At 41.2% G+C, this 288,358-nt stretch overlaps 6 protein-coding genes and 1 long non-coding RNA gene across 30 annotated transcripts in view; 3 read left to right on the forward strand and 4 right to left on the reverse strand.

The window, feature by feature from the left end:
- Window positions 1-24,615: 24,615 nt before the first annotated feature.
- Window positions 24,616-33,895, forward strand: LOC123652060. Its single transcript, XR_006741142.1, has 2 exons — window positions 24,616-24,957; window positions 33,865-33,895. It is a non-coding gene; the product is annotated as an uncharacterized LOC123652060 (long non-coding RNA).
- Window positions 33,896-34,513: 618 nt separating this feature from the next.
- Window positions 34,514-46,011, reverse strand: METTL6 (methyltransferase 6, methylcytidine). Of its 3 annotated transcripts, XM_036431541.2 has the most exons (6): window positions 45,876-46,011; window positions 44,827-45,192; window positions 43,844-43,960; window positions 41,546-41,716; window positions 36,006-36,147; window positions 34,514-34,822 (listed from the first exon to the last, which is right to left on the reverse strand). In XM_036431541.2, the coding sequence occupies exons 2-6, from the start codon at window positions 45,049-45,051 to the stop codon at window positions 34,641-34,643; spliced, it is 837 nt and encodes a 278-aa protein (XP_036287434.1). In that variant the 5' UTR covers window positions 45,052-45,192; window positions 45,876-46,011; the 3' UTR covers window positions 34,514-34,640. The 3 variants fall into 3 exon arrangements, with proteins under 3 accessions (XP_036287434.1, XP_036287433.1, XP_036287435.1); XM_036431540.2 differs by lacking the exon at window positions 45,876-46,011 and having other exon boundaries at window positions 43,829-43,960; XM_036431542.2 differs by lacking the exon at window positions 36,006-36,147 and having other exon boundaries at window positions 34,744-34,822; window positions 43,829-43,960.
- A 43-nt stretch (window positions 46,012-46,054) lies between these two features.
- On the forward strand, window positions 46,055-59,561 carry EAF1 (ELL associated factor 1). The gene is made up of 6 exons (XM_036431539.2): window positions 46,055-46,424; window positions 48,809-48,903; window positions 50,297-50,433; window positions 52,626-52,816; window positions 54,863-55,096; window positions 56,297-59,561. The coding sequence occupies exons 1-6, from the start codon at window positions 46,055-46,057 to the stop codon at window positions 56,341-56,343; spliced, it is 1,074 nt and encodes a 357-aa protein (XP_036287432.1). The 3' UTR covers window positions 56,344-59,561.
- A 2,942-nt stretch (window positions 59,562-62,503) lies between these two features.
- COLQ (collagen like tail subunit of asymmetric acetylcholinesterase) lies at window positions 62,504-112,568 on the reverse strand. Of its 2 annotated transcripts, none has more exons than XM_036431535.2 (17): window positions 112,315-112,568; window positions 89,205-89,317; window positions 88,086-88,187; window positions 87,029-87,073; window positions 86,670-86,696; window positions 84,385-84,456; window positions 81,935-81,997; window positions 81,436-81,462; window positions 80,757-80,801; window positions 79,642-79,677; window positions 76,908-76,988; window positions 73,114-73,219; window positions 68,402-68,541; window positions 67,406-67,525; window positions 66,884-67,004; window positions 66,017-66,119; window positions 62,504-64,024 (listed from the first exon to the last, which is right to left on the reverse strand). In XM_036431535.2, exons 1-17 carry the CDS (start codon window positions 112,418-112,420, stop codon window positions 63,955-63,957), a joined length of 1,377 nt encoding a protein of 458 aa, XP_036287428.1. In that variant the 5' UTR covers window positions 112,421-112,568; the 3' UTR covers window positions 62,504-63,954. The 2 variants fall into 2 exon arrangements, with proteins under 2 accessions (XP_036287428.1, XP_036287429.1); XM_036431536.2 differs by lacking the exon at window positions 112,315-112,568 and adding an exon at window positions 93,815-94,345.
- A 9,811-nt stretch (window positions 112,569-122,379) lies between these two features.
- HACL1 (2-hydroxyacyl-CoA lyase 1) lies at window positions 122,380-164,096 on the reverse strand. Of its 6 annotated transcripts, XM_036431528.2 has the most exons (18): window positions 163,885-164,096; window positions 163,557-163,661; window positions 158,531-158,571; window positions 157,849-157,929; window positions 156,538-156,610; window positions 154,445-154,522; window positions 152,706-152,800; window positions 150,574-150,686; window positions 146,347-146,482; window positions 143,545-143,650; window positions 141,280-141,363; window positions 141,060-141,161; window positions 138,079-138,233; window positions 137,265-137,423; window positions 135,077-135,184; window positions 132,958-133,144; window positions 128,217-128,279; window positions 122,380-122,409 (listed from the first exon to the last, which is right to left on the reverse strand). In XM_036431528.2, exons 1-18 carry the CDS (start codon window positions 163,963-163,965, stop codon window positions 122,395-122,397), a joined length of 1,782 nt encoding a protein of 593 aa, XP_036287421.1. In that variant the 5' UTR covers window positions 163,966-164,096; the 3' UTR covers window positions 122,380-122,394. The 6 variants fall into 6 exon arrangements, with proteins under 6 accessions (XP_036287421.1, XP_036287422.2, XP_045435261.1 ...); XM_036431529.2 differs by lacking the exon at window positions 122,380-122,409 and having other exon boundaries at window positions 126,229-128,279; XM_036431530.2 differs by lacking the exons at window positions 122,380-122,409; window positions 128,217-128,279 and adding an exon at window positions 130,237-130,559.
- A 22-nt stretch (window positions 164,097-164,118) lies between these two features.
- Window positions 164,119-183,187, forward strand: BTD (biotinidase). The gene is made up of 4 exons (XM_036431538.2): window positions 164,119-164,243; window positions 176,330-176,600; window positions 180,417-180,566; window positions 181,714-183,187. The coding sequence occupies exons 2-4, from the start codon at window positions 176,346-176,348 to the stop codon at window positions 182,893-182,895; spliced, it is 1,587 nt and encodes a 528-aa protein (XP_036287431.1). The 5' UTR covers window positions 164,119-164,243; window positions 176,330-176,345; the 3' UTR covers window positions 182,896-183,187.
- A 16,289-nt stretch (window positions 183,188-199,476) lies between these two features.
- The window catches only part of ANKRD28 (ankyrin repeat domain 28), a 116,909-nt gene continuing 28,027 nt past the window's right edge, over window positions 199,477-288,358 (reverse strand). For 2 of the 16 annotated variants that reach the window (XM_036431544.2, XM_045579308.1), the window contains 27 exons: window positions 269,935-270,018; window positions 258,549-258,627; window positions 252,546-252,616; window positions 246,902-247,102; window positions 245,325-245,412; window positions 239,010-239,152; window positions 236,718-236,930; window positions 235,130-235,208; window positions 234,131-234,245; window positions 233,103-233,185; window positions 231,889-231,952; window positions 230,215-230,283; window positions 226,863-227,003; window positions 223,250-223,361; window positions 221,783-221,809; window positions 220,633-220,707; window positions 217,614-217,815; window positions 214,978-215,065; window positions 214,621-214,738; window positions 213,965-214,184; window positions 209,762-209,849; window positions 209,592-209,675; window positions 208,426-208,571; window positions 207,690-207,772; window positions 207,201-207,283; window positions 206,182-206,273; window positions 199,477-202,756 (listed from right to left, as the gene is read on the reverse strand). In XM_036431544.2, coding sequence (XP_036287437.1) covers window positions 202,470-202,756; window positions 206,182-206,273; window positions 207,201-207,283; window positions 207,690-207,772; window positions 208,426-208,571; window positions 209,592-209,675; window positions 209,762-209,849; window positions 213,965-214,184; window positions 214,621-214,738; window positions 214,978-215,065; window positions 217,614-217,815; window positions 220,633-220,707; window positions 221,783-221,809; window positions 223,250-223,361; window positions 226,863-227,003; window positions 230,215-230,283; window positions 231,889-231,952; window positions 233,103-233,185; window positions 234,131-234,245; window positions 235,130-235,208; window positions 236,718-236,930; window positions 239,010-239,152; window positions 245,325-245,412; window positions 246,902-247,102; window positions 252,546-252,616; window positions 258,549-258,627; window positions 269,935-270,018 — 3,135 coding nt within the window. In that variant the 3' untranslated portion in view covers window positions 199,477-202,469. Of the gene's footprint in view, window positions 202,757-206,181; window positions 206,274-207,200; window positions 207,284-207,689; window positions 207,773-208,425; window positions 208,621-209,591; window positions 209,676-209,761; window positions 209,850-213,964; window positions 214,185-214,620; window positions 214,739-214,977; window positions 215,066-217,613; window positions 217,816-220,632; window positions 220,708-221,782; window positions 221,810-223,249; window positions 223,362-226,862; window positions 227,004-230,214; window positions 230,284-231,888; window positions 231,953-233,102; window positions 233,186-234,126; window positions 234,246-235,129; window positions 235,209-236,717; window positions 236,931-239,009; window positions 239,153-242,876; window positions 242,942-245,324; window positions 245,415-246,901; window positions 247,103-252,545; window positions 252,617-254,051; window positions 254,175-257,163; window positions 257,327-258,543; window positions 258,628-269,934; window positions 270,019-271,391; window positions 272,959-288,358 lie in introns of those variants that run through there. The other 14 variants (XM_045579309.1, XM_036431549.1, XR_004986868.2 and 11 more) reach the window with 13 other exon arrangements.

Below are 288,358 nucleotides of genomic sequence, written 5' to 3' on the forward strand. Positions count from 1 at the left end.
GCATGTCTGTGCTGTTATAAAATGTCAGGACCTCTGTGATGTCAGGGGGGGGCACAGGAGGAGATGAGCTTGGCAAAGCAGGAAGGGCATTGCCCACTGGCCCCTGCTGATGTCTCCTCCGCTACAAAGATGCAGGACGTGCCCAGGTGTCACACACGGGCTTGTGGCTCCTCGGCTCTGCGAGTTTGGAGGCCAAGCTAGCTTGAGATAGGACTTCTTTCTGAGCACCCAGCACTAAAGCCACCTTGGAAAACCTGCCTCTGACGGTTCTATCAGAAGCTAAGATGGAGGGGGTGTTATTCCCTGGGCAAGGTACCACCCTCCAGAAGCTGGCCCGGTGGTCCACTGGCAAAGATTCGTCCTAGTTCCCGGAGGTAAGGCAGGTGCATGCCATAGGTTTGTTTCTGAAAAGGCCATACCTATTCACGGTTGGTTAAATCATCGGAGAGTTGATGAAGGACCTTCTGAAGTCCCTTGATGTCCGGTGCTGGGTAAGGCGGGGACCAGGTGACCATTAACAGGTTACTTCGGGACAAGAGAGCCACCAAGTCACTCTGGTGGCTTGGAATCGAGCCTATAAACTGAGCGGGGACACTCTAGCTGTGAATAACCTGAGAGGCAGAGGTGGCAAACCATTCATCCCAATAATGTTCGGAAGTTAAAATAAGAAAAATAAATAAACCACAGCAGTATTCTATCTTTTCTGTTGGTACATACCGATGCACATGAATGGATAGAAAAAAGTCTGGAAGGAAGGATTCATAGCCAACAAAGGGGTTATTCATACCATACCCCTAGAAAAAAAGGGATATGGAGGGGCTCCAGATTGGCAAGGATTTTGGGTGGGGGGTGTCAAAAGGAACTGTTAATCTCTCAATAATATTTTCATTTTTCACAAGGAAGGTGTATTTATGATTATTTGTGTGACTTAAAAATAAAATTAAAACAACACATGTTGCATTAGTTTTCCACTGTTGTATAACCGTACCACAAACTTAGCAGATTAAAACAGTACTCATTCATTACCTCACCGTTCTGTAGGTCTGAAGTTCAGGCGCAGGTGACTAGGTTCTCTGCTCAGGGTATCCCAGGTTGAATCAGGGTGTTGTCCAGGCTGCAAACCTTTCTGGAGGCTCAGGGGGGAGGGGAGAAAATCCTTTTCAGTTCATTCAGGTTATTGCTGAATTCAGTTCCTTGTGGTTGTAGGACTGAGGTTCCCATTTCCTTGCTGACTGTCAGCCAGGGGTCAGTCTCAGCTGCCTGCATTCCTTGCCATAAAGTTCCTTTCACCTTCAAAGCCAGCAACAGAGAATCCCGTTTGTGTTCAATTGAATGAAAGTGCACTCTTCAATCTATTCTTCAGGAGAAGCCCTTTTAAGGGTTCACTTGATTAGCTCAGATACCCCCAGAATACTCTCCCATTCTTAAAGCCAACTATGCAATATACATAACCTAATCATGGGAGTGACTATCCCATCGTATTCACAAGTTCCCCAAATTACACAGGAAAATGCACACCAGAGAGCAGGAAATGGGTCACTCATAATTCTGCCTACTGCACATACTAAGAAGGGAAGTCATGTAAGTAAGTGGCTTGGAAGCCCAGCAAAGGCTTGGTATTTATTTTATTAATAGCTGGTGTACCGAGTGAAAAAGTGGTTCCAAAGGAATGGTCTGGAGACTCCTGAATGTCCCCAAGACCTGACAGGAGGACCATGAGATCAAAACGACTTTCATTCTGAGACTAGGGTGTTTGCTCTTTCCACTGTCATTCTCTCATGAATGCACCTTAGAGTTTTCCAGAAGCAGCCAACCTGATATCACAATAAACTGAATGCAGAATTTACACAAGAACCCAGCTGTCTTCTATGTTGGGAACCATTTCATTTTTCATTTTGAAAGCTATTTTTCATTAAAAAAAACCACACACACACATAATTATTTATTGTTAACATCAAACATTAAATAAATGTATTGCTGTATTTAGATAAATTAATAAAAATTATTTTTAAAAATTTTGTTTTAATTTCTATATAGCATCCACTGGTAGATGTAACCACATACACTAAATAACAGCTCCTTGAGATCTCCAATCATTTAAAAAAAAAATGTAAAAGGGTCCTGGCACCAAAATGTTTGAGAACTACCGATTGAGAGGAAATGGTTCTCTAGGCCTCTTACCCTTTTTTATTTGTGTTTAAAGTTCCACTTCCTCCTTCATTTAAAAGATGCATCCCCCCACCAAGACCCCCGCTGGCCACTGTAGAATATTATAGGCACCATACATTTTTGCCCATTTTAAAAGACTTTAAGTATAATTTAACTATTTTATTTTTGTGTTGATTTTAAAGAGAGAAAGAAAGGAAAAGAGAAAGAGATAAACCTTGATTTGTTGTTCCACTCATTTATTCATTCATTGTTTGATTCCTGCCTGTGCCCTGACCAGAGCTCGAACCCACAACCTTGGCTAGGATGACGCTCTAACCAACCGAGCTACCTGGCCAGGGACTAACAGTTTTAAATGAATGAGGAGATGGCTAACCAAGGTGCTGCTCCTGTGGCATCACTTGGGCTATTTCCTCCAATCTCTGTTTTGTCAGTTCCTATGAAGAATGCAATTCTAACGTTGTAACCAATTGTAACGTTGCTCCTTTGCAGAAGGTGGGTGGCTTTATAAGGCTCTGTGATGTGGTTTCCAGGCACACCCCACCCCCCACCCCCAGGCTTTGAGTGGCTCCCAGTGGCTCAGGACACACCTCCTTCAAAGCTGCAATGTCTTGGCAATGGCCTGACCACAGGGTGCCCGGTGTGGGCAAGGTGGGGTGGGGGGAGGTGTGCCTGACACCCTCACAAAAACCTGGAGGCCTGCTTTGCTTGGAAACCTGTCTGTTTATTTGTACTGCCTCCTTGCAGTTTGTTTACGCCCGGACACTGGCGGGAAATAGACTGTGTGCTTGTTCTCTGCCCACCACTTCCTCAAGTTGAAAGCGAAACTTCTCAGGTGAAAATCGCAGCCTCTGTGCTTGCCCCTTGCCATGTAGAACCGTAGGCTGCCATGTGGGACCAGGAGGGAACAGCCATCTGCAGGAGGGGCCTAGATTTACATACTCCTCTATCACGGCCCTTGCTTGGCATGTTCTGGTTTCTTTCGTGGGATGGAAATCAACCTCTCCTTTGCACTGACGTCACACACCAACAGTCCCTGGCTTCCTGGCTTCTAAGGCAAGCAGGTCGCCTGCAAAGAGACACGCAGTGGTGAGTGTCCAGGGAGGTTTCTATCTCTGTCTGTGTGTGGGGAAGCCTGGATTTGTTTCATAAACACAGAAAAGCCTGCCCTGCCCAAGTCCACAGGTGGACAGAGGCGTCTCCACCTCGGCCTCACATGCTCCTCAGTCTTCATTGTGAGAAGAGAAACCAAAGAGGTGAAAACCCCAGGAGCGCAAGCCTGAGAGGAAGTGAGCGGGTCTGCTGACCTCAGAGCGCTGGGGGTGTGTTTAGGGCAGAAAGAGGGGTAGTGCCTGCCAGACGTGGGTGAGGGACCCTCTGTAAGAGCACAGATGTTATCCCACTATCCACCTGCAAGGACCGGGTGGTTTTCCAGAGATGTTGATACTGAGCCTTGAATAATAAGTGGAATTTTCTCAAACTAGGAGGGAAGGTTTCCCAAAGAAAGGAAGAAAGGGCTTCCCAGATTAGAAATAACACGAGGAAACCATGGAGGGGTTGGACGAATCAGGAAAGGAGGAGGGAGATCATTTGGACTCGGGGGCCCAGGAAGGGACTGAGGAACATGGAAGGAGCAGGGATGGAGCCTAGCGTTGGGGGCGGGTCCTCCAGGGCCTTGGATGCCAGGCTAACAACTCTGGACTATAGACCAGAGAAAGTGAGGCTCCATTCAATCATTCCTCTGCTCATCGCTCACCTAACAAATATTTACTGAGCACTTAACACATTTTAGGCCTTGTTCCAGATGTCAGGGGTGCCATTCTGAACAAAAGACACAGACTCCCTGCTGTCAGGAAGCTAACATTCTAGGAGGAGGAGACAATAAAGGAATAAATGTATAATGTGTCAGGGCGATCAGTGCTAAGGGCAGAAAGAAGCAGGGAGTGAACAGAGGGATGAGGTGTGGAGGCGCTATTGTGGCCACAGGGAAGGCCTGTCTGGTCGGGCACTTTCAGCCAAGTCTGGAAAGAAATGAGAGAGCAAACCACACATAACATACCTTTGGGGGAAGAGCACTCGGCCATGGAAGCAGCATGTGCCAGCGTCCTGAGGTGGGAATGTGCACCAAGTGTTGGCGAGAAAGCAAGCCCAGTGTGGGAAGGGCAGAGACAGCTAGGGAGAAAGCAAGGAAGATGAAATCAGAGGTTGGGAGGGCCAGCGAGGACCTCCAGGTCATGGTAAGAGTTTGGGTCCTATCTGATGAGTGATCATGGAATCACTCTGGCTAGAGGGTGGGGACTTGACCAGAAGGACACTGAGGAAACTGGGGCAGGGGAGGCACAGGAGATCAGTCAGGCTGGTGGTCTAGCTGGGGGGAGTATGAGGAATGCCTCTTCTGGATGCTTCTCTTTTCTCAAGGAAACCATGAGCAAGGTCATCAGCTGAGAGTGATGAGGCACGGAGGACACTGGGGCAACACTGCAGGCCAGAGGAGAGACAGGTGGCCCAACAGCTATCCAGGCTGCACGGGGCACCCACCTGTGGTCTGAGCTCCTCAGTGAGACCAGTCAGTCAGTAGGAGTGGTTTTACTTCCCAATCTCAGCTGCTGGGTAAATGGGAGATTTAACCAGAGTTGGGATTATGCCAAGGTCTCGCAAGAGTGAGGGAGAGGCATGATGGCGTTGAGGATGACTGCTGGTGCCACGATTTTAACAATGGACCCCGTGATCTAAACTGGATCAAATGGGAAGTGCGGGCATGAGGGGGTAACGGAGGAGGGCTTGTTAAAATAGTTTTGGGAAGCGGGGATGAATCCCTGAATCAAGGGATAGAGAGATGGGAATGAATTTGAGATTCTGCAAATGCTGGTGAGTGGTCTGGAGGGAGGCGGGGGAGGGGCAAAGCCGATCCCAGAGCTTCTAGTTTGAGTGACTGGACATACCAGTAACTGGGATCTACCCTATAGACGTTTTGGTTGGGAAGATAATAAATTCGTTTTTAGAACACACTGATTTTAAAATGAAAACCCCAAAAGCTCAGCTGCTTATTGTGTTTGAAAATAGTGATCAAGGTTATCCAAGAGCCAAACAAAAGGAGACCACAATATAGGCCTTAGCAAGTGCGTGACAGTCATCTGATCTCTGAGGATCACATCGTTTTTATTTTGACATTGGTGGCCTCTAGGAAACCAAGATCCTGGGGCAATCTCTTCTTGTGCTGGGGCCACCGGAGAACCACAGTGACAAGGCTTACTCTTGAACTGGGGCTAAATCCCAGCTATACTATATGAGCTGACTTCGGACAAACTGTTTATTCTCTCTGAATCTCACCTGTAAAATGAGGACAACAACACCGGCATCTCCCTGTCAGAGACATTATGAAGGTTAAATAAAGTGATACTTATAGGATGACGAGGCCATAACAAAAGTCTAATTCATGGTGGTTCCCTGATTTGTTTTGTTTTTTGTGGTTTTTGGTTTTTTTTTAATATATTTTGTTGATTTTTTACAGAGAGGAAGAGAGAGGGATAGAGAGTTAGAAACATCGATGAGAGAGAATCATCGACAGCTCCATCGATCAGGAGCACACTGGGGATGTGCTCCCAACCCAGGTACATGCCCTTGACCAGAATCGAACCTGGGACCTTTCAGTCCGCTCTATCCACTGAGCCAAACCTGTTTCGGCGGTTCCCTGTTTTTGTCCTTCTCTGACCCATGTCTTAAACCTAAGGGACTCCGGTATCTATAAAAATAAAAGCGTAATATGCTAATTAGACCGGCTATCCTTCCGGATGTCCTTCTGGACGAAGCCGGGCTGCAAGGGAAGCCCAGGTCCCTGATGCCAGATGGAAGCCAGTGCCGGCAGCGGGGGAAGGAAGGCCTACTCTTGCACAAATTTCGTGCATCAGGCCTCTAGTTTTCACATAAGAGTTTTGGGTTTTGTTTTTTACTGTCTCTTAAGGTGAAATTTGCAAGCTGAAAGTGGCCATCAACATTAATATATTTTGAGCACCTACTACATGCACTATCCCAGGTACCAATTTGAGGGCCCAAAACATGGAGGTGATAAGTTCATTGGGTCTTCCTGCTTGGGGAGACGTACTCCCATCAAAATTGTGCCCCAAGACCACAACCACATAAATGAAGGCTCTTTCTGTCAGTCAATGACATCTAAATGAGGATTTCCTGAAACACCAATGTAAGAGAGAAAACACACTGTATCTGTGTGTGAACCCCTATAAAATAGAAACTGATCTTGAGGAGGAAGAAGGAAATGAGTCTGTGTTCACACCACAGCCTGGCAGCAGTGACCGAAACTGACTCTCAGCATCTTCTCTCGGCTCACCTGTCATCTTTACCTGGTGCCTTCGGCCAGAGGCGGCACCCTAAGCACTGCTGGCTGGAGCAGACCCGAGAGCCTGTGATGTCTGGGTGACGTGGGGTTGTAGACAGTGAGGCAGCAGTTAAACCTCGGGCTTTACGACAGGAAAATTCAGGCTTCTCCGCTTGGCGAGAGTCCAGAGGAGCTCTGGGGAGCAGCTGCCCCCTCTGGGAAGTGCATGCTCCCTCAAGCGGCCACGTCTCTCAGCACCCTGTGAAAAGGGGACGTGAGAAGCTGGTTCCCTCTGCCTTCATCTCACTTTCCCTCTCTTCCCAAAGAATCGTGGCATGTGACAAGATGCAAAGAGAATTGCAGAGCAGACCTCGAACCCTTTAACAATACTGTTTGACCCCAGGTGACCCGTCCCCAGAACGGAAGGCCCCACAGAAGCCAGCTCTCTGAAAGGGCTCAGAGGATCCACGTTAACGAGGCGTCTGTTTAATTCTGTGATCCAGGGACATCAGCGTGCTGCCCAATTGTCGCACACTGTGGCCGCTCCCCTCTAACGAGAACCTTTATTTGTCTCTTAAATTGAATTTAAACTCAACTCTCTTGACTCAGACGAATGGCAGGCCAGAGTACTTAGGCCAGGAGAGAGACTTCTGACGCTCAGCCGTGGCCTTAGAGGAGCTGCAGGATTTTAAACGGCGCTGAGATCCTAGCAACAGGAAAAAAGGGTTCCGTTCAAAAGAGGAAGGAGGGTTCCATACCCCACAAAGCAGTGAGCGTAGCAGACTGCAGACATGCTTCTAGAGCAGACTTTATTTTATTATTTTTTTTAATATATTTTTATTGATTTTTTACAGAGAGGAAGAGGGAAAGAGAGTTAGAAACATCAATGAGAGAGAGACATTGATCAGCTGCCTCCTGCACAACCCCCACTGGGGATGTGCCCGCAACCAAGGTACATGCCCTTGACCGGAATCAAACCTGGAACCCTTCAGTCCGCAGGCCGATGCTCTATCCACTGAGCCAAACTGGCCTCGGCTAGAACAGACTTTAAAGGGGAAAGGGCATTTCTGTCCCTGGAAGAAAAATGATTCATGGCTGTAACCAAGGTTGGGTTAACCAAGAACAAATCATGTCAGCCTTGCCCTCGCTTATTTATCCCACAGATTTATTGGTCTAGCCAGGGAAGGAAATGCACAGCACAGGAGATCGTCATTGTTCAAAGATCACTGGCAGAGGAAAAGGCCACATAAATCAATCCACGTATAAAAGAAACCGAAATTTCACATGCCATAGTGAAAAAAAGGGGGGGGGGGCTTTTCCTGGGACTTTACCTTTGGCTTTCTCACAGCATGGTGCCTGGGTTCACAAAGTATAGGATACTTACTACCTGGTCCTTTACAGAAAAGCTTGCTGACCTCGGGGCTACTCAGAAGGTATCTGATAAAGCTTGTTGAGGGATTTAAATTTTATCCTTGTTTGTTTGTTTTTAATCCTCACCCCAGGATATTTGTCCACTAATTTTTAGAAAGAGTGGAAGGGAGCGGGAGAGGCATAGAGAGAAAAACAGGGATTGGTTGCCTCCTTCATGTGCCCTGAGCTTGCAACCAGGGCCTGTGCCCAGACCAGGAATGGAACTGTGACCTCCAGATTCATAGGTTGATGCTCAACCCCTGAGCCACACCTTCCGGGCTAGATTACAGGATAAGATTAAGTGCTCCCTTGAGGGTGCTTCCCTGGGGTCTGAAAAGAGGCATTTCAAAAATGTGTTAACCTAGGATACACACCCAAAACTGACAGGACTTGCTTAAAGCAAAGATAACCTTTCACTGAGGAAGTTACAGGCCTGAGGCATAACGACCCACCAGGGCTTGCTCAGTTAGAAAAGTGTGATCAGGCCACCCTGTGAGGTAACCTTCAGCGAGATTTACTATGGAGCCCCCACCCCCCTCAAACCCCCCCCCTTTTTTTTTGTCAACTTCAGAAAACAGCATTGAAGCCAGAGGCCAGGGAGCAGTATCTCCAGGGAGATGGTGAGGAGAGAGCCCTCGGCTAGGCTAAAGCCAGAAGCAATAGAGGCAGGGAAGTCAGTAAAAGAGCTTTAAGGAGTGGCTGGTAAGACGGATGTTGTGGGGTCGAACCCTAGGTTCAAAATAAGACCACCAGAGGATGATGATTTATTAAAAAAAAAAAAAAAAAAAAAAAGCAGGCAAAGATTTATTGAAATATCTGGCCGGGACAGCCACAAGAGCACCACACGCAGGCGGACTCTACACGACTTCGCCGCTTCAGGGGCAGGTAGTTCCTTTTTAAAGGTTCTGAGAAAGAAAACCCATGTTTTGCAACAAACTGTTGTTTGGAATTTTCTGCTGTTCTTCCTAGATGAAATGTTGCTTTCTAGTTTGCTTTAGCCTATTTGAAGAATGATGTAGATAAACTTAGCTGTCTGACCTTGTAGGCCAGAGACCAGATATGCCCACAGTCTCAATACCATGCCAGGTGCACCTTCTCAATTGGATAGAATTGTTTTGTTTTTCAAGGCCAGCATCGAGATAACCACTAAGTGTACATAGGGCTGGCTCTTTAATAAAAATAAAAATAAAAGAAGTTCTGCCTGTAACCTTGCTTAGAATTTGAATTCATCCTTCCTACTCCCATCGCGCGATGAACAAAGCAAGTACCTAAGTGAAGGTCGAAGTCAGAATAGTAGGGTTAAGATTCAGGCAGCAGTTTTTACCCAAGTATGATTGCTACCATATTTCAACAGACAGGAGCTGGGAAGCTGGTTTCAGAACCTGAAAAGGATATTTCAAGCTGGAAGGAGTGGTCCATGTGCTTAATGCCGTACAGGTAAGTGACCATCGAATTCAGTGATTACAAAGCCTCTCTGAACACTTGGCCAGAGCAATTTCAGTGAGTAGGGGGACTCACCATAGGCCGGAGGGGTTTGAGGAAAACATTGGATGTTGGCAAATGGAGACAGAAAACCTATAGAGATCTCTTTTGAGTAGTGTTGCTGCAAAATGAATGGGTAAAAACCACAGAAGTCCACTGCAGGCTCAAGGCCTTTACAATCTCTTTGGATCCTGAGAAGCTTTGACTCCATGAAGCACCTACTATGTGCCAGCATATCACTTGTCTGCAACACTGATGGGAAATTGGTTCATTGGGAGGTTGGATGGGCACAACAGAAATCCATACCAATGACTTCACACACACACACACACACACACACACACACACTGAAAAAGGATGATCGCAGCCACAGAGGCCAGCGTAGGTGTCCAGCCGGGTTCCCTCCATGTCGTAGGAGGACCTGCAAACCCCCCAAGCCAGCAGTTTCGTTTCTGCTGGGTGTGCACAGAGTTCTTCCTTCCACACTCATGCAAACCTCTGAAATTTGCTTCCAATTATAAAATCTCGACCCAAGACTAAGCAGATTTCTGTAATCAGAACACAAAGGCATCTTGTAGAAGGCCACAAACTAACATTTCTGTTTCACATGCTTGTTATTTTTTTTTCTAGAAAACATTTAGTTTCTCCTGACAAACACCTAGGGCAAAACATTCACACTCATGCACACATGGCTTATTGCTGTTTTTAAAATTTTTAAAAAATATTTTAATTGATTAAAAAAAAAAATATATATATATATAATTGATTATTGATTTCAGAGAGGGAGAGGTAGAGAGAGATAGAAACATCAATGATGAGAGAGAATCATTGATTGGCTGCTTCCTGCACAAACCCCCACTGGGAATTGAGCCCACAACCCGGGCATGTGCCCTTGACTGGAATAGAACCCAGGACCCTTCAGTCCACAGGCTGACGCTCTATCCACTGAGTCAAACCAGTTAGGGCTTAATTGATTTTTTAGAGAGAGAAAGGAAGAGGATAGAAAGGTAGAAACATCAATCAGCTGCCTCCTGTGACACCCCTTACAGGGGGTAGAACCTGCAACCAAGGTACATGCATTTGACCGGAATCGAACCCGGGACCCTTCAGTCCATGGGCCAATGTTCTATCCACTGAGCCAGGCGAGTTAGGACTGGTATTTAAATTTAATCACAGACTATAAGGAAGACTTGGAGATCTTTTCCTTTTTTTTTTTAAATCTACTTCTATTCCCTGATGACATTCAAAGAGATGATCAGACTTCGAAGTCTAAGCTTTGAACCATTTACAATCTTGTTTTGAGAGGTACAGGCTGACCTGTTAGGTTGCCTGTCTTCCCGGGTCTGTAAAATGGTGTATAAAAAGTCATCACAGGAGCCAGATTTCTGTCTGCCCAGGAGCTGGCTCAGAATCCGTCTGCTTCTTACAAAGCCGTGTGGCTCTGTGGGCCATGGCTGTTCATTTGTCAGTTGGTGATAGATTACATCTAATTTGCTGATATGTATCGAATAAGCTAATGTAAGTAAAGGTCTGTGTATGTATTCTGAGTACAATAAAAGGTAACTTAGTGGCCCTGGCTGGGTAGCTCAGTTGGTTAGAGCATCATCCCAATATGCCAAGGTTGGGGGCTCAATTCCTAGTCAAGAGAATCAACCAATGAATGCATAAATAAGTGGAACAACAGATTGACAAATCAATGTTTCTCTCTTTCTCTTCCTTCTTTTTTCTCTCTCAAACCAATAAACAAAATTTTTTTAAAAAGTGATCTTAATGCTTTGGAAATCTTATAGTTGACAGTAATTGTAAGCAAATAACTTCATGAGTCAGAGACTTCAGAAGGTCATCTGTTGACATGAAGTATCTCCCGTAAGTGGCACCCAAACTCCTTGCTAAGCCTTTTGTCTCCCTGTCCCCAAGTTCTCAGCAGTCATCTAGACTTCTCTGATTGCTCCAGCTTGCCTTCTGTAGTTCTGACATCATCACCATGGGAACAGCAGCGACTGCCGTCCTGGTTTGGACCAGTTTGAAGGCTCCCCTAGGCTCAGCTTGCACAGGAGGGGAAGGTTCTCTCTCCAAGGCCCACACCTCTGGGTCCGGCCCCTGAAAGGCTGATGCAGAGTGAGAACGGGGCTGGGATGACCATCTCTGTGGCCCGCCTTCAGCGAGTGGAGCACACCTCTGACAGGAACACACAGGAGCTAGGAGGTCAGGCTCCCGGGAAGGGGTTCCTGGCGTTGGCCCTGACCGCCGGGGTGTAAGCTGGCTGGGTATTCCATCTTCCTGATAAGAAGCAGCAGCTGCAGAGGTTGTATCAGGCCTTGGGGATTTTTCTGTTTAAACAGATGTTGTTTGTATCTTTTGAGGAGAGTAAGGAGGATAGCTTTTAATTGCCATACATGAACCATAACCAATGCTTTCTGTGTCCTACACCAGGTCTCCTCAGCTTGTCTGGGTTTTAATATTTTTTATTGATTGATTGATTTTTAAAGAGAGAGAGAGAGAGGAAGGGGAAGAGAAAGAGATGAGAGAGAGACATCAATTCGTTGTTCCACTTACTAGTGCTTTTGCTGGTTGCTTCTTGCTTGTGCTCTGACCAGAGACGGAGCCCTCAACCTTGGTGTATCAGGCTGATGCTCCAACCACCGAGCTACCCGGCCGGCTTGTGTGGGATTTTAGCCGCGGCCCGGTGAACAGTCTCCATGCACACTGGCAGCACCCACCTTAAGCCTGTGGGGTCCCTCAAGTTTTCCACGTCAGGGTGTGGTTGAAACTTTGGTAATTCCCTCAGCCCTCACACAGGCAGCCGGAAGCACGGAGAGGGGTCGGGAGCTAACACCCCCCGGGACAACCACCAACCACTGAGGGATGGAACGGCAGTGGAGCAAGCTTTCAGCCTCTGGGTCTTCACAGGTACAATTCGGGGGGGGGGGGGGGGGGGGGAGCATTTGACCAGTCTGCAGTGGGGGCCCCAGCAAGAGTGAGCCCAATTGCCTGCAACAATAACTAGTGAATTAGCACACCTTTTACTGGTTTCTCCCACTTCCTCTCCCCACTCCCCCACTTCTGCATTCCAGGTTCTCCTCCCAAAATGGTGACCTCTACCTGGCCTGTGTGGCTCAGTGGATGGGTGTCGACCTATGAGCCAGGAGGTCAAGGTTCAATTCCTGGTCAGGGCACATGCCCAGGTTGTGGGCTTGATCCGCAGTGTGGGGAGTTCAGAAGGCAGCTGATCAATGGTTCTCTCTCATCATTGATGTTTCTATCTCTCTCTCCCTCTCCCTTCCTCCCTGAAATCCATAAAAATATATTTAAAAAATAAAAATAAAAAGTGATTTAAACAAAGGCGATCTGTGCCCAAGACCCAAGTCTCTGCCTGAGGAAAAGATAAACTAAGACATGTATCAGCAAGCTCACTGGGAGGTTTCGTGCGTTTTGTTTTGCTTTGCTTTGTTGTTGAACATTCAGAAATAAAGCTGCTCCTTTGCTGAACAAGAACAAAGAGGGAACCTGCCCCTGTTGGGAAGGAGAGCTGTCCCCAAAGCCGAAGCAATGGCAACTCAGTCCTGGTCATCATCACACACCTGAGCCCTGAAGCTGCCTGTGGGGAAGGCCAGGATCTGCCAACCTCTGGGGTCGGAATGACCGAGGGACCCTGGGTGTGGGCGTATTTCTTATTCCCAGACCCAGTGCCATGAGCTGGAGGCGGCATGTGTGAATGGGAAAGGGATGTGCTGAGACAAAAGGCACAAGTTCAAAGCAAATCACTGCTGCCTGGGACACCGACTGAGCTTACAGAGCCCGAGAACCAAGGCTGACATGAAGCAGGTGGAGTGCATTCGCTGCAGGAGCTGGTGACAGCCAAGGCGGAAGCTTCCAGCCCTTCCCAGCATGGTGTGAGGGCCTGCCACCTGCCACAGAACAATGCCTCACAATCCCAGCAGATCTGACAGCCACACCTGGCCTGGCTGTGGGAAGAAAGGAAGAGAAGGAGACAGGGGTACACAACCACGGGGCCCAGTAAGGACACCTGCATCCCAAGGCACAGTGTTAACCCACGGAAAGGAAGAGGAGAACAAAAGGCCACCCTTAGCCAAGGGGGATTTCCAGCATCAACAACCACTTTCCTTCCTGCCCATTGCACGAGGCTGCATGTTCTTATTGGGTGTGTGGGTGTACAGGCAAAACAAGGTGGTAGTATTTTTAGGGAAAGAAATACTTCTTCAGGTGCTTCAGCAGCAGAACCATTGTAATTCCACAAGGAACCCGGGTGGCCAGCTCCCGTTGCCATGTTGCACAGCGAATACTGTAGAATAAATCAGATTTTCCTGCAATAGAAAGAGCCGATTAGAGCCCGACAATGAATCGGTAAATAAGAATATATCCTTAGGCCGAAACCAGTTTGGCTCAGTGGTAGAGCGTCGGTCTGTGGACTGAAAGGTCCCAGGTTCGATTCCGATCAAGGGCATGTACATTGGTTGCGGGCACATCCCCGGTAGGGGTTGTACAAGAGGCAGCTGGTTGATGTTTCTCTCTCATTGATGTTTCTAGCTCTCTATCTCTCTCCCTTCCTCTCTGGAAAAAATCAATAAACTATATTAAAAAAAAAAAAGAATATATCCTTAGAAACAAACCCAAAACACCAATCAGAAAGAATATATGCACCCCTATGTTCATAGCAGCACAATTTACTATAGCTAAGATTTGGAAACAGCCTAAGTGCCCATCAGCAGATGAATGGATAAAGAAAAAAGCTGTGGTACATGTACACCATGGAATATTATGCAGCAGTGAAAAAAGAAGGAACTCTTACCATTTGCAACAGCATGGATGGACTGGTGAGCATTGTGCTAAGTGAAATAAGCTAGCCAGAGAAGGATCAATATCACATGATCTCACTCATTTGTGGACTACAATGAACAACATACACTGACGAACAAAATAAATCCAGAGCCATGGAACCATGGAACAGACTGGTGTATTTCAGAAGGAAGATGAGGGTGGGAGTGAGTAGGGGAGAAAGATTAACCAGGAAACTTATATGCATATATATATATATATATATATATATATATATATATATATATGCATAGCCCATGGACACAGACAATAGTGTGGTTGAAGGCTTGGGAGGGAGAAGTGGGTACAAGGTGGAGGGCATAAATAGAAAAATAACAAAAGAACAAACAAAGGGGACATCTGTAATACTTTCAACAATAAAGATAAATTAAAAAAAATAATATTGACAGTACTTCAAATGATTGCATTATCCAAAACTGGAGAAATTCTACCCTACCCTACTCCCAATGAAACCAAACCAAAAAGCCCACCTGAGGCCTCTCAAATGGTAGGTTTTTATCTGTGATGTTGATAAAATTTCTAGATGGCTGTTGGTAGCTTTGGTTCAATAATCGTAATGATCAGAGGGACCTATTACTGTTGATCATCACAGCTGTTCTTTTGCCAGGACAGGATGCAGTTTCTTGATAAAGGACATACCCTTTCATCTTGGCTGAAGTCCTAGCCTCATAATTCCCAGTCTCAGAGTGGCTCCTTTGCAATGTTAATTCCAGTCACTGCTAGATGTGCTGACTGTAGGGGTTTAACTGCTAAGACCTAAGAATGAAACTCACCCAGTACATTGCAAACCTCCTCAGCACCATGTGAAAATTTAATTTTTTTAATTTTTTAATAATATATTTTATTGATTTTTTTACAGAGAGGAAGGAAGAGAGGTAGTTAGAAACATCGATGAGAGAGAATCATCAAGCAGCTGCATCCTGCACACCCCCTACTGCGGATGTGCTGGCAACCAAGGTACATGCCCCTGACGGAAGTCGAACCCAGGACCCTTCAGTCCGCAGGCTGATGCTCTATCCACTGAGCCAAACCGGTTTCGGCTAATTTTTTTTTAGAAAGTGAGGATCACAGCCCTGACCAGTGTTCTCAGTGGTTAGAGTATCAGCTCCTGCAACCGAAAGCTCACCGGTTCGATTCCCCGTCAAGGGCACGTTCCTGGGTTGCAGATTCGATAGGTGCACGTGCAGGGGGTAGCGGAAGAGATAATTGACATGTCTCTCTCACACCGATGTTTCTCTCTCACCCCACCTCTCACCCCCTGCTCTCTAAAAATCAAGGGGAAAAATATCCTCAAGTGAGAATTAACAACATTAAAAAAAAGTGAGGATCACAGAGGTGATTGCTTTCATAGAGTAATTCAACATATACCTTTACATGTTTGTTTCAATCAGCAGTAGATGTTTGCAGGAAACCCATTCTCTTTAGATCATCATCACTGAGCAGGAAACCTCTAGGCCTGCACTTTCCAACACAATAGCCACCTGTGGTTTCTGAGCCAGTCTGAAAATGTAGCTGGTCTGATTTGGGGTGTGTTGTAAGTATGACATCAGGCTTTGACATAAACAAAGAAGGTAAAACACCTCATTAGTAATTTTTTAGATTGATTGCATGCTGAAATTACAATACTTTAGACATTGGATTAAAGAAAATATACTGCCAAAATTTTTTTGTCACCTGTTTCTTTTTTTATTTTTATTTTTTTTGAGAGAGATTGGTTGGTTGCCTCCTGTATATGCCCCAACGGGATGTCCATTCTGCCACCTTTTGGTGTACAGGATGAGGCTCCAACCAACGGAGCCACACCAGCCAGGCCTCTTTTTATGCTTTAACTAGAGGCCCAGTGCACAAATTTGTGCACCAGTGGGATCCCTCTGCCTGTCCTGCAGGATCGGGCTGAAACCGGCTCTCCAACATCCCCCAAGGAGTCCCGATTGCAAGAGGGCACAGGCCAGCCCGAGGGACCCCAGCAGTGTACAGTTGGGGCCTGAAGGGATGTTGGAGGTTGGCCAGCCGGGGAGGGACTACTGGAGGGCTCCAGGGAGTATCCAGCCCATCTTGCTCAGCCCCAATCAGCCAGACCCCAGCAGCAAGCTCACCTATAAGATGGAGCATCTTCTCCCTGGTGGTCAATGCACATCATAGTGAGTGGTTGAGTAGCCTTAGCATATCATTAGCATATTACACTTTGATTGGTTGAACAGACGACCAAACAATTAGCATTTTAGGCTTTTATTATATAGGATATGTCTACTAGAAAATTGGGAAGTACAGATGTGTGACTCCCACTGAATGTCTATTGAACAGCACAGCTGTAGCTGCTCCACTCAGCAGAGGTTTGGGTAAGCTCTTGGAAGGGGTTCAGGAGGCCTGTCTTGCAGTTCCAGCAAAGCAAGAGCAGTATTCCCCCCTGGAGCATGTGTTGGGGAGGTTCATTTGTGGGGGGTACTTGGGGTAACTTGGGAGGGAGGTACTACCACCCTTCCAGCCTCGGTGAGCTTTTGTGTCCCACAGTAACTGGAAATTGATTTCTGACATTTCCTTGCATTTCAGAAATGGTGAAGGAGAGGTGGAAGAGAAGTGGAGGAGAGGGGAGCATACAAATCCCAGTGCCTCTCCTCCCAGTGCCTCTCCATTGCCCCCATAAAACAGCTTTGCTGTATAATTTCCATATCATAAGATTCATAGTTCCAAGAGTTTTCCTACATTTACATAATTGTGCAACGTCACCGTAATTCAGTTCCAGGACAATTTCATCACCCCGGACATTTTCCTCATGCTTGTTCAGACTCGCTCTCTGTTCCCAGTAACCTCCAGGAAACCTCTGATCTGCTTTCTAGGTCTATGGTTTTGCCTTTTTTTTTTTTTTTAAGAATTTCATGTAAATTGGTTCATACATATGGCCTTTGTGCCTGGTTTCTTTCGCTTGTGTTTCGCCTGCTGGTTCCAATTTCTCAGCTTACTTTTAGAGGAAACAAAACTGGGTGGAAGGAAATTGGGGAAATTCCTCAGGAACTCGGTCTGAGCTCAGAAAAGGTGCCAAGGGCAGCTAAAAGCACACTGAAAGGTCATGACACATTGCCCTTGAGGCTGCTGATCTCTTTCCTCCCATTTTACAAAGAAAATGGACCGTGTTGGCAAAACAGGATTCATTTTCCCATTTTTACCTTCCTGTTCTTGTCTACAAACTTACATAGCTGATATTAATACTATTGTCCTCACAGTGTAGATTAAAATGTGCTATTCCATGCTCTCGTTGATTTGTCTCAGTGGATAAAGCATCGGCCTGTGGACTGAAGGGTCCTGGGTTCCATTCTGGTCAAAAGCACATGCCCGGGTTGCGGGCTTGATCCCCAGGATGGGGCATGCAGGAGGTAGCCAACCAATAATTTTCTCTCATTGTTGATGTTTCTAGCTCTCTCTTCCTCTGTCTCCCTCTCTGAAACAATAAAAATTTATTTAAAAATAAATAAAATATGCTATTCTATATTTCCCTTCCTTTACTATTTTTTCCCCATGTAGTCAATGGCATTTATTTTATTTTTAATGTATTTTTTATTGTTGATGGTATTATAGATATCTCCCTTTCCCTCCTTGTTCCAGCCTCTCCTCATCCCCCAGGTCTTCACTACTCTATTGCCTGTGTCCACAGGCTGTGTATATATCCCTTTCTTTACTATTTAGTACTTTAAAAAATAATGACGATAAATTTTCTCTCTGGCATCCACACTCTCTCACCTGAAAACTGAGCAGACATAACTGCTATCCAAGGAATTTAACACTGAAAATCATTCACTCATCCAACGAAGTGCAAGCTATTACAGCTCTACTTACATTGAAATCTAACCAGATTATTGCATCCCACAGTTTTAAGATTTTTTGCATTGCAAGTCATGGCGTTGGTTTAATTAACAGATAACAGCAAAAGAAAAACACTCCTGCAACTATTTTTTTTCTTCTAATAAGCAGATACCGAAATAATGAAGATCTTCTGACACTCCTCTCCCCAAATCACTGAGTTTACCATAACAACGTGGACTTTGAAGAGTGGGTGGTTAGCATTTCTGATAAACACACTTGGAAAGACTAAATCATACACATGTTGCTACCGGAACCACCCATGAAAATCACAGACTGTGAGAAGTTTGGGCGTGGAGGGGGAAGTTGAAAGATTCAGGCTGGTCAGACCTCTTCTAGTCAAAACTAATGTTTCATGTCTCTCTTGCTCTTTATGGACAGAGGTGTTGCACTTGCTCATCCTCACTGAAGCCGACATTGCCAACGCCCACCTATGGTCACCTGTGGCTTCAGAAGACAATTCCTGTCACAATGGCCTTCTCCCTCAGGCTCCTGTGTCTGGCTGCCTGGGAGTTTTTTCTGTCACAGCAGCAAGCTGAGCCCACAAACAAGACCAGCCCCCAAACAAGACCAGTGTGGCTGGCACTCAAGAGATGAGGGCTAGTAGCTGGTGGATCAGTCTGATAGGGGCAGAAATAGAATACTGGGGACCAGCTAGAATTGTAAAAAATATTAATCATGCTCTGTTTACCATGATTGTTTTAATTCTGATTAAAGAAGGTAAATTCTAAAAAGAACCTGGGAGCTCACCTGGAAATGCAGCCCATCCTCCCCATCAGAGAGCCGACTTTTATCATGGAAAGATTAACAATCTTGTTGCATTAACAACCTTGTCGCTAGCCCTTTGAAGATCCCTGGCCCTTTGCATGCCTGTATACCGCCCATTTGCCCTTTTTGGGTAATCTTTGTCCTTCCACCCAATACAAAAAGCTGGATTATGGCGGGGAAGGGGGGGGACAACGGACGGACACACAGAGCAGATTTCTGTAGATGACCTGCTGCTCTCCCATGCGGCTGGCAGGATTGGGATAAACGTTCATGTATGATTCAGCTCTGTCTCTGCTGAATTGGCTCAAGGAGTGACAGGCACTACTTGATTGTCTGGTTACAAGTCCACCAGCTCCCTCACCCCAGGAGGGGCAGTGGAGGTGTGTCTGCATAGCTGCTGGGGGGAGGGGAGAGGGGGTCCCCAGCTGGCCTGATGCCCAGTTGTCCTCAGAGGGAGACTCTCATTAACTTACCCCTTATGGCTTTTCTCTCTTCCCTATCTCACTTCCCCACTTTGCTTCCTGGGATCACTTCCCAAATATATACTCCTTGCCCAACTAAGACAGCTACCAAAATTGTAGGTAAGTATAGACTTTGAAGGGATTTTATTACTACTTTTTGGCAGAAATTTCTGGGTTTTTTTTGTTTGTTTGTTTTGTTTTTTGTTTTTTTCCTTGTCAAAACAAGGCCACCAAAAATTGGAGGGAGAGAGAGAGAGAGAGAAGATCTGGGTCATTCTTAAGAAGACCTAGAGCAAAGAAACCAAATAGATGAGAGTCGTACCAAATGGTAGATCTGCACTCAAGTAGTCTCACCGAGGTTATCACAGCTCAGGAATTACCGTATTTTTGGGACCATAAGACGCACTTTTTTCCCCCCAGAAGTGGGGGGGGAAAGTCCCTGCGTCTTATGGTCCAAATATAGCCTACACATATACTTTAAAAAAAAAGTTTTTTTACTTGCCCGGCTCTGTGTGGTCTCTGTGTGCTTGCCCGGCTCTAAAATGGTTCTAAATGCTGCTGTTTACTTTACAGGGTTGATTACATGTGTTTATGACTGTGATGTTGGGTTTTAATGCACATAAAATATTTTAGGACACTATTTGTTTCAGAATCTTTTTTTCTTCATTTCCCTTCTCTAAAAACTGGTGCGTCTTATGGTCTGGTGAGTCTTATGGTCCGAAAAATACGGTAGGTTGCAAATACACTGCAGCTGGATTATGGGCCAGGGAGCTTGTCTCTGTGCTAAAGCTTCACACACACGAACTGATTTAATCCTCACAAGACCCCCGGGAGGTGAATAGTATGATTGCCCTCGGTGTACAGAGGAGGAAACGGGGAAGTTAAAGCAATGTGGCCCAAGTCAGCTGGAAAAAGCAGAGTCAGAATTTCGACCCAGACAGCTGGTTTCGGATTCTCAGAGCAGAGCCTCTGACAGCCCGGAGCGTGTGAGGGGCCTGTGATGAATGCTCGCTGGATTTGGCAGATACTACATGCAGAGAAAGGAAAGGTGGTCTGCATAATGTTTGAAGACTTTGAGCCATGAACCTCTGTGGAGTCTGCTGAAGTCCATGGAGTCTTTCCCAGAATAATGTATTTTTAAAAAATATGTTTTTATTAATTTTTTAGAGGGGGGGGGGAGGGAAGGGAGTGGGGGAGAAAGAAATATTGATGAGAGAGAAACATTGAAATCGACTGGCTGCCTCTTATAATATCCCTATTATATAAGGCATGCACCCAACCTGACCAGGAATCGAACCAGTGACCTCTTGGTGCGTGGGTTGATGTTCAAACAATTAAGCCACACTGTCCAGGCCCAGAATATCGTTTTTAAGCACATAAATACATGGAAAGACAAAGGGAAATAGTTACACTGAGATGCATTTATAAAAGTGCTACCAAAAATTGTGCTATGTTTATCATTCTGCTACGGGGGCAGCTACACATTGGGATGGGCATCAGTTTCGCTGTGACGGGAATGGGCTGAGCTGCCCACGTGGCTGGCTGGTTTCAGCAGAGGCATCAGTGGTTGGCTTCAGAAAACTGAACTCAAGACCTCTTCCCTCCAAGTCACCTTTTCCTTCATTAACTTTCTAAAACGCAGGTTTGATTGTGTTTCTCACCAGTACTAACCCTTTCAGTGCCCAACCTCTGTTGTTCCAGAGTCAAGTCCAGTGTGCCCAGGAGGACCTTCAAGGCCTGTGTGAGCTGACAACAATCTGTGGGTGCAGGTGCTCAGCTGAGGCACTGGGAGGGCTTCTTCTTCTGACCCCGAGCTGAGGGCTCCATTTGGTTGACTTTGGTTCAAAGTCCCAGGAGAACCCTCCTCCCGCCTCCCCCGGGCAGCTGGATGCTAAATACAGGGCACTGGGCAGGCCTCTGCCTCCCAGTAAACAGTTCAGATGAGTAATTATCCCACAGCCTATCCATTTTCTAATCTTCCTCCCAAGTTTTTCAGGGGTGATTCATTCTGTGAAGTGAAGCAGCTGGTTGGGCTTTTCCATGATGTCCTTTTGTGTTTGTTATTGTTTCCATGATTCTTTTGTTGCTGCTGACACTTTATCATCCCTGACATGTGACTTCCTTCTTGTCCCAGCAGTCTTTTGTCTTTTGTCTCCTTTGACTAAGGGGGGGACCTCAGCCTGGGCCCCAATCCTCCCTTCTATTTCAGTTTGATCTACTTTTTAAAGACAATGTTTTTAATTGGTTTTTAGAGAGGGAAAGGGAGAGGAAGGGAGAAAGAGAAACATCGATGTGAGAGAGAAGCATCAACTAGGTGGCTCCTGTGTGCCCCTTACCAGGGATTAGAGCCTGCAACGCAGGCATGTTTCCCCACTGGGAACTGAACCGGCACCCTGGCGGTACATGGGACCACACCCACCCAACTGAGCCACATGGGCCAGGGCTGATCTACTTCTTTAACATTTTTACTGGGGTGGGTGGGAAGAGTGTGGGTCGCTGAGTCCAGCAGAGCTGATTGGTCGGCTACTCACTGCTATACAATGGTGTGCAAATAGTATGACCTCTCCTAACCTCATCAGTAAAAATGGGAACAAACATATCCATTTCCAGGATTTTGTGAGAACTAAATGAGGATGGATCTGTGGAAGGACTTTGCATAGGATCTGGCTCAGGGTGCATACTCAGTATCTTTGAATTTTCATTTCTTTCCTTCCTTCCACTAGAAAGAGAGTACCTAGTTCTGCAACCTGAAAACCTGGGTTGGTATTGGTGTTAATGAAGAGCCAGTCACAGAAAAGCTTGAGATGACCACTCCCCCCAGGGGGTAAGATCTGGGCCTTTTGCCTCAGTCTCAATAGATCCTACCCAGCATGGGTGTGGCTTCCAGTAGAGATTCCACAAAGGTCTGTTGAATGGAAGGATGAATGAATGGCCAAAGGAATGAGTGGATACATTCTTCCAGGATAAAGGATTTGAGAAGAATAAGTAATGTCAAATTAATCAAATAATTTGTAATATGTGAAGCATCTTCACAAACCTCTGATGCTGTTGAGTGACAGGCTGGCCATGGAAGTCTGCACACTGCGGTGCGGGCGGTGCAGAGGGTGGCAGAGGCCTCGAGGAGCTTAAGCATCCCATAATGCAAGAGCAGGTGGGCGAAACAAATCACTCACTTGCGAGAGTCGTTAGGGTAATCGGGAGACAGCAGCGAAGGCGTGACAAGGAATTGCCTGGTAATTACTATTGTTTCAGCCTAAATACATGTGTGTGTGTGTGTGTGTTTTCTGGCAAGTAATTGCTGCTTCTGAGTTGCAGCAGTGAGGCTGACTGTGGAGCTGTCTCAGAGGAATGACTTCAGATGACTAAGCTCGGCTTTGCACCACCAGATGGCCTGCCCTGTCACTGTCTCTGGCCTCAGCAGCAGTCTCCCAGCCTGCCTCCTGCTTCCCTGGTTGCTCCATCACAGTCCATTCTCCACACCACCGCCACCGGGACCATTCAGATCTTATGAACCTCGCTACTTAACACTTCCTATTCCTACTTCCATTAGGATAGAAAATCAATGCCTCGCCCTGGCCCATGTGGCTCAGTTGGTTGGGCATGGTCCCATGCACTGCAAGGTGGCCAGTTCAATTCCTGGTCCCAGAGCATGCCTGGGTTGCAGGCTCTATCCCTGGGGAGGGGTGTGCAGGAGACAGCCAATTGATATTTTGCTCTCACATTGATGTTTCTCTCTCTTTTTCCTCCTCCTCCTCCTCCTCCTCCTCCTCCTCCTCCTCCTCCTCCTCCTCCTCCTCCTCTCTTTCCCTCTCTCTCAAAATCAATATATATTCATATATATTTTTATTTAAATGTATATATTTTATTTAAATATATATTTTATTTAAAATGCAATGCTTCTGTGCTTGGTACCCAGCCCCCTGCCCTTGTTTGCCTCTCCATCGCCTCTCCCCACTGTGCTCCAGCTGCCCCAGCCCTCTCACCCGGCTCTTCAGACACACCAAGCCAATTCCCACTACACAGTCACCACACCCTCCCCCCTTAACTCCCTTCTCAAGTCTGTCTCTTCCTCCTCACTCAGCTCTCAGATCCATTCATTCCCGAGTGTCCTTCCCTGACTTTCTGAGCTGCAATAGCTCTCTCCCTTCCTCTCTGTTTCTCTCCATTCTTATTTCTTCATGTTACTTAGGACTCCCTAAAACCACCTTATTCATTTGTTTATTTAGGGCTATTTTTGTCAATTTTTCCTTCCCCTGATGGAATATAGGGCTCAAGGGCTTATATCCATCTGGTTTACCACTCCATCCTTAGCACAAAATAGCCGTAATAGGTGCTCAATAACTGTTTCAGTGGTCGGCAAACTCATTAGTCAACAGAGCCAAATATCAATAGTACAACGGTTGACATTTCTGTTGAGAGCCACATTTTTTAAACTTAAACTACTTTTTTGAAGCCACTTCTTCAAAATAGACTCGCCCAGGCTGTGGTATTTTGTGGAAGAGCCACACTCAATGGGCCAAAGAGCTGCATGTGGCTTGTGAGCCGCAGTTTGCCAACCACGGTGTTAGGTAAGCAAAATCAGGTCTGTCGCACTAAGAACAATCAAGCTAATGGAGCAGAATCTCTGTCAACTTCTCAGCATCCTTTGCTAGAACATGGGGGTGGCATCATTCTTGCAAGGTGGAGGGAGTGTCAGGAGGAGGTGCTCACAGGCTGCCACCGTCCTCCCAGGAACATAACCTCACACACACAATTGTGCCCAGCAGTTCTTTGGGAATTCCTGAAGCCACCTGATGACCCTGAAGCTGCTGATGAACCCACAGCTCCAGAATCCTAGTCCAAGGCCCAGAAAATGAATTTGAGTGGTTTTTGTCATTGCAGTTGACATGAAGACCGATCTGGATTCCCATACTCATCAGTCCTCTTTTGCTAAGAATAATGGTGGAGTTCAGGAATAGTTCAGTAGCAGTGAACATGGACTCCGGATAGCTAAACAAAATGGGAATTGGCTGGAAAGCTATCAGAGCTCACAGTTCTGAGAAGGGTTGGGGGTGGGGGGCAGGGACTGATATGATTAAGGCAAAGGAGTAAGGAAATGCATGGCAGAGTAGGTGAACGATGGGGACACGGAGGCAAGCCAAGAAATGTCACAGAGGCAGGAAACGCAGCCTTTTTCCAGGCACATGAGGTGGGCCCCTGCCTTCTCCCTTCCGTTCCTTTCAGGACTGAGAAAGGGCAACCTTGTCTGAAGCAGGATATGCACAGATTAAGGAAACAGCATCCCTGCCAGCTCTGCCTGTTGAAAATGAAGAGGTGACGGTAACATCTTCGTCATCCGCCTGCAAAGGACCTGATCAGACCGAGGCCAACACTAAAGGGCAACGTGGCCCCAGCAAGTCTGGGCTGAGCCGGACCTGGCAGCAAAGCCGGTGTCACAGATGCCTCAGGGGCCAGCAGGTCAGGGAAATGTGTGAAGCCAGCCGGTGCAGGATGACCTGGAGGGACGGACACTTCCTGTGCCAAAGTGGAGATCTTAGGTGCCCCACCCTAAATGATATGATAATATGGTTTCTCGGCCCTGGTTGGGTAGCTCAGTTTGTTAGAGCATCATCCCGATACACCAAGGTTGCGGGTTCAATCCCCAGTCAGGGCACATATAAGAAGTAATCGATGAATGCATAAATAAATGGAAAAACAAATCAATGCTTCTCTCTTTCTCAAAACCAATAAATATTTTTTTAAAAAGTAATATGGTTTCTCTTCTTTAATGTATCAAGGGAATGGACTCATTGGTGCCTTGCCTAACTTTCAGCCAGCTCTTACCAGCTTCTGAGAGCCAATTGGTTGGATTCAGGAATTTTCAAGCTGGTTGAGATCATTCACGTTGGTAGCTTACAATTAGCACCATCCTTTGCTAGAATTAACTATGCTTAAAATTAGTCATGGTGGGAGTATTTGCACCACAGGAATTGACAAATGTGACAAATCAGGTCTTTTTTGTTAAACCAGCAGCACACTACTGCTTGTGTTCTTGAAATTAACTGTGCTTGGTCTTATTATATTATTTTTTAATCATTACTGGGATTTATTTAGTTATTTTTTTATTTTTAGAGAGAAAGAAAGGGAAGAGAAAGAGAGATAGGAGAGAGAAACATTGATGTAAGAGAGAACTGTCAACCAGTGGCCTCCTGTTGGTATACACCTGACCAGGGATCAAACCACAATGTTTTGGTGTATGGAATAATGCTCCAACTAACTGAGCCACCTGGCCAGACTCTGGATTTTATTTTTAATCATAAATGAGATTAGTTTTTAGTGTGTTTTTATTATCCTTTTGAAGGATACATTCTCTGCCAGCTCTATTTCTTAAAGCTTTCCATGTTTTTTGATGGCCTACTTTAAATCTTTGATTCTTAATCACCTGGAGAGTCTTTTCCATTGAAATACCCACATCATGCACCTGATCAGTAATCAGAATCTCAGGGTGGGATTCTCATGCCAGTATTAACCCTGTAGGAATTCCAAAGTCCAGCCATGGTTGAGAACCACTGCCCTAGCCTAGTGCTTCTTAGAAGTTCATGCACACATAAATCACTTAGGAAGCTTGTGAAAATTCAGGGTCTAATTTAGTAGGTCGGGGTGGGGAGCTGAGTGTCTGCATTTCCAGCAAACTCCCAGTGATGCTATGCCGGTCCATGGACCACACTCTGAGTAGCAAGGATTTGAATAACATTGTAATTATCTGTATCTAAAAGGTTAGAGAGAATTCAGTTATGCAGCCATTTTCACTTTGATGCCTTTTCAACATCAAATCTCATTGCCTTTTCAACATCAAGTCTCATTATCTTTCTAATAATCTTATCTATAGCAATTGGTTTATCTAAATTTTCCATTTTTCTCCTATGCCAATTTTGATATTTTGCATTTTGAGAGAAATCTAGGTGTTTTTTCCCCCCTAAGTTTTCAAGTTTATTGACATTTAGTAGTCTCATACTATTACTTTAAACACTCATATCTATAATGATTCAAATCCAAAAAATGTAAAAAATAGTAAGCCAATCAACCAATTATCTGTGGGCTCAGACTAATCCTTGGGCTTCCAATTTGCAACCCAACCCCGTTTTCTCTCCCCTTGTCCCCCAAGTTACTCCAGTAACTTCTCTGGCTTTTGAGTTGTCACTGACTCCAAAAAATTCTGTAATAATATATTACTGAGGAGGTAATCTCAGAAACAGTTTCAGAGCTGAACTATGTATGCTTAACCATCATGTAATTCAATAACGTTATTTTACAGGTGGGTAAGCTGAGGCCCAGAGAGGCAGATGACTTACCCACGAGTCATAAAAAGGTTAAGATTAGAACCGGGAACATCCAGGAACCCAATCAGGACAGAGATATGTCACCTCTATATCCCTAACATAGTTCCCACAATTCAACGGTTCAAGAGTGGTCCCCAATGAGAATGATGCGTAAGGCACAGTGTTCATCTGGCACCCAAGGCCTTTTATAGTCAGAACACTTTTGTGATGTTCACAGCTTTTTCCCATGATCCCAAGAGGAAAGTGATGCTTATTAAGGAACCAATGATTGGAACTCTTGTGATGTTTTTTTGTTTGGTGTTTGCATCCACACTGTTGGTACAGCTTTTGTAGAAGACAGTACGATGATTCCTCAAAAAAACTGAAAACAGAATTATCACCTGATTCAGCAATTCCATTTCTGGGTATGTACCTCCCCAAATTAAAAGCTGTCTCAAAGAGATATTTGCAGACCTCTGTTCATATCAGCATTGTTCACAATAGCTAAAACATGAAAGCAACCCATGTGTCCATCAACAGATGAATGGATAAGCAAAAAAGGTTTACACATGCAATGGAATATTATTCAGCCTTAAAAAGGAAGGGAATTCAGACGTGCTCCAACACGGAGGCAGGATGGGGAGAGGTTTTTCCAGGGCCCAAGAGCATGCACTCATTTACCACCAGCGCATCTGGAGGGTTTCGGCTGCTGCCACCGCCATTAACACGTTAAGCCTGTTTTGTCTTCTTTCCATTTAGCCCTCGATATGCGATTTCACCAATATGCTGGCAGCACTAGTGACTGATGAGGTCCAGACAGAAAGTAGTGTCAGACTGACAAGGTGCTTAACGTGTTGAATTCACTGCCTCTCACTGAACAGAGAGCCAAAGCCCACCTGATCCTGCTATGACACCTGCCATCAGAGCTGCTGGAGCCCTGTTACCCTAACCACACTGCTGCCCCACCTCAGTACCCCACACGGCAGAGCCCACAACTAACCACAGCTTCTGCTAAAAACAAACACGGCTTTTCCTTCCTTCTGCCTCACACAAGTGCTTTGCCCTCCCGGAACCTAACTGGCAAGGGAGTTTGGGAAGTGCCGTTTCCTGGCTGCAGCGCCTGAGATGCAGAGGAGAATGGGGAAAGCCTCAGGAATGAGGCTGAGCAGCCACAGACAATATCCAGGTACAGCTGCCAAGAGGAAGCAGTGAGGCCAGAACCCGCATCTGAAAGTCAAGTCTTGGAATTCAAACATCTCACCCAGTGACAATCAGCAGCCTTGAGGAATCACGAATTCCACCTGGCTCGGCCCTTTGTCTCTGGTCTCCCAGAAACACTGCCTCAGCCGAGGCGAGGCTCCCCTCCTGGCCTGGGGGAAAGGGTGGAGGGGAGTAGGTAGAGGATGAAAGTTACTGAGCCCCCCAAAGGGAGACCTCTGAGCACTGAGTCTTCCCTTAAAGCAGAGACAGCCTGGAAACCCGAGGTCCCCTTCCATGCCAAGGTGAGGAGCCGTATTAATCTGCTCAGGCTGCACAACCAAGTACCACAGATGGGGCAGCTTCAACAACAGACGTTTATTTTCTCACAGTCTAGACAGGCTTGAAGTCCAAGATCAAGGTAGCAGCCGTCTGGTTTCTTCTGTGGCCTCTCTTCCTGAGGTGCAGCCAGCCACCTTCTTGCTGTGTCCTCAACACGGGCTTTTCTCTGCTTGCACATCCCCGCTGTTTCTTCTTGTAAGAACACTGGTCCTATTGGATTAAGGCCCACCTTTATGACGTCACGTAAGCGTAATTACCCTCTTAAAGGTCCCATCTTCAACACCCAATCCCCTTAACTCCATAACTATGTGAGCTAGTTCCTTACAGTAAATCTGTGTGTGTGTGTGTGTGTGTGTGTGTGTGTGCACATGCATGTGTGGGTCTCCTATTAGTTGTTTCTTTGGAGAATTTAAACTAATACACAGATCCTATGCAGGGAAATGAAAGCCTAAATCACACCTCTAAGGAGAAACATTAAAATTAAATCTCATTTTTACCTAATGAGAGAAAATTAAATATTAAAGAATATGATTTTTTTTTTTGTCAGAAAGTGTTCGGTTTTGGAGGGCCATAAAGCATTGTAATATTTAAGAATTTTTACTAAACCCCAAAGAACCAATTTTGCCCCTTCGGGAGACAGTATTGCTCCCAGAGAGAACACATACCTTTTAGAGAGATAACTCGTTGCATCCACAAAACAAGAATAAGTTGCAATTTATAAGATGAGCACTGAAAAATAAGAGTTCTAAGAACTGAAAAATCTGGAGATATAAATTAAAAACTCAGTGAAAAGATTCTTAGTCAAATCTCTAAGCCAAATACCAAGAAAGAGAAGGCAAAAAAGGAGAGAAAAGATTGTAAAATTAGAGCATCAGCTCAGGAAGTTCAACATATTAATAATAATAAGAGTTCCAGGGTCTGGCTGGTTAGCTCAGTTGGTTAGACCGCCATCCCGTACCCCAAGGTTGCAGTCTGATCCTCAGTTAGGGTATAAACAAGAAGCAACCAAAGAATGCAGGAATAAGTGGAATAAATTGATGTTTCTCTTCTTTCCTCTCTTAAAAAAAAAAAGAGTTCGAGAGAGAGAGAGAGAGAGAAATGTGTGATGGTAGTGGTGGGGAATCATTAAATAATTTGAGCCAATTTCTCCAACTGAAGGATATGCATTTTCAAACTCGTTGCAGCCATGGAAGGCCCAGCTCAGATGACAGCACCCATGTAAGGCACCTCACCACAGTGCCAGAGCACTGGAACAGGAAGAATCAACAAGACAACCACCCTCTTTCTCCTGGGAGGTGTCATTCAGCTCCCGGTGCTACAATCTCAAAAGTTGAAACGACATTTTTAGTAGATGTGTCACGAGGATTTTTGAAAAGAAGTTCTGAAGATACTAGTATATCTTTTTTTTTTTTTTTTTTTTTTTTTTGTAAAAGCAACATATGCTCACTATAGGAAATAGTATTTTCAGAGAAGTTCAAAGAAGAAAAAGTCTCAACTGTAATTGAACAGCCCTGGACTAAATACTATAACCATTTTGGATTGGTTCCTTCCTGTGTGAGTACTTTTAAAAACATATCAGCCTATCTATCCTTTTATAATATTTATTAAACATAATTGAAACCATTCCTATGTATACTTTTAAATTCCTGCTTGCTTATATAATGAACATTTTTTAATTCAAAGTTTTCAAAAGTTTCAATGACTGTGCAAATATCCTAATTTATACTATATGTAAAATCAACCTGTTTTTAGAAATCTGAGCTGTAACCATCTTTTCTATATTTTTGTTGTTGTTAATCCTTTCCCAAGGATATTTTCTATTGATTTTTATTTTATTTTATTTATTTATTAAAAATATTTTTTATTGATTTCAGAGAGGAAGGAAGGAAGGAGGGAAAAACATCAATGAGAGAGAACCATTGATCAGCTGCCTCCTGCACATCCCCCTTTGGGGATGGAGCCCACAACCCAGGCACATGCCCTTGACCAGAATAGAACCCTTCAGTCTCCAGTGCAGACATTCTCCCAAATGAGCAAACCTGGCTAGGGCTCCACTGATTTTTAGAGTGGAAGGGATAGGGAGAGACAGAAAAACATCAAGAGATGTTGATTTGCTGCCTTCTGCAGAAGCCCCAACCAGGGCCAGGGATTGAGGCTGCAACTGTGGTATGTGCCCTTGATCAGAATCAAACCCAGGACCCTTCAGTCTGTGGGCCGATGCTCTAACCACTGAGCAAAACCAGCTAGGGTTGTATCCACCTTTTCATTGTTCTAAATAACACTGTGATAAAAAAAAAATCTTTGTATAAATACCTCTGGCTATTTCCTTAAATTGGATTCCTAAACATGGGATTACTGATTTAAGATTATGTATAGATTTATGGAATTTGCTTCACCATACCTACTTGAATTCTGGTCCTGTGCTATTTAATATAGTAGCCACTTAGCCACATGTAGCTATAGTTAAACTTAAGTGCAATTTAAAACCCGGCTCTGCTGTTGCACTGACCACTAGTCTTTAGTCCACAATAGCCATGTGGAGCCAGTGGCTACATATTGGACAATGAAGACGAACATCTCCATCCTTTCAGAAAGTTCTAGAGGACAGCACTGTTTTTAGAGAAATCATGCTTTTTGTTCCTCCATATCAGTCTCTCTATTCCTTTATGAGATCTAAATATTACCATTCCAAGCCTTATTTGACAAGCCAAAAAGGGAGCCTCCATTAAATTCATAATTGTTTCTAAAGCTGCCCATTTTGTTAGCAATTGTATTTACCTATGAATTCTTGTTTGCTAGTCTTGATGTTTTTCTTGTAGATCTAGATACCCAAAAGGAGCTGTGCATCATGGTCTCACCTCCGGACCATGCCCCCCACGGAAGCATATGACACCTCTACTGGAAAAATGTGGGAATACCCTTTCCAAAGGACGGTGACAGTTGTCCCACTGTGGTTTTCTGTAGTCTTCCTTCCTCTTTTTTCATTTCTCTGGAGTTCTGGGGGTTTCTGTTTGGTCTCCTAGCTATTTTACTTTGTTATGGTGGCTGGGGCTGCTTCCCTCCATCTTAGTATGTGCCCATGCTATCCTGCCTCTCCAGCCTATACTCATGCCAGTGATCCCACAGTACCCTGTGCCTAGTACCTATCGAACACTGTTTAATGAAATACTACACATTGAGAAGGGCAGAAAAAGTTTTTGTTTTTAAAAAAAGCTAATTTTAATGGAACTTTTGGTTTCAGCAGAGTCTAGGGAAGTTTAAATATTTGCTCCCCAACATGGTTCTGCAATACACTCTTGGTATTCCTGATTTATTCCACAATTTTCCCTTCCTTGGTTGGCAACTGTGAAATAGGGAATCAAGCGCTATCCAATGTAACTGAAGAATGTGTGAGGCAATTAAGTATCCATGCTGCAGGCCCCTCTCTTGCTCTGCCTTAATCTATTATAGAGCAATCATAAACACAATTGCACAGAAACAGTTAGGGATGTCTTACCTGCAAGAAAGAATTCTTGACTGATGCTTCCCTATACGCCTCGGGTGGGGGCCTTGTATAATAGAAACCTTCAGAGCCAACTGCCTTAAAATGTTGCCCAAATTTAATTGAGAGCAAACTACTATGTACCTTCAGTAGGCAAAGTAGGTTGAATGCTGGATAAAACATCACTTGCTTTATCCCCAGTGAGGCCAACACTGATATTATGAGCTAAAGTTGACCTAGAAAACACAGTTGTGAGCGTTTTCCTTCCTCTTCAATGACAATAAAAATGGACATGTGTAACTAAGATGGAAGTTGAGGCCAATGGGCAAATTGGGCATCTAGCGCCACCTTGTGGTAACACATCCAAATCCTGGTCCCTTTCAAGGAGGCCAAGATTTAAAAAATGACAGCCCTCTTGAGGAATTTGGATTTAATGACAACTATGGGAGAGGCCATTTTCTTGAAGAATACAAACTACAGAAATAACTAGCACTTGACTGGCACTTTGTAGTAAATAAAGCACTCCCATGTGATTTAATCTTGGCAGCAGCCCTGTGCTGTAGATAGTAGGATCTCAGCCTCAGAGATGTGAAGACTGAGGCTCAGAGAAGTTGGAGACCTGTATTAGGCAAGTCCTAACTATACTCCCAATTCTATAATTTATTAATACTATTATATAAAAAACTCACAAGGAATGCATAGCACTATATAGTATAGGGTATAAACTGTGTGGTATAATACATAGTCTAGACCAGTAGTTGGCAAACCGAGGCTTGAGAGCCACATGTGGCTCTTTGGCCCCTTGAGGGTTCAAACACTGCTTCTTCAAAATAGACTTGCCCGGGCCGAAAACCGACTACTGCGCATGGGCCACAAAGTTTTAATCCCACTGCCCATGTGCACCCGCATGTGGTATTTTGTGGAAGAGCCACACTCAAGGGGCCAAAGAGCTGCATGTGGCTCATGAGCCACAGTTTGCCGACCACTGACATAGACTATATAGAGAATATACAACATGATATATATGTTACTAGAGTACTTATGCTATTTTTTTTTTTTAATCTTCACCGGAGGATATTTTTCCATTGATTTTTAGAGTGGGAGAGGGAAAGAGAAATATCTGTGTGAGAGAAACACATTGATTGGTTGCCTCCTACATGAGCCCTGACCAGGGCCTAGGCCAGGGAAGAGCCTGCAACTAAGGTACATGCCCTTGACCAGAATCAAACCCGGGACCCTTTGGTCTGCAGGCTGGTGCTCTATCCACTGAGCCAACCCAGCTAGGGCTATTTTCTATAGTACTGCTAAGCAGCACTCGCTATCTTCCTGGGGCTGTTTTCTGACTGTGAAGCGTTCACTCTATCCTATAGGTCCATGAGCATCTATCCTATAGGTCTATCTTCTTTACAAGTTGATTTCAAAGAATAAAACACTGTACAGAACAGACTCTATATTTGCTCTCACCTAGTGTAGCTGTCTTCCAGCCTTCAAAAGAAGGGGAGAGAATATATACAGCAACAGATCAGCAAGAGAAGGAGTTCCTCTTGCTTCCCCTGCTCCATAGGCCCCTCCTAGAAAGTCAAGGACAGGTGGCAGTTAGAATGTCCAGCAAGCACTCTGCCTGAGGCACACTGCCAGGAGGACTTATTCCAATCGTGCAGAAAGCTATGACTATTACCCAGCCCCTCCCACCGAGACCCCTCCTATTCAGATGTGGTTGGGGTTTACGGCCCTGGATTGCTGCATGTATAGTCCAGTCAATATGCTCAAGACGAATGCTCTCATCAACAGCTCCCTCCAAAAACTGAAACACAAGGGCTTACAGGATCACCTTTAGTTAGCAGGCCAAAAGAACCTGGATTATATTTCATACAGTAAATCATTATATGAGAATGTTTGGGAACAAGTCAGTAGACCAATTTCAGGATTTTCCCCTTTTCTACCAAATTCTAGTTTTTGGCCATGTTCGTCATTACTTCCTAACCACTATTTCCTCATTACCCAGCAGGGAGGTGGGACAGATCATCTACCACATCTCTGGAGAAACTGCATTGGGCAGATGAGGGGAGGAAGAGGGCCGAAGTGATGGCCTTCCTTTCTCTCCCTTGGGGTAGTGTGGCAAGGACTGGCCCAATTATAAAGGTCTTAAGAATTAGGTAGGAAGACCTGGCCAGATAGCTCCAGTTGGTCAGAGTGTTGTCCTGATACCTCAAGGTTGTGGGTTTGATCCCTGGTCAGGGCACATGTACAAGAATCAACCAATGAATGCATAAATAAGTGGAACATCAAATCAATGTCTCTCCCCCACCTTTTCTCTCTAAAATCACTAAATTAAATTTTAAAAAATTAGGCTGGGAGCCACAGTGGGTTCTTAAGACACAGCAAAGTGGCTTTTGTGGAGCACTGGTCTTGAAGAGACGCATAAGTGAACTGAAGCGGAGAAAAATGAGCAAATATGAGACACTAGAAAAAGAGAAGAAAAAAGAACAAACCTTCAGACTAAAAATACACATAGATATGTTATTTTGCTCTGTTTGGCCTAATTTTTTCTAAGGGTTGTTGGACATGCTGTGCATGTCAGACACATGTGTAAGTAACATAAGAATAACAAAGATCTCTAAGTGTGAGTGGGCCCTTAAGCTTTCCCACAGGGACTTTTACAGTTGGTCAATGTGGCTAAATTACATCATAGGACTTCCTTTACTTTTCAGGCCTTGCAATTTTATTTGCTTTTGCATTTATATAATACATGTGTGCCCTGCCCTCTCTCTCTCTCTTTCTCTGTCTCCCTCCCCCTCCCCTCTCTCTTACTCTCACACACACACACATACACACACATACACACTCCTTTTGTATTTTTTACTTTTTAATACAAAAGTTATATATGCCCATTGAAGAAGTTAAAACACAAAGATATAGAAAATAAAAAGAATGACATTAAACATTCCTCTACAAGAGGAGGCATAAAAGTCCACCTTGTGAAAGAAAGGTCAGGACCTGTGAGCCAGGCCCAGGGTCACAGGAGTTGGGTTCGTTGGAGACTTTCGGAATTTGCTCTGAAGGAAAACTCTTGGCACACAAAGACCTTCTTTCTTGTTCACCGTCTCACGAAACACATACTCGTTCACCACTTCTTCATAACCCGAGTCCGTAAAGAGCTGAGCCAGGAATTCTGTAAGACAGCAGATCAACAATGCCCGGTGCTGGCGTCACTACCCGTGCTGTGCGGAGGGGTGAGGACTCCTCCGAAGGACTGCAGGGCTTAGACGGATTTTTAAAATGTAATGAAAACGTCAACATGAAAATTTAAAGGTTTTGTTTTGTGAAGTAACATATTCCTACTTCTCTTCATCTTACACCCAAATAGAAACCCCCCCAATAAAAATGTAATCAGGGAAAAAAAGTTTGTGGACTATGCCCCCGGTGCCCTATTATGAGTCCCCAAATGCCAAGGTCTGAGTAAAAAGAACAAAATCCCAAACTGGGTGTATTGATACAAAGTGTACATGAGTTCAATTTGTTTAGATCAAGCACCTCCTCGATCCTAACATGAAGGAGGAAAATCTGTGACCGTGTGGGGGAAAGAAATCATCTGGTGGTGGTATACCCCACAGAAAGGAAAATCTAACCCAAATAACGTATCACTGCATGTTAAATGAAACAATAACATTACAACACATTTTTAATAATTTTCAACTGACATTTTCTCTGATTCTGCAGTTTGAATGGTAATCATTCATTTTTTCTTTAGAATCTAAAGGAATATTTTATTTCAAGAAATATGTTCGTAAAAAACAGGGCTTAAGAAGGTAATTTATCTTATGGTCCATTATTAAACAGGTTTAAAACCCATGTTCAAAATGCCCAAAAGACTAAAATAACACTTAGTGTTTGGATGTATTTCATTTAAATATGACCTTTTAAGGACCTATAGCAAAATTGTGCATTTAAATACAGATCCAATCACTTTTACAGAAAGATGTTTTTCCGTGACCTGGGAGAGTAACCAAAAGGCAATATGCTGTCCTATTATTTTTGTCTGAACAAAGTGAAGATGACCCTGAGTTGGCCCTCCCCTTCCAGCAGTTCCTGGTAGGGTATCCAGGTGGCACGCCAGCCTGTCCGTTAACCCAGGCCAACTAGACACCATCACCCGAGGAGGCCTGTGAGCTCACCACAGCCAGGGCCTGAGTCTATGTCATCCCAGGTTCTAGGGAAGGGGCACGTGTCAGAGAGCTTGTTCCAGGGTCATGGGCATGTGTGCTAATACGTACACATCCCCATTTCCAACCAGGAACACAGTGATAAAAGCAATCAAGTAAGCACAAATAAAGACAAGAGTCCAATAATCTTACCGTCAGTAAAAAAATACGATCTGGTTCCATCTTGTCTAACATAAAAGTTCTCGCCAAGTTTGCTTCCAGCTTTAAACCTGAGCATGGCGTGATCATACAGCCCGTAGTCACGAAACAGGACACTTTTGCCTGGTTTCAAAACCTACAAAGCAAGAGCAGGCTGCATATAATTCTGGGGAACTAAATAAAGCTTTATAGAGATGGATTCAAGCTAAAATAAAACCTGACTAATTCAGAGATGAGATTAACTTACATTTCCGATAATTAGGAAAGGGTGAGACTGAAATCCTCGTCATATGGAGGGAAAAGGCCTGCTAATCTAAGGTGCAGCCAGACCTGGCAGGTTGCCCACGAAGGGATACTTCCTGAGCACTTACAAGAGCGCTCTGGAAGGTCGAGGGTCGCACAATTAAAATGTTAAAGATATTAATCGAAAGTCATACCTCATTAAGACATGTTCTAGCATTTTACTAACCATCTCCTGGCACATGACCCTGTAGTCAAACTATCGCTTTTTTAAAAATACGTCATTTTGGTTTTTACTGATTCTGGTTGGCTTTCCTCATTCTGAGTCTCAGCTCTGGTTTCTCTGTGCTATCGATACAACTATGGACAGCTTCCCCACCGGGCCAATGCCTGACATATGCCCAGCTCTGTACAGCTTACCTGGCATCGTCTCACTGGATCTGCACCCAATTCTGAAGAAGGAAGGACTATGATTACTATCCTCACGTGAGATGAGGAAACAGACATCAGCAGAGGTAAGGGATTTGCCTACAATAACACATCAGCTTCTAAGTGGGGGAGTCAGGACCCCCAATTGGGTCAAAAGGCATCTGTTAGCCCTGAGATGTGTGTGTGTGTGTGTGTGTGCGCGTGCCACTGACACTACTGACAAGAGAGGTGAGGGGGGGGAGGGTAATGTTAAAATATGTACACAGATAATAATTTAATAATAATAAAAAAAGAAATACAAAAAAAGAAAAAAAGAAGAGAGGCTCTGAGGGGACAAGTAACTGACTGTTTTTCCCACACTGTGCTGCACTCCTCAATGTGCGGAGTGGATCAGGCAGGTGCAGGAGTGTAGGGAAGAGGTTCAATGTCAGGCCCAAGTGGGAACCCTCACTAAAAGCTTTCAGAGATAGGCATCATAAGGTAGATGTTTCGAAAACTGGAAAGTAAGATCAACAGGAGTGGGTATAACTGCTCCTGTCTTACAAAGCAAGTAACCATATGCTTTCAGGATGAAAAGAAAGTGGTACACACTAACACTTTTTATGTGAAAATTCTTTCAATCTGCATTAATTTTACCAAATTAGAATAGACTTCAAAGGGGGCACTAATTTTATTAACTCTTACTCTGACCCATCACATCAACAAGATAAGGCATGATATATACACTTAATATAATAGATATTTGACATAGTTTGATGCACTTCTTCTTTCTAAATAGAATATAAAGTATTATCCATAATACTTTCAAGTGTGCTAGCAGATTCTCTCATTTAGTAATTTCTTATCAATACTAGCATGCATTTTAACTGTTGTCAGTAAAGAGGCTCTTGGATAAAAACATTCTTACCTTGGTCAAAAATGCTAAGTTTTAAAATGTGAATAATTGAGAGGAAAAAATCAGCTCATATGAGAAAGACTATTCTCCATTTCAGAAGGGAATGTTACACAGGACAGTGGAAAAAGCACTCAGGAATTTGGAAATCTTGATTAATATCATAGTTCTTCCATTAATTAGTTGAATGACCTTGAGCAAGTAATTTCATGCCTCTGTATATGTTTTCTCATCTGTAAAATAATAATTATGATACGAATGCCTCCTTTAATCATGGCATTGTATAGTTAAACCAGGCATTTCTCAATATTAGGTTCTTTTATTCCCCCAATAACTCGGAGAAGTGGGTAGGTTAGGTCTATTATACCCACTTTACAGCAAGTTAGGCTCAGAGTAAAATGATTTGCCTGAGTTTTCAAGGCAAGTTGGTGGCACAGATTGAATAAAATCCAAATCTTCCAATGACAAATTTGGTCTGCTTTTACTTCACCATTATATTCCAAAAATTAGGTAATTCAACTGAAAGGTTTACTTTCAGTTTAAAATTACATGGTTTTTTTAAATTTTTCTGGTGTTAACATCCTGGAGTAATTAAATCTACTTTACAATAACTTTTGTAATTCTTTTAATATATTCTTTTTAAAAATTTTATTTTAATATATTCTTAACTAGACAATTATATTATCGGAAAGTATTAAGTTTTGTTTCTTTCTCATCCTCAAATCTTTTCTTGTCTTTTTGCGCTGACTAGAACCTTTGTATAATGATGAGCAGTATTGGTAGTGGGCACCCTCAGCTCCATAAAGTTTCTGATCTTCCATATTCTGCCCTAACTGCTACCTAACACCTGAAGCCTCCACCAGTGAAACCACCAGTATCCGCAGCCTCTTCTGAATGTTCTCTTCATTCTTTTGTTAACAGAAACCTCACTGTCCCAATGACGCTTTTCCCTGCAATCTCTCAAGTCATGGCTGTGTTTTCTCCCACTGCCCTTGTACCACTGGGCTGGGGGACCTAGCTGGTTTCCTCCCTCGCTCCACATTGCTCCTTTCTCCTCCCTGAAACGCCCAGCTCTGAATCTCTTGTCATCAGATTGTATCACCCATATCCTTTACTGATACCAATGTCTATTAGTTCCATGGCCATATCCCTTCATTTCATGATGAATGTATCTTTGGGTTTACTCTCTTATTCTCAATACTATTCCATTCTTAATTCTGGTCAATTCAATACACACGTGCATTATCCTTCCAAATATACTGGCTTCTTAATGATTTGAGCTTCTCTTTCAAAGATCCTGTCCTCCACCCTGCTTAACCCACTCACTCCCATGATAATGTCCTAAAGTTTTGTCAGCACTAAAGTGTGTAACTTCCCCATATTCTCAAAGTCATCCAGGTCATTCTCTGACCATCACCACCATCTTTTTAGTTCTCTCTCCATCTTTAATAATCCTTCACCCTCACCGGACCTTCAAATCAGGTGATCCTACTATCTTTCCTAATGTCCTCTCTTCCCTGTTTACCCAGCTTAAGTTCCATGCCCATTTATTGGTATGTGCTGGGTTCTCATCTGCTCAGATACCAGTAATAGGTAAAGGAAAGATTAAGGAGAAAAAAAATAACCTTACAAAACCTCAGAGGGCTAAAACAAAAGTGGCAATATCTGATTTTTAAAAAAATATTGTTTTAAGTGCAAATAATTATTCCCTAACAGGTTTCTAGTGTTTTAAAATTTCTACCTCACTACTCTTAAAACAACTAAAAACAGGGTAAAATTTTAATGTACGACCAGCTCAACATACACAAATGCTGTCATACCTAGCATCTACCTTTCATCCTGCTGAATGCTCTCCTCTCCTTGTAGAGCAGACTGACTGAAGCCCATGACTCATTGAATAGGTGAGGCTTACAGGCTTTAGATCATGCACACTTGTACTTTAGTGCCCCTAGGTGAGCTGGCTGCAGAATTACCATTGGTCACTTGTGTTTGTTCCCAAACTTGCTTGTGCTGGTTGTACTTAGATTTATAATTATACCAGAGGCCCGGCACATAAGATTCATGCATAGGCCTGTCATCAGGGCCAATCTTCCCCAGCTGCCAGCAGCTGGTTCCACCCCTCATCCTCTGTGTGTGGGGCGAATGTTCGAGTATTGGGGCCCTGGTGTTGCCCGCATCCTCTGCCACCCACCCCCGGTTCCCAATTCCCTGGAAGGGAAAGACAAAGAGGTTGGTTGTTCCCACCCGCTTGATGGTCCCGCCTCCTGCTGCCACCAGTCACCCTCTGTGTATAGAGCAACCGGTGGGGCGGTTGGGCCCCAGTGCCTGCTGCCACCCACCTTGGTTCCCTGTTCCCCATCAGATGATTGGGCCTACAAGCTGGGGGCAGCTCCCACGTTGAGCGTCTGCCCTCTGGTGGTCAGTGCACATCATAGCTGACTGGTTGTTCTGCCACCTGGTCGATTTGCATATTATGCTTTTATATATATATAGATATGAGTATATAAACAACCTATATATATAAAAACCTAAGTGGCCTTCCAATCATCCTACCAGTAGCTATGATGCGTAATGACCATCAGGGGGCAGATGCTCTGACTAGTAGCTATGATATTCACTGACCACCAAGGGGCAGATGCTCAACACAGGAGCTACTGAGCTGTGGTGACTTGGCAGCTGTGGTTCTCTGGTGACACACCCAGTATCAGAGAAGAGGAAGCCCGATTCCGAGATGTGTCACCCAAGAACTGCCCTTTCACAATCCGGGACCCCTTGTGGGATGTCAGAGAACTACAGGCCAGGCCAAGGGACCTCACAATGCATGAATCGTGCACTGGGCCTCTAGTGTAATATTGAATATAAATGTGAATAGAAAGCATTTTTATTTTCTATGAAAAGTACATTGAATACTTTGGGAAAATTTGGTAAAGAAGCACTGAACAAATTGCTATTTGATTAGGTGTATGAGAGTCAATTGTGAAAGCCTGGGTAAGAATGTAAGAGACTGTTCCAGATTCCTTTCCAATTGCTTTTAAGTTCTTAATCCACTTTTAAAGAAATCAAACTCTTTTTTATGTGTGGCTCATGTGAGAAAGATAATAAATGTTCCCAAACTCAAAGAAAAGGCCTTGACTCTACATCTAAAGAATGACAAATGAATATTAATATATTTTAAGTTACAATAACATGTTTAAAGTAAAAATTTACATTTTTAGAATTGCTTGATTTTGTTGATTTTTTAAATTTATCAACATCACCACCAACTGACTGAACAGATAAGAGAGCCTTGTTTACAAAGTACCCTCACACCTAATCTCACCTGCATCTCGGGATAACTCTGTGAGTGAGACACACCCCTGTTTTACAGACAAGGAAATTGAGGCCCAGGGAAGGGAGATGAGATGGTTTCCTTCAGTCCTACGACTTACATGTGAAGCTTTACTTCCGGAGTACTGTAGCCTCCTGGTGGCCACAGCACTGTGGGTTCTCCCCATTTGGATAGCAACAATGGCAGTAACAACAACAATGGCCGACTTTTAAAGAACACTTATTATGTTCTAGACATCGTGCTAAGCACTTTATACTAGTTCATGTATCTAGTTAAGTATTATCTCAAAATTTCTACAGGTAATAAAACTGAGGCTCAGAGAAATAAAGGAACTTATCTAAATAGGGAAGCCATATTTTGACTCTAGACACTGTGACTCCTGATCAATGAAACACACTTCCTCTCCCTAGATCCCAGGTAAAAATCATCCTTGCTCCAAGGCTGGCCAAGCTCTGAAGAGCAGTGATGGCCACCAGACAAATCAAAGTTTAGGGTGGATGATTTTTACCCAGAATCTTTTCAAACAAAGCCTACCTATTGACAAATGGGGGCTCTTGAATATAGATGGTACATGAGCCTCAGAGAGAAGGTAAGCAAGAAGACTGGGATATCCAACCCCAAAAGTGCAGACTCCAAGTTACTAACCTTGTAAATGTTTTGTAAGACAAGATGCATCTTATCAGGGTGAACAGCAGAGAGCACAAATATCAACATGACAACATCCACAGACTCGGGGGGCACATGTTCCGTAAGGTCATCTTTAGTTAGATCGCACTGGAATACCTTGCATCTTTCTGTGTCATATAAAGGATTTTGCTAAAGAGAGGAAAAGCACACATGAATTCTAATGCAATATCCATGTTGATTCATATAGAAAAATACAGCCTCAAAAGGAGATCGTGTTTCCACTTGTTTACTACTGCACAGAGATCACCAATCACTTCGTTATGGGTAAAACTGAGTAATGAGCCATTTGCATGTTAAAGAATGGAATATTCAATATGAGGGGCAAGATTTCATTTTAACAAATCATTTTTAATTGAGGAGAGAGTACAGCCTATCACATATTCAAAACTGAGCATTTTAGAAGCGTATACTTCCAGAGGAACAATAATCCAAAACTGGTCTCTGCTTCCTTAATCCTCCTCTGAGTGAATCATCCACTATAAAATTAAACTTACAAGAAGTTTTTCCAGCTCCTACAGCTCTCCTTGTATACCTTGATGCAGCAAGCTAAATAAACCTGAATTCTTTTTACTGCAATTGTGTTCCTGGTGTACTTTGGTTGCTGGGTTTAACACATTTTCAAGTGTGTTATAAAGAAAAATATAAAACTCTGCTTACAAGTAAATAAGGACCTGAATAAATAGAAAGACCTACACAGTTACTGAATGGAAAGATTCAATTTTGAAAAGATGCCAATTCTACCTATCATTCCACTTACAAATCCTGTGAAATCTCTACTGAATCCTAGAAAACTTCTAGAAACTTGACAAGTTAAATGACCAATCTGAAAGTGAAAATCTTTAGGAATAGCCAAGTCAACTTTTAAAAATGAAGTCTAATGAAGGAGAAGTGTAGTATACTAACATAATGTGGTTTGAGAATAGGAACAAATAGATCCTGGGAAAGAGGAACAAGTTAAACAATGACACAAAGAAACATTTTGGAATGTGGGACCTCATTACAGAAAATGGCTCATTTTCCAAAAGCTCAATGTCAGTGCGGAAAAGGGTCAAAGGGAAGGGCAGGAATGTTTTAGGCCAGTGGTCGGCAAACTCATTAGTCAACAGAGACAAATATTAACAGTATAAGGATTAAAATTTCTTTTGAGAGCCAAATTTTTTAAACTTTTTTTATTTTACTTTTTATTTTTTATATATTTATTGATTTTTCACAGAGAGGAAGGGAGAGGGATAGAGAGCTAGAAACATCGATGAGAGAGATACATCGTCCAGCTGCCTCCTGCACACCCCCCACCAGGGATGTGCCCGCAACCAATGTATATGCCCTTGACCGAAATCGAACCTGGGACCTTTCAGTCCGCAGACTGAGCCAAACCGGTTTCGGCTAAACTTAAACTTCCTCTAATGCCACTTCTTCAAAATAAGCTCGCCCAGGCTGTGGTATTTTGTGGAAGAGCCACACTCAAGGGGCCAAAGAGCCACGTGTGGCCCGAGAGCCGCAGTTTGCTGAACATGGTTTTGGCCTAAGGAGATTTAAGGTATATAATGAAACATAAGATGTAGTCCTTGATTAAATATAGCTATAAAAAACACCTGGATTATCTGGGGAAATCTGAATCTGGATTGGGTATTAATGACATTAAGGGATTAGAGTTATATTTGTTATACATGTGTTTTATGGTCATATAGAGAAAATCCTTATTAAAGATGTATGCAAACGTTTAACAGTGAAATATTTGTAATTTAAAACAGGTCACACACAAAAAGAGTCTAAAACAAATTCCACAAAATGCTTGCAATCATTAAATTTGGTTTAAGTAGCTTGGCTCGTGTTGCTCAGTGGTTGAACCAAGAGGTCCCCAGTTTGATTCTTGGTCACGGCACAGGCCCAGGTTGTGGGCTTCATCCCTAGTAGGAGGCAGCTGATCAATCGATGCTTCTCTGTCATCAATGTTTCTCTCTATCCCTCTCCCTTTCTCTTTCTCTAAAATCAATAAAAAATATTTTTTTAAAATTTGGTATAAGTATATGGGTGTCGTTATGGTATTTCTTTCTACTTTTCTAAATAAAGCTGTCTTTCTATAAATATTATATATGTATGTAAATGGAAAACTACATTTTTTATTATCATAGCTGGTCAACTTCAGGGAGAGAACAGAAATTGGGCAAATGGGTATAAAGGGCATGTTAAACAAATTTAAAACACCAGAAACGTAAGAGAATACATGAATGGTGCACCAACCTGGACATATTCAACCGCTCTTGGAGAAAAATCACAGGCATAAGCAAAGATATTCAGATCTTCTAAAAGTGGGAATAAACAGTTCCCAACCCCACAGCCAGCTTCAAGCACAGTCAATTTTTGATCTTCAAACTGAGTAAGGAGAACCAGAAGTTAGAGAACACTGAGTTTGCATAAAGAAGAAATAAACCAAACTAAAAGGTCCAGAACATGCAAGACACGATCTCTGCCCTCAGAGGCAATAAATAAATCGAAACCAAAAGCTAATACTGACATCTCCATTTGTTGATCAACATTGGACAGTTTGGTGTGGAGAAAACACAGCATTAACAGCTCAATCGAGACTTCTCCCTCACGTCTGTTTCCTATCTCCGGACTGATCAGTTAAATGGCTTTGTTCCCTAATTTCATCAGTAAGTGGGGTTAACACTAACGCCTGCTTCCCAGGGCTATTACAGGCTTAAATCACAGGTGTAAAGTTCTAGAAAAGGGCATGGTCAAGGGATCATCATCATTATGAATCTGTCACTGAAGTTCTTCAATATGAATTTAACATTTAACAATTTTCAGATTAGCTTTAAAGAAACAAAAATGCCCACTAAAGCTCTCTCCTATGTATTATACAATCCATGAATTGTTAAAACTACTTGAGACCAGTCTACCTCTTTCTAAGGTATAAAATATTCTGACAGGCTTCATCAATTATGTACCTCACTTCCATAAAAATGCAACAAAACGCTCTTTTTCCACACATTTTAAATGAAGAATAGCTCAGTCCTGGCTGGTGTGGCCTGGCTGGAACATTGCCCCGTACCCGGAAAGATGGCAGGTTTAATTCCCAGTCAGGGCATATACCCAGGTAGTGGGTTAGATTCCCAGTCAGGGCACATTCAGGAAGCAACCGATTGATGTTTCTCTCTCTCCCTTCCTCTCTCTAAAATAAATTTTTAAAAAATTTTAAATAAAGAAACAACAGTTCAAATAAGGTGTAACATTACCTCCCTACATGATCTGAGCTCCTCAAACTCTCTGGTGGTCCAGTGTCTATCTTTGAAGAAATTAGTACTATTTCTTTTGTAAAAAAGATCCCAGTTCTTCTGAGCCTCTTTTTCCAGTTTTTGTTGTTTAAAATCTGATACTAAAGTGTGGTCCCTTTTCAGTTTCTCCTCTTCTTCGGAGCTGAGAATCCTCGCTTGCAGCCCCTTCCTTTGCAAAGATGCCATCTCCTAAGCTGACGGTCACGTATTTAACACTGCTGAAGGCTCTCCATCCCAGAACAACGTGAAGAATCCAAGCTTACTCTGCAGACATAGGCAGGGTTTTCTCAGATGTGGTTCTTCAGGTTCAAGACTCTGGTGACATTTCTATTTTGCAGGAAAAAAGAATGAGATTATGGTTAGTGGTTCCAGAACAGCTCCTTGCGAGGCGGAGTTAGTGGTTCTAGAACAGATCTTTCACCACACTGTTCAATTCACCACACATTTACTGGGGCTGACTCTACACAAAACCCTGCCTGCCATAGAGAGGTCACAAAGAAGCTCAAGACAAAGTCCCCGCCATCAGAGGGCTTACATTTAGTGGCTCACGGCTCTCTCACACACAGAACTCAAACTCAAACCAGAAGAACTCATCTATTAAAAGAAATCGGTTTAGTTCAGAAAAAGGACACTCCCAAGGACTGACCGAGAAACACTGGTGAGAAAATACTCATTAATTTTTGGGGTGACTTAAGGAGTGACTTAACAACAACCGCCACAACTCCCCGGACTGGATGAGGGTGGTCCATTGCCAGACATTAGTGAGATCATCGTTTCCCAAGGATCGGAGACCCAGCTTTGAAAGAGCTACGCCCGGGGGGCTGAGGCCCTCGCACCAAGAACACGGCACGAAGGAGAGGAAGAGACCGAGTGAGTCGTGGCATAGGATTCCCATCTGTCTCGTGAGACTCGAGCTAAGCGAGGCGGCCCCGGCCGCTAGGGCCTGCGGCGAGCCGGTCACACTGGCTGTCAGACCCGCGTGGATCTAGCTCGCGGCGCCCTGGGCTCACCGTCATCAGTTTCTAGCTTCACCTGGAGGGGTAGGGCCGGGCGCACTCAGCCCTCAGCCGGGCCCAGGCCCAGGAAACAGAATTTGGAAGTCGCTGCGGGGAAAAAAAAAAAAAAAAAAACCCTGAGCCTGGACAAACCAGCGCCGAGGACCTCAGGATCCCGGCGGAATTCTATTGCCATGGCACCGCCGCCGCCACTTCCGCTACGGACCCGGAAGTATCTCCCCGACGCCGGAAGTCCCGTGGCCTTGCTTCCGCAGGGGCTTCCCCCAACCCGACGCGGCGGAGACTCGCTTCCGGCCCCGGGTGGGCGCCGATTGGAACCCCGGTGCGCTGCGGAGCGGTGTCCCGGGAGCACCGCTCTCCAGAAAGCCGGCGCCGGAAGCGCGTACGGTGGCCGCGGCGCCGGCGGAGCGCCTGTTCGGGCGCGAGGCCCGTGCGGGGCCATGAACGGGACCGCGAACCCGCTGCTGGACCGCGAGGAGCACTGCCTGCGGCTCGGGGAGAGCTTCGAAAAGCGACCGCGAGCCTCCTTCCACACCATTCGCTGTAAGTCGGCGCTCCCCACGGCTCCCTCCGGCCTCCCCGGCCGCCTCTTGCCATCCTTGGCCTCCAAAGTGCGGGGAACCCCCTACCTACGTCAGCTCCCTCCTCTCTTACCCCTGAACCCTCTCCCTTCTCCCTCCCGCTCCTCACCAGCTAACCCTTCCCAAACCAAACCCTTCGTCACTCCTAACCATTCTTCTGTCTCGTGGCCCCAAACGCTTCTTCCGAAGTGCATTGACCCCTCTCTCCTTTCATCTCTCCAGCCAGCCCTTCCTTTGTGCCAAATCTCTCCCCCTCTTTACTCCCGAAAGGCTCTGACCCTACATCAAACTCCAGTTCTTCCTCTAATCCACCCCCTTTCTGATTACCCCCCACCCCCACCCCGAGTTCTCCACGTTTAAAGGGTTCTTCTGTTTGCTCATGAGCCTCCCACCCCCTGCTGTTTCATTCTCTTTTTCCCCCTTTTCCTCGGGCTTTCTCCCCTCGCCCGTCTTTGCTCTGGGCACCCTGAGACACTGCGCTCCATTCCCTCTTGCAGCCAAATAATGCGCATCCTCCCTGCGCCCTTTCAGAGTCTTCCTCCTCCAGCTATCCGCACCTCCTTTGACATGGATGTCTTTTGAGGGCACTCATGCTTTCCTGACTTTAACTCAGGACCAAGTCCCTTGTAGGTGAAGAATAACATTCGAATGTGTGAGCCTGGATCAAGTTAAACCTTGGTCTATGCTTGGAAGCAGAAGACAGCAGGCCTAGAGAATGTCGAAATAATAGTCATTATGCTGGACCATCCTTTCCCTCCTCCCTTTGAGGAGCGAGGGCACTCCCACTCTTTCTTTCCCATGTCCTGGGTAAAGATTGGGCTTTTAAGTAATTGGCTGACTGAGCGTCCCTCTGTGATTCACTAGCTCCTCAGTTTCCTGTCTCGTAATGCTAATGCTAGTTAAGACTTGTTTTTGTCTAAGGATCTAATTGATGTGACTCAACACATGGGGAAAAGGGTGTGTCAGGTAATGAGGCTCTATCTTTGTGTGGTCACTTGCAGGCCATTGCTGTGCTCACTGCTGACAGCAGAGCAGCTTTCTCAGAGGGAGGATATTGGGAACGTGATAAGACCATCATCTCTTGAGCAGTGTACTAAGTTGTTTTAGGAGGGTGAAGGGCAATGTGAAATGTAAAAGAGACACGTCTCACAGGCACCTGGCCTGCAGTTTGAGGCAGGCGTGTGTTAAAATGGAGTAAGATGCTTAACCTGATTCGGCTCAGTGGATAGAGCTTCAGCCTGCGGACTGAAAGGTCCTGAGTTCGATTCCCGTCAAGGACATTGTACCTTGGTTGCGGGCACTTCCTCAGTGGGGTGTGTGCAGCAGGCAGCTGATCCATGTTTCTCTTTCATCGATGTTTCTAACTCTCTATCCCTCTCTCTTCCTCTGTAAAAAATCAATAAAATATATATATTTAAAAATAAATGAAGTGGAGTAAGATTTCTTTTTGTTGTACTGCAGTTGCAACTCAGAAGTAGGGGCAGGATTAACCTTTAGAGATCAAGTTCAGCTGTAGACTCTGAACATCTGCAGGAGTATCTTATGTTAAAGCTTTGGAACTTGCCTTTGCAAATGATAATTTTGACAGTTCCTATGCAAAATGAAATCAGCTTATATGATGCAGCTTAGGGTTTTATAGTCACAGAATCTTAATATGTTGTTGCTTTTGATCCTCACAATAACCTAACAAAGCACTTTATAATGATAATAAGCATTCATTTTCATCTGTCACTGGGGAGAAGGGATTATCTGTGCTTAATTATTTTTTTTTTAATATATTTTATTGATTTTTCACAGAGAGGAAGGGAGAGAGATAGAGAGCTAGAAACGTGGATGAGAGAGAAACATCCACCAGCTGCCTCTTGCACACCCCCCACTGGGGATGTGCCCGCAACCCAGGTACATGCCCTTGACCGGAATCGAACCTGGGACCCTTCAGTCCGCAGACCGACGCTCTACCACTGAGCCAAACCGGTTTTGGCTATCTGTGCTTAATTAAATGGTACATAAATTCTAGCTTTCCCCCCCCCCCCCCCCCCCCCCCCCTTGAGAATAATCCAGTTGGCGTGGAAGGAAAAGTATGCAGAGGAATAGATGAAATAAGATTGTCCGGAGTTGGTAATTACTGAGGCTGAGTAATGATGGTACACAGAGGTTTATTACACCATTCTCTTTGTTTTTGTATATTAGAAGTTTTTCACAAAGGAATAGTGTTGTTGTTTTTTTAATATTCTAAACTCTTTGTATTTTCCATTTATCTGAATAATTCTTAAATGAGAATGCCTAGAAAACCCTTAGTATAAGTAACCTGATGGATCAATGCTTTCCCCCCCCCTTTCCCTTTAGATGATTTTAAGCCAGCATCTATAGATACCTCCTGTGAAGGAGAGCTTCAGGTTGGCAAAGGAGATGAAGTCACAATTACACTGCCACATATCCCTGTAAGTGTTTTACATTGTTGTTGTTTTCAATAAATTCTCCTGTTTTACATTATTGTAATTTGAATTACCTATGTTTGAAAATGTCAGCATAAGGAAAAAAGAAATTCGGGATATGGGTTTGAGTAGAATGCATCCACCCCGGGTGCTTCATTAGAAATGATTTTTTTGTCATTTACCCAGGCTCCCTTTTACTGTGGAGTAGACAAAGACCCTACCTGGATATCTAGCCCCTCTTTTAGTCAGGCATAGCTTTTTCCCAAGCAGCTCCACAGAAAGGCCATAGGTTCCATGTTAATGTACAGCAACACCAGTTTAGGAGTGTGGAGCTGCCAAGCCATGACTCAAGGTGGGCAGGAGCAGGACTTAAATCTTTCATGTAATACTAGAGGCCAGGTGCACAAAGTTTGTGCACTCAGTGTGTGTGTGGGGGAGGTCCCCTCAGCCTGGCGTGTGCCCGCTCACAGTCCCAGAGCCCTTGGGGGCTGCCCCCTAAGCTGGGAGTCAGACATCCTTAGCACTGCTGCAGAGGTGGGAGAGGCTCCTGCCACTGCTGCTGCTCTCACCAGCCCAAGCTGTGAGCCCGGCTTCTGGCTGAGCAGCGTTCCCCCTGAGGGAGCACACTGATCACCAGCTCCCGAGTCGAGCATCTGCCCTTTGGTGGTCAGTGTGAATCATAGTGACTGGTCGTTCCGTCATCGGGCCAAAACCAGCTCTTCAGCATCCCCTGAGGGGTCCCGGATTGTGAGAGGACACAGGCCTTGTTAAAGTGGTAAAAATAAGAGAGACAAGATCTCAGGGAATGCCAGCTGCCTTCTGCTCTGGAGTGTGCATAGCACATGGCTGAGTGGTGCTGGTGAGGCTGAGGAGCTAGATGATTTAAAGATTTAATTACTTGACCTCAGAGCAATGGGGTAGTGATCAAAGGGCCTCGGCAGGTGAGTGGCAGGATGTACTTACTCTGAGCTAACCAGAAAAATGGGCTGCCCTTTGAGATGCTCTGTTGGTTACTTGGCATGACGGGGAAGCCATGAACTCTCCAATTATGAGGCAGGACTAGAGATCTTTCACTAGCTCTTCTCAGTGTAATACAAGTAATGGTTAATTTTTCCCCCATCATTTCACACTTTACTATTATTTGTAACATTTCCCAAATCCCTAGAACAGTGTACATACAGTAATTTAAAACATTTATATTACCTTTCTTTATTACTTAGAACCAGTTACAGACATAAGTTCTTGCTATATTATTTCCCTTTTATTTTTACCTGGGAAACCAGGAGTTCTTTTTGAGTCTCTGATAAAAGATTTGATGAGGTAGAGTCACCTGTAAATTTATTTTTTATATTTATACTGGTGTGTTTAGTTTTGATCATATACATTTTGTGCCATATAGGGATCCACACCACCAATGACTGTGTTCAAGGGGAACAAACGGCCTTATCAGAAAGACTGTGTGCTTATTATTAATCATGACACTGGTGAATATGTGCTGGAAAAACTCAGTAGCAGCATTCAGGTCAAGAAAACAAGGTATGTGACAGAGTGATGTGAGTTTGCATTTGTGTTATCTATTTGGTTATTTATAAGATTGTGAGTATCTGGGCATTCAGTCTCCTGTTGATAATCTCAATAACTCCACCTATGCCTTCTCAGACAAATCCATAAAATATCTTTTCCTCAAATGTAGTAGAAAGAAATAATGCTTTTAAAATCTGCAAGGTGAAAGCCATTGAGTAAAGAGGTGTATTTTATAAGTTAGTTGATTTTATTAATCTCATAATTTTTGAAACAGTACCACTTAAGGGATAAAACTTAAATTTATATACTTATAATTATGAAAGGATAATTGAATAATATATACTCTTTAGTAGTGTGAAAACAATCATTTTCTTAACTTGTTTCACAAATAATAAAGAGTAGCTGCCATTTATTAAGGAGTGATTATATGCCAGGAACTATGCTAGTTGCTTTATGGCATTATCTTTTCTCCTCTGTAATCGATTCTTAGAAAGGTGTTATTATTATCCTTAAAAACCACATACACACAGACGAAGAGACCGAGGATACGTGAGATTGACTTACCCGAGGCTGGGGCTCTGTGCTGCAGAGCTGCTCAGTGTGTGTGTATTAATTGCCTCCGCGAACCAGATGCTGCTGTTACTCTAATGTAGTTGTGAGCATTTCTCTCGCTCTTCGGTGTCATCTGAGGACTAGCAGCATTTGTCACTTGGATACTCGCTGAAAGTGCAGAATTTCAGGACCTGATAAGTAAGAATCAACATTTCAGTGAGACCCCTAGATGGTTGTGTGCACACTAAAGTTTGAAAAGTGCTAGGCTAGTGCATTTACAAAAGACAATGTTAATGGACAGAATTTTCTCAGTTTGGGGTGGAATACTGCCAGCTTGTCTGCCAGCTAGAGCTGGTATGTGAGAAAATGAGTAAGCAGTACATAGATACTGGAAAAGTTTGCAAGTATTTCAAGAGCTAGTTTTATTTTATAACTCATACACTTATGATTATTACTTTATAGTGTTTACAAATCAAACAGTAATATTTTCTATTAAAACTAGGGGCCCAGTTTTAATAGAAACTGGGCCCCTAGTTTTTTGTGCACCTTGAAAGGAACTGTGGGCCACAAGGCTGCAGTGGGCACAGGAGTGGGTCTTGGCCCATCCTCCATGCCTCTGCCCCTCCCACTGTGGCCCCCGACCCCCTGTCTGCCAGCAGCCCTGCTCATGCTGCCATTGCTCCCAAGCGCTGATGGCGCAGAGCAATTGGGGCTGGTGCTGTCAGCAGGTGCAAGCAGCAGCTGCTGCCCTAATCACTCCTTCAGGAGCAGGGGGAGGTGGAGAAACCCTCAGGGGTGACTGGGGCCAGCAGGTGCCGCTCGAACCCACTTTCACAAGCAATCGGGGCTGGTGCAGGCAGTAGGTGCAAGCTCTAGGCTGGACCATGGCGTGTGAAAGCAAAGAATTTTCAGTAACCATCAGAGGCTCACCCCGATGACAGTGACCGGTACCCCACATTGGTCTGGAACCCCTGCTCGCCTGCTGCTGACGCCTGCCATGTTCTGCGCATGCCCCCTGGTGGTCAGCACATGTCATAATGACCATTTGTTTGGTTGTTCTGCTGTTTGGTCTATTTGCATATTAGGGTTTTATATATATATATATATATATATATATATATATATATATAGATGGGTCCTTGCCCTAGCTGGTTTGGCGTAGTGGATAGAGTGTCGGCCTGCAGACTGAAGAGTCCTGGGTTCAGTTCTGGTCAAGGGCAATATGTCCAGGTTGTGGCCTTGATTCCCAGTAGGGGGCGTGCAGGATGCAGCCTATCAATGATTCTCTCTCATCATTGATGTTTCTATCTTTCCCTCTCCCGTCCTCTCTGAAATCAATAAAAAAAATACATTAAAAAAATGGATTCTTACAATCACATTGTAATTTTATCTGCTTCTTGCTATAAAACGTGAATTCCTTGAGAGTAGTGGGTCTATTGTATTCATCTCTATCTCTGGTGCATAATGCAATACTAGAATACAATAGATGGGTTTTGAATGATTAGTTCATGTGATAAAATTATAAACAGCAATATTTTGCAGCAATCTAAAAGGCATGGAATTCTGTAGAGACTTCTAGGTGGTCAGCCACCTGACGAATTTGAGAACCACTGGCTTTGTCCCTTTGATTTAATGTCTGTATCTCATTTCAGGGCTGAGGGGAGCAGTAAAATCCAAGCCCGAATGGAACAGCAGCCCACTCGCCCCCCACAGCAATCACAGCCGCCACCGCCTCCACCACCTATGCCATTCAGAGCTCCAACAAAGCCTCCAGTTGGACCCAAAACTTCTCCCGTGAAAGATAACCCTTCACCTGAACCTCAGCTGGATGACATCAAAAGAGGTAGAAGGCATTTTTTGGAGGCACAGTAGCACCTTGGAGTAGTATGGTGATGTTTCTGTGGAGAGCACAGGCTGCCGTATTGACATGATGGCGTGGGCATTCTCTGCCATTATAGAGTTCACTATTCCAGAGCGATGAGGGTGGGGGCTTTCTCACCTCATTTGTCAGGGGGCGTCCAGGCAGAGAGACTTGAGTTGCGGCTGTCTTCACAGCATTCTGCGGAGAGGCCCAGGATTTAAACAAGAGGGCCTGTGGCACACCTTCAAGGCTTCAGAAGAAGAAAATTCCTAGGTGCTAGGGCTGAAAACCAGGTGTGCCAGCGTTAGTATACTATCTAGCCTAGAGGGACTTAACATTCCCATGACCAGTACTTTCTACTAGCATAAAGTTTATATACATAAAGTGTATATGAAAGTGCCATGAGGACCTTGGAAATGGACAGTGGCCTAAAAAGAGGGGTCTGGTGAGGCGCTCTCCATTACATACCTGAGAAAAAAGCTTGCTTACCTTGATTTCTCCTCTTCTTCTTTTTTTTTTTTTAAAATATATTTTATTGATTTTGTACAGAGAGGAAGGGAGAGAGATAGTTAGAAACATTGATGAGAGAGAGTCATTGATTAGCTGCCTCTTGCACACACCCTACTGGGGATGTGCCCGCAACCAAGGTACATGCCCTTGACCGGAATCGAACCTGAGACCCTTCAGTCCCCAAGCCAACGCTCTATCCATTGAGCCAAACCGGTTTTGGCACCTTGCTTTCTTTTTTTTTTCTTTTTTTTAAAATATATTTTATTGATTTTTTACAGAGAGGAGGAAAGAGGGATAGAGAGCTAGAAACGTTGATGAGAGAGAAACATCAACCAGCTGCCTCTTGCACAACCCCTACCGGGATGTGCCCGCAACCAATGTACATGCCCTTGACTGGAATCGAACCTGGGACCTTTCAGTCCTCAGACCAACGTTCTACCACTGAGCCAAACTGGTTTCGGCTCGGCACCTTGCTTTCTCTGCTATGCAATGGATCTCGTTAGTTGTTCAGACTGTTGGGAAGTTATGCGGGTAAGTGGCATATTTTAGGAAATGAAATTAAATAGATAACAGTAGTGAACAGGGAAAGATAGAGTTGTCCTTGGAGGTTTGCCTTTTCCACCTTATAGATCAGCTCTCTTTTAGCAAAACAAAATCAGTCTGTGCATGGTGCACAGTTAAGCCACTTGACTTTTTCCCCCTCATGAATATTGGAATGTCATTTATGGAAGTTTTCACTTTAGTTGAACAGGAATTGTTCCCAGTTATTCTTTAAGGAACCATAGCCATTTAAGGCCACATGGTATGTTTGGACAGGAAAATCTATTATATATCCTTAATGTATCCAGGGACATTGACATGTTGAGTAAAACATATTTTCCCTTCCCTGGTTTACATCTGTAAAAATGCAGTACCTGACAGGCAGGACTGCCAGTCAAATATGGAAAGAGGGCAGAGGAGGAATGTTCCAGCATGTGTCTTCAGTCGCTGTGGTTCCTCCTGCAAGCTTCCATTTATTCTGGGACATGAAAACTGGAAAGCACCCCAGATCTTGTCTGTTCTGGCCCTGCATTTTTCCGGAGTCTCTTGGAAAATTCATTGGCTTCCACTTGGGTCTCCCTGCTGGTTAGATCCAAAACAAGCACTCAGACCTTCCAATTCCTCGTTAAATATTTTTCAATCCCTTAGCATAAGGGGTGTACAGGAGGCTCTTATTTGGTGTTTAAATAATTCACAATTCTTTTCTTAGTAGATAAAGACAAAATACAACAGTCATCATCCTGAAGCAGTTTGCTTTTTGGTTATTTGGGGTGAATTTAATGTTTCCATTGTCTCTCTGAAGACAGGTTAGGTATTTTTGTTTAGATCATTTTGTACATTTTTAAGGAATTGAGAAGCAGGAGTTCGTTTAAGTTATTCCTCGTTGCTGTTGGTTTTGCCGGTTTACTATTTACAGAAGACTCAATGTGCTGCCTTGAGAGTGGTGGTTGTATTGACACGTGTGCCGTTTTATTCCAGAGCTGAGGGCTGAGGTGGACATTATTGAGCAGATGAGCAGCAGCAGTGGGAGCAGCTCCTCAGACTCTGAGAGCTCCTCGGGAAGCGATGATGACAGCTCCAGCAGCGGAGGCGAGGACAACGGCCCTACCTCTCCCCCCCAGCCTGCACACCAGCAGCCCTACAACAGCAGGCCTGCCCTTGTCAACGGAACCAGTCGGCCACAGGGGAGCAACCAGCTCATGAACACCCTCAGTAAGTGTGCTTCCCCTTTTCTGGCCAAGTAGGTGGTCTGTCAGGCCAGAGATGCAGCTTCTATTTTTCTTAGGTCAGAATCTATAATCCTGAAGATATGTAAGGTATAAGAAAGGATCCTGACAAAGATAATTTGGAACAGAAAGGAATAAATTATCAAAAAGTAAAAAAAAAAAAAAAAAAAATTAGCACTAAATAAAAAAATAGTAAGAAGGTAACATTGCTTTAAAATTTTGCAAATCTGCCCTAGACAATTTGGCTCAGTGGATAGAGCATCGGCCTGAGGACTGAAGGGTCCTGGTTTCGATTCTGGTCAAGGGCACAAGCCCAGGTGGTAGGCTCAATCCCCAGTAGGGGATGTGCAGGAGCTAGCCAATCAGTGATTCTCTCTCATCATTGATGTTTCTATCTCTCTCGCCCTCTATCTCCCTCTCTGAAATAAAAATATATTTAAAAAATTTTTGCAAATCTCTTTAATGTCTGGCTTAGTAGAAAGATGGCTGCACCCACACAGTTGTTATTAGTTGTGTAGAGTGAAGTATGTGAAAAAAAAATCTGACATTAGGTGTGTAGTTAAAAGAAGAAGGACCACAGAGTCCTCAGAACAAACTTGGAGGAGAAATGGTTTAGAGATTAGCAATCCAGAAACACAGAAGTTCACTTCTGTTGTAATCCAATCTGTATCAGCTGGGCACCTGTTATTCTCTTATTAGATGGAAATGTTGAGTGCTTATATAAATCTAAATTCTGCACACCAAACACAAATATGAGGCTTTACAACACTCATAAGTAAAGGTTTCAGGTTTAAAGTAACATGAATAACCTGGACAGAGGTGTACCAGAGGGGAATTGGATTAGCATGTTATAGCTATAAAAAGTGTCCCGCTGCCTTAGTGAGAAGCCTAATCTGGTATTAGCTTTTATAAAGCAACTTAATGTGAAAAATTCTATACAATGAGTCAGTTATTTAGAAATACAATATTTTCTTAGTATTAACACATTTTAAAGCTGTCTAGCCTACTCCTCCCCTGTTCTATCTCAGTAAGCAGAATTATTTTGCAGATAACATCTCTTCTAAATGAGTTAAATCGAATTGGCTTTGCTTTGCTATAGTGTGATAGCAAAGGCAGTCAACCAAAGAATTGTGGGAAAGTCACTTAAATTATGTACTTTTGGTTTGATTCTGTTTTCTTTTTATAGGAAATGACTTGCAGTTGAGTGAATCTGGGAGTGACAGTGATGACTAGAGCTGAATCTTTCTAAATCAACTTTTTGGTGCACAAATATACTGCAAGACCGGGCTACTTTTGCATGGAATCCATTGACAAGAGAAAAATGCTGTGGATCAGTGACTGTAATAGGAATTCGAGGCTCTAAAGCTCTCAGATATTCAAGACTTTAACTTAACGGTGATGGGTGACTTTCTTGTGTAATTATTTGAACAATCTCATGTTTCAAGGTTTAAGTAGATCTATAGAAGAACTAACAATTATATTTCTATTTGGTTAACATTGGCAATGAAAAACAGGCAAATGTGCCCTGGTCTAGGTTACTCAAAGGCCATATCTTCACCAGGCCAGTGATTCCATTTTAAACCCTGGCAGCCACCAGTTTGGCCAAGTGTTCTACACCAATGAAACGAGAAACAGTCTTTGAGGGATAGGAGAGAGGGGGAAACCTCAGACTGCCCTTAGAAATATGCTAAAACCACTTGAAACGGTGGAAACCAAGTGGTAAGGAAGTTTTGTGTGAAAGCCTGGCAAGCCTGTGAAGAAACAGACTTCAAGGTGGAGTCCTCAAGTGTCAGCCGGGCGGGACCCTGGAGTCCTGGCAGTTCAACCCCCCTCATTTACAAATAAGGAAAGGGAAGCACTCAGCCAGTTTAGCCTCCTGCCCCCAATCCAGGCTTTTCCCATTGTTCCCTCCCTTGAGTCTCGTTTGTTAGAATCAGAGCGTCCATACATGAGACTTACAGATGTACATAGGAACTTGTAGTGGGTTCCAAAAGACAAATGTGTTGTGTACTTCTAGCTCAGATTCAGATCCAGACAGTCCCTAAAGGCAGGAGGCTGGGTTAGCAGATTAAACCAGCAGCCACTAGACCAAAACATGACCAGTTAATTTGGGGCTTTTACTTCTGAGTAGACCCATATTAAGTGTTCCTCATTCAGTGGGTTGTAGTGGGGGAGGTAGGAGTAGAAGAGAGGTGTAGTGAGGGAACCTTTCTAATCAAATGAACCAGCAACAGGTTTTCAGAAACCAGAATCTCAATAGGAGTTCTGCAATATGAAATGAGCACACTCTTTCTGTTCATGCTTTTGTACCACTGTTTGTGCCTGATTGCCATACCGATTTGTAGTTTTTATATACAGGTAGAAGAAAGTCACAGGTTGCCTTCTGCAGTGTGCAGTTTTCAAGTGAATCTGTTGTTGCAGCAAACTGGTCACTAGTAAATGTTTCATATTGAGTGAATGTGTGATAAATTGTCCCATAATTAGTTTGTCCCATTTCTGTAATTTGAATGAATATGTCTGGAGAAATTTCCATCTTCTTTGGTTTAGCGGGTATCAGTAACAGTTAACATGATTTTCCTTCCTGGGATCCCTCCACTCAGATGGCCTCTTCTTCCCAAGTTAGTGGAGGGATGCAGTCTTGAACTAGAAGGGAATTAGATGATCCAAGGTGGTGGCCTTGGTTAGAGTTGAGCCTTATAGAGTCACCTGTTTTAACTGCATAGTAATCCCAGTGAGCTGGGGGTGTGGACCAGCAGTCACTGTCCAACAGCACGCTCATACCATTCTACCAAGTGTAGGTAATAGGTCCACACTGGTACCCTGTAGTGGGTTCTCAGCCCATGAGGAGGTGTCAGTGAATTTAATGGCACGTAGGAACTTATTTATAATGAATTGGTAATTGTTTTATATTTCCTTAGTAATGACAGCTCAGGGAGGGTGAAGGTCATGATTAGGAAAGATGAATTGTTACTGGATGTAGGAATGTTTCACTGCTCTTGATTTGCTCAGCTGGGGCAGGTTTCAGGAACTTGAACTGAAAATATTTAAGCCTCTTTTTCCCCCCTCCGCTTCCCAAAGTGTTCACATACATAGACAGACTGTGGTTTTGGCATGTCAGGTAAAGATGTTTGTTCTATAGGAAATACTTGCATGTGGCACTTGGGTTGGCGAGTTAAGCTCTCTGAGCTTCAGGCTCTCCTGTCACCCATCGTCCCTACAGGCATGGTCATCCTCTAGCCTAGCTCCAGTTTGGTTCTCTGCACAAAGCCCTCAGTAATTCCCTCCCCCGCCCTCCAGCTTCACCCACCACAGTAAAGAATCTTTTGTTTTTGGAAATCAAGAATTTGGCCTTACAGACTACTCATGATTACCTTCATGCCAGGCAAAATGGTCTTGTTCTTCCTCCCTCTGTGCCTTCTCAGTCTCTCCTCTTTCCCAAACCTGACTCCTGAGGAGCCATCTCCTACAGGTACCATTTTCATGGACCTTTCCTCGGTTCTTTTCAACCAGCTGGAGTGTTGTGTCCATACTGACTTCCTTGCTCAAGCTCTGGTTGGTGTGAACTCCTTACTTAAAGGCAAGGACCGTCATTCTCATCTCATCCTCTGGGATGTCCACAGGCATACACATTCAGATGCTTATAGCTGGTGGGGAGGAGGCAGAGAGAACCAAGTAGAGTAGAAAGGGTAGACATAGAGAAAACATTCCAGGCATCTGGAGAAAGCTGAAAAGTATCCATGCTGATTTTCATCATTTTGCAGTTTCTAACTGAATTGTTAAAATCACCTTTTTGTTCTATGTCTACCGTACTGTGGGTCATTAGGCAAGGTGTAAAGACTTAAGTCCGAATTATCGGAGGAGCCACAGTAAAGACGTGATTTGGAAAAAGTTAATACAGAGGAACTAGAGATTTGTAACGATGCCACTCATTAACCATTTTACTTCTGTAACAGGATCATTCTATGTGTGGTATTATATGTATGTGCTTCAGTAGTGGGAAAACTTGAAAATTCCAAAATCCTTACTTCCCTATTCAATAGGCTGGTTAAGTAGGATATGCGTGGGTGTGTGTATGTGTGATGTATTTATTACATTATTTTGAAAGAGTAATACTATATTATGTGGGTATATATTAAGTACAGCCAAATTGGATGTTTCCATTTGGCAAGGAAGGTAGGATTTCTGAAACTCAGGCCTTAACCAGTAGGTTGGAAGACAAGACCAATTGAAGCTTTATGAAATGTGTGTTTTTATTGCTCCTTTTATTTCTGTCTTGGGTTCATTGTCTCATTCTTTAATGTTTTTAAAATTTTGTGCTTAAAAGTTTATTTTGCTTAATTATGAAGTAGATGTGCATGTTTACATTTATGTAAGATATTTGCTGTGTAAAGTGTTGTTGTTTATTCTCTTAAAAGATCACTATATTTAAGTAAAAATGAAGGTCAGCAATACGCTTCTTGTGAGTTTTATTTTCATACCAGAAATTACGTATGCAAAATGTACGATTCTTTTAAGAATCCTTTGTGCCTAACCCTGATTATCTAAATTGATTCCTTAGTTTGGTGTTACGCTTATTAGGATGTACACCTCAGTTTTAAAAGGTAAGTTCAGAACTCAGGATGACTTCAGTAAGCCACATGGCATTTGAGGCCATTTCCCTTGGTTTAGGAAGGCAGGCTTAGTTTTGGGTCTGAGAACTATGCAAGGGTGCAACTGCAACTGAATCCCTAGGCAAATCCTAGTATCAGCTCACCCCACTCCTTCCCTGGAATTGACACTCGATAGCTGGAAGGGACCCTGCCTCCTGCTTCTGTTCCACATTTGTTACCAACAGTGCCCACATCTGTCTTGTGGTCTTAGCTTCCTTGATAGACTGCAACTCCTTGGTGGGCCATGACCATATATTTCTTTTTTAATTCTGAGGCTGCTAAATAAATTTAGATGAAATGTAATTACACGTCAAGAGATCTAGGCCAGGAATCCTTTGCTGCTTATTCTGCAAATGGCTCCCATTTCCTCAGGAGGAAATAGGAGTTAGACTTGAGCCAGGTCTCAGTGGGGAAGAGGGGGTATACATTCATCACATAAGAGTTTAATGCTCTTTTAACTGTTGTCACTATAATGACAAACCCCAAACTCAATGGCTTAAAATAATATGCATTTATTTTGCTCACGAGTCTGGATTGGAGATTTAAACTGGGTGGCTGGACAGTTTTGGTCTTGCTTGGGTGCCTCCTTGTGCCTGGCAGTTGACAGGTTCAGCTGATCTAGGCCTTGGCACAACTTGGGCTGGTTGGCTCCATGTGTCCTGTCCTCTAGCATCCTAGCCTGGGCATGTTGTCATGGCAAAGGTAGAGGTGCTAAAGTGAGAGGAAACAACTGCCACTGCCACAATTATTGACATGTCATTGACCAAAGCAAGTGACAGGGCCAAGTTCAGAATCAAGGGGTGGAGAAGCATACTCCGGCTGGAAGAGTTGCAGAGTACATGAAAAAGTATGGATACAGGGGTGTATGAACATTGGGACAATGAACCTATTACCTCCACATAGCCCATGTCTCTATCATGGTTGAGAACCCTGGGCCATATCATCACTAAGGAGGCCCTCTAGCTCTGGCTTTTCTCACCAGATAAAAGTCCCAATGGGCGGTAAGACATTTCTATTTATGGCGCCTGCAGGGGGCGCCAAACCCAAGTCAGAGGCTTCTCTAGGGTTGGCACTTCCTTGCATGTAGTTCTCTCCCCTTTCTACCCTAGAGCAATACTATGGTTAGCTATGGCTAAGTAACAAACAACCCTAAAACTTAGTGGCTTAAAACAACAACCATTTTATCTAATTCAATCTGTTGGTTAGTAATAAGGACAGAATTTGGCTGGGCAGTTCTCTGTGGCTTCAGTGAGGTCACTCAGTGGTATTCAGTTGGCAGATGGGCAGGACTGGAGAGTCCAGACTGGTTTTACTCACATGTCTGGCACTGGTGGGGATGGCTGGAAGCAGGCTCATTTAAGACCATCATCCGAAGGGGCTTGCACGGCTCTCTAGCTGGGCCGTCTCGGGATAGTTGACATGATGCTGCCTTCCCCTGAGTGTTCTGAGAAGCTGTACGGCCTTTTATGACCTAGCTTGGGGATTCACACAGCATCATCTCCACAGTATTCTATATGTCAGAACAGTCAAAAGCCCAACTAGATTCAAGAGGAAGGGACATAGAAACCCCCCCTCTCCCAATTTCCTTTAATGGAAGAATATTAAAAAGCCACCCACCCAAAGTCCTCACCTTTCCTCCCTGTGTTTTTGGCCTAGTCTGCAGGTGTTCTCAGATGAACCATATCCCTAGAGCAGTGGTTCTTAAAATGTGGTCCCTGGCCCATCAGCATCCTCTGGAGCCTTGTTAGAAATGTCAATTCTCGCTGTGACTGGTTTGGCTCAGTGGATAGAGCGTCGGCCTGCAGACTGAAAGGTCCCAGGTTCGATTCCGGTCAAGGGCATGTACCTTGGTTGCGGGCACATCCCCAGTAGGAGGTGTGCAGGAGGCAGCTGGTCGATGGTTCTATCTCATCAACATTTCTAACTCTATCCCTCTCACTTTCTCTCTGTAAATAATCAATAAAATATATTTTTAAAAAAAGAAAGAAAGAAATGTCAATTCTCAGGCCCCACCCAGAACCTGCTAAATCAGAAACTATTATTCCCAGCCTGTTAATGAGAAAGCAAACTCAGAGAAGTTTAGCACATTATGTAGGACTAGAGGCCCAGTGCACAAAATTTGTGCACAGGTAATGTCCCTAGGCCTGGCTGGTGATCAAGGTCAATCTGCAGAGTAACTGGTGGGGCAATCGGGAGGCCCCTGCTTGGCATCCACCTTGGCTGGCCTGGCGCCACCCACTTGCCAGCCCCGCCCCCTGCCACTGCCACCTGTTAACCTGCCAACTTTCTGGCAGGTGCCTGTTAGGTAGCTCCTGCATTGAGTGTCTGCTCCCTGGTGGTCAGTATGCATTATAGTGATCAATCGTTCTGCCCATTGTTCTGCTGGTCAGTCGATTTGCATATTAGACTTTTGTTATATAGGATAATTAAACTTCTTAGTGCCCTCCAACGTGTGAGACCCAGGGCAGGGATCCTCTCAGCCAGGCCCAAGGCAGTAATGGATCTCCACTAAACAAGTTCCTAATACAAGGCTGGGTCTGGCTGGGCTAGCAAGACTGGGTTTTGTGACCTCTGCACCCCAGTGTCCTCCCTTGTCCCTGAGAGAGCAGGATTGCTTCTAAGCTCTAAAACCCTCTGCAGTCTTGAAAGAAGAGTTGAACTCAGACCCCTCATTCCACCTGGCAATGCTGGATACTTTCTAAACCCCCAGGGAAGACAGAGCCACAGCAGAGAAAGGAACTGCCTTTATTTCTTTTTCTTTTTCCTTTATTTCTTGATTTCCCACCGGAGATTCCAGTATGAAAGTGATGGCTTTACATGGGAGCAACATCACCCCAGGACATGGGGTAGAGGCTGAGAAAACCAGGCTGGCTGATGTGCCCACCACAAATGACACCTCCCTTGGGCCAACCTCGTCTACTATAGTATGATGGCCTGTTGGACCAGATGCTCCTGTCTGCTGAGTCACCAAGACTTAGCCACAGGAAACAGCTTTGTACAAAAGCCTAGGAGTATCCTCGCATCTGGTAACAAATGGACAGGTCCCATTTGAGGTCTGCCATGCAGAGATGTCTTTCCAAAACAAAGCTGGGGCCCACTCAGAAAGCCAGTGATGAAAGGCGGCAGCTCACAGACGTGCAGGCTGATGATCCCGCGGACACGTGTGGGGCTGGGGCGCACAGACATGAGGACCAGGCTACACACGACGGCACGGGGATCACAGGAGTCAGCAGGCAGGCAGCAGTCGGAGCTCAGGACAGAAACGGTCTTTGCCTAGAAGTGGTTGGGTCCCAGCTGGGAAACCCTGGGAGGGCCTCTCCTCAGCCCTGCCTGGGCGTGGACTCAGGTCACCCTCTGCTTGAGAATCTCCTGAGCCAGAAATGGGCACGAGGGGCATTTGTGAGATGGAAGTCAAATGGCAGAGAGCCATGAAGTCAAGATGGAGCCTGGAGTGGTGAGACCATGAGATCCGCCCTTGGGGAGACATGGAAAAGTGGAAGGCCACTGCTCGCTACTCTCTGCTCACAGGCACCCCAGCTGAGCCTCACCCTTTACCCAGACAGAGCATGGGCTTGGGGCTTTCTCAGTATACTTCTCATGGTTGGGTCTCTTGTTAAGGGAACCAGGTTCATAGGAGGCTGTTCAGGGATGTAGGTAGTTGAGGAGTCCCTCAGGGGGTCCAGAGCTGGAAGCTACTTCAAGAGAAGGGGCTCCCTTTCCTGCTGTGTGGTTCACAGGCCTGGAGAGACCTGGAGGCCGGCTTCCCTGGTGAGATGCCCGTGCTTCCAGAAGTCAGAGGGGCAGAGAGGCCTAAATCCCAGGTGCCCCCAGCGGGATGCGAACAGACAGCCTGCAGGTCTGTGTGTGTCTAACAGTGCTAAGCCAGTCCAGGGCCTGGTCGGCCACGCTCCGGAAGACAGCGGACACTGTCGGTCGGCTACCAGCCCAGTGGGAGCCTGAGCCTCCCAGGCTGGGCACGTGGGAGGTCTTTGAGTACTTTGGATTAAGACAGGATGCAGTGGTCCTGAGTTCTTCCCGTCGGACTGAATTAAAAGCACATCTTAGCAGCAAGAGTTTGACCTTGTTTTTGTTGAATGAAGGCAGTGGAAACTGGACCAGGACGGTGTTGAGGTCAGTTGAATGAGGGTGGAGTCGTTGCTGCAGGTACGTGCGATGCAGCCACCTCCTGGCGTCCTCAGGTGAAGTAGCGGCAGGGTGTGGAGTCGATGTAGCAGTATGGGGTGCACTGCAAGTCCCCATATGACCTGAGGAGGCAGATACAGGTCAGGGGGGACACCGGGCTGTGGGCAGGAGAGCTCCTGCCAGCCTGGCGGGAAAAGCCATGTTCTAAAGGGCCATTCTGGTGGTTTTAGTCAAACCTCATGCAACAGCAGCCGCTGCTGCCCAGGGTCCTATAGAGACTGTTCTCATTCTCATGCGAGGCCAGGGATGTGGGGGAGTAGTGGCCAGGCCTCTGGGCTTTCCCCCTCGAGCCCAGCTGAGGGATCTGCAGGAAAGGGGTTGGTAGAACTTGCCTTAACACAGCATCTCTGAGGGAATCTCCCCATCTCGAGGCCTGAAACATGTCTGGCTCTGTCCTTTAGACCATCCAGTCCGCTACACAGCCACGGGCCCTCTGTGGCTACTGAGCGCTGGTAATAAGGTTAGTGTGACCGAAGAACTGGATTTTAAATGTTATTTCACTTTAATTAATTTAAATTTAGATAGCCGCGTGTGGCCGGAGGCTACCACACTAGAGAGCTCAGTGTATGCCTGCATTAGCCCAAGTCCTAATCCTGAGACAGCGTGCTGTGCATTATGCCCACACTCACAAGCTTCTAGGGATTAGGAGAGAAACCCCAGCACGCCAGGCTCTATGCAGTCCTCTTCTCCACGAGTGACTGTCTACACTCAGCTGTTATGGAGCCATCCACCTGCTCAGCTCTTTTGCCAACTTTCTGGCAGATGCCTGTCAGGAGTCCTTACCTCAAGGGGGCGCAGCGCACACAGACATGCAGACGCAGTGGGGGCCTAGCCAAGGCTAGAGTCTTGGGGTGACTATAGGTCTATAGTCTGCCTCAACCCCTCATGGTCTGATATGTTGATGTAGGTTTTGGTGCGGGCATTGAAAAGATGCCCTTGAAGAGAAAGCAGAAAGGGGGCAATGGAGAGAGCAGCCTGGTGTCTGTTCCCCAGCTCTGCTGAGGGTCTGGACCATGCCTTTCAGAGGAACAGGGCTGGAAGAGACTGAGCTCCTGAGGGACATGAGAGGGTTGACAGGCCAGGTACCCCTCTTGTGCTAAGGAAGAGCCTCCCTGTATTCCTTAGAGCACATGTGTCAAACACAAGGCCCGCGGGCCAAATCCGTCCCGCCAGGCCTTGCAATGTGGCCCGCACCGCGCTGTCATCACTGCACTCCGCTGCGTTTCCATCACAATGACAGTTTATGACTGTTCAGTAAACCATTCGGCCCACGATTTAGGCTGGATTTTAGATTTTGGCCCCTTCTCTGATTGAGTTCGACACCCCTACCCTAGAGAGTTAGACAATTCTGGTTCTGTGAGGATTGAGGAACGCAGCACCATATCACACCTTGAAAAGACCTCAGGCTGCCACATTCTGGGCATGGAATCTGTGCCTCATGGGGCCAGGGCCTTCAGCTGGCCTGGGGAGGTCAACATAGAGGTCACAACACTAGAATACTTACCCTGAGCAACACAAACCCCATTGAAGAGGCTCAGAAATAATGAAAGGGGTCCTTGAAAGAAATACCAAGTTCCTGGGGTCTTCTTGAAGGAGCCACACGTGAGCAAAGTTAGATGCTGGCATGGTCTCACCTGCACCCACAGGCCTGTTCCACAGATGCTTGGAATGTCCTGATACATCCGCTCCCTCCCAGACCCACAGCCCCAGAGACTAATGTGGTCATGGCAGCCACTGGGGATGGAGCTGCCCACGTAGGGGTAACAGCTGAGTTTGGAGACTGCTAACACCGGAGCCCAGGCGGAGCTGGTGCCTGTGTCTGCTCCACCCTGGCCTTGGCTGCTCTTGGAGGACACCCGGTGGCTGTGGGTCTATTGCCTGTCTCCCCAGGATGAGCAGGAATCCTGTGCTGTGTTGTTACTATACCTCAGCGTCCCGAAAATACCAGGAACATAAGATGCACTCAAAGTTATTTGTGAAGGAAAGAGAAAGGAGGAGGGCGGGTGGAGGAGGGGAGAGAGAGGTGTCAGAACAGCACGTGAGGCCATCCCTACCCAGGGAGATAGGTCTCGCACGTCAGGTGGCCAAAGTCAGAGCCGTCACAGTCTTCCGTGCCCTTGTGCCGGTGACCATCTCCACAGTATGCCCGGTGACAGCCTGAGAGGACACAAGCAAGGGCAACCCTGAGAAGGGGCAGGGGCAGGGGCAGGAGCAGGGGCAGGACAGCCTGGGCTGGGCCCACTCACTTTTAAAAAGGGCTTTGCTACGAGGGCTCCATCTGGTGGAAGCATGGCCTAAGGATGCACCCAGAGGGTGTGTTGGCAGCCCTGAGAGCCTGCATTTGAACCCTGTTGTGACTCTACAGCCCATGCTTTCCGTCTTACCTCCTGCTTTTGTCCCTTGATTTTTTGTTTTTTTTTTTTAAGCAAAGCAAACCCTCCAGCACTAGGCTGCCTGCCCGGCTCGGTAACCCTGCGCAGCCCACTTTCCCTAAAACGGGCTTTGCTCTAGGGCTCTATCTGGTAAAAGTGAGCCCTGATTAAAATTCTTGGCTTCTCCCTTTTCCCTTTCACCCCTCATCACCCTTATCTTTCTTGTGGTTTCTTTTTTGTTTATTTCTCACCCTGATCTTTTGACAAAGAACATGGACTGGAATTTGGATTTTGCCAAGAAGTAGGTGTCAGGAAAAAACAAAACAAAAAAACAGGCCCTGGAGGCTTTTCTAGGGGCAAGGGCCTTGACTCCAAGCCTTCAATGGATAATGAAGGAGTTAACATTTGACCTCACAGGCGGATCATCCCCACAACCGCTCAGGTACACCCCCATCAGGCTCTAAAATGATCCCAAACCACCCAGGTGTCCAGGGCTTGCCCTGACCCCCACCCCATGGCAATTCAAGCTTCGGGCAGGGCCCCACTCACGGATGCAGTCGTCGTCCACGTCGTAGTTCCCATCGTCACACTCCTCCCCGGGCTGCAGGACCCCGTCCCCACAGGAGCCGCGGTGGTCTACGGAGTAGTCCACGGGATAGAAGGGGGTCAGCTGGCCAAAGAAACACACCAAGTTACCAAGGACAGGCGGGGCAGGTCATTGGCACTGGGGACAGAAGCTCTGGGTCCAGGGGGGCTCCGCTGAGGAGCGCCCCGCACTCCTGGGTGGGAAAGGCACTGCCTTTTTGCTCCTAAGGGCAGGAAGCCTGGGCCAGATCTACTCAGTGCCCTTGCAGCGCGGGAACGTGAGGCTCTCGGGAACCTTGGCTCAGAAGAAACGGTTCTCTTTGGGGAGCAGGGGGCATGAAGAGCTGCTCAGAGACAGAGCGAGGGAGGATGCTCGGCCCTTCCATGGAAACAGAACTCTGCACCAGCCTCGCTGTTGGCCTTCTCTGCCTTTGAAGGTGTGTGCCTTTCCTGGTGGGGTGTGTCCCGAGCGCCTGCCTTGGGTACCTGGATGGGGAGCCAGCCAAGGCTGTCCTTGAAGTACAGGGATCTCTGGTCTTTGCGGAAGGCGATGGCATGTTTGGTGTTCAGCCTCTCAAGCTCCTCCTGGTTGTTGACCACGAAAATCTGCCAGAGGACACACTGGTGAGGCTTCAAAAAAACACTTCTTGTGCGGGCAGGGGAGGAGCTGGAGGAGGACACGTCGTTGTCCTTGGACTGGTTATCAGGGGAAAGGGGGCTTGCATGTTCCTCTCTAGCATTCCTCCTGATGAGGGAAGGAATGTCTTGATTCCCATAACTTTTCAATCCAGTTCCTAAAGACTCCATTTGAGGTAAAAATATCCAAGTGTTTTTTAAAAAACATTTAAAATGTGCCCAAGACTTAAATAGGAAGGCGAGGTCATCTAAGCAAGTAATTCAATATCTACAAATGAGTCTTAACAACATTTGCAAAGGTGTTCATTACAGTGTTATGTACATTAGTGAAAAGCTTGGGCATAGCCCATAATCACTGACAATAGGACACTGGTTATATAAATCACAGCACAACTGCATGGTGGGTGGGTGATTAGGCATCAATTCAAATTATATTTATGATGAACTGATATCCAGCTTTTACTTAAAAATAAACCAAGGGAAGGTGGGCAGGAGTGGGCTGGCATAAAGAGAAAGCAAGATTGGCCATGAGTTGATAAATATTGACTTTGGGTAAAGGGCACATGGAGTTTTATTACATGATTTGTTTTGTTTTCATATTACTTTGAAATTTTCTATAATTTTTTGTTTAAAAAGACAAAGAAAATACATCAAAATGGACTCACAACAAAATAATTTTCTTTAGATATTTCCTTATGTTCCAATTTCTTATGGGTGTGTACCCAGTATAAATTTTACTAAACAAACACATACATACATAAAAAAGTTTTACTATTACAAAGCCCCGGGGACCAGATGAGAGGTCCTGATGGGTAACGCCCCAGATTTCTCCCAGAAGAACCTTACCGCAGGGACTCTTGGGGAGCTGGGCCCATACACGGATTCCCCATAAGAAGGGTTATTCACATTCATGGGGGTCCCACAAAGACATCTTCCTGGAGGCCCTGGGAATCCTCTTTCTCCTTTGGGTCCCATTATAAGTTGTCCTAGGGAGCGACAGACGGCGGTGTTACTAGAGCCAAGGACGAGAAAACTAAACAGCCCAGACTGATGTGAGCCACCTTCCCAACAGAAAGAAGGCTGAAGTCCGCAGTATTTCAGGGCAGAGATTCAAAGAGATGCTTTTGATCCAAGATGTGGAGGAGGTGATGTTCTCTGTGGATTCCTTAACCATGCTGGGTGTGATCACACCTTTTCCCACCCTTGTTCTCCCCTCCCTCTCTTTATACTTAGAGACTAGACAGATAGGCCTTCTACTTCTCAGACCCCCTTTGCACCTGGAGGTGGCCATGTGCCACAGTGTTGGTCAATGTTGGGAGAAGGGTGGGCATCAGGGAAAGCCTGTCCTGATAAGGGAGAATCATTGCTGAAGAGACTCAGCTTCCCCCTTCTTCCTGCCCTGAAGACAGATAATATGGCTGGTGCTGCAGCAGCCATACTGCTAACATGAAGTAACAAGGATGAGAAGAGAAGCCACCATAAGGGACAAGCCAGGGGTTCATGGGGATTGGAGCCCTGATAGTATTGACCCTTAGAGGATAAACCAAAGTGGGCCACTATCCACTTCTTGTCTCTCTTATTGTATGAAAACAACAACAACAAACAAACACAAAACAATCCTGTCTTCTTAAACCATTATCAACAGGGGACTCCTTGCAGATAAATTGCTCACTAATAACTTGTATTGTTTGTTTGTTTTTTAAATCATTTTATATTGTTTTTATATATAGAATCTTTATAAAGGAACTTCTGAGTATGCATTTTAAAAATTTCTTTTGGAAGAAAATGGGAGTTCAAAAGTGTTCAGCCCTATACTCTCCCTGGTACAGAGAAGAGTGTCCTGAAAAGATGTGATCAGGAAATGTATTCCCTGCAACGTCGGAAACCTGCTTGGGTAGCAGTTTTGATTCCCCCCTCCCCCCCCTTGATTTCTAAAGGCTCTGACGCTCAGGCCGCACCCCAGACCTTCAGGATTCCTGAGAACGGAACCCAGGCAACTGCACTTTTAAAAACTCTCAGGATGGCTCCAATGGGCACCAAGGTTGAGAAGCGCTGGTCTAGGGAACAGTTTTGCACATGCCATTCCTTGCACTTTTCCAGGGAAACCTTTTTTTTTTTTTTTTTTTTTTTAAATATATTTTATTGATTTTTTACAGAGAGGAAGAGAGAGGGGTAGAGAGTTAGAAACATCGATGGGAGAGTATCATCGATCAGCTGCCTCTTGCACACTCCCCCCACTGGGGATGTGCCCACAACCAAGGTACATGCCCTTGACCGGAATCGAACCCGGGACCTTTCAGTCTGCAGGCTGACACTCTATCCCCTGAGCCAAACTGGTTTCGGCTAGGGAAGCCTTTTTGAATCCTCATATTCTTTCATGTTAACCTTGGAGACAATCTCATGGTTCTCTATGCTTTTCTTCAAGGCATTTATCTCTGTGACTCTGCATATTGTGAGATTATCTGCTTTCTCCCCATAGGGTGTAAGTTCCATAAGGGCAGGGCTGATGCCCGTTTCCATTCACCAGGGATTGACACACAATAGGGGCATGGAACATGTCTGATGACTGAGTGAATGAATGAATGAATGAATGAAAGCAGACTAACTAGAAAGAAAAGGTCTTCAGAAAAACCTAGATGTCACAACTCCAAATACAGATTGGAGCAAGAGCCATCCAATCAACGGGAAGAGAGGAAAAGATGGAAACTGAAAAATAAAAAAAGACCCTTCCTCCTGGGGAAATAGGAGGGGTGGGGGAGAATCTGAATGCCAACCAGTCATTGGTTTCAGGTTATAAAACTGGGGAGCCAGTCTGCAGATCCCAGAAGGGCAAGAAATAAAATGGTCTTGGGGAAAGGTCTGGTCAGGACCCCAGGGAAGCAGTCACAGCTGGAGAAGGAGGCCTCAATGGGAAGACCCCACACCCTGAGCCTTCACCAGCAGGCTCAGCCTGTCCAGCCCAGATGCTGCCAGTATGAGGACAAGGGAGGCTTGTCAACATTTTATACCAAGTAATGGCTGTTCATTCTAACGAGAAATAGGAACATGATCTTGTGGGAGGAGCCCCAATCTTGTGGAGTGAAGCACAGAGAGCAGAGACTCCACCAGCCCAGGAATATTCTGGTAGTTAAGCACTTGGGCAAACTAAGATGGGAATGCTATGTAACCAGGGATGTGAGTGGCCCCAACAACTCCTAGAACCAAGGCCTCAAAAGATTTGTCCCATTACCCAGCTAATTCGTGCTGAAGCAGAGATTTGAATTCATGTTTGACAACACTGTGCCGTTCAAAAGACAAACATCCAGGAACACTGATGCTTGCAGGGAGATAGAAGGCAATTCCCAGGTACCACACTGATTCACTTATACCCTGTCTGGCAGAGGAAGGACTCAGCCAAATTTGTAATTTGGTTATTACAAATTACATCCTAAAGGCATTTTTGCCTTCATTCCCTCCTCTACCCTGCACTACCTCTTTTGCTCTGTAACTTGGGTAATAAAAAGCTCCAACCATCTCCATCTCCCTGCCGCGCCATCTCATCACACAGCGCTGGGCACCAGAACCAGAGGGAGCCTCCCCCTATCATGACAGGATATGGCAGGGAGCCTGCTTCCTGCCACCAGTGCAGTTTTCCTGCTGACTCCTCCAAGCTGTTAGGGGTCATCTGTTTCCCTGACTGTGTCCTGCCAGGGTGCACTGAAGGGCACAGCAACCCAAATTTCCCCACTTCAGCCTCTCATGAGAGTTGGTCCAGGGGGCCTGGCCTGGCCTCCATCCCTGCAGCCAGAAGACCTACTCTCCACCTTTGCCCAGGGAACTGCTCATCTCCACTGGCTGCTGCAGTGGCCCTTCTCAGCCAATCCAGGCCCGAGAAGGAAAGGATTTCAACCTAGATGAGGGCTGGCCTTTACACATGGATGCATACATTAAGGTCTGCATATGCTAAGGACCTTCTTTTATATCTGCACAATGACCCCCCCCTCACTCCCTCCCCTTCATGTTTCCTTGTGGCCCCTAAATACCCCAAGGTCCAAGAGTTTTTTCCAAATGCAAAACCCAGGCTTCAGGCTTATCTCTCAGACCTGGGCAGCTCATAGGGGAATGTTAGGCAGAAGAAAAATGAGTTGGAAGGACTTCCATCTGGATCATCTAGTCAATGCAGGGAAACAGATCATGGGACATGGACACAGGGCCTAGGCTGCATCACAAATCCTGCTCCCTTAACAAATAGAAGTAGGTGTGACAAGATAACTTGTTGGTGCTATTTGAAAACTTCAGCCTTCCGTTCTCAAGAGAAAAGCTCCTAAGAGGGTGGGAGTGTATGAAGTGTAAGGAGAGAGAGAGGGCTAGAGATGGGAAGAGGAGGGATCCCCACAGGCCTGGAGAGAACAGGTATCCCCTCCCCAGTATCCTGGAGAAGAGATAAGGTCTCAGAAGGAATGGCTGTGAGCACTCCGTGGGAAGTGAGCCACAGGGACCAGGATTCCCAGCCTTGGAGATGTTCTAATGCCTAAGCATGGCATGAGATGGCAGTCACAGGCACCCACAGACCACGTGGCCTCAGACAACAGGCATTTCAGAGGTAAACACGGCACATAAAAGCCTGGAGGGATCTCCCCCTGCTGTTTTCTGCCATGATTTCCCAGGACTTTTACCCAATTTTTTTGTGGCAGTTGGAGAAGTAGAGAGAACCCAATAAAGTCTAAAATGAAATTTTCCTGGCATTCTGGCAGATTGGAGTTTCAGAACCAGCTTTAATTTGGTTTAAAAGATCTAAAAAAAAAATATGACATTTCTTGATCATCCCATTATGTGATTGCAAACATATTTCTATAAGCACGCGGGGCGGTGGGGGGGGGGGAGTGCACTGTGGAATTTTGTTTTCATTTTCTTAAGGAAAAAAATGGAACAAAAATTGTTTTGATTCCTTGTATATAACTGAGGACAAAGAATGTTGCTCAATCAGTCAACAGTCTTTTTGGAAATAGAGATGCTGTGCTTATACAATGTGCTTTTGAGCTGATGAGAACAAACTAAATCAAGGGCTTAGTTTATCATATTAAACAAAGTAAAACAAGGTAGCAGGGTATCTATGACCTCACAAATGATTCTGATTTCTTTTTATCGTTTCTTTCTACATTCTATGCAAATCCATAAGGATTCTTTCCTAACACTGTGTATGATGAAAATTTTTACCATGTTATTTTTACTTCCAGGTTTAAGAGAATTGCTTAGAATCATCAAATGGTTTTCTAGTAAAAGATGTTATTGATGAAATATGTGCATTATTTTTCACTTATGTACAAGTGACATCATCAATGCAATTTTTTCTCTCCTCTATTTGTTCTCCAAAATGCTAAAAACAAAGCCAGAACAATGTTTATCTTCCTTGTGTAAAAATGAGCCTAACTGTGGAGAAATTATAAATATATTGAAGTTTCTCTAGCATTTCTAATTCAAAACACCAGGCAGGCCTCTGCTGGCATCTCCTTGGGCTCTCTCCAGGAGGTGGCCAGGAGTGCGACACTGTAGGTCAAATGAAACAGTGTAGCTCTTACCTGAGGACGGAGGACCTGGAGGTCCTGGGGGACCCTGACGGCCAGGTTGACCAGAAGGCCCAGGCTTGCCTGGTGGGCCCATAATTCCATCATCTCCCTTCTGCCCCTGAGAGAGAAAGGCAGAGCTTGTTATGAGAGCATGGCATTACCAACTTCCTTCCCATTTATTTCTAAAGCAGGGGCCACCCTACACTTTGGAGCAAGAGCCCAAGGCAGGATGCAATCTCAGACATCTTGACCACCAACCTCCAAAATATAATAACTCAGGGCAAGTGACATTTGAGATAATGATGGTGGCAAGTTTGCAGACATTACTTTTTGTTCTGTCCTAGAAACATGACACATAACAGCTGCGGGGGAGGGGAGGAGAAACACAACAATCCAACTCTCTCCCCTCACTGGGCAGATGAGGAAATAGAGGCTCAGAAAGGAGCAGGAATTACTGCAAGTCACCTGGCAGAAAGGCAGCAAAACTGGGCCTAGCACTCAGATGGGTCCCTGCCTACTCATTAGGTAACATTTCTATTTTATTACAGGAGCTGTTTCCACCCAATGGCTACCCACTGGCCTCAGGATAAAGAACCATAACATTTATCTTAGACCATAACTACGCAATTATTGTTGTGATCATTTCATCAACCCCAGGAGACATCAGCTCCCTATGGGTATGAAGCTGTTTTGTTCACCTCCTTTCCCCAGATCAAATAAGGGAGGAGGAAGAACTGAAGTCACAAAGGGGAAGTCAAAGATTTGGGTTTTCACCTTGGCCATGAGGCCCTGGGTAACTCACGCCATTGTTTTGTGCCTTAGTTTTCTTCATCTGTAAAATAGGGCCAGTAAATATATACCTGCATGGGTTTGTTGTGAGACTAAACGAAGATCTTAGAGGTGAAAGGAGTTTGTACAGAACCAAGGATTATGTAGATTACCAGTGCTCATTATCACAGCAATTGGCTTGGTTTCATCTTTCTCACACAGACAGGTCCTGATTTCTTAAAGAGAGACACACCTGCAGTGCTGCCCACCCTGGGAGGGCCAAGAGCAAAGATTTTCCCCTCAGAGCTGCCCTTAGGAATGACTCAGAAACCAAGGCCTGTGGGTTCCTCACAAGCCGTGTGCTCACTGTTCACACTTGCCCTGGGCTTAACCAGGACAGTGATTGATGCCTGACATTCTTGGCGGGGTCTCCTTTCCAAATTTGTGCCTCGGCAGGCTGGCCACCTGATGAAATGTAATCCTCCCCAAGTCTGGGCAGCAGTCATGCAGGGCACTTCTATCCAATCACAAAGGTGACACATAACCTGTCTCCTTGTCCACATGGCCCTGGGGGCTCTCTCGGGAATGTCCCAGGAGTTCTTAAAACTCTTACTGTGGGACTCAGGGGTCAGAATTTGTTTCTAATTCCATCCTGACGGAGGGAATCTAAAGCCTTAGCCCAAGCTGAAGCATGCCATGAGGTAACCAAGATGGGTCCCAGAATGGCAAAGGAAGTCACACCGTCCTAATATAGCTGCAGTTAAGGCTGCTTGTTCTAGCAGCCAGTCAGCTGGCTCTGAGCGCAGGAAGTGCCACAGCTGAAGGAGCTGGAAATGCTCCTTGACTCTGACACCAGCAGTAATGGAATATTCTGCTCATCGGTTGTCCTCTCAGAACCAGCCATGTCTCTATGAGCAGGACTCAGGAGCCACGCTTTCCAGGAAAAGCATTCATTCCTTTATTTTCACAAAGTTTGGTGATACTTCTCCAGGGAGGAAGTCTGTCTCCTTAATTGCAGATTTGCATAATGGGATTAGGGCTGCTTCTCTGGGCCTGCCTGACTGAAGGCAAGTCCTGGAGCATGGATAGGTGATGAGAGATGTGATGTAGAGAAAGCTGGTCTCAACTCTCCAAACGCTAACTCTGGCACGGAAGTGGGCTTGGCTTAGGGGTCTGGGCAGGTCATTCCACTTCTCCAGCACTCAGTTTCCTGTGATTACACTAAGGCGATTGAATTGGGTGATCACTACAATCCCCTGGTTCTGAAATTCTAATTTCCTAAAGTCTCTTTTGGATTTCTGATTCTAGAGTTTGGATTGATGTACAATAACCTCCAGAAATTCAGCACCACTGGCCCCATGGATGCTTGGTAGATAAGACCCTCTGCTAATAAATTTAATTTCGGTAAACAGGAAGTACCATGGCAGGCCTCCAAAGCTAACAACTCAAGTGTCTGCTGACTAGGCAGGCACGGAGGGTTTGGAGAAAACTCCTCATGGAAAGGAAGAGCTTATTCCCCTAACTTCTCTGAGCTTCTAGACATGGCTCTGGGCGAGTTGTAAGATTACTACAACTAATCATTTTCAACTTCTTAGCTTCAGCCCTCACCAGGAAAAGATAAACTCTGCCCAGGTAAAGAACCAGATGACAGAAGGCACAAATCTGCTTGAACCCCAGTGTAGAATATTATGAATGGAAGTCAGCAGTAAGGGAGAAAGTGATCTTTAAAACAAGAAAGAAAGGGAGAAAGATGTCTCCTTTTTTCTTTTTCTGAGCCTAGTTTTCGGGAAATTGGAATCTGTGAGAGCATTGTGAAGGCATGGCCATGCTACCCATTGTAAAACTTTGAAAACTGAACTAAAATATTGTGACTTCCAAAGTTTTTGTGAAATCTGAATTATTTGGGTTGGAGGCTGTATTGTTGCTAAGTTCACTTGGAAAAAAATCAGAATTGGCTTCATATGTTATCATGTTCTGAGCCCTGGCTACATATTAGAATCATGTGGGGAGTTTTAAACAAACACCAACCCATGCTGAAGCCTCACGCCAGACCACTTATTTCAGAGTCTTTGGGAGGTAAGGCCTAGACACTGGGGACAATGAGAGGCACACTTGGAACTACAACTATGGCCCAAAGATGTTCACTTCTCAACATCATATATAATTTGGTTAGGCCTCTCTTGTCCAAGCAGTCACTCACTTACTAAAATCTAGTGTAGGCATTTAAAAAAGATGTTAAAAATGCTTAATGAATAGCAATGAGTAAAAATGCATATATTACGATCTTAAGTTAAAATTTAGGATACAATAACTATATATTGGATAGAAAAGAAACAAATGACTGGAAAGTTCACAAAAGAATACATACTGGAAAGAAAATATACTAAAAATATACTAAAAATATATATGGTTATACCTGGATGTTAGATCATTTTTTAAAATATGTTTGTATTGACTTTTCCAGAGAAAGGAAGGGAGAGGGAGAAAGAAAAGAGAAATAGAAACATTGATGTCATGTGAGAACAGAACACCGATCAGCTGCCTCTGGTATGCCCCCTACTGGGGGCCAAGCCTACAACCCAGGCATGTGCCCTGATTGGGAATTGAACTAGCGACCTCTTGTTTCATGGGTAGAATTTTCCAAGTTTCCTATGATAATCATATATTACATTTAAATGGGAAAGGAGGCAAAAACCAAACAAACTACCGCCTAAAAAGTGAAGGGGCACATCTTTCAAGAATGTCTGTCTGTTAGAGCTAAGATGAGAGGTTTCTCTAAGGCACTTAGGACAGACAGCTCCACAGCCAGCCAAGCCAACTGTACCTTCCTCTTGCTTTGTTCTCTCATTTCACATGGTCTAACACAAGAGCCTGCTGACCAGAGGGAGTTAGAATGAGAAATTTTCCCAAAACCTTAACAGTGCCAATAAAGAAGATCACTTACAAACTGGGATCCTGAGTTAGGAGGGGGGAGATGGGGGAGAGGGGCGGGAAGAGAACCACCTTACTGTTGAAACCTAAAAGCCCCAGATCCTTACCTGCTTGCCTCGTTTTCCTGGTCTTCCTGTGGGTCCCCGGTTTCCTGCTATCCCAGGCTCACCCTTTGGACCCATTTCACCCTGGAAAGAAAAAGAGATGAAGGAGAGGGATTAGGGAATCTGGAGCAGGCCCTTCCTTGCAGGTCTACCCAATCCCTGGCCACAATGGCCGTCTACTAGATCATCCCAGATGTTTTCCAAGTGGGCTGCTCTAGGAGACTGGAAGAATGATGAGGTCATGTGAAAGGTAGGTAGGTTTTTCATGGACCAGGAAGGAAAAGAGGTTATCTTGGGCGGGTAATTTATTATCTGAGAGAGACAGCTGCCAGGTAGCACACACTTTAGTGTCCCAAATCACCATCCAGAATGGCCAACAATAAAGGCGTTGGTGGTATAGTGGTGAGCATAGCTGCCTTCCAGAATGGCCAACAATAGAGGTGCTGTATTTCAATCACAAGTGTGCCCGTGACGCTATAAGCTATTGGGGGAAAACACTTTCTCTTTTAATTGAATTTTATAAACAGCATAACTTTTTTTTTTTTTTTTAAGTTATTGATTTCAGAAAGGAAGGGAAAGGGAGAGAGAGATAGAAACAACAATGTTGAGAGAGAATCATCGAACAGCCAGCTTCTGCATGTTCCCCACTGGGGATTAAGGCCACAACCCAGTCTTATACCCTTGACTGAAATCGAACCCACCTTCAGTCCACTGAGCCCAACCAGCCAGGGCAACATAACTTTTAAAAAAAGACTATCAGAAAGAAGTGTGGCCCTTCTCTTCATCAACTGGAAGCAGCCAGTACTCACTTAATCTAATTTATCTCCTCTGACCTAATTATGGTTATCATATCTGCTCTGTCTTAAAGCAGCCTGTCCTGAAAGGGGAATAGAATTCCTGATGGCAAGTCTATTAAGTGGAGCAGAGACCAGAGAAACTGTCATCTTTAATTTTACAGTAATGGATTATTCTTTGACGCTCACTTTTGCACTGAATGAAACATAACCTAAATATTTTCAACTAAAATCATTTTTTCTCGATCTAGCCGGTTTGACTCAGTGGATAGAGCATTGGCCTGTGGACCGGACACATGCCCTGGTTGCAGATCCCCAGTGTGGGGTGTGCAGGAAGCAGCTTTTCAATGATTCTCTCTCATCATTGATATTTTTATCTCTTTCTCCCTCTCCCTTCCTCTCTGAAATTAATAAAAATATTTTTAAATCATTTTTTTCTCTTTTAATGTCTCTTTTAATTTGCTCATTTACTTACTCTGATTTTAATACCCCACCTAAAATTTTTTGACAGCCTAAGGCAATGATAAATGATAATAAATTAATATTAGATGACTGCAATTATTTAAATACTAGAGGCCCAATACATGAAAATCCGTGCACTCGGGGGTGTCCCTCAGCTCAGCCTGCACCCTTTGCAGTTTGGAAACCCTTGGGGAATGTCCGACTGACAGCTTAAGGTGCAGTTGGACATCCTTAGTGATGCTGCAAAAGTGGGAGAGGCTTCCACACCACCACTGCATTCACCAGCCTTCAGCCCGGCTTATGGTCAAGTGGTGCTCTCCCTGTGGGAGTGCACTGACTACCAGGGGGCAGCTCTGGTTCCACCCATTGCCCCACTGCTGCTGGTCACAGGCCCTCCCCCCCGCCCCCATCGCTGTCCCCTTCCATCTGCCTGCTGGCACCTGCCTTGCCTGGCCTAACACTGCCCATTGACCTGTCATTCTGCTGTTTGGTCAATTTGCATATTAGGCTTTTATTATATAGGATGCTCTATTGACTAGAGAAAATCAGATAAAAATTTATTTAAGTTTGGAAAATAAAACTTCAAGGCGAACTTGAGAAAAAGTTTAGAATTTTAATAAAGCATCTCATTGGTACGTTTGAAAAACACTGTACTCTGAGGACAAGGTTAAAATAACAATTTCCCACGTCGGTGCCTCACAGCATGAGGACCCACCGCTTCGGGGTTAGATTAGGGGTGATCTCCGTGGCCACCTCTGCACTCTCTCTTCATTCTCTGATACCTCCCCGCACCACTCTCCCCATTCTTCTTCCCTAGACCTCAACCCTAAGGAAAAGTTTTGTTTAAACTCTGTCAATTGTCACCTTCATAGTTTTTGTCATATATTCACACAGTGTTATTCTTATTTACTCAATATTTTCTATTTAAGTCAACTGAATTAACTCTTTTCTTTATTAAGCCTTGTCCCAGGCAAGATATTCATGAAATCCCACTAAATATTTAACTATTTAAATAAAAAGTTTAACAAATAAAAATTTCTTGCTATCACCAACTAAAATAACTCTGCCTACCTGTAGCAGTACATGAGCCTCCCTGAAGAAGTGCTGAGCTGGGTGTAGTTGGCAGCTGCATTAACCAGAGAAGCCTGCACCTCCCACTGGGACCTTTGACCACTACAATTCAGACCTGAGCCCCTTGTCACAAAGCTCTCTGCCTTTGGACATCACCACAGCATTCTAAGGGGCAGCAAGTACAGAGTAGGGCTTCTATCCATCAGGGGGGTGTCCTTGCCCTCTCACTGACCTGAAGGAGGTCTCAGACCTCTCACCTATATGTTCAGCAACACGCTCCTCTTTCAAACCAGAATATTCCATAGCGAGATCTATTTTTTTCTGCCTCATGAACAGAGACAGGCCTCTTTTTGTTGTACTTGGATGGTCTATTTTTTCACTTCTATTTTTTACTACTTGTAGGTACTTACTTTCTGCCCCAACATTCCAGGAAATCCTGGGAAACCCTGTGAAGAGAACAACAAATATTAGTAATTGCCTCTGAATAACTCTTGAGAGGGCTGTGGAAGAGCTTAGTCAGCCATTTTCAAGATAGAGCCTTGTCAGCCAGCCAATCAACTAATCAGACACATACACAGACAGCCAGTCAGCCAGTCATCTAGTCAGACAGATAGACAGATAGCTAGTCAGCCATTTAGACAGATAGCCAACCTGTCAGTCAGTCAATCAGATAGTCAGACGGATAGTCAATCATCTAGTTAGACAGATAGTCAGTCAGTCAGTCACCTAGTCAGACAGATAGTTAGCCAGTCAGCTAGTCAGACAAAGAGACAGAGAGCCAGTCAGTCAGTCAGTCAGCCAGTTGGACAGACAACCAGTTAGACAGACAGCCAGTTAGATAGATAACCAGTTAGACTAGGGGTGTCGAACTCAATCAGAGAAGGGGCCAAAATCTAAAATCCAGCCTAAATCGCGGGCCGAATGGTTTACTGAACAGTCATAAACTGTCATTGTGATGGAAACGCAGCGGAGTGCAGTGATGACAGCGCGGTGCGGGCCACATTGCAAGGCCTGGCGGGACGGATTTGGCCCGCGGGCCTTGTGTTTGACACATGTGAGTTAGACAGACAGTTAGGTAAAGAGCCAGTTAGACAGAGAGCCAGTTAGACAGATAGCCAGTTAGACAGATAGCCAGCCTGTCAGCCAGCCAGCCAATCAGTAAGTCACAGCCAGTCAGTCACAGCCAACCAGCCAGCCATAGCTAGTTAGACAGATAATCAGCCAGTCAACTAGTCATACAGAGAGATAGATAGCCAGTCAGTCAGTCAGCCAGTTAGACAGACAGCCAGTTAGACAGATAGCCAGTTAGACAAATAGCCAGCCTGTCAGCCAGCCAGCCAGTCAGTCAGTCAGTCACAGCCAACCAGTCAGATAGTCAGTCAGTCGGCTAGCCAGATAGATAGACAAACAGTCAAGCAGTTAGCCAGTCAGACAGACAGCCAGCTAATCAGTCTGCCCACAAGATGGGGGTAGGCAAGGTCACCACTTCCATTGTATTTGATCATTTCTATGCAACAGCCATTACCTTTTCTCCTTTGGGACCCAAGTCACCCCTTTCACCTCTGGATCCCTAAGAGAAAACCACAGGAGAGAATACATGAGTTAATACTATGGGAGAAAAATTGGAGCATTTTAAACTAATAACTCCCTATCCTATGCCAATACCCTCATTTCATAGGCAAAGAAACAAGCTCAGAGATTACATGACCTTCCCAGGGAAGAAATGCTTTGTGATTTACCTTCTATTTGGACCACAAATACCTCCTGCATTAATAAAGGACAAGGCACAGAAGATTCTGGGTCTCAGAACCTCTCCTTTTCCATAGAAAATCTGTCCCCAGGTTCTGGCTGGATTTTCTGATTTTGGTTTTTGACAGATAAGAAGGTTGTGTGGTGATAGCTTGGTCTAAAGACACACATCTGCCATCTTGCTCCAGCACATCATGCAAGCTGAGTTCATTCTCCATCTGGTACAGCTTCACTGCTTATCTGCTCCAAATGAGGGCCTCGGCTTTCACTGGGAGCTCCTCCCTAAGCTGCCTGCCCTGCCTCAGGGGCCCCTCACTTCTCTCAGCCCACTGATGAAAGATGAGGAATATTGAGGCAAGGTCACTGACTGAAGAAAGACCTGGGCCCATCCTCACTGGTCCCAGAGCCACCAGCCCAAACCAGGCTCTGGAAAGCTGGAAGAGAGAAGCACTAACCTTTTCCCCTCTGGATCCAGGGTAGCCCTAAAAAAAAAAGCAGAAGATATATTTATCATCCTTGTCGGGTTTGGTGTGAGAGTGGACAGAATCCCTGAATGTGGTGGTGAGAGGTGCAATGCAAGTTTTAGTGGGGACTGCAGCATTCAATACAAAGAAGACCCTTGGGATTGTGTTTACATCAGGTCTAAAAAGAATGCTGCTTTTCTTATCACCACCCCCAAAGGCCTGAACAAAGATTTCCATCTGTTTTGTTGTCCTGAGGCTTGACCCTTGCTGCCCAGGAGAACAGCAGAAATGGCATCCTTATGCCCCTGCATCCCAGCCCTGGTGTCCCTCAAAGGCTGGTAAAGACAAGCACACTGGCATTGGTCTAACATCTGTGACAGCACCTTGCCCAGGATGGCAGCCACACCCAGTTCCCATCTGTATAGATAACAGCTGCTCCAGAGCCTTAGTGAGAAGATCTGAGAACATCCATCTGGACCAGCACACTGACCTTGGAGCCCATTGGTCCTCTTGATCCTGGTAAACCCATAAGACCCAGATCACCTTTTTCACCCTGTGGGAATCAAAAGGAGGGGGGAAAAAGACCTCTAGTAACATTTCCTAGAAAAACAAAACTAAGAAGTCATGAGCAAGATCAGAAAGGAACTGGGACATTGGGGCTAGCTTGTGAATCGGAGGACCCCAAATACTCCCTTGTTTACTCCCAGGGGCCCAATTCTCCACACTTCATTCTGGTATCCTATATAATAAAAGCCTAATATGCAAATTGACCATCACTCCAACATACAAGATGGCCACCCCCATATGGCCAAAGATGGCTGCCTCCCATGTGGACACAAGATGGCCAGCACAAGATGGCCAGCAAGGGAGGGCAGTTGGGAAGTACCAGGCCTGCAAGGGAGGGCAGTTACAGGCGACCAGGCTGGCAGGGGAAGGCAGCTGTGAGGGGCCAGACCTGCAAGGGAGGACAGTTGGGGGTGATCAGGCCTGTAGAGAGGGCAGTTAGGGGTAACCAGTCCCACAGAGAAGGGAAGTTGGGGGCGGCCAGACCTGTAGGGGAGGGCAGTTGGGGGTGACCAGGCCTGCAGGGGAGGGCATTTGTGGGGAACCAGGCCTACAGAGGAAGGCAGTTGGAGGTGACCAGGCCAGCAGGAGAGGGCAGTTGGGGGTGACCAGGACAGCAGGGAAGGGCAGTTAGGGGCAATCGGGCCAATGGGGCCTAAAAGGGCAGTCTATCATCCCTCAATGTGTCCCAGATTGGAGAGGGTGCAGGCTGGGCTGAGGGATACCAACCCCCATGCATAAATTTTGTGCACCAGGCCTCTAGTTTAAGATGAAATATGAAATGAAATTCCCCAGGCAGAGCAGATCTCTAAAACTAAATTCAAATTATCACTAAGATGCTTTAATGGAATAATATTTGATCTTTTCTTAGAGAAGGCTGTAGGAGAGTGGGGGAGGGGGAGATCATGGGGCATGGGGCCCCAGAGGACAAGGTGTCAGCACCAAAAAACTTCACCTGCTTTGCTCTTTGCATAGGGTGGATCTTTCAGACATCTCCATATACTCTCACCCTAGTGTTGCAACCAAGAAGAGTGAACATCATCCTCTGGGTGTGTACGATGAAGACAGGGAGCTAAGACTCATGGGTGAGTTCTGTTGCCCCTCAGAATCATTTGCAGTTGGAACTTTCAGCACCCTCTGTGCTAAAAAACTATACCAGTGCTATCCAGTAGAAATATAAGGTAAGCCACATATTTCATTTAAAAATTTTTTAGAAGTCACATTAAAACTATAACTAAACAGGTAAAATTAACTTTAACAATATATTTTATTTATTGCAATTAATTTAATCTAATTATTATTTCAACCTGTAGTCAATATAAAAATTATTAATGAGCTATTTTACATTCTGTTTCTCAAGATAAATATTTGAAATCTGTTGTGCATTGTACATTCAAACCACATCCCAATTAGGTACTAAATTTTCATCCAAAATGGATGATCTCTATACAGAGTTCATAAAATTTATAGTTGAAGAAGCAGATACACATACTTCACATACTTAAATGTTTTCAAATAACTGAGCTAGGCAAAAGTTTTAAAATTTAAACTTAATTAAAGTTTAAAAAAAAAGTTAGTTCCTCAGTGCATGAGCCACATTTCAAGGGCTCAATAGCCACATATATCTAATGCTGCCATATTGGATGGCTCAGCATTATACAGTTGATTTTTTTTTATTGTCTAAAGTTCTACATATGTCTCCTTTTTATACAGTTGATTTAAGACACATCCTTGGGACTTCACTTACAAGTATTGGGAACAGTTTTCTATCCACTTATAAATTCTACCTGTAAGTCAATCAGAATATATAATGACATTCACCTGCCTAAGTCATGGCCTCTACATTCCATGATCTATGACCAAAGTGAGTGGAATGTAAGCAAAGGCTTGGGAGTGGGCATGTTAGTTTTCCATAGCCTGTCTGAGGAAGGGAATTCATCAGCATTTGGTGATCCCTCTCTGAATGTAGGGTTTTAGTTGTTCCAGTCAGCTAACTCCAACCCCTTCAACCCTCCACCTCCAGCCAGATAAGCATGACAGGCCAATAGCTTTCCAGACACAAGCCCCTCTTAGGTCATCTCAGGGAAACCAAAGAATCACATGCTAACCCTTTAGGACAAAGGAGAATCAGGGCCCCTGTGAAAGAAGTCAGCAGCCCTCATTTCTCCCCCTACAGGAGCAGAGCTTTAGAATGAGGTCTTGCAGTCCAAGTGAAGGAGGAAATATTTGGGGGCCTATGGACAGTCCTTATGCTCTTTTCTACCACCCCCTCTTGAGGACGTGAGTGTCACTCACTGTGTGCCAGGGGCCAGGGAGCCGCCGTCTTCTCCCTCATATTCCGATACCACATGAGCCCCGAGATTGCACCACACTTACCCTGGGTCCTTCAGGTCCAGGCCAGCCGATGGGCCCAGGCATACCAGGAACACCCGGGGGGCCAGGTCTACCCTTTAAAGTCAAAGAACAAAAGTCGGGAAAATTGGATTTGTTTCTCTCCTTCCAGGAAACAGGATTTGTCTCTGGGGCCCGGAGTAGTATGAGGCCTCTAGAGCAGAGCCTCAGGACCCTCATCTCCAAAAATTATAGCCAAAAAGTTGGGTCACTTAGGTACAAGTGAAAACCCTTAGTGTGACACTGTGTTAACACACAATATATTCTACTAAAGAAATAAAAGGCGGTAGAGAAGGGATTCTGAACTTCTTGGTTTTTCGATCTTTATCACCTCCACCCACCCAACTGTCCCCTGCATTCCAACAGGTTCTCACAAGAGTGGGATGTAAAGGGCATAGGGTTATGTTTGGGAAGCAGTAGCAAATGCTATTGGTTCTCCCTCCGGATCTTTTCCACTTGCTCAGTGTGATCATCCCCTAGGGGCTACCTTCCTTGCTGTAATAACTCATTCCTGCAGTCTGCAACTGTGGAGTTTCTGTGGGCAACTGGATCTATACAGTGATTTATGGATGTCCCCTCCCTGTAGCCAATAGCCTGGCTCCCTTATCTCAAGGCAAGATACTCTGTGGTGCAATTCTTACTCCACAGCTTCCCAGGGATCAGGCTGAAGCTGGGCATCACCTGATACCACTCCCACATTGCACTTCTTCCCCACCCTATCTGGATGCCCCTGTCCTCGGACTCCTCTTGAAAGAGCTCCCTTAATAACCAACTCACTTGCACATGGCATGTGCCATCTCTGTCACTGCTTCTAAGGAACTCAACCTAAAGCCAGAGGCTATGGAAGAGTAAGCCCTGAAAAAAAAAAAAAAAAAGCCTTGACCTTTGAACCCACTGGCTAATTTTAGTGTGCCTAGCTAGAGATGTAGAAGGCTCAGGCCCTTAACCAGGGATCACAAATGCCTGTGGCCCAGCTGGTGTGGCTTAATGGTTGAGCATCGACCCATGAATCAGGAGGTTCCAGTTCCATTCTTAGTTAGGATATATGTTTGAATTTTGTGCTCCACCTTTAGTAGCGGCATGCAGGAGGCAGCTAATTGATTCTCTCTCACCATTGATGTTTCTATCTCTCTATCCCTCTCCCTTTCTCTCTCTGAAATAAATGAAAAGAAATAAACAAACAAAAAGAAACCCGAAGTGCTGCATGTGTACAAATTTCTGCTCTTGCCTTCCACATCCATGGCACACATCACTAATGAATCATGGCCTTCCTTAGTTCTGAGCATGGAAACCATTCCAGATTCTTTTCTGGCCCAACAGTTTGGACAACCCCTGTGCCTTGGTTGGAGTTGTCATCCATGCCCTAAAGCACATGTGTCAAACACAAGGCCCATGGACCAAATCCGTCCCGCCAGGCCTTGCAATGTGGCCCGCACCGCGCTGTCATCACTGCACTCCGCTGCGTTTCCATCACAATGACAGTTTATGACTGTTCAGTAAACCATTCGGCCCGCGATTTAGGCTGGATTTTAGATTTTGGCCCCTTCTCTGATTGAGTTCGACACCCCTACCCTAAAGGGATGTAAATTTACCTCCCAAAGGTCTGTTTGAGTGAAACTATTTGAATAAAGCATTCAACCAAAAAATAGTAATTTATATTGAGAATCATCTTTCTTGGCCAAAGTTTTGTACCTACTTCTATTATCAAGACCTACAATTTCAGCACCAGCATCCATTGACCACAGTGAATGGCTGCTCGTTTTCTTCTTCCTGACTGTAATGAGAGTCTTGATAACATGTGTTTGGTTCACTCAGAGTCCCTGTGACCTTAAGTAACTCCAAATTATTTACAGCAAAAGCTTTTGTTTCTGTCTGTTTGGCACTTTATTGTGGTTTAATCTAATAGACAGTGAGAGTCATTTTGTGCCACTGGTTGGGGCCTTGGAGGGTTTCTCTGATGGAAGGCAGGATGAGATGCTCTGAAGCTGTGGGAAATCTGGCTGTGCTTGGCAGCCTCTGGAAGAAGTCCAAATGCCTGGCAGTAGCTGGCTCCAGCTCCCAAACGAAGGAGTAGGCAGAAACAGCAAAGGTGCTGTTATCATCATCAGGATGGTGGTGCCATCACTGTCCAATGGGTTGGAGGTCGCAGTAGTGTACCACTGGTTCCCCACCCCAAGGTGTGCACATACACACACACACACACACACACACACACACACACACACACACGGAATACAGTTGCCATGTAACGCTGACAACATGGACCATACCTTCCTTCCTGGTCGGCCAAGCTCCCCCTGTGGGTGGAAAAGGCAGGTAATTGGAGGCTGCTTTGGAAGAGAAGTTCTGGAAGCAAAGGGCTTAGTAGGGCTGATGATTTGGTATGCCCATGTGGCTTGGTGGCTTGGCCACTCACAGCACCCCTGCTATGGCAGTGGGCCAAGCCAAAATACACTGGCGGGATCCCACACCTGCAGCAGCAGCCCGTCCTCATGGAGCCCATCCTCCTTCACTAAGGCAGAATTAGCACATGCCTTGAGATCTCAGCCAGGAAATGTTAAGTGGCATCCCCAGGAAACAAGCTGGAATTACCAATGAGAGGTCGGTGGAAGAGAGTAGTGGCTCATACCTTTTCTCCCTTTGGTCCTGTCTTGCCTGGATGCCCCGGTGGACCCTACACAACCAAGAAACAAAGAAAGTATACATCAGACCAAGAATACAATAAAACTGGCTGGGATTACCAAGGACCGAGGTGAGGGAGGCTGGACCGAGGGAATCCTCTTGGAACACTCCGACAGCAGCCTCACTCTCTATGCAGAATTGGGGCTCCAGAAACCCCATGAAAGACCCTCTCATGCATGCCAGCCCGGTCTCCTTCTCTGTGATTCCCCTCTTCTAGCTTCTCTGAACTGTGTTTTCAATGGTTCAAAGGCTGCAATGCTCCAGTCTACTCTGTGTGAGTTTAATTTTCTCCCTGGAATTCTTGGATTGCCTGGAATATCCAGAGTGCTTGGCAAGAGCAACTGAAGATATTTGAAGAAATGCTGTTTGCTGAAAACAAGAGGCTTCACTCCTCTCCTGTCTTTTCAGTTGCTTTTACTAAGCTTCCCTGGGTGCTGACAAGAGTAAAGTTAACACTTTGCACACAGAAGCAGAGATTTAGAGATTCCCATGGTGGATCTATGGGTATCAGGTGCAGCAAAAGACATTAAGAATGTGGGCAAGTAAATAATGATTTTTGTTCAGTTTCCCAGCCATGGTGTTGACTCCAGCTCAGGGACTCTAGCACCATTGCACTAAGGCTTGGCACACCTACGGCAGAATACAGTTGCTTTCTGCTCATGCGTTCATGGAAGGATCAGCTGGTTAACTGTTTCCAAATTCCTCCATACAGCAGAGAGGAAATCCATCAACCACCTCACAAGGCTACTACTTTATCACCACCCTAAATCCAGTACTGCAGGGACAATTATTATCCTCATTGCATGAAAGAGAAAACTAAAACTGAGAGGCCAGAATTCACCTAAAGAACCAGTATTCTATTCATGTGGCTCTGGAGCTGGAGGTGAGCCAGAGAAGGAAAAACAGCCCCCATATCACATTAAAAATGGGAATCTCTACAAGGCTTCAATTCTCTAAACAGAAGACAGCTGGAGAGGAGAAAAGGTCTGATGGAATGCGCCTACCTGGGGACCAGGAGGCCCAGGGGAGCCAAGCGATCCTTGGACACACGGGGACTGCGTGGTCTTCAGTTCCAGGATGAGATTCTTCATGTCTGGGGAGAGAAGCTATAATATGGGGTTATAGGTCAGACTTGGGGGATAGAGAAGGGTCACCACCCTTGACACAGACCTGCTTCATAGACTGGCACTTCTCTTACACCCCAATGGGTATCCTTAGATGACCTTCCTGACCACCAGTGTCTGTTCTCTCATCTGCTCTTGAGACACACCTGGCTTGAATGGATTACAGAGCTACAATGGTGGAGTTAGGAGGCTCATTTTGGGGGGCTCTATCCAATGTCTGGGACAGCACTGTCCAAAGGAAATAAAATGTGAGCTACCAATGCAAACCACATCTACAGTTTTAACTTTCTTTTGGTAGCCACATTAAAAAAAGAAAACAAGTGAAATTAATTTTTAATATATTTTATTTAACCCAGTCCACCCCAAATAGCATTATAACACATATGCAATATTTAAAAATTACTAATGAGATATTTTACAGTCTTCTTTTCATATGAAGTCTCACAATTCTGTGGGTATTTTATATGCACAGCTTAACTCAATAGCCATACGGCTAGTGGCAGTATTGGACAGTACAAGTCGAAGAGCTTCTGGAAATATCTGAGACTCTAAGTCCCCGCCTGTTGTCTTCTAGGTCAGCTCCCCACATCCTGCTTTTTCTTTCACCTTTTTTGCTCTTTTAAAGTTCTATTCCTTCTCACACCTCAGTTTGGCTACAGGAGGGCCATCTCCTGCGTCACCTCACAGAAACAGTCTATGTCTGAGACAGGCCATGGAAGGGAATATCTGAGCAGCTGACAGGAGCCTAGAAAGTCATCCATTCACCTCATTGTTTTCAAAGAGAGGGAGGGGACACTTGGCCAAATTCAGTTCCCTGCTGAGAAGAATCCTCTCCATAACTTAGTGAAGACAGAGGAAGAATGGACATCACCAGAAGCTGGAAAATATCCCTTCCCAGCTCAACCTGCTGCATGAGAGAAGATTCTGGAGGAAGTGGGGTGAGGTGATGGGCAGTGAGGAGCCCCGTTTCTGTTCCTGCACATGTCTTAAGGTACTCACCGGACTTCGGCCTTCTCTGAAGAAAGGTGGTGGGAACAGGGGCGGTGGAGGAGGTGTCAGCAGGCAGCATGTTTTGTGGCTGCCACGCTTCTTCTGATCCAGGCCAGGAAGGGCTGTTTAGAGAAAACTGCTGCTCATTAGCATTGGGCCAGGGCTAGGGCCCCTGTCATGTCTGTAGTGCCCAAGGAGACCCACACTGCCACCCCAGACCTCCCAATCTGATCCCCAACCTGTTAGATATGAGCACACCTCCAGTTTGCTATTGGACATAGGCCTCCCTTGGCCTTCAAGAGATGACATGTGTAAGATAAGCAAACGGCATGGACACTGACTATTATAAGGTCCATTTCTCCTTCTTCAGGAAGTGACTTGACACTTTGTAGATGGGGCAAGGAATTCAAAGTTAAACAGACTCATATGTGCCCCCAGTAGTTGGGGAGAAGGAAGTCATTGTGAATGACTTTGATATTGTGTTCGGGAGGAAGCGTTCAGAGAGGGAGGCAGCCAGGGCTGGAGGTAGCATTGATTACAAAAGACCAGGAGCCATGGTTTAAAACACATATTTGACTCCAGACTCTACCCACACATTCTGTGTCACCCATGCTCACTAGAGAGTTACAGTTAAATGTCTCAATACATGGGTGCAAAGAAAAGAGAAGAGAGGGCCCTGGACCCTCAGAGCTTCATTGTCACATGGAATCCCTTGATGTCCACGTTACTGAGGGGAAGAAAACCAGGGCTGGTGTAGGAGTGAAAGAGGGGGAACAATCAAGGGTGTTTTTGATGTTGCAGGGGACCCAGGGTAACAGTGGTCAGAGTATGAAAAGGAAAAGTTTGAGGGAGCACTAGTTTGTAGGGAAATCTTCTAAATTTTGTGTTAAACATTTGTTAATTTGAGCACATGCTTTGCCAGACACTTGGTTAGCCCTTGGGAGGGGGAGGGCAGAAAGATGCCTAAATTGTGCCCCTGACCTGATGGTAAAGCTTGTGAAGCTTGAGCAGCTGCCAAGACCCTTCTGCTCATATCCCACCTTCTCCTCTCACATCCTGGAGACTTACTGCACATCTACAATTGTCAGGAGCTGCCTCCACCAGGAAGCTTTCCTTGACTTCCCAGGCTAAGGCTGAGGGATCCTGCTATGCTTTTCTTTGGGTTCACTCCTATATTAACCTTTATCCATGGGTGAATCTGTTTCCTTGTATCTCTCTGACTAACCTGTGCTTTCCCAGAGGACAGAAGCCATTTTCATCCTCATGGTCTAGAACAGTATCTAGCATACCCTAGATATTCCTCAAATGTTTGATTAACAGATTTTTTTAAAAACCACTTATGACATGCCAGGCACCATTTAAATGCTTCACACATATACAATTTCCTGATCCTCATGCAAACCTCAGAGTTAAGTACTATTATTATTATCATCACCATCTCATCATCCCCATTTTACAGATCACTTAAATGAGGCAAAGAGGTGAAGTAATTGCCCAAGGTCTGACAACTAGGAAGCGACAGAGCCAGATTGGAACCCATCAGTCTGGTTCCGGAATCCTTCCCCTAGCTTTCTACACTATGTCTCCAATGTGTGTGGAAATAAAGATAAGGAGTTAAGAAGAATAGCAAAGGAGCTAAGAAGAATAGCAACTACCTGAGATTGGCATTACCAATGCCCTTCATCCAAAAAACCACCAGGAACACACCTGTAGCTGAACACAGCTGTCTTTACTGACTCATTGCAAAGATGGGGCACACTCTCCAGGGGGAATGAGGGAGCATCCTGGTAACAGGTCATGTCTATGACTATCTTAATTCTTAGCTAGAGGAAGAGGAGGGAGGGAGACTGATGCAGTAGTCACTCACATTAGCAAGCATAGAGGGACAGTGGGTCATTTTGTGGCTGGTTGATAGTCTTATTTTGTCTGTGTCTGACATGGGGACCGAGTGGCCTTATTTTTTTGATCCGTTACAGGTGCAGAGTGACCTTGTCTGATGTTCTGTGAGATGGTTTACATTCAACGGGAGAGCGCGTGGCCTGGCTCTGAGTAGCAGGCCTGCTCCAGCTGTCCTGGGCTGCTTTTCTTTTTCTCAGTGCTCTCATACAGCGATGTTATTATAAAACTTGACATTAATGACAACGGTATTACTCTTCTATTTTCTTCCCTAAAGCCAGGAGTGGGCAGCTTCCCTTTTATCCACTCCGTCTCAGGTGTGTGCAGGAGGGTGGCTGACACCCACCAGCATGCAAGAACCCTCTCAGGGTCCCCCAGCTGCAGTGCCTCCTTTGCCTCCCCTTGGCCTCAGCAGAAAGCTGAGGGCTAAGGATGCACAAAGCCCCTCCCAGCAGCAACCACCTGGGGAGCTGGCAGGTTCCCGTGGCTCACATGCACTCCTGACCATTTATTTCTGCAGATCATACATGGCCGGCAATGTCTCCCTGTGTGACCTTCCACTGATGAAAGACCCTGCATTGCTTACAGCAATCACCTCTCATTTCTTCCTGGAAGCCGGAGAACTCTTCAGTGAACATAAATTATTGGTTGCTTTTCCTGCAGAGGCATCTGCATGGTTCACACCACCCCCCTATCCGTTTCCCCCCACTGACCTATTTCATTTTCAGCAGGTGAAGACCATCTATTTCTGCCCCCTCCCCCAAACTCCCTGGAGATGTTTGTTTTTAGCACAGTCTAGTTTATTTACAGCTCATTCCAACTCAGAATATTTCCATCAGGTGGACGTGTTTGGGAACAGCTTGCGCCCCCCCCCCCCCCCCCCCCGCCTCTTCTCAGACAACTAAGCCGGGACTTCACATGTCTATTTTGGTGTCATCTGAGTGGCCTGTGGATCTCTCTCTGGACTATGCTGCCTCCACGGAATCATGTCTGAGCTCAGGGTCCAGGCTGGAAAAGCTCTAGCCGGCTCTGCTACGATGGAAAAACCCTGAGTATATGTGCATGGGGAGGAAAAACCTGTCTGCACCATGTGGCTCAGCCCCTGCCAGCTGCCTTGGAAATGCCCACAATGACCGAATTTTAGGACCACCTGCCCTGTCTCAAAGGCACCGAAGTCATGTTGTGCGTGGCCTCGGCAGTGCCAAATCACAGGCAGAAATATGCCGAGTCCAATGTGGGGTGGGGTTCGAACAAATGATTGAGGTTGTTTTGCTGTGGTTGATGCTGGCTTTACCCTTTGGACTCAATACCCTCTTGACTCTGGGCACATCCTTGGAAAGTGACTCACTTCAACTTACTCTTGGAAAGACAGGGACTTGGATCAAAGAGTGTGAGTCCGGATGCAAGTGACCCTGTGACATGGCACAGCTCCCTTTTTCATCTGAGATTCGGTTTCCCCACCTGGACCACAAGAAGCTTGGCCCAAACCATCTTCCAAGTCCTTTTTATGCACCTGACACCAGGATCAACACCGTGTCCATCTGGATCTCCCACTCACAAGTCCAGCCCATGACTAGGGTACTACAAACAGCCCTTTCTGTTTCTGCCTCCTTTATATATCGAGAAGCACTCCCTCAAATCAAGCAAAGTGTCATTAGAAGCCACCAAAGGAGAAAAATGACAAATGCAGCCACATGCTAACTATTCTGCAACTGTTTGTGCAGTTGGTGAGCCATTCACCTTCATCCTCCTCCTCCTCCCCCCCCTCTTCCCCCTCCTCCTCCTCCTCCTCCCCCCCCCTTCCCCCTCCTCCTCCTTCTCCTCTTCCTCCTCCTTCTCCTTTTTCCCCTCCTCCTCCAGCTTTTGGGCCTTCCCCTGCCTTTTTGAGGAGCCCATGAAGAGGAGAGGAAAGGTGATGAGTGCAGCATCACTAAGTGTTTGGACCCTGAATAAGATGACTCAGCTACAATCAAGTTCTCATTTTTTTCTGGCTGCAATTTGCCTGGTTTTCCCCAATTCACATATTCCAGAGAAGATGTCACCCTAAAATTTTCCTTCAATCCCCACCAATACTACATACACCTTGAAACAAATTCTGATCCTAAAAGTAGAAGGTATTTGAACCTCTCTGAAAGACCATATAAGAATTTTCCATCTTCCAATTTATTCCTGAGCAGGTGTGGGGGAAAGGTGATGACAGAACCCACAACAATTGGGCAATTTGGTGGCTCCAGCCCCTGGGGTGGTGAGCAGCATGACCCAGGCCAGTCAAGGGGAGCATGACGGAGAGCTTCTAGGGCCCCCAAATGAGAGCTTCTAGGCCCCCCAAACAAGGACTGGCCCCAGACCACAGAACACAATGTTACTCCAGAGCCAAGGCAACAGCAGCTGCCAGCCTGCCTCTCTGAAGTCAAGGTCAAGAGAGGGGCACAAGTGCGCGCGCATGTGCGCGCACACACACACACACACACACACACACACACACACACTGCACATATATGCCAACCCCCCCCCCCACCACCACCCAACTCCACTGTCAAACCCTTTAGGTTGAGATTCCAACACTGGCTGAGAAGTTTAGGGTTTAAAGGCTGCTGCAGGCTCCCAAAACAATGCTTTCTGAGAGTATTTTTTTCCAAAACAATGCATACACACATGTAACTGCACATGCATGCCATACACACAGACACACAATCTCTCTCTCTTTCTCTCTCACAACTCACCCAAGCAGCAAGCTGAGTAACAGAGCAGTCCTGAGATGGTGAGAAGATGAGTGAGGCTGAGTGATGGGCCTGTCATTGTGGGCAAGGCCAAAGGCAGACTGGCCAGGGAGCACATGCTGGCGACAGGCTGAGATCTGGCACACCCCCGAGAGGTCCCAGTGCCTGGCCTGCTGGGCACTTGGGGTGGGAGTTGGCCAATCCCTGCTTTGGTGCTGCTCCTGGTCCAGATGCCAACGGTCCAGAGGCCAGTGCTGAGCTCCCGGGAGCAGGAACGCAGGAACGGTAAGCAGTGTGCTGGCCTCTCAGGAGGCTGCACTAGGGGGCGGCCTGGAGAGAAAGAGTGCTCTTGGCCCAGGGGAGGAGGTGAGGTTGGGAGCCTGGGATACTGATTGCCACTGGGAGCAGAGATGAAACAGGGTGTAATGGATCACACAGGCTGCTTTTCCTTCAGCTCAAACACTGCCGTGATAATACTGTGCTGGCAAGCTTCAAAATCCACACCCATTGCCATTGCCCGGGGAGTCTGCCCTCCTCTGCTTCAGGGAAGGTCTTGGGTTCCAGGGTCCCTTGGTCTTCATCATGTCTATGCCAAGGTGCTGTCAACCAAGGTAAACTTAAATAAATAAGTAAATAAATAAATAAATTTCAAAAAGGCATGTGAGGTAAACCTTTTTAGATGAAACCTGCCTGTAAAATAATAAAGGAGCATATATAAGATACATGTAAACAATGCACAAGCATGCACACACACACACACATGTATACACACACACACACACACAAACACTATTACAAATCATAAAGATAAGATTATTAGTATTTAGCAATAAGCACTGTTGTTTTAACCAGCTTAGTAGAGACCATAGCAGAAGTCAGTAACTTTTTCTGGAAGGGGGGCAGATAGAAAGTAGTTTAGGTTCCATGGGTCACATAGCCTCTGTTATAACTCATGTTGTACATGAAAAGTGGCCATATGTACAATATATGAAGGAATGGGTATGGCTGTGCTGGTGATAAAACTTTCACTCATAAAAATAGGAGACCAGCTGGATTTAGAACCCAGGCTGTAGTTTGCTGACCTCTGAGATATAGCCTTGAAAGGAAGGGCAATTCTTGTATTCATTCATACATTTACTCTTTCATTCATTCAGAAACACACCCTGAGTACCAAATGTGTACAAGACACAAAGATTAGACACAGATCCTGCCCTTGTTCAGTGTTGTGGAAAGAGTATAGGCCCTGGGCTGGAGTCCTGGCTTTGCCACTTAGACTTTGAGGAAATGATCACCCGCTCTGCATCTCAGCTCTCTTCTCTGTAAAGTGGGTATAATGAAACATACCTGCTGCTTTGCTGTGAGGATTAAAGCTAAGGCCTTTGGAGTTCCTGGCATAGAATAGGAGCTCTTTTATAAATATGTTCAAAGATAGTTATTATACAAGATGGGCAAAGGAAAAAGGCTAACTTGGAGCTGGTATCTACAGGGGACTAACAGGAGGGAGTGATGAGTACCAGTTGGTGCAGAGAATTCAAGAGGGAAATCAAGAAAAGCTTCCTGGAAGAGATGGCATTTGAGCTAAGCTTTGAAATCAGAGATTTGATAGTAACAAGATGGGAAGAGTGAGGGAAGAAAGGGTTAGGCTCTTTTCCTTCTCTGGGTCATTTCTCAGAAGTACGCAGCCTAAAACATTAGAGAGAGTAGCACAGAGGGCATGAGGTGCTCCATCTTGAATCTCAGACAGTTGCAGAAGTATCTGCTTCACATTTTCTCAAATCCCCCCATGCTGGGTTATATTCTTGCAGCTCCTCATTTTTCAATCCTAATTTAAAAAAACACACAAAACCTTAGAAATAGAAGTTTTGCCACTTTTAGTAACAAAAATCTTATTTATTTATTTATTTATTTATTTATTTATTTATTTTTGCCATTTGGCATTGAAGTTTTCCTTGAAGAGTTTACACAAGCAAACCACTCAACTCAACCTTTGTTCCATCATTATAAAAATGTTGGCTACTGAACTAAATGGCCTCTGAGGTCCTTTCCAACCCTGCAGATGCTCAAACCTCTATTTGGAACCTAATAACTTAGGCTCATGAATGTCTCTTTCTGTTTTTTTTTCTACAACTCTCTGACTTCTGCAACTTTCCTGTCTCACCTCACGCTCTGTCTCTGTGTCTCCCTATCTCTAACTTTGTCTCATTCTCTGACTTGTGCTTCTCAAAGCACTAACAGTTGAATTTCCTTAAGTCAAATGCTTGACGACTATTAACTGCCCTCCAGCCAGCTTGGGATAAGGAATCCTGGTCTCCAGCCCTGGTGTGGTCAGAAACTTGTTGTGTTCACACTTTCCCCCATTCTTCCTTGGAGGGCAACTCTTGCCCTCGAGGCAGCTGGCCTGTTGAGTTCCTTCAGGTTCCTTGGCCCAAGCACCAGCTCACCATAACAGGGCTGCCTGCAAATATAATTCATAATAAAAGTTTCCGGATCTTCCTGCAGCTGTCAGCAGGTGTCAGATTCACAGTATTTTGTCTTAATTGCAGCTCTGGTATTTATCAACCAGGTCAGAAGACCACTTCTGGAATTCCACCTCCCTGGGCACTGTTCCAGAAACTTCTGTCCCCACTGTTGGCACATGCAGGCCTGTTTCCTGCTGATCCTCACCAAAGCAAAGCCTGCCTTGCATCTTCCCCTACTGTGTCTCCTACCCTGGCTGAGCAGGGAGACTGTGTGGCATGGAGAGCCCACACCCTTCCCAAGGGCCTGGAGTTCCCAGTGCGAGGCAAAACCATCTGAATTTTGGGGACAGAGCCTGGGCTCCTACCAGCCCCAGGGCATCTCAAGTTGACTATCCTACCCAAACCTAGGTGGGCACAGGAGTAAGTTGAAGCACATGAGTTTTACCTTCCCACTGACAAAGACTCTCTCCTTGACTAAATGTTGGCCAGGCTCTCAACAAAGCTTTGAACTTGGCTTTCATGCCTATCCTTGCAAAGTCCAGTTTTAGCAAGAATCCTGTTAGGTCAGTGGAGAGAGAATCCCAATGAGGAGATCCCTATAACAGGGACACTGAACAGCTAAGTGAGGAGATTTTGATTAGATCAAGTCACTAAATTGTGGGTGCTTGCAATCCCAGCAGACAGTATCCCCCTACAGTATTGAGGTGTCAGTGATGGAAAGCATTCTGTAAGTATTCACTGTCCTTCTGATCTCTACAGCAACCCACAAGTACGTATTAGCACTATCATCTTCATTTTCAGACAAGGCTCAGAGATTTAGGACACACACACAGCCAGTAGGTTAAGTCAGGATTAAATCCAGATGTCTAACCCTGGAGACTTCTAAAGACTTGGTTATCAGCATGAAGTAGTGACCTCCCTCCCACCAGCCAAAGAGAATGCGTAGAGAGCCTCAGCACAAATGGCAGCCTTGGCCTCCACCAACCGAAGTTGGAGGAGTTTACCAAAACCCACCCAGTTCCATGTCTTCCTAATCAAGCCTTACAGCGATTCGTCTTTGGGTCCCCGTCTCTTGGTTTGTAAACTCACATTGTAGGATTGTAGTTGCCTCCCTCAGTATCCAGGCCACAAAGAGGGATCAGGCATATGTGCTACTGGCCTTCAATCAAATGTGCATTTACCCTCTCCATGGAGTAGTTTAGTCTTCAAAATGAGCAAAGGATCTGCAACTCATTTTGAAATCCGTCAAAAAAATAGGATGGATGGGTAAACAAATATATGATAGAATAAATATAGCAAAATGGTAATGACTATAGAATCCATGCAGTGGGCATATTGTACCAGGGGGATGAGAACATGTTAAACAACAGTATTTTATTTTTAACACTTCTGAAAGCTGGCAGTGCAAATTAAGGTGTTTAAAGGGTTTTTTGTTTTTTTTTTCTGAGGCCTCTCTCTCTCCTTGGCTTGCAGATGGCTGCCTTCTAACTGTGTCCTCACATGGTCTCCTCTTTACACATCCCTGGTTTTACTGTCCAAATTTCCTCTTCTAAGGACACTAGTCCTATTGGATTAGGGCCCACCCTTATGTCCTCATTTAACCTCATCAGCTCTTTAAAGGTCTCATCTCCAAATATAGCCACATTGAAGTATTGGGGTTAGGGCTTCAAATTTTGGATTTGGGGCAGTACACAATTCAGTCCTTAACAGTGGTGTTCCATGGACAATTCTTTCCACTTTTTTTTTTGAATGTTTAAAATTTTTTTCATAATAAAAAAGAATAAAATAACTTTAAGTATGCAACAGAGAGACAAAGGATACCTTCACAAAGGTAAGGATTGGGGGTGGATTGGTCCAACACCTTTGTTGGCAAATATCTGGAGGCCCTGTAGCTGCACATAGCTAGGACACTGACATTGCCTGAAGGAGCCACTCATTAGGGAGACCACAAGCAGGTAATTGATTCTCCACAAAAATAAATAAAATAAAATAAAAAAAACATGAGAAAGTCATTCTCTTCTGCCCCTTGTAGAAATGCTTTGAGGAGGAAAAGTCTGTCCCAGCTGCAGGATGAAAGAAAACCATCCCTTATTGGTCATTATTTTGGTAAATCATATATCAAAAGTGACTCCTCTGTGCACAGATTCAAGGAGACAGGTCCATTCCTCTTTCCTCCCACAAGGGAATTTTTTTGGACCTTATCTAGAGGAAGGCATCTGCTTTCTTGACTTCAAGTTTTAATTTGACCAAATGGTATATGGTAAATAGAGAGGAAGGAGGAGACAATGTTATTAGGAGCCAAGGAACATCAAGAAACCTCCCCAAGGCTGGCTGCGCCTTGGCTCTGAATTTGATTACAGCGGCCAGCATAAATCTGTGAGTGCTATTAAATCTTCTGCTATAGCTTGACAGGGGAGGCCAAGTTTCTACAGTTATTCCGGAGATCTGGCCATAGGTCAGAGACAAAGCCGTCCAGCTGCATCAGGCCCAAAGGGTGGGTTATTTCCAACACCTGCTGACAAGTGGGGCAGAGTGGAAAGACCCTGTGTTTCCAACCATCACATTTCCATGCCTTCATTTTTCCATAGTGACATCTTAGCTCTGAAGACACTTGTGATTCAAAACCACATAGCTCACTTAACCCTTTCCCTAGAGCCACCCATTCCTGGCCCACCAATGCCAGTGTTTGCTATCTGAGGTTTCACACAGATGGCAGGGGCGGAGTGGGGTTCCTGAGTAGCCCCTGGGTGCCCGCTGGCACAGATAGACATTTCTACACATCAGTCCATGTGAGTCACTCAAATTCTTGAATCCCAGAAAGAGGGGGAACCTCAGGCTGAGCTCCTTGGACTCAACTGAACCACTGAGCTTCTCAGTCAAACCAAGTGTTAGCCTAATTCCAAAATCAAATAAAGACACTACAAAGAAAAAGAATTACAGACCAATATCCCTCATGAACATAGATACTAAAATCCTCAACAAAATATTATCAAATCAGATCCAGCAATACATTAAAAAGATCATACACCATGACCATGTAAGATTTATTCCAGGGATGCAAGACTGGGTACAAGATTCAAAAATCAATAAATGTGATACATCACATAAACAAATTGAAAGACAAAAATCGCAAAGTCATATCAATAGATGCAGAAAAGCATTTGGCAAAACCAACACCCTTTTAAAATAAAAACTCTCAGCAAAGTGGGATTAGGGGATCATACCTCAATATAATAAAGGCCATATATGGAAAAACCTACAGCCAACATCATACTTAAGGGGGGAAAACTAAAACCATTTCTCCTAAGAACAGAAACAAAACAGAGATGTCCACTTTACCACTCTTATTCAACAGAGTACTGGGAGTCCTAGCCGTATAATAATATACATATGGTCCTCTCTCGGTTTTTCCATGGTATTTGTAAAATATTATTCTGTGTAGCTACATAAATGCATGCACATTCCCTCCTCTGGCTGTATAATATTCCTTCACTTAGAAGAACCATAGTTTGTTCACCCTGCCCCATACTGACCCATACTGACGCCATTTGAGTGGTGTGTAAGCATTTGCTGATATAAAACATTATACAACAAAATAACCTTCTGCATGTATCTTTGTGCATGTTGGTAAGCGTGTCCATTGCATGAATTCCTACTGCAGAGCTGCTGGGCCAAAGAGTGTGTAAGTTTGTAATTTACATATGTAGGCTAATTCATCTCTACAAAGCCTCCATCAGGCCACATCCCTCCCTTGAGCAGAGGATGAGCATTTCTGTTTCCATACACCTTCATTAGCACAGGAAATGTCAGACCTGAATTCTGCCCATCTGATAGACAAAAAATGGTATTTTCAGTGTGGTTTTAATTTGCATTTCTCTTATAGTGAATGAGACTGGAGATTTTTCACATGTACCCTTTTCATTTTTCCACGAAGTTTCTGGTCTTTCTCTCCCCCACTCCTCACCCCCTATATGTAAGGAAAATGGCACTTTATTATATGACTTGCAAATATTTACCCAGTTGTTGTTTGTTTGCTTTTTGGCCTTTGGGCTGTATTTTTTGTTGTTTTTACCATACAATTTTTTTAGGTAGTAGAATTTATTGTAAAAGCCTTTTTATTTTTCAATGGCTTCTGGGTTTTTCTACAAACTCAAGTTATTCCAAAAATCTCCCAGGGTTTCTTCTAATGATTTTATATTTAAATCCCAACTCATTTATAATTTATTCTGCTATAAGTTTTTAGTTGTTGATTTTCCAGAAGATATTCTAACTGACCTAAAGCAGACAATAAAAACATTCTTTAAATGATTGTTATGTAGCTTGCAAATGCCTACCATAACAATACACACTAACAAATACTGAACACTTATTATGTGCTAAGCACTGGCCTATAACAGCCTTCAGGCTTGTTAATATTTCCTCCATTTGATAGGTCAGTAAACTGAGGTTCAAAGAAATGCCCAGGTAAGTTGTGGGGTTGTGACCTGAACCCAGATCAGTTGTCTCCTTGAATGGAGACTCTGAATTCTGAAACTGGACTCTTTAGCACCATGAGAAATTCTCTCCAGCCATCAAACAAGAGCAGGTGCAATTAGAGTAGAAGTGAAACATCCCAGGAAGAAGCAAATGGCCTGGACTCCAAATCTCTCACCATTTGGAATAATGTTGCAACCAGTAACTGAGAGCATAAAAATGTTCCAGGAGCAGTGCAAAGCTCTACCTGTTAACTTGCTGAGTCCTCACTGCCATTTAATGCGGTAGGTATTCTTATTATCCCCTTTCTACAGAGGAGGAAACTGAGGTGTTAAGAAACTAAGCCAAGACCACTTGGCCAAGATCACTCAGCTAGTGCATCACAAAGAAGTCACTCAAGTCCAGAGCTGTCTGAATGTGAACCCATGCCTTTTACACTCTTCATGGATACTCGGGTGCCAATGCTCAGGAGAGAAACACGTGCCAAGGCCCTTCTTTGGGTAAGTGCTAAGTGTGGAAATGAGCAAGCAAATTTGACTCTGTTAGCCACAAAGCCAGGGAAAGTCTACCGTGAAAAGGATCTTTGAAATCTGGCCCATCTCTTCATTTTGCAGATGAGGAAACTGAGTCTCACACAATGAGCAAATGTCTTGTCCCACACTATACATGTCCCAGGAGTTAGTGGCAGGTCCAAATAAATAAGCAAAGTTTTCCCAAATATTCTCCTAGTGCCTTAGCACTGTGCCGCAATACCTCTCTAAAGCACATTAGTAAACAGGCAAATTGCCCAACCCACTGACTTAGCGTCCCCACACCCCCTCAGCAGCAATCACCACCGTGACATGGCAGCTCTAGCTGCAGAGGAGGTGTGGGCTGAGGCAGTTGATTTGTATAATTAAAGAAAAGAAAAAAGGGAGAGAAACTATTTACTTTAGATATTTTGGGAAAAGCATTTCCAGGGCCCGGACTGTCCAGACACCCAACTCAGTTTCCTCTCCCCACCCCTCACTTTCTATGGACAGACACGGGGAGTGAAGGAGTGTGCCCCCCAAACCCACACTGTTCCCTCAGGGCCCTGCTGCTTCCAAGACACGGAGGTCATTAGTCTCTTCCACCGTTTACTCTCCTTACCACGACCTTACCCAATAAAGCTCTCAGAAAAAGAGACAAGAAGGATAAAGGTTGTGTCCTCACTAGATGACCACAGAGAATTAAGAAGCCTTTTGAAGGCCAGCCCGGTACAAATGATCTCAAAATGAGCCAGTTCTGTTTGGTTACAAAGGGGCAGCCCAGTGTCAGTCCTCAACGACAATGACCCCCACCTCATAGGCCTCTCAGATAGGGACAAGTTTAAACATTTGACCAAATCCCGAGTCACAGCAAAGTGAGAAAGCCCCAGTGGGGCAGGTAGGTCTCCACAGGTAGGATGGCCATCGTCACTCCATCCCCACCCTCCTGGGTCCCCAAGAAGCACCATGCCGGGTCTGAGACCCCTGGTAGGTCCCTCCTGGAGCCTGTGCACCAAGAGAGAACTACCAACTGCAACGCAAAAGCTGCTGGGGCTTTCTCTAGACCTCTCAGAAAGATACCAGGTGAGCGGCACTGCGGGATGAACAGGAAAAAGAGTGGGAGTCCCGGAAGGGGAGGAACCTGTCCAACTCACATTCATGTTTCTTTCTTTGCTTCCCTCTCTTTTTTTCAGACCCCAGCTGGTTTACTGTGCAAAGCCCACAGCAGCCATGAGGCCTCTCCTTCAGCTGTTGCCAGCTCCCAGCGTGCGTGCGGTCACACGTTGTGCTTATGTTGGTTGCCATGGAGACGTAAGTGCCAGATTGAATGAAGCTGCGTGCTCTGGGCTAGGAAATGGAATAGGGCCAGGTGTATTTTTAAAGCCATCTGGGAAGGCCAGTCACCAAGAGAAGAGATTCCTTCCCTGGTCTACGTGCCTCTACTTTAGGGACTGATTCACAAAATGGACAGTGGATATGAGCTGAGCCCCTCTTTTTGCCTTAACTTGCTCAATGATTTCAGCAAAAAAATTATTTGGGACTTTTGCCTCTTGACACAAATGCATCTTAGGGGAAACCTCTTGGCATGTGTAGACACTGTGAGGTTCTAAAAAGGTTTATACATCACATACCAGGTATTAATTTAATTACTTTATATTCACAATTAGCCCGCTTAATCTGCAAAACTGATCTGTGAGATAAATCCTACGTTTAGCCAGGTTTTATAGATGGGATTTGAATGCCTGACATCGCAAAGCTAAGGGAAACACAAAATTTGAACCCAGCCTAGGTGGCACCAGATGCCCTTCTCCTGATCAGATGGCTATTTTGCCTCTGCAATGATTTGGAGATCAAGAAGTCCTGATTTGTGCAGACTGGTGCAGCCACTGTGGAAAACAGTATGGAGTTTCCTCAAAAAGTTAAAAAGGAAACTTCCCCTTTGACCCAGTAATCCTACTTATAGGAATATATACCAAGAAATCAGAAATACTAATCAGAAAGGACATATACATCCCTATGTTCATAGCAAAACAATTTACAATAGCTAAGATTTGGAAACAGCTTAAGTGCCCATCAGCAGATGAATGGATTAAAAAGCTGTGGTACATCTACACAATGGAACACTATCCCATATTATAATCCTATATAATAAAAGGCTAATATGCAAATGACCAAACTGTGGAATGACCGGTCTCTATGATGCACGCTGACCACCAGGAGGAAGACACTCAATGCAGGAGCTGCCCCCTGATGATCAGTGTGATTCCACAGGGGGAGTGCCACTCAGCCAGAAGCTGGGCTCATGGCTGGTGAGCACAGTGGAGCCTCTCCCGCCTCTGTGGCAATGCTAAGTATGTCTGACTGACTAAGTGGATCTAAGCCATCAGTCAGACATCCCCCCAGGGCTCCCAAACTGCAAGAGGGTGCAGGACAGGCTGAGGACCCCCTACCCCAAGTATGCAAATTTCGTGCACCAGCCTCTACTGCTGCTATAAAAAAGAAGAAACTTTTACCATTTGCAATAGCATGGATGGACCTGGAGAGCATTATGCTAAGTGAAATAAGCCAGTCAGAGAAAGATAAATATCACATGATCTCACTCATTTGTGCAATATGATGAAAACATAGATTGATGAACAAAAATGGATCTGGAGACACAGAAGCATGGAACAGACTGTCAAACCTCAGAGGGAAGGCGGGGGGGAGGGGGGGTAGGCAGGGATATAAGAGATCAACCAAGGGACTTGTATGCATGCATATTAGCATTACCAATGGACACAGACACTGGGGCAGCGGGGGCTTGTCCTGGGGGATGGGAGTGGCCCAAGTGGGATCAATGTGGGGAAAAGAAGACATATACAATATAATACTTTAAACAATAAAAAAAAATTTTTTTTTAAATAAAATTCTTTATTTGAAATTTTGTCCCTGGCACTGTGTGACCTCAGGCAAGTGACTGAATCTCTCTGAAGGTCAGTTTCCCCTTTGGTAAAATGGGGGGCACCAATGTCTTGTGAAATTGTGAAGATTAGAAGTCATATGAAGAGTCTAGCAAATAGAAAGTACTCAATGCAAGGCAGCTTTATTAGTGTGAACGTGGGCTCCTCTAGCAACTGGCCCCCAGCTCCTGTATCAGGAAGGGAGTGCTAAACTGTAACTGCCACTGCCCAGAAGTGGCAGATGGGGCAGGCCACTGTGCCACAGCTAGCAGAACCACAGCTGCTCTAAGTATCTACGGCAGATACTGTCACTCCCTGCCCATATCCCTCAGCATTCATCAGCCCCGTGGCCTCAGCTCTGGCCACAAGCACCTGTGACTATGCAGGAGAGCTTCTCCAGCCATGGGAGTTACTGTGGGCAAGCATGTCCCCAGGAGTTGGTGGATAAATACCCCAGTCCTCTGTCTCCTGGAGGTCCCCAGAATCTGCTCATCAATTCCCTTGGTATTTCCTATCTTGCCTTCCCACTGTCCAACTGGGATCACCTCCCAAATAAATAACTTGCACTCAAGTTCTATCTCAGGGTCTGCTCTGGGAAGGAACACAAATGAAGACAGTATAGACATCTGTGTCTTGGATGCTGACATAAGTTACAAAAAGCACTTGTGGGACATTTATACAGGAAAAAAGTAATGGTGGTAGGCTGAAACATGGCCCCCAAAGAGGTCCAGATCCTGACTCCTGTAAATGTTACCTTATACAGCAAAAGGAATTTTGCAGGTATGATTAAATTAAGAGGTTTAAGATGGAGAGGTTACCCAGGTAATCTCAAACATCCTTATAAATAAGAGAGAGGCAGAGGAAGACTTGACGCAGAAGAGGGCAATGTGACACTGAGTGGATACTAACACAGGAACTCAGAGGCAAACTTGAGCAGTATTTCTCAATTCCATGGACCAGCAGCATCAGCAGCACCTGGGATCTTATTACAAATGCAAACTCCTGTGGCCCATTCCAGAAATGCCGGATCCAACTCCAGGAATGGGGCCCAGCAGTCTGTGTTTTAACAAACACTTTAGACGATTCTAATGCTGGTTGTAATTCAATGGTTAACTCTGGAAAGCATCTCAGGTAATTCTTCTGTCTAGCCAGAGCCGCGGACCGGTGCTTAAAAACCACTGATCTAGAACGCTGACTTTCAAACTGAGCTTTGCAGAGCTTGGGAGTTCTGGGTAAATGCCCCAAGACTGTTAAAAGAGGAGTGGGTAGAGTCCAAACCAGCAGAGCTTCCAAACCTGAGGTCAAAAAGTCACATGTGCCGAAACCAGTTTGGCTCAGTGGATAGAGCCGTCGGTCTGGGGACTGAAAGGTCCCAGGTTCGATTCCCGTCAAGGGCATGTACATTGGTTGTGTGCAAGAGGCAGCTGGTCGATGTTTCTCTCTCATCGACGTTTCTAGCTCTCTATCCTTCTCCCTTCCTCTCTGTGGAAAATTAATAAAATACATATTTTTTTTAAAAAGTCACATGGCCAGATGGGGCTAGACAGGTGGATGGACTAAGGAAGGTAGACCAGAGGGTGTGGTCAGGACTGCCAGGTCATCCTGGTTTTCAAGTGGTTTGTTGTTTTTAAGAGACATCAGAAAACATTTTTTTAAGAAGTTGAATCATTCTTAAATGTTAGCAACTAAGGCAAAATTTTAAAATCTCTTCTCTCTCCTCTCTTCTCTTTCTTTTTTAGTACTATGGCATGAAGGCTGAAAATGGCTAACTAAGACTGGATTTGGTCCTTGGGCAGCTGGTGTGTGAGTTTCAGGTCTGCTGCAGGATCCTCCAGCCACCTCCTGGGACCAGCAGGCTAGCCTGGACAGGTTCTTCTCAGGGTGCTGACAGGAACGCCATGTGGGTGGGATACTTTTGTCTGGCCACTGCTGCATCCCTGTTCCAGGTATATACCCGGCATTTATTAAGTATCTGTTGAATCAATCAATCCTCATAGCAATCCTATGAGTTGGAGACTATCACACCCGTTTACAGATGAGGAATTTGGAGCTCAGTACAACTTGTGATGTGACCTTCCCACAATCACATAGCAGATAACCCAGAGTCAGGATTCAAACCCAAGACCCTTCACATAAGGACTGCTGTGAAGAGCAAATACAACTGTAGCTGTGAAAATGCTTTGCAAAATGAGAGGCTTGGAGATAGTAGGTACCAATTATAAGAGTCATATGAGTATTTATGATGTGAACTACATTGTAAGAAGACGGGACACCAGCTTATTGAAGTTAGAAGGGAATTCTTTTCATTTTAAGAGCTGCATTGTTTTTGTATGGTTGTGGCAGCAGTGGCTGTAGATCTGAGGAAAGCAGGCTTGAGTGTGGTGAATGGCAATGTGGGAGTTTGGCCCTCGGTATCTTTAGGGAAGGACTCCCATCTCTCACGCCACCACTCTGTATGCCTGAGTTGAAGATGAGTCACAGCTTTATTCAGAGGCATGGGGTGGGAAGAAGTGGGAAAGCTAGGACCCCTGGAGAGCCCTCTACTGTAAGAACTCTCACTGATTATATTATCTAGAAGAAATATGGGGAGCTAAATAGGAGGAGATGACTGAGAACATTAAACAATAGCTGATCAGCATCAGATCAAACAAATGGCTCATAATCTACTGCCAAGACCATGATTGGTTCCCAAATGGTGTCCTCACTGACTTCTAGTCAGGAGAGCACTGGGCTAGATATTATGTCCTACACGGTCACAAAACTCCTGCTCTGGGCCCTGTCAGCAGCCAACTAGAAAAGATTCCAGAGCCCAGACAGAATTTTCATTCTTCCACATGACTCACTCTACTGGACTGGATTTGGGTCTTTTCACCATCTGGTCTCTGAGACCTTGACCCGACATCATATGGTGAGTCCCTGACTGCCTGAGAGGCCCTGTATTGGAAGAGGGAAGCCACACTGTCTGTGTGGATATAGCGTAAGATGACTCACAGTGCCTGCAGAGAATGTCCATGAAGTGGTATTCCCCTGGTAGAATGGTCTCATCACCCAAAATATCCTTCTTGAAGCTCATCTTACTAGAGTATACTTTGTACTTTAACCCCTGTTAAAATACAAATGCTTTCAGAGGAAAGATAAACCAGTATCCTGGCAAGTCATGTACACTTCAGTATAAAGTAAAATTCAATCATTTGCTAAAAGCTTTGGGCATTGATATCCTGAGAAGATAGGAGCAAATAAAGAATAAAGAATCTAGTAATAACTATGTATGGTATCAGATAGGTCCTAGACTTACCAGGGTAATCACTCCATAAGTTAAATAAATGTCTAATCACTATGTTGTATTAATATAATATTATATCAATACATCAACTGTAGTTGAAAAAAATTAAAAATTGAAGGAATGAAGAATTTTTTAAAAAGAATCTAGAGCTGAGTTTTCAAAAGATAGAAGTAACCTACAGCACTTTAAAATCTAATATTATTATTTATCCATGGCCATACGCAGATTTGGTCTACATTAGTAAAAGACTCCAACTTAGAGTCAGAGGACAGAATTCCAGCCTCCAATTTTCTCACATACCAGCTATGTGATCTTGGGCAAGTCACTTAACCTCTGAACCATCATCTCTTCATCTAAAATGTGGAAGTGATATCACACCCATTCCAGGGATGCTATGAGAATTACAAAAATTGAAGTGTGTGGAAGGTCTGCATGTCTATAAATATTATTATCCTTGGGTCTGTGCCACCACATTCTAGAAATTGTACAACTACTGACTGAGGTACATCTATGAATGGTTACTGGAGCTGAGTCAATCCACAGACTCATAGTAAGCCCAGCCAGGGCCAGCCAAATCCAAGCTAAATCTGCTCTTAGTTGAATCACAAACATGTGAGCTTCAATAAGTGATTATTGTGTAAGCCATTGAGTGTGAGTGTGGTGTATTACCTAGCAATGGTTAAAACAATATACCAACATTAAGGTTCATGACATTAAAATTTTAGGGCCATGTTCAATTAAAATTATTTTCAAATATATCTAACACTTATCTGTGGAGAGTGACTAGAGTGTTTGGACAGGATCAAGCCTTGGACTGACGAAAGGGCATGGTCCTCTTGAGGCAAAGCCACATACAAGTCCCAAATTAGAGGGCAAAGCCCTCCCAGCACAATTGTAGCCAAAGGCTATGGTTGTATGTAAGCTTGGCCTTATAGTCCGACCTTGTAATCCTAGGTAGCTGAGGGATGTGAGCTGCGGGAGGTACTGCAAGTGCTGCCAAAACAAAGCTTGATAGAGTTCAGAAAATTGCAATAAAAGGAAAAAAGCAGATTTAAAACTCCTAAGAATACTGTAAATATCTTGACCACTCCCTTGTTTTGCTTTGTGTGATCTGACTATAAAATAAAGATTCAGCTTATAGGTGGGGTCTTGATGTCCTCATCCACGCACAGTGATCCACCTGACCCCAACTATTTTCTCTTGTCTGTTTTCTTTAACCCTTTACCAACCCTCCTCAGGTTCACCACTGGCCATGCTGGTCACAGTTCACTTATCTGCTTCTTAAGCAAAATAAAGTGAACACAATTCAGTCTTCACTGGATCATTCATGCTCATCATAGTGAAAGCCAGTAATGTGCTATAAGTTCATGAGGCCTAGGAGGGGAGGGGTATGTACAAAACAAGGGTTCTAAAAATAATCCAGTCTACTATTCTTTTTTTTTTTTTTTTTAAATCTCAGACCATTCCCCAGTTCTTTACCATTTTTCTTATAACCAATTTTACAAGCTGGCATTTTTTTGTCATTGTGTGTATCTTAAGCAGCAGACCCACTCCCAAAATCTAATATGCTACAGTGAATTCTCCACCCTTGGAGAAACCTATCTAAGCCTGTTAGAATGGTGTCCAAAGTAGAGTTAAAAGGCTTAGAGTAGAGGCCTGAGTGTGTTTTCTGCATAGCAAATGCATGTGCTTTAGTGCTCAGATTTCTATCATCAGTGTTGGCCTCTGATGCTTTGCTCCTTTCTTGGTTCTCCTCTGGGACCAGCAGTGGGTAACAAGCATCTGATGCAGATAGTGGGTGCTGTGTCCGATATTGCTGGAATACATTTATCCTGGAGAGAGAGAGGTGAGCACCAAACTAGGTGCCCGTAAGAGCTCTTCCTCCATCACAGCCCCTCTCCCGGGAATTTAGCGCGTGCTGGTTGGGCTGCCTGGGTTTTGACAGCCAATGGCCATGGGTTTCCCAGAGCAGAAGCAGCATTGCACTTGTCTCTGTGTCCCCTATAGCACAAGGCATCCAGGAGGCACTCACTAAGGTGTTATGGGTAAAATGAAAAGATCTTCCACCCTAGCTGGTTTGGCTCGGTGGATAGAGGTTGGCCTGCAGACTGAAGGTTCCCAGGTTCGATTCCAGTCAAGGGCACATGCCCAGGTTGGCAAGCTCGATCCCCAGTTGGAATATAGTTGGGGCAGGCGTGCAGGAGGCAGCCAATTAATGATTCTCTCTCATCATTGATGCTTTTTTTTTTTCTCTCTCTCTCTCTCTTCCTTCCTCCCTGAAATCAATATATATATATATATATATATATATATATATATATATATATATATATATATATTAAAAAAGAAAAGAAAAGATCTTCCTGGTGGCCCTTGTTTCTATGAGCACAGGAAGAGTAAGAATCAATAAGCTTGAATACAGAATATTTCACAGCAAATTGTTGGAAAATATTGTCAAAGAATTAAAGTTCTCCTGTGTCAAGGAATAGTTCCCATTTCAAGGCATACGTCTATGTCTAAACTATGCTATCAGGAAGGCCTGACAACTAAATGAAGGAGGCAAAGCCAAGTGACTAAGGAGACAGCAGATTTTTTTTTCTCTGTGTTTTCTGTCACATTAGTGATTTCCTCTAGCTCTCTACTTTACTGTTTCACCAAATGTCTGAAACCACATTCCCAACCGGAAGGTCTGGACCTAGCAACTCACGAGGAAGTGCTTATGGATGTGTGGGCTAACTACGTTCCTACCATCTCCCTCCACTCTGCACCCCAGAGGCTGACCCCCATGACTGCATCAAGGAGCTCCTCTGCCTGGGCTTCAGGTTGTGTTTGGCCAACAGGTGGTTGTATTGGAAGAAAGGTATTTCTTTTCCACTTTCTCCCCTGCCTTAGGCTGCTCTGTGATCAAAACTCCTGCTCAGTGACCCCCTCATCCCAGGTCCCAAGTCTTCCTGGAATCTATTTCCCATTTCTTCCTCTTGTCGTTTCAAGCACAAAGGTGGTAAAAGCTCTCACAGTTGCTAATTTCTCAACACTCCTTGTTGATTCTCTTAACCCTGCCCACAACCTCTGAAACTGGTCCCTTCAAGTATTTTCATCAGAACCATAGACTTGCTTCTTTTTCCTGGTGTTACCCTGACTGGTACAATCTGTACAAAGGTCAGGGCTCTCTCTAGGGCAAGGTGTTCAAAGAAAATCAGAGGTTCTTTCTCTCTAACTTTCAGAACTAGTACTATATAAATTAAGTGTTACAAAATGATGGCATTCCTCAATCTATAGATGAGAAGTTTTATTTCTTCATTCACTCATCCAGTCACCAAATACTTATTGAGCACCTACTGTGCTCCAGGTATTATTCTGACCCTGGGGAAATGATGCTAATGTACAAGGCATACAGTGTCCCTGCCCACATAGTGCTTACTGCCCAAGGCTAACTATCTCCAGAAGTCAGAAAGCCCACCAGCTAGAACCAGAGGACTATTTCCTTAAATCCTGAGACTTCAGCAGATTATCAAAGGAATTTATTGCTCAAACAAGGTTAAGAACCATCTATCCAGCATCTCCCTTAAGTAGTGGAATAAAGACTCACTCCCAGAAGAAGCTTGGTGCTGTCAACTTGAATTTGGGGGGAGCATGTTGGCACACTCATGGTGGCACAACCAACCACCTTTCCTTCCCCCTCATATTCTCCACAAATCCCTACCCCTCCTTCAGTTCCTCACACTTCTATAATTAGCCCACGCCCTTCTGAGCCCTTCCCTCAGGGCCCACGGACGCTGGCAGCACATCGTGTTGATGAACTGTTTTTATGAATGGACAGGGGTTGGGGACTGAATTCTGAGCTGTGCCTTTTCTGCGCTTCTAGCAAAGACAGTGAGAGCAAAATTTCTGCCTCAAAGTATATATGAGATTCATCTTGAAGCATGCGACTGATTGCCATTTCTAGGGAGAGCCATGGGTGACTGAGGCAAACTGAGGGAGGCTCTGAGGAGACAGGCAGAAAAGCCTGGGGTCTGTCTGCCTCCCTCAAGCCCTCTGAAAATATTTGTTTGCCCAGAATAGTTGAAATAGGCTATGCCAGTAACCCAATACTCCCACTGCTCTGGGTTGGACAGGACAAGGGCAACAGAAGAGGTTGCCACGCTGGCAGGGAAAGCCCCTTTGCCTTCGCCTCCCAGCACTGCACTGAGCACACACCCAGCTTCAGGCCTGGCTCTCTGTCTGGAACACCTCCGCCTTTCCCCAGAAAGCCCCCTTCTCCCAGCTGCCTCATCTGAGGCTGAAGAGAAAGCCCACCCCAGAAAGGACAACAGGAAATCAGACAGGGCTGGAGAGATGGAAGACCTAATCCCGAGGCTGCATGGGGGCCTCTTATCACCCCAGAGAATCAACAGGACTCCTTTCCCCTTTTGTGGGATGGTCCTGGCAATCAGCGACACTGCCCGAGCTGGGACAGTGGCATGTTCGTTCCACATCATTCCCTTTGAGTCAAGCCCCCTTCAGAAGGGGTCAGGGATGTATTAATAGAAACATCTAAGACTCACTTCTCTTTCACTCACACTTCTTCCCATCTCTTTTAAGCTCCCCACAATTCCCTATCAAATGAAATTGTGTGGCGAAAGGGGGTAAGAAGTGAGGGAAGGCAGAAACAACTTTTGGAACAAGGACAGAGGGGCTTCCAAGACCAGCTGAATGACAGAGCTTCTAGGGTGGTTGGCTCCCTTCCAGCCTCCCTCCAGCAAGAGCAGACTAAGAAAAATACCAGGACATGTTGCAAATCAATCTTCCTTCCTCCCCCTGCCGCAAATAGGTGGAAGAGAGGAACGTGGTCATCATTTACCTGCTGAAATTGGGAGGACACTGTTGACGAAAGTAGGCTGAGACACAACAAAGCGGAAGAAAAGCTGAAGATAAATTCCCAAAGTCGTTGGATTCAGGACAACCATGCTGGCTGGAGTCTGGAAAGTGTCAGGTTCTGGGCAGCCTTGCCTCCAGGCTGCCGCGGAGCCTTGCTGATCTGTTTTTGTCTTCCCCACTGCTGTTCACCTCTCTCTCTCTCTCTCTCTCTCTCTCTCTCTCTCTCTCTCTCTCTCTCTCTCTCTCCCTCTCTCTCCCTCTCTCTCCCTCTCTCTCTCTCTCCCTTTCTTCCTCTCCCCATCAGCCTCTCTCTATTCTCTGTGCCTTTACCAAGAAAGAATGCCAACCATTTCCCATTAAACCTTCTCTATACTACTCAGGGTTATATTTATCTCAAGCACTGGATCAAATGCTCACATTAAAATTAAGATGTCAGAATTTTCTCTTTTGGAGACAGAGGTAAGTGGCTATTGAAGAGGTGATAAAAACGCAGCCCAGTCTTGATGCTCACTAAAAGCATGATATCAAGGGCAGATAGATTTTCTAATTGATTACCCACCTACAGGCATCTACTTCTCGGAATGGTGGTGCCCTGCAGCATCACAGAATGGGCTCTTCTGATTCAAGCTGAATTTCCATGGACACAAATCCTTCTGCTGTCAGTCTGTGACATTTTTACTCACTGGTTGACACATGTAAAGTTGACCTTGGTTTTTATTTTTTATTTATTTATTTTTTTTGCTTAATCATCCAATAAAAAGTGCAGGCAAGGGGTATTACATTTTGCAAAACAGCTTTCTCCATGAATAATGTTTATTCTCTCTCCAGAAGCTGTAAACTCCATCCCATGTAAAGCAAAATAAATGAAAAAAGTCAATGGATTGGAAAGTGAATGATTATTTATCAAACTATATTGGAAGGCAACCAACCAAATATGAGAAGATATTCACATACAATCTGTATATATAAAAAGCCAGGGACCAGAACGCCAGAACGACCAGTAACTATGATGCCCAGCAAACCAATCCAATTGGGGGGTGGGGCTGGCTAGCCAACCTCCTGCAGCCCCTATTCTCAGCTGGCCCCACCCTCAATGGGCTCCCACCACCCTGATCTGCATGCAGCCTCCCCCTCCCCAGCTGGCCCCGCCCCTAACCCCCCAACCAATAGGGGGTGGGGTTGGCCAACCAACCTCCTGCAGCCCCACCCCCACCTGGCCCCACCCCAGATCAGCGCCCCCACCCCATTCGGGGCAGGGCTGGCAAGCCCACCACCCACAGCCCTCCCCACAGTCAATCCTGCCCCCAAGAGCCCCCTTTCCCCCCAATCAGGGGCAGGGCCATTGGCCAATTGCCCACAGCCCCTACCCTCAGCTGGCCCGGGCCATGATCAGGGCAGGCCACCTGGCCAACTTCCTGCCATCTCCTCCTCCTGACAGGCCCAACTCTGATCTACCATGATTGGGGCCAGGCCAGCAGGACCCCACCAGTGCATGAATTCCTCCACTAGGCCTCTAGTACCTTGATAAGGAGCTAATATCCAAAATATATAAAGAACGCAGACAGCTCAACAACAACAAAAAAATCTAATTAAAAATGAGTAGAGGACCTAAACAGACACTTTTCCCAAGAAGACAAACAACTGTCCAAAAGATATATGTAAAGATGCTCAACTTCACTAGTTACAACAAAATTCAAATCAAAACCACAAGAAGATATCACCTCATAGTTAGAATGACTATTATCAATAAGACAAGAAATAAGTGTTGGAGAAGATCTGGAGAAAATTCTCACACACTGCTGATGAGAATTACAGCCACTATGGAAAACATTATGAGCAATTCCTTAAAAATTTAAGACTAGAGTTACCATATGACCCAGCAATCTCTCTTCTTGAAATCTACCCCAAAATTTTGAAAACATTCATTGCAGCATTATTCGTGGTAGCCAAGACATGGAAAGAAGTTAAGAGTCCTATGGATGACTGGATAAAAAAGATGTGGTATACATATACAATGGACTTTTACACAGTCATAAAAAGGTTGAAATCCTGCCATTTTCAACAACATGGATTACTTTTGAAAGTATCGTGTTAAATATATCAGATGGAAAAGGAAAAGAACCATATGATTTCACTCATATTAATATATGGGATATAAAACAGAAAGCAACAAATGAAGAAACAAAACAAACAAATACACATAGATACAGACTAGACTTTGGGTGGTGAGCACACATGCAATATATGGATGATGTATTATAGAACTGGACACCTGAAACTTACATAATGTTATTAATTAATGTTACCCCATTAACTTTAATTTTAAAAAAAACCAAAACCTATATTTGGAGAAATAGCATCATTGACTTGATCTTCGGCTAGACAAAATCCTCCAAAATAAAAAGTATTGCATCCTTAAACGAATACCTCTTATGAGTTTATAAAGCCTGTTATAGAGATCTTTAGATTATTAAAATAAATAATAATCCAGAATTTTCTATTTTGCTTTCATTTAGTAAGTTCTAGTGCCTCATGGGGATTTAATTCAGAAATGGTTTGGTATTTATGGAATCTGGGGGAAGGTAGAGCTGGGTAAAGGCATACTATAAGGTGACACTCCACAGCTCTAGCACCAGATGGGCTTGACCCCAGCTCTGCTATGACAGTGTACAAATCATTAGATCTCGCTAAGCCTCAGTTTTCCCATCATAAAATGTTTCTTTTAAAGGTTTGTTGGAAAGGTTAAACAAGGTAACGTGAGATGAATCATTTGTGAATTCAAATTTCTGTACAGAGATAGCAAAAATGAAACCCAGGGAACCATGGTAGATGAGGCGCTAGAATGGTCAGCAAAAACCTCTCCCATCCCTGTATGTGTATGCCACTCTTTCCAACAAGAGGTGGAATCTATTTCCTGTCCTGTTGAATCTGAAGTGGCCTTATGACTGACTTTGACTAACAGAATGTGACTAAGGTGACACTGTGTTCTTAACAGGCCTGCCGGCTTCTGCTTTTGCCTTTTCTTGGAAGTCAACTGTTAAATAAAAAAGTCTGGACTATTGATTAGGCCACAGAGTGTAGGGGAGCAGCCAACCTCCAGATATCTGGCCTTCTCAGATGAGGCACTAAACCAGAGACCTCATTCAGGTCTCCAGATGACAGTAGTCACAGACTACTGTCAGATGACAGTAGTGAGACCAGCTGAAGAACTGTCCAGATGAACCCAGCCCAGATTCATGAGCAAATAGGATGGCTGTTGTCTCTGCCTTCAGTATCCTAAGCCACTAGGTTGGAAGATAATTTGTTATGCAACAACTAGAGGCCCATGTACCAGTGGGGTCCCTTGGCCTGGTCTGCAAGATCAGGCTGAAACCAGCTCTCCAAAATCTCCCTAGGGGCCCCGAATTGCAAGAGGGTATAGGCAGGCCAAGGGACCCCACCAGTGCATGATCAGGGTCAGGGAGGGATGCAGAGGGACGTGAGAAGTTGGCCAGCCAGGGAAGGACCACAGGAGGGCTCCAGGGCATGTCTGGCCCATCTTGCTCAACCCCAATTCACTATACCCATCAGAGTGTCTGCCCCCTGGTGGCATGTCATAGTGACTGGTCTACTGGTTGACTATCTGCCCCCTGGTAGTCAGTGCAGGTCACAGCAAGTAGTTGAGTGGCCTTAGCATGTCATTAGCATATTAAGCTTTGATTGGTTGAACAGATGCCCAGATGACCACTTAGTATATAAAGCTTTTATTATATAGGATGGCATAAAGTTGGCAAAGATTATATCAATACTAGAGGCCCGGTGCATAAAAATTCATGCACTGGAGGGGGGTCCCTCAGCTCAACCTGCCCCCTCTCACAGTCCAGAAGCCCTCAGGAGTGGGAGGCGACCTGGCGATCAGGGCAAGGCAATGCGCTATCACACTTCTACTGCTGCCACTGCCAGCAGTGCAAGCCTCTGCCGGGCCTGGTTACCTGAGCCTCGGGTGGCCCTGGGTGGCTGGGAGGCTGAGGAGTCTGGACGCCGCCATCTTGTGGCTGTGGGTGCCACCATCTTTGAGGGCAGGGCAGTCAATTACCATATTCCCTCTTTATTAAATAGGATAGTCCTGCTGGTATTGTTTTTGAACTGCTAATACACCATTCAGTGTTGGTATTTAACCTGTGTTAAAGTCCCTGATGATGGGAGACTGTTCCATAGCTCTGTGTATCTCCATGGCACCGGGACAGTTCCTGTCACCTAATAATAGATCCTCAACAATGTTAGATCAAGTTGACCAAATCATAACACTGTAGGATGAGAAGAAAGTAGGAAAAGTAGCATAATTTTATGCTGCAGCTACACTGAGCATTCCTAGCATCCATTTGTATCTTTGCATATGCAGCTGGCTGGTATAGGCCTGGTACCAGGTGAGTACAGTAAGAGAGTGAGGGTCTGTGGATTGACAGCAGCCTGGAGTTAGGCCTGCATACAGGAGACTGAACGTACATATTCAGGCCACTAGGGAGCACGTCACTGCTGATTAAAGTTATTATAGGAACCTTTACCCTTAGGAGAGGCTACACAGCACAGGGCATTTATAAATCCCCAATACTTTTTAAATAAATGAGCTTTTTTGGAGGTAAATTTCCATTTCACATATTTTAGGAGCCAATTTCTTCTGAGCTTACCCTAATTGACCAAGGCAGAAATTATCATCTTTTCTTCAAACTCTTTTGGAAGGGCTCTGAATCTTGCATAATCTAATAACACAGGCTATTAGATTTTTCCAGAAGGATATTATTGTAGATTTGTAAAAGGCTTACACCAATAAATCCAGTCAAAGTTAAAGCCTTCTTTTTCAGGCCTTGTAGATGGGAAAGTATATTGAAGAACAACCTGGGGATATCCATCAACACTTAACATGAACACGCGATTTCAATCAGAAATTCTACAGCAATACTTAACTGCCCAGTGCGTTAGGTACAAGGATGTTCATGACAGCCTCAACTTTGAAACAGCCTAATTCTCCATGAATATGAGACTAGCTGTGTAAATCAGCAAAACTCCATTCAATCAAACATCATACAGTCATGACAAAGAATAAGTAGTCTCTGCAACAAATAATACTGGAAATATTGGTCTTCCATATGCAAAACAAACAAAAATGAACCTAACCCATATCTTGCCCCATACTTAAAAATTAGCTCAAAATCATATACCTAGGTGTAAGACCTTAAACTATTAAACTTCTAGAAGAAAACAGGAAAAAAACTTAGTGACCTTAAATTAGGCAGAGATTTCTCCTCTTAAATTAAATTGTATATATCTAAGTTGTACATCATGATATGTTGACATAATTATACATTGTGAGATGATTACAGCAGTCAAGTTGATTACTGAAATAAGTAAAATGGATGAATTGCAATGCATTATGTTGAGACCAACACAAAAGGCTACATGCTATATAATTCCATTTATATGGCATTCTGGAAAAGGCAAACTACAGGAATGGGGACTGTCCAGTATTTACCAGGGGTTAGGGTTATAAGAAGAGATTTGACTGTAAAGGGAACTTTTGATGGTGATGGAAGTGTTCTTATCTTGATTGGAGTGGTTGTACACTTTGTCAAAACTCATCAAACTGTATTTTTAAAAAGGGCAAATTTTATTTTATGTAAAATTTCCTTCAATATATTTGATTTTTAAAAAAATGAGAAATAGATATTTCACATTTCTGCACTGACATGGGAGGTTTCCATGAAATACTGAGTGAAATTGAAAACATATAAGCAAACAAGCAAATCTATCAATATTTTATCTATTATTTATATATGCACAGAGAAAGCTTTAGAGTGATGGACACTACACACTTGGGGATGGAAGTATGTGCAATGAGAGAAGGGGAAAACTACACACATTTGTATTACTGGAAATTTTTACAATGAGAATTATTTAACTTGTAATTTAAAAATAAAAGCATTTTAAAAAATAAAATCAAATTCTTGGCAACCTTAGGAATAAAGAAGAAGGCAAAAAGGGGAAAAGACTTCTTTCCTACATGTCTAAGGTCCAACAAGCCAACATGCTGAGAGGAGCAGACAGACCATTTGGGTTGGTCTTGGCGGAGAACAGAGCTCTGTGCCTGGTCTTTCTGGTCTAGAATTAACCATGATTTAGTTACTCTGAAGTCCTGGCTACCTCGCGCTGGCAGCTGCATCAGCAGGAGAGAGACAAGACTGGGCAGCTGAGAAGCCCTGGGAAAGCCCCTCCATAGCTCCCTGTGCCTTGGCAGCTCAAGCTTCAATCAGAGCCAGAATGATGGAGCCTCGAATGTAAAGGAGAGATCGCCAGAAAACCAGGAGAACTAAGTCTAATGAGACTTGTGAGACTCACCCAAGCATTATGCCTGCAGTTCCATCTCCAGGACATGCAGCTTGGTTGTCCTCACTCTTTTAGAGAAGAGATTGGCACTGGGCTGGCCTGGAGCCACCTGGATGAAATCACAATAGTAACAATAACTTACCCAATACAATGTTTCCCAAACTTTGAGAGGTCCACCCATTCTAAGAGGTACCCCCTTTTTTAAAAAGCAGAGAATTGGGAACTGCTGCCTATTTTATGTAAATTATATTGGAAATTTACAATATAATCAGCATACCAAAGCCTTTGAGACTGGCTGGAAGGCATTAATGGTGGAAAAAAGGTAAGAGATAAGAGATGAAGAAGGTAAGGGATGAGTTTTGTCTGTAGTTCTTAGAAGAAGCTAAGGCAAATCTGATATTAAGAGGTGAAAATACTGACACCAGCCACTGTTCTTTAAACACCTATTATGCTTATACTTGTTATTTCTCAAAAGCCTCCCAGCACTTCTATTGTGTTATTACACCCATGTTACAGATGAAGAAACAGAGGCTGACAAAGGCAGTTTATGTAATCTTACCAAAGCCACAGGGCTAGTTAGTACACAGAGTTGACCACATACCCGGAAGCCTGTGTCTTTTATAACACACACTACCCAGTCCTAGGTCCAGACACATAGGGAATAAAGAGGCAGGTGAGGAAACCAGTCTCAGTAAGAATGATCATGATCTTTGGGGGCCAGTGGCAGGGCTGCTTGGCCAGAGAGTCCTCAGAGGGGAATAGAAAGAGCTGAGTTAAGATCAGTGATTATACGTACATGTATCTCATCTGTCCTGAGAAGGGTGAGGCAAAGGCCACCTGGGGGAGCGGCCCCTAGAAAGCCTCCTGACCATGTATGTACACAGGAGGAAGGCAGATGGCCCTGGCCACAGAACTGATCTTTAGAGTGACCCTGCCCACAAGCAAAATGACCTTGTGAATGTCCTGGATTCTGACGATTCAGACCAATAACTCCTTGAAGGCATGGGGACATGGACTTAGAAGAGGGTGGCCCAGCCAAAACCGGTTTGGCTCAATGTATAGAGTGTTGGTCTGCAGACTGAAAGGTCCCAGGTTTGATTCCGGTCAAGGGCATGTACCTTGGTTGCAGGCACACCCCCAGTGGGGGGTGTGCAGGATGCAGCTGGTCGATGATTCTTTCTCATCGACGTTTCTGACTCTCTATCTCTCTCCCTTCCTCTCTGTAAAATATCAATAAAATATATATTTAAAAAAAAAAAAAGAAAAAAGAAAAAAAAAGAAGAGGGTGGCCCAGGGTAGAAGTGTAGGGAGAGGAGTCCCCTTTTCCAACAGTATGGACGTGATACTTCTAAAATTCTTTCTCTAATGCCTGGCCACCTGATAGAAGAAATCTAAACTATTCAAAAATAATGAATTACATTTGTGCATATGAATATGTATTAATATAACTATAGCTCTAGTCTATGCTTTCAACCTTGCAATATATTAATTTAGATACATGTCATATTTTTCTGAGTAGATTATTAAATCTTTGCATATAAGACCCATGTCTGCTTCATCTCTTTATTCCCTCAAATATCACATCTGATACATAGTAGGCCTTCAATAAGTGTTGAACGAATTAATTGATTTGTATGGTACATGCAAAACAGATGAACTACACTGCTATGTATTACTTAAAAGTAATTCAGCCTGGGTCAAGATTCCCTTTGCAAAGTTTCAGAGCAGAGTTGCCTCTTGCCAAGTCAACCATAAGTCTGCAGCTGCAGAGGCCTTAGCTTTAAGGGAAATGATACATGTAAGGCACCTTGCATGAAGTCGGGCCTGTAAATGTGAGGTTGCAGAATCCCCTGTGTGAGCTGGTGGCTGGGTGAGTATCTTGGCACCCACCTGTCTCCCCCAGGATCTCTTTACCACATGCCAGACACCTCCTACATCAGGCATGCCGTCTGGTCTGACCGTCAACACTCATAAAGGGTCAGAAAAAAGCTAACTTGGTCCTGCTGTCCATACAATCACGGTGTGCTTTTGACAGACTGCCTGTTGCCCACTGGGGACCTGGCCACAGCCGGCATTTAGCTTGGCCACCATTCTCCCACACCTCGGCACAGGCCTAGGCTATCAGTGTAAACTCAGGAAAAGGCACATTCATTTGAGCCAAACTGAATTAGCCAGGCCAGTTGGCAGCTGGAAAGTCACGTGCTGCTTTCCCAAACCAAACAGAAATTATTTTTAGATTATTTACTGTTTGGTATTATCCATGCCACAGCTCCCTCCCATTAGGGCACAGCAGAGAAAATAGACTGCAGCCAATTAATGGCTATTTCACAAGTCATTTGTCAGTACTGGACCTTCCTGTTGTCATTTGTAAAAAGACAGACGACGGGAATGTGTGTACACAGAAGAAGGACCATATGAGGACACAACGAAAAGATGACCATCTGCAAGCCAAGGAGAGAGGCCTCAGAGGAAACCAAATCTATGTGCATCTTGGTCTTTGTCTCCTGGCCTCCAGAACTGTGAGAAAATAAACTTGTTGTTTAAGCAACCCAATCAGTAGGGTTTTGTTATAGCAGCCCTAGCCAATGAACACACTGGGTTAATGCATTTTCCAGACAGCATGTGGAGAATTACAGTGTGTAACTAAGGGTACAGGGTATGTCATTGCTTTCCCTCTGAAGACTATTTTTCAGGGTTGTTGGTATTACATATTCTGAAGCCAGGGCTGGGCAGAGGGCTTGGACTAAGTCAATGCCCCTCGGCACTAGTGACCCTAACTATACACACATCACCGTGGGGTCAAAGAGGGAGGGAAGGAGGTCACTTTCTGCTGACTCACCTAAAGGAGCTTGGTCTGAGATTTTGAAGGTGAAGACTGCAGAGTGTAAACCAAAATTTCCAAAGAGGTGCAGAAAAGGAGAAACTTCATTCAGGTGAAACAGTTCCTTAGGTAACTTCCTGTGGAAAGCAAAAGTGCACTCCACTGAGACAAAGGGGAGGCTGTCATTTATAAAGTTACCGCCCAGGTTCCTGATTGGCTCAATTTTATGCAAATAAGGTTTCCAAATTCTAACAATGCTGATTGCTCTGAATCATGCAGTTCTGATGAGTGATTATAGCGCCATTCTGATTAGTTGGCATTGATGCAAATGAGGATATAATTGTGCAGTCCTGATTGGAGAAGGCAGGTCTCAGTTCATTGGACAAAAGATAAAACCAGGGCTTCCCTTCAGAGGTTGACTAAGATGGCTTACACAAGCAGGGCATGTGTGGGAAACCAAGAGTTCACACTGAGGTTTTCCCTAGTATGCACGGTACGTGAGGAGCCCCTGTAAGCAAACAGCTACTAGGTTCATATTATTTATAAAATGTGGGCCCTGTTTGACCATGGGGAGTCTATCTCATCAGATACATTCCTTCATGGGGTTCACATCAAGTGAATCTTTATTCTCAGAGTCCACTGAGGAACGGATTTCTCAATATGTTTGCCTTCATCATTGGTCTCAGTGCCAGGAAGAAAGACAGTTGAGGCAACAAATAATTAGCATTCCAACTAGCCCTAATTCATGGGCCAAGAAGTCACCTTTTATTGGCACAAGTGCTCAGTTGGAAATGGTAAGGACGCTTTTCCCATCTTGTTATATCCTTGGGAAGACATTCAAACCCTGCAGCCTCAGGAACTCCTTGTAGGGAAATGTACTTGTCATTTTTGCTCCTCCTGAAGGAAGAAAGCAGGCAAACCACATGCTGATTATAAATGGTGCCTGCAATCACAAGTATCATTTTGCATTGTTCTGGAAGTACTAGCCAATGTTTTTAGGTAAGAGAATGGAGAAATTGTTTCAAAGAACTCATTAAGGTATGGAATTAATATACAAAATAAGCAACATTACCTACATATAAATATAGAAGATAACATATATAATAGCCACAAAACAGACTGTCTAAAAACATAGTTAACAAAATTTTGTTGGGCCAATATGATGAGAACTCCACTAAGGAACAGAAGAAAAACACTTAAAAATTCACGTATCTTATTCTTGAATAGAAACATTTTAAGATCCAATTCTCCAAATATTCATCTAACTAATATTTATGATTATTTAATATTAATTTAAAGCCATTGTGTATTTATCATGTGTTTTTGTTTTCTATAATTCTAATGCTTCTATAATTCTAATGCTGACTCTAGAGGGGCTGTCCCTCCTAAATTAGATAATTTTTAGAGAACACAAACAACTCTCCTTTTATATGCAAACTAATCAGTCCATAATCCCAACCTCCCTCTTCCCATTATCACTCTGCCCTAATCACCAAAGGACCATATCCATACAACCAGGGACAGCCCCTAAGACCAAGGGGAATTATTTAATCTAGGCAATCCTAAACGTATTTACCCTTCCTCTCTTCTTTCTTCCCAAGGAAACCACAGTAAGGCCTCAGCCCACTTCCTCTCTGCCTGAGACCAACCTGGCTGTTTTCTCCTGTGACCCTCCATGTGTGGCATTCTCCTTGGGAACTGTAAGAAACTTTCTTTTCAAGGGCAATTGTCTCCAGATCTATTGGCCTTCCTGAACCTCAAGTTTTCTATTAGTACACTATGTTTTAAAACACAGTCCAATAAAGATAACTGACTTATGTGCTACTAAATGCAACCTGGCAACATAATCAAGTGAAAATAAACTGTTAAAATTCTGAAAATTTTTGAATAATGTAAAGCCCTAGTTGGTTTGGCTCAGTGGATAGAGTGTTGGCCTGTGAACTGGAGTGCCCCAGGTTCGATTCCAGTCAAGGGTACATGTCCAGATTGTGGGCTTGATCCCCAGTGGGGACTTGCAGGAGGCAGCCAATTCATGGTTCTCTCTTATCATGGATGTTTCTATCTCTCCTTCTTCCTTCCTCTCTGAAATCAATAAAAAAATATATTTAAAAAAAAAAGAATAATGTAGATAGGGTGATGGGAGAGAAGATAGATGGAGTGGCTGAGAGAAGGTGGGGAGGCAGGGATGGCTCTGAGTTAGAAAATATTAATAGTTTCATGAATGTAGTGGGTATAAATTGCCATCTACAGCAATCAAGTGTGAAAGAAATATTTTTTAATTCAACTTAATTTTTATCTTGGCCTACATCTTGCCAGAGTGGAAACAAAATTCACTCATGTCATGATCCCCCCTCCCTCACCTCTTCTTCTTCCCCATACACACACTTCTCTAAGAACTGCTGGGTTTACCTAATACCCAGGCATCATCTACTCATCCATCCACCCTATATCCTTGTTGAAATATTTGCTGCAGCTTTTGAGCTAGTCATGCACCGCATAAGGACCTTTTGGTAGTCTCATTTATATATATAAAAGCCTAAGCAACCAAACAACCAAATGACCAGTTGCTATGACACACACTGACCACCAGGGATCAGACGCTAAATGCAGGAGCTTCCCACTGGTGGTCAGTGTGTTCCCACAGCGGGTGGGAGCCACATGGGTGCCAAATGTTGGGCTCATGGCTGGCAAGTGCAGTTGCAGCAGCACGAGCCTCTCCCACCTCCGTGGCAGTGCTGCCGAGTAGCGAGCAGCTGCAATGGCAGGCACAGTGGGGCTGGGATGGGATGAGCAGGAGCAGTGTGGTGCCCTGCCCAGGCTCAGGCTCCTCCCCAGCCACCTGCCACCTCACACACTATCACATCCTCCGAGGGGTCCCAGATTGTGAGAGGGCACAGGTCAGGCTGAGGGACCCCACCAGGGCATGAATCCGTGTACGAGCCTCTAAGATTATAATGCAACTGAAAATTTCTATTGCCTAGTGATGTTGTAGCCGTGCTAAGTTGATAGTGCACTGTGTTACTGTTTTTGCACCAGTCTCAAGTCATATGGATAATAATGCTACCTGCTAGAAATGCCTGGAGGCCCAGAGGGACACTCACCTGGGCCCCAATGAGCTTCCCATGGACCAGAGTTACAACTGGACTGACCTATATGGTTCTTTTTTTTTTTTTTTTTAACGTATTTTATTGATTTTCCACAGAGAGGAAGGGAGAAGGATAGAGAGCTAGAAACATCGATGAGAGAAACATCGACCAGCTGCCTCCTGCACACCCCCATCGGGGATATGCCCGCAACCAAGGTACATGCCCTTGACCGGAATTGAACCTGGGACCTTTCAGTCCACAGGCCGACGCTCTATCCACTGAGCCAAACTGGTTTCGGCCTATATGGTTCTTATTAACATTGCAAGACACCCTTCAGCAATAACCATTAGGAAAGTTTGAAGAAAAGAGTTTATTATCCCTAGACCCTGGAGCTACAAGGCAAGTCACAGGGTAGAGAGTACATGGAGGGGCCTGAGGTGCTGTTTTAATTGGGGGAGAGTGGTGGCCTAGGGTTTCACAGGATCACTTTTTATTGGTGAATTCAAAACAAGGAACAAAATCAACCAAGATCTCTAAAACAGACAAGCCTCAGTGTGGGAAGGTAGCCAGCTCTATCGAGTGTGTGGTGGTCAATGTGTTTATATCCCTCTTTTGAAGCAGATGTTTCTTTGAAATGGATGCCTCAGCAATCAAAGCTTAGGTGGGACATAACAAAAAAACAAAAGCCTACAGAGTTTACACTACAATTACTCACATGTTGGTGCTGATGCTGGTATATATGAAACCTTATTAATTGACTACATCATCTTGGTTTGTGTAAGTGCACTCTATGATGTTCACACGATAACGAAATCATCCAACAAGGCATTTTTCAGAATGTATGGATATATAACCCCCTCCTGAGTCACCTACCCTCCAAGAAAATGTCTGCAATGTTTATGCTGTTATGTAAGTAATGTTTATGTCATGTGGAAGTAGATTTATCAGGGGCAAACTAAGAGGAGCTTGCAAACAGGATCAAGAGGACACAGGCCCTAGGAGATGAAGGTGGGTGACATCTGGGTAACAGGCAGTCAGTGGAATTGAGGAGGGAGATGGGGATTCGATTCACCACAAACATTGTGAGTAGTGATAGAGGCATACACGGGGAGGGAGGACAGCTTAGTAGAAGAGGTGACCTTTGAGCTGGACCTTGAAAGATACGGCTGATTCCATTGTAAAAAATGGGTGGGAGTGCACAGAGCACCGCAGTGAAAACAGCGCGAGCAAAGGACTGATTTCCTGAGCCCACCTTGACCAGTGGAGTGATGAGGCAATTCCCGGGCACATGCTGGGAGCCAGGGAATGAGCCCAGGAAAGAACCACACGGCTGCAGATTAAGTACTCGCAAAGCTGGACAGAAGGAAGAAAGCATGGATGATGCCATCTCTGATATTTGCAGGTCTGAGTCAAACTTTTATGTGTTCCCATCACACTCTGAAACTGGAGAGCCAGGGTTTCTAGAGGTGTCTTTCTCTGCTCCCTAATTGGAGGAGGGGTTGCCAGATGATCTGCATTCACTGACCAGCTAGCCCCTTTCCTGGATAAAAAGGCCTTGGAGGGGAGGGAATGTCCAAGACAATCCAGTGAAAACCAGAGGTGTAGGCAGCCCTACCTGTCAGATTGAACCCAAGGTGTGTTTTTAGTTGTACCTTATCTACAGGAGGAATACATAGGATCTTCAATTTCCATTACCCACATTAGTCCATTTTCAGATTAGTAGTAGCAAATGCAACCAGAAAACACTAGATGATTCAGACTTCATCTATCTACATTTCACTCTCCACAGTCAGCAGTTTTATCAGGGTTCCTCAGTCATAATTCCCATCTGGACTTGAACTGATACCCAACTTTCTTAATACACTCATCAATTCTATCCTCGTCATTCCAAATTTGCATTTATTTACTGATCCACTGCCTGCCTAAGTGTCTGAAAAACAGTAAAGAAATAGAAATACTTTTGGTTTTAATATTATTTTCACTTTCTTTCAGTGTTCAATATTCCTATTATTTCTGTAACAGATTTGAAACTGTTTTTTTGTAAGGAAAATATCCTCACTTAAAAGGTTCATGTATGAAATAACCATAGAAAATATCTACTACTTTCAACCATCATGAATTCTCATTAAACTATTATTTAGTGAACCCCTGCAGACCAGGTGGCTCTATTAGGAAGTGAAAACAGAGCCTGTTTTTGTTTTGTTTTTGTTTTTTGTTTTCCTTCAGGAAATGACTAATCTTCTTGGAGAAGTAAGACCCACTTACTTGAAAAGTGAAACCACACTGCTAAACAGGAAGTAATTCCAGCCAGTACTCTCCTCTTCTCTAAGGTCACATCTTCCTAAAACACAGTGGCATTTGCTGAGTGCCTTCCATGGGCCAGGTATTAGACTAGGAGCTTCTGGATAGCTTTTTGAGTCCCCAAACAACCCCATGAAATATGAAAGATTTTATAAAGAATATTAGAGAAGCTAACCATTCCCACTCTAGTTTTTCTTAATCAAGAAAACAGCCATAATCTTTCAAAGTTCAGTTTTTATGAGGCACTTGAGTATCAACATACTAGAATCACATAAGAGTATTTATTATTATAATAGGGGGTGTAAAATATTTTATCCAAGTGAGTTTTGACTACCAACCAAGAAATTCATTTTTGAGGGGCTTGTTCAATATCTTATTCTTCTAAAGAAAAATTCCTGTAAGGAGACTAATTTTGAGATCACTTTTACCAAATAAGCATTCAACAGACTTGTCACCAAAGTGCTACTGGACTAATCTGGTCTTTATATGCCCAGGCTGCCCTCTGCTGGACAGTATAACCTGCCAACACATTGTGTTTTTGTTTTGTTTTTTTTGAGATAATATGGCCAGGGAAAGAGCATTTCCCCCAAATTATATTTAGTATTTAGATTCATATAGTTCAATTTACTAATACTCATTAAGCCCTCCACACTACCTTACAGCAAAATCTTATATTGCACTCGGCTGCCAAAGGCAAATGACCATGGACAGAAGAGGATATTGATGAGGTTACATGAGCTTCCCACTCTCAATAGTTCTTTGGATATTCTCTGTGCTCTTATGCAGCTCAGGCTCTCTGGTGCATATCTTAGAAGTACATTAAGAGTCCCTGCCTACTGGGCCCGATTTCAGGGTTGTCAGGTAAAACCACAGATCCCTGCAAGTATCTCCTAGGTGCACATCACAAAGCTATAGTCCATCAATTTGTAGAGGTCATATACGCCCCTAACTAGCCAATAGAAAAATCTGATAAGAATGGTGTAAACAAGCTTAACTTTAAAGTCTTATGCTCCAATTCATACAAAATTGCAGAAAATAAACAAGAATGCCCCTGAATATAAGAGATACTTTTCCATTTCTCATATTCTTTTAAAATACAGGCATATCCTGGAGACATTCCAGGTTCAGTCCCAAACCACTACAAGAAAGCAATATCACAATAGAGTCACACAAGTTTTTTTGTTTCCCAGTGCATATACATGTTATGTTTATACTATATTGTAGTCTAGTTAAGTGTGCAACCACATTATGTCTAAGAAAAAAACAACAATGTACATACCTCAACTTAAAAGTATTTTTATTGCTAAAAATATTAACCATCATCTGAGCTTTTGGCAAGTTGTAATCTTTTTGCTGGTGGAAGGTCTTAAAATGCAGTATCTGTGAAGCACAATAAAGCAGAGCACAATAAAACGAGGTATGCCGGCAATGTCTGTTTCTGATAATAAAAATTACAAAATTATTTTTATTTCCAACTTTTATAAAAGAAGGAAAAATGAAATTAAAATTTCTTATAATCCCATCACTGGGTTATTATAAAATTTAGGTTTATTTTGTGCCCATCTTTTCTCTTTGTGCATATGTGTGCATGAGTACAGGTGTGCATCTGACTTGAACCCATCAATTTTATAGCTTGCCTTTTTCACGAAATAGTATCCTCTATTTTTTCATTAGTAAATATACTTTAACACAATTTTATTTTATAATGTCAATAGATCATAATGCACGCAACCAATATCTTATTAAACACTGGGGCTGTTACAAAATAAAACTATGCTGAATGGTATATATCCTATCTAATAAAAGGGTAATATGCAAATTTACCATCACTCTGTTACAAAGGTGGTGGTGCCCATAGCCACAAGATCAGTGCCCAGTCCTTTCAACCCTGCTAGAGTCCCAGTCCCGGGGTGGAGGCGGGGGGGGGGGGGGGGGGGGGCAATCCGCTGAAAGCAGGCAGCATGAGCGGCATGGCAGAATGCTTGCTTTGTCATCACAGCAACAAGGCAAGCATTCCACCCAGCCATGGAGGGCCTTTGGGCAGTGGGCATAGAGTGGCCAGGCCCCACAGAGAGCTACTGGCACACGGATTCATGTATATACATACATATATGTGTGTGTGTGTGTGTGTGTGTGTGTGTGTGTATACACACACACACACACACACACACACACACACACATATATGTATGTATATAACTATTTGACCAAATATTTTATTATTTTCTAGATAATGCTTATGACCTAGATAAGCTTACTGGGTCAAAGTTATGGGGTCTGAACATTTTTAAAATTCCAAAACAGGCACTTCTAGTATTTTGTAGAAATACTGTACCAATTTCAGCTTCCACCACAGCATAGCAGTCCCCATTTCACTTCACCTTCATCCACACTAAGAATTATAATGTAAAAAGAGCTGTACTGCCCTGAGCAGTGCGGCCCAGTTCGCTAGAGCATTGACCCACACACAGAAAGGTCATAGGTTCCATTCAATCAGGGCACATATCCAGGTTGTGGAGTCAACCTCTGGTTGGGGTGTGTATGGGAGGCAACCGATTGCTGTCTCTCTCTCACACTGATGCTTCCCTTGCTCTCTCCCCCCTCACTTCCTCTCTAAAGTCAATAAAACATATTCTCAGGTGAGGATTTAAAAATATATATATTTTATTGATTTTTTTTACAGAGAGGAAGGGAGGAGAGTCAGAAACATCGATGAGAGAGAACCATTGATCATCTGCCTCCTGCACACCCCCTACTGAGGATGTGCCCGCAACCAAGGTACATGCCCTTGACAGGAATCGAACCTGGGACCCTTCAGTCTGCAGGCCAACGCTCTATTCACTGAGCCAAACCAGTTTTGGCGAAGATTTTTTTTTTTTAAAGTGCTTTGTCAAGTGGATAGGCAAAACTAGTGTTTTTCAGTCTAACATATTCATATTTATTCATAATAATCATACTTTTATTGACCTTTGTATTTTTTCTGTTGATTATACGTTCATGCCCTTCACCCATTTTTCTTCGAGTGCATTAATATTTTTCTTATTTATAGGAGTTCTTTATATGTTAAGGCTGCTGACTCTGTTGGTCCTGATGTGGTATATATAAACAAAAGTTGCCAATCCAAATATACCCTGAAATTATTAGTTTTGGTGTTGTGTGACTTCTCTGGCTCGATAAATTATTTCCAGGAGAAAAAAAATGCAAAAAGTATGGAATAAGCCCCATTAAATTGTGTGGAGACTAAGGTACATAGTGGTCAACAAATAAACAATGAAGAAGAAAAAGCCTGTGTACTATAGAATTGTTTTTTTCTTCAAAAATGTGTTTAAAAGATAAATGACTTTAAGAATGCATTTATTAAAAGAATACTTTGTTAACTCAATGGTTAAGCAAGTTACATTGCTAGACCCCTTTCTTTTCTTTCATCTGTAAATGGTTATTTCTGTGGTTGAATACTAGTAATTTTTTTTCTGTTTTTAATCAATTACTTTATTATATAATATCATTTAGAAATATTTTTATTTATTTTTGAATAGCAATTTTAATATTAGTTATTTTGCTGTGGGGGGAAAAATTCTATTTTATAGGAAAGACAAAACTTCTGAAGACCACATATGGCATCTTTATTTACATATTAGAACGGGTCAGCCAGTGAAAATCCTAGAAAAAGAAAAGACAACAAACATTCAGTTGAAAGAAATAATTGGCTACACCTACAAGTGACTAATAGGTAGTTAGCATATACAGAGTGGATATGCTGGACAAAGAGATGATTCACATTCCATGCAGCTCATAGCCAGACAATGCAAGATTTCACCACGTTACTTAGATGATGCACAATTTATAACTTATAAATTGTTTATTTCTGAAATTTTCTATTTACTGTAATACTTTCAGATCACAGCTGAACATGGGTAACTAAAACTATGGAAAGCAAAATTTTGGCTCAGGGTAATGTACTAACTTTGGGCTTTGTCCTTTTTTTTCCTAGTTCCAAGCTTTTTCTTTTTTCCTGAGGTAGGCATTTATTGCTGTGAACTTCCCTCAGAACTACTTTTTCTGCATCCCATAAGTTTTGGTATGTTGTGTTTTCATTTTCACTTGTCTTAAGGTATTTTAAAATTTCTCTTCTGATTTCTTCTTTGACCCATTAGTTTTTCATTAGCATGTTGTTTAGTCTCCACAAACCTCAAGACTAGTTTTCTTCTTGTAATTGATTTGTAGTTTCAGAGCATTGTGGCTGGAAAAGATGCTTGGTATGACTTAAATCTTCTTAAATTTATGAAGATTTGTTTTGTGACCTAAGATATGAACTTTCCTAGAAATTGTCCCATATGCACTTGTTGCTTTTGGATTAAGCATTCTATATGTATCTGTTAAGTCCATCTGGTTTAACATGTCATTTAAAATCATGTTTCCTTATTGATTTTCCATCTGGATGATCTATCCATGATCTAAGTGGGTATTAAAGTTCCCTACTATTATTGTATTGCATTCTATTTCTCCTTTTAGGTTTGTTAATATATTTAGGTTCTCCTATGTTGCATGCATAAATATTTTTAAATGATATATCCTATTGTTGGACTGACCCCTTTAACATTATTAACATTATGTAATGTCTTTGTCTTTTTTTTTTTTTTTAATCCTCAATCGAGGATATTTTTCCATGGATTTATAGAGAGGGAAAGACAGAGAGAAACATTGACGATGTGAGAGAAACACATCAACTGGTTGCCTCCAGCCCGCACCCTGACAAGGGCTTGGACTGGGGAGGAGCCTGCAACCTTGGTACATGCCCTTGACCGGAATCGAACCCAGGACCCTTCGTTCTGCAGGCCAATGCCTCTATCCACTGAGCCAAACCAACTAGGGCTCCTTCTTTGACTTTATTAGAGTCTGTTTTAAAGTATATTTTGTCTCATATAAGTATAGCTAACCCAGCTTTCTTTTGGTTTCCATTTGCATGGAATATCTTTTTCCATCTTTTCACTTTCAGTCTGTGTGTCCTTACATGTGAAATGAGTCTTTTATAGGCAGAATATAGCTCTGTCAGGTTTTTTTCACTCACACACTCTATGTCTTTTGATTAAAGAATTTAGACCATTTACATTTTGCTGCTTTGTAAATTGCTTTTTGGGTGTTTTGTATTTCCAATATATTCCTTTTGCCAAAATTTCTGACATCTATTTTTACAGAAAGGGAATTTCAGTAGAATTATATATTTTATATTTCAAAATTGATTTACATTTTAATGATGGGTCCATTTGCCTATTTGCCCATTGTCTTGTTCAAAAATTAAAAGATCTCACAGCAGATACATGTATAAAGAACCAAGTAAAAAACTACTTGAAAAAATTATTTGGCTCTAAAAACAATGGCTAATACACAATGTGCAAGCATGGAGGACAGTATATTAGAGAGGGCAAGCGGCAGGACCAGGATCAGAGTACAAAATTAAGTATGAAAAACAACTTAATCTGAGATGGAAAAGGATCATACTACACACTTTGCTTTAGAGACCAAAGTAACTAATTTTGAATGTAATTGCACAAATTGCCCCATTAGTTTCATCTCCCACTGTGCTTCCTGCACCCTTTCAGCTAGCTACGCCAACCTTCTTTTAGCTCCTCAGATTTGCCATATTCCCTCCTGCCAAAGCTTTTATATATCTCTTTCCCATTCTCTTTGATGAGTTTGTCCCTATTTATCGTTAGGATCTCAGTTTAAGCATCACTTCCTCAGAGAATCCTTCCCTGTGATCAGCATATAAATCAGATTCCTTTGTTGTATGCTTATTCAGAACTGAGTTCCTTTACTTCAGAGAAATTGCCTCACTCTGTCCTAATGCAGTCAGTCATGAGGTGACTGGATTATCCCTCTTCCCTGTTGTACTGTTAGCTCCATGAGGTGAGGCTGGTTTTGCTCAACATGCTATTCTTTGCACCCGCCTTATACATATCTCAACAGATATTAACTGAACAAGCAAAACAAACTACCAAACTCAGAAATAGTTTAGAAAGAACTCTGAATAACAGGGCGTGCTAGTAATCACATTTACCTGAGCTTTCCGCATGGATTGGGGCTCAATCATGATGTTGATAAGAGAGGGCTTAGTTCTGTCTGCCAAACTTTTCCTCAGGGATTCTTGGAGTTCTCCCGGTGTTTGTACAAAATACCCATTGCCTCCAAATGCAGTCATGACCTGCTCATAATGTGCATTTGGCAGAAGACACATTGGAGGTGCCCTGGAAAAGTAGGTCACAAAAAAGTAGAAAAAGAAAATCATACCATTCTCTGACATAATTTATAGAAAAATTTAGACGAAACTGAAAGGCATACTTTTATATACAACACTTAAATTGAGAATGCCAGTACACTAAATAGTCCATATATTTCATATTATCTATATAGTAAAGTCAAATATAAGTTTTTGCGATGATGGAAAAGTTTTATATCTGTGCTATCCAATGTAATAGCCACTAGCAACCTGTTGCTATAAGCACTTGAACTGTGATTAATTAAAATAAGAAACTAGATTTTTTTAAATTGAAGTCCTAAGAGCTCTGCTTCTTTTTTTTTTTTTTTTAAGCATGTTTTATTGATTTTGGAGAGGAAAGGAGGTAGGAGAGGGAGAGAGAGATGAAATATCAATGATGAGAGACAATCTTCATTAGCTGCCTCCTGCATACCCCACACTGGGGATTAAGCCCACAACCTAGGCATGTACCCTGACTGGGAACTGAACCATGACCTCCTGGCTCAACCACTGAGCCACGATGAACAGGCAGAAACTAAATTTTTTGTTAGTTTTGTTGTTTAAATTTTTTTTTTGTTAAAGTATAGTTGGCATACAATATTACATTTGTTTCAGGTATTCAACATAGTGATTTGAGATTTATATATTCTATGATGTGATTACCATGGTATGCCTATTAACCATCTATCACTGCAAAATTATTATAATAGTACTGACTAGCCTCTGTGCTATACACTACAATGGCTATAAATAATAAATACATATAATAAATATAATATCAATTATACAATATTTTATAACTGGAAGTTTATACTTCTTATTCAACATTTTTACCCATCCTCCTCTTCCCTTCCTCTCTGGAAACCATCAGTTTGTTCTTCATATCTATGACTCTGTTTCTTTTCTTTTAAAATATTTTATTTATTTTTTACAGAGAGGATAGAGCGTTGAAAGAGAAACATTGATTGGCTGCCTTCTGCACACTCCCTACTGGGGATGTGCCTGCAACCAAGGTACATGCCCTTGACAGGTATCGAACTTGGGACCTTTCAGTCCGCAAGCCAATGCTCTATTCACTGAACCAAACCCGTTAGGGCTACGACTCTGTTTTTGATTTGTTTGTTCTGTTTTACTAGATTCCACACACAAGTAAAATCATGTGGTATCTGTCTGTCTGACTTATTTCACATAGCATAATACACATCCATCCATGTTGTTGCAAATGGCAAGACTTAATTCCTTTTTATTGCTGAGTAACATACCATTGTGTGTGTGTGTGTGTGTGTGTGTGTGTGTATGTGTGTGACATCTTCTTTATCTATTCATCTATTAATGAACACTTAGATTGCTTCCATATCTTGGCTATTGTAAATAATGCTGCAATGAATGTGGAGTGCATATATCTTTTCAAATTGTTGTTTTAGCTTCCTTCTGATAAATACCCAGAAGTGGAACTGCTGGGTCATACAGTACATATTTGCATATGATGTATCTGATAAGGGATCAGATTTATCTAATGATATAAGGAAGACCTCTGGATGTAAATATCGACATTCCCAAGATGCACTGGGAGCACTTTGCAATAAGGTCTTTATTAACAAGGCTTAGACATCAAACTCACTTATCTGAATCTTCAGTGGCTCCCTGATCATAAATCATTTATTGAAGTGCCCAATCATGGATAGCTGTGCAAAGAGGAACCATGCAGACAGGGTTCCCCTTTAGGGGGGCAGACAACATAAACAAGCATTTCTCATACCATGAAAGCACATTTCAATACAGATGACTTTTTAAAGAGATTAAACATTATATTTGTTTTACCATGGTATGTTTATTAACTATCTATCACTGCAAAGTTATTACAATATATCTGACTAGCCTCTGTGGGAGGAAGTAAATGTATATTGTTCTGGGTACTTACATAGCAGTAGCATCTCCAAATTTTAACATTTCCTTCCAGGAATCTGTATCAAAACCTTGGTAAATTCCATTATTATTCACCACCAAAAGTACAATTGGCAAGTTGTACCTAAAATTGACAGCAAAATATAAAGAAAATTATTCTTCATTTTAACACAATTTCTTTCCTTAGAGCTGAAGTGTCCACAAACTTTTTTTTGTAATGTTAGGACAAAACTAAAAATTAAGTATTTATTGTCCTAATAAATGAATATTGAATAATTAACAGAAACATCATGGAGTAGCAAAAAGAATGCAAGATTAGGGTTAATAAGATTGGTTCAACTATTATGCAACTATGAACCTAGGGCAAATCACTGACCTTTCCTGAACCTTGGTCTTCATAAACCCAGGTGTTTATACAATGACTTCATGCTTGATACCTCTGAAGCATTATTTCTAGATTGTGTCTAGGAGTTTTGTTTGAAAGTTATCTTTCTATTTATTGAATGCCTCATAGATAACCAGCACTTGCTAGATGCTGTGGGAAGCACACAAGTGACTAGCGTATATTCTCTCCTCTCAACTTCATCCATAATTGGAAAAACATCACATGGGGTAATAATTAGAGAAAAAGAGGTATTTAACAATGTGCTAAACAGTATGACAAAGACCAAAAGAGGCTGATTAAACTTTACTAGTGACTGACAAAAGAATATAGACTTTATTTTCTACAGATGTAATTCCTGAGGTCAGGTGCAAAAAAAACCCAAAAAACCGCATACTATTATGTAACAGGATTGCGGTAACTACCTGCTCTCCATACTCAAAGGGAATGGCTTTATTTCACAGTGTAAAAGGCTGACTTCCCTTAGGTATACAGTATATTTCTTGGTTGCCAATACAGATATTCTAACAAGCACATAATTTCCCTCTAATCTGGAAAGTTTTATATACCAACACTTTGAAAGTCCCAAAACATGATTTACTAAAACTCTAACAGGAGCCTTGGTTAAGAATATAATTGTTTTCCTAGTTTAAATAATTGGAGAGAAAAAAAATCCCTATACTTCTACAATTGGATCTATAACTTATAAGTTTCTCCACGAATCCTGACAACTATAAAAATTATCTTGCCTGGCTGGCGTGGCTTAGTGGTTGAGTGTTGACTTAATGAACCTAGAAGTCACAGTTCAATTTCCAGCCTGGGCACATGCCCAGCTTGATCCCCAGTGTGGGGTGTGCAGAAGGCAGCCAATCAATGATTTTCTCCCATCACTGATGTTTCTCTCTCTCTTTCCCTCTTTCTTCCTCTCTGAAATCAATAAAAAAATATATTTAAAAAAATAAAAGCTTGTTCAATGTGAGATTAGTGTTGTAAAAGCATTGATGTTCATTTATTTTTAAAAAATAATCTGAGCCCTGACCAGTTTGGCTCAGTGGATAGAGCGTCAGCCTGTGGACTGAAGGGTCCCAGGTTGGATTCCGATCAAGGGCATGTGCCTGGGTTGCGGGCACATCCCCAGTGGAGGGTGTGCGGGAGGCAGCGGATCGATGATTCTCTCTCATCGATGTTTCTGACTCTCTTTCCCTCTCTCTTCCTCTCTGTGGATGCGCACACACACACACACACACACACACACACACACACACACATATATATATATATATATATATATATAAATATTTAAAATAATAATAATCTGAATAGCTCATTTCGCCTTATTTTACCTAGATCATCCCATTTGTTCCTCAAACTGGCCTCTAAGGTAGGAATTATTACTATTCTTGACCCTACTCTAGAGGAGACTGAAGCTTGGTTAAGTGACTTAACCCAAGTCACTTAGCTTTGCAGTGGTCAAGCCAGTATTTAACTTCAGGCCATCTGACCAGAAGCCATGCTCTTAAGCACCAAGCTCTGCTGTCCCCTGGCAGAAAACAAGCTTTTCTCAGATAGAATTTTTTTTCAGTGACCTCAAAACCATGCCCTATAGTTCTTCAGGATTTTGGCATGCAGTAAAGAAGTCAGATGCATGCTGTCCTGGATGAGAAAGACGCTGGGGTTATTAATACTAGTATCTTTACAATGCTGTGCATAGGGTACCTGACATATGATCAATGCTCAGTAAGCATTTGTTAGGCAAGTGGGTCTGTGTGTAATTCTTTCAGATTTGGGAGAAAGAAATGCCCTGTTCAGGATGCTGTTTTACCTGCAGATGGTTTCCACTTCCATGCCAGAAAACCCAAATGCACTGTCTCCTTCCACACAGATGACCCGCTGTCCCGGGTTTCTATCTTTAGCCACGATAGCAGCTGCAATGGCAAATCCCAAACCAACTCCCATTGTTCCAAAAGTACCAGCATCTAGCCTATTGGAGGATAAAGCGAAAATGAAACTCTCTAGGGCATGTCACAGATGGTGGGGTTGGCATAAATCTAGACAGTCACACGGTTCATGAAAAATAGAGAACAGTAAGAATATTCTCTTTCTTTAATATAAAGTTTTAGACTGTGCAGAACTAATTTGTCAGAGATAAACAGAATGAGAGGAAAAAGTCACTCATGATTGCAAGACTGAATATATCCTTAGAACACTGACCACAGAAATTATCACATGATCTTGAGGACATACCAACCATAAAAACTCTAGACAAGCTCACTTAAGAATGCTTTTACAGCCCTAACCGGTTTGGCTCAGTGGATAGAGCGTTGGCCCATGGACTAAAAGGTCCTAGGTTTGATTCTGGTTAAGAGCATGTACCTTGGTTGTGGGCACATCCCCAGTAGGAGGTGTGCTGATTGATGTTTCACTCTCATCAATGTTTCTAACTCTCTATCCCTCTCCCTTCCTCTCTGTAAAAAATCAATAAAACATTTAAAAAAAAGGAATACTTTTACAAACTATGTCCTTATACACTGAACCTGTATACTTCTCAAATTTTTTTTATTAATCTGCACTACTGAAGTTTCAAATTTAATGTATTATATAATAATTCATTGTAATTTCTTTTTTGGGAACTTTACCTGTGACGAGGAAGGTAGTTTTGAAGCACAGTGCGTCCAATATCCATAGTGTTTGCTCCTTCACTTACCACCATACAGTCTTTAGGTAGTTGTTCTTGAACATGGTAGAATACTGTGTAATAATTCATAGGCAAGGATTTTTTGGAAGCTAATTCCTAAAACATCAGAGGGAAGGATAATTAAATTAGATTGAGATACCATGAAAAAACAGTACATACCTGTCAATAAGCTACTATCAAACTTGTTTGGAAACGGGTTAACAATTGCAAGCTACGAGTTCCCAAGTGGCCACCAGTGGCCACCCTGAGAAGTGAATTGATCTATGAACAGTCCCGGTGGACATGCTAAGAAAAATGGGTGCCACTGTCCTAGAATAAAGCTGAGAACATCCCTCTTCCTGGACAGCAACAATGCACATTAACATATTAAAAACTGAGAAGTTCTATAGTAAAGATAACTGGAAACACTGGGTTAAACACATTGAAATAGTCCTATTTGAGTACTTTTAGGGAAATTCAGTCTTAGAAAAAATGAAAATTTTATTCTGGACTATTTTCACCTGAACTATGGCCTGGAGTTTAAGTAAAAATGAAGTCAGGATTTCTGAAAATCTGGCTCTTCCTCACATGCACTGACAGTAAAAGGGATATGCTTCACTCACTTCTAAAGCATCTCTGAGCTGAGAGAACACCACATGAAGCTTTAGCAGCCACTGTCCCATCTGGTCCCAGCACTGCCTCTTCAACCTGTGCTAGTTTGGTCCAGTGGAGATTATACTTAAGATGGATAAGGAACCCTCCTATACTCCTGCACCAGGGAGGATAGGCAACTTCTTTCCATCTTAAACTGAGGCAATTCATAGGAACAGAAGGAATTAATCATGATACCATTAAGGAAATAGAAGTGATGGCTCTTAATAAGAGAAACAGTCATTGATTAAAATTCAGATGAAAGACAGAATCATGTATAATCAATTCTGCTTGTTTTGACATATTAGGGAACAACATAAGCATAACTCAAATTTCATATTTGCTCATGTATGATTCCATCAGTGAGATACGCTACATGGACACAGAAAACTACACCCAGCTGAACAAAGATGCATAGAAATACAAAAAATAGTGGGGGGGGAAATCAGGAACAACCTTTCTCACAAAGAGAGAGCACTACCTATATACAAAGACTTTTAAAATATATATATATATTTTTTATTGCTTTTGGAGAGGAAGGGAGAGGGAGAAAGAGACAGAAACATTAATGATGAGAGGGAATCTCTGATTGGCTGCTTCCTACACATGCCCAACTGGGGATCGATCCTGCAACCCAGGCATATGTCCCTGATTGGAATTGAATCTGGGGCCCTTCATTATGCAGGCCAGCGCTCTATCCACTGAGCCAAACCAGCTAGGGCAGTGGTCAGCAAACTCGTTAGTCAACAGAGCCAAATATCAACAGTACAACAATTGAAATTTCTTTTGAGAGCCAAATTTTTTAAACTTAAACTTCTTCTAACGCCGCTTCTTCAAAATAGACTTGCCCAGGCCATGGTATTTTGTGGAAGAGCCACATTCAAGGGGCCATTTGCCAACAAACTGTAAACAGTAAACACTAAATCCTGCAGAAATGACTCATTTTAGTGCTAGTAGTGAATGGTTTCACACATTACAATTTCCAAAGTCAAGCTATCAAGCAAAGCCACAAGTGCAGGTGAAGAAGTCACAAAAGAATTCCCAGTATAAACAAATTGAATTAAGAAAGTTGTAAGTATTCTTACTAAAAAACAAAACAAAACAAAAATGATAAATGTGAGGTACAGATGCGTTCATTAACTAGATGGGGAAACCCTTTCATAACGTGGAGTATATTAAATCACCATGATGTATCTTTAGATATCTTACAACTTTGTATGTCAATCACCCTATATAATAGAAGCTTAATATGTTAAGTGTCCAGTTGTCCGATCATCCATTCAACCAATCAAAGTGTAATATGCTAATGATATACTAAGGCTGTTCAACCACTCGCTATGAGATGCACTGACCACTGGTCAACCAGTCGCTATGATGTGCACTGATCACCAGGGGGCAAACAGTTGACTGGTCGACCAATCGCTATGATGTGAACTCACCACCAGGGGACAGATGCTTTGACTGATAGGTTAACTTGCTGCTGGAGTCCAGCTGATCTGGGCTGGACAGTTTGGAGCCCTCCCGAGGTCCCTCCCCGCTGGCCAACCTCCCATGTCCCTCTCTGGTCCCAATCATGAACCTTGGCCTGGTCTGCACCCTCTCACAATCTGAGACCCCTTAGGGGATGTCAGAGAGCTGGTTTCAGTCTGATCCTGCAAGCCAAGCAGAGGGATTCCACTGGTGCATGAATTTGTGCACCAGGCCTCTAGTACCTTGATAAAGCTAAACATTTATTTTTTTTTTTTAAAGAAAAAGAAGGTTGTACATTAGATAAAAATTTCAATTGTGATGAAACATCTAGTATCTATTATAAATGTTCGCCTTGAAGGACTTATACCTTGAAAGTAGAAAAACATTTCCCAACATGCTCCAGGATTTAAGGCTCCCAAAGACCGTAATTGTAATCTGATGTTAAGGTCACACTGAGGACAGTAAGCCACACCTGACCACAGAGGCTTTTATAACTTCCTATCCAATGTCAGCTCACCCTCCTCCCACCACAGAAACTCGAAAGCTATAACCCTTCAATGTCTATTTCCCCAAGAGACTTCAGGTCTCTCTCAAAGAAAAGTGCCATATATATTGTGAGATATCTAAAAGACTCTGCCACCATTTTTATTAGGTCTCTGTCGTAATACTTCACAAAGTTTTTGAGAGCTGTGCCGCTAACTCCTTTTTCCCAATGAGTCCAGTGGTTTTTACTGCAAAATTTTGCACAGCATGGTGATTTTGGGGAATGCATGTGCCATATTATGACAGAACTGAACCATGAACCTGGAGGCCCAGTATTACCTTGGATGCAGCTTCATTGCTCTTCATTTTTTCTCTCAGTGTGTTCCACCATTTGCTCCCTGGAGGATACTGCCACGGTGCTTTGTCAAATTGTTCTAAAAGCTAAAAAAATCACGAACTTTTTCTTTACTTCTTAAAAATAAACTTACATATTACTAACATAAAAATCTCTTCTTAAAGACCAATCCATGTAAATTAAAACCCAGGCAAAAGCTCTTACCTGTTTAGTGACTGCATTTATATCTCCTAGCAGAGTTACAGCAGGTCTTACATTATTCCCCAATTCTTCTGCACAGATATCAATCTAAAAAGAGACAAGACTGAGGAGCAAGCCATGTTTATTCTTAAATTCTTTAAGAAGTCAATTAAGGCTGAATAAATGAGCTATGTATACAAGGGTGGGCTAAAGTAGGAAAGAACTCTGTGCAAAGAATGCTTGAGTATAGCAAGTAGCCTACAAGCACGCGTAAATAATAAAGGCTGGCAATTTGAGCACTTATGAGTTTGTGCCTCAGTGCACAGTGCCACTGTGACATTCTTTTAGTTAATAAAGCTATTATAACAATCATAACCTGCATGTCTTTTTTCCATACGAACTGTAAACCCACTTTTGCCTACCCCTTTATATAATAATATAAAGATTTGAGAGGGTAGAGAGATATGGGGGAGATAAGAGATCAACCGAAGGACTTGTATGCATGCATATAAGCATGACCAATGGATACAAAACTCTGGGGAGGGAAGGCATATATGGGGGGGGGGGGGATTGGTAAGATATGTACACATACCTTAATAAAAAAATGGAAGAAGAAGAAAAAAAAAAAGATTTGATGTTCAAGAAGTTTGGTAATGCCCGGCCAGTGTTGCTCAGTGGTTGAGTGTTGACCAATGAAACAGGAGGTCATGGTTCAATTCCTGGTCAGAGCACATGTCTGGGTTGCAGGCTCAATCCCCAGTAGGGGCGTACAGAATTCTCTCTCTCATCATTGATGTTTCTTTCTCTTTCTCCCTCCCCCTTCTTCTCTGTAATCAATAAAAATCTTTTTTAAAAAATAAGAAATTCCTTAATAAAAGTAAAAATCCATGGAACGATATGAATTTCATAACTAGTATAGAAACCTCATCATCTTCCCTCAATTCTATTCTAGGATTTTGGTATTATTCCATTATACCCACAGAAATACATGTGATTTGATCAATTATAGTTTTGAATCTAATCAATAAGATTCTATTTAATTACACTGGAATTCCTTTTTAGAGCATATATAAGTTATATGTTATAATATAAGTTATATTATAAATTTTAGCATATATAAGAATCCCCTGGTAGGTTAAACTATAAACTGCAAGAGTCCACATCAGAGTTTCTGACCTTAATAGGTCTTGGGTGGGGCTTCCCAGATGGTGCTGACGCTGCTGGTCAGGACCCACATTTTAAGAATCACTCCTAGAGCCCTGGCTAGTGTGGCTCAGTTGGTTGGGCTTGACCACCAGTGGGGGATGCAGGAGGCAGCTCATCAATGTTCTGCTTTCATTTTAAGTTGTTTTCTCTCCCTCTCTTTTCCTCTCTTTCTAAAAATCAATGAAAATAAATATGTTTTAAAAACAGAAAAGAATCACTAGGAGGGCATGGCATGGCTACTTTCCATTTACTCAGAAGCTCAGTTTCTGGCTGGCCCTAGGCAAGTAAAAATAGCTTCTGTCAAGATGAGTAATTCAGTCAACCCAAAGGGGATGCACTTTATTCTCTAACCAAGAGGTGCAATCAAAGAAGTGGCAGCATTTTTTTAGGTACAACCCAAGTCTTGCTTGTTTGTGGTTTTCTCAATGGCCCTAGGGGGGAAATGGACTAAAGAAGTTGACTCCTTAAGTAAAAGGTAAATAAGGAGAAGATAGCAATGGTAGCTGGATCATCAAATACCATACCCAATCTATAAGGGTGAACAGCTTTACATGGGCAGTACTTTCTACACCAGTAAGGAAACTGGTTTACAAAGGGGGTCATAATGATACAAGAATCATCAGGAGTATATTCTAAACACTCTGTTTAATAACAGATAAAAGCAGCATTGTTTAGAGATTTCTAACAATAGATATCTAAAAGTTTGGATATCTAAAATAACAACTCAATCCCTAACAATGCTAAATGTTTTGTTCTAATCTACCATCCTACTTAAATGTCTTTTGCCTACCTTTAAATATACCTGAACTTTGAGGAGAGGCAAATTATGCTTTTCAAACTATTTAAAACTTGATTTTGAAAGGTCTTTTAGGTTAGAAGTAAAGTGGTACATTGTTTCATAGGCTTGAAAAGGAAGCTTGCTTTGGTACCTGTAATTATGTTAGACAATGTATACAATTCTACTGTTATAAAAAGAAAATGGTTCTTTATAAAAGCCAAAAAGAGAGCAGAGCTGATAATGGCCAAGAGGGAGAACACTGAACTACAAATAGCTCTGATTTTAAATCTGTCTTCTCTGGGTACCTGGATAAACTTCACATCTGGCTGATATCTTGGAGGCAGTCCAAAATGCAATATCCAATTTAATCTGGCACCAAATAACACGATTACATCAGCAAATTGCAAAGCCCTATTAAAAAGAAAATGTCTGATGACACAAAAAGTATATCCTTATTTCTTATTTGATTATTATAAGATTAATTTCTAAAGTATTTGGAAAAGCCTAAATAATTGAGAACTTATATTAGTCTTCAGAATCAGCTTCTACAGTAAATTTGGTCTTTCAATCTAAAATAATTTATAATGCCCTTCTATTTAAATAGTAATATAAAAGATTAAATAAGTAGAAAGTATTACCATAGGACAGCATCTATAATCTATTTCATTTATTACATTTTACCACTAGAAAAATTAATACAATTCCACTGTGGCTAATCTGGAAAAGCAGGGAATGTATAAAGAAAAAAACAAAAGCACTAATAATAATCTGAACTTATAAACTATTATTACTATCCTGGCATTATTTTCATCGAGTCTCTTTTTCTATGCAATTATATTGATACATAGTTGAGCTTATTTAATATTGTCTCATGCACTTTTGTTTATATAAATATTTTCCTTTGTCATTAATTTCTTCTTAAATACAATTAAAGGCTACATGCTTTGTTGAACACATATATTAAATTTATTAACCCTTTTCTCAATTGTTGGATATTTTATTTGTTATTAATAGTACTGGGTTGCACATTTTTATGCTTAAATTAAAAATAAATGTGGTGTGTGTTTTATTTGAGAGAGAGGAAGAGAGAGGGACAGAGAAAAGAAAGAGAAAAACATCGATTGGCTGTCTCCTATACAACCCTGACTGGGGATGGAACCCTCAACCTAGGTATTTGCCCTGTCCAGGAATCAAACCTGCGACTTTTCAGTGCATAGGATGACACTCAAACAATTGAGCCATACCGACCAGGACTATTAAATCTTAATATACACTTCATACTGATTCCTAGAAGCATATATTTTTATGATGACTGATTCACATTTCTGAATTGCTTTACAAATTATACCAAGTAAATTTTTAATAGTTTTAAATCTTAATATTTTTGTCAATATAAATTATTTTTATGTCCACACTGATATTAATATAGCCACCCTTGCATTCTTTTTGTTTACTTCATACATCTTTGCTTCTTTTTATTTTGTTTTAGATGTGGTTGTTATAATGCATGTAACTTATTATTAGTGATTCAATCTGAATGTCTCTGTCTTTTTCCAGGAGAATTCATTATCATAATTGCTGTGGGTGTTTGTTTGTTTGTTTTAACATCGTTTCTGCTTCTTGGCTATTTCCATTTTTTCCCTATTTTTTTGTCATAGAGAATCTGTTCTTTTGCTTTTGTTTTCTCTGGTAGTATGGCCTATTTTTCACAGAAATTCAGTTATAATTTCAAGTATATAGTCAAAAAAGCTATCTTCACATACTGTACTGGTCTTGTGGACCCAATTTCACAAGTTGATAAAAACTACAAGTGGAAAAATAGATTTACTTATAGATACTCTAAAATTCTTGAAATTGTTGATTCAATATAACCTAGCTTCTCACAACGTAATATTCAAAATTTCAGGGTACAATCCAAAATTAATACACACAAAAAAAAAGATAGGAAAATGTGAGCAATTCTCAAAAGAAAAGATAATGAGCCCAGCCAGTGTGGATTCAATTCCTGGTCAGGGATCGGGCCCAAGTTGTGAGCTCGAACCCCAGTAGGTGGTGTGCAGGAGGCAGCCGATCAATGATTCTCTCTCATCATTAATGTTTCTATCTTTCTCTCTCCCTCTCCCTTCCTCTCTGAAATCAATAAAAATATATGTTTTCTTTAGAAGAAAAGAAAATAGACACTAATTCTATGATGACATTGGCATTAGTAAAAAGACTTTCAAGTAGCTATTATAACTATATTACATAAGGTAAACAAAAATACTCTTGAAATACATAGAAAAATAAAAGTTTTCAGCAGACAAACAGAAAATATGAAAGAGATAGAAGGATTAAAAAGAACTGAACAGATAATCAGGGACCTATAGGACATCATCAACATGGCTAATATTTGTACTATTCCAAAAGGGGAAAAGAGATTAATGTACAAAAAAATATTTGAAAAAATCATAACTAAAATCTTTCAAAATTTGGTGAAATACACCATTTATAGATTCAAGAAGATCAGAAAACACCAAACAGGATAAACCAAAAGAAAACCATGTCCAGCCTAAACCGGTTTGGCTCAGTGGTAGAATGTCCGTCTGTGGACTGAAAGGTTCCGGGTTCGATTCCGGTCAAGGGCATGTACCTTGGTTGCGGGCACATCCCCCGTAAAGGGCATGCAAGAGGCAGCTGGTCGATGTTACTCTCTCATCGACGTTTCTATCTCTCTATCTCTCTCCCTTCCTCTCTATAAAAAATCAATAAAATATATTTTTTAAAAAAGAAAAAGAAAAAAAAGAAAACCATGTCCAAACACATCATGATCAGACTACTGAAAACCAAAGATTAAAAAAAAAATCTTGACAGCAGCTGTAGAAAAACAATATATTACATATAGGGCAACAATGATTCAAATGACTGCAGATTTCTCATCTGAAATCATGAGTTTCAGGAGATAGTGAACAACATCTTAAAAGTGCTGAAAAGTCTAAAAATAAACAGGTGTGCTTAAAATTACATGATTATTTCAGAACTCCTAGATTCATTAAAGTCACATGATAATTTAAATTAGCCTAAAATCTGCCAAGCCACTGTATTTAATTAAAATCTGGAATGTTACGCACCTGGATCTGGCAGCAGCTACACAGTTTGGATGATTGTCAGGGAGAACACCCTTTCCCATGGGGGTGGGCAAAAATGGCAATTTACATTGCTCCACCAATTTCCTGATTCCCTCCTCTGCATGGGCATAAGCAGCACCTACAAGAAATGCAAATAAATGTATTGGACAAGTCAAATTAAGCTCCGGACCCTTAAAACAGTTCATGTGAAATTGCCTTCAAAATTTCTCAAATTTTCTCCTGCTTATACAGGCTTAAACTCAAAACAAATGATTATGGTTTTTATCTTTGGTATTTAAAAATGTTTAAGCAAGCAATAGTTCTGCCCTAGCCAGTGTGGTTCAGTTGGTTGGAATGTCCTTCTGTGCACAAAAGGATAAAGAGTTTGATTCCCAGTGAGAGCATATACCTCTCCTTTCTTCTCTCTTTAAACTCAATAGAAATATATCCTTGGGTGAGGATTAAAAAAAAAAAAAAAAGCTATAGTTGTAGTTTCTTCTCTAACATTATTCTCAATCCAGCCCGGCCAACATGGCTCTCACTGAATGCTGATCTATGAACCAGGAGGTCACAGTTCAATTCCCAGTCGGGGCACATGCTTGGGTTGTGGGCTTGATCCTCAGTGTGGGACATGCAGAAGGCAGTTGATCAGCAATTCTCTCTCATCATTGATGTTTCTCTTTCCCTCCTTTTTCCTCTCTGAAATCAATAAAAATATATTCTAAAAAATAATCTCAATTCTCCTAAAGGATGCTCATAACAAAAATTACATCTAACATCTTTGCTGCTCTCAATTGCCTGTTCTATGCTATAGTTCTACTGAATCACTACTCACAATTCCCTGAACATACTGTATTTACTGATAGGCCTAATTAAGAAAGGACTTTGCCCTCCCAGGGGAAGGCTCCCTTCCGCCTCACACATTGCTACCAGCTAATGTGGACTGCAATCTCCTAGTCTAGGCATGGAAATCCTAACAAGGGGCACACGTTTCTAAAGTTCTGTAGATCTCTTCACAGGCTGTATACAGTGTTGTGACTGCAACAGGTTAACCCAAGCGGCCCACATAGCATTTATTTTTACAGTGTGTGCCTACAGAATAGCAGTATGCCCATTTCAAACTCACTGTTTGAATATAGGGATGATTTCATTTCTAATGTCATCCAGGTCACTATATTTCATTTTAGCCACTTAGTTTTATGGGCTAGTAGAATATTACTCCATATTCAGGAGTTACAATCCTCTACTGAATTCCAGTAAATAGTGTACCTTCAGATTCAATATAATGTTCTCCTCATAAAATTACCGTAGCCCAGTGGTCGGCAAACTCATTAGTCAACAGAGCAGCAAACCGCAGCTCGAGCCACCTGTGGCTCTCGAGCCGCAATTTGCCGACCACTGCCTTAGCCCAACCAGAGTGGCTTGGTTGGTTGAGCATTGTCCCATACACCGGAAGGATGCCAGTTCAGTTCCCAGTCAGGGCACATGTGTGGGGTCATTCTCCAGTCAGGACATGTATGGAAGGCAACCAACCAATAGATGTTTCCCTCTCACCTAGATGTTTCTCTTTCTTCCTTCTTCTCTCTAAGCATGTCCTCTGGAAAGGATTTAAAAAAAAAAAAAAAAAAAAGCTGCCTTAAAAAGATCTTTTCTCAGACATATAGGAGGAAAAGTAGTTGCTTTTTCTTATCTGGGAAGTTTCTTCCATTCTCCTTCTTACCGCAGTATCTTTTGCCTACCCAGTTCTCTCTTCCCAAACTGCCTTTGTTCCCTTTGTCTATTGAGGGACTTATCAAACATTTTTTCAAGGTGTAACCTCAGTATTATCTCTTCTGGTTAGCCTGTCAACACCAACTAGCTCCATGAGACAACGACTGCTTCCCTTGAGAAGCCACCTCACTTCTATACACACCATTTAAGAGTATACTGCACTTGTTACCAGGTCTATTTCACTATAGGTAGGGGTACCATTATTTCTCTGTTTACCTCAAAAACATTTTCTAGGCTCCCTGCCTTATCATCACTCATTGATATTGGTTAGAGAAAGAATAAAAACGAACACCCACTAAATTTTCTCTATTTGTTGTGTTAATTATAATAATACTACTGAGATAGTTAATATTTTTTTTACAAGTAAGGTACTTGAGACTCAAAGCACTTATTTGCCAAGATCAGAGAGCTATTATATCATACTAGAAGCTGAGTGCATGAAATTTGTGCACTTGCGGGGAGGGCCCCTCAGCTTGGCCTGCGACCTCTAGCAGTCTGGGAGCCCTGAGAGGATGTCCAACTGACAGCTTAGTAAGCTGTCAGTCAGACATCGTGAACATTGCCATAGAGGCAGGAGAGGCTCCCACCACTGCCACGTGCTCGCCAGCCATGAGCCGGGCTTCTGGCTGAGCAGTGCTCCCCCTATGGGAGCACACTGACCACCAGGAAGCAGCTCCTTGTGTTGAGTGTCTGCCCTCTGGTGGTCAGCGTGCATCATAGTGACCAGTCATTCCACTATTCGGTCATTTGCATATTAGCCTTGTATTATGTAGGATAAGCTGTAGATGAGGCCCCCTAGGACAATAATGCAAAAAATTCACTGTTAACTCATTCTTGAATTGCCCCCACTTAAAGTCAAATTGCAACACCCCCCCCCCCCCCCCCCCCCCCCCCCCCCCCCCCCGCCCCCCTGTGAACCACTGGGCTTGACACTTTTCCTCTGAGCTTCATTGCTGAATACATATGCATATACTATGAGAACTGTAATCTCTTCTCCACCTACCTCACTGGGTTGTCATGAAGAGGTTCTGAGCTAATAAACTTAGAAATGTTTCATCAAGTAAGTGATATCTAAATGGGAAGGGATTGTTATATTTAAGCCCATGGGTACCCTCACAGGTAGCAGGTGCTGATTAGGGAGGAGGGCACCATTGTTTCCTGGGACACTCCTCTCAGACCCCCCAGGGAACTTGGCTTCAGCTTCTGGCCCCCTGCTGCCCACGCATCAAAATGCAAATTGGTCGTTATGGGGACACCATAGCGGCAATTGGCATATTACCTCTTTATATGTATAGATAACTGCATTCAACTCAGCTCTGACTTCAATTTTTTTTGTTGTTGTTCACCATTTCCATTTAAGTAATTTTTAGTTTCTATGTAGTTAGTTCCTTAGTAGTTGACAATTAACTAATATGGTCATACGTAATTTATAGCCTCCTCAGCTCTAGAACATAGAATGGATACTGTAATAAACTGCTCAAAGAAATATAAATTGGTACAATACCTTAGGAGAAAGCAATCTGACAATGTGCACCAAAAGCCTTAAAATATGAATATCTTTAACTTAATTATTTTCTTTCTGAAAATCTGTTTTATATCCTAAATATGGAAAAAGTTTTATGCACAAACATGCTTGTCACAACTATTCTAAACAAACAAACAGAAACTGATAAAGATTTAAATATTTGCCAGTAAAGTGTTAGTATATACATAGTAAATATTAAAAATTAAACTTAGCGGAGGAAAATTAAGACCATGAAAAAAATGTTATAGTGTTAAATGACCTAAGTAAGAATATGATCATAATATATAAAATATACAATCCAAAAAGCAATAGAAAAGTACTACCTGTTAAAAACGTATGTTTTTGGATGAAAGGATTTCTTTCTAATTTTAGAGTTTCCAAAATTTTCTATTAAATTTTTTTTTTTTTTTTTTTTTTTTTTTATCCTGGTGGTTTTGGCTCAGTAGATAGAGCATCAGCCCTCGGAATGAAGGGTCCCAGGTTCGATTCCGGACAAGGGCATGTACCTTGGCTGCAGACCTCATCTCCAGCCCCAGTCAGCATATGGGAGGCAACCAATCAATGTGTCTCTCTCACATCCATGTTTCTCTCTCTCTGTCTCTCCTCCTCCTTCCACTCTCTCTAAAACAAAAAATCAATGGAAAAATATCATCTAGTGAGGATTAACAACAAAAATTTTACAATGCAAAAAAACGTACTATTACTCATAAGACCAAAGAAATGCATTAGGTGATATTCCCAAAGGACAAGAACAGGCATTCTACAACAATTCTATGATTTCAAAACTAATAAATAATGCTCTATCTATTGGATGAAGAGAACTCTTATTCCAATTTCAAACATTAAACTAGATGTTAACAATGAAGACAACTTCTAAAAACAGAAACAGCATTCCTTCAAAAACCAGCAAGATTTAGAGTTTCATTCAGTGCTACCTTTCCCAATGATAAGAAGGGGCTGTTTGGCATTCCTAATAACAGATGCTGCCATCTGCACAGCAGAAGTCTCAGCCATACTAACAGGAGGTGGCATGCAGCACTCCACGTACCTGGAAATAAAGAGTTCTGTTAACTAAAAAGAGACCAATTTATAAATGTATTATGAAAATATAAAATATATAAAAAGGTAGAAAAAATAGCACAATAAATTCCATATTCCCAAAATGTAGATTCAATAATTACTATCATTTTACCACATTTGCTTCACACATACACACAAAAACGTGCACATAAAGATTTCTTTTCCTGAATCATTTTAAAGTAAATTATAGGCATCAAGACTTAAAAACTTCCCCATGCAGCTATAAAAGATACTTTCTCATATGTAGCCATAATATCCTTACCACATCTAATAAATTAACAGTTACTCATTAGTATCATCTAATAGTCAAATGAGTTGAAAGGAAATTTGAGTTAATGGCTTTACATTGTAGTAGTAGTTGTAGTAATAGTAAAAACATCCTAAAAGCTAGTATTATTAAATATACCTACTATGTGCCATTTATTCTCACTTAAATTTCAAAACAATGAGGTTAGGTATTACCATTATCTTCACCATTGGGGGGGAAAATTCAGAAAGTAAAGTAACTTGCCCAGGGGTCAGAGACTGGATTGAACTAGGTTTCTCTGTTTTCAAAGTCCATGCTTTTAACTATCTTACTATATTTTCATTCACTGGGTTAGCAAATATTTCAGTACCATAATATATATTAGTAAAATAAATATTAAAGCTTTATAGTTAAATAATTCTGGACATCAAGTCCTCAGTGTTTTATTTCACTTATTCTAATGAATAAACACCTGAATATACTGTCCAACACTTAGGCATTATAATATAAAAAATTTTTTTAAAAAAGGACATTCAAATCTTTACAGATTTTTTAAAGAAAGCTTACAGAGTTAACTTACCTGAGACTCATCTCTCCTTCCCCTGCCCAATATTATTTGGAATATCATGCTCAGGTATTATGCAGAAGAGAGTTCCTTTTGCTCTGACTCTCCCAAATAGATGTCCTTTTGCTTAGAAACCTCTGAGTGTACAGAAATGTCCACTTTCTCCCTGTGGTCACTAGAAGGCCACTTGGTCCACAGTAGCAGAAATGTACTAAGTGGTTCCCAGGGCGATTCATTAACCCAAGTACACATCAGTACCAGGGGTGACTTAGATGCCAATGAAAAATATTTTACACTTCCTGTCCACTCAGTGTTTATTTAAGTAATAAATACCTGGTGTTGAAATATTTTTAAATAACTGAGTCAGACTAAAATTTATAATGTTGAGTTCTAATTATTTTCAACAGTCTCCTCATCTCTTGTTTTACACTATAAGGACTCTAAGTGACTACACTATATTAATGAGAATGTATTATCTATGGGTACTGTAAGAATAATTCCAAATAAGTTCAGGAAGCTCCAAGTATTTTATTTAGTAATTAACCCCCAAAATAATTACTAAATAATACCATTTTAATTCAGAGAAGCCCTTTGACTAGGATTCAACTTAATTACTAAATCAAGTTAAGATAAATGGCCCTAGCCGGCTTGGCTCAGTAGATAGAGTGTCGGCCTGCAGACTGAAGAGCTGCAGGTTTGATTTCGGTCAAGGGCATGTGCCTGGGTTGCGGGCTTGATCCTCAGTGTGGGGTGTGCAGGAGGCAGCTGATAAATGATTCTCTTTGATTATCATTGATGTTTCTATCTCACCCTCTCCATTTCCCTCTGAAATCAATAATAAAAAATAAAAAAAGGTTAAGATAAATGAATATTAACTATGCCAGCTGGCATGGCTCAGTGGTTGAATGTTGACCTATGAACTAGGTCACGGTTATATTCCCAGTCAGGGCACATGCTGGATTACAGGCTCAGTCTCCAGCGTGGGGCATGCAGGAGGCAGTATCTCAACAGAAATCTCAACATTGATATTTCTATCTTTCTCTCCCTCTCCCTTCCTCTCTGAAATCGATAAAAATATTTTTTTAAAAGATTAACTTATAAACTGCTAAGTAAATTCCTTTCAAGGTAAGCATTGTAATACAATTAAGGAAAAATCTAGCATAACTATTACTCACTTTATAGAATTCACATTCACCTGAAGGTTCACAAAATCTGCAGGTATGTCAATATAGCAAGCACCTGGACGACCATAAATACTGCTTCTTACAGCCTAAATTTATTATAAATAAAAGAAAATGTTTTAAAAAAAAATCTCAATCCTTATTATCATATTTTACCCAAACAACTTAAAATTGTGAAATAAACAGTTTTAATTTTTCTGGATATCCTTAGTTGGAGAGATAAACAATTTTAATTAAATTTGAAGTATCCTCTATTAATTTTATATACAGTTGACCCTTAGATAATATGGGGTTTGGAACCCCAATCCCCCATGCAATAAAAAAATACAACTTTTGACTCTCCCAAAACTTAATTACTAAACAGCTTACTGTTGACCTTAGAAATAACATAAACAGTCAATTGATATATATTTTTGTATTCGATAAAGTAACCAAAAAATATTAGGAAAATCATAAAGAAGGAAAAATACATTTATAGTACTGTACAGTCTTTATTGAAAAAAAAATCTGCATACAAGTGGACTGGCACAATTCAAACCCATGTTGTTCAAGGGTCAATTGTATCTTAAAAGAGATTTTTGTTTAAAAGGAGAAAGATAGCCGAAACCAGTTTGGCTCAGTGGTAGAGCGTCGGTCTGCAGACTGAAATGTCCAAGGTTCGATTCCGGTCAAGGGCATGTACCTGGGTTGTGGGCACATCCCCAGTAGGGGGTGTGCAAGAGGCAGCTGGTCGATGTTTCTCTCTCATCGACGTTTCTAGCTCTCTATCTCTCTCCCTTCATCTCTGTAAAAAATCAATAAAACATATTTAAAAAATAAAAATAAAAATAAAAATAAAAGGAGAAAGGTAAAGTAACTATTCACTTAGACCATTAAAATTGACATTCTATTACACTTTCGTCTTAAAAATTACCTAATAGGCCGAAACCAGTTTGGCTCAGTAGATAGAGCGTTGGCCTGCGGACTGAGAGGTCCCAGGTTCGATTCCAGTCAGGGGCATGTATCCTGGTTGTGGGCACATCCCCCATGGGAGGTGTGCAAGAGGCAGCTGATCGATGTTTCTAGCTCTCTATCCCTCTCTCTTCCTCTCTGTAAAAAATCAATTTATATATATATATATATATATATATATTTTTAATATGATCCAGTGACATTTTTTTAAAAAATTAAAAAAATTACCTAATAGGCTCTGTCGGCCAAGTCTTCATAACATGTACTTTCACCTGCTTTCTAATCCTATGACTTGGCAGTTTTCAGAAACTGTGATGTTGTAACGTGTCAAATGATTTCTATAACACATGGTATTGAAAAAGCTCAAATGTAAGCTCACATATAAATTAAGTTGGTAAACTAAAATTATAATATGCTGTTTAATCAATTAAGGGATTGTTTTATACGCATGAGTACTAATTTTTAAGAACAATCTTGCAAAAGCCTAAAAGAAAGGGTACTCAGAATTCCATTATATCTTTTTTTTTTTTTACTTTTCCATAATTAAAAAAACTGAAGTACAGGAAAAACTTTGTTTTTCAAAAGTGACTTAATTTATCTGTTTCTCTAATTAAATATAATGGCAGTAAATATTAAAATGTATACAGTTCTTTAACAATATCATTTTTAACTATGTGAATATGTTCCAAATTATTACTCATTCAATTGAGAATAAAAATGACACAGATATGAGCAACTGAGAAAAACCAGTTGACTTGGAGGGCTTGAATTAAATACTGTACCTTTTCGATAACAGATGGAATGGCTTCTATGCTGCTTGGCCGGACAGAGAACTTGCTATATAATCTACAAGCTTCAACCTATATGCAAAAAGAAAATCACTTAAAATTCAGTTCACAGGTCATATTACTCTTCTGAAAGAAGACAAAATATTAAGTCATTACTTTCTATGGACACTATGCATTACCTGGAATATTTCATAATAGCCTATGCAAAGCACAATCAAATTTCTGCCTCAGTATGATTCAGGAAGCAAATCAAACAAGACACCATTTTCATTTACAAAAATAAAAAACTTAGATAATACACAGCATCTACCATAACAAAGGAAAGCAGGCACTCATTGCTGGTCAGAGTATAAATGAGAAGGGAAGTTGACAATGTCTTATAAAAATTAAAATGAGTATATTGTTGGGCCCAGAAATTCCACAGCAAGGAATATACAATTTAGTTGGCATGCTGTTTGGGTCATATAAATTCGGTAGTGTTAAAATTTCATTGTTTAATGTACCTTAAAATACTATACAGAAATTGTTTCTCTTGATACTTGGTATGAAATCTACGGAATGATTGGTAATCTTAAGTCCCACAAGTGTGATAGAATTAAGATTACTTCCCAACTTTCAGTCTATTCATAGTCATGTTGTTTAGTTTTAAATATTTCCATAAGAAATTGAAATTTGAATCTTTCTTTTCAAACTGTTCATTTCATTTAATAAAATTCTATTATTTTCCTTTTTGGGAAAAATATTTGTAATGGATATTATCTTCTGCTTTATTTTAATCTACAAAGCTTTTGTAGTAACTTTAAATTTCCTTTTACATAACTATCTGCTCTACTTATTTTTCAAATACAGATATCAACATCTTTAAAAAAACTGTTGTTCTGAAACCGGTTTGGCTCAGTGGATAGAGCATCGGCCTATGGACTGAAAGGTCCCGGGTTTGATTCCGATCAAGGGCATGTACCCAGTAGGGGGTGTGCAAGAGGCAGCTGATAGATGTCTCTCATTGATGTTTCTAACTCTCTATCCCTCTCTCTTCCTCTCTGTAAAAAAATTAATAAAATATATTTTAAAAACAAAACAAAACTGCTGTTGTTATCTACCACTGCAATTCCTTTCAAGAGTATAAAAATATAACATTTTCATTAACCTATATCAAGATCTAGTTTAAGTCATATACAAAATTAGCCGAAACCAGTTGGCTCAGTGGATAGAGCGTCAGCCTGCGGACTGAAGGGTCCCGGGTTCGATTCCGGTCAAGGGTATGTACATTGGTTGCGGACACATCCCCAGTGGGGGGGGTGCAGGAAGCAGCTGGTCGATGTTTCTCTCTCATCGATGTTTCTAGCTCTCTATCCCTCTCCCTTCCTCTCTGTAAGAAATCAATAAAATATATTTTTAAAAATCATATATAAAATTATATGTTTCCATTTGAAGTTCTCACATGATTCCTAATTTACCTACACGCTTTGCCTAATGGTTTTAACTTTGTGTTATAAATGCTCAAATATATTCATATCTTAAGTGTTAATTAACATTCACTCTCACCTATTTGCTTTCTACAACAATTCTTAAAACTGTAGCATTCATTGACAAATTCTTTCAAGTTTTTAAAATTTTTCAAATACTTTCCTTTAGCCCTCTAAAATAAAAATGAACTTGCCAGAGTCTACTAGTAGTTGTTTGAGTAGGATTTTTCCCTCTCAACATTTTACTTCCCGAAAGTCTGAGATACATAGTACAAAAACAATTTTTATTCCTATATTTTCTTGACTCTTTGGAGAACCTATTTTTAGTTTAAAAGCCTGACCAAAATGTGTATTTCTTAAAAGACTGCTCATAAACAGAGCCTAAGCTTTCTTAATATCAACATTGAAATTGCCTTATAGTTCAGGAATTTTACCTCTAAATTATCTCAGTAATTCTTTTATTTTAATTGTTTATTTTATAGACGGAAGTTTATTTCTTCTCCATAAATCTTTTGGCATTTATTTAAAATTTATAGTTGACATATAATATTCTTCTCCACAAATCTTAACAGGGTGTAATTATGTAACTAAACTCTAGAGGAAAATCTTAGAGTTGGGTACCTGAGGAAACTCCTGGAAGGCTCCCATTGTTTCCTGACCTCTTTCAGAGGAACCACCAATCACAATCAAGGGCCTGAAATTCATTTTTTAAAAGAGAATTACAAATTGTAAAATATTCAGCAAAGTGGCCAATGAATATACTAAAATGGATATTTAAAAAATAGAGACATAGAATGAGGATTAAATTTTCCCTAAAAACTGTAGATTTAAAAATTTAGGAAATAACCTAATGTCAGAGAACCCTTCCTCAGTTTCAGAAAAATCTGAAATTTATAGTAAATGTTTTTCTTCCATGCCCCTCTCTCCACAACCTCTTTTGGATGCTAATGCTAAACCTCTAGGTGTAGCGATTTAAAATGAATTTTTATGTCCTTCCTATTATTCTTGGGATTAAGAGGAGGATAAATTTTTTATAATAAACTTTAAATAAATACTTTATGAATTGATGAAAAGATAACCCCCTTTAACATGATTTTATTGGTAAAGTACCAGAGACGGGTCTAAAAACAAGGTCAAAGAAATATAATAAAAATTTTAATTTCAACTGTCTTGCCAATTATGTAAGAAAAGATGAATAATTTAATACATTCTTGCATACTGATCTAAGATATTTAAAAAAATAATTATTCACCGAGACTGGTTTGGCTCAATGGATAGAGCGTCGGCTTGGGGACTGAAAGGTCCCGAGTTCGATTCCGGTCAAGGGCATGTACCTTGGTTGCGGGCATATCCCCAGTAGGGGGTGTGCAAGAGGCGGCTGATCGATGACTCTCTCTGATCGATGTTTCTAGCTCTCTATCTCTCTCCCTTCCTCTCTGTACAAAATCAATAAAATATATTTTAAAAAATAAAAAAATAAAAAAATAAAATAAAAAAATAATTATTCACTTAAACAGAACTACACACATGTTCAAATACATATACAGATATACAGGAGTGGGCAAAGTCGATGTTTTGGTTTTTGGGGTTTTGTGGGTTTTTTTTTGCCACTGTGACATTCTTTTGAGTTTTTAATAAAGCTATTGTAGTAACCATAACCTGCATGTCTTTTTTCATATAAACAACTGTAAACTTACTTTTGCCCACACCTGCATGTATGTGTGTGTGCGAGTGTGTATTCAGTATTGGTTTCTAGGTGCACGAATTACTGATAGTTTTAAAATTTTCTTAACACTCTTCTTCATTTAATTTTCATTAAGCCATTCTCTTAAGCACTTAAGTTTTTCCACCCCAGACCAGCAGTTGCTCCATATATAAAATCATGCACTGACATTCTTAAGAAAATATTTTCAATAATAACAATCTAATTACCAACAGTTCATGTTTGCATTTGCCATACCACCCAAGGCGTGCACGAGACCTGGGCCAGAAACAACAAGGCATACTCCCGGCCTAAAAGCAAAACAATTGTTTTTATTAAAAACAAGTCAAATGCAAGACTTGATTCATACCACTTACAGTGAAACATGGTAACGTTCTTGGACTTCAGAGGAAGGGCATATAGGTCTTTTCTACAATTGGTAAAACAATTATTAAAATATTTTTTGAATTAGAAAAAAAAAAATAGAAAGATACTAGTCTTCCTGCAGGAAATAAGGTACCTATCATCTTCACATGGTGTTTCACTAACCTCTTCACATTTTACTCTTATTATATCTGGCTAAGACACGTTGACTGCATACAGAAGCAAAATTTTGAGTGCTGATTACATTTGTGAATGGAAAAACAGAGTATCTTTAAAATTTTTCTTAACAAGTAAATATAATGTCAATTGACCTTTGAAAGTAATTTTGAAATATAGTGTTCTGTCCAACTCTTTAAAATTGAATTTGAATGCTTTACCCTTGATAACTTTCTAAGCTTACAACACCAAGGAAAAGTTATCTTCATATAATTCACTTTGTTATTTTACATTTATAAAGCATTTCTGTAGGAACCCGTGATTAAGACAGCCTTGAAAAGAAATGGAAATAAAACAAAGACTTTAGCTTACCTGCCTGTCAGATATCCAACCGCAGAGGCAGCGTAACAAGCCTATAAAAAAAACACACACAAAAAAAACAACACTGGGACTTGAGCATATTGGGATCCTTCTAATAATCACATGTATAATAACTTAATTTTTGTTTTAACACTCACCCAATATTATTTTCCATTGAATTTTTTAGAGAGAGTGGAAGGGAGGAGGAGAGACAGAGAGAGAGAAAAACATTAATGTGAGAGAAACTCATTGATTGGTTGCCTCCCACACAGGCCCCAACCAGGGCAGAGATCGAGCCTGCAACCAAGGTATGTGCCCTTGACCAGAATCAAACCCAGGACCTTTCCGTCCACAGGCCAACACTATCCACTGAGCCAAACCAGTTATAGCTAATAATGTATTATTAAGTAAGAGACTAGAACTTAATTGTGAAGAAAGAACTGGAAAACCTTCTATTTTAACAAGTAATGTTCTACCTGTAAATTCCAAATAATGGTTTACTGAATCTAGTTTTTGTTTTTCAAGGAATTTGCCCATATGATCTAGTTTATTCACAATATCCTCTTACACAAAATAAACTAGTGACCAAAAACAATGAAGCATGCAACAGAGTGATGTATTTCAGAGGGAACAGGTGGGCAGAGATTAGCCAATGAACTTATAAGAATAGCGCATTGACAGACAATAATTTGGGGAAGGCCTGGGAAGGGGACCAGAGTGGAGTTGAAGGGATGAATGGAGAGGGAAAAGGGACCATCTGTAATAGTTTCAACAATAAAGATAATTTTTTTTAAAGTGAAATGAGAATTAAAAAACAAAAGAAAAACAGAAGTCCTGGCACATGCTACATGAATGAACCTTGAGGACACTATACTAAGTGAAATAATCCAGACACAAATACTGTATAACTTCGTTTACATGAGGTATCTAAAGTAGTCAAATTCACAGAAACAGAAAGGAGAATGGTGGTTGCCTGGGGCTATGGGAGCAGGGTAAATGGGGAGTTATTTAATGGGTACAGAGTTCCAGTTTCTATAGAAAGTTTTGGAGAGCTGTTACAAAGCAATGTGAATGTACACTTAAAAAAATGGTTAAGAGCTGTGCATTTAATAATGGTTAAGATGGCAAATTTTATGATTTTTTTTACCACAATTAAAAAATACACACAAGGCCGAAACCAGTTTGGCTCAGTGGTAGCGCGTCGGTCTGCGGACTGAAAGGTCCCAGGTTCGATTCCGGTCAAGGGCATGTACATTGGTTGCAGGCACATACCCGGTAGGGGGTGTGCAAGAGGCAGCTGGTCGATGTTTCTCTCTCACCGATGTTTCTAGCTCTCTCTCTATCTCTCTCCCTTCCTCTCTGTAAGAAAAATCAATAAAAATATTTTAAAAAATAAATTTAAAAATTAATTAAAAATACACATATGTATAAGTATACAAAGTGATTCAGAGGACCAGGGCTCTAAATGAAAAGAAATTTTAGGAATACCTTAATCAATTTCTGCTTTAATTTTATATATATATATATATATATATATATGATTTTAAAAATCCATGCTTAAATATGTCTAAGTAGATTTTAATAAGTATAAAACTCCTAATAAAAAATATTTCTTCTTACAATTGCTTAAATATCTTCAAAATCAAGAGAAATGTTCCCTTTTTTGTTCCTAATATTGGTAATTTGTGTGTTTTTTGCCCTTTTATTCTTCATCAGTCTTGCTAGGGATTTGTCAAATTTATTAATATTTTCAAAGAACCAGTTTTTTACTTCACTGATTTTTTTGTTGTTCATTTGTTTTCTATTTCATTTATTTATTTTTTTAAATATATTTTATTGATTTTTCATATATATATATATATATATATATATATATATATTTTTTTTTTTTTTTTTTTTTTTTTTAACAAGAGTGTCTGCAGGCCGACACTCTATCCACTTAGCCAAACCAGTTTCGCTTATTTCATTTATTTTTGCTCTTTTATTATTTTACTCCTTTAATTTTGGGTTTAATTTGGTTTTCTTTTTTTAGCTTTTTAAAATGTAATCTTACATTTGAAGTTTTTGAACTTCTTTATTAATAGATGCATTTGAAACTATTTCCATTAAGAACTGCTTTAGCTATCACAAGTTTGGTATCACATTTTTTTAAAAATATATTTTTTATTGATTTTGTACAGAGAGGAAGGGAGAGAGATAGAGAGCTAGAAACATCGATGAGAGAGAGTCATCAAACAGCTGCCTCTTGCACACCCCCACTGGGAATATGCCCACAACCAAGGTACATGCCCTTGACCGGAATCGAACCCGGGTCCCTTCAGTCCCCAAGCCGACGCTCTATCCATTGAGCCAAACAAGTCTCCGCTGGTATCATTTTTAATATATATTTTTATTGATTTTATAAAGAGAGGAAGGAAGAGAGAATCAATGAGAGAGAATCATGGATTGGCTGCCTCCTACATGGGATGTAGCCCGCCCAGACATGAGCCCTGACCAGAAATTGAACCGGTGACTTCTTGATGGACTGGCTGGGCTGGCAATCGCATTTTTTTTTAAATTATCATTCAATTCAAAATTTCCATTGTTATTTCCTCCTCAACACATTGGTCTCCTTTTTCATTAGTGATATTAGTAATTTGTATTTTTGTTCTCACGTTCTCTAGTTAGGTCTTCCTTTGACTACTGCAAAAAGTCAGGTTGACATTCCTTATGCATTAGGAATGTCCTACAAGCATCTCAAACTCATGACCAAATTGAGACTCATTACTTTTCCTCTTCAAATTGGCTCTTTCCTCTGTATTCCCCAACTGAGTCAGTGGCACGATGATCCAACTAGTCAGTCAAGCAAGCCCCAACCTCGGAATCGCCTCCAGGAGAGCCTGTCCTCTCCTTCCTAGCTGGTTAAGTCTATTCACCCTTTAACACAGCTTGGCATCCTCTCCTCCAGGAGCCCTCAGAAGTCTTAGGCTGAGCACGGTATCTCTTTCTGGACTTCCACAGCACCCTGGATATATCTCAACCACAGTATTTACCGCATTATAATAAAACTGTTCGTTTGTGCCTGTCTCCACAGCTAGGTTATAAGCTGCTCAAGGACAGGAACTGTCGTTCATCTCCACATCCAGTGTCCAAGGAAGTACCTGAGACCCAAGGAGGCCTGCAGCTAAGATTATGGGGACTGATAAAGCTTGAAGCTGCCTTTCTTTGTTCTTCTTCTTCTTCTTTTTTTTTTTTTTATTGATTTCATATTGAAAAAGAGGAGGAAAGTGGGAGAGAGAAAGGGACAGGGAGAGAGAGAAACATGAATGATGTGAGAGAATCATTGATTGGCTGCCTCCTGCATCCCCTCCACCAGAGATCAAGCCCTTAACTTGGGCATGTGCCCTGACTGGAATCAAACTGTGACCTCCTGGTTCATAGCCTGACGCTCAACCATTGAGCCAAGCCTCTAAGAACAGTAGCAGCGTGATGTGGTAGAACAAGCACTGGCCTGGGATTTAGGACACCTGAGTTCTAATCATAGCTGTACCTTCTGTGACATGTCACCTTGCAGGGACACCTGCTACATGACATGCGACCTGGCCTTCCCCCATTCATAGCACAGGTACTGAGAACCTACCACGTGCAGGAACCACCTAGGGCCGTGGTTGATAAACTGCGGCTTGCAAGCCACATGCGGCTCTTTGGCCCCTTGAGTGTGGCTCTTCCACAAAATACCTCGGTCTGGGCGAGTCTATTTTGAAGAAGTGGGGTTAGAAGAAGTTTAAGTTTAAAGAATGTGGCTCTCCAAACAAATTTCAATTGTTGTCCTGTTGATATTTGGCTCTGTTGACTAATGAGTTTGCTGATCACTGTCCTAGGTGATACAGATGTGTCAGGAAGAGATAATACCCCTATCCTCCTGGAGCTCAAAGACTAATAGGGGAATCAGACCAGTGGAATAATGCACAGAAATAAACACGTAACAGGTAGTTATGAGAGTGAAAGACAGGGGACCCAGACTCAGACATGGAAACTGTCCCAATTCTGACACATTTCGCAGAGCAGTGTACAGGCAGTCCTTGGGTTACATCAGACTCGACAAACAGCATTTCATGGTTACATCACCATCTTCCATTTATTTATTTAAAATAAAGTTCCGGCCCTAACCGGTTTGGCTCAGTGGATAGAGCTTCGGTCTGCGGACTGAAGGGTCTTGGGTTCAATTCCGGCACATCCCCAGTGGGGAGTGTGCAAAAGGCAGCTGATCAATGATTCTCTCTCATTGATGTTTTTAACTCTCTATCCCTCTCTCTTCCTCTCTGTAAAAAATCAATAAAATATACATTTTTTTAAATAATCAAATAAAAATAAAGTTGCCATTTCAACGTATGTACATATGTGCTTTCTGTTTTTTATTACTTATTTACCACAAATAAAGGTCAGGGATTGTTATCTTTCATTAAATTTTTTTTTTACTGTTTCACTTCATTACTGCTGTGTATGTGCTCCATGTGAGTGAGGTAGCTTTACCTTGCCGCTGTAGGAACGGATCTCCCACGTAACTCTAGGCTCTACTATATAGTGCAAAGAGCAAGGAATCCAGACCCAGAATTCCTGGGTTCAAATCCTGACTCCGCCATAACAGTTGTCATTTCAGACAAGTTACTTAACCCCTCGTCTCACTTTTCTCACCTGTCAACTAGGATTGATAGTTGCTGCTTCATAAAATTGTTGTGATTGATTGCCCTAACGGTTTTGGCTCAGTGGATGGAGTGTCGATCTGCAGACTCAAGGATCCCAGGTTCGATTCCAGTCGGGGGCACAACCCCAGTGGGAAGGTGTGCAGGAGGCAACTGATTCATAGATGTTTCTAACTCTCTGTCCCTCTCGTTTCCTCTCTGTGGAAAAATCAGTAAAAATATATTTTTAAAAAGTTGTTGTGATTGACACGTGTCAAGTATTGGAACAGCCGTAAGCACTGAGTGTCTGCAATGAGTATTTGCCTTTATTATTAATTATTAACAATATGCCCTGGGCTCCCGGCGCCCATACTCACCGCTTGCTCATTCCTCATCCCCACATATCTGATGCCCAGTTGCTGAGCGGCCACGGCGATTTCGGTCACTGGGATGCCTACGATGCCAAACATGTACTGCACATCCTGGTGGGCCAAGAACAGGGGGATAAGTGCACGGACCCCAACACACGGTTCCCTCCGGGGCGCTAAAAGGAAAAACTTCACGCGAACCTCCCTCCTTTCCAATGACACCCCTCTGTCCCCCTTCCCTCCCCGCCCCCCAGCGCTGGCAATACTGGTGTCCAGCACGGCCGGGCCCTCGCCGGCTCCCGTAGGCGCCTTGTCACCGCAGGCAAGTCCCTCGTACTTGCGCTTTCAGGGCCTGGGCGAGGACCGCAGCGCCAGACACCTGCTCCTCGCTTCCGTCGCCCAAGTTACTTCCCGACATCTTACACCTAAACAGTTCAACACAGTCCTCCCCCCGCAGGCGGCTGAAGCAGACTAGGAGTCGCCCTGCACCTCCTCTGACTGACAGGAGGACAGCCACCCACAGCGTTAAATAGCTGGGCGGAAGGGGCGGGGCTAACACTAGCCCACGCTCGGGGAGGGGGAAGTGGCGGTATTAATACATGCTCTCTCCGATTGGAGCCTTCCGCACGTCCCTCCCTTCGCGGGGTCGGTGTTTGGAGGCAGAGCTATCAGGAGGCTGCGGCCTAGGCCGAGCAGGTAAGAAACCGAAATGCGGAGGCCTGTCCCCCAAGGACCAGTGCTCCCCAGCTGTTTCGGGCCCGCGCAGTCCCCGCGGAGGAGGACGAGGGGAGGGGGCGCGCGCTCCTGGCCCCGCCCCCGCCGCAAAGCCTGCTGGGACCGGGGCTGGTTCTAGGGTTAGGCGAAGTGGTTGCTGGGTCTTGTAGTCCGGCGTTCTCATCCCGTGTTCCAGGTTGCTTAAAAAATATATATATTTTATTTATGTATTTATTTTTAAAATATATTTTATTGATTTTTTACAGAGAGGAAGGGAGAGGGATAGAAAGCTAGATACATCGATGAGAGAGAAACACCGATCAGCTGCCTCCCGCACACCCCCCACCAGGGATGTGCTCTCAGCCAAGGTACATGCCACTTGACTGGAATCGAACCTGGAACCCTTCAGTCTGCAGGCTGATGCTCTACTCACTGAGCCAAACCGGTTTTGGCCAGGTTACTTTAAAGAAATATATTATTGATTTTTTACAGAGAGGAAGGGAGAGGGATAGAGAGTTAGAAACATCGATCAGCTGCCTCCTGCACACCCCTCACTGGGGATGTGCCTGCAACCAAGGTACCTTGACCGGAATCAAACCTGGGACCCTTCAGTCCGCAGGCCGATGCTCTATCCTAGGGGTGTCGAACTCAATCAGAGAAGGGGCCAAAATCTAAAATCCAGCCTAAATCGCGGGCCGAATGGTTTACTGAACAGTCATAAACTGTCATTGTGATGGAAACGCAGCGGAGTGCAGTGATGACAGCACGGTTCGGGCCACATTGCAAGGCCTGGTGGGACGGATTTGGCCCTCGGGCCTTGTGTTTGACACATGTGCTCTATCCACTGAGCCAAACAGCTTTTGGCATGTTCCAGGTTATTTACACGTGTTAACATATATGCTTTCATAATCTTGTGGCTGCCATCTGTGAAGCATAGTAACACATGTTCATTAAATCCATAAGTAGACTGGGACATGTACCCTTTACCCCAGTGTTGTAGATGAAGACAGTGTTAAAAAAAGCAGGAGGTAACTTGCCCAGAGTCTTTTGGACCCAGACCAAGCTCCAGACTCCCAATCTTGTGCCCTATTCCCTTGGGCCACAACAGATAAGAATCTAGTTACTTTTGACCATTGTTTTCTCAAACCCGCATTACTCTCCACTCTTATCGTTACAAAGTCAGTATATGTGGGTTTTCATAATTCTTAGATTCATCCCTTTTTACAACCTGCCCCTCTGCATCTGATAACCTTTTAAAACACATTTTTTAATGGAAATTTAAAAAAGATGCTTGCAAGGTGCGATTTCTTAGGCTGATGGACTCAGGGTCAGTAGGCCATCTGCTCAGTAACAGTCTTCAATCACAAAGAGTGGAAATTAAAACTATTTGAGGATGTGGCGTGTTATAAAGCTGCTCTCTTATTTTGATATGCATCCCAACTTGCGAACACTAGCTCGGTACTCATGCTGGAGAAATGAGATAATAAGTAAATGTATGATTGCCTGCTCTGGCCAGTGTGGCTCAGTTGGTTGGAATGTCATCACGTGCACTGAAGGGTTGAGGGTTCAATTCCCACACATGGCACATACCCAGGCTGTGGTTTTGATCCCTGGTTTGGTGGATATGTGAGACAACCGATCAGTGTTTCTTTCTCACATCTATGTTTCTCTCTCTCTTTCCCCCTTTTCCTTCCTCTCTCTCTAAAATAAAGGAAAAATAAAATAAATGTATTATTGCCTGTTACCAAAGTAATACTATTGATTAATTTGAACTGTTGATTAATTCAAGACTAGTTTGGCATTAACAGCACAGACTGTGTAGATGGTAATCAGTTCATGGGACCCTGTGTGTCAAAAGAATTACTGATAGAATCACTCAGTATAAAATGTGAAATCTGAACTATGAGTTGGAATAAATCCTGATTTTATATTAACTGGTTTTCCAAAAGGATTCTGCCCTTTAGCACAGGGAAAGGTCAGTGAGACTGTTGACACTTGCTTTCACCTTTACACCTTTCCGTTCTGGGCAAAGTTCCACTGTTCACTTGGGCCTGATGATTCAGCAGAGTGAAGAGAGTACTTACCTGCAGGAGTAGCAGGCACTGGGAGCAGCTCCTTTCAATCTAATTATAATGACAACAGTTATTTGGTGATTTTCTCCCATCTGGGTGAAAGAATATCCAAACAACCAGGATAATTTCATAAGAATTGAAAATATCATGCCTGCGTTAATTGCAGAGTTAGGCCTCTATCCTTGAGTTCAGCTAAGAAAGCATTCAGAGCCAAGAACTCAAGTACAAGTTTATTTAGAAAGTCACAGAGGCAGAAGTGGACCAGTTGGGCTGCATGGAGTCAGGAAACAAGTTGTAGAGGCAAAATAAGGGCCTTTAGAGCTTAGAGGGGGGAAAAGCAAAGGCACACACCTGAGGGAAGAAAGGGGGAAAAGTGGAGAGCTTGAAAGAAAGAGAGAGAGAGAGAGAGAGAGAGAGAGAGAGAGGGAGGGAGGGAGGGAGGGAGGGAGGGAGGAGTGCACACTCAATCCCTTGCCTTGAGGGTTTTTATCTGTTTTCTAAAGGCAGGAATTTCAGGGGAGATCTCAGGGGATGCACTCAATAAAATATACATCAGTTTTCTAAGCGTGTCCTTTCAGGGTCATGGTCTCTGATTGGTCAGTACCAAGGCAGGTCATTAGTCATCACAGCTGGTCCTGATATCAGCCATGGCATCACCCCACCTGGCCTTGCAGCTTTTCTGGGCCTGGAGCTGAAATACAACTGAGGCCCAGTTGTTATTTCTGATTTGATCAAAACTCTGTCTCTGTGGTCAACAGACCGGAAGCTTTATTTCTAAGGTTATTTTATACTGACCAGAACCTCATTGCCCTGAGGACTTAATGCTTAAGGAAATGGTAGTGCACAGGCTTGTATCGAAGTCTATAAGACTATTCTCCAGCTATTTTTTCTTTCTCTAAGGGTGTCTACTCTACATGACTAGCCTTCTAGGGGAGGGAAAGTCACTCTGGGGGTAAGGTACTAGACTATAATACTTATTTTCCCAGTTTTGCCCATTGCTAGGCTCCCAGGACTTTTTGCTTTAGTGACATTCCATACCTGGCCTGTCGTTCCTGCTCTGCTCATGCCTATCTAACTGCCTACTCTATCACCTGGAGAAAATACATTCTCTAAAGATTTAAAACAGGGAGCTGTATATGTGGTAACTCCTCAGGACCCCATATTATGAGGGTATATCTTATTTTCAGTAAATGAAGGACACTAAAAGTCCTCGTGATTATTTGAAAGCTTAACACTAGCTAAACCTGTGAAAAGTAGTCTCACGATGGGCAACGGACCTAAATAGAATCTTTTCAAAAGAGGATAGAAGGAAGGCCAAGAGACACATGAAAACATGCTCAAAGTCACTAATTATCCGAGAGATACAAATCAAAATGACAGTGTGGTACCATCTCACACCTGTCAGAATGGCAATCATCATCAAATCAACAAGTGTTGGCCAGGATGTGAAGAAAAATGAATCCTCGTGCACTGCTGGTGGGAATGCAGACTGGTACCGCCACTGTGGAGAACAGTTTGGAGTTTTCTAAAAAAAGCTAAAAATGGAACTCCCATATAACCCAGTGATCCCACTTCTAGGAATATATCCAAAGAAACTAGAAACACCAATTAGAAGCACCATAGCTAAGATTTGGAAACAGCTTAAATGCCCATCAGCAGATGAGTGGACTAAAAAACTGTGGTACATCTACAAATGGAATACTACACTGTGGTAAAAAAAAAAAAAAAAAAAAAAAAAGGAGTTCTTACAATTTGCAACAGCACGGATGGAAATGGAGAGCATTATGCTAAGTGAAATAAGCCAGTCAGAGAAAGATAAATATCACATGATCTTACTCATTTATGGAATATAATAAACAACATAAACTGATGAAAAAACAGATCCAAAGACAGAGAAACATTGATCAGACCTTCAAACCTCAGAGGGAAGGTAGGGGAGGGTGGGGGTAAAGGAGAGAGATCAACCAAAAGACTTTTATGCATGCATATGAGTCTAACCAATGGGCACAGACAACAGGGGAGTGAGGGTATGAGTGGGGAGGATGGGGGGGAATGATGGGGGAATAAGGACACGTATGTAACATCTTAATTGATAAAGAAATTAAAAAAAAAAAAAGAAAATGAAAAATCCCCAAAATTGCAGTTCTGAAAATACCCAACGAAGTGAGAGAATATACTGACAGGCAACTCAATGCACTCAGAAAACAAATGAATGAACAAAACGAGTACTTTACCAAGGATATTGAAACTTTAAAAAAGAACCAATCAGAAATCCTGGAAATGAAGCATGCAATTAGATTAAGAGCGAACCATTGAGCATAGAAAACAGAACCAACCAGAAAAGGAAAGAACTGGTGATACTGAAGATAGGAATCAAGAAATGATGCAGAGGGAAGAAGAGAGACACCTGAGAATAAAGAAAATGGAAAGAACTCTATGAGATCTATCTGACTCCATCAGAAAAAACAATATTAGAATTAGCCGAAACCGGTTTGGCTCAATGGATAGAGCGTCGGCTTGGAGACTGAAAGGTCCCGGGTTCGATTCCGGTCAAGGGCATGTACCTTGGTTGCGGGCATATCCCCAGTAGGGGGTGTGCAGGAGGCAGCTGATCGATGACTCTCTCTCATCGATGTTTCTGACTCTCTATCTCTCTCCCTTCCTCTCTGTACAAAATCAATAAAATATATTTAAAAAAAAAAAAAAAAAAAAAAAAAAAAAAAAAAACAATATTAGAATTATAGGCATTGTGGATGAGGAAGAGAAGAAACATGGAATGGAGAGTCTATTATTAATAAAACAAATAGTGGCCAAAACCGGTTTGGCTCAATGGATAGAGCGTCGGCTTGGGGACTGAAGGGTCCCGGGTTCGATTCTGGTCAAGGGCATGTACCTTGATTGTGGGCACATCCCCAGTGGGGGGTGTGCAAGAGGCAGCTGATCGATGACTCTCTCATTGATGTTTCTAACTTGCTATCTCTCTCCCTTTCTCTCTGTACAAAATCAATAAAATATATTTTTAAAAAAATAGTGGATGAGAACTTCCCAAATCTATGGAAAGAACTAGATCTTTGAATCCAAGAAGCAAACAGAACATCTAGTTACCTTGTTCCAACGAGGCACTCTCTAAGGCACTTAGTATTAAAGCTGTCAAAAATTAATGACAAAGAAAAAATCCTCAAAGTAGCCAGGGAAAAGAAGGAAGTGATTTACAAAGGAAGTCCCATTGTTGTATTGTAAATTAGCAAATGAGATATAAGACACCTTAATGAGCCAATTAATTAGGAGTCGTTTATTGTGCGCAGCACAGAGGGAGGTATCTTTTTCCAAATCTCTGAGCAACCCATACAGGAAGTTTTTCTGTATTTATACTTTTCAAGCCTCTTTGTTTGCAGATATTACAAAGGGCTCTGTGTGAGTTATTGTTACAGACAATTGTAACCTTGAATACACATTGTGTTTTTACTTGGCATAATTATTATTAGTATTAGTCTATTACATTGAATGGCTAGCTTGCAAGGTCAGACAGTTGTTAACTTTATCTTTTTCTACAATATTATTTGAACTAAAAAAATAAAGTCATTTTATAGAATAAGAGACTGTGTTAAAGTGACAGAATTTACAATGACAAAGTTTAGAGTGACAGAGTTTACAGGACTAGGGACTACCTAACAATAGCAGAGAATTCAAACAGCAGTTTTATACACGATAGAGGTTACCATGCTTCACCATCAGAATTTAATCTGACTTCTCAGCGAAAACTCCACAAGCCAGAAGAGAGTGGAACCAAATATTCAAACGTCTGAAAGAGAGAAATTACAGCCACGAATAATATATCCAGCAAAGTTATCCTTTAAATATGGAGAAATAAAGATGTGCCCAGGCAAATAGAATCTGAGGGATGTTATCACCAGAAAACCTCCATTTCAGGAACTACTCAAGGAAGTTATTCTACCTGAAAAAAAGAACATAAGGTTACAACACTACGAGTAAGATCACACAAAAAACTTACAGCATCAACGGGGATAATTTGTGACCACAGAAACATAAAAGGGAAAGGCTTGAACTGACAAAGGAAGATGATTTAGATGCAGCTGATCGATGTTTCTAACTCTCGTATCTCTCCATTCCTCTCTGTAAAAAGTCAGTAAAATGTATTTTAAAAAGAAAAGAAAAGAAAGAAAATCCATCTTCTCAGTCTCTATCCCAGATTGCTGAATCAAAATGTGAGGGCATGAGGATTCGGGGACCTCCAGGGGACTCAGTGCCAAGGCTACAGTGGAGAACCCCTGCTCTGGTTTGACCACCTGGAATTTCCCTTAGGAGTGCTACTTTGAATTTCTGTTTCATTCTGCCAGCTGCATTGAAGATTCACTCCATGGTGGTCTTTGAAGGTTTGACTGATAAATTACCCCCGTTCTTCACCATGTGCTAGGAGGGTTGCACCAGGAGCCTGTCTCCTCTTTTCTTGACCACTAATCGGTCCTGGGACATTCTCCCACCACAAAGATAGATTTGTACCATCTGCTTTCACTGCTTTATGTGATAGGAAGATAAAATGAGATGTCAAAATGGCTTAAAAACACTAACATATGTAACATACAAATGCAATGTGGCATCAGTATAGAATTTTGTCCCGATAGCTCCCTTAACTTAGCCAGGTTTCCCCATGCACATGCTGTCTGTAACAGTATTGGGGGGTCGCATCACCTTGTACTTCAGCCACATCCTTGAAATGCATGATTATAAGATAAGAAATCACAACAAATTTATAACTTGTGAATATACAAGGTGGAATTGGTCCTGGGAATGTGGCAAACAGAAAACAGCTTTTTTGTTTGTTATAAGATGCAAATCTTGGAAAGTCAAATGTTTTCTATTTTTTTTTCCCCCGCTATAAAAGACATAGCTGACATATTAGAAAGAAGGGGAAAAGCCATCCATTTATTATTTAAGAATCTCTGAGCTATTATATTATGGTTCTTGGATTAATGACACTCAGTTTGTCCACGGGGTGGCAGTAGCAAACCTACAGAATCAGTCTCAGCTGAGGCTTTTTTTCTGTCTGCACAAAATGAAAAAGAGCCTTCTTACATTCAACACCTGGGCATTTCAGGGAAAGGTTTTATTTGACTTAAGTTATGAAGATCATTTCCCGTTTGAGTAAAGAAGAGTGACATGTTTTAAGTACAAGAGTCATGATCCCCAGATTGCTCATTTGGTGCTCTAAGGTAAATTACTCTAGCCAACAGAGCAGAAACGGGCCTGAAGCCAAAGGCCTGGTCCAAAGTTACACCTCTGCATATTACTTTCTTTTTTCCCAGATAAATAAATAGCTGGAATTTTTTAAAAGGTGAAATCACAAGTTACCAGTTTAACTCAGGGGCTTGGTAATTTGTTCAGTTTCTTGTGAATTCAACCTTAGAACTTTGACCTCATCATCAGTTGCCACTCACACTTGACATATCCCACTAAGACATCAAGAGTCTTGCCGAAACCGGTTTGGCTCAGTGGATGGAGCATCAGCCTGTGGACTGAAGGGTCCCGGGTTCGATTCCAGTCAAGGGCATATATCTTGGTTGCAGACACATCCCCAGTAGAGGGTGTGCAGGAGGCAGCTGACCGATGTTTGTCTCTCATTGATGTTTCTAACTCTCTATCCCTCTTCCTTCCTCTCTGTTAAAAATCAATAAAAAAATATATTTAAAAAAAAAAAAAAGAGTCTTGGTGGTGGGTGGGTTTGCACAAAGCTCTTAAAGCAAGAATCATCGTGGAACTTCTTGTTCTGGAGGACAGTCATGGATGAGTTCATGTCTAACATTGCCAGCGGGCAGAAGAAGAAAACAAGAGGCTTTCTAGGAAATGAAAGATCTCTTTTGGGATTTCTTTCAATTCATTATGTAAATTCGATGGGGATGGATATTATTTCTCCTCCTTATGTAAAAAAAAAAGGGGGGGGGGTTGAACATGAAAATCACAAAATTCATGCGAATAGGTGTAAAACAGTGTTTTTCTTGGCTTCCTGTCTGATATGCATGGAAACATCCACCCAGCGGATGGCTAATGACTTACTCAGGCCTGGTCTCAGAGGATGTGACATTTCCTATGCCGACTTTCCCTGCCTCCTTTCCCAAGGACGGACCGTTCGTTACTCTCCCTGACAAGTAGACTGGCAAGTTCTTTTGTTAACAGGATCAGGAGGACTATATATAATTTTTAAATATATATCCCTGCCTCTGAAATTATCTTATTAAGAATACCTTAATAATAATCCTCTATTGCAAAAGACACTCTTGTACTAGAGTAGCTAGGAAGGAAACACAGCTAATTATCAGGATGAATCATGTAACAAGGTGGAAAGAAGCTCCTTTGGTGTAAAAATATCTGGTAATTGACATGTTACCAAATTTCTGAAAAATAGATTTCCATGTAACTTAGACTTTGATTTTTTTTTTTTTCTTCCCTTCCTGGTTAGGATTAGTATTAGTGGAATACTTTCCATTCTGAAATGAGAAACAGAGGCCTCTCTGTAGGGCAGTTAAAAGATGAGGATGCTTGTGAAAGATGTCACTCCAGATCTCTTCCCACCCATCAGTGATTTTCTGTCTTCTGTCTACCCGGTCTTTCCTCTTGGCAAGGTTTTTACTCTGCAGGTGTCGGGGGAAGGGGGGGGAAGGGGGGAGGGGGATTCTGAACAGAGGAGCGTCATGATTGACTCAGGCTTTAACTGGATCTCACCTATCATTCTTTTAAAAAATATATATATTTTATTGATTTTTTTACAGAGAGGAAGGGAGAGGGATAGAGAGTTAGAAACATCAATGAGAGAGAATCATTGATCAGCTGCCTCCTGCACGCCCCCCACTGGGGATCAAGCCCACAACCCAGGCATGTGCTCTTGGCTGGAATCGAACCTGGGACCTTTCAGTCCGCAGGCCGACGCTCTATCCACTGAGCCAAACCATCTAGGGCTGCATAACCTCTTATTATCATCCACCTCTGTTCACACACAAATAAGTGCCACTTACTGCTCTCCTACCTGGCTCCTTTTGCAAATAAGCTAAATTTTATTTTCTCAGGCTAGAGGGTAATGTGATATCTTGCTGTTTCCACACTTTCCTTGTTTTGCTGGCTTGCAAGTCTGCGAGACTTCAACAAATGTTCTGTGTTCCCAGACCTGTGGTAACAGCTCTTAGTTGAGAAAGGCGGCTGCTGTGAGCGCCACTCTTGGCCCCAGGGACTCCTGACCTGCCTCCACCAGGCACTGGTCCCAATGTCTTCTCACACACACACACCCCAGCCTCAGTTTCCCCACTTCTTGGTGAGGCCATAGCCTTATACTTTAGAAATATTGTGACTGTGACTTTGAAAATGCAAGTTTTTTCCCAAAACCACTCCCCATTATTATCATTATGAAAGCAGAGATGGAATGGAAAATAGATTGTGAGACTTTAAAAATTATTCTTTGCTACCGAAACCGGTTTGGCTCAGTGGATAGAGCATCGGCCTGCAGACTGAAGGGCCCCGAATTTGATTCTGGTCAAGGGCATGTACCTTGGTTGCGGGCACATCCCCAGTGGGGGGTGTGCAGGAGGCAGCTGATCGATGTTTCTAACTCTCTATCCCTCCTCCTTCCTCTCTGTAAAAAAATCAATAAAATAGCCAAGACCGGTTTGGCTCAGTGGATAGAGCGTCGGCCTGCGACTCAAAGGTTCCAGGTTCGATTCCAGTCAAGGGCATGTGCCTTGGTTGTGGGCACATCCCCGATAGGGGGCGTGCAAGAGGCAGCTGGTTGATGACTCTCATCGATGTTTCTAACTCTCTCTCTCCCTTCCTTTTTGTAAAAAAAAAAAATCAATAAAATATATTTTTAAAATAAAAATAAAAATTATTCTTTGCTGGTTTTTAGAAGCAAAATTTAGATAAGAAAACTTATAAATTATACTTTTGTTTCTTCTCAAAAATCTCATGACTGCTCACTCAAAGGCCCCTTGTTCTAATCTTAAAACATTGTGGACAGTGTCCAAGATGAATAGCAACAAGTCCTGGCGTTCGGAATCTGGATGGTACATTTATTCCCTGGGGGAAGAAGTCCCAGTGTGAGAGGGGGCAGGGTTGGGGGGCAGAATGCCTTATTTGGAGAAGAATTTGATTTTCTGAGGATAATAACGGAGCATCCCTAGTCCTTGTTCTGTTGCTGGAAATAATTATGGTTACTTTTGATTCTGGAACATTTGAGAAGAAGAAAAAAAAAAGGAAAAGAAATTTGCAGCCTGGGGAATTTGGTTTTGAAATGCAAACACAGGCTGAGTCAAACTTGGGCAGGGCAGCATTTTATTTTGAAAGAGCAGCAGTATGATTTGTCTTTGTTCTCTTGGTGTTTAACCCGGATTCCTGGGCAGCTGGTCAGCCCCAGCACATCTCCACGGAGCATGTGGCTGGGCCTTGGCACACCGCTGGGGGAATCGTGCCCCGGGGGAGGGGCTCCAGCCGAGGCCAGGCTGATTTTCAAGGCAGAATTGGACTCTACATGCTGAAACACTTAGTAACACATAGTGGACAGTGTGGTGATTCGAGGGAGGAAGAGGGATTTGTGGGGAGGGAGGGAAGACAAATGGTGATGGACGGAGACCTGACTTATAAGGTAGGGAGCATACAGTACAGTGCACCGATGATGTGTTATAGAATTGTGCACCTGAAACTGGTATAATTTTCTTAACCAGTGTCATCCCAATAAAATCAATATAAAGCAGGAGGGGAGAAATAAAAATTCTTATTTTGGGAGGGAAAAGGTACACAGAAGTGACATAATTCATAATTTACTTTTCATCTCTTATGGTAGGAAGTACAAAGCCGAGTTCACTTTCTAGAAAATTCTGGTTTATTTTCTAGAAAATGGCATTTTTTTTACTGCAGAAGGATTTTCTTTTCAAATGAGTATGCTTTCTAGCAAGAGTTTTGGAGTCACAGAGACAGAGGTTGAGAAATGATGATAGGCAATGGCAGTTGTCAAGTTCAAGGAGGAAAAAGTCATGGTGTGTCATAAGAGAACGTTATGACAGAACAACCAGAATGACTAGTTCACCAGTCGCTATGACGCATACTGACCATCAGGGGGCAGAAGCTCAATGCAGGAGCTGTCTCCTGGTGGTCAGTGCACTCCTATAGCCAACCTCCTACAGCTCCTTCCCACAGCCAGCCAGCTCCCTCCCCGCCCACTTGGCCCCCATGGGAGGCTGGCTGGCCAACCTCCTGCAATCCCATCCCCCTGATTGGGGCGCCAGCAGGCCAACCTCCTGTGGTCCCTTTTCCCCTGCCAGCTGGCAGCCTCCCCACCCCCCATTAGACCTTGATCGTTAGTCAAGCCAAGGGACTTAACAAATGCACAAATTCATGCACCAGGCCTCTAATCTATTCATAACAAAGTCCATCCTGGCATTCATGTAGAATTCAGCAGTTTCTCTGCACCAAATCAAGAATGGGATGCTGAGTACAGGAAGCCTTGCCTCTCGTATTCATTACTAACCAAAGGAATGCAGGGACACTTTTAAGCTACGGCCAGGAAAGCCAAGCTGTGTTACTAGAATCACGACCGTCATAGCCGGTACGGGTGACTGACCTGCAGTATGCTTGTGTGCACAAAGGGCAGGCTGTGGGAGGTGGACTGTGTCACAGAATCATGTGAAACAATCGGAATAATTACTGTTGCCCAAGCATGCAGCCAGAGGAGAGATCAGTGACGCAGACACTGGGCCTGTTTTTGGAAATGTTCTAAAACCAGACTGTGTTAGCACAGCGAGCCGTTTTAAACACGGCCGACGTGTTTGGAGAGAAACACACACGCTTTTATTAGGAACATGAAACAAACCCTTTGAGCGGCAGCACCACGGCGGGGCGAGGTTAATTGCTGGGAATGACTAAATCACAGTTGCCAAAGCGAAGTTCCTGGCAGGAGGCTTTATTCAGCTGTTCTTCCCGGGCCCCGTTACATTCCAGATTTACGGCCTCCATCATGCCCGGAGCCTGCGGCCCCCTCGCGCTCCTCCTCTGCGGCTGCTGCGCGGCGGCCCTGGGCGCCCACACCCACCCGGGGGAGCACCGCGCGGCGGAGGACGGCGACGCCGGACAGTTCGTGGCCGCGGTGTACGAGCACCACTTGATCTCCAGCCCAGACCCGCTCGCTCCCACCAGCCGCAGGCAGGCCTTGGAGCTGATGAGCCGGAACCTGGACGTCTATGAGCAGCAAGTGATGACCGCCGCCCAAAAGGCAAGGCGTGCTTCCGGGGCAGAGCCCCGGCTGGTCCCCCAGAACCGGGAAGGTGCCCTGCAGGCCCGGGTCAGGGGTTCCTGCGGCCCCTCTGCAAAAGCTCCTCTCCGGTGGCTGCAGCAGACAGTTGGCGAGAGCGTGGCCGCTCAGAGAGGGGTCTGTGGTCTGTGGACCAGCAGCAGTGGCGGCAGCAGCCCTTCCGAGCCTGATACATCCAGAATGTGGGCCCTCCCCTCCCCAGACCCGCTGAATCACACCTTTTCACTGCAAGTCTCAGAAGCCAGGGCCGGGTCCCTGGTCTCAGTGGAGCAATTGCTTGGGCGGTTTTAAACAAGGGTGGGCGCCTAGGTCCCACGCCTGCAGAGCTGGATGGGCTACTATGGGCTGGCGGGTGGGGCCTTGGGATTTTGAAGGCTTCCCGGTGGATCCCAATGGGCAGGAAATCTGAAAACCAGCAGGCCCGGCAGCGTCTCCTGCCCTCTGAGGCATTCTGAGTTGCCCCGAAATGGGAGGCATCCACAGAACGGCTGTTTGCTGCCTTCGGAGGATCTGGGATTTATTTCTGGCTTCGGGGCCAGACCGGGAACAGCCCTGAGAACTCAGTGCAGACAGCGCTGGGGCCAAAGGCACACAGGGAGCTCGGTGCCAGCCTTTGTGGAGGCTTCCTGCTTGGCCCGCCTTGCCGCCTGCCCGGAAGGGTGGGGCAGGGAGAAATGTCGGTGCCAGATGTTACTATACAAAATTGCCCTGATGGGAAACCCATAGCCAGAGGGAAGTTTGGGCTTTAGCCATGATGGTGGGGTGGGAAGCCCAGCTGCTGGAGGAAGCCCTGTCCTGCCTCCACGTGAGAAGAATGTCCCTGTGTCTGTCTGGGAGTTTAGGGGACGGAACCAGTCATGCCGAAAGGTCCTGCCCCAGGAGGTCCCTGTCTCTGGTCAGAGTGGACACGACTGCCTGGACAGCACTCTCGATGACTACGTTGAAAAATTTTAGCTTACAAGGCACGTGAGCGCACGCACTTACACACACACACAACACTAATGTTGGAAGGAACTTAGGGACCTGGTGCAACTTCTGACGGGTGGCACTCCTCTCTGTTGTTCCCATCCTGACATCCGGTTTCTCCTTAAACATCCTCCATGGCCCAGAGCTCCCGTCCTACAGGTCAGGGTGAAAAAACCAGCTTAAAGACATTAGACCGGTCAGTCTCCTGGGTTGGCAATCATAATTCCTCAGGAGTTCTGGATCTCAATGAGTTATCAGAAAGTTGCTCAAGTCACTTGTCAGGAATGTTACCTACTTCCTAAATGTTCCCGCAAAGGATTGGTAATGCATCAGACCCAACATTCTGCCAGCTCAGGTTTGGTTCCTCTTCTCATTCCTGGCAGATATGGACTCAGGACATCCAACTCGATTTTAATATTAATCTAATATAACTTCAATGTCATTTTCCATGAAAAAAAAAACACAAAGTTTTGTTTTTACTAAAGGAAATCAAGTATAATTTTCAAAAAGTTAAAAACCATGAGTCATATAAATACAGAATGAACATGTGTCAAAGCTTTTATTGAACTCATTAATTTAGTAAGGAACTAGTAAGATGACAAAACTCGTTTAACCAAGGATAGTGTGAGTCAGATGAATGTGGAAGTGAATTTGTCAATAGATACAAAACTGGCCAGTGTCCTGCGAGGCAGTACAATTGGACTTTATTAAATAGCAAAGTCAAACAGTGGTCCATTCACTAGAGAAATAATCTTTGAGTGAGTTAATTAATATCCTAAAACAGCGGTCGGCAAACTCATTAGTCAGCAGAGCCAAATATCAACAGTACAACGATTGAAATTTCTTTTGAGAGCTAAATGTTTTAAACTTAAACTTCTCCTAACGCCACTTCTTCAAAATAGACTCGCCCAGGCCGTGGTATTTTGTGGAAGAGCCACACTCAAGGGGCCAAAGAGTCTCATGTGGCTCGCGAGCTGCAGTTTGCCAACCACTGCCCTAGTATATCTTGGAAAGGCTTATATTCTTCCTCTTGCTTTATTTCCAAGTTTTCAAAAATGTTCCCTTACATTCATCTCATGCTCTGCTGCAGGAGAGTCCATTGGTATAATTTTTCTGGAAAGCTATTTGGCAATGGATGTTAGGAACATACAGCTTCTCCTGCCCTTGACATAGTACTTTCACTTACAATCAAAGATCCAATTAAAAAAAAATCAAAGATCCAATCAAAGATTTGTGTACAACACTCATTCACGAAGTGTTTTGAACACCCTGTATGCAGATGGTCACCACTAGTTTTTTTTATTACAAAAATCAATTCAATCCTTCAATAACAGAATAGACTGTGGTATCCTCTTAAATGTGGCCATTACAAATGATATAATATTTTAAGGTACCTTTGTAGTCTTGATGTTTTATGTAGTGAGAAAGTCAAGATGGAAAACTCTTACTTATTATCTCAATTAGACACACACAGAGAATGAAAAGATCCAACGTATTAACAATAAGTATCTTTATGTCACAGGATTGTGAATTCTTACTTTATATTGTCTGTCTTCTATGTTTTCTATAGTTAAACTTGTGAGGCTTTTATAACCAGGAAAAAAAATGTATAAAGAAAGTTTTCGGTGCATTCCGGAAATAAGTGACTCATATGACCCGTTATTTTTTATTATTCATGCCTCCTCTGCCTTCCTCCCCCCTTTCACTTTGGAGCAATATCCCAGGCTTGACATCTGAAGCCATGGAGGTGGAGAATAGCAGAAACGTGAGGTCCTGGTCCTGAGAGCTGAGGGCTGTCCAGTTTGTTTGGATTTTTGTAGGTTGCTGAGGCATCACAGGGAGCCCAGCCCAGGTGTCTCCAGGGAAAAGGCTCGTAGTGTGGGCAGGATTCCGAAGGGAGCCTCCCAATGCCCAGTTGGAGAATTGCAAGTTAGAGCAAGTCCTTGTTTCTCTGCTGAAATCAACACGCTCGACTCTTACCCACCAGCCCAGGGGGTCCCAACCGTGGCTGCACATTAGAATCACCTGAGAACATTTAAACAAGCACTGTTGCCAGGACCCCATCCATGATCAATCCAAGCAGACTTGAATGTGGACCCCCAGCATTACCCCCACACAGGAGTGTTTTTCAGAAGTTCTTTTTTAAAATCTTTCTTTTTTAAATATATTTTATTGTTTTTTTACAGAGAGGGAGGGAGAGAGATAGAGAGCCAGAAACGTCGATGAGAGAGAAACATCGACCAGCTGCCTCTTGCACACCCCCTACCAGGGATGTGCCCGCAACCAAGGTACACACCCTTGACCGGAATCGAACCTGGGACCTTTCAGTCCGCAGACCAACGCTCTACCACTGAGCCAAACCGGTTTCGGCTGTTTTTCAAAAGTTCTGCGTCTGATCTCAACGACGCACAATGAGGTTAAAAACTACTGGCCCGGAGCTTCCACATCTGTTAATGAGCCCAGTACTCACGGCCTTTTGTCATTGGCCCTGTCTCCTACGGCACCACCAAGAACGCCAAACCCCTCACTGTTTGCTTGTCAAACCCCTGCTTCCTTCAACCCTCCTTCCCTGGATACACCCCCAGGTACGTGGTTGTTCCCAGAGGACTTTGTCTTTGTTCCCTCAGAATTAGGGTAAGTGAGGCGGCTCCCCCAGGACTAAGTTCAGCCCCGGTTTTTAACCTCTGGGTCCTGCCTGGTACACAGCAATTGTGATGACTGTCAGGTGAGTGAATGAATGAATGAATGAATGCAGTGGTACTTCCCATGGTCTGATAACATACTGTATACTTGGATGTTTTTTACTTACAGGGAGTACAGATTATAGTGTTTCCAGAAGATGGCATTCATGGATTCAACTTCACAAGAGCATCCATTTACCCATTTTTGGACTTCATGCCGCCTCCCCCGCTGGTCAGGTGGAACCCATGTCTGGAGCCCCACCGATTCAATGACACGGAGGTGTGTGAGTGTCTCAGCTGTCCTCTCATGGCCAAAGGCATCCAAAAATGAACCAAGCCGGGGGCCAAAAGCCAAGACCCTAAGGTCCTAAGAAATGAAACACAAACTCCCCAAACTTCATGTCCCACACATTTATCCTGTTAAAGAATGTCAGATATCACGAGCCATTTGCTCATTTATGGATCATGCTACTTATCAGTTATGCAAGAAATACACGAATATTTGCTTATAGAGCAAATAAATAAATGAAAGCCAGCCTGCACTACACCACACTCTCATCCTACTTTTCCTTCTACGAGAAACTGCCATCAACAATTTGATGTGCATCCAACTATATCTGTTCTTTCCTATGAATTTTATAATTACTATCCTTTTTTTTAACCTGCTATATGGTTGCTCTTTTTTAATTCTTGCTATTATAAAGAGTGTCTCGATGAATATCCTTGTACTCATATTTTTGTAAACATGTCTAAGTTTTTCTGAAAGTGGGAGTCCTAGAAATGGAATTTCTCAGCAGAAGGATAGTTTAAATTGTTTTAAAGATTTTTATTTCACTTTACATCCCCAGTGACTGTGTATGAGTGCCTGTTTTCCCACCCTTTTGGTCCATGTAAAATAGAATAATCTTTTGTATTTCTGCCAATCTTATGAAAGTAAAAAAAAAAAAAAAATCTCCATTATTTTAATTTGCATTTCTTTAGTACTTATTATTTGAGCATCTTCTCAGACATGTGTTGGCCATTTGTATTTGTTCTTTGAGGTCTTCTTATCCTTTGTACAATTTCAGTGGTGGTTGCTTTTTATTGATTTATGATAGCTCCTTATATATTATAGACACAATGCAGGTACTTTTCTATTTTAAAATTATATTACCAGCCAAAACTGGTTTGGCTCAGTGGATAGAGCATCAGCCTGCGGACTCAAGGGTCCCAAGGTTAGATTCTGGTCAAGGGCATGTACCTTGGTTCCTGTGGGAGGTGTGGATAAGGCAGCTGATCCATGTTTCTCTCTCATTCATGTTTCTCTCTATCCCTCTTCTTTTCCTCTCCGTAAAAAAAAAAAAATCAATAAATTTAAAAATAAATAAATAAAATTAAATGGCCAAAGGCAGAATGTTAAAAACCCATCTACTTATTTCCCCCTCCAGGTCCTCCAGCGCCTGAGCTGTATGGCCATCCAGGGGGCGCTGTTCCTGGTGGCCAACCTGGGGACGAAGCAGCCTTGTCATCGCAGCGACCCGCGGTGCCCACGGGACGGGCGGTTCCAGTTTAACACGAACGTCGTGTTCAGCAGCAACGGGACCCTCCTGGACCGCTACCGCAAGTACAACCTCTACTTCGAAGCGGCTTTCGACGCCCCTCCCGACGTGGACCACACCGTCTTCGACACCCCCTTCGCCGGCAGGTTCGGCGTCTTCACCTGCTTCGACATCCTGTTCCTCCGGCCCGCCGTCGAGCTCCTCCTCCGGGACCCCGAGGTGCGGCACGTGGCGTTTCCGGCCGCCTGGATGAACCAGCTGCCGCTCCTGGCGGCCATTCAGATCCAGAGTGCTTTCGCCAGGGCCTTCGGGGTCAACGTCCTGGCCGCCAACCTCCACCAGCCGTCCCTGGGGATGACCGGGAGCGGCATACACACGCCCCGCACGTCCGTCTGGCACCATGACATGGAAAACCTCACAGGTCACCTCATCGTGGCCCCCGTGGCCAGGAACCCGCAGCGTCTCCGCGCAGAGAATGCCACCGGGAAAACGGACCCGTCCCACAGCAGGTTTTTAAAACTCCTGGCGGGCGATCCCTACTGTGAGAAGGACTCTCAGGAAGTCCATTGCGACGGAGCCCCCCGATGGAACATGAAGGCCCCTCCCGTGTTTCACGCCGAGATGATGTATGACAACTTCACCCTGGTCCCCGTGTGGGACCGGGAGGGCTACCTCCGGGTCTGCGCCCGCGGCCTCTGCTGTCACGTACTTTACCAGAGGCCCTCCGTGTCCGGCGAGCTGTACGCCCTCGGGGTGTTCGACGGCCTTCACACCGTGCACGGCACGTACTATGTCCAGGTGTGCGCCCTGGTCAAGTGCGGAGGCCTGGCCTTCGAGACCTGCGGGCAGGAGGTCACCGAGGCCACGGGGCTGTTCGAGTTCCACCTGTGGGGGAACTTCAGCACGTCCTATATCTTCCCTCTGCTTCTGACCTCCGGGATGACCCTGGAGACCCCGGACCAGCTGGGCTGGGAGAACGACCACTACTTTCTGAGGGAGCGCGGACTGGCCTCTGGCCTGGTGACGGCGGCCCTGTATGGGCGGCTGTATGAGAGGGACTATGGGAAGTGAGGGCTGGGCTCTGGCTACCATGCTCACACAGCCCTGAACTTGCACAGGCCACAGCTCACAGCACTGGGACCACCCCTGCCCATCCTGGGGGCTGAGGGGGGGAAGAAATAGGGGAGGCAGATTCCCCCAGCGCCTCTTCCTCTTCCATGAAAAATATTGAGCCATTTTTTTTTTGTATTTTCTACCCACATGTATCTTTCCCAAGCCACATCTTCCTCCAGCAGATCTCTCATTACACAATTGGCGTTGAGAGTCAAACAAAATAAATGACTGTTTATATTGTACACATCCACAAGGCGGTGGGGAGTGTGTGTGTGTGTGTTTCCCTTGTTCTTATTGTTCAGTGACACCCAGGGCGTACAAGTATTTCCCAGGCCTCACACATTTTCTAGGGGAAGAAACAAACTCTCAAAGAAAGCAAAAGCTGCGTTAGAAAAGGCTGCCCTGGACCCTCTTTCCATTCTGGGCGGCCAAGCTTCTATCCAAAGGAAATGCTAACACCGGAGCCGCCAGAAAGGTGGATTTTGGAGCAGCCTTTAAAAAAAGAAGGGATGCCGAAACCGGTTTGGCTCAGTGGATAGAGCGTCGGCCTGTGGACTGAAAGGTCCTGGGTTCGATTCCGGTCAGGTGCATGTACCTTGGTTGCCGGGACATCCCCAGTAGGGGGTGTGCAAGAGGCAGCTTATCGATGTTTCTAACTCTCTATCCCTCTCTCTTCCTCTCTGTAAAAAATCAATAAAATATATATTTTTTAAAATAAAATAAAAACAGAAGGGACGTTTTCCTCACATCTGCCTTTCTGTCTGTAAAGGGAATGTGTCCAGCAGGACTCAGTAACTGGAAGAAAGAGTGCAGCGCCTGGGGGGGGGGGGGGGATGGAAAAAGTGCTGGAGAAAGGGCACCAGCAGGAAGGTGTGAGTAATCGGATTCTTTCTGCACAACGTGTCTCACCAGGGATTCCAGGGCTTTAATAAATCACACTGGCTTTGGGCAAGAGCCCTGCCATTGCCCAACATGCAGAATGGAAAAAGGCTGGTAGAATTCCAATCCTCCCCACCCCCCACCGCCTTCCATCAGCAGAAAGACACTGTACCTCTTGCAGAGAAGTTGCCAGAACTCCCACTTTAGTCATTCATTCATTGGATCACTCAGCAGGTGTCTGGGTGTTGGGGGGGGGGACCCCCAGTAGGTACAGAGCAAGGACCTCCCACATGTATCCAGCGTGTCTGTATTACTTGTGTCTGACATTTCCAAGTCAATCTGACTCTGTGCCTAGTCACTGTTTCCAATCATTTTTAAAGTGGAAAATGGATCATTTTTAAAGATGGGTAATTAGCCACCTGTGGTTTGCCTCTCCAAGGTTGTATTTGTTTATTTAGTTATATTCCCCTTTTTAAAATTAGGTTTTAAAAAACAGTATGTGCCTATGCACAATCCTATAAGGTAAAAGATGACATTTCTTCCTCTTCCCCCTGCAGTGTCCCGACCTTTTTCCTGGCTTTTAGGCAGGAAAATAAAGAGCATAGATCCTAGAGTCAGACCAGCTGGGTTTACTGTCCTGGCCTCACTGTTTACCCTTCACCACACAGACCTCGGACCATCTATTTACTGAAAACCCGTTATGCCCCAGTTCTCTCTTTGGGAGGCTGTGCATTGAATCGTCCGTGTGGGAAGAAGCGAAGTCCCTGCTGGCTTCTGACTCACCGCTGGCCCACAAAGGCCTGGAATGAGTCACATCTTCAGGGAACGAGCAGGAACCGCTCAGATTCCAGAGGAAGTCCCGGGAAATCCCCCCAGAGCGGGAGCGGGACCTCTCCCACCAGACAACAGAGCCAGCCTGCCCCCCCCCCGGTGCAGACCCACCCGCTGGGCTGAGCCGGCAGGAGCATGTGGCTCCGGCTGTGGCCAGCTGCCACCCACTTCGCGTCCCTGCCCCAAACCCCAGGGAACAGAAAGTATCTTAAAAATGCATATTGTTGCTTTCAGCCAAGATGATCCAAATCAGCCTGAGAAAGAGACGGAGAGGCTAGTTCCAAACACAGACTCGGTGGAACCACTTCAGCCAATAACCATTTATGACTGTCCTGCTGATGCACATCCCGCCCTTCGGAGCAGAGCACTAGGACTCTTCCCGAGCTACTTCCTACTGACAGTTCGGAACAAACTGTTCACGAAGTAGGAACGAGAGGGAACTAAGCAATGGCGGTAAAACAGAATGATTTTTTACAATGAAAGGCGGCAGCTGCCAGATGGCAGACCCAAGTAGAGGATGGGAAAATGAGTGAAATTATTTTCAGGGGGGAAAATATAATACACCTATGACTAACGGTTGGGATATGCTTTTGTCAACCGTGATCCTGAAACTCAGGAAACAAATGGCGATCTTGATGATAACACAGACGCAGGAAATGAAATTGTATTTTTGGTCACATCAGCCTTGGGGAAGTGGCTTGGTCCCTGTGGTTTCTCATGGAGGTGCAGCTGGGCCAGTCTGTGGTTTTCCTCACAGAGGAAGTGAGAGACAAATGAGCTGTGTGCCCACGGGACTTACACATGCCAGTTCCTAGAGAAGGCACACCACGCCCTGCCTGCAGACTGTCCAGTCCCAGCATCCACCCAGCGCCCCCGGGGAGAGCCTGCCCACAGTCACTGCTGAGGGAAACCCACCTGGGCCACCCCTGAGCCACGGGCAGCCCAGCTCAGTACCTGTGACCACTGCACGTGACTCAAGAGCAGCCGGTCTGCGTGCTGGCCTGGTCCAGAAGCCCTGCCCACAGAGCGACAAGGGGGTCAGCACACACTGGGATTTGCAGTGATATTCTGAAATGCCATCAAACACCCGCTAAATGAACAAACATCTTCTCGACAAAGTGGATTTATGTATTGCAAAAACTTTTTAAAAAGCTGTCATGGTGTGCAATGTTGCGCCAAAAGGCCCAGATTGAAAGCAAATGCTGATGAGACAGCAAGACCTGTGAGCAGGACTGGACGCCTCAGCCTTCACTGCCAAGTCTCCTTTCTTGTGTGAGTTGCTGATTCCTACATAACAATTACCCCCAAACTTTAGTGGCTCAAAACAATCACGGACATGAGCGATTCACCGTGTCTGTGGGCCGGGCGTCTGGGAGTGGGTTAGCTGGGCAGTTCTGGCTCAGGGCCTCTCACGGGGCTGCAGTCAGATGAAGGCGTCCCTGGAGCTGGAGGATGTTTTGGTAATTGTGTGCCCCGAAAAGAAATGAAGTCTGAACCCCCAGGACCTCGGCATGTGATCTTATTTGGGAATAAGGTCTTGGTAGATGGGATTCAGATGAGGTCAGACCAGAGTAGGGCGACCCCTCCATCCAATGTGACCGGTGCCCTTAGAAGAAGACACAGACACACCTCAGGCAGAGTCACCCACCAGCCCAATGCGATGTGGACTAGGGGTTCTCACGGGGTGGTCCTAAGCCAGCAGCACCAGCAGCTCCTGGGAACAGATTCTTGAACTCCACCCCAGACTTGTTGAATCAGAAACTTGGGGGGTAGGAGTAGGGGGGGGTGGGCCCAGCCATCTGTGTTTTAAGAACCCTCCAGGTGACCCTGACCCTGGTCATGCTGTGCATCTTTCAAAGCAGATATGCAGGCCTTAGTCGTCAGCACCTCAAACTAGTTCTCTGAAACAGGCACGTGTGCCCATTTTACAGAAGAGGATACTGAGGTTTGGAAGGGAAGAGCCTTGCCCCGGGCTAAACAGCACCCCATAACAGAGTTAGAGGGTAGAATTCCCACCCCAGGATCCATGCACAGCTGGAGTTCCAGATTGCCAACCCGGAACTCTCATCTCTCCTCCTCTCCTCTTTTTGTTTTAGTTTTTTTGTTTGTTTGTTTGTTTTAATATATTTTATTGATTTTTTACAGAGAGGAAGAAAGAGGGATAGAGAGTTAGAAACATCGATGAGAGAGTCATCGACCAGCTGCCTCTTGCACACCCCCTACTGGGGATATGCCCGCAACCAAGGTACATGCCCTTGACCGGAATCGAACCCGGGACCTTTCAGTCTGATGCTCTATACACTGAGCCAAACCGGTTTCAGCTCCTTGTTTTAGTTTTTAACCCATTATTACCCTTTCTGGGTGACATTTTGTTATCCAAATATATTGCTCTACTGTTTTATTTAACCAAAGACAGATTAGTAGGAAAATATAGTTCGTAGTTAAATAAGCCTGCCCTTCATCAGGTTCTGTGTAATTTTGAAAGTTCATGGAAGGCTTCCTGTGAATGTAGGAAGCTTATGGAATCAATGAGTTTATTTGCAGTTATTTCGAGAATAATCCCTTTACTCAGGCCCAGTGTGGGAACTGGCAGTGGTATGCTCTTGACATCTTTTAATCTGGGGTTTCAACACTTGAATAACATATGTTGTTGGTTGCTTTTTTTTTTTTTTAAATGCTAACTGGATGTGTCTATTTCAAACCTTCTATTGCATTGAATCCTCCATGCAAGCCCAATGATTCATTTTATCATTACTCTAAGTGCTCACAAATTTCTGAAATACTAGCATCTGATTTAGGCAGGACCACATCTTTGATGCGATACCCTTTAACTTCAGGACTTGGTTTGTAGTTTATCTTCTGAATCCCAAGTCTATCGCCGTAAAATTCCGATGTGTTAACTAGAGACAGCACTACAGTAAAGCAAACACACTGCCTTTCTCATTTCCACACTCTAAATATACCTACAGGAAGTGCAAATAATCAGCACTCTACGTTTTCTGTTACTGGAACCTGCTGGTTGAAATTCATACCATTGATCTGGAAAAAAAAAAAAATTGCAGGGTTCTAAAGATAAAGTTACGTACAGGTGGTTTTAAAATAAGATCTGGACATGTAGTTCTTTAAAAATTGTTGATTCAGCAATGGCTATCTTGCAACTCACATTAAATCAGGTGATAAATTAAGCATTAGCTCTGTGTAAATTACCGTGCTAGAAAGCATGGTGTGTGCAAAGTCACGTAAGAAAAGATTATAAACTTTAGGGAGACTTATTATCTGGTGCTCATATAAACACAGGATTGAAACACACACACACGCACACGCGCACACACACACCATCCAAAACAAATCAGTGAAGGATATTCATGACAGATTTTCCAAAAATGGCTGCAACGATATTTCCAGCCCCATTTGCTGCTCCAGAACTTTGTTAGTCCCCATCAAGACGTGAGGCCTGTGCTTCTTCTTGACCTTGGGCAGGACTCTGACTGCCTCGATGACCAGAATACAGCAGACAGGACGCTATGTGACTTCCACAGCTAGGTCATGATCAGCAGTACCGCTTCTGTTGGCTCTCTCTTGGAGTTTTCACCACTGACACCCAAACACAGGCCGCGTGGGGAGACTGAAATCGAGACCCCCAACCCCGGTGGCACCCCCTGTTGAAAGCTGAGGGATTCCTCTTGGAAGCAGGTCCCACAGTCCCCTCTGAACCCACTGCTGAAGCTGAGGCCTGCAGAGCAGAGGCAAGCCTCCCCCACCCTGCATGGCAAAAAGTGCATATTCGTGAGGAATTGCTGTTGCTTTCCAGTATTTCCCAAACTTTTGACATATGTGTACCCCTTCTATAATTTTCGTAACGCTGATTACCCCTCGTCCTCATGAGAACGTAGAATTAGGCGCGCTAAGCACGGTGCAGTGCATTATCCCCACCAAACTCCGGTGCAACGCGTACCCCCACCAAACTCTTCCCGTACCCCTGGGGGTACGCGTACCACACTTTGGGAAGCACTGCTCAGTTAAGCCATTAAGTGGAGGTAGTTTGTTATGCAGCAAAGGACAGCCAGAACTGATTTATATCAACCATTGAAGCTGTCCTATTTGAAGAATTAAAAAAGGCTGGTGTGGCCACACTGTGTGGCAAGTCTTGAAGTCAGAAGGGAGGCCGGGCTGGGCCTGCCCAGGCTGTGGTGAGAGGGTGGGTGTGTATGGGAAGCGTTGGAGATCATTTTGTGGAGGTTGCCCGGGAGGAGCAACAGACCCCTCAGCCCAGGGTTCCAGAGCTGGGAAGAGAAGTCCCCATAATGTCAGGTAGTAAAATACAGTGGAGAGTGTGGCTGAGTGACAAGGGGGCTGCTGGAGATCCAGGCGTCCTATTTAAAGGACCAGCGCACGAACTTACCTGGACACCCAGCCGCAGGTGGCATTGGAGGACCCAGACACATACCGGGACGAACTGGATTGTCTGGCATCAGGGCAGGAACTTGGGGGGCAGCTTTCTTCCAGGTAGGTGCTTAAAGGGGTCTCTGTTCCTGTGCTGGGACCTCCCTGTTGCAGAGCTGACTGGCAGCCATATCGGAGCCTTCATCACGTGGCCCACACTGTTTCCTCCACCCTGGTGATTCCCTGAGGCCCTGCCCCATTCAATTTGCAGCCCCACCCAAGCTGTTTGCAGCAGCTGTTCCATATGAATGGCCTGTCCTAGTTCAGGCTTCAGACTTTGGTAAAAATCTCTCAAACAAGCTGCAGCTGGTGACAGCATACCCCAAACCTATCAAAAAAAAAAAAACAAAAAAAAAACACCCAAAACTAGCCAAAACCGGTTTGGCTCAATGGATAGAGCATCGGGTTGGGAACTGAAAGGTCCTGGGTTCGATTCCGGTCAAGGGCATGTACCTTGGTTGCGGGCATATCCCCAGTAGGGGGTGTGCAAGAGGCAGCTGATGGATGACTCTCTCTCTCATTGATGTTTCTAAGTATCTCTCTCCCTTCTTCTCTGTACAAAATCAATAAAATATATTTAAAAACAAACAAACAACAACAAAAAACCACCAAGACTAGGCACTAGCACCAGCTGGCCTTGCTTTACAGCTGGGCCTCACATCCTGTACAGCAGCTCTCCACTCTAGTCCCAGCTGGGCCTCACAGCCAATTGGCCTAGACATCAGCTCCTCCCAGGGATGCTGACAGCAATCAAGGCTCAATTACAAGACTGTGCACACAGCCCACACAGGGGTGCACCTACAGTGCCCAGCTCAGGTGACTGGGGAGGCTGGGCCACTGGGCCCTACAGGACCACCTGCTACACAAGGCCACTTTACCAACTCCAGGAGACAGAATAGATCTACTTAGTACATAGAGACAAACAAGGAAGCAGCCAAAATGTGGAGTCAAAGAAACATGTCATAAGTGAAAGAAATGGAAGCAAACAAACTACTGGATACAGAGTTCAAAACCATTGATATACGATTACTCAAGGATCTTCATGAGACTTTTAAGGATTTTAGTGAGAATGTCAAAGACATGATCAGTCAGAAATTAAGCATACAGTAACTGAAATAAAGAACAATTTACAGGGATTCAACAGTAGAGGATTCTGAGAATCAAATCAATGATTTGGAATATGAGGAAGCAAACAAACAAACAAACAAACAAACAAAAAAACAACCCCACATCCAATCAGAAGAGGAAAAATAAAAAAGAATCCAAAAGTAAGAATAAAGTGTAAGGAGCCTTTGGGACAACTTCCAGTGTACCAACATTTCCATTATGGGGATGCCAGAGGAAATGAGAGAGAGCAAGATATTGAAAACCTATTTGATGCATCCCTATGTTCATAGCAGCACAACTTACAATCGCTAAGATTTGGAAACAGCCTAAGTGCCCCTCAGCAGATGAGTGTATTAAAAAACTGTGGTACATCTACACAACGGAATACTATGCCACTGTTAACCATTTGCAACAACATGAATGGAACTGAAGAGCATTATGCTAGGTAAAATAAGCCAGTTGGAGAAAGATAAATATCACATGATCTCACTCACATGTGGGATACAATGGTCAACATAATTTAATGAACAAGAATAGATCGATCTAGAGACAAATGGTAGGGGAGAGGGGATGTTAGAGAGCAATCAAAGGACTTATATGCCTGCATATTAGCATAACCAATGGACACAGTCACTGGGTGGTGGGGGCTTCCCCAGGCTGGGAAGGGATGAGGGAGGGTTCAATTGGGGGGAAAAGGAGACATATGTAAAACTTTAGACAATAGAAAGAAAGAAAGAAAGAAAGAAAGAAAGAAAGAAAGAAAGAAAGAAAGAAAGAAAGAAAGAAAGACCTATTTGAAGACATAATGACAGAAAACTTCCCCTACCTGGTGAAAAGAAATAGACTTACAAGCCCAGGAAGGACAGAGAGTCCCAAACAAGAAGAACCCAAAGAGGCCGCACTAAGACACATCCTAATTAAAATGCCAAAGGCTAAAGTCAAAGAGAGAATCTTAAAAGCAGCAAGAGAAAAAGTTAGTTACCTACAAGGGAGTACTCATACGACTGTCAGCTGATTTCTCAGCAGAAATATTCAAAGTGATGAAAAGCAAGGACTTATAACCAAGATTACTATACCCAGCAAAGGTCTCATTTAGAATTGAGAGTCAGATAAAGAGCTTCACAAACAAGAAAAAGCCAAAAGATTTCATCACCATCAAACTAGTATTATATGAAATATTGACAGTATTATTGAAGAAGAAGGAGGAGGAAGAGGAGGAGGAGAAAGGATGAAAAACATGAACAATAAAATGGCAACAAATACATAATTACCAACAATAGAATCTAAAAATAAAAATAAACGCACAAAAATCTAATGAACAAAATAAACTGATTGCAAAAAACAGAATTGGAGGCATGGAAGCATGGAACAGACTGACAAATCTCAGAGGAAAAGGGGTGGGAGGGGGTTGGGTGGAAAGATATTAACCAAAGATCTTCCAGATTTCACCTATGGGCACAGACAGTAGGATGGTGAAGGCTGGGGTGGGGTGGGCACTGGGTGGAGGGGGGCAATGGGGGAATTAAGGGGGGACATCTGTAATACTCTCAACAATAAAAATTAAAAAATAAAGTTTTTTAAAAAAGTAATTTAAAAAATTTATACTAAAATAAATAGCAATTTAAGAAGATGACTTGTGGAAGTGCAATTATGGATCAAAGAAACATAGACGCAAAGATATAGCAAGAGCCATTATTTTGGCATTATAAATGAATTCGAAAAGGATGCAGAATCTGTTTTGCAATTACTTGGGCCCCTGTATTCTACAGGCCTCTGTAAAATTCTCTTTCAGGCCTTTCCTAAGGAGGGGACAATATATGTTGAATATGTGACATGGACATATGCCTCCAGATTTGTTCCTGCAAACTAGTGCAACGAATAAATAAAACAAGAAACACAATCTTGAGAGTCTGGGGAACAGGCCTCGCTTCCTCCTAACTTGCTGGGAGTCCACGGGCACCTTCCTTCCCTCTGCAGGCCCAAACCGTCTCTGTGAGATGACGTCAGCTCCAGCACCTTTGGAGCCACTTATTCCTTTCCCTCAATTCTTTCTAACAGCAAACAAGGAAGCAAACAGCAACCACACAGACAGGGAAGTGCTTTTTATAGAACACTGTACAACAAAGACTTCATGTGTACCATGAATCATCTCTCCCCCAGGCTGGGGGCTACTCTCCCTTCCCAACTCATTGGTTGGATGTTTAGATTTTCATAATCAGTGTTGTGATGGTCTATTGCTAAGTAACGGAACCACTCTGAAACTTAATGACTTGAAATAACCACGTTAGGTGGCTCCTAAGTCTGTGGGTGGGTCAGGGATTGGGGAAGGGCACGTTTGTATGGCTTGGCTCTCCCAGCTGCAGTGGCTGGGCTGCAGGGCCCACTTGGGAGACAGTTTCCCCACTCCCGTGCCTGGCACACTACAGGCTCTGCTGGGCCTCTCCCACAAGATGGTCTCAGAACAGTCAGCCTGCAAACAACATCTGAGGGTTCCCAGAGAATGTGAAGGAGACAGGGGGGGAAAGCTGCCTGCTGCAAATGGCTGGGACCAGAGATGGGCACAGTGGCTCCTTCTGTAAAGTTGCTACAGAGACCACCTATAATTTATGGGAGGAAACACAGACCCCGCCCATTGGTGGGAGGAATGTAAAAAAAATCAGCAGGCTAGTTTTTTTTTTCTTTTTTTAAAATATATTTTATTGATTTTTAAAAATTGTTTGAAGCATTACACATAGTACCTATGTCTCTTTTTCCCCACCTTTGACCACCTCCCCTGCTAATTTTTTTTCAAACTGTGTTTTTATTTATATCAGAGAGGAAGAGAGAGATAGAAACATCAGTGATGAAAGAGAATCATTAATCAGCTGCCTTCTGCAAGCCCCTCACTGGGGATCAACCCTTGCAACCAAGTATGATAGTAAATAAGGAAGCAAACAGCAACTGCACTGTGATCTCCTGGTTCGTGGGTTGATATTCAACCACTGAACCATGCCCACCGGGCCTGTGGTCTAACTTTAATTCTAACTCAAAGTAGGCTGCTATATTGATATCAATTTATATTTATTGAGTGCTTCCTATTGCCCGACCTACTGACTTATGTAATCTTTTCAATAACTATGAGATATCTTTATTATTCCCATTTTACAGATGAGGAAGCTAAGACACAGAGAAGCTAAACAACTGGCCGCAGGCCACTCAGCTTTATATGAGCCACGTTTTGAACCCAGGCAGTGTGTACATGCATAGCTCTTTGATTGTTTACTCCCTTTCCTCTGAACACTTTGAAGGCATCGACTCATCTTCGCTGAGACCCTGGAATGCTCCCATCTGCATTTGGCAAGGTTGACGAGAGCTCAGAGAGGTTGTGTAACTGGCCAAAAGTCACCCAGGTGGACTCCACAGCTCCGCTGCCGTCCACTAATCACATGGGGTTCTATGTATCTGTCCTCGTGTCCATTCTCCCTCAGGCGGCAAACTCTACTGGGGCTGAGACTGAGCAACTTTCTTGGCACCCGGAACATTCTCAGTCAGTGCTTGAATCAAGGTTGTAAGGTTGAGGGCATCTTCAACACGAGGAAGCCATTAATACCATGTGTATTTATTACTTTGTATTTATGTAGCTATGCTGACATGGAAAAACTTTATAATGTGGCAAGTAAAAAAGCAAGTTACAAATACAATTTAGAAAACATGGCTCCTGTTCAGTTACAGATTTTGAAAAATAAAATAACTTTTAGTGTTTCTTGTGATCTCAGTGGCAAAATGATGGATGGCTTTGTTGTACCCTTTTTGCTTATCTTCCTAAAATTTTTACTATAATGTATTACTTTGTAATAACAAAAATGTCACTGAATGTTCAATGTGAAATTGACACATGCTTTCTTTACTTTATAGTGACTTTTCTCTAATTCAATACCATAAGCAAAATATTGCCTTTTAAACAAAATTAAAGTTTTCCATAGACTTCCCTTGAAATCTAGCGTCTACCCTGGTAAATATGTAATATGCTTACATCTACTTTTGTATTTCCTTGTCCTTTGCAGCCATCTCAATTTGGGGGCAAACTAAGCTAATAATTGTTTTACATTTGTGAGGAGGAAGCACAAAAGAGGTAGTACAGATAGGGAAGGCTGCTGAATGTGGGAAGAATTGCTTAAAATGTTAGATCCAAATAACATTTGCCATTTTGAAACATTTTTTATGATTAAAAATACATGCCTAGCCCGACTGGTGTGGCTCAGTGGTTGAACATCGACCTATGAACCAGGAGGTCACAGTTTGATTCCCCGTCAGGGCACAAGCCCAGGTGGTGGGCTTGATCCCTGATAGAGGGCATGCAGGAGGCAGCTGATCTCTCATCATCGATGTTTCGCTCTTCTTCTCCCTTTCTCTTTGAAATCAATAAAAAAAATTTTAAATACATGCCTATATAATTTTCTATATAACGCCTCCTGTTGTTTTTAGAAAACTGTTCTAGCCTTCACCATTTTAAGAGCCACAATGACAAAACATCCCTTCTCGTCTAGTGGACCAGTGCCCCACAGAGCATAAACATTCAAGGTATTTATGGAATACCTTAATTTTGCCATAATTTCTTTAGCGCTGATGCTCTCCTTCCCATCAACTGGGTGAATCAAATGCCACAAACCAGAAAAGGCTCTGGGTGTGTTCGATTAACCAAGTGCAAAACAAGTCACAGATTTGGGTTACTTTTCATGGTCACGAGCATGAGTTGCAGGTTTAATACATCACTTTTAAATGTGAAGGCTCATAGTACTTGAAGCAAATTCCAGATATCATGATCATTTCATCTGTAAATATTTCAGCATCTCTAAAGATAAGGAGTATTTTTTAAAAGCATAACCACATTATTATTGTTATCACACCTAGAAGGAATGGACAATACTTCCTTAATATGGTCAGTACTCAGTATTCAGGTTTCTAATAGTTTTAGATATCTTGTTTTTCCATTTTATTGAGCTATAATTTAAATGCCATAAAATTCACTGCTTTACAATGTACAAATAAATGGTTTTTAGTATATTCAGTCATGCAACCATCATTATTTTCTCTTAAACATTTTATCCCCAAAAGAAACCACCATACTCAGTTACTTCCACTTCCCTTCCCTCATCCTTTGGCAACCACTAATATACTTTCCATTTCTATGGGCTTACCTGTTCTGAACACTTTATGTAAATGGAGGCATACAGGATGTGGCCTTTTGTTCCTATTTTGTTTCATTCAGCATACATACATACATACATACATACTTTCATTCCTTTTTTATGGTTGAATGTTTCATTGTATGGATATGCCATGTTTTATTTATTCCTTCAACAGTTGACAAAAACTGGGTTGTTTCCACATTCTGGCTATTATGGATAATGCTTCTGTGGGCTCACACAATGTTTTTATGTGAACATGTTTTCCATGACTCCAGTGTAACTGCTGGGTCTTATGTTAAGTCTAGGTTTAAATATTTAAATAACTGTCTACTATTTTCCTGGTGATAGCATCGTTTTATATCCCTATAAGCAATGTATGAGGGTTTAGATTTTTCCACGTGCTTGCCAGTGCTTATTGTCTGTTTTTCTGTTGTTATTTTTATAGCCATCCTGGTGGCTGTGGTTTCTCATCATGGTTTTGATTCCATTCATTCTCCTGATGGCAAATGATGTTGATGATCTTTTCAAGGGCTTATTGGCTATCTGTATATCTTCTGTAAAGAAATTATTAAAATCCTGTAGCAATTTTAAAAACTGAATTTTGTCCTTTCATTATTGAGTTGTAGGGATTCTTCGTATACTCTGGATATTAGTCTCTTATTAGATACCAGAGGCCCGATGCATGATATTCGTGCAAAAGTAGGCCTTCCTTCCCCTGGCTGCACGCACCAGCTCCCCTCTGGCACCCGGGACTCGGGCTTCCCTCAGCCCCTGGCTTTGTCCGGAAGGACAAATTAGCATATTACTCTTTATTATAGATATAACTTGCAAATATTTTCTCCATTCTGTTGTCTTTTAACTTTCTTGATAGCGTCTTTTGGTGCACATAGTTTTTAATTTTGATGAAGTCTAATTTATCTGTTTTTCTTTGGTGGTTTGCTCTTTAGGCACTATGCCTAAGAAACCATACTTTACCCAAGGTCATAGATTTATACTGTTTTCTTCTAAGTTTTCTCTCTTACATTTAGGTGTATGGCCCATTTAAAGTCAATTTTTGTATATTTATAAGCTAGGGGTCCAAATTCATTCCTTTTGCTTGTGGACATCTAGGTGTCCCAGCATCATTTGCTGAAAGAATATTCTTTCCCCGTTGTATTGTTTTGGTACCCTTTTTGAAATCTATTGACCAAAGATGTATGGGTTATTTCTAGATTCTTAATCCCATTGATCAATTTGTAGTAAGTTTTGAAATTATGAAGCATGAGTCCTCTTTGTTCTTCTGTATTAAAATTGTTCGGGCTATTCTGGATCCTTTGTGGGTTCACAGGAATTTTAGTCAGCTTGTCAATTTTGGGGGGTGGCCAACTATTACATTAGCATAAAGACCAAGTTTTAAGGCATAACGCTAACCTGTCCAACCCCAAGCATTATACCATCTTCAATTTTATATGAAGGCAAAGCAAGTTACATGCCATGGACCGGGGATGGCTGAGCCAGCAGACATCTAAGAAACACTTTTCATCAACCTAGATCCCCTCTCTTCATATGACAAGTGATCCTCAGGTTTATTGATGACATGCTTTTGGCTTAACCTCAGCACTCTCAGATTTGCTTTTGTGGATTAGCTTAACATCTCTATACTTTCTTGCTTTTAATAGTATGTTACTTCCACATTCCCCCCCCCCTCCCCCTTTCAGCAAACTCTTATGGTATCTCTTATCAACAATTTTGTTTGTGCAATCTGCTAGTGCATAATGGGCAAGGTATTCTTTTAGCCTCAACACTCCCCCCACTCCTGCCCCGTTCCATCCCCTCTATATCAAAATCTCAAGTAGCTCTTCAACTATTTTCACAAATCTTTTTCTGCAGGGCAGTCACAATATGATCTCTTTCTTGTCTGTCTCCCTGACTAAAACAAGACTTTTGAAGACAGGGACTTAATGTTCATCATTATATCCCTGGTGTAGCTCCAGTATTTAAAAAGTGCTTGCTGCTGAGTTTGTACCCAAGAAATGTTTGCTGAAGATCTAAATAGGCCTGGATTTCAATTCCAATTAAGATAGATGACAGATAATTATAAGAAAGGCCAGAAGAGTGTGTGTGTGTGGGGGAAACCCCACCAAGAAATGAGAAATAACACAAAAAAGAATGAAGCAGGGGAATGGAGACTTATACAAGTATTGAAAAGGGTAAGATGGTAAATAATCTAGATAGTGGAGAACTTTAGACACCAACGTTTCTTATTTTTAATTTTTGTATTAAAAGTAGTCACCAGCGAAGCATTACTTTATAATTTGCGGGAGATTAGGCTGATTTGGAAGGGATGGTCACAGTAAGATGAGAAAAAACTGGTGCCATATTCTTCTGGATTTTCAGGTAGGCAAAGGTTGGCTCTTCCCCTTTGGAAAACGGCAAATTCCAGACCTAACCAATCAGCTCCACACTGCCAAGGACGAACGTTCTAATTCAAAAGACATTTTTGCTACCCAGTTTACCAAATGAACAACTACACCAGAAGGGGTACCATAAGAAGGGAAGGAGCAGGCAGAAAGCAAAGACTACTACCCATGTCCATAGATAAATGGAAACCAATGACAAGCTAGCTGGCTTATCATTTCAGGGTTAAATGAACTGTGGAAACTGGACTCAAACTAGCCTTTCCCAATGGGCAGAGTCAAGCTGCCCCATTCCACCCAGGCTGGGCTTGGCCATGTGACTTGCTTTAGCCAACAGAGTATTAGCATAGGAGATACATGCAGAGGTATAACTGGGTGTGTGTGGTCAGCCTTGCCTTCTAGTGCTTGTCGATCTCAGAACTTCTGGACAACTTTGGTGGGAGCAGACCCAAGTCTACTTCACAGCAAGTAGTCAAACCCAGTCAGCGCTCCAGTTTGAAGCAGTATCACCCCACCAAGCTTGTCAGCCAACCTGCAAAAGTATCAGGATGATTGTGTTGCTGTCATCCTCTTAGGCTTCATTACGAGGCAAATTTTGTTACCTCTTCCTTTACCGTTGTCTGTGCAGGGCCCAGCACAGTTCGTTACATAACAGGTGCTCAACAGACGTCTGCTGTGTTCATATTTGTTTCTTCTAAAATTAGTGACCTAGGAGAAGAAAACTGAAAGCAACTTATATAACTTAGTCATCATGATGTTGTCCAACTGCAAAATCATCAATTTCACCCCAGAAAGCATGTTAGAGGCCAGTAGATAGGTAAAGCACTGACTGGGGAAATGACTGCCTGGACTTGAATGTAGGCTTCACAAAGTACTTACTGGCCAACAGACTGTGGGTAAAAGTTCTGTCACCTCTCTGCCTCATTTTGCATCTGTTCAATGGTGCTATTAATAGTTCCTACCTCATAGGGCAATTGTGTGGATTAAGAGATGCATTTCAAGTACTTATGACCTTGTCTATCCAGTACATTATAAACACTGAAAAGGCATTTTGTTACTACGAGCATAAGATAATACTGAGCAAGGCTATTGAAGTCCTTTTTGCCTGCTTCTCTAATAGCCTATTTATAGTAGTTGTTCTCACTTTCGTTACCTCTGTACATATTTATAATTAGCTCTTTTGTAGGTTTTTATAAAATACCTTTTTATGCTCAGAAGTGCTAAGTGCTGATATCTGCTTCAATCTATCCCCATCCACCAACCATTTTCACCCAGAATTTCATTTGCGCCCGTCTCCATTTGTTCAAATCCTGCTAAACCTCCAGCCCAAATGCCACCTCTTCCATGAAACCTGTTCTGACCTTCCTTCCCAAAGGGGTCTGTTCTCTGAACAGCCTTAATGATTCCTTTTTACTTCAATTATATTTCTATACTTTCGATTTTCAGGTATAGGCCTTCCCACAATGAGAACAAGACCACAATTTCTAGGGCATTTTTCTGCCCATTCTCACCCTCAAGTATATGGCAAGCAAGCAATCAATAAATATATGTTGAATGAATATATATGAAAAACCCACTTAGATTCATCACAATTCTCAGAGAGCATTATTGAAAAATCAAGTTTTCTAAAGAAAGATAAAAACTTGTAACAGAACACTAATTAGACATCAAAAGATAAAAGAAGTTTGCATGTAAAAAAGAAAGACTCTTGATTCATTGCATTAAAAAACTTTATTTCATTTAAAAGGTTCCAATATAAGCCAAATTAAACCCCAAATTGACAGCTACATGTAGAGATCTCCTGAACTAAATGGCACTGTTTGAGTCGAGTGTCTTGTGAAAGGAGGCAATCTGCTGTTACCACCGTTTCCCCCAAAGTAGTTGTAGAGCAGAAGCTGGCATTATGAAAATACACATCAGATATTTCGGATGTCGTCTTTCATGCAGAAGTTAAAAGCAAACAGGCTTTTCTGTTCGTGCGAGGATAAACCACCACAGACCAGGGCCTGAATGCTGTCAACATACAAGGTGTAACTACAAAGGAACTTACTGTGGTGCTGCGTTCATTCATTCAAATCGTCCAAGCACTAACTCCAACTTGACTTACAATGTTCAGATATTACTTTGGACAGCACTTTGGGCTTCCCATCATCAGGTGCAGATCAAAGAAAATGGTTGATCAAGCTGGGGTATAGACTACTACAAAATGGGATCACAAAGCAATGAAATAGTTTACCTAGTGGACAAACAATCCAAAGAACCACCTCATCAATATTTTCACTAATAGCATCATGTACACAAAGTGATGCAAGATCTAAGTTCTGATATGTGTGAGGACAAATTAAAAACAGCTGGTTACTTTATAGTTACACCTTGGATTTCACCAGATATGGAAAATCTAACAGCGTGTCTAACGAGTCCTTCTGGAAATCAGCGCAGGTGAGTCAAACACAGCCTGAAAGAGAGAAGACATGGCAGAGGGCACGAGGATCAGCATTTCAACGTTCTGTGTTCTCTTGGAGGACAGACCCGGCCCAGGTTACAGAAGTGACCGGGAGGGAGGCTTCAGCTCCATCTAAGGAAGACCTTGTTAACAGTTAGAGCTGCTCAACAACTGAATGGACTGCGAGGTGAGGTAGAGTCACTGGAAGTGTTCAAGGTGGAAAGATCACCCTTGGAGAAGGGACTCCTGCATTTGTTAAGAGGTTAGACTGGATGAACCTCAGGTCTCTTTCAATTCTGAGATTCTAGAAAATTCCCTCAGGGAATTCAGAAGAGAATTCCTAAAAGGAAAGAGAAAGCACACATATGTATACTTTTAGAATCCTCTTGAGGTTTTTTTTTCTTTTTTCAAAAGGTACAATAGAAAATGTAGTTTGCTGTCTTTAAAATGCATTTTTACTATCCTATCACTAATAATTAGGAAGGGTCCTTTATGACTCTTTTTATATTATAATGAAAAGATGGATGATTACATTTATAATTTCTGTAAATATTTTAGAAAAATGCTTAAAATCTAGTAGTCAATGCCCTAGAAATTTTATAGATTTTTAGGTCATATGCACAGATACAAATACATTATTCATTAAATACAACTCACATCTGTGTTTTATTATACTCTAAAATATACAGGAATCTCGATGTACTGAAAGAGTGCAAGTAGGTACAGTATTCAAGCAGTCACTATTTCTATGTACATGCTCATTAATTCTTCAAAAACCCCACAAAATTATCAAATAGATCAAAATACTGTTCTGTGTTTTCACACTTTATATTCAGAAAAACCAGCTGATAATTTACAGTGTCATAAAGTTTCCAGTTTTACAATACAAAAAAGATAAATGAAATTGGGTATCAATTTTGTGAGAATTTATGGAACTTTACCCAGACCAGTAAGACCCCCTACATGTGTGAAATCATTCTCACTGGGAAAGCAACAGTTACAGTAAATGCAGAACCATGTAAACTGTTTAAGAGCCTAAATGTTAGCCTTCTCTCTCTCTCTCTTTCTCTTTCTCTCTCTCTCTGTTATTTGAAAGGCAATCTTCCACTTTGGCAGGCAACTGCTTCTTTCCCCCAAATCTGAATAGGACCTAAGGATTTTAGTATTGTAAATCTTGCCCAATATGCAAATGACTTCTAAGAGACCTAATGATGTTAATGTATCAATAACAAGTGATTTGATTCTTCACTAAACAATGACAACAAACATACCCCCGATCCACATGGAGGCATAAAAGTAGCAAGTGATGAAGGTGTACCATCCAAAGTAGTGAGGTCGAAACTTCCCCAGGAGCACTTAGCTGCAATAGGGTGAAAATAACCTAATTTTGGATTCTCTAAAATTTTCTTCTAGGAAATTCTTTACATTTTCAAACAAAAATAGTTCAATTTAAAACCTAACCCATTCAAAACTGGGCAGCAGTAGCCTGACCCCAATTATCTCATGTCTACATCACAAGTATTTTCACCCTGACTGCATCCAGTCAGCTGGTTTTCAATTCTAATATAAAACTTGGAATTTAAAAATTTTATGTAAAAGAAAAAAATGTAAAAATACATCTGCTTTCTTTCATGGTTTATACAGGGTTCAAAGGCTTTCAGATGTTTTCTCTAAAAAAAAAAAAAAAAAAAAAAATTCAACATTTAAAACCAAATCTCAGCTTCATTTTCAGACTATCAAAGTTTGGTTTAGATCATGTTTCATTTCACCTACTCCAGTTTCCACCAAATGGCATTCTGTTAGAAAGCCTTAAAGTTATTTGGTCCTTTGGCAATTTGCTGTGCACATAATGCCTACTGTACCAAACTTTTATTGCCCTTAAATTTAATTGTAGTTCTATTGATAACATTTAAATCTAGTGTCCTTATCTCTTTTTTTATAATAGTGTTGCTTGTGTAAGCAGATTAGGGTGCACAGTGTCCCAAATTATTCCTGGCACTGCAAAACCAAATTAAACAATTCCACAAAGCAATCTGACACCAAAGATTTCCTCTGATCAAGTCTATTTCAAGACTCTAGGTTCCTTTTGCAAAACTTGCCTTTAAAAGTCTTCTTCCTAATGTCGTCACATTTCTTATATTCACTCACTCTGCGATCTTTCCTCTTAGGTTGAGTTTGTATGTGAATAAGAAAGTGCCCTTTTCCTGAAAAAGCACAGTTTGAAGTGTTAGTGTCAGAACTCTCTCCTTAGACACTGGCTCAGCCTCAGTAGGTCTCTGAATCGGAGTCATTGAGCTCGTCCACATCGGCGTATAAGTACTCCGGCTCCCCGCTAATGTTGTTGAAACTGCAATAGGAGCTAGGTTCATTCCTCATGATGGGCAAGGCTTCAAAGCTGACTGTTTTTGAGGTGTTGGTGTAACGATTAATGGCATTGAATGTCAGGGATGATAAAGGGCTACTTGATGAGACAGGCATCATGGTGGCCAAAATGAGAGCTAGGCAATCAGCCACATCCTTATTGGGAGCACAGGCCAAAGCTGGGGTATAGCCTAGAATTAAAGATAAGATTTAAAAAAGTTAAACATCCTGAGACTCACTTAGCTAATATAAGGAAATAAGCCTAAAGGCCTTCATCTTTAGATATGTTTTCAATTACTTGCCTTATACTGGTTTGGTTTCATTAAAATGATTCAGACATTATCAATATGTAGAAAAGAAAAAAGTTTTAGAAATCTAGGGCAGAAGACTTTATAGATTACATTATAGAAGAGGAAACTGAGGCCCAGAGATGGATGATTTCCCCAAGATATCACAATGTATCCACAGCCATCTGAATTCATAGAAGATATTGGGATAGACACACAATTGACATAAAAAAAGTAAATTATATATGATATATTAGAACAGTGATTTTCAACCTTTTTTCATCTCAAGGCACATAAATATGAATTACTAAAATTCTATGGCACATCAAAAAATATATATTTTTGCTGATCTGACAAGAAACTATAATTATAATTTTGATTCATTCACACTGAATGGCTATTGTGTTGGCTCTCGTCATTTTTTTATTTGACAATCTAAGGAAAAAGAGGTCAGTGCCCCTGACTAGTCAAGTATTGCATGTTTTAAATATTCTTGGGGCACTCCAGTTGAAAATCGCTGTTAGAAGATAAGCTCTGCAGAAATAAGACTGAGGACTGAGGAAGCTGTGGTGGGGGTATGCGGCAGGTGTAGTATAAATAGGGTAGTCATGACAGGCTTCGTTGAGAAGATGACATTTGAGCTAAGATCTGAAACAGGTGAAGGATTCAGTCAAAGACTGCTTAGGGACAGAGTGTTCCAGGCAGAGAAAATAGCCAGTACAAAGATTATGACCCCTATATATTCGTGGGGAGAAGGGGCTAGCATGGCAGAATGCAGAGAAGGAAGAGACGGAGATAAGATCAGAGAGGAACAGAGCAGCAAACCAATCATGTAGGGCCTTGTAGATCATTATACAATATAATAAAGAGGTAATATGCAAATTAACCCTCACAAGATGGCTGCCTATTACCAGGCTGGCAGGGGGGTTAGTGAGGGTTGACCAAACGAATGAACAGCCGGCTGCATGGAGCAACCAGGATGGCAGGGAGGTTATGAAGGACGACCAAACAACTGAACAACAAGCTGTGTGGGGCAACCAGGACAGTGAGGAGGGCTGTGAGGGGTGACCAGGCTGGCAGAGGGAGGCAGTTGGTGGCAACCAGGGCTGCAGGGGGGGAAGTTGGGGACGATTAGGCTGGCAGGAGGGCAGTGAAGGGCGATTAGGTCAGCAGACAGGGGGCAGTTGGGAGTGACCAGACTGGCATGGGGAGCAGTTAGGGGTGACCAGGCTGGAGAGGGGGGCAGTTGGGGGTGATCAGGCAGGCAGGTGAGCGATTAGGAGCCAGCAGTCTAGGATGTGAGAGTGATGTTCGACTGCCAGCAGTCAGACATCCCCCAAGGGGTCCTGGATTAGAGCGGGTGCAGGCTGGGCTGAGGGAATTATCCCCCACCAACTGGCCTCATGTATGAATTTTGTGCACCAGGCCTCTAGTAAGGATTATAAGGAAACTGAGATTTGGAGAAATATCTTCTCACACTTTTTAAAAGGATCCAGGCCAGAGTGGTAGGAATAGAGAAGATGAAAGTGAGCATGGGCATACTTTGTTGATGGACTGTACATTGGTTGAGAGAGAGAGAGGAGTTAAGGAATACTCCAGATTATTGCTCTGAGCAACTATAAGGATGAAAATTGTCATCAACTGGGATCAGGACAGCAGAGGGAGGAGAGAAAGGATCTGCAGTTCAGTTATGGACATGTCATGTTTGAGTTGTTTATTAGACCGCCATGTGGTACTGTCAATTAGGCTGCTGGATCTCTGAATATGGAGATCATGAGAAGTCTGGCTGGAGATATAAATTTAGGACATCTCAGCACAGGTAATATTTAGGACCAAGATACTAAATGAGATCACAGAAGAAGGGAATGTAAGTAGGGAAAGTAAAAAGAACCAAGGACTGAGTCCTAGAGCCTACCAAAATTAAAGAGTTGTGCAGAAGAGGGAGAAAGGTTGCAAAATAAATTAAGAATAATAATTAGTAACACAGGAGGAAAACCAAGCAAGTCTGGAGGCCTGAAAGACAAATGAAGCAAGTTTATTGGAGAAAGAACATATACTTGCACATCAAGTATACCTCTAAGAAAAAACAATTTTCAGTTCCAGTTAGTTTGGTTAATTAATCTAACCATCCAACAAGTTAATTACAAACCTTTAACCTGTTATCAATTCAAGGAAGCAGTATGTGTGAATGAAGACTGGGTTCACCTAAATAAGGGAACTGTGATCAAATCACAGATACACACTATGATTCTCCCTCTTATCTGTCCTAAAGTGATCCGCACCAATTTATCCAATTAGTAGTAAGCAGTATAAAAGAAAACATGAAGATTATTCGGGGAAAATTTGGACACTTGCTGTGCAAGATTGCAACTTTCACATCCCCAGTTAAAATTTGATATATCAAATTAAATAAGAACTAACAACTGATTTTCAACATTGGTGGTCTTGACTGGAGGAGATTTAAGAAAGAATGAAAGAGAAGAATTGGAAACAGAGGACAGCCAACTTGAGTAATTCTGCTGCAAAGAGGGACAGAGATATATGGCAGTAGCTGGTATGAGTAGCGGCAATGATGAAAAATTAAAAAAAATTTTTTTTATTGACTTCAGAGAGGAAGGGAGAGGGAAAGAGAGATAGAAACATCAATGATGAGAGAGAATCATTGATCGGCTGTCTACTGCACATCCCCTACTAGGGATCAAGCCCACCTGGGCATGTGCTCTGACTTGGAATCTAACTCAATCTCCTGGTTCACACGTTGACAATCAACCACTGAGCCATGCTGGCTGAACAGGTTTTTTTTTTTTGTTTTTTTTTTAAGATCAGACAAATAACATTTATATATGATAAGAATAATTTAGGAAGATTCCAACAAAAAAATCTTTACTATAGGTTTTTCGGTGAAGTGAAGAACTGCTAAAGTGATAGTCTCAAGTAAGCAAAAGGAATACAATCTAGTGCATAAGTGGGAATATTAGTTTTCGGTAAGAACCTGGCAATGAAGTAAGAGCCTTGATAAATATTTGTTGACAAAACAATTTTTTTAAATACTAAGATAAAAAAGATGGTAATACCAAACCAAAGTTAAGAAACACTAATTCTGATTTAATAGATGGATATGTAAAATTCAGCTAATCTGTTAGATGAACTTTTCTCGTTTGCCTCACCCTTATTTCCTTTGCCACAAAGTAACTACCATTCAATATTAATTTCGGCTCTCCTCTTTGACTAGTAAAAAATATCCCAGTTTACTTCAAATATGGATTATCAAAAGATAAAGGCTCCTAGTAAGATATAGGTTAAGTACAGAAAATGTAGAATCTACTTACCGTTTTCATCTACTGCAAGCACACTTGCTCCTTTGCCCAAAAGTTCCTGAACCACCATTGTTAGCCCATTTCGGGCAGCAACATGCAGAGGTCTGGGAGGAAGAGAGAGGAAAGAATTGTACATGTATATATGTGCATGCCCATGCACATGTGCACACAAACAACACACACATTATAAACTCGAGGCATCCAATCCCAGCATCAATAAAGATGGATGTGAGGGACAGCAGACCCCAAGTATCGTGTACTGTCACACCTCGACAATATGTATAAGCTCAGCACTCAGTCATGTTAGCAAGTATCTTGTCTTCACTAAACCCTTTTGTTAGTTTTCTTCTAAGACTAATGTTTAAAAAGATTTTACCAATTAAATTGCATTTTAAGTTGTTGCTTTAAGAAATGAGGTTGGCAAACAGATATAATAGACTATACAATAAAAACAATAAATTGCAATAGCACAAATCCCAAGACGCCTTGAAAATAGTTTACAAACTCCATGACTAATTTTTGGACCCTTAAAAGAGCTAGTTGCTATGTGAATGGAAATGAGTATCATAGATTTTTCTCTATACCAAGCTTCATAGTAGAATAGCCAATGGAAACTGGGAGAGGACAATGGGAGATGTCCATTAAGATCTAAGCAGTCACCTAGAGAGGCTGGTTGCTCACATTAAGAACTTGATTCTTTCTGAAATCTCTTTAGCTTATAGACACATAAAAACTTTTTACCTCACTTAATGCTGGTGTTGAATAATGTATTATTCTAGGAAGTTTCCATAAAACACATAGAATAGTATTACTTTCCTCCATAAAATTGAATTAAGAAAAAACATTACTTTCAATAATAAAGTTTCAAGTTCAAAAGCTTTTTCACTAATATACCTTTTAATTGTTATAATTATAAAAATGAGTTTGTCAATTATAAGCTGATTGTGACTGATTCCAATGACCCCATGTTAGAAAAATACCCCATTTACAATGATAGGTCACAAGGTTTATACTAGACACAAAATACTTACGTTTGCAAGGCTGCATTGGTTGCATTGATGAGGTTTCTATCTGTTATCTTTTCCAGTATTAACAAGGCACTAGTTTCATGACCCTAAAATTATGGAAAATAACTCCTAAAAATTTGGGTACTATTAAATATAAATTAATTAACTCAATGCACTCCAACCCTGGTCCCCATATTCATACATATGCCATGAATTTGTCCAAAAGTGTTGATGGAATGAGGTTGGGGGAGAGGATAAGAATATTTAAGATTAGAAAGATCAAAGAAAGACAATAATTATGTTTAGGCTTGTGCTCTAAAACTTGTTTGGCTTACTGGAAACTTTCCTACACCATGGTGCCTAAGATGTAGGTACTTTTTTTCAAGAAATCTGTTGCAAATAATCATTTGAGAGGTTTAATCCCTGGCTCTGTTCATTTTAGTGAAATAGAAAATTTTTAAATGCTACTGTTGATATTAACAATAAAAACATATCCTTAAAATGTGTACATACCTTGCTGCAAGCCAAATGGAGGGCGGTGTTTTTACTGTTGTCTTGTAAAGTCAGATCTGCACTAGCACTGCTAACCAGCATCTCTGGGAGGAAAAACTGCATCAATTCTTATGTTTATGAACATATACTTTAGATCACTACTAACTCACTGTAGAGAAATGAAGATACAAAGCAAAAACATACCGCTAGCAAAAACATAAGTGCAAGAAAAATTTTGTATATTTTAATATACAACATACAGACTATATCGTCTTGCTGCTGTGTAAGTCAAAGACCCTAACAACAACAACTAACATATATTTTGTGAGTGCTAAATTTCAAATACTGTTTTAAGTGCTCTGGAACAATACCTTATTTAACTCTCACAACAGCCCTATGAGTAGGTACTGTTATTTTTCTCACTTTATAAATTAAAAAAATGAAGGCATAAGGTCACTTATTTGGCAGACCAAGAACTCACATTCAGTCACTCTGGCCCCCCCAAGCCAGTTTTTGAACCCTTATCTTATACTGCCTCGCTGGGAGCGGACTATTCACTCATTAAGAGTGAATGAAAACATTTGGACCTTGAATAAAAATGTGGGTTGTAAGCAGATAAAAGGTTTTAAATCTCAGGAGTGGTGGGATAACTAACTAGTGGAAATTCTACGAACTAGTGTCAGAGGACTTAGGTTTGAAGTTCTACGTAAGCAATATAAATATTCAGAATAATAAAAGCCGTAACCAGTTTCTTTACCAACTGTGTTTGTTTGTCCGTTTTCTGCAGCCATCATGAGAGGTGTTTTTCCAGAAGAGTCCACAGAATTGACTTGAGCATTATGGCTGAGCAACAGCTGTAAACACTCCACATGGTCTGTAAAGGCAGCTGCATGGAGAGGAGTTCTGCAATGCAGAGAAGTGGAGAGACTCGACTAAATCTATATGCCATATACTCTAAAAAAAGACTGCTTAATTTATGACAAGTAATTTTCAAGGGTTTATAGATTATGCTGTAAAAGCATTGCCTAGATACTAATAGGACTGAATTTACTAATTTCTGCCACAAAAAAATGTGTATTTCTGATAACATAAAATATCCTCAATAAAACTATAATAACATAAGAATTATAAAATTGCTAAAACAATGTTATAGCATTAAAAGATATATTGAAAGTAGAGGACCAATGCACGAAATTCATGCACAAGGGGAGGGGCGTCCCCTTTTTCCAGCCTGTAATCTCTCCAATCTGGGACATACCTCTCACAAACTGGGACTGCTAGCTCCTAAGTGCTCACCTGCCTGCCAGCCTGATAATCCCCAACTGCCTCTACCTACTGGCCTGATCGCCCCCAACTGGCCCCCTTCCCCGTCCCCGCTGGCCTAGTCACCCCTTACTGCACCCCCCCCTCGCTGGCCTGGTTGTCCCCCACTGTTCCCCACTTCTGGCTTGGTTGCCCCTAACTGCCACCCACCCTGCCAGCCTGGTCACCCCATGCAGCCTGCTGTTCAGTTGTTACTGTGATGGTGTCTTGGACAATTCGTATATTCCTCTATTATTAGTATAGATAAATCAATCCTGACTCATACTGCCATCTATTACAACTGTTGGAATCTCTTCCAACCTTTATTTCTATATAGAAAAATGTTAACTTTATTAATAATATTCATTGGGTAACAAACATACTCCTTTAAAAAAAGGGGGGGGAATCTTTATATATTACAAGTTTTAAAAAGAAGAGACTGGCTAAAAATCATAATAAAAATGTCCTTTACAATGAGAACATAATTAAGATTTTATAATACTTCATAGTTGCAAATATAAAAATCAACTTTTAATTAATAATTTAGCTGATGTTGTAACTAATTTTTTTTTTTTCCTCCTATGGAAAGTAAAACAATTTCCTACAGAGCTGAATCCTTACCTTCCTTTTGAATCTGTGGCATTCACGATGCTGGCACCCAATGTATCAATTAGCATTTCAGCAGCACCTTCATTGTCATTTATCCTGTGTAAGGTAAGGAGGTAATCACTCTCAAAGCTATGGTGTATTTCTTAGCTAAACTAAGTTTGATTCATTCTGCTTTTACTTACACAGCACAATGCAATGGACTGAAAGCATTTCCTTCTATTTTCTGGAAAACATCCTGTTCTAAAAGAAGTTCTACACATGTCTCGTGACCTAAATAAGCAAGAATCAGATATTAAAATCTCCCCAAAATACTAATGTGCCCACATACACCCACACATCCTCACACAAATAAGAAAAAAAAAATGTACACGGATTAAAAATAAACAGTCCACTGAACCTGTTAAACATCACATTTTTAGGAGCTTTGCAATTCAAAGTACAACCTCAAGACCTAAGTATAGTAGCTTCTTGTGATAATTTTATTGGAGTTTATTACTGACAAAGCAAGTACTGAGTGTGTGGGGGGAGATTTCTCTCAGTTCAGTCTCTAGAGTGTAGCCACTGTTACCTTAACAGTTCCAGAAACTCTCTAGGCATATACAACTGCATGCACACTAACACATACTTTCTTTTTAATTTTTACATAAATGGGATGTTTAGTTCTGCAACATCTTTCTTACTTAATAGCAACTTTGAAAACAAGGAAAAACCCAACCTTAACTTAATTTTCAAAGCCAGGGTTTTAGTAGAATTATCATAATTGCTATACTAATTGCTGCAAATGAAATGCATCAGTCATCTGGTATCTGATTTAGGGATAAATTATATTCTTCCATCGCCTCTTTATTTTCATGGCTTAATATCTGAGTAGCACAGTAATACTAAATTTTTCTTTTTAAATTACTCTAACATGCTAAACAACAGCTTAACTTTCTTTATCCTATAATCATTTTTACCATGAAAAGAAAGTTCTAGAAAACTTTTAACTGTGTTGGTTCTTTTCTCTGATCCAATGGTTCTCACCTGGAGCCATTTGCCCCTTCATGTCTGGAGATATACTTGGCTATCACACCTGGAAATGGGGCAAGGGATGCTCCTGACATTTAGGGCGGTAGAAGCCAGGGAAGCTGCTGGATATCTTACACAGCATGTGACAGTCTCACAACAAAGAATTATCTGGCCCAAAATGTGAACAGTGCTGAGGTTGAGAAACCCTACTTTAATTCTCTCTCTCCAAATGTTAACTCATTACAAAACATTAACCATGGAAAGCTGTCCAGTATTTATTTAAGAACCTTATTTTCCTGGTATACCAGTTCTCAAGGTTGGTCTTGGGAAGTTTGGGTTGATTCGAAACTAGTCTTTTCTAAACTAACCACTAAAAAAGCTTTCCACTCTTCTCACTAAATTTTTGTTGTTTGATTTGGTAGTTATTTTTCATAAAAATGTTATTAATATGCAACATATTTATTATTAATTTGTTTTTAAAAAAATATATTTTATTGATATTTTACAGATAGGAAGAGGGACAGAGAGTTAGAAACATCAATGAGAAACATTGATCAGCTGCCTCCTGCACACTCCCCACTGGGGATGTGCCCTCAACCAAGGCACGTGCCCTTGACTGGAATCGAACCTGGGACCCTTGAGTCCGCAGGCCGACACTCTATCCACTGAGCCAAACTGATTAGGGCTATTTATTATTATTTTAAAATACATTAGTACTGGGTCATATCAAGTTGAAAAACTCATCATTTGTGTCTTAATTTTTGAAGAAATGATAAAATTGAACTCTTCATATTTCTGAGGAATATTCTGAGGATGCTCAGTTTCATAAAAATTGATAAATTTTTAAAAGAAACATGTGATAATGTAAGTTCTCTTAAGTTCTGTGATTAAATGACTATATAAATTGAAAATCTAAACTTTAAAGCGTAGTATGTATAACCAGTTCTTTTATAAAACTTTGCCGCCATTCTATTTCAATTTTGAAGAAAACAATGTTTTCTGTTCTGTTGGAGTGGGGAGTGCTTCCAATTTTCTTTTCAGCTGTACAATAATTACCAGTCAAAGTAAAACCATTTCATACACTCTATTCTCAGAATGCCAAATTACAAAATAGGCTTTTGGCTATAAATATGGTATTAATTTTAGGCTGTCTGTACAGTCCCTTCTTGCATATAGCCAACACTAATGTCTTCCAGCTTGATTCAGAATCATCACACTCTTGCTACAGTCTAGAAATTAGACACATCTGTTATGATCTTTAAATGGCAACCAGGCAAGTAGTTCATGCAAAATTTTCTCTTGTACTGGTACTCAAGTGCTTAGAGAGTCTAAATTCAGAAGTGATAGAGTAGAAACTAACTTTAAGGAAACAGTGCTCTGCATAAAAACCTGAATATTATAATGGACAGCAACTCCCCCCCCCCCCCCAAAAAAAAAAAAACAGCTACCGTAATTTATTTATAATTAAATGTTCTTTATCCGAGGAAAAATACCTTATTGTGTAGTTCTTCCAATGTTAATTCTCACTGATACATTTAAAAAAAGGCAATAAAAGTCTGCTTCAGACTAGTTTTCTCTCAGACTTTTTAAATAAATAAATTTCACATCTGTGGATGTTTTACTACCATATTACGTTTTTGGTTTTCCTTATACTTGTAAAATGTCTTCAAGAAACATTATAAAAATAAATCAAATTCAATAGCAAAATATAGTAACTTCTTTGACTTGGGACTAATCTTTGGCTATTTCACTATACTCATAAAATACCAACTTCAGTAAGTTGAAAAGGGAAAAAGAGATGTTGAAACCCAAAGGCTTTATAGGATTCCAGGCTGTGCTGGCTAAGGTTCAGAGGTAGAAGAAAATGAAACTGACAAAACTTTTCAACTAGCAATACATTTAATTATTTAAGTTTTTTTTTTTTATTGTGCCATCAGTACTCAGAATTGAAGGATGATGACAATGGTCATCACAGAACAATCCTCAGGAAGAGACCAAAACTTGCTCATAGCAAAAAGAATAGAATTCTCACACAAGAATTGTTAATATGAAAACCAAAAATATTGCATTTAGAAGATGCTTATGAAAACAAACTAGAATTTTCAAGATTCAGATTTTTCCTTTCATCTTAAGTTAACATTATATAAAGAGGAAATTTATATTTTCTCTAACTTTTGAGGGAAAGTCGTTAAAACTGTGAGATAGACTCTCACACCTTATCTTAATCAGAATGCTACCAGTACACTGAAATTCACCTCCCAATCTGCCTAAGCCCACACTCTGTCACAATTTATGTTTATACTGCACACAATGTACCTGAGTGTTTCCTAAGATGGTCATATGCCCCTATACAAGGAAAGAATTAACACATCTCAATATGCTTCATTACTTACATTATTTTAATTAGTGAAAACTCACAAGCCAAACTGCATTTTATTTTTTTTTAATTTTTTTAATTAAAAAAAAATATTTTATTGATTTTTTTACAGAGAGGAAGAGAGAGGGATAGAGAGTTAGAAACATCGATGATGAAAGAGAATCATTGATCAGCTGCCTCTTGCACACCCCCTACTGGGGATGTGCCCGCAACCAAGGTACATGCCCTTGACTGGAATCGAACCCGGGACCTTTCAGTCCGCAGGCTGACGCTCTATCCACTGAGCTAAACCGGTTTCGGCCAAACTCCATTTTAAACATCTATAACTTAAAAAACAGCTTTATCTTTCTCTAAGAACCTTTAATGAGCCTACCTGTAAAAGGACTGAGACTGTTAGTCCCTTGAAAGTTGAAGGTAAGTCAATTCTAACCATGCATCAAAGTTAACTTAACCATGGAAGTTTTTAATTTCTACTTTTATGATCTGCTAGAATTTTATTCCCTTAAAATTTTGAGCATGCATGGTACTGTTGATGTAAGGATCTTAAGAATATGCTCACAAAAATACACAATTTCAGTTTAGAATGTGATGCATTTTCATTATTTCTTCTACCTTAGTCAGTTTTTCCCTAAAATAAGTACATTTAGAAAGTGAAAGAACATAATTAAAACACAAGCATACTACATAATTTACATTGGAAATAATATTATAAAAGTATCTTAAAATCAAATACTTGAAGCAAAGATTTCAGAAAAATTTCAAACTTTGCGATAGCTTATGTCAAAACATCTTTGACCATTACTGTCTTGGCTTTAACACAACAAGGAGCTGGAGTACATTATGATTACATAGTAGATTGTTCCTAGGCTTCCTACTTATCTTAGGCTTTAAATCTTCCTTATAAATATGTCATTTTCAGGAATCTCAAAATGCTACAGTTAGCTGTCCCTGCTTGGCACATAACTGGCATTTATTGTAAGTTTGTATCTGTATACTTAACCGTTATAGCAAGCCCAGTGAAGTGCTGTATATCCATGATTGTCGGCTATGGCTGGATTTGCATCCACAGATGCTGCTGAGTGCAAAAGGGCTCCCAAAACACCTATGTGTCCACAGGCAGCTGACAAGTGGACAGGTGTCCGCCCTCTGCTGTCCCGAAATAAGCACTTAGCACCATGTTGAAGCAATGCATCTACACATTCTTCATGGCCTGTTACTGCCTGAAAGAAAGATTGTTTGCATATAGTTGAATATATTATGTTGGGTATTACATGCCAATTTCATATTTTTAAAGTCCATATTCCTCATATCCTTTCACCAATCAATGCATTTATCATTTTTTAATAACTTAGTATTTTTATTGGAAGTGACTTGAAAAGTCAGTTAAAGCAGTAACTTCATCATGATATAAATAGTATGAAAAACAGGAAGAGGAACTTATAATTCAATAAAAATAATGACATTTCAAGGTGAAAAAGTTAAGATAGAAATGTTTAAGAAAATAGTTGTGATAAATTAACATTAAAAAACAATACTGAAGGAAAAGAGTAAAAATTATTTGGTAAAAATTTAATGAAGAAAAATAAACATAGCCTAGTTCAGTTTAGGTAAAATGAGATTATAAAAACAATTTGAAATGAAATTGTTTTTGCTTACCCCTCTATGCAATGCTGTCCTTCCCCACTTATCTTTGGCATCTACGTTTGCTCCTTTGTTTAGCAATGAGTAAACACAGTCTGTGTGCCCGTTGAGGACAGACAGCATCAGCGGAGTTCTGAGCAACAATAGGAACAGGTTCAGTGTTACCAGTTAGGACTCAACCCCATGAAAAACAGTGCACACACCTATTTTCTAAATGCACCTTATCGTGATACAACTTCAAAGCATAGGAAACTTAAAAAACTTTATTTTATGTTACTCAGTTACACAGTATGACAGGCTTACTAAAATAGGAGCAAAAGCATAAAGATTAACAAACATCCTAAAAATAATTTGAACATTATTAAAACTTACTGTCCATTTCCATCTTGAATGTCTACAGCATTCTGTGGTTCTGCATTTCCTACTAGTAGTCGTAAGCATTCTGAATGACCATTTGTTGCTGTAAAGTGATATTTAAACATTTTAATAATTATATGTAATAATAAAATAGAAAATGTCCAACTTAGAGCACACTTCCTAGATATAATTTTGGGATGGTTTATTGAATGTAATAGGCAAGAAAGAAAAATATCTATAGATACAAAGGTTTCTATTGTTTCTGTTGATTAAACAGGTTATAAATTCTTCATTCAAAATCACAGCCTTACCCATACCTCATTATCCGCGTTGCTAATAGAACGATCAATTTATTTAGAGACTTATGGTGGCAATGTGGTCAGGGAGGGTGGACTGCCTCCAGCCAAGGGGTGAAATCATTAGACCAAGTCAATCACAATAACTCTTTTTCCTTTGCCAGTGATTGGCTTCAAGGTGAGTACCAGTCCAGCTCTAACCAATGAGATGCTAAGGAATCTAGAGGGCTTCTGGGAAACATTTTTGTTCTGGATAATGAAAAGTCTTCCTTCCTTCCTAATTTTAGATGTGATCTTGTAAAGTAGCAGCAACCATTCTCTGACATGAGTGCAAAGACAAGAGGGTAAGAGTTCTAACACCACTGCTGACACCAACCCTGACATTTTATGAGGCAAAATAGTCACTTGAACCACCTTTTAGTTTGGTAATAAAAAAGAATTATAATTCACTTCCAGGAAAACACACCCACACACACACCCACACCCACACACACAAAAAAAACAACACTCAGTGTCCTTTCGTAATTCATAAGTAAGGTGCTCCTTTACAAGCAGATCTCCAAATGCAAAAGGCATCTACAGAGCAAAGGCTTCCATTTACTGAAAAAAGGTGTTAACAGTAACCTGTAGCTGTGGCTCTTTCAGTGGCTGGGACTCAGAGTACAAGACACTGGTTACCTCTGAGGGACAGGCTAATGTCTTGATTCAATCATTACCTATTAAGAGTGCAAACACTCCATGAAAGATTTAAATTAACTGCAAACAAGAAGTACTGATAATTTTTCAAGTTGCAGAGTGATATATAGTTTCACTCTTTTTCGGAATAATAGAAAATGATAGCATTTTGACCTCTTACTCTTACCATGTAGCTGTTTATTTCATACATTTATTGAGTTTTAATCCATTATTAAAACTTCTGTTTTTGAGCCCTGCTTGAATATTTGATAGCTTCTAAAAGGCTGCTATGGAGCAACAAGTAGTTTTACCTACGGTCTTCTAAAATGCAAGTTTCTCAAAAGACTAGAAGCAAAATTCTAATATCCAAATACGTCCTTAAGGACCACTTTATAAAAACTAAGTGAAATGAGTCTTATATAGAGATGGCCTATCGAAAATGAGAAAAATACTTGGCTAGAATTTCTGTACCAGCCTTGGTTATTTAAAGTGCCTTGAGCTGCTGAAACCGGTTTGGCTCAGCGGACAGTGTCAGCCTGTGGACTGAAAGGTCCTAGGTTCGATTCCGGTCAAGGGCATGTACATTGGTTGCGGGCACATCCCCAGTAGGGAGTGTGCAAGAGGCAGCTGATTGATGCTTCTCTCTCATCGATGTTTCTAACTCTCTATCCCTCTCTCTTCCTCTCTGTAAAAAAATCAATAAAATATATATTTTTTTAAAAAATGCCTTGTCCTAGCTGGTGTGGCTAATTTGGTTGGGTATCATCCCATGCACCAAAATGTTACTGGTTTGATTCCCAGTTAGGACACATGCTCAGGTTGCAGGCTTAATCCCCAGTAGAAAGTGTGAAGGAGGCAACCAATCAATGTTCTGCTCTCACATCAATGTTTCTCTCTCTCTTCCCCCTCTCTCTAAAAATTAATGAAGAATCTTAAAAATTAGCCCTAACCAGTTTGGCTCAGTGGATGGAGCATTGGCCTACGGACTGAAAAGTCCCAAGTTTGATTCCGGTCAAAGATATGTACCTTAGTTGCAGGCACATCCCCAGTAGGTGTTCAGGAGGCAGCTGATCGAAGATTCTCTCTCATTGATGTTTCTAACTTTCTATACCTTTCCCTTCCTCTCTGTAAAAAAAAAAAAATCAATAAATATATTTTTAAAATCTTAAAAGTAAAATAAAATGAATACTGCCCTGTAGTAATCCCTGTAGAGAGTTGTGAATCTGCATCTGCTAGTGATACATAGATATACCAAGTCATCACAATGAACCGGTTACATGCTTTTGCACTTCCACACAACCGCAACATTACAAAATCGCATCATGGAGTAGTTCTTGCATAAAGTAGGTGCTTAATAACTGTCTACATAGATATTTAATGCAGTGCCCTGGTAGAGTAAGTCAAAATGTTTATCAGTTATTAAACAAAAGCACATACCAATCTAAACTTCCATTAAAAAGTAAAAACTGTATTGCATTGTTTTGCTGATAAAACATTTCAGAGGTTAGGCTTACATAAATCCAATTGCTAAGGTAGCCAATGATTTTACCATTTAGAATATGGTAAAGAAGTACTAGTGGGAGAAAGGGACAGAAAGACAAAGCAGAAAAGTCAAATTGAGAAAGAAAAGAATATTAGTTGGAAAGTGGTAAGTAAAACCATGCATAATATTTGACATACCTGCTGCATGTATAGGCGTTCTCTTCAAAATGTAATCTTTTACTAAGATTGAGGCTCCCTGATTAATGAGTACATCCACACATTCAACATGGCCCTTAAATGCTGCAAGATCTAAGGGTGTTCTTCCACTACTATTTCGTACATCAAGATCTAACAGAGACTGTACCAACACTTCCAGTGCTTGATGGTGACCATGATAGGCCTGGGAATAAAAATACATACATATATACATACATAATTAGACCAACTTTCCAGATACTTTAGAAACATAAAGAAGCAAGCAAACTTGTCTTCACATTATTACTAAATTTGAGATAATCTAAAGTTTCAGTATTTAGAATTCAGAATTTTAACTATAACTTTTCAAACAACCAAATAGGCTATCGTGTTAAGAAATGAGTATTCTGCAAATAATAAAAATTCAAATGATATAAGATGTTTTCATGAGTCTACAATGTCCGGTTAATGGCAGACATTCAATGGATATGTGACATGGATTCAATTAAAGCTTTCATTCTAAATCTATTCAGATTCCAAAGTCTGATTTTTCAGTCACAGTTCAGTCTTCTTCTAATTCCCTGGTAAAATTTCACTATACTTAAATTACAGAGTCAGCCTGTAACTGAAGTTAAACTAGTACTGAGTTTTCTGATTTCTCAAATGAAAATGACTTCTCTCTCTACTGAATAATAAGCCCTATCTCAAAAATAAACGTTTCTTTTAGCATAAAAATACTTAGGTTGAGCCCTGTTTGAATGATTGTCATGTGCTAGGCATTGTCTAGGAGTACAATAAAATAACAGGATTAAAAAATTTGTCAGATTGAAGCTCTGCTTTTTTATACAGTCTGATAAGAAAGGCTTTCCAGATAATTCATTTAAAAAAAACCAACATGTCAACTGAACATTTATTATTCTCATTGGACTAAATGCTGAGCAGGACATAAAGCAGTAACAAGACACAGTTCTAGCACCAAAGAAATGTTCTCTCTAGTTCACTGACATGGCCACTCTGTAGCTAAGGGCCTTTCAGAAGTTATTTTTTTTATGCCATTCATACCTACAGATTAGGTGGGTAAATTATCACTTTTGAAATTTTCACTGGGAATGAAAAAACACAAAATTCTACCATACTTGAGCTAAATCTCACTTGCTCCTAATCTGAAAGAAGATACACAGCTAAGAGAGGGCCCCACACTGCATCAAAGGGCTATAAAGCCATTTCTTGTGGAAAATGTCAGGAAGTACCAGCAAGAGTAAAGGTGCTCTAGGCCTTACTGATCTCTTTGACGTTTCTGACCATCTCAAAGGTTCAAGTGACTGGAGATCACTCAACTTTACTGTCTTAGGACCACATCCAACCTTATTCTTCATCAGGTCATCGAAAATATGCTACTAAATGAATGAACTTTGAGAGACACGGTTTACGCAGAAGATAATAAGAGGAGAGAAAATAAAGATGACTAGGAGCCATGACGATTTGCCAAAGGGGTTTTTCCTTCATGATATTCTTGCAGAGGATGGAGACTTGTATGTTTACTATGTATGTGTGAAGACAGGAACCAAGACCAATTTCACTAAGCCACAAGCCACTGTGTTTTCACTGTCAAGCTGTCCTAGATTAGAAGAGTTTGGAAGGGGAAAAAACCCCACTTAAGTAATTTCTGAAACCTCCCAGAAATAGATACAAGTGCAGAAGTGGTGGCATAACCACATTTCATTATGCCCAATTACTAAATTATAAAATTATTCTCATTCCAGCTTAAAACACTATTTAGCACACATGTTCTTAACATCACTATTCACAATAGCCATAAAATAAAAAACTAGTAAACAACAACAACAAAAACTATAGTTTTTGAGATAACTACTAAAGACTTGCCAAAGTGCTTAGTCTGGCACCTAATATGTGCTCAAGAAATGACAGTGCTATCATTTTAAGAATGATGATGATGATGCTGCAAGAAGAATTGCCTAGTTATCTGCTCAGACTTCATTTCTTGCCACCAACTATAAAACAGCTATTTTCTCCATGCTGGCTTTGTCCTCTGGATGACTTATTTACTATGCAAGTCAGAAGAGCAGATAATATTTCCAAAGACCCAAAGGGCAAAGACGCAGAAAGCTTCGACATGACTTCTTAGTTATGTAGAACATGGCAGGAAGTGGGGAGAAAGACACTGCAGAAAAGTCAATGTGCACATATCAGTGCTAAGAAATATGCAAGGAGATCAGGATGAATATAACAGTCTATATGAGAAGAACAAATTGAGTGGATCACTAAACTTGGAGCGATCCACATTAGCTTATGTAGTACCACTGTAAACATTTTACTATACTTAAAATCAGAGGTCTCACAAATACCTGGTGAAACCCAAGTCTCCTGATTCTTAAAGTTCCCACCCTTCCTTCAACTGTAACATGTTTGTTTCAAAAATAAATTCTTCCTTTAGCACAGAAAGAACTAGATTGGGCTCTGCTTGAAATTTCCTAAAGTAATTTATTCCCATATTTGATTTAAAGAATAGCCACATTCTCTCCTTTTTCCTCTTAGTGACTGACATTAGAGGAAAACTTCAGAGGCATCCTAAACTAAAAGAGACAGTATATGGCTAAATCCTATAACACAAGCAATCGAAAGATCAGTGAACACATACCCAGTCAGCATCCCCAGGACACAATGTAAGCACAAGTTACAGAAATACCACAGAAATTATAGCTCTTATACCATGTGCTCAGCAAGTTAGGAGCCATTCTACTATGACAGTGCAGTTTTAAATTCACATTAAAACTGCATGTTCTCTTCCTTAGATTAGGCCTTGGGGAAAACCCAAGAACATTCAAAACAAAACATAAAAGTACATTCAAGAATTCTCTAAATAAGGAAGTTCTTAAAGTTTTAATTCCATGATGATCATTACATGGATCAAAAGTTCTGGGTACTAGCTTGAGTTGGCACAGACATGAGGCATTTTCAGTAAACCAGCCATCAAGTTGGCTGTGCAGGCAGTACTACTTACAGCCAAGTGTAAAGGGCTTATTGTTGCTCTATTGTCTGAATCACTCAGCATGTCTGTTCCGGAGGTTTCCATTAACTGAGAAAGAAAAGCATTTTAAATGTCAGAAATGACACTTTTAGATATACTATAGCAGTTATCCCTGTTCCCTCCCCCCGCAAGTTAAAATCCATTTCAGAGTATAACTTATACATAAATATGAATTTAAAAATCTCAGACCATCGAGATATATAAAAGCCTAAGTGACATTTATGACCAAACGATGGGAACAACTGGTTGACTAGTCGCTATAACATGCACTGACCACCTGGGGGCATATGCTCAAGGCAGGAGCTGCCCCTTGGTGGTCAGTGCATTCCCACAGCCAACCTCCTGCAGGCCCTCCCCTAGCCAGCCGGCCCCCATTGGCTCCTGGTGCTAAATCATCCATAGAAACCTGCTTCTAGGTCAGGGTTTCATACGTAGCAGAGCAGCTCCCTCAATGCAATCTACTGAAAGTGAGCCCTTGACACAAGGGTTTGTCTTGCTCCCGTCCTCATGGTGGTGGCATGGTGGTGAGGGAAGAAGGGGAGGAGGGTAGAGGTGGGGAACTATGTGATGGTGGGGCATGATGGCGGCTTTGGTGTCTGGTGTCCATTCCTTCTGCGCCTGGCCCCATGACTATTGCCTTCTCTCCCAACTGCGCTGGGGCCCTCGGTCCAGGGCTGGGATGGGGATCTGAGGTGGGTGGTGGTGGATGTGGCCTGTCTCCCAGGAGAGGCTGAAGGCTGGTTCCTTTCTTGGGACCAGCGGCCAACTTCCCACAATCCTTCCCCCGGCCGGCCAACCTCCTGTGATCCCTCCCCTGCCTCCTAAATTTGTGCACTGGGCCTCTAGTTATATTATAAAAACGAAACTCAGCAAGCTTATGGAACAGATCATCCTGAAACAGGCTAAGAGTTTTGAGGGAGACTACAAACTAAGAGCTTGAGGAAAATGTTATTTAATTACCACTAAGTAAGAACACCCCCCACCCTTCCTCCCTCCTACCGCATACATGATTTGTGTCACTTTCTTTGTTCCCAGAATGTGTAAAATGGGCTATAGTTCTGGTGAGAGCAAATAAATAATTATAATAGTCTGAATAGTAGTGCGTAAATGAAATAATACTTACAACATCTAAAGGAGTTTCACTTGCAATCTGAAATAAAATTTTAAATAAAAAATATTTAGTTTAGAAAGTATCTATACTTATAAAAGAGTAAAATGCTAATTGACTGTACCTTCATGACACCCACCAGGCAATCAGGAGTATGTATGCAAATTAACCCAACAAAGATGACGGGTTAATCTGCATATGCAGGCACTGAGCAGTGTGTGTGTGTGTGTGTGGGGGGGCGGGGTGGACACTTGTGTCATCGCCATGGTGATGATGTAGACATTCTGCACCACCCCAGCGGCTCTAGGCCTCTAGGCCTCTGAGCAGCGTGGGAAGGTGGAAAGGCAGCTCTGGCTAGAGCAAACGCTGTGCTGGCAGCCAGGGGAAGGAAGGCCCATTCTTGCATGAAATCTTCGTGCATTGGGCCTCTAGTTCATACATATAAAAGAGATAAGTCTATATTTACATAGCACTTTGTTAAATCCCTTTCTCAGCTGTGCTTCCCTTGCCTCCAAAATTAAGTCTTTTAAATAAGCAAATGTATAAACTAATAGACCACAAACCTAGATATATGATTTTAAGATTTTAGACTCAAGATACCATAGTAACCTCTGGAAATACTTGTTATTTCTGTAGCAGGGTTCTAAATGCTGTATTAAATATGTCAATCTCCTTTTTCTATCTTTTATACTCACTCTCCTTGAATTTTACTTCCCTTTAAGTCTTAAAGGGAAACAATGTTTAATACAATTTACAAGGTAAGTTTAAATAAAGAACCTTTAACTTGAAGCATCTGTTACACAGCTGAGACTCTTTTAACTTGTCCAACCATGTGTAAATGGTGTGTATATTGAAGGAGACCACAGTTGAAACAAAGTTCCTTTGCAGAATTAGAGCCTCCCTCATCAGGAGGGACTGCTAAAAGAATGGCCTTTCAGAATTCCCTAAATATGGGGGAACTCCCTCCAATGGGGACATTTATTTCTCACTTAAGAGATGGTTATATTTCTTTAGAAACATTGGAAACATTTACTTAAAGGGGCAGAGGAGCCATAACGGGCATAGCTCAATGGATAGTGTGTTGGCCTGCGGACTGAAGAATCCTGAGTTTGATTCTGGTCAGGGCACATTCCTGGGTTGCGGGTTTGATCCCCAGTGAGGAGTGTGCAGGAGGAAGCCGATTGATGATTCTCTCTCATCAATGATGTTTCTATCTCTCTCTCACTCTCCTTTCCTCTCTGAAATCAATAAAAATATATTTCGAAAGTAGCCCTGTCCAGAGATCTAATTTTGTCCTTTCCTTTTGAAAGGGAAGAGAGTGACCCATATCTAACTGAGACAAATATGATTTGACAGTTATATGGATTCTAAAAATGTTTAAAAGCAACAGAATTTGTTCATTGATCTATTCATTCTTATCTTCATTAAATTACTGAAATATAGACTCATAATAGTCGTTCCATAAGAATTTAGGACTCTTACCAGCTGAAGACATAGACGGTGACCATAAGCAGCAGAATAATGAACTGCATTGTATCCTTGCTTATCCCGGATCCCTGGATTTGCATCATTTCTTAGTAAGTATTCTAGGCACCTATTTGCAGAAACAACATATTCAAAATTCTGAATCCTGCCTTTTAACTTAGTGATAAAAACAGACAAAATAAAAACTGACATTTTTCTTACATCTGAACAATGTAAAGACATAAATACATTTAAACAGTAATTTAAATAACATTGACTATAAGTTTCATAAAAATATAAACTAAATGTTCATAAGAGAATTTCTTTCATTCAAAGCGAATACCTCCCAAGTCTGACAGCAAGCGCAGTACACCGAAGGGCTGTCTTTTACAGTCACAACCTATGGGACCGCCTGCTCCCCTCACACAACGTCTGATGTTATTAAAGTCTTAAGTGGTGGTGAGCATCCTACGTTGGCAAATATTACTGCTCACCTCTCTGGAACACAGGGTGAGCATAATATCTCATTAGGACACTCAAAAAAGGATGCAAGGAAATCTCACAAAATGCATGTGAGAATTTAATGATCTTGAATCAGAAGACTGAGAAGGGTGTAAACAGTGTAAAATTGGTGTGCAAGTGACAAGAAAGACCTTCCCATGGGAGAAATACTTAATTTCTATGCTATTAAAATATGAGAAAACTAATTTTAAAATGCACTATATAATTCACACTTTGTTGTAATTTTATTGTCATTGTAGCACAAAATAAAAGAGAGAAAGTACTAAATTAGAAATTATATGATTTGTCTCTAGAGCTGATCTGATACCAGTGATCTTGGGTAAATCACTTCATCTTTATAATGAAACTAGAGGCCTGGTGCAAGGATTCATGCATGGGTAGGGTCCCTTGGCTTGGCCTGTGGGAATCGGGCTGAAACCAGCTCTCCAACATTCCCCATGGGTCCCAGATTGTGAAAGAGTGATTCTTAGGTGACCCCGGAATCGGACTCCCTCCTCTCTGATTCCGGGTGCATCACTCAAGAACTGCAGCCACCAAGTCACGGCAGCTCAGCAGTTCCTGCATTGAGCGTCTGCCTCTGGTGGTCATTGCATATCACAGCTACCGGTCAGATGGTTGAACTGTTGAGTGATTGCTTAGGCTTTTATATATATAGATGGCCTCTGTTTATTCAATTGATAGATGGGGGTAGGAATCCAATTAAATAATCTAAATTCTATTCATGATCACATTACAAATCCATAATTATTCAGAGATAATTTGTCTTATATTGCAATATGACTAAATATAGGACAAATCTGTAAGCAAATACTTTTTAAAAATTAAAGTTTACAAAAACACATAAGAAAACAAGAAGGAATTCTGAAGCAATGTAATTCATTTTCAGTAACTATCATATATATGTATCTACATATAACTACTATTAAGGAGTAATTATGAAACCAATTTACACACCCACACACACACACTCACGAGGAGCATTCTTTTCATTGCCAATCCTTATTTGTTTAAGGGTGAATTGCTTAAAATCCTTTAGAGATCTTAGAAATTATTTGCAGAATCAATACTTATAACAATATCCTTAGTGGTAGTAAATGTTCATTCTTTTAGGTGAAATTTTAGTATTTATGTACAACTAAAATTATTGACAAACACTGTGAACTGGGTATCACTATGATTAAAAACCCCCAATCTGACTTCTTAATTGGCAGGCCTGGTGATTCTTGGTGTTCATTAACTGGCTGTAAGGGCACTTCAGGAAGTGTTCCAGGCAGTGTGCAAACTCTGCACAGTCTTCCTAACTGCTGAGCTCCAAAGTCGACACTCACTGCAAAGATGGAGAAAATATGGGCAGGACTGGAGGGCAGTCTCATTGCCTGACAGGCACAAAAATTTCACCATGGTCATACCTTGTTTTATTCAAGTTCTCTAGATATGAGTGATAAAACAGGAATAGTTCTCCTTACTGAGACCTGAATACAAGACAGTCTATCAGAGGAAAGAACTATTTTAAGGAAGCTTGCTGATACATGAGTACTAAAAAAAAAAAAAAAGATTTATTTAAGGAAAGCAAAACAAGTAGGTAAGTTCATGTTTACTTTCTAAAGTAAGGGGGAGGCATGTCTCAAAGCATCATTTTCAGTGACTACTTCCAAGTTTTCAGAATTAAATGGTTTGGAACAATTTAACTGTTTTACATGCAGTAGTTTTTAATCAAAACACATTATTTCTGTAGTTTTTTTACAGTAACACTACTCGGATGATTCGTCTGTAACAAAACAAAGACTAAGTTGATTTGTAGTGATAGAATTCCTTCTACTGGCTTGGCTTTTAAATTCTGCTAAGTAATTTCATAACTACTTTGGGAGACAAACATTCTTTGTAACAAAGGGAAAAATTGTTGACACCCAAAATAATTAAATGACTTGTTCCAAATATTTTTGGCTAGAATATGGTGAAGAAAGGACTAACCTCAGGCCTTCTCTTCACCTAGTGTTCTTTCCACGCTACTAAATGCTTTAAACAAGAGTGAATGACTTAGTGAGACTTTAACCTGGGTGTTTCTAAAATACTGAATCACAAAATTATTTGACCTTGAAAAATCTGGACCTCACTTTTTTTTTTTTTTAAATATATTTTATTGATTTTGTACAGAGAGGAAGGGAGAGAGAAAGAGAGTCAGAAACATCGATGAGAGAGAGTCATCGATCAGCTGCCTCTTGCACACCCCCTACTGGGGATATGCCCGCAACCAAGGTACATGCCCTTGACCGGAATCGAACCCGGGTCCCTTCAGTCCCCAAGCCGACGCTCTATCCATTGAGCTAAACCGGTCCCGGCTGGACCTCACTTTTAATTTGCAAATAAGGTGGAAGGGAGAGATTCTCTTTTAATTTACTTTTTCTGATTATAAGTTAACATATGTTCATTTTATAAAACTCAGAAAATTAAGAAATGAAGACTTCTACAATCTCAATCCTTCCCCTAAAAATAAATTATGTATGCAAAATATGAAGGAATTATTTATGACTAAATAAGTAATAAACTATAATTACTGTTATAATTTAACATATTAGACTAATTATTCTCATCCCAATTAAGCACATAATCTAAATGAGAGTATATTAGAAATTATTTCTCCTACTCTTCCCCTAGCACCCAAGAACTTCTCACACTTTAAGATTTGAAGGATAGTGATATTCCAATTTCACAGCCCAATCTTCTGGTAGCGTTGCCCATGAATCTCTTCTCTTCCCCTTCCTATATGATATCTCAAGACTACTGTCTTTGAAAGTCAGATAGAAAAAAACACACATGAGGGTGATATTAAGATGTGTTTTTGGCAGGGGGGGAGGAAAGTGACCTTTATCTTTCTTCTACCACCTCAGTCAATAGGAAAGTTATTATTATACTGCAATAGGTAAAAATAACTATAATTAAGGAATCACTATGAAACCAATTTATTTCCTACACTAGAGACTTAGGAAAGACAATCAACGCCAAAAAGTCCAAAAAGGAAATATAAATCTGCAATAAAAATAGCCACAGATTATGGCAGACGCCATTCTATGGGAGCGACAATCCTTCATTCTCACCACATGACACTTACTTGCCATCTGTGTCTGATGTAGCTGCGTAGTGCAGGGGTGTGCATCCTCTTTCATCAAGGTCGTTCACACTGGCTCCTGATCCCACAAGAGCAAACAGGCACTGGTAATTGCAGTTGGCAGCAGCATAGTGCAGTGGAGATCTTTTGTGCCCAAGTTAATATAAGAAAAAGAAAAGTCAGGGGCATGGAGGAGTACACAAGAACACACTGGACTCTTCTTACTCCACTCAGTTACAAATTTTGTATTTATAAAGAGAGCCTGATATTGATTTCTGCCATAAACTAAGTCTTTTGGAGAGCTGGACAGAAAGCCTAGGAGGAGAAAAGGCAGCAGAAAACCTCTAAGAATATGAAATTAAAAACACAGTTAAATGATTTCATGGTCTCTGGAAGTTACAATTTCAGTCTTTTGAGTGAATTATAGACACCCTCCATATTCTGTTCAGAAATTTGGTAACTTTTATTTTAACAAAACTTTCCTTATACTAAAAAATAACTATTAGTTATTGTTTACTGAGAGTCAGTTCTATTTGATACTAAACTGTGTATTTCCATTTTTGTTATACAACTCAATAAAACATTACACAAATTGATGAAAACAATGCTTCATAGTAAGAGGCAGTAGCTTTTATTCATGTCTCAGTAGAATAAAAGAGAAAACAGAGGAGCATTAAAAACAGTGCTAAATTATATCCACTATATGGTAGAGCTACAAAGTAATATCAGATTTTAGAAGCCAAAATTACATAGTTTTGAAGACTGTTTATTATTCACAAGAGTTAGAGCACTGTTCTAATTTCTAAAGACTGAATATTCATAGCCTATTTCTTTCCAGTTACTGAAATAAAACAGAATGTTACTAAATTTAGGAATCCATGTCTTTGGTTTACAAAGCTATGATTCCATGACTTTTCATTAAGAAAGAAGAAAAGGAAGGAGGACGAAGAGTAAGAGAAAAGATAAAATTTAGTCCAATCTTCATGCTATATTTTTTTATAAAGCATTTACCAAGGGAAACAACAGTGAAGCATTATTTACTGGATAATGGTATAGCATATTAATAGTATTTTAATAAATGTAATTAACCTTGAATTACTTTCAAGCTTCTATTCTCAGAACCTGCTTTCGAAGCTCTATTTGTAATATAGAATGATTCAAGTGTTATTAATTAACTATGGACTGAAGTGTAATTATCAAAACAAATTCACTATAAAAATATTGCATTACAAAGCCAAACAGTGATTTTTTATTTTGCAGGTGATTAGTTCATTAGCAGATTTATGAGAGCCGTATGTCCCTCAAAATAATTATAAGGACAGACAATTTTTTCTTTTTCTTTTTTTTCCCCCTTAAATATTTTATTAATTTTTTACAGAGAGGAAGGGAGAGGGATAGAGAGTTAGAAACATCAATCAGCTGCCTCCTGCCCACCCCCTACTGGGGATATGCCCGCAATCAAGGTACATGCCCTTGACCGGAATCGAACCTGGGACCTTTCAGTCTGCAGGCCGATGCTCTATCCACTGAGCCAAACCGGTTTCGGCAGTTTATTCTTTTCTTTTAGTAAGTCTTTATTGTTCAGATTATTACAGGTGTTCCCCCCCTTCCCGCCCCCCCGCAATAGCTCCCCTCCACTGATTCCCAACCCCACTCCATGCCCTTACCCCCGCCACTGTCTTCATCCATAGGTGTAAGATTTTTGTCCAATCTCTTCCTGCACCCCTCAGACCCTCCTCCCCCTGAGAATTGTTAGTCCAATCCCTTCCTATGTCCCTGATTCTATTGTATTCACCAATCCATTTTGTTCTTCAGATTTTTTATTCACTTGATTTTTAGATTCACTTGTTGGTAGATATGTATTTGATGTCTTTTTGTTGTTCATAATTTTTTACCTTTACTTTTTTCTTCTTCCTCTTCTTAAAGAATACCCTTCAACATTTCATGTAATCCTGGTTTGGTGCTGATGAACTTCTTTAACTTTTTTTGTCTGTGAAGCTCTTTATCTGACCTTCAATTCTGAATGATAGCTTTGCTGGGTAGAGTAATCTTGGTTGTAGGTTCTTGTTCATCATTTTGAATATTTCTGGCCACTCCCTTTTGGCCTGCATAGTTTCTGTTGAGAAATAAGCTGACAGTTGTATGGGTATTCCTTTTAGGTAACTAGCTGTTTCTCTCTTGCTGCTTGTAAGATTTTTCTCTTTGTCTTTTGCCTTTGGCATTTTAATTATGATGTGTCATGGTGTGGTCCTCTTTGGGTTCCATTTGTTTGGGGTTCTGTGCGCTTCCTGAACTTGTAGGTCTAGTTCTTTGAGCAGGTAGGGAAAGTTTTCTGTCATTATTTCTTCCAATAAGCCTTCAATATCTTTTTCTTCTTCTGGCACCCCAAAAATCTGGATGTTGGTACACTTAAGGCTGTCCCGGAGGCTCCTTATGCTATCCTCACACTTTTAGATTCTTCTTTTTGTTTTTTGTTTTTAGCAGATAACAGTGGTTTTAAGTATTGCTACCACAAATGCTAGCATCAATGAGGCCTGGGTTTGAACCCTGAGAATGAGGGTTGGTTGAATGGCTGCAAAGGGTCATTTCACTTGGTCATTTCACAGGTGCTCTCAGGGAGAGTTTGTGGATGTGCTGGTATGTGTGTTTGTGTATGTGGGGAGTTACAGGAGAGGAGAAAGGACAATTACATATATATTTGCCCCTTCCTCCCCTCTTTCTAGTGCTCTGTAACTAACATGGGCAGTGCACACTCTGACAAAAAGGAATGCCTTCGGGCAGTGGTGAGTAAACTGCAGCTCGAGAGCCACATGCGGCTCTTTAGCCTCTTGAGTATCGTTCTTCCACAAAATACCACGTTTGGGCGTGCATGTATAGTGCGATTGAAACTTCATAGCTCATGCCCAGAAGTCGGTTTTCGGCCTGGGTGAGTCTATTTTGAAGAAGTGGTTCTAACACCGAGCCATACTCAAGGGGCCAAAGAGCCACATATGGCTCATGAGCCACGGTTTGCCGACCACTGCCTTGGGGGAAAGGAGAACATACTGAGCTCTAGCTTATTTTTGGAAGGAACCCTAGGGTATTACAGTTCCATAGCTATAATTATGGGAGGAGAAATGATACCAAGAGGTATAGAAGTGCTTATAATGTAAAGTTATAAAGTGCCCGAAGGCAGCGTAGGGCTGTGGCAGGGGCTTTGGTAGAAGAAGATCCTGGGTAGGAATGAATATTTACAAGTTAATGACTTACCCTGCTAAAATGTTCAGTTAATTCTCAGAAGCCAGTTAGAAGGTCAAGCAAGTCACTGAGTAAATAACATTAATTAGGCCCATAGAAGAACTTTATCACATCTTACCTCCCAAATTTGTCCTTTTTGTTGAAGTCTGCACCAGTATTCAGCAGAAGGTTTAGGCACTCCAAATTCCTATCCAGGAAAAAATAGAAGACTTAATTGTCAGTAATCTAATAATGAAATTGGTAGGTTTAAATATGCATAAAAAACATGTTTTCAAATGAGAGTAAAGTGAATAATATGGCATGATTTATATTTTATGAATAAAAACATAAAATTCATCTTATCTGAAATTTAAAAAGTTATATACAGACAAACTGCACATTGATAGGAAATAATGAATGAATCCTGTTGTCACTATTTAAAAGGAAGTTCACATTTGTAAGAGTGCCTAAAGAGTTAAGAGCCTTTAAATAAACTTCAAGCAACATGCTTAGAATTAAATGGCGTACATTTAAGTGTTTTTTAAGACTAAATTAAATTAAAAAGGGTTAAAAAAACCAAACCTGAAAACATAATGTCCCAAATTAGCTTTTCTTTGCTTACTTAAATGCATCCTTAGTTAAAATTATAGGAGAATAGATTACATGCATGGGTATTTCTAAAATTTAATTTTTATAAACCTGAACATCAACTTGCTATTTCTATGAAAATTGTAACTGCCAAACAATCAGACATTCATGTTGTCTGTTGTCTCTCTCTCTGTAGGCAAGCAACATGGATGCCAGGTTTTAACTGGAAGGTTCTTTGGTGACAATGGAAGAACAAGAGGACCCAGTCACATGTTAACAATCCACTACAACTGAGACTGGCCTAGTGGTAGTATAGGTTCAATACACTTTGAAATCACCAGTAATTGTTAAGGAATTATTACTGGAAATAAAATTCTTGCAACTGTCTTCTTGATAAAGTTATCAAGAATTTAACAGCTTATCACAACATTAAGGTCTAGATTATCAAAAGCATTAGATTAGCATTATGCTTCAGTGAAAAGGATTTGTATTCCCCGCTAAAATGCTTTCATTGATTGCAGAGGTAGAAACATCAATGGTGAAAGAGAATCATCGATCGGCTGCCCCCTGCATGCCTCCCTAAAGGGGATTGAGCCTGCAACCCAGGGAATGTACCCTGATTGGAAGGTGAACTGTGACCTCCTGGTTCACAGATTGACACTCAACTTAATGGTCATGTGGGACCAAGAGTTTTAATTGAAGTTTGTTGTTCATTCGAACCAATTGTCTAATTTCCCCTACTAGTAGTAATTAATATTCAAAACTCAGTCCAAAATATTTCAATTTCAAATTTTCCATTTCATATGTACTATTCCTGAGTAGAAGCAAGACATAAATAAGCTATTAACACTTCCCATGCCCCGAAATTATAATTAAAAATTCCTCAACAACTTTTCAAAGAATAGTAGTATTAGTTAAAATACTCTCAATGTTTTAATGCTCTCATTGGAAGAAATATATTTTTCATTTACCCGGAAAGCATTCTCTTATAAAAAGCAATAACTTTCTTTTATAAGTTTATTCTCTCTCTCCTACTCACAATTTTTGACTTAGGTGGATAAAGATTTAAGAAGCAATTTCTACTACTCTGGACTTTCTTCTCCCAAACCACTCCTGCTATGTTTTCTATTTTGTAGTAGTCTAAAACTAATAAAGAGAAGCAAAGAGAAAAACTGCCATGACCAGTGACCTTTTTCTAAAAATAGTAACTGTTTTATTAACATACCCTCCAGCTGCAGCTGCATGGAGACAGGTCCTACCAAAATCGTCTGCGGTATCTATGTCAAATCCTACAAGAAAAAAGACATTTTACATGTTATATAATGTTATAGATACATTACTTAGATTATAGTATTTTATCAAGAAATGTCATGAGCCACACATCCCCAATCTCAAAAACTATGAATTGTAGTTACAAAATTATGGAAAATAGATTAATAATGTACAATATTACAACAAAATTACTACTAAAAAACAGGATTTTAGGATAAGTGCTTGAGTACTTATTTAAAAACTATAGACACCTAATACTAATATTACTGTATTGCATGTTGATTGTAATTGGGGAAAAAACTACACCAAAACAAATACAAATAAAAACCACAGAATACAATGAACTATTATTCAGCAATAAAGGAAAATAAAGTATTTTTTAAAAAAATATATTTTACAGAGAGGAAGAGAGAGGATAAAGAGTTAGAAACATCGATGAGAGAGAAACATCGATTCAGCTGCCTTCTGCACACCTCCTACTGCCCGCAATCAATGTACATGCCCTTGATCGGAATTGAACCTGGGACCCCTCTATCCACTGAGCCAAACCGGTTTTGGCAATATGCTAATTTTCACTGAAACTTTCCCATAATCTTTTTAGCAATCATGAGTATTAATATACAAAATCTGTTCAATTTTCTTAACACTCTGAGAAATATAATTAAAACATATATTCAGTAATTCTATGCATTTAATAAAGACCACAGTTTTATAGTAATATTTATAAAAAGCTTTTCTATTTTGTTTGAAACTGACTATGATTGTGGCATTTTAAAATAGTAATTAATGACATAAATACAAACCTAGAGGATATTGTATAATATAAATTAGCTTTTAAAAAGGAAGCATGCAAATAAAGATATTTTGCTTTTAGACATAATGGAACAATCCCAGAAGATGGTTACCCTTCAATGAACAGAAGCTGCTTTAGAAATACTCCACATCCCATTCCTAACTAACAGAGAGAAGGAAATCACTGAAAAAATAAAACCTTTTCCAGAGATGAAGAGAAAATTGAACCTTAAAATTAAAGGACCCAACATTTTCTAAGAGGGGTTAACAAATGATTCACATTTGGAGATACTATATGTAATTTTCGAAGAACAAAGAAATTGTATTAAATGGGGGTAGGAGATGAAATAATTAGTTTACAAAAGTCCCACTCACCAGAAGAAAGGAGTTTCCTGCAGCAATCTGAAAAACCACTCAAGGCTGCCAAATGGAGGGGGAACATTCCATGTATGCCACGCCTGAAATAAACCGGACAGTATTCTCATTACAATGCAAGAAGAAGACAATCACTTAAATAAATTATTTAAAGTGAAAAGACACGTGAGTCAAAATCTTAACACCTTGGAGAGCAATTTAGCAATAGGTTAAAGGTGGGCATAACTTATTATCCAGCAATTTTCCTCAAAGAGTAAGGTTTTTTTAACCACAGCACTACTGTCATTATAAGCTTTGTGTGTGTACGTATGTATGTGTGTTTGTGGGGCCATCCTGTGCATGTAGGATGTTCAGCAGTGCCCATGTATACTACCTACACTACACTATATGTCAGAAATATTCTCTTCTCAAAATTATGACAACCAAAAATATCTATACTAATAAAAGGGTAATATACTAATTAGACAAGACATCTTCTGGACGTCCTTTCGGACAAAGGTGGCAGGGGATGAGGCAGAGGCGGTTAGGGGCAATCAGGCCAGCAGGGGAGCAGTTAGGGGTTGATCAGGCCAGCAGGCAGAGGAGGTTAGAGGCGATCAGGCAGGTGAGTGGTTAGGAGCCAGTGGTCCCAGATTGCAGGAGGGGTCCCAGACTGGATAGGGTGCAGGCTGGGCTGAGAAACCTCTCCCACCCTGCCCCATGCATGAATTTCATGCACCCGGCCTCTAATATTAAAAATAGACCACTAATTAAAAGCTCTAATCCAAACTGCATAGTCTAGAAAGACCTGGGGTTAAAAAATATTTAAAAATTCTTTATGCTGGCTTACTAAATGAAATTGTATTATCAAACAATCTATTCTACCATACCGTAAATACAAAAAGGAGAAAAAAACCTCCAGCAATTAGTACAATATCTAATTGCTGGAGGCTAAAACCCACAGTTCTAATTGAAATATCTAGGAAAATGCAGTTCAATTCCTTCTGTGTTTCCCTGTCATAGCTATCGACACCTTGGTAAGTACTTACTTTGCAGTGTCAGCACCACTTGTAATAAGAGTGTTGATTAGCAGCTCATGGCCATATCTTGCTGCTATGTGCAAAGGGGTGTTTCCATTTTTATCTTCACAGTCAATTACAGCTCCTGCAATAAAGGACATGCTTTCAGACACCAGACTATATATAAAGATCAAGACAAATCTATTACATAAAAAGCAAGATAAAGAAGATAAAGTTCTATTCAAGCACATGGAAGGATTTAACTAGATTTCATTCATAGTACATTGGTCTAGGCACTGGAGTTACAGATTTTATGCTTAAGGGTTCTGGGGTCCAGTAAGTTTGGAAACCATTGTTTTAAAGCAAAATTGAACACATTTCTTTAGAACAAGACTTTTCAGAAAGTTAATGTGCACACTCTCATATTATCAAGAACACTGCATGCAATGCTTCACAAAATATTTGATCATAAACCTATTCTTATTTTTCCTCTGCAAAACCATTAATAGCTGTTATCTTTAACATGGCTTGAAAAATGCTGCTTTAAAGTACCGCACCTAAAAGTTCTTTTTATTTAAAAGTTTAGCCTGCCTAGTATTAATTCAAAAGAACATAAGTTCAAAAAATAAATGAAAATTCTAAAAATAGTTCAAAATATTAAAAGGGGGAAAAAGATATTTGATATATATATATATATATATATATATATATATGCACACATACACACACACACACACACACACACACACACAATGCAGTGGAAAGGCAGAATTTTCTCTTTAGCAATGTTTTTAAAAGGCCAACATTAACTGCTAGAGAAATTAATTTATAATCCAGTGGAAACAACTAAAAATAAATTTAAAAATTACATAAGAAACATATACATGGCTTTTTGTTTTATTTGATTTTTAAGAGATCTGACATAAAATATTTAGAATATAGACTGCTATGATAAATCCTTAATACCATTCAGTTTGTGGATGTTTTTACAACATTTAAGAAAAAAAACCAAACAGAAATACTTTTTACCACTCTGGATAATGGTTTGTGATCTGGAGAATCTACCGTGGAGGGCAGTCATGTGCAGTGGGGTTTTCCCATCTTTGCTCTGAAATAATCAAACAAACAAAAAAATTAAAATAATTGTTCTATCCATAATATGTAATCCTTAGTTTCATTTTAAATGTTCTCTTGTATTTTTATTTTGTATAACTATTACTCAACCATTAAGTTTAACTGAAGGCTATAGAAGTAAAACAGTTGTTGAAAATTATAAACTAATTTCTTACCATGTGTATTATCAAGCACAAATTAAAAAAAAAAATCAATGTTTACAGTTTATAAAAAGCTCTGCATGGTAGGTAATTGTAATCTTATTATCATTCCTATCTCATAGGTGGGGAAACTAAAACACAGGATATTAACCAAGCCACATAATTGGAAGTAAGACACAGCCAGGATATGCTTCCCACATTTCAAAAATTTCACATTGCTCTAATTCATTCATTTTAAAAAACACTGAATCCCCCCTCAACCAAGGAAAAGTGAATGTTGTAATTAACTTCAGCCCATAATTCACTTAAGCACTGATATTTTTGTTAGCTATTTTCTCAAATTACTTAAAATAATAAATCAGAATAGATGTGCATGTGTGTATTTAATGTGGAAGTTCTGAAATTCAAAAGGAGTTCTAAATATGAAGAAAAACAATGATTGAGTTAGGAAAAATCTTTTCTTCCCCAAAATTATTTAAAAATCTAAACATATACATGACCACCAAAAGAGGAGAGGAATTGTTTTACAATTCTAATCCTTCACAGTATTCAATATACCTTCTGTGTATATAATAAAAACTGAAATGTGATAAGTGTCATAAGTTTACACTACAATTGTATAATGCAAAGCTCCTTAAGAAACTCTCATGTCAAAAGGATCTATATAATACCTTGAACAATAAAGATTAAAAGAAGAAAAAAGAACCACTCATGCCACTCATTATAATAATAAAGTATTAGATTTATTTTATAAATACCTATTTAGGTATTTGATTCCTTAATTTTATATTCATATTTTCAAGCAAACAAGCCATCCAACTGACAACATTGTGAAAAATTTCTAAATAGAAAAGGTGAAAGAGTATTACAGTGAACACCCATACACATAACACTGAGATTTCAGAGAGGAAGAGAGAGGGAGATAGAAACATCAACAAGGAGAGAAAACCACGGATCAGCTGCCTCCCGCATGCCCCCTACTTGAGCCCACAATCCAGGCATGTGCCCTGGTCAGAAATCGAACCGTGACCTCCTGGTTCATAGGTGTTTGACATTCAACCACTGAATCACATCAGCCAGGCTGCTGTTGGTTTTTTAAACTATAGAACCTGAAACACCAAGTAAATAGAATTTCAACTGTTCTAGACCTTACAGAAATGGGAAAAAGCATATAAATATATTGTGTGTGTGAGTGTAAGGCTTCACTCAACATATTTTAAAGATTCGTCTATGTTCTAGTATCAGTAATTTGTTACTTTTGTTGAGGAATGATATTGGTTACCGATACTGCTTTAAACAGAGAACTCCTAAATACCTGTGTGGATTCCAATTGTATTTCCTACCTTCGTATTGACGTCGGCCCCATTGCCCACCAGGAGCTCTAAGCACAGCGCTCCATGTGTTGAGGCAGCAGCAAAGTGCAAAGGGGTAAATCCTTTCTCATTCTTGTGATTTACATTAGCACCACTATCTATAAGTTCATTCACGACAACATCTTGTCCATTATAGCAGGCTACATGAAGAGGTGTATTTCCATAGGCATTTGGTTCATTCATCTATTGGGAGAAAATAAAATGTCAGTGTTAAAGTAGTGTTTCTAACTATCCTTGTTGTGACTTACTTTAACAACATTGAGCTTGCAAGCAAATTATTAAAGTGAGAAACAGGGATAAATACACAGATAGGCTTATAATTCTAAACTTCTTTTAAAATGATGAACATTAAAACCAGCATTTTTGTATCAAACAGCATTTTGTACAGGAAATATAATTCACATGTACAATGTCTACTGCATGACAAAACGGAATGACTCCAAGAGAGATATTTTAGGGAGATATAAACTAAGACATTTAGAGACATTTAGAGAATTAATTCTAAGAATCATGAAAAATGAACACAAACGGAAAGTTCTGAGATATTATTGAATAACATGCTCATGCTTAGCCTTTCGCTTACAGTGACAAAAGATTTAAGTTGGTAATGTAGTAGATATCAGAATTTTTAAAAAATGAGTGGCATTTTTTCTATTCAATATATTTTTACAACTTGAGCTCTAGACATTTTCTGTTACATATTGACATTTTACCAAAATGAATGCGCTCAAAATATGCTCAATACTGAGAAATAACTCATGTAACTCAAGCTATTCTTTCTTTTTTCTAATAAATAAAATGGGCAAAAGTCCACATGACTTTTTCATATAGCCAAAGAAAAGTCTAGTCTTTGACCGTCTTCTGGGAGGTGATATACAGCAAACGTAATAGGAGTATCCTAGTGTATGGAGGGAGCTGGCTATACTGGATCTTAAAGTAGGATTGGCTATAGCTGATGAGTCTTAGGGTCCTTTCTCAGATTCCTGGTAACGAAATTGGAGTAAGTAAAAATTTAACATGTGACTTTAGTCAAAGTATCTAGATTTAATCACCAAAAGATAAGAGACATGGAATAGATTCTCCCTCAGAGTCTCCAGAACTTTGAGATTAAATTCATTTCTAAGTCACTCACTTTATGGTAATTTGTGAAGGCAGCCATAGGAAACTAATAAATCATGCAATTGGAGGCTAAACATCACTAACCAGCTCTAAGCCTGACTACTTATTTCAAAGTGTGAACAAATGTTATTTTACTGTCAAAATAAGCTTTGAAAATTGCATCAGAAAGGAACTTGGAACAGATATCAGAAACAAGGTTGTCTCATTTATCTAGATCAAGAGCCTTTTAAAGCATTATGTTACTGTTGAAAATAGAGGTACAGAAACTGTTGAGATGCCTAAAAATGTATTTAGATTTCTGCGACTTTTCAAGATCCCCACACTTTAGTAATTACTTGTTTGCTCTAGGCAAAGTGCTTCCCACAGTCCTTAAATTAAGTCTACTGAGCTCTACAGTCACCATGTATTATTTGCCTAACCAGAAGACTACTACCTACCTCTTTCCTGTCTGATCTAAACTGCCCTCCTCTAGCACAGACTTACCTTCTCTCCTAATTGGCTGCTTTTAAAATCTGTTTTAAGAACCAGATGAGGTTGTCAGAACTGTTCTTAAAATTAGAGTAATTATATTCTTGGGTAAAAAGCACTACTGCTTAAAAGGATGGCCTGTGAAAGCTACAGGTATTCTCAACTATAATTCCAGGATCAAATATATTCAGATAAAGCAGCAACCCTTCCTAACCAAATATTTATTATTGATGGGCAAGAAACTCTAGTTTTCCTGCCTAGCTCTTGCCAATATCCTATAATATGAACTGCTACAGTCATTTAAAGGGAATATTAGACTAAGAGGGCAAATAAGACTAACCATAACCTACCCACTTAGAAAAAATAATTCACGTATTTCTGATCTGCTGGTTTTCATAGCTGAAATGGAGCTACAGAGCCTGGAATACGATGGAAAAGTAAAAACTTGTCATTTGAACATTCACCTTTGAAATGTATTTTACCTCTTCATCTACTTTGACTCATCAGATATCAGTGCACTATATATTATGTAAAGGACTATAATTATACCTGGTTAAAAGACATAAAGACTACTGTATAAAATCATATTTTCAAATCTCTAGTAACTTCCACCAATAGTAAAATTACGAACATACAAAATTCTTTACTCCTTTATAATGCTGTCTATAGACCTACATCAACTCCAAGGTCTAAAAGGTACTTGACTATGCTGATCATTCCACTAGAGGCTGCAGCATGAAGAGGTGTGTAAGACTTCTTATCCTTGCACGTCACTTCAGCTCCGTGTGACACAAGTAATTTCACTACTTCAATGTGACCTGAAAATGTGTTTATGAAGAAAAAATAAATAGGTCAGCATATGAAAAATATGAATATAATCCTGAACATCTTTAAAGGAAGGTAAAAATGCAAATTAACTAGATAATGCATGACAAGTTACCAATAAATCACATTATAACCACAGACAGAATGGAAGAAAAATATAAAGAATTCAGGATACTTTAAAAAACCCACACACGCTTATTTTTAAAATATATTTTTATTGGTTTTAGAGGAGGGAGAGGGAGATAGAAACATCAATGATAAGAGAATCATCCATCGGCTGCCTCCTGCACTGGGGATCGAGCCTGGAACCTAGGCATGTGCCCTTGACTGGAATCTAACCTGGGACCCTTCAGTCCACAGGCTGACGCTCTATCCACTGAGCCAAACCAGCTAGAGCCAGCATATTTTTAAATAAATGTTGACAGAGGTAATAATTATAAAAACATTTAATTTTACTTAATCCGATGATAACCCGGCAATCTTTAATTCTTTTTCCTAGACCTTGTTGTTTTCAAGGTTGTTTTAATGCCTTTTCAAATTCTGAGGTTAACTTTTTATGTTTAGTGTAAGACATTAATTTATGTTTCTCTTCCTTAGTAAAATCTTCTACTTGGAAATTTGGAAGTGACTTGAGGTTGTTTCTTAAGAATGCTAGGTATTTAAAACATGCAGCTAAAAATCTCTTTTCCTCTGGTATGTCCACAAGATGTTCTTAATCAACTTAGTTTGTTACTCAGCCATGTATCAAACAGGATAGGCTAGATTATATATACTGCATTTAAAAATCAACTCCCAAATCTGAGTAGCTTAGTGTTTTATTTCTCATTAAGACTATAATAGCTTGGCAAGAGAGCTCTTCTCAGTCATTTAAGCACCTAGGCTGATGCAGCTGACCCCATTTTGAAGGTGGTTGGTCACTGTGCCAGAGGGGCAATAAGCTGCAGAGTCACAGAGGTGATGCTGCTTTCAATTCATTAGTCAGAACTAGTCTCAGCACCACCCAACCACACATGGAGGCCAAGAAGGGAACATGGATTTGAAAGATGGGAGAACCACTATTCTTCTTTTATATCTTCTCAAATTTAATCAGATTAGATTATACAGTGCCTTCTCCTTTCATTTTCCTTCCCGCCTTTGTGCCTCTGTTCATGGGATTCCTTCATTGTGTGGAATGTTCTGCTTGGATGTCTCTTTTCAAACATTGCTACTACTAACCCTTAGGGCCCATGTCAGTTCCCATCTTCCCTGACCAATCACCTCTCTTACCCAGAAGCCCTTTCAGCCCAAAACACCATGTATCTGTAAGTACCATCTAATAAGCATATAATATCTTGTAAGGTTTCTTAAATTTGAATAAGTATTTAATTCTTTAATTGCTTGTATTAGCTTCCCAAATATCTTTCTTAGGGAAAATACTGAATGCTCTTATGTTTTACTTCCTGCTATATTCCATGGAGCTGAGAACAGTGTTATATACAAAATAGGCACCCAATAATTATGTTACATTAAATAAACTACTCATGATCTTGGTTTTTATATCCCTTCACAAGAACTATTAATTAATAACTGTAAAACTGAAGCCTTCAAACATAGGCCTCTTCTCTTAACAAAATTAGTTAAGCATATTACAAGACACACAGGGTCAAGTAGATTTAGTTGTTCATATATAAATTATCAATTAAAGTGAATACTTTCACTTATTTTTTTCTCTTTCTCAATATGAAAAAAAATTTTTTAATTATATTTTTAGGGAAAAAAATAACAATTAGGTGCCAAATTACATGTGACCATCATATAAGAGTATTAACTGGTACAAAAGATCCCTCACTACACATTACTTTCTAATCCATGGCCCTAGAAAGACAGTTACTTGATTTTATTGTAAAGCAGTGAAAATCAGAACTTACAACATCCCAGGATATGCAAACATAAACAGTTTTAAAAATATATATATTTTTATTGTTTCAGAGAGGAGGTAGAGGGATAGAGAGAAAGATAGAAACACCAATGATGAGAGAGAAACACTGATTGGCTGCTTACTGTATGCCCCCTACTGGGGATTGAGCCTCAACCCAGCACCATGGCCTTGCCCAGAACTGAACCTGGGACCCTTCAGTATGCAGGCCAATGCTCTCTCCACTGAGCCAAACCAGCTACAGCCAGCTTGGAGGTAACTTATTTAAAAGAAAAAAGGAAAGAAAGTTCTAGAGTGAAATAAGTGATACTGTTCTAGCTGGGTGAACCCTCTGCCTTCAAGTATGTGTTTTTCTTGTCAATGTACAGAATGCTGCTACGAATGGGATTAGACTTCATTTAATTCATCAACATGTATTTTAAAAAATGGCATCCATTTATCATGTACAGTATCCGTAATTCAGTAATCAACAACATTCTTTTAAAAAATTATATCTCTGCAATGTGAATTTGATAAATATTATCACTACTAGAGGCCTGGTGCATGAAATTCGTGCATGGAGGGAGAGGAGTGTCCCTTAGCCCAGCCTGTACCCTCTCCACTCTGGGCAGTGGGACATCCCTCTCACAATCCAGGACTGCTGGCTCCCAACTGTTCGCCTGTCTGCCTTCCTGATGCCCCTAACCACTTCTGCCTGCCAGTCTGATCACTCCCTAACCACTCCCATGCCAGCCTGATTGATGTCTAACTGCTCTCCTGCCAGCCTGTTTGCCCCCAACTTCCCTCCCCTGCAGGCTTGATTGCCTCCAACTGCCCTCCTTTGAAGGCCTGGTCCCTCCCAACTGCCCACCCCTGCTGGCCATCTTGTGGCCATCTTGTTTCCACATGAGGGCAGGATCTTTGACCACATAGGGGCAGCTATCTTGATCTTTTGTGTTGAAGTGATGGTCAATCTGCATATTACTCTTTTATTAGATAGGCTAGAGGACTGGTTGCAAGGGTGGGGCCAGCTGGTTTGCCCTGAAGGGTGTCCAGGATCAGGGAGGGGGTTCCCTTGGGGCATGGGGCGGCCTGGGTGAGGGGCCTGTAGCCATGCCCCCCGGAGATCCAAGTGGAGGCTCTGGTATCTGGAATATATTTATCTTCTAAAATTGAAATTTTGTAACCTCAAAACTCAGTGGTGGCAGCCATTTCTGTTGGAGTTTATTCACCTTCTATAATTGAAACTTTGTAGCCTGGAATGGAGGCCTAGGTGGGCCAGGGCAGGTGGAAAGCTTGGCTTCCTTTGTTGCCAGGAGCAACCCTAGCCTGTTCTCTCCAGCTCCGCGGCTGCTGCCATTTTTCTTGGGATTCATGATCTTTTATAATTGAAACTTTGTATCCTTGAGTGGAGGCCTGGGCTGGCCAAGGTGTGTGGAAAGTTTGGCTTCCTCCATTGTCAGGGAAACAAAAGCCTCCCTCCTCCTCTCTATGGTGGCAGCCATCTTGGTTGGGGTTAATTTACATATTCACACTAATTGGCTGGTGGGCATGGTTTTTGGGTGTAGCAGAGTGGTGGTTAATTTGCATATTACTCTTTTATTAGGTAGGATATTTCAGGAATTTTGAAAATGTCCTACTTTTTCTTCTGTTGTTCATGAATGTATAAAAAAAGTAAAATGAGCTATGCCTAGAATTTATAAGTTTTTATGAAAAGGAAACGAGGGAGAAAAAAAATGTCATTTTAAATTCATTGAAATTATGCATTGCTTCAAGAAGAAATAATGAGTTGCTAATCAAGGTAATTAATATTTATTCAGTACCTTTTATGTCTGTCATCACGGTAAGGTGACCTGAGGTAGAGCTTGGTTGGATATTGCTAAAAGTACTGAAAGTAATAGAAAAGATGAATGCTTAAAAGGGATTTTAAATGAAGGTTCGCGGTAGAAGCAAAAATGGGGTAGGAATGTTAAATGATCAATTCATTCTGGGGACAGAGGTGGGACAGGGGAACACTTGACAGAGAACTCAATAATAGCATAGGGTAAGAATAGACCCTAACAGAAAAGTAAGGGAAGCATCAACCAGGAGGTAAGAAGGCCAGGACAAACAAGAACGCCTGTGGGAAATAAATTATGTAAGATTAATACATGTAATCCTAATGTCTCTTATCCCAATATTGACAGATTTTCTGAATATAACCCGGAGGTGACAATGACCTGGACTTAAGCTTGCTATTAGGTTGAGAGCTCCCTACTTTCATGTTTAGCTCTCTTTGATCCTGATGCCTAGAACAGCTGAATAGTTTTAGAAACAATGTGTCAATACTCCTCTTTCCATGCTAAAAGAAAGAGACAGGGAAAAAAGAATTATGAATTTCTGAATGTTTATGCTAAAAAATTAAATGGACAGTGAGGTCCAAAAAACACAGAATACCTTTTTCAATTCACAATTGGCCTGAAAAGTGAGATATTTAGGAGATCAAGGAAAACAAAGACATCTCAGGGCCAGTAAGATACACACACCCAGCTATTCTGGGAGCTCCATTTTAGAGATAACCTATAAAATCCCCTGGCTTTCAATCTCATGGAAACAGCTGTTAGTCAAGTTTAATTCTTTGGAGGTAAAAGGCCTAATGCACTTTGCTTAATGTATAAACCCTTTCACATGAGGTGTAAAATTTAAATCACACAGACTAGCTATTTCTAAGCTGCATTTAAGAATAAGCTACATTAGAATATTCAGAAAAATTGCTAAGATTTAAAATCTGTGGGCTGTGAGGAGAGGAAGTTAGGATGCCATGGGAGACCTGCTTCTGGTTATACATCAAGCATGTCAAACTTGCGACCCACAGGCTGCATGCTTCATTTATTTGGCCCATGTTAGCCTTTGAGTTTGACATGCTTGATGCATACCGTCAGTGAACAGAAGAATTACCCATTACATAACCAGAGGCACAAATCTTTGGTATGAGACAAACACCAAAAGACCAAGATTTTCAGCTTTTGGTTTTCAAAATAGGGACCAGATGACAATGATATTAGCCTTCATTTTTTATCTTTCTTTACACCCACACTAATGGTTAGACTTGCTATTCAAGATGGATTCTACTACTTGTGGTTATTTCTACTATAAGTAAAGGATTTTCCTAGACTTTAGGGTTACTGATAACTAGTTTAAGTTGTTTTCTTGTATTTTCATATTTCAAAATTTTAAGTTTTAAAATTAATAATCTTCCTCTAAATCTTCCTTTACTCTTTTATTTTTAAGTGAAATATAAAAAAAGATAAAACATAGAGCAGAGAATAATAGGCCTGTAAGAAAGGTGATGAGCTAGATGTCAGGTATGTGAATGGTAAATCAGGGAATACCAGAATTATACAGAAGATATGTCAGTCCATATACGAGTCTGCCTAAGCCAGAGGAGCCAGAACAGTGGAAGCTGAAAGACAGACACCCTTTGGTGGGAAGAGAAAAATCTCTGAGCTCCACAGCTGCAGAGGAAGGAGGAATTCTTTCAGTTCTATTTCAAAAAGCTTTTATCCATGGCTTCTTCCCAGAGGCACAACCCCAGCCTTGTAGGACTTGCAAGGTTTGTGGCAGGCTGTACTTCCTCCATCTTAGAGATCCACTTTTACCTACAAGACAACATTTCTACTCTGCTCTGTCTGTGCATTTTAAAGTACCCTGAGGTATGGTGATCTGCTTCCTCACTGGCTGGCCAAGTTACTTCAAGAGCACAATTAATGATTTTTGTTAGTATTTTGGCCACAAAGTTGCATAAGTTTTGGTGGCCTGTCCCAGGGCTATTTTCTGATGAGCTCTATTAGTTCCTAGATGCAATTTTGCAGATCCTAAGATTTTTCCAAAACCACATATATCATGTTACAACAGAAAAGCCTATACTGTTTCTTTCTGTGAAATTACTATTGGTGCCTATTTAACCCAGTGGTTGGCCAAAAATAATAGGCTTCCTAATGCATCTTCATACCTTCTACCTAAATTCCCATAAAAACAAGGATGGGTAGGAGTATGGACTTTTATAAACACTAATTTAAATTATCTCAGGCTTGTGTTTATTATGTTGCTCCCTTCAAAAGTAAACAGAATTAATTTCAAACAGCTTTCAGGAGAACTGAACCCATGCCCTTCTGTTCTGACAAACCTTCATACTACCAGGCTGGTTCCACTTGGGGATCAAGCAGAAGAACAAAAATGCACAACTTTTCCTGAATACGCAATGTAAAAGAATACATTTTAAAAGTACATACCCATATAAGCTGCCCAATGGATAGCTCGTCTATCTTTTTTGTCAAAAGCATTAATATTGGCACCTCTAGACAGGAGTAGTTTGACCATCTGGAATGACAATAAACACAGTTATCAAAATTCAGAAGTACAACTGTTCATGAATATCCTTTGTGATGAATACTCATCTTAATCTCTCTGGCACTGAATTTCTGCACTTATATAAAGGAGCTATACTAAATGCTAAAGACCCTTTAGCATAATTCAATAAGTGACAGGACAAAATATGAACACAGTTTTCACATGTTTCAGTATCTTTTAAAGATGCCAATTTGTGTCCTGGTATTTTATGGACAACTAAGTACAAGTTTGTAAAAATGAAATATTTAAAAACGGGTTTTAAGCCTTACTTTATAGCCCAAAGCGTTATTAAAATAAAAAGCACATTCTTATTCCAGAAGTGCCTTAAATTTAATTCAAACACAAGTGTGCTGTCCATACCATGATTAGTCCTGAAAGTCCCTGCAGTCTACTTACTTCATAATATACCAAGAATAATATTTCTGTTATGTCTAACCATATTTTCAATAGTTCCCCCAGTGCAAAGGGCATTTCATATTCCTAAAAGGGATGCATCTTGTGATCTTAACTGCAGTGGAGGCAAGAATTCTTTGTTGCAAAGGCAGAGAAGGATAGTGAAAATAACTGCAGCCATTAGCTCTCAGGCAGAGAATCTTGGGAATGTCACTTTACCTCTTTTAGTTTTTGTATCTGCAATAAAAATGAAGGACTAGACAAGCTGGCCTCAAAGGTTCTTCTAAATCTGTGTTTTGCTTTTTTTTTTTTTAAGTCTTCTCTGTACACATAAGCTCTACTCTTTGCTATGATAACATCTAACATTAGATAAAGCTTGCTGCATAAGACAATTAAATACTTATTTGCTTAAATTGTTTTCTTTTGATGGTCTGTCAACAAAGAATTCTTGACTAAATATTGATAATAAACAGTAAGAAAATGTCTTCTAAACCCCATCTTCCTTTACTATTCTATTCTTGGGAGCACAATAAACTTTTGTCTTCTGAGACTATTTTTCCAATAACAGAACACAGTTTTCACATTGTGTTCTAGTTGGCAGTGTTCTCCTATCTCCCCAGGTTGACTATGAAAATCAAGTAAGTGCATGGGCTGCAACTGATAAATAAATTTCTAAATTTGAGAAAGTTATATCATGAGTTATGAAAGAAGTTTAAAGGCTTTCATAGTAAAATTACACTAAATTATCAAGATAAATATTTTTGCTTGCTTTTATCATGAACTAAGGAATGGCTAAAAAGGCAAGTTCATTAATAATTGGGTTGAGGGAGTGGGAGGACTTCCCACAGATTGAGAACCGCTGACAGGGTCACCTAAGACCATCGGTGATATTTACATTACGATTCATAACAGTAGCAAAATTACAGTTATGAAGTAGCAACGAAAATAATTTTATAGTTGGGGCCACCTCAACATGAGGAACTGTATTAAAGGGCTGTAGCATTAGAAAGGTTGAGAACCACTGTCTTAGAGGAAGAGCACCATTGTCTAGTTGAATATCACCTACCTCACAATGTCCACTAAAAGCTGCATGATGTAATGCAGTTCTCCCTGCTCGATCAGACACGTTCACATTACTCAGAAGAGGTACCAAAGCTTCAGCACACTTTACGGCTTTATTAGCAGCAGCTATGTGTAAAGGGGTTTGCCAATTTTTGTCTCGAGCATTAACATCTGCAGAATGCTTCAAAAGTACCTGAACTGCTTCCTAAAACATATGAAGATAAAAGTTATAAAAGACAAATGAGTTAACAGTTTTAGAAATTTTATATATGAAAGAAATAAAATTTCCTGAGTAAACAAGTAGAAATTTGCCAGCCCCCCAAATATATTTTTAACTAAAGGCAGTATTCAGAGTCATACAGGATGCATTAATATCAAACATTCTCTATCAAAATGTGCAAGAATAAATATTAACAAATATTCTTTAAAAATAATCATTATATCTAGTTTTTCTAGATAGTGAGATAAAATTAATTTATACTTTCAACAGTTTTAAGATGTATTGCTTTGCCATTAGATATATATAAATTTAAAACATAACCATGTCCCAAAGTTCTACACATGCTATATTTTACAAAATAAATAATTATTAGGATCTAGTTCATGAGAAAGAGGGGGTGAAGGCGGGAGTATTTGAAGTCTTTGCAACAGTAAGATCCTAAGGAATCCAGTATGCCACTGACATTAAGCAAGATAAAGTAATATAATCAGAACAAAAAATAAAATATTCTCCTTATAGTGGTAATCCTATCTTCAGTAGATGAATGATAAACTCTGTATGAAATGTAAAGGACTAGAACCAGAATAGAAGCATCTCAAGTCTAGTAAAACTGACACTCAGTTTTCTCATCTGTCCACCACTCATCTTAAGTCTGCTATTCAGCAAAGAAAAACCCTGAAGGTAGATGAAAAGTGTAAAATAACTATAGCTTTTTAAGCCTTTGAAATAAAAAGTAATCAGAACTGTTTGAAATATGGGAAACAGTACAAGTATTTAACAGGGCTGGCAAAAGAGTGGATAGAAGCCCAGTATTCAATCAATGTGCTAAGGAAGTCAGCCAGCTAATCAAAGATATATGGAGACCTACCCTATAATCCCACAATTCCATTCCAGTTATTTACCCAAGAGAAATTTCAAAAGACCCATCTAAGAATGTTTATAGTAGCTTTATTTGTAAGAACCAAAAAAACAGAAATGCAAATGTCCATCAATAAGAAAATGGATAAACAAACTGTTGTACATTCATACTATAATGAAATACTATTCAGCAATAAAAAGAATGAACCATTAATATACACAATAATATACACGAATCTAAAAAATATTATTTTGAACAAAGTTAAGTCTCAAGAGCATATACTGTATGATTCCATTTTTATAAAGTTCTAGGACAGGCCAAGTTACTTTATGGTGAGAGAAATGGGAATATAGGCTGTCCCTGGGGACAGGACAGCTGACTGAAAAGGGACATGAGGGAACTTGCTAGAGTGATGGGATCCTTTTCTGTCCTGATTGGGGAAAAGATTACCTGGGTGTGTATATTTGCCAAAATTCAAGACTACACACTTAAAGTCTGTGCTTTTTACTGTAATTATACTTCAATTTAAAAAAGAAATAGGGGGAAAGGATGCATAGAAGAATACATATTCTCTAATTCTCTCAAAATTATGAAGAACTAGGCAGTGTCAGTATTCTCTATCCTCATCCTTAAAAAGGGCATATTGTAACTTGGGGAATAAAACTAACATTGTATATATGGGAAATGTCAGTAGGTATGTTAAAGACATATGAGCAAATAATTAAAAACAAGATGAAAAATTTATAATTGGATAAATTGGGCAAATATAGCATACTGTAAGTGCCAGGCTTGCCTTATCATTCTCACTCTGGAATTCGTGATGCATATATATATTAAAGCTTCTGAAAAGTTTGGGGAATATTAGTTTCAATACCAAGAATAGAAAAATCAAAACTATTGTTTTGTTTCACTGAAAAGCAAGAATAAATCCAATTTATGGTAGGTTAGGGTAGGTAAGATGGCGCCTAAGGAAGGCTGTAAATGCAGTGACTAAGACTCTACAATCAAGAGAGATTAAATTTTTTAACCCTGGGTCCACTGCTTTGTACTAAAATGGTTACCCCCCAATTCATATGTTGAAACCCTAACTCTCTATGTGACTGTATTTGAGGACAGGTTCTTTAGGAGATAATTAAAATTAAATGAGGTCATAAGGGAGGGACCCTAATCTGATAGGACTTGGTGGCAGAGAGAGAAAGATTTCCCTACTCCCCTTTCCCCACCTTTCTCTACCATGTGAAGACAGTAAAAAGGTGGCAACCTGTAAGCCAGGAAGACAGCCCTCACTGGAAACTGACTCCGCTGGCCTTCTAGTCTCCAGGCTGAGAAAATAAATTTCTATTGTTTAAGTCACCCAGTCTTAATTTCGTTATGGTACCCCATGCTGACTACTATAGCACCATTTAATTTACTACTCAGAATCATTATCTTTGAAAAATAGAGAAAACTAAAGAAATTTCTAATGACTGGAGATATAAAACAAAATAGGTAAATTTCTGGAAATTACAAACCAATGTGTCTGATGTCACATTCCAGTAAAATTCAGGATCATATTATCAACCCATTATAAGCATTTAAAAAGTAATGTAGGCATAATCAAGGGTATTTATGGTTTCACTAACGCTGTCAAAGTCTGCCTTGACTTAAACAAACAACAATAAAAACCCAGCTAAGTACATATCCTATGACATCACTTTAAATAAGATGATTAGCTGAAACTGGTTTGGCTCAGTGGATAGAGCGTCAGTCTGCGGACTGAAAGGTCCCAGGTTCGATTCTGGTCAAGGGCATGTACCTTGGTTGCGGGCACATCCCCAGTAGGGGGTGTGCAAGAGGCAGCTGATCGATGACTCTCTCATCGATGTTTCTAACTCTCTATCTCTCTCCCTTCCTCTCTGTAAAAAATCAATAAAATATATTTAAATAAATAAATAAATAAGATGATTAAATATGGGACAATGACAACAGATTAAAATATTATATCCAAAGAGTATTTATTCATAGCTTGAGGTCAGTTGAGAAGTAGCTGTCCTTAGCTCCACTCTCCCTTTTAAGCAATTTAATCACTGATTTGAAAGTCAGGTACAGAAAAAAGGGCTAACAAATCAGTAAATAAACACAAAGTTTGGATGGACTGCTCCTTATCTCACATGATAATGCAATATAAACTAAATTATCTTGAGAGAATTAATATGTAATTCCTGGAGTTAGGCAATAAGTAAGTAAGTAAATAAATAAATAAATGTACAGCCTCCACAGGATCCAGTAATGTGATGTGGAGCCCCAAGATTGGTGGGGGCACTCCTAGAAAACTATTGTACTGGGCATTGTGTCAAATTTTGCTCTGTCAACTTAATACAAGATAGTGATTTATTAATACTTTTGGGAAATCTATCAGTAGAGCCAGGCAATTTAGATTAAAACAAATGTGTTCTGTTTTTCTTTTGGCAACTAAATTAGTAGTCAGTAACTTATTACTCAATGAAAAAATTAAGCTGTTAATATAGGCATAGAATGTTCACCTAATTTCAACACAAGTTATTTTTATATGATAAGAAATTGGGTAATTTGTTGCTTTATTTTTAAAGTCTATATTGCTTGAGAAGTATGTATCAAGCAAGCATAATTTTTATAAAAATAATAGCAGCCCAGTTTTTGTGTCTCAGAGGTTGAGCGTCGACCTATGAACTGGGAGATCATGTATGGATTTCTGGTCAGGGCTCATGCTCAAATTGTGGTCTCAATCCCCAGTATGAGATGTGCAGGGAGCAGTCAATCAATTATTCTTTCTAATCATTGATGTTTCTCTCTTTCTTTCTCTCCCTCTCCCCAACCCCCTCTCTTTTTCTCCCTTTCTCTCCCTCTTCCTTCCTCTCTGTAATCAATCAATCCCTAAGCAACTGAACAAACAGTTGCTATGACACACACTGCTCACCAGGGGGCAGATGCTCATTGCAGAAGCTGCCCCCTGGTGGTCAATGCGCTCCCACAGCCAACCTCTTGCGGTCCCTCCCCCCAGCTGGCCAGGCCCAATAGGACTGGGCAAGATGGTCCCGATTACGTACTGGCCAGGCCAAGGAATCCCTCCCATGCACAAATTCATGCACTGGGCCTCTAGTAAAAGTATATTTTAAAAAAACAACACAATACACACACACACACACACACACACACACACACACACACACACCCCATCACAATCAGAAACTGATTCATTCAGAATACTCTGCACCAAAAGAGAGCTGAAGTGTATGCTATATTTAAAGAATGGCAGTCACAAATCAGTGGTGCATACAAGCTGAGGTAGCCAGCCAATGACCAGGTGGGTGAAAGTCACTAAAGGAGAGCTGAAGAGGATATTTAATCTGAAGCAGTCAACCTAGGCTCAATGAAGGAATTAAGCCCTCAGGCATCACTGCATGTAATAAACTAACCTCTCTACCATGCACCCACAGTGATGTTAGCTATATATGTCCTTGGGAAGATTAAGAAAATAGTTACTCCACTCATCCTCTGTAGGGCTTATTTCTCTCTTGGTATCTCAAAAACATAAACTGAAAGCTACCTACACTTTTTCCTTTTACATACTGATCTGTGGTTATGTTTTCTATTAAGTGAAATAAGCTCTTTTATGCTCAGGATGAAATGTGAATAATTAAAAGAACATTCATAAAATTGATAATCTTGACTAGGTTTCCTAGCAGTTTTGCTAATTTATAAGATTTTGGTTTTAAAAAATAACCCCTAGGATTAACAGAAATGTTATTTTTATGAAATGGCCACATTTTATAGGTGTTTCCCATAATCCTATAAAAAAGTAATAATACTACATAGTCCAGTGATTTTTAGGCTGAAAAGCAGACTTAAGGAACTTATTAGGGTCCTTTCTTTCTAATCTACAGCTTCCCCTTAAATTCAGACTAACTACATAATTTTTTTTAAAAAGTCAGTAGTTAGTCAAGTCTCTGGGTAGAATCTGCAATCTTCCTCAAACATTAACTAAAATAATTAAAGAAAATCTTTAAGAATTTTTGGTTTGTTTTACAATATCTGGAAATATACAGTGTTCTTTCTGATGATTTAATTTGGCAGAACTCCACTAATTTTAACTCATATTCCCAAGAGGTTGCTACGTATGACATTTTATTAATAGATTGAAATGATAATATTTACTTTTTCCTTGCTGGCTTTATTTAAAGAAATTTCCTGACAAGAGGGCTAACCACAAACTTGAAGTTTCAGAGTTTAAAATATTTTAGTTTCAGTTTTCACAATAATCCTCAGATTTGCTCCCCAAGATCACACAGCTAGAAAGTGGCAAGTGATATCTGAAGCCAGTTTCTCCAAACCCAAGTTCCATAATTTATCAGCCATAGCACTCCAAGGACCCAGACAGATAGAAAAATAATTTCTCTCTTGTAGGAAGTACGTTTTCTACTCCTCTCTACTTTAGACTCAAATTTTGGTTGCTTTTCCTACCTTTGAAAATACTGAATTTAAATATGAGCTTACTGACAAGCCCACTTAATGTTTTTATATACAATATATTTACTAAGAGAAATTTCATACCTCACTACAAGATGCAACTGCTCTGTGTAAAGGTGTCAACCATTTGCTGTCTTTGGCATTAACTCTAGCTCCTGCAACAAGAAGAAAAAATAAATTGAAATATTTTGCATAAAGTATTTTAAGTAAAACTCCTTAAATAGTTATATATAGTCCAAATTGAATAAATAACAATTGAAAAAGTAGTACTTCATTTTAATACTTTCTAATAAATTACCCTTAAATTACAAAACTATCCCTTTTAATTGATATAATTATCCAATAAGAAATTCGTTTTTTATAAAAAATAAAAGACTAGAAAAGCCACCTTTATACAGAGCATATCCCAAGTAAAAATCAGACCCCACTTTAGAATGTGTGTTAGGAACTCAAATAAATTAAATAAAAATACTCAGACAAAAAATGTAGGCCATTAAGAAGTTTTCATTATATTTCTTTACTAATGAATATAACATGTTAAAGAACAATATAATATCAAGATAGTTTTCCAGTGATAATTAAAAACTCATTAGCACTATAAAGTTACTGTATAAAATGGATATAATCACTATCAATTTTTAAAAAATTGAGAATGAGATGAACCAACCCACGTCTTTAATACCTAAAGGCTTAAAGAAGTAATAACTTTTTAAAAAATCAACAATGGATAGCTGTTTAAAAATCATTAAGTCAACAGACAAAAATTATCCTTAATAGAATGGAAATACATTTAGCAAGACAAAAAATGCATAATTTTAGGGGGGGAAACCTAGTGTCTCCATAAAATCCACTGATTTGGTACCCAAGTCCCAACCAAAGAGAAAAAGCCCTGGCTCTTTGAAGTATAAAGGAACTGGTGATAGGTCCTGCACTATCAGCTATCCTAGGTTTATACCCAAAATCTTAACTAGCTTTACATAACCAGTCTAACCTCCTTATTTTCCAGATTAATTGCAGATAGAGTGAACACCTCATTGTCAGAGTAAGCCAGAGCAGAACCAAGGCTAGAATTCAGACCTCCTTATGTTTACATTCTGTTTTGAGTGTGAGGTTCCAAGGAATATTCAAATGCAGTAACTCCAAGTATAGCTCTAGAAACTACTAGCTATGGGCCTTTAACTAGTTGTGTGATCCTAGTCATTAAAACAGAAAAAAATAAAATAGCAGCCCCATATCAATTGTTGAAGGTAGGTTAGTGGGAGACCCTATGGTAGAAGAAAGCACTGCTGAGAAGACAATAAAGATAGCAATTTAAGAAATGTGGCATTGATGACTATTGCAAATCAACAATAAGAGGTATTATTCTGTAAAGAATAATACCTCTTAAATACTAGAAGTACCGTGTTTCCCCGAAAATAAGACCTAGCGCATGGAAAGATAAGACATCCCCTGAAAATAAGACCTAGCGCAACTTTGGGAGAAAAAATTAATATAAGACACTGTCTTATTTTCGGGGAAACAGGGTACATCACCTTAAATCCAAAATGGTTAGTTCCAATGGTATAAAATAACTTTCTATTCTAGACTCACCTTCTCCCATAAATCCATGTACATCAACAGAACATGCCCTTAATATTTGCAGCCTAAATCTATGCCATTGTCAAATATCTGAATTTAGATTCACCTTTCCAGAGTAGAGATATGATGAGATTTCTGATAGGTTAAAAGCAAAAGAGAATAAACAAGCAAAAATAACAGCAGGATTACTCAAATAGGCTGTATCCATTTGATACCATAGTTAGGATAGATAGAAAAATCTAGATAACTAGCTTCCTCTTACCCAATTTTTCATTTAATAATTCATAAATATAAAATGATACCCTGAAAGAATAGAATTTTTAATAAAAATATTATTTAAGGTAAGATTTTCAGAATTAGATAAATGTCTAGCTCATTTAGACATAGACCAGAAAGTAATTTTTAAAAAGAAAAAATCTGGTTATTTACATTAGTCATTCTGGGCTCTAGACAGCAAAGCAGTCGAAGAGAGGTCTGGAAGTGTGGGGAGTCAGGGGTTAGTGGAAGGAACCCAGGAGTGGAACCTGTGATCTAATAATGGCTCTGTAACCAATAGGCTGTGTGACCTGAGGCTGTTACCCATAGTCCATGACTTCATTTGTTGATGATAGTCCCTGCCTCCTACATGTGTATGTGTATCTGCGTGGGTTGTGTATATGTGGCAGGGAGAGTTGAGTGAGGGAGGATGGGTTTCAGGTTCAAACAACATAGGGAGCTTCTGTTTCTGCAAAGTGAGCTCTAAGAGTCAGGCACTAAATCAGAGTATCCCATTTGACTCTAGGTCTCATTCTGCAAGATAACTGGCCCACCTGCTGGATCCTTAATATACTCAGTCACTGCCGGGACCAGTTTGACCAGTGGTTAGAGCGTCGGCCTGCGGACTGAAAGGTCCAGGGTTCGATTCCGGGCAAGGGCATGTACCTTGGTTGCGGGCACATCCCCATTAGGGGTGTGCAAGAGGCAGCTGATCGATGATTCTCTCTCATCGATGTTTCTAACTCTCTATCCCTCTCTCTTCCACTCTGAAAAATCAATAAAATATATTTAAAAAAATATATACTCAGTCACCAAATGCCAACTCTTTGATTTGTGCTAAACAATCTGCAAGATCCATTTTTAGTTATAACATCCTATCCTATTCTGAAATACTCAGAATAAATTATCTCGTATTATTAAATACCCTGCTCTACTTTAACATTAAATAGATGAAGTAGTATCTTTATAATTCATGCTAAGGACCTTCAAATTACAGCCCATAGGCTGCCTGCCACCTGTTTTGTAAATAAGTTTTTACTGCTACAGAGTCACACGTATCATTTAAGTGTTTAATCTGTAGCTTTCAAATTAAAGGAACTGGGTAGTTACCAGAATGTCTGTAAGGTCCTTTACATAAAGTCTGTCATCCTCTGATCGAGGCTAAATATTTGATAGTTGATATTATTAAAGTTATTTCAATTTTTCATAGGTGTTTGTAATAATTACAAGCAGTACCACTAATAATTTTCTAAAACTTCTATTTGCAGAGAATAGTTCTCTTCTCTGCTCCTAAGCCACAGAGCAGACAGTCCATAACCAGTGAACTGGGACAGGAGCCAAGTACTTTCACTCCTCTTCCCAAACTGGAAATACTGTTCTCCTCTGGCCACCTACCAAAAGCAGTGGCAAAGCTTCAGATTCTGTTTTCAGGTTGGGAGTGAAATAGACAATTACATTTCCATTTCCACCTGCAATGTTGGGGGAAGAAACACAGCACCTGCATTGTATCATTTAAGAGGAAGTAAAGGATTCCAGATATTATGTATTGAACTATACCCACAGCCCCCCAATTCATATATTAAAGTCCTAACCACAACACCTCAGAATATAACATTATTTAGAAATGGGGTCTTTACAGAAGTAATTAAATTGAAATGAAGCCATTAGATGGGTCCTAATGCAATTTGACTGGTATTTTTATAAACAAAAGAAATTTGAACAGGCATGTACAGATGAACACAAGAAGGCGGTAATCTATTAGCCACAAAAGGAGAAGGGCCTAGAATAGTTCCTTCCCTCACAACCTTCAGAAGGAACGAACCCTGACAACACTTGGACTTTGGACTTCTAGCCTCCAAACTGTGAGAAAATAAATTTTTGTTGTTTAAGGCACTCAACTTGTGGTATTTCGTTGTGGCAGTCCTAGCAAGTTAATGTACCAGCATTGTAGGTTTTCTAATAACAAAAACATAATACATGTATTTCCTTATCCAGAACTCTATCCTAATATATAAAAAGCTAGGGCTGTCACAACCGAATGGATGACTGAACAGCAGGCTGCATGGGGCGACCAGGCCGGCAGGGGGTTTAGTAAGAGATACCAAATGACTGAATAGCAGGCTGTGTGGGGCGACCAGGTCAGCAAGGGGGGCAGTGAGAGGAAACCAGGCCAGCACTGGGGGGAGTTGGGGGCAGCCAGGCCAGCAGGGGGGGGGGGGCAGTAAAGGGGAAACCAAGGCAGGCAGGAGGGCATTTGGAGGTGACCAGACTGGCGGGGGGCGGGGGGGGCGCGCAGTTGAGGGTGACCAGGCTGGTGGTGGTGGAGGGGGGCGGGGGTGTCAGTTAGGGGCAACCAGGCCAGCAGGCAGAAGTGATTAGGGGTGATCAGGTTGGCGGGGGTGGGGGAGAGGGCAGGGAGTAAGGGGCGATCAGGCAAGTAGTTAGGAGTCAGCAGCCTCAGATTGTGAGAAGGATGTCTGACTGCTGGTTTAGGCCCGATCCCCGGCATCAAGCCTAAACTGGCAGTCAGAAATCCCCCAAGGAGACCCAGATTTGAGAGGGGCAGTCGGACATCCCCCAAGGAGTCCCAGATTGGAGAGGGTGCAGGCTGGGCTGAGGGGGACCCCTCCCGCACTCCCACTTAAATTTTGTGCACCAGGCCTCTAGTTTTCTATAAAAGGCCAATCAAATGAACTTGTGACTAAGGACTTATACAACACAGTTATTTAACTATCTACTATATGACAAGAAAAATTTGAGCTACTGCAAAACCTCTGAAATAAAAGTATGAATTTCAGAACTAAAAGTGCAGTTTCATATTATGTTCCAGGGAAAATAATCACTAGATTTAGCCTAATGAAGTTAGTACTGAATTTCAGAAATAAAGAATTGATTCCTGCAGGCATCTAGGCAGAAGAGAAGTGACCATAGTGTTGGTGGGTGGTGTGGGGGGATGAAAATGATAAGCACAGAAGAGCTTGATCTAAGACTTTCAATCAAATCTAGACGACACTGCAGTAACATCTGCAAAGCTTTGAGGAAAAAGTGTGAATTGAGAATTTTATTACTAAACAATCTACCCTTCGGCTAAAAAAGACAATAGTCCCAAATAAATAAGATACCAGGAAATATGGCATTCATGAGTTACTGAAAATATGAAGACAAAAATTACTTGATGATAATGTCTATTCAACCAAGAGATGTAAAAATAAAAATCTTGGGAATAGAAAAACTATGATTAAAGACAGAGGGTGTGTGGAGGGCTGGGGTGGGGTAAACAGTAGGAATCTATATATATAAATGCCTAAGTGACCATTAGGACTGAATGACAACCGGCTGTTAACTGTTAGCTATGACTTGCACTGACCCAGATCTTGCTGCTGGGGCCCCCCGATAGCTCCGAATCAGGTTCACCTGCACCCAGACCCAGACAGAAGGGAGGAGGGAGTCTGATTCCTTGCACAATTGGCTGCTGGTTAGCTTGTTGTTGGGGCCAATCTCCTGCGGTCTCTCCCCTCAGCCAGCCGCCCCCACCCCCACTGGGGGGGGGGGCAGCCGGCCAACCTCCTGTGGTCCCTCCCCTAGCCAGCCAACCTCCCACAGTCCTTCCCCCCAGCAGGCCAGACACCTCCACAACCCCCCACAACCCCCCATTAGCCCTAATCATTGGCCAGGCAGAGGGACTCCACCCATGCACAAATTCATGTACCAGGCCTCTAGTTATGATAAGACAGAATGTAAAGTCATAATTCCTGGCAATGAAAACACAAGAGTGAAACAAATTAGAGGTGATTTCCTAACTTCTCAATAGAAAATAATCAAAACCTAAACCACAAACATGGTAGAGCATGGTTTTATAGAATGATTTTAACCTTCTTATACTCTATTTTTAACTTTAAAGAAATATTTTAGGAGCATATACCTATGTGGTTAATGAGGCCCACTATGAATACTCTATTTAACACCCTATCTTATATAAGGCCCATTATTCTCACCTACTCTTTAATTTTCCTATAGCACTCCTCACCTTCTAACACACTATAAAACTTACAGCCCATTTTTCTTTATTAGAATATACTTTCCACAAAGTACACTAACCTCTGTAATAGTACCTGGCACATCATATGAGATCAATGTTTGTAGAATGAACAAATAAGTTTCAGCTTATTAAACAAATATGAAGAAAGTTAATTAGGTTTATAAACATTAAGACAAAAATATGCATGATGTGCTATTATATAGAGCTTACCATACCAGATAAAATAAGCAGTTCAATGATCTCTGCATCTCCAAGATAGGCAGCAGCATGCAGTGGAGTTCTTTTTTCACTGTCCTGTGATAAGAAGGAAAGGTGGCACATGAATTTTCATATAAAGTTTATTTTAATATTTTTTAAAAATATATTTTATTGATTTTTTTTACAGAGAGAAGGAGAGAAACAGAGTTAGAAACCTTGATGAGAGAGAAACATCAATCAGCGGCCTCCTGCGCGCACACAACCCCCCCCCCCCCCCCCCCGGATGTGCCCACAACCAAGGTACATGCCCTTGACTGGAATTGAACCTGGGATCTTTCAGTCCACAGGCCAACGCTCTATCCACTGAGCCAAACCTGGTTTTGGCTCATTTTAATATTTTTTAAAAGAAGAAAAACCACTTAACTATTTCTACAATTCTAGTTTAGCCTGCAAATCCCGAAGTATTTCCTTGCTAAGAAAAAAGAAAAGAAAAAAAAAAAGTGGCTTTAAAAGAATGGTATAAAGTGCAGGCAAGAATTAAAGGGGAAAAAAAAATCGAAGATGACAAAAATAGCTTTTTAGCATGGCTGGTGTGGCTCAGTGGTTGAGCAACAACCTATAAACCAAGGAGTCTCTGTTCCATTTCAGGTCAGGGTACATGTCTGGGTTGTGGGCTTGATCCCCAAAAGGGGACATGCAGGAGGTAGCCAATCAATGATTCTCTTTCATCATTGATGTTTGTATCTCTTTCTTTCTTTCTTCTCTCTGAAATCAATAAACACGTATTTTAAAAAATTTTTAAAAAGAACTAGCTTTTTAGACTTCTTTTGAATAAAGATACCTAAGCTTCTAATATACACAGGCAAATTTTCTTTACTTCATCCTGCACTCCCAGCCTCCCATCAATATATTTTCATAATTTTACAGTTTATAGAAGTGTTGACTTAACTAAATTAAAAAATCTTTAGAAACCAAAATTTTTCCTTATGAAAATGTTTCCATAGGAGTGGCCATAGTGGCAAAAAGGGAAATTACCTCTGAGATCTGAAATTATCCCTTTCCAATTCCATTTTTGGCTCTTAGTATATATTTCTACCTTCCTAAATACCAAAAATACAGTTTTCCAAATCTTCCTTCTGACTTATGTACTTCTCCCCTCAAACAATAATGTTCTCCAGTTTCAGAAGCAACATCTTGGAGTAAAGTCATATTTCAGGATTTTTAATTCATATTTTCAACTCATCTAAAGTTACAACAGTGTTGCTGACTTAGTTGCATCTGAGAAAACTATTCATTTAGAAAAAATTATTTAGAAATTTACATCTGGCGTGTGTTTTTTTTGTGTGTGTTTTTTTTAATTATAGGCTTTTGTGATGAATTGTTAGTTGTTTTCAGTAGCGCCTTTCCCCTTTGTCCAGAGGAATAAAGTTTTAGCAGAGAATACACTACTAGGCTGCCTTGAAGTGCTGTTACTTAGTATGGAACAGTGGTATAATAATGGAAGTGAAACGCACAACTTTCAGGGCATCTTCAACTAAAAAGAGAACCACCGCAGAGATAGACTAATACTTTCCCACTTCCCATAGGCTGGAAGGCAGATGTGAAACTAAGCCAGCTTTGACTATGCAGAGGTAGGCCAATATCCAAAAAGTATTTCAAGCAACACGATCCCGAATGACCTTATAGAGCAGAGTTGCTCCACAATCCTGGACCACAATTTCTCTTAATAGCCTGGAAGTTAAAATTTTTTTTTATTTTGGGGTCTCCTACCGTATCAGATTATAACTGTCAAGATTTAAAATAATCAAAAAAATTATTTTACATAACTTTCTAGTTTGGCAATACCCTAATTACTCTAAAAAAGAATAAACTACTGAGAATAGATTAGGAAAAATACCGCTAGTCAAAAGAGATTTAAAATATTCATAGAAAATTTAAAAAAAGGTTTAGCTGTAATATAACAAGATATTATAAAGCTGCAACAGTTATCATTGGATCGTCATACACTTCTTCATATAATTTTAATATATTAGTGAGACTATTTTTGTCCCTATAATAATAATAATAGCAGGTGCTCCAGTACAGGGAGACTGGTCTAGTGGCTAAGAGTTATTATCTCTCTAACCACAATGAATTTACACGTGTTTTTTTTTTTTTATTCCAATATGTGCAAATAGAATTCTTTGCACAGAAATTACAGAAGTCATTGAAAAAGCTAAAACTGAACCACTAAAATATCAGACTTTATTGAAAGCTTAGTCCTAATTTAGTCATTTTAATAAAAGGATCCTTGGCTTAAGGCTTTTCAGTGTTAATCATTAAACAGCAAACTTCCCCAGAGTGTTTAAAATATCATCAGACATACTCAAATTGAGAAACATGTCTACTACACAGGATAAACCCTGCACACAGCACACACAAAATGGTCATTTATGTGTAAGGGATGTCCGGAATCCTATGACTCAATGTCTTGAATATTATTCATGCATTTAATGACTCATGGATAAGTTTTCCCGCTCTAAAAAGCAATTAAACTAACAGCAAGACACCCATGAAAACACACACATGGTGTCAAAACAAGCCAGAGGAAAATCATTTGGGCAAAAAATGAAAAAGGATCCCAAGTCAAATTTATAGAAAATATTTCTTTTGGTCGAGAATATGTTTGTATATTTTCAGAAAACAACTCCAAGACCATGTAGACTCTGACAAAAGAGAGGAAGTGACAGGACCACTCCAACCATGAAGACAGAAGAGAAGCAGTCCAGAGATGGAAGATGCTGACGACGCCTTGTCATAATAACAGTCAGCAGCTGTGTATCACTGTAGGTTGCCCAAGACCAAACCAGAGAGGGTGAGACCTGCATTACTACCATTTGTCCACCATCCAGGACTGAAATAGCATGGCTGACATGTACACATAAGGAGCTGTTTGACATTGAAATTGGGTCTCAAAAGAACTGTTGGTCCAGAAAGAAACTCACTACAGACTGATTCATATGCTTTTCAGCATAGATTATTGGTTGTCTCATTTTTGATTCTTGACATGATTGATCTCACTCATCTAGGGGAAACGGTGAACAACATAGACTGATGAACAAGAACAGACCCAGAGATAAGGAGCCATGGGTCAGACTGTTGGATCTCAAAGGGAGGGTGGGGATAAAAGGGAGAGATCAACCAAAGGACTTATGTGCATACATGTGAGCCTAACCAGTGGTCAAGGACAACAGGGGGTGGGGGCATGAGTGGGGAAGGGTGGGGGATAAAATGGGGGGTTGAGGACAAATATGTGATTCCTTAATCAATAAAGAAATTTAAAAAATAAATAAAAATAAAAAGCAATTAAAAAATAAAGGAATGAATTGTTCCATTAAAATTTAACCTGTCAACTTTAAATTTAATCCAGCTAAATATTAAAACTTGGGCAATAAAATATTTAAGATTCATTTCAATAAAATTTATTAAAATTAAGAAATGATTATGCCCTTACATACAATAATTCCATTTCATGGAACTCTTTTTTGATAAAGATATTGCTATCTGTGTGCAAATAATAGCTTAAGTATATTTACTGATCATCATAGGAAGCAATATGATGGGAACAATGTAAATGCCCACCAATAGGGGAATGGTTATCTAGAATATGAAACACAAGCTATTAACCAACCTTCATTTAACTGACTCATGTGATCAAACAATATTTCCTGAATAAAACTAATGGAGACTTTGGCACCCCATGTATTTTGACTATTAGATTACCACTAATAAGACCTTGCACTTATAATGCAAGGAAGACAACATTAAACTCCTGTCAATGACTCTACATTGTCAATGAAAAGTCTGTGGCCCAATTTTTAAAAAATGGTTGGGAAATACACTTGTTATAGCAAAATGCTTAAAGGTCACTATTTATGATTCCCTCTGTCAGACTTTGATAAGCTTATCAACTACCAGTTCTGAATATTACCAGATAAGAGGCCTTGTGCTTATACAATCATATAATTAAATACTGTGTCAGCAGTCTGCATCCAATTCCAATGTGTGGGGGTTTCCCATCTGTACATCCAAGCAATGCTCCAACACGAACTGAGGTGCCCACGATTCAACTCAATGTTGACACTATCTCCAGGAGATAGCACCAGATCCTACAGATTAAGGCTTCAATCCTACAAAGACTGCCACCCCCTCTTCAGACACCAGTAGCAAATCTAGGTTGTCACCTGTACAGCAGTCCCCCTTTATCCATGGTTCTACTTTCCGCAGTTTTAGTTACCCATGGTCAACCTTGGTACAAAAATATTACATAGAAAATTACAGAAACAAACAATTCATACATTTTAATTTGCATGCAGTTCTGAGTAGCATGATGGAATCTTACACCACCCATCCTGGAAAGTGAATCATCCCTCTGTCCGCCATAGTTCCGCTATCAGGCTGTTAGCCACTTGGTAGTTATCTTCATTATCAGATCAACTGCCTTGATATTACAATGCTTGTGTTTAAGTAACCCTTATCTTACTTACTAATGGCCCCAAAGCATAACAGTAATGCTGACAATTCAGATGTGCCAAGAAGTGGTAAATTGCTTCCTTTAAGTGAGAAGGTGAGTTCAGTACAGTAAGATATGCTGAGTCAGGAAAAAGCGTGGAAAAGCACGGGTAAAAAATACGTATGACTGACCTCTCCAGTACCCAGCATAGTAACTGGCCCATATCTGTCAAGGGAGTGAACCCACATAGACAACACTGGCAAAAAACTAAACTGGACATTAAGAAAACTGGGTTCTTGCCGAGATCGGTTTGGCTCAATGGATAGAGCGTCGGCTTGGGGACTGAAGGGTCCCGGGTTCGATTCCGGTCAAGGGCATATACCTTGGTTGCGGGCATATCCCCAGTAGGGGGTGTGCAAGAGGCAGCTGATCGATGACTCTCTCTCATCGATGTTTCTAACTCTCTATCTCTCCCCTTCCTCTCTGTACAAAATCAATAAAAATATTTAAAAAAAGAAAAGAAAACTAGGTTCTTATGCTATCTCTGCTAAATCAAGTGATCAACTTAAATAAGCTCTAAGGGCCTTAGTTTCCACTCATCTATAACAGATATGATTTAACTTCTGGATCTCCAAGATCACTTTACCAACTATCCTAAAAAATAGAAGGCATGGTTTTTACCTTGGGGAAAATTCTATTTATAGAATCTAGATATTAATTCATGTTGTAATCTAGATATTGTTTCATCAGTAATATTAAAAAGAAAAATCCATAGAGCATCTTATTTTAAATACTAAATTTACTTTCTTCTACAAATTTAGCAGTAATCAAATACTCCTAAGCCAAGGCTTACTTGCTTTTCATAATAAAAGAAAATCACCAAAATTATACATCAATACCAGGTCCTACAAAATAAAAGTAGAGGTGGTGCCATCTATAATTTGGCAATTTTAATTATCAAACAAACACAGCTGTTTAGAAAACTAATATATAGAATTTCTACTTCAGAAATACTGCTGGACTATAATAGAAAATTGCTATTTCACAAAGCAAGTGAAGTGTAAGTCTGAAAATATTCAGTGGAATGCCAGTCAGCTGTTTCAATCAATAAAATGCTTCTCAATGGCTTTTACAGAGCTTCGTACATTTTTAACAGGCATATTTCCCTGAGTTCTGGGAGAACACAGGAGAAAGAATTCTGTAGAATAACAGAGGGTAGAGGGTACAAGCAGAGAATCCCAGAGAACTGTAGAATACCCACCTGTATACTCAGCTAAGTACTGAGCAACACATGTATGTTAGACTACTACCTGAGAATGGTGAAAAGAACTATCCAAATAATCCAAGTAGTTGTTTACAAGCACTTTTTCCTTATCATCCTGACCCAGGAGCCTTTTAAAATATTTCCCCCCCTGCCGAAACCGGTTTGGCTCAGCGGTAGAGCATCGGTCTGCGGACTGAAAGGTCCCGGGTTCGATTCCGGCCAAGGGCATGTACATTGGTTGCGGGCACATCCCCAGTAGGGGGTGTGCAAGAGGCAGCTGGTCGATGTTTCTCTCTCATCGACGTTTCTAGCTCTCTCTCTCTCTCCCTCTCTGTAAAAAATCAATAAAATATATTAAAAAAAAAGAAAAGAAAAAAAAAGAAAAAGGAATCCAGCAAAAACACTTGAAAAGACATTTCACCAGAGGAGATATGCAGATTGCTAAGAGGTATGTGAAAGATGTTCAACATTATTAGTTATCCCAGAAAATGCAAATGAAAACCATAATGAAATATGTTCTTAAATAGTGTTTAAGATGATAAAACACTGACCATACCAAATATTTGTGCGGATGTGGAAAATCTGGAATTCTTACATTTTCTTGGTGGGAATGTATAATGAATGGTACAATCAGTTTGGAAATAGTTGTAGTGTCTTAAACAGTTAAATGTGCACCTACTACCAAATGGTCACACCATATCACTACTAGATAATTACTCAAGAAAAAAGGAAAACATATGTTCATACAAAGACTTGTATACAAATGCCCACAGCATCTTTATCTTTAATAGATGAAAAGGGAAATAACTGAAATATCAATTGGTAGGCCAGGGGAAAAAACAAGTTATGTATATCGATACAATGGAATACACTGACGTTTTGTGCACTCTGTACAACAGGAAGGAATAAACTACCAATATATGCCACAATATGAATGAATCTCGAAATAATTATGGTGTGAAAAAAGCTACACGGCCCGGCTGGTGTGGCTCAGTGGTTGAGCATCGACGTATAACCAGATTATGGTTCGAACCCAGTTGGGCACATGCATGGGTTGCAGTCTCATTCTCTCCCATCACTGAGGTTTCTATCTCTCTCTCCCTCCCTCTTCTTTCCTCTCTGAAATCAATAAAAAAAATATTTTTTTTTTTAAAAAGGTAGACAAAAAAGAGACATATTGTATAACTTCACTTTTATAAAATTAATTTACAGGGACACAAAGCAGATCAGAAATTAGGGACAAATGAAATTATACATTTTAAAAATATGCAATTTATTATATGTCATCAACTATACCTCAATAAAACAAAACAAAAATTGCTAGGGTGCTGAGACCTATCAGATTATTTAGTAACTTCAGTTCAGTCTGATATTTAGGGCATTAATTTATAACATTCTTATCTCCAATTTACTTTTTTATTTCCCTAGTAACTGAAGTCCTATTCTGCTTCCTTACTGATCCTAAAGACATTTAACTTTCCGAGTTTCAGTTTTATTACCTATTGGTGGAATAAAAATGTTAACCTACCAACTTAACAAGATCTTTTGTGAATTAAATCAAGTAACATAAAAAGGTTTGGGCATGTAATTGCCATTGAAATAAAATTCTATAATTAATAACAATTTATATCACTCTGAATAGAGAAAAAAATTTCTACTTGTAGAAAATAATCTTCTCATAAAGTCAGACTTTTAATCTGAAATGTGTTATTAATATCTCAGCTTGAATTATTTGGGCTCTACAACATGGCATTAAATTCTAATAGATCCTAGGAAAAGGCATTTTATTATTATTATTAACATCCTGAAGATCATTAATGTAATCCTACACATTTTACAACAAAAGAAAAGTGAGTCTTAAAGAAGTTAAAAGGATTTGCTCAAGTAGTACAGCTAATAAGACTGGAAGGATACAAGTCTTTGATGTTTTATTTCAATTGTTCATTTCACTATATATACACCATTTTGCCTTTAAATTTTTGACCATTTCACCATTTTGGTTTACAGTGCTTCTTCCACATCCAAGTAGTTTTCCAAACTGAAAGTCATTAAAAATCTTCTATTAGGTTCCCTATCCAAACAACTATTTCCCTTTATTCCTTCCTATGAAAGTGCTGTTTTTCTCCAGATATGGAATATAATCAGTGATGATAATTCCATATTCTCACCTCAGCAGATGAACCAGGCAACCAACAATGACTAATATAAGCAAAGAGCTAATCCCAGTCTACCTTTACTGGTGGCATAGTTCAAAGTGGGCCTGTAACTTATGGAACTTTGGGAGAAGTGTTGTGGAGATTCTGAAAAAGATGTTTTGGCTTGATTAGAGAAAGAAAATGTATAGGGAGAGTCCCCTTTCCACTTTCTTTGGTCTCATTACAGTTGGCATGAGTACACGATACAACAGTCATCTAACATGAGGCGAGAGCTGAAAGTCTCACAGACAATATCACCCAGAGCTCTGACATTACTACCTTAACCAAACCCTAAATCACCTTCCTCTGGCTCATATTATTATATGATCAAAAAACCTGTATGTAGCCAGGCAGTCAATTATTTGCGGCCTAAAAACACAAATATAAAACTCCAGTATTTCCTAGTGAAATCATTTTACCTACCTTCTACAAAAACTTCCTTCTCAGACCAAATATTATGAAGACATAATATTTTAAATTCAACTTTTGTTAAAAATCAATTAGGTATATTATTAAGAAAAATGGTATTTAGTGGCTCACTGTAGTTCAATAACTTCAGGATACGACTGAAGAAACTAATCTAAAATAATAACAATGTTCATTTAACAGAATAAAAACTATCTGAAACGCTTAATGCATCCAGAAATTTGTTTGAAAAACGTAAGTTTTAAAAAGTCAGACATTATTCTCAAATACATATCTAAACTTATTTTAGAAAAACACCATTGTCACACAGCCATAAACCTTAAAAATATTTTATTATCCATCAAGAGTCAGTGGATATTATATGACAAAACAGTGTAAGTTTTATTACACACACACACACATCTCTTAAAACCTGATGTGATTCTTTATCACAGAGGGCAGAAAGAGAAAAAGCAAAGTATTATCTTGAATTAGAAGAATGGCAAAGATTTAACAAATCTTACAATTATGACAATACTCTCAACTAATGAGTCACAAGAAAAAAGGCCTAAAAGCAACCATAAAAAAGTTCGTCAAAATCCCATAAATCACTGAAAGCAACAGAGGGGTCATCCTCAAGAAGGGCCTACTAATTTGAAGAACAGAACTAACTTAACTTAGCTTCCAGTTCTGGTCCAAGTTTCAGAGCAAGGGAACAAGTTAGGAGATGTTAAGAAATTATGATTAAAAGTGAGTAAAGAAAGGAATCTGTAAGTACAGGCTAAAAATCATAAAAGTTAGGGGACACAGGGGTAACACACTAGCTATCTATAATAATAAAAGCATAATATGCTGATTAGACTGGACATCTTTCTGGATGTCCTTCATTCTGGACAAAGCTACAGTGGGCAGAGGCCAAGGTCCCTGCATGAATTTCGTGCATCTGGCTTCTAGTACATATGTAATAGCTTCCAAGGACATCACAGCAGAATAAACTGACGCTCAAAAATGATTCTGAATAAAAATTTTAAAATTTACGATAATTTAATTAATATAGTAGAAAAGCAATGTTGACTATAATAAGACTTGTAATGATTGACAAATTAACCATCATAGTAAGTAGAATTATAGTCCAAACTTTCTCACCAAGATATGATTTGCTAGTACTAAAAACAACAACAAACCACCACAAAAAAACAAAACCTAGAGTTAAACAGAACAAAAAGCTGTTTCCTCCTATTCATAAGTCATTATTTTCTATCTTACAAAAAGTAGACTCTCCAGGATATCTCAGTTAAAGTGACCAGGCACTTCATTTAAACTAAAAATAAAAATTAAGAAAATCCTGAATTAGATGCATGTTTCCAATAAATATAAACTTAAAAAGCTTCACTTAAGAAAGTTTAAGGGGAAAATGTTGGATGAAAAAAGGTGAAAGAATTCGCGGGAGAAAAAAAAAAAGCATTACCCATAGACATAGACAACAGTGTAGTGATGGCCAGAGAGAAGGGGGGATGGGGGCTGGATGGAGTGGGCAAAGGGTGGGAAATGGGGGACATCTGTAATACAGTCAACAATTTTTCAAGTAAGTAAAAATTTTTTAAAAAATTAAGTAAAAAACTAAAAGCTTTAGGAGAAAAAGAAAATGTATTAGGAATAATCTTTTAGGAAATATGACGATAGCATTTTGATCAATACCCAATGCTAGATGAACAATTTTAGCTAAAGATTCAAATCTATTCAAATAACCCACCTTTAAAATATCAAATAAATACTTTTTACATCTATTTAACATTAAGTGGTCACAGTAATGTTGCATGAAAGAATGGAAGAAAGATGAGATTCAAGATGAGCTTTCAGGGTTTTCTTAGAATTACCAATCCTTTCCAGGTCATTTGTTTTAGTGTTGCTATAGTGACTCAATGAATCATGATCTTTCCTCCACACTCTGTAATTCACAGGACTAATGAATTTGACATTATAGTAAACTAGAGGCCTGGTGCACAAATTTATGCACAGGTGGGATCCCTCTGCCTAGCCAGCAATCGGGGCTGATCAGGCCCGAATGGGGCCCATTGGGACAGCCAGCTGGGGGTGGGGTGGAGAAGACTGCAGAAAGTTGACCAGCAGCAGGAGGTTGGCTGTAGGAGTGCACTGACCACCAGGGGGCAGCTCCTGCATTGAGCGTCTGCCCCCTGGTGGTCAGTGCACATCATAACTACTGGCCGGTCATCCAGTCGCTTAGACTTTTATATATAGATAGATATAGATGATATAGATATATATAGATTATCTATTTTCAGGCTCAGTTTAGTAAATTAAAGAAATTACTGGCCACTGGAATATACACAGAGAGGAAATTTATCCATATATTCATTTTTTTCTAAAACTCTCCCTATGCCAGTTCTGAATTCAAATCCACTGTATTTTAAGTTGGAGACTTTTCAAACAATGTGTCATTCTTTATTTTACTAAGAGACTAATAGATGAGTCTTCGTATATGTTTACCAGAATTATTTACAGAAAAATCTGATCTTATAATCTAGTTAGATATAATATAAATTTAATAAAAATGTCTTTATTTCGAGTTCACAAAAAAGAACCCTCATTTGAAATACATATAAGAAATGAACAATGAAGTGTCAAGATGTCTACAACTTACTTTCAAATGGGATTCAGTAGAAGAAAAAAAATATATATATGTACATGTAAAAAAAGTAAATAAGTAAAATATATATATATATATATATATATATATATATATATATATATAAAATCTGTGTAAATTGGATAAAGCAAATGTGGCAAAATATTTTCAGAGTATTTTTTCAACTTTTCTGTGAAAATTTCAAAGTAATTCTCTTGTATTTTAGTCATTACTCTGAATATATGCCCTGTCCCTTCCTTTTTTGCTCCAAGATGCTTCTTAACCTCATTTAAAACAACTGTTACAGAATTATTATGTCTTTTTAACAAAAATAATAACTCTAGGAAAAAGATTTTAAAAGTAGGCTTAAAGGCATGTATCAGTGAATTAATTGTTTTACCTGAAAGTTAACATCTTCTTTCTTAAATATTAGTGCTCGAACTTCATCAGGATCTCCATTAAATATAGCTTGCACCAGTGATGGCTAAAATATAAGAGTAATAAAAACATTAATCACAGCACATGGATGATTCTAAAGATATTTCCATATAACTTTTAAAATTATTTTTAATACTAACCCGAGGATATGTTTTTATTTATTTATTTACAGAGAGGAAGGGGGGAGAGGGAGAGAAGTAAAGGAAGAGGGAGAAAGGGAGAAAGAGAGAGAGACAGAGACAGACAGGGCGAAACATCAATGTGAAAGAGAAACATAGATTGGTTGCTTCCCACATGAGCCCCAACTGGGGATCGAACCCAAAACCTTTGGTGTATGGGCAATGCTCCCACCTGGCCAGGCTCCACATAATGCTTTAATCTAAAAACTTTCTTCCCTAGAGCAACAATAATTATTTGGTTTTTTAACCAAAAGTTTCATGAAGTCAAATCACATGAAAATATAAGATTCCTCCTTGTGGGGATGGAAATGGGGGAAAGGCCTAATTTTAAAAAATCAATTAAAAATTACCAAAACTAGGTGATATAACAAATGCAAGCCTTTTATATATATACATACATACATACACATACATATATATATTAAAAAGAAAGTTATTGCCAAATACAAGGGTGAAATCTCAACGTCTACTTTTTGGGCACAACTTATCAAACAATAAGTTTGACAAGTTTGAGGCTCAGCAAAGAAGGCCTCTTTGAAAAATTCTGTTTGTGGCATCAAAGTATTTGCATGGGTCAGCATTGCATGTATAAAGATATAAATCCAAAGAAAAGCTGTCAATTGATGAAAATCATTATTATTCGGAGACCAAAAATAATTGTATAACCAATCAAGAGGCAAACACGTGCATGTCTAAATATAACAATTTCTCAATCAACGATATGGCCTCTTTGATAAGATATCATATTATACCAGTCAAATAAAGAAGCCAATTGACAACATTAAAAATAAGGTTAAGAATAAAGTCTGAGTCTTTTCCTATAAAAAGTCTTGCATGTAAATACATTTAATTCATTACAGAAAAGACCATGCCTCGGTGTTGCTGGCAGTAGTCAACCTTTCCTAAAATATAGAGCTCTTCATTCTTATTACATCAGTTTTAAAACCACAAAATGAAAACAGAAACATGGTTGCCACAACTACTATTCTCAATTATTTTTAAAAATCTTTTAAAGAGATTAAAAGATAGCAAATAAAATTTAAAAAGTTATCTAAACATCTGAAAAAGTAAAACTCAGAGATGTGTGCCTTTTATATATAATATTGCATACTTATACATCTCCATTGTTTTTATTTGAGTTTTTAATTAAAATAGTGGAAACTAACTTTATTCTTAAAAAATAAAATTTATTCTACTAGGTCAGTAGAATATAGTAAACGTATAAACTCTTATATCTTACCAATACATTTCCAGAAGGTGGAGCATGTACGGATTTATTTTCCTGTGGCAATTTAGAAATGAATGCAGGAGATTCATCTTCTACCTCCTCCAAAACAACAATACACACTCGACTCATTCGCTCTTTTAAAACACTAGATTCCCAGCTAAGTAAAAAAAGTCACAGTTGGAAGAGCACAAGTAGTTTTTCCTCCTTTTCTGTATGACACTTAGAATCATTCTTTGAACAGCACAGCTGTGTGTTTTGTTTTTTTTAAAGTTAATAAGTACTACCGGAAAAACTGAAGTTTAAAATTATGACTACATAACTTATAACTTCCTAAAACCAACAAAATTCAGTTATTTTCTGTTGGGTGATTGCAATACTTAAAAGAAATTTCACATCAACATGCCAATTAACTAAAAAGGAGTACTAGCTCATTTAAAAATATTTTTCCTCTACCAAAATAGTCATATTGCTCTGTCTTACAAATTTACTTGCATTAAAAGATCATTGTTTTGGGTGATACCACCACGCAATGCAGAATGAAATGAGAAACAACTGCTGTGACAGAGATAATTACAGCTATACCCACTCTTGCTTGCAAGGTCATATAGTTACCAGTAGCTGGCTTGCTTATAATTAAAAATTAAAATTAAACTCTCATTATTCTGTTTCCACTTCTAATTTGTCTTCATTTCTTCAGCTTCACTGCTTAATACAGACACTATCCAGAAAAAAGAAAAGAAAAAAACATCTAGAGCTCAGCACAAATTTTTTAAATGCAGCTCAGAGGTTGACAATTCTTTCTGTGTTTGGGAAAGAAAAAAAACACAACACTCTGCATTAATAGCAAAGCTGCAGTACATTTACATGCGATGAGTCAGATCACAAGAGACAATAGGACTCTTGGTACTAGAATACAGCTTGATTAATCCAGATATTCCTTATAATAGAGGAAACACAGATAGCTTTATTCCCATCGATAGCATGAGCAAGGCAGAGCGTTCATTCTTTCTTCATCAGGCAGTTGTCTGTGGCTGCTCCAGCAAAAGGGCACAGACACCAGGCAGAAATGGTGCTAGCGGGAATCCTAATAGAACAGGCAAGCCGGGAAGGAATCAGAAGACATTTGAGCTCAAATTACCGCTTCAAGCTTTTCATTTAAAAAAGAGAGAGAGAGAAAACCCCAGTAGTTTATCATTCCAGTGTTTCCTTTGATCTCCACATGAATACAGCTTCCACTAAATAGTCTTCATTCAGAGGAAAAAACAGCAGACTGTGCATCTTCTTTGAGCCAACTACTTTATTCAATCATCTGCCTCGGTGCCAATACAGTTTCCTTCCACTGTGAAAACCGCTACAGTTATCCTTTTCAGTAGATTACGGATGCTTCCCTGGTACTCAGATGATCTTGCAAAACACCACCGACACCTCCAAACGAGTAGGTCCTTAAACAATATCTATAGAACTTCAGGACTGGCTCCACAGACGCATTCCAACTGAGCAACAGTCTGAACAGCAACGACTGCAGTACCGCAGAATGAAATGCCTAGTAATGCTCACATGTTACACTTACCAGAGATCTGAGCTACTGCTCGAGATGTAACTTCCTCTAGCAGTAGAAAAAACAGTGCACTTGGACTGCCTTCACAATTAGAAGGTTCATGCCAGTTCTGTGACTAATTCAGATCAAACTGAAAAATTCTATAACTGAAAAATGAGTGCGCTTTTAACATTTTCCACTAAAAGCCACAAGGAAATCTGGTGTACTGCCCCTGCTGACTAACACTGGCTTTAGCAAGTAAACAATTTCAAACAGCTTAACTGTTTTTGTGTGTTACAATAAAGCAAATGTTTAACCCTATAATGACAGCTGCATTAAGAATGTCTTCAGTGAACCTAAGTAAGAGAATTAGAAATGAAGAAATATTTTATGAACATATAAAAACCATGAACCTAACGTTTTATTCTTATTTTTTACCAGGACCATTTAAAATCTATCAGATGTACATTATTTTCAAGGATGCAAAGAAGTTGAAACAAAATAAATTTAAGATTTATTAACAATTTTTATATTGTGGAATTTAATCAAGTCATATTTTTAAAGAAAAAAAATAAGTTAGAAATCCTAATTCTAAAATTCTATGGACCATAAGAATTTTCACCAAAGAAATGGAATAATTCTACCTTCCCATCTGGAAATGGAATAAAGTTTTAAAATCTGTTAAAAACATAGAACTATTGTTTAAAGTTCCTGGTACAGAATTATCTATGTTAAAGGCAAAGGGTAACACAAAGAAAGCAAAAATTCCCCATCCCTATAAAATTAATATTCCCAAAGCTACAAATAAGTTTCAAAAACTATCAATTTATAGTTGGCTTTCTCCCCCCACCCCCACATTTTTGTTTACTCAACCAATGGAGTTATTTCCCAACAGAAAAATTATAAACGCAATACCATAGTTCCCCTCCAATCTTTCTTTTTTCTTCTATCAATTAGCATTTTTATTAATAAGCATAATAGTTATTCTGAACATTTATGATGTGCTAGGGTGCTGTACTTGGTCAGCACATTAACTGTGCTACATTCTCATATTATACAGAAAAAAACAGACTCAGAAATTAAATGTTTTATCCAAAGTCATACAAATTAGTAAAGTTGTGCCTAATTTCAAACACATGCTCTTCCCCCCACCCTCTCTTTTTGCAACCTATAATGAGTTGTGAAAGGTTTGGGCAACAAAGGAATATACTATTTGTTGTGATAATATTCCTAAACAAGTTATTTTTAAATGGGTATTTCAGGGCTAGTCTTATCAAATTAATTTAAGCCAGTTTATTTAGCAAAACATGGACAAAACAAACAAACAACAACAAAAAAAACAAAACAAATACCCCAGCATGCTAAAGATAAGTATGCAAGAATTTAAGAACAAAAACCATGCCAAAACCGGATTGGCTCAGTGATAAAGCGTCAGTCTGTGGACTGAAAGGTCCCAGGTTCGATTCCGGTCAAGGGCATGTACCTCGGTTGCAGGCACATCCCCAGTAGGAGGTGTGCAAGAGGCAGCTGGTGGATGTTTCTCTCTCATCAACATTTCTAGCTATCTCTCTCCCTTCCTCTCTGTAAAAATCAATAAAATATATATTTTTAAAAAGAACAAAAACCATTAAATATCAATTTGTGAAAAAAAACCCTATAACCCAGATATAGCTGTACCAAGATACTAAAATATGCTAACAATTTACCTAATTGTATTTTAAGATATATAAAATGGCTTAATATCAAATTAAAGACATGAAAATATTTTGACATACAAAAATGATGTTAACTACCTCCAGATAACCAAATCAGCCAATCAGCTGTGGAACCGCCCTCTGAGTGGCTGTTCCTGCTGCAGGAGTGCCATTCATGCCACCAGCGCACTGATTACCAGGGGGCAGCTCCTGCATTAAGCATCTGCCCCCTGGTGGTCGGCACACATCATAGCAACTAATCAACCAGTTGTTCTGCCATTCAGTCACTGGGCTTTTATTATATAGGATAGAATGATAAAGGATGACAGCTAAAACTAAGGGCTCAGGAGTCCGCCTACCTTGAATTCAAATTCTGATTCCATTATTTATGTGTCTTTGGGCAAACTACCTAAATTTCCAGAGCCTATATTTTCCAGAGCTTTTTATCTAAAAAATACTGTAGCCCTAGCTGGTTTGGTTCAGTGGATGGAGCATCAGCCAGGGTCTGAAGGGTCTGAAAAGGAGACAGGTAATAATTAAGTATTTAAGAAATTTCAGATGGAGAAAGTACTTATAACATATTGACAGTCTGTGCAAACTTAAGTTCAACACTGTGTTGTTTGTGTGTTTTGTTCTTGTTTTTTGTTTTCAGTTGAACAATGGTAAGGGACTGTGGTTTATTTCTTGAGGCACTTAATTTTTAGACCAAATTATATATACTGTATTTAGTAAACCAACGATTTGAGCATGAAAAGGTACTCAAGATCATCAAGCATTAGGGAAATGCAAAGCCAAATAATCCTTCCATCATTATTTTCCTGTGCTTTATGCTAAAATGTATCCTATCAAAAGCTTACTCCTACACTTTACCAAATCAAAGAATGTTAAAATGCATTTAACCTTCATTTTGCTGATAAAATTTTACATCCTGAAAGATAATTTTAGATTCCTAATTTTTTTTTGACACACATGATTTTTTTCCTTTTTGCAGAGAGTCCATCCAAAGCTCAATTACAAATCTGCGAACCCGTATTGATTATCACAGAATAAAATACATTAGAATTAAGTAACTGTTCTGGGCCAAGCTAGTTTACATGTATTATGGTGAAGGATAGTAAGGAAGTGAGTTCAAACCATGTTTCAGAAACATTTCTCATAATTCATGAATCCTAAGCAATAATCTTTAAAAAAAAAAAAAAAGTTTTTCTTTTTCTTTTTAAAGACAGAGGAAGGAAGAGGGAGAAAGAGAAACATCAATGGGCTTCCTCTTGTGGATGAAGCCCACAACTTGGGCATGAACCCTGATCGGAATCAAACAAGCAACCTCTCAGTGCATGGGACTACGCTCAATCAATTGAGCCACACTGGCCAGGACCTAAACTATCATCTTGAACTATATTTCATCTGTGTACTTTAGGAAAAGACTTATGAACAGATTTAAAAGAAAATGGTGTAGAAAGAGGGGGAAAATTAAGAAATTGTTGCTTTCTATGATGTTGGTCAGATTTCCATGTGATTAGTACAGCCACTGCAAAAATGTCACACAGTTGACCCTTGAACAACACAGGTTTGAAGTGTACAGGTCCATTTACATGTGAGCCTCCCCCTTAAAAAATAAATATTGTAAATGCATTATCTCTGCCTTGTGCTTTTCTTAATCTTCTCTCTAGCTTAGTTTATTGTAAGAATACAGTATATAAACCATAAATACGTGTTGACTGTTTATATTATCAGTAAGGCCTCTGGCCAACAGTAGTCTATTAATAGTTAAGCTTCTAATAAGAATCAAAAATTATATGTAGATTTTCAACTATTCAGGAGAGAGAGAAGGTCAGCATCTCAACCCCACATTGTTCAAGGGTCAGCTGTGTATTTAAAAGATGAATTCAAAATCCTTTTAAAAGGTCCAATTTAATTTTCTTCATGTAATGAATTTATAACCTAGGTCGTTTAAAAACATTTCCCCAATCATATCTCCAAAATGACTGACAACCAACATTACCTGAAGATCAAGTGGTTTGACTCAACTGTTATGTTACAACTAGAGGCCCAGTGCATGGAATTTGTGCACTAGGGAAAAAGGGAGGGTGTCCCTCAGCCCAGCCTGCACTCTCTCCAATCTGGGGCCCCCTGGGGGATGTCCCATAGGGATCGGGCCTAAACCGGTAATCGGACATCCCTTTCACAATCTGGGACTGCTGGTTCCCAACTGCTCATCTACAACTGCCCTCCCCTGCAGGCCTGGTCCCCTCCAACTGCCTGCCCCTGCTGACCTGTTCCCTCCCAACTTCCCTCTCTTGCAGGCCTGGGTTTCCCCCAACTGTCCTCTTCTGAAGGCCTGGTTCTCCCCCACCCAACTACTCTCCCCTGCTGGCTTGATTGCCTACAATTACCCTCCCCTGCCAGCCATCTTATGCGGCCATCTTTGACCACATGGGGGCTGCCATCTTGTGCAACAATGTGAGGGTCAATTTGCATATTACTTCTTTATTATATAGGATGATTAAATAGTAAATGGTTAATCCTTCCATCATTGATATTATATATTGCATATTGTTGACACATTATTAGTATTACATATTATTAATCTGATGTGTTCTTTGCAAATACCTATATTGAGCAGCCATTCTTTTCATCTTCCACTATACCACAACATCCAGTTTTTAAGTAACTACAGAGCCTCACAAAGAACACTACACTTCTCAGCTTCCCTTGCAGCTGAGAGCCACATGACGAAATCCTGACCAGTATTTTAAGTAGAGGTGTTGTGTAGCTTCCAGAAAACATAAAAGGACAAATGGAATATCCACCCTACTTCCTCAAACAGTAGGCTAGAGAAGATCTAAGTCCCTGTGAGATAGAACTGCCATGAAGCTCTGGAAAGCATACACCCCAACTTTTAGAGTGAAATAGTTATGCCTTGTTTAATCATTGTAATTTTCTGTCTCTTTTACTTGGAGCTGAACCTAACTCTAATCGGGAGTTCTTACTCTTCCTTTAGTCATTAATGAGGGGGTATATATCTTTCTAGTCCTGTTCTTCCACCCTCCACATTCTAGTTCAGAATAACTGCTTAAGTTTTCAACAAATAAAATGAATTATAAACACTAGCTGCAACAAACTGTAACAGAAACAATAACTGGTCAGAAAACAGCTCAAAGAACAATTCACTACATTATCCTGACTAAGCAAAGAAAAATCAGCAGAGAGAAAAGAAAATAAACATTTATCACAAATATCCTCACTAAATTCTCTATCAACTCTGGTGGGTACTATTATCCAATTTGTATCCGGGAAATAGAAACTCAGTAACATCTTGTCAGTCAATGATTCATCCATTTGTTTATATTTATTCATCATCTACTATGTGCCAGGATTTCCGCTAGGCTGAGAAAATTAAAATGTCGATCCTTGTTCTAATGGAGCTTACACACAAATAAATATTATATAACTGCAAACTGATAAACTGTAGAAGAAAAAAGAATTGGAAGGGAAAGAACTAGCAGGCGTCTTCAAACTGCGGCCCGCAGAGGAGTCTGATCCGGCCCGCCAGGTTTTTTGGGCAGTGAGCGCAGCCGAGGTGTTACAGTAGGAATTAGTAGTTCATATAGTCCGGCCCTCCAGCTCTCTGAGGGACCGTGATCTGGCCCCCACTTTAAAAAGTTTGAGGACCCCTGAACTAGAGGAAGGTCCACATGACTAGAGCAAACAATCATGAGGGACAATGGCAAATGTAGCTGGAGAAATGGGTAACTCAGATTATACCAGACCTTGTAAGCCAAGTTACAAAATTTGTATTTTTAATTGACCAGTAAGTCATTAACAATTTTTAAGCAAGAACGTCATCATGCTTTGCTTTGGACTGGATGTAGGAATGAGGGAGAAGGAGTGTTCAAAAACAACTCCCAGGTTTTGACTTAAGCAATTAGTGCCTACTACAGTTTAGGCAATTTGGGACTTCTTCAGCCTCAATTATAGATTGAGTCAATTATAATTGAAGAATATGATTTATTATATTAGGTTGAAGGTCTCTTCAAGCTCTAAATCAGTTTCAAATCTTAATACAAAGTCTGTATCTTAGCATCTACCCTCATGATTTGAAAAACAGTGTTAACAATCTTAAAGTTGCCTAATTTCAGGAGGGTATAAAAAGTTCCCATTGGATAGTAAGATATGTTTCAATCCTCCTCAAACTCCAGTACATTGAAATAACATAAAAACCTTTGGTAAGAATACCTTATTTTTAAAATGTTTACCAAAATTACAATAGCAACTGACTAAACATATATTTAATATTAATACTTCCACTCTAACTACCAGGCCAAGAGATTACAAAATGTCACATATGACCTTCACCTTCAAAGGCGTTACACAACCCAGTGATTTTTTGAGTGAAATCAAAAGCACAGGCAACAAAATAAATATAAACAAGCAGTACTACATCAGACTAAAAAGTCTGCACAGCAAAGAAAACTATCAGAAAAATAAAAAGACAACCATGAAATGGAATATTTATAGTCCATAAAGCTGATCATGGGTATGAAATAGGTGAAAAAACACACAAAAAAACTCAAAAACTGATCATGGGTTAATATCTAAAATATATAAGGAAAGCATTCAACTCAATAGCAAAACAACAACAAAAAATAACAACAAAAACCCCACCAAAAAAAAACAGAATAAAACAGATGACTCTTGAACATGGGATTGAACTGCACAGGGCCACGTATATGCAGAGTTTTTTCAGTAAGTATACACTTGGCCTTCCATATTAGCAAGCATGACATGCTTGTAGAAGTTCACATTCAGATTCAATCAACCAGAGATCTTAAACAGGCCTCTCCCCCTACACAAATATATTTTTATTGATTTTTAGAGAGGAAGAGGGGAGAAAAGAGAGAAACATCAATGATGAGAGAGAATCATTGATCAGCTGCCTCCTGCACTCCCCACATGATTGAGCCCGCATACCTGGCATGTGCCCTTGACCAGAATGGAATCTATGACCCTTCAGTCCACAGGCAGATGCCCTATCCACTGAGCCAAACTGTCTAGGGCTTAAACAGGCCTTTTGATCTAAGAATGGAAATCCATAGAAGCAAAGGGCTAACCATATACATTGTACTATGCCATTTTATATGAGACTGGAACATCTGAGGATTTTGGTAAATGGAGGAGAGGGGGGGTACCCTGGATCCAATCCACCATGGAAAACTGAGGGAAGATTACAATCAAATCTTGGTAGAATCAAAAGTTATCTATGTAATTCAGCCTGCTGGGGCTAACTACCACATTGTTCAAGGGTCAATTATAACTTGATTTAAAAAATGGACAAGGACTCAAACCACCCACATAGAAGTTGACCCACACAGTTCAAACTGTGTTGTTCAAGGATCAATTGGACTATATCCGTTACTAATTCAGTCATTGATAAGAGTGCACCATGAGTTTATTGTTATCCTATATAATAAAAGCCTAATATGCTAAGTGTCCAACTCTTTGACCAGTTGCTGTGACATTCACTGACCACCAAAGGGCAGATGTATTATACCAACTGGTAGGTTAGCTTGCTGCCGGGGTCCAGCCAATCGAAACTGGGAGAGATGGGCTGGACATGCTCTGGAACCCTCCTGTGACCTCCTAGGCCCTATCATGCACCAGTGGGGTTCCTCAGCGTGGCCTGTGCCCTCTTGCAATCCGGGACCCCTTGGGGGATGGTGGAGAGCCAGTTTTGGCCCGATCCCCACAGGCCAGGCTGAGGAACCCCAATGGTGCACAAATCTGTGCACTGGGCCTCTAGCTGGTATATAAAAATACCTTCTAATCGTCTATCCTCTTAAAAAAAAAAACACCTATGGCTTATATCAAGTTATCCATAAGCTTTATTGTTGTTATCTTTTTCTCCTCCACTTATTAGAAGGGTGCTTTCTCAAAGAAACTGAAGGTTTACTAGCTAGAAAATATCAAAACTTACCCTGGATGATATATTTCAGAGAAAAATGAAACACTAAACCTATTTATAATACAAGAATAATAGTTGAGCTACCCAAAGTATAAGCAAGTGCCATCTAATCTATAATAAGAAGAGCATAATATGCTAATTAGACCAGGTGTCCTTCCTTCTGGAAAAGGCCTCAGAGGGAAGGGGCCGAGGCAGAGGCGGCAGAGGCCTCTGGCTGGGGCAGGCTGGGGCCGGGGCCAAGGCCCTTGCACGAATTTCATACATCAGGCCTATAGTAGAATTAATAAGTGAGCCACATATGTAATTTTAAATTTTCTAGCAAATACACTTTAAAATGGTAAAACACATTTTTAAAATGTAAAAATTAATTTTAACAATATTTTATGTATAATCAAATACAGTTGACGCTTGAACAACATGAGATTAGAGGTGCTGAGACTCCACACAGTCAAAAATCTGAATATAACTCTGACTCCTAGAAACCTTCAGTCCTTTCTCATTATCTGCTGGGGATTGGTTCCAGAACCCCATGTGGAGTTGCAGCATATGATAGAGAGAAGGTACAGAATGCTTATTCAAACAAATAATGGCCCAAAACTTCCCAAATTTAGGGAATGAAATGGACATTCATATCCATGAAGCCCAACAGACATCTGAAAACATAAACTCAAAGTAATCCACACCAAGACATATTAAAATCAAATTGTCAAAAGTTAAAAAGACATGGACAGATTTTTGAAGCACCAAGAGAAAAGGGACTTGTCATGTGAAAGAAACCCTCATAAAACTGCAGGATAGCTCAATAGAAAATTTGCAGGTCAGAAGCCAATGAGATGATATATTCAAAATGCTGAAAGACAAAAGCTGTCAACCAAGAGTAATATATACAGGTTGCAAAACTGTCCTTCAGAAATGAAGGAAGGATAGTAACTTGCCCAAACAACCAGAGTTGAGTTCAAAATTAGACCTGCTTAATAAGAATGCCAAAGTCATTTCTTCAAGTTGGAATGAAAAGACGCTAAATATCAACATGAAAACATGAAAGTATAAAACTTTCTGGTAAAGATAAAAACACAAATAAAAATATTGTCATTCTGTAATGATGGTGCATAAATAATTTTTTATCCTCAATGAGGACATGTTCATTGATTTTTGAGAGAGAGAAAGGGAAAGAGAGAGAAACAGACACACAACTGGCTGCCTCCTGTACACATCCAGACTGGGGTTTGAACCTGAAACCTTGTGGTGTATAGGATTACTTTCCAACTAAATAAGCTACCCAACTAGGGCTAAGTAACTCTATAAAAATGTTAATGGATACACAAGAAAATGTAAATTGTGACATCAATAACGAAGTGTGTAGGGGGTTAGAAGTGGAAGTGTACAATTTTTATATGAGATTGAATTTATCAGCTTAAAATATAATATTTATAATAAGATGTTTTATGTAAGCCCTGTGATTACCATAAACAAAATGCTAATAGAACAAAAGAAAAGGAATAAAAGCTTACCAATACAAGAAAGTCAATGAAAGAGGAAGACAGGAAAAAAAGGAGCGCGCGCACACACACACACACACACACTCACACACACTCTACAATACAGAAGCAAAACCAATTAACAAAATGATAATAGTAATTTCTTCCCTATCAACAATTACTTGAAATATAAATGGATTAAACTAAGTAGTCAAAAGTCAAAGTGGCTGAATGGGTTAAAAGACACAAGTTCCAACATATGCTGTCTATAAGAAAGACACTTTAGATTTAAGGACATACATAGATGTAAAGTAAAGCACTGTAAAAAGATATTCTATGAAAAGTTATGAAAAGAGGACAGATGGCTAAATTTGTATCAGACAAAACAGACTTTAAGTCAAAACTGTCAGGAGACAAAAAATAAAATAAAAAAATAAAAAGACATATAAATATCAAAAGGGTCAATTTATCAGGAAGATATAACAATTATATAAATGCACCTAACATTAGAGCACATAAACATACAAAGCAAACACTGATAGAACTGAAGGGAGAAATAATAATATAATGATAGTAGCTGACTTCAATATCCCACTTTCAATAATGTATGTAACAGCCAGACAGAAAATCAACAATGAAACAGTGAGCTTGCACAACACTATAGATCAAATGGACCTAACAGACGTTCTACCTAACAGCAGCAGAATATACTTTCTTCTCAAGAATACATAGAACATTCTGTAGGATAGATGGCATCTTAGGTCACAAGACAAATTTTAACAAATTTAAGATTGAAATCATAGCAAATATCTTCTCTGGCCACAATGGAATGAAACAGTAATCCATAGCAGAGAAATTACTAGAAAATTAGTAAATATGTAGAAATTAAACAACACATGCTTGAACAACCAATGGAACAAAGAAGAAATCAAAAAGGAAGTTAGAAAATACCTTGAGGCAAATAAAAATAAATAATATACCAAAAGCAGTTGTAGTAAGAAGGAAGTTTATAATGATAAACACTTACATTAAAAAACAAAGATTTAAAACAACCTAACATCTCAAGAAACTAGAAAAAGAACAAACTAAGCCCCAACTTAACAGGAAAAAATTTTTTTTTGTTTAATATATAGATAGATTATAGCAGAAATAAATGAAACAGAAAGCAGAAAAACAAACTAAAGAGTTGTTTTTTATGAAAATATAATTTGACAAATCTTTAGCTAAACTGTGATAAAAAAGAACTCATATAAAATCAGAAATGAAAGAGATATTATAATTGACTAGAGGCACGGTGCATGAAAATTCACGCACTACAACGAGGAGGGAGGGGGTCCCTCTGCCTGGCTGCTCCCTCTCACAGTCTGGGAGCCCTCAGAGTGGGAGGTGACCTAGTGATCAGGGGAAGGCAACATCCCCATCACACATCTGCTGCTGCCACTGCCGGCAGTGTATGCCTTGGCTGACCCTGGTTACCTAAGCCTCAGGCAGCCCTGGGCAGCTGGGCAGTGGACATCCAAGACTTGCCTGCATCTTGGGCTGGCCCTGGGCAGATGAGCAGCCAACATCTGAGGCTTGCTTGTGCCTCGGGCTGGCTGGGAGAGGCTGGGGGGCTGAGAGGACTGGTGGACTCCAGAGGGAGGCGTGTAGAGCAGCCAGACCTGACTGGAGGTGCGCCCAGCCATACCGCACACCTGCCACCCTGGTGGGGCTGAAGGGATGGGGTACCACCATCTTGTGGTTGTGGAAGCCACCATCTTTGAGGGCATGACAGTCAATTAGCATATTCCCTCCTTATTGGCCGTGGGTGCCACTATCTTTGTGAGGATATGACAGTCAATTAGCATATTCACTCTTTATTAGATAGTATGCCAAAGGGGAAAAGGAGATCATAAAGATATGCCAACAAATTGTTCAACCTAGAATAAATGGATAAATTTCCAGATACATAAAACTTACATGACTGAATCATAAATAGAAATCTGAGTGACATGTAATTTATAAGGACACTAAATTAGTAATTAAAAACCTCCCAATAAGAAAAGTGCAGGACCAGATGGCTTTACTGGTAAACTCTACCAAGCATTTAAATAATTAATGCCAATCCTTCTCAAACTCTTCCAAAAAAATTGAGAAAGGAACTTTTCCAAATTCATTTATGAAGCCAGTATATTCAGCATTATCAAAACCAGATAAAGATATTACAAGAAAATTATAAGTCAATATTCCTTGATGAACTTAAGATGCAAACATCCTCAAAAAAATACCAGCAAACCAAATTCAGTAGCACATTAAAAGAATCATGCACCATGACCAAGTGGGACTTAAATACTGAAATGCAATCATGATTCATCATACAAAAATCAAGTAATGTGACACAAGACATTAAGAGAATGAAGGACTTTAAAAAATCACACATTCATCTCAGTAGATACAGAAAAAAAAATCTGGAAAAATTTTAAACACTTTCATGATAAAAACTTGTAACAATTAGAAATAAAAGGAAATAAGGAAATGACCTTAACATAATACAGTCATATATAAAAAGCCCACAAATCAATGGTGAAAAGATTAAAGGCCTTTCCTCTAAAATCATGAACATGAGAAATATGTTTACCCTCACTATTTATTTTTAACACATTACTGGAATTGAAGGAAGGAAGGAAGGGAGGGAAGGAAGAAGGGAGGGAGGGAGGGATGGAGGGAAGGAAGGAGGGAGGGAGGGAGGGAGGGAGGGAGGGGCATCCAAATCAGAAAGGAAGAAGTAAAACTATTTTTCTTTGCATATGACATGATCTTACGTAGAAAACCCTTAAGAACACACACACACACACACACACACACACACACACACACTAGAATGAATTAATGAATTCAGCAAAGGTGCAGGATTTAAAAAAAAAAAAATTAGCTGTGTTTCTATACGGGGAGAATGAACTATCTGAAAATAAAATATTTATAATAGCATCATAAACAATAAAAGACTTTAGAAATAAACTTAATTAAGGAAGTAAAAAACTTGTAAATTAAGAATTATAAAACACAGATGAAAAATTTTAAATGATATGAATACATGGAAAGATATCCTTTGTTCATGGATTAGAAGATGTAGTATTGTCCAACAAGGGGGAAGGGGAGATACAGGACAGGGGAATAACTGGAAAAAGAATGGATAAAGGAAGATCACACAGATACAGAAGAAAATGGGGAAGGGGGGGTGGATTTTGAAAATAAATTGGAAAAATTATTATAAAGAAAGGATCTTTTTCCTAAAAAACAAGATGTTGATGTAAGTTATTTGGTGGAAGAGATCGGATTAAGTTGAAAAGGAGAAAGGAGTGTTTAGCCATTGAAAGTAATGGGTTATGGGGCCTAGGATGAAATAGCAAAAATTCAGAAATGGAGATAGTTTCAGTACATGAGACAAGTTGAAAGATGTAGTCATTAGAGTTATGTGGCTAGAGCCAAATGGCGAGGCTCATGTTGTGGAGGTTGTTAAACTGTAAAATATGATGTTCAAAATGTCATCTACCAAGAAATGAAATCACCTAGATGGCTGAGACAACTATGATCCAGATGTAGCAATGGGGAATGAAATTTGACAGGCAATAGCAACAAGTAATAGAAGGCTAACCTAGATGGTATGTGCCTCCAGAGAAGGAAGGTAGGATACTAGTAAACGAAGGACAAGAAAAATGCTGACTCCACTCTCCTCCCTCCTCCCAAAACACGCACGCACGCACGCATGCATGCATGCACGCACGCATGCACGCACGCACGCACGCACGGACTGAAGGAGGGGGGGAAGGGAGGGAAGGAAGGAGAAAAAGAGGGTAAGGAAGAAGGGAGGGAGGGAGCGGGAGAGAGAGATAGAGACATATTCCCAAGATAGACTTGGCTCTGGGTAAAGGAACAGTTGAGAAGAGTTCTGGAAAAGCATCTACTTATGAAAACTGTGTTTCATTCAACACAGGAGATGGCTTTCTAGGAAGAGTGTAGATTCAAGTTATATATGAGAATTTAAAGACTAAATCAATATTCAAATGACTATTCCCAGATTTGAGTCTTGAAACAATTATTTCCTTTCAAAAGTATAAAAACAAAAAATGTTAAGCCAAATGTAACAACACAGATAGTTTTCTAAAATATACCCAATATGCCAAAACTAGGAAAAAAGTGGGGGTGGAGGTGGGGAGAACTACTTGGTTGTCAAGTATATAGCACTGTATTTAAGCAATATTTTTGAAAGTTAGATTACTTTCTTCAAAATTTTAATTACCTCAAGTAGTATTTTGAAATTAAGCAAAAGTACTTATCATTCAAACTTGATTGAAAGCCACACTGAAATGGAGTGTTTTTTGTTTTTTTTTTAAGTTGTGTTACTTTCAAATATCCTATGTGATCTGTCTTCATCAGTATAATTTTTACTGGAACTTATATTAACTACCAGCACCTTGCCATATGACTTATACACCCAAGCCCAGGATAAACACACTTCTGAAACATAATTACATTATTAATTGCAAAATTCAAAATTAACAAATTAGTACAGTATAAAATTTTTATTTTAAACAGGATGAGTTTCTGCCTTCCCTTTTAAAAGATTGAGGAAGGGTATTTCCAACTCATCCTAATTTCTACATTGTGGTGACACTGGAGTAAATGTATCAAGTTACTGGACTTTAAAGACTAAAGGGAAAATTTTCAATTTAAAAATAAGTTGCTATGGTCACCCAATGTTTACCTTTATAAGCAATAATTACATGAGATGTCTAAGGAATTCCCACAAGTGCAGTAAGATCAGTAGCTGAAGTATACACTAGTTATTTCACACACAAATTGAGACTGTATACGCCAAGTCCATTTCAAAGTAGTTATCGTTTGGGAAATTCTAAAGAAAATGATTCACACATCTTTCATTTCAAACCGTAGAAGGGTGGAGACAAAAATACTGAATGTTACTATTTTAAAATCCAAGTGATGACTCAGATAGTTTAGAACGTTTTTCATATTTTTGTTCCCTTAAAGAACGAGAGGCCCAGTGCACAAAAATTCATGCACTGGAGGGGGTTCCCTCAGCCTAGCTTGCCCCCCCCTCACAGTCTGGGAGCCCTCAGGGGATGTCCTACTGACAGCTTAGGCCTGCTGGCCTCCCTCTGCAGGAGGCGATTGGGAGGATTAGGAGAAGTAGCCACCCCTCCATGACCCCACTGCTGCTACCAAAGCCAGTAGCTGGGGCTGACGATCCTTGGCCCTTGCTTCTTAGCACTGCCCCCCATCCCCCGCACACTTGTGTGTGTAGGGGCGATCTGGGGCCAGGCCAGCTGGGGGAGGGGTTGTGGGAGGTTGGGGCATCACAGTTGCACCCCGTCCAGCCTCTGTGGAGGCTCTAAGACTCGGGCTGCCCCACCTCTCCTAGCACCAGCACTGTGGAAGGAAGGGCCACAACTGGTGCTGCCACACCTCTCCCAATGTCTGCCTCTGTGGACAGAAGGACCACACGGTGCAGATTGGACTTGCCTGGGTCCACTGGCTCTGCCCTACCTCTCCCATGGCACCAGTCCTTGGCCCTCGCAGCTGCTGTGGCTTTGTCCAAAAGGACATCAGATCTAATTAGCATATTACCCTTTTATTGGTACAGATTTTATCTAAAATTATCAAGTTTTGTCAATTGCTATTGTTGAAATAAGAAAAAAGTGGTTTTTTGTGTTTGTTTGTTTGTTTGTTTTTTTAACATATTTTGGGTATGAAATTTGTCTGCATAAATAAATTTTAATACCCTTGATAAACTTGTAAAAAGCTATGCTTATAACTTAGTTACTTCAGAATAAAATAATGCCAATTCCTTTAGCTGTAGTTAACTTTTAACTTCTTACATGGAAAGAAGGGTGGCTGTCAGAATTAATTACTAGCTCATTACTGACTAACTAGGTAATTAAACCTACTGTTTCATTTTATATTATAAAGCTTTTTTTGTCTGCTTTGTTCACAATCAGAACATTCAAGTACGTATTGGGAGAATACCTATAAAACTTTTGACCTCATTATAATTCTAATGTGATTTTAAAATGATAAGGTTCATCTTTACATGATGATGGGCCTTCCACAAAGTGTCTACTTTTCTGCATAATAGATTTATTAAATGTTTGCTTTTTACTATTAGGGCTATCCTAAACTAAACTAAAATAGCATGTTACCATCAACTGATTTAAACAATAGATTTATAATCATAAATGACATGAAGTGAAATAAGATGGCTCTACAATGGCTGATTCAGTTATCCAATGATATCACATAAGGACTCCTAG

Source organism: Pipistrellus kuhlii, unplaced genomic scaffold (genome assembly GCF_014108245.1).
Source record: "Pipistrellus kuhlii isolate mPipKuh1 unplaced genomic scaffold, mPipKuh1.p scaffold_m20_p_11, whole genome shotgun sequence".
Classification (NCBI taxonomy): domain Eukaryota; kingdom Metazoa; phylum Chordata; class Mammalia; order Chiroptera; family Vespertilionidae; genus Pipistrellus; species Pipistrellus kuhlii.

What these genes read in the sequence shown, in the direction of transcription:
- METTL6 (XM_036431540.2), bottom strand. Translation starts at nt 45,051, where the DNA reads ATGGCATCTTTGCAAAGGAAGGGGCTGCAAGCGAGGATTCTCAGCTCC. An exon ending in AGCTCAGATCATGTAGGGAG is followed by an intron (nt 43,961 to 44,826) that starts GTAATGTTACAC and finishes CTCCTTACTCAG; the next exon opens with TTTGAAGATCAAAAATTGAC. An exon ending in GAGCGGTTGAATATGTCCAG is followed by an intron (nt 41,717 to 43,828) that starts GTTGGTGCACCA and finishes TCCTCTCTTTAG; the next exon opens with CAAAATCCTTTATATGACAC.
- HACL1 (XM_036431529.2), bottom strand. Translation starts at nt 163,965, where the DNA reads ATGTCGGGAAGTAACTTGGGCGACGGAAGCGAGGAGCAGGTGTCTGGC. An exon ending in GGATGAGGAATGAGCAAGCG is followed by an intron (nt 158,572 to 163,556) that starts GTGAGTATGGGC and finishes TTTTTTTTATAG; the next exon opens with GCTTGTTACGCTGCCTCTGC. An exon ending in GCAATGAAGCTGCATCCAAG is followed by an intron (nt 138,234 to 141,059) that starts GTAATACTGGGC and finishes CTGATGTTTTAG; the next exon opens with GAATTAGCTTCCAAAAAATC.
- COLQ (XM_036431536.2), bottom strand. Translation starts at nt 93,929, where the DNA reads ATGTGCTCCCTGGCCAGTCTGCCTTTGGCCTTGCCCACAATGACAGGC. An exon ending in TTACTCAGCTTGCTGCTTGG is followed by an intron (nt 89,318 to 93,814) that starts GTGAGTTGTGAG and finishes TTCTCTAAACAG; the next exon opens with CCCTTCCTGGCCTGGATCAG. An exon ending in TGGGTCCCAAAGGAGAAAAG is followed by an intron (nt 79,678 to 80,756) that starts GTAATGGCTGTT and finishes TTCTCTTCACAG; the next exon opens with GGTTTCCCAGGATTTCCTGG.
- BTD (XM_036431538.2), top strand. Translation starts at nt 176,346, where the DNA reads ATGCCCGGAGCCTGCGGCCCCCTCGCGCTCCTCCTCTGCGGCTGCTGC. An exon ending in TGATGACCGCCGCCCAAAAG is followed by an intron (nt 176,601 to 180,416) that starts GCAAGGCGTGCT and finishes TTTTACTTACAG; the next exon opens with GGAGTACAGATTATAGTGTT. An exon ending in ACCGATTCAATGACACGGAG is followed by an intron (nt 180,567 to 181,713) that starts GTGTGTGAGTGT and finishes TTCCCCCTCCAG; the next exon opens with GTCCTCCAGCGCCTGAGCTG.
- EAF1 (XM_036431539.2), top strand. Translation starts at nt 46,055, where the DNA reads ATGGCACCGCCGCCGCCACTTCCGCTACGGACCCGGAAGTATCTCCCC. An exon ending in TTACACTGCCACATATCCCT is followed by an intron (nt 48,904 to 50,296) that starts GTAAGTGTTTTA and finishes TGTGCCATATAG; the next exon opens with GGATCCACACCACCAATGAC. An exon ending in GCTGGATGACATCAAAAGAG is followed by an intron (nt 52,817 to 54,862) that starts GTAGAAGGCATT and finishes GTTTTATTCCAG; the next exon opens with AGCTGAGGGCTGAGGTGGAC.